Below are 264,549 nucleotides of genomic sequence, written 5' to 3' on the forward strand. Positions count from 1 at the left end.
ATTACAGATCGATATTCCTTACTTTGCCCTTCTAAAAATCAATTTCAAATTCACATTCTCACCCACATGCAACAGTGTGTGTTCTCCCACCAATTGCAACCTACTTTATGTTGATCTGGTACTAATTAGAAGTTTTAATACTGAGCTATTAATGCTTAATGATACAGTATTAAAAACTATCATTAAGCATTAACAGCTTCTTGATTATCAAGTGTTGTAGACTTAACAATCCAATATTCAATACAGATTTTTGTTTCAATACAGATTTTTGTCTTTGCAGCACAAGCAGCTTTACATATTTGTTATGTATGTTTTCCAAGTGTGAATCCTTTTTGATTCCAGTAAAATAGGAACTTCAGGATTTAACTGTCTTTAGGTGAAGTCATCAGACTGACAAAGCTTGAAAAAACAAGAGTGTTTAACCATTATGTCATAGCATCAAGATTAACATGAAAAGAATTTTTTTGTCATTATGAATAAAAGCTGTTCTTCCAGTGATCACTTTGACCACCATGTCAAAATTGTCAAGTTCTCAGAACCGAAGTTTGATAAGCATAAAATTGCATGCAGGAAACACTTTCAAAACCTCAACAGATATTGTAAAGGATAATAATAATAGCGATGCTCAAACCACTTCAGGTCTTGATTGATCAGTAACTTCAAAGCAACTTAGTTTTGAGCATTATAGCAAGCAGACCCCTGCGGTGAGTTAACAGGTACACAATCACCATGAATTAATTTAAAATCTCTGATCAAATTAACTTCACTTAGGATCCTTCAAGTTTTAAACAATATTAGTGTGAAGTTTGATCAGCATCAGAAAGGAAGTAAATTATAAAAATTTGTGATAAAATTTGGCAATAGACTTCCTATGTGATTTACGTGATGACAGTTCCCCTACAAATTATTTAGACCAAAAATAAGTCAGGCTGAAATAAGTGTTCCAACATTATCAAGAAAAATCTTTTGATGGATGTGATCCTAAAACTAAACTGTTTCCACACCAGGTGCATCATATGATTTGTGAGTGATGAACTCTTTCTAATTTAATTTACTTCATTTTGTAAGTAAGGAATTAGTTAATATTAAACAGTAAAAGATTATTTAACATGAGCTGTTGCACATGGCTCCACACCAACTCCAGCTACAAGCAATCTTGTCAATTTACAGCTTTAAGATTTTAATATTTAAATTTTATTTTATAAATTTGAATAATGAAATTTATTACTTGTCAAGTAGTGCTAAGAGATGTGTAATAAAATTCCATTTATGTGCACTTATTGAGAGACAATAAGCTAATAAAAAGATACTTAAACTAAGATACAAATGACAGGATCAAGTAGGAGAATGTGAATAATCAAAAAATAAAAAACTAATTAAAACAGTTATAATTTTAATTATAAACAACTGTCCAATCAAATAACCCATTCAACATAATAAAAAAATACATTTAAACACAAATTGCTGCACAAGTAAAAAAAAAAATCTATAAAACCGGTAACAAATAAATGCTCGACTACAATTAAACTACTTATTCACCTAAATTTTATCTCTTCAGACTTAATTTTAGCTATGTCCTGTTCTTGCAATAACTTGAGTACATTTGTTATGAAATAATTACAATATCAATTTGTTAATAATAAACTTTATTCAAATATACTTAAAATTATGATATTGGCAATGTTTCCTTAATGATTTTCTTTGTACGCAAAAATATAAATTTAAAAAACCTCAACACTTTCAAATTAACAAAGTAAATTAATCAAGACAAAATATTTAATTTCATAATAGTCCATTTCTCAATCGAGATTCAAAAGTCATGATTTATTTTAATTATAGTTTATTATAAAGAAAATTGATTCACTGTTTCACTCAGGAAAATTAAAACACAAATTTCATGGAATAAGAGGCGACAACAAAAGATGTTTGAAGACAAGAACAGGAACCAGTCACTGCACATTGGTATGTAAATAATGTTTGTTCAAAGTACAATACACAATGCTACTGACTCGCAGTATAAAAATTACGACTTTCACATCATGCCACCCATACCGCCCATACCACCCATGCCACCCATTCCAGTTGGTATTGGTGGTTCTTCTTTTGGTATTTCTGTTACTACAGCTTCAGCTGTTGTTAAGAGGGATGCAACACCAGCAGCATCAGTTAATGCCGTTCTTACCACCTGAAACAATAGCGAACAAATACCATGACAGCACAAAATGTCTTTACCAACTAATTACAAATACATGTTATATGATTTTATAATAAAATTTGTGATTAATGCAAAAGCATTCTCACCTAATACCACCTGAAACAATAGCGATCAAATAGCATGACAGCACAAAATGTCTTTACCAACTCATTACAAATACATGTTATATGATTTTATAATAAAATTTGTGATTAATGCAAAAGCATTCTCACCTAATACTTCTTGACACCACAATTCTAAAAGAAAAAAAAGAAAAAATTTACTACAGAAGAAATCTTTCGCTAGAATAAGTTTCCACCAAAGAGCAATGGTGTACTACCAGTAAAGCACAAAAATTTGCGTAGCAAAAAACTGGTTAATGCTAATTATTTCAGTAGCATCCTGTAATGAAAATTCTTCATTGAAAAGATAATTTTATTAAATTTTATAAAATTATCCACAAAAAAATAAAGAATTATAAAATAAAATAATATTTTATAAAATTCTTCTAAAAACTTAATTGGAGTTGGCAAATGGATGGGTACACAGGCTGGTTCATGGTAGTGCAAATGTTTGAATTTGGGCAGAGACTATGCATCAAGATTTTACCAGTGGGGGAAGATGGTGAAAACATGTATAAGAAAGACTTACTCTGACGAGAAACTCACTGATCTCAGTTGCAAAGTTTTTGGCCAAATTCCTGTGCCTCAACAATCCCTCCCTTTTCCATTGAATGTGTACAAGGTAACAAAAATTTGACTTACATATATAGGTAAATACAGAGGGTTTTTATTTTTAACGCATGCTTCCAACAGTGGAAATGCAATCAGAAGGGGAATGCCATCGTAATAGCATGCAAGTACAATTCTTAATTAACTTTCTAATTACATTTTTTTACTCAAGAAAAGCTGTGTTGTGCTTGAATCGGCAAACAAATTACAGATTAGTTGCTACACACCACTATTCATTATGTCACTAAAAGAGCAATCTATATATCTATAGTTTTACTATAACATTAATTTAACATTAATTTAAGTCCACTTATCTGAACTATATTTTCAGAATACTAGGTATAAAACGTTTAAAATCACAGTTCAATGAATACCACCATGTAATTCACATCCACAGATGCAGGTATTGATCAATGCATATTTTCTTTACCAATTAATAAGATTAAATCAATATAAAGTTTGTTTAATTTGTAAACCTACTACACATGCAAAAAGTAAAATTTGTACAAAATTTTACTCACCTTTGTTGGATCTATGATCCCCTTTTCAATCATGTTGACATATTCATTGTTAAGTGCATCATATCCAGTATCACCTGATGCTTCTAGAACTTTATTCACTACAACAGAAGCATCCACTCCAGCATTTTGTGCTATTGTCATGCAAGGCATTCTTAATGCTTTTTCTACAATATCCACACCTATAACAAGATTTAATTACTATCTACTTGCATATACTTTACAACACTTTAAAAATGTAAAACTAGTAACACATTAAAACACTGCAATGTATTTTCAAAATCTTATGACTGAAGTCCGAACTCTTATGGACCACTGAAGTGTAAAACCAAAAAACCAGTAACACCATACATTCACACAATCATTTGTTTTAGACAAATTTTATAAGTAAATCACACAGTTAATATTCTCTTTTTATGCCAATTTATAATGTATGGTTACAGGACAACTAACCCCCAAAAAATTGGTGGTTATGTTATCGTTATGGCTATGTTATAACAATTATATTCATCTTTATATCAACCATTAAATAAATAAAGCTAATTTACAAAAATTATGATTGATTACTCATAATCACTCTGTAGTTATATAACATTTACTTTTTTTTACTTTTTTAAATAACTTTCAATGCTGTTAAGTTTGTTATACCTGTGTACTTTGAGATCAATGATACAAACTGGAATAAAGGCTCTACAACAAACTTGGAAAATTACCAGCAACTGTAATAGCATCCTTAACGGCAATTTATCTGAAGTTACACACCACAGACCTTTTGCAAACCAAACACTTCTCTTCAATCAATAATTTACAATCTTTTTTATAAAGCACAACCAAATAAACGAAAACTGCCATTATAAGCAACCAAACATCAGATTACTGCTACTAATATGCTCACCAGTTCTCTGATCACTATTAGAGGTTTTTAACTCTCTTAGCTTGTCGACACACCGAAGTAATGCAGTACCACCTCCTGGTACAATTCCTTCTTCAACTGCAGCTCTAGTAGCATTCAATGCATCATTTACTCTGTCCTTTTTTTCATTGACTTCAACTTCACTAGACCCTCCCACTTTTAACACAGCCACTCCAGAAGAAAGTCTTGCTAAGCGTTCTTGTAGTTTCTCCTTCTCATATTCAGAGGTTGTATCTGCTATCTGATCCCTAAGTATTTCAGCTCTTCTGTCTATATCAGATTTTTTACCCTTTCCCTGTAAACAAAGATAATCAAGAAAATTAAAAAGGAAATTATATATATATATATATATATATATTTATAAATATTTATTTATTTCTAAAATCAAAATTAAGAATTAAAATAAAATAGGATGACACCTACCTTATTCCATAATCCAAGCAAGAGCACGAGTACCTCTTGCATCATCAGTTATCTATGTAATTTCATAGATTTTCCAATATTTTAAATTCAAAAAATTAAAATTCAAAAATGCATATTATAAAATATGAAGTCAATAAAATTAAAAGACAAAATAAAAATAAAATAAATGATAGATTATCAATTATTTTAAGTAGTATTAATATTAATAGTAGTATTAATATTACTTTTAAAATTGAATACTATCTGTTTAGTATGAAATTACTACAGTATAAAAATAAAAATTTATTAGTATAAAACAAAAACAAACCTTTAGCAATAGTGTGTCATCCTTAGTAATAATAACTTCTCCAACTTGACCAAGATCAGAGGGTTGAACATCCTCTAGTTTTAAGTTTGTTCCTTCATCACCAAAAACAACACCACCAGTGGCTACAGCCATATCCTGCAGCGTACTCTTCCTATTATCTCCAAAACCAGGAGCTTTCACTGCTGCTACTTGTAATCCAATCTTCAGTCTAAACATAGTGATAGCAAATATAATTCTACCGATTAATATAGTGATATTTTAATTGGAATTAAAATTTTACTTTAATAATCTTAAATATAAAAACAAAAAATTAAAAAATGTATTAATTATTAAATTTACATTTAAGATTAAAAATCTTAAACTGTGCATCTAGCACAATTGAATAGGCATTTAAGCTTGACATGCTCATGACATGCCACAAATATTTGTTTGAGGAAAGTTCAATTGAAATAGTGACAAGCTGATGTTCCATCAGGCTGCATGAATCATCAGAACAGCATCATGTTTGTATTTCATAAGTCTACGAACTATAAATTTAGCAGATTTTATTTTAATTGAAGATTCAGATACAGAAACCAAATCAAGTATGATTTTAAATATGGTGGTTGTTAATACCTCACTCCCAAATACTATATATAATATTATAAAGGTTTAAAGATAATTACATATGCTTAAATATTTATGTTTGGTCTCTTAAAAAAACAAATTTATTATTATAATAGTTTTTAATTTATTATAATAAGTTTTTTGAGTTTATTTTCATATATTTTGAACAGTTTTTTTTTTATTATTAAATTGGGGTAGTTAGGGGTAGGCTTTATCTTCTGATTTTGATGCTTTAAATTGTTAGCTTTGAAGTTTTCTTATTAATTTTCTTATTATCTTTGTTTTCAGGGAAAGTGTAAAAAAATCAGATATAGACAGAAGAGCTGAAATGCTTAGGGATCAGATAGCAGATACCTCTGAATATGAGAAGGAGAAACTACAAGAACACCTAGCAAGACCTTCTTCTTCTGGAGTGGCTGTGTTAAAAGTGGGAGGGTCTAGTGAAGTTGACTTATATATATATATATTTTATAAATATTTATTTATTTCTAAAATCAAAATTAAGAATTAAAATAAAATAGGATAAAATAAAATAAAATAACAAAAACCATGAAAGCCACATCCAGATATAAATTTATTATATACATACTTTGGCAAGCAAACAGACTCAAAAACAGCAGCATTGAGCATTATCTAAAACCCTAGGTCTGTCTGCTAAGAGGCAACTGTGATAACCATGGAGAACAGGGGCAGTAAAATTACTAGGGAAGCTAAGACTTTTATAACGTCTTTTTAATCGAAGATAAAGAAAAGATTCAATAGAGCAAAAAATAAGAATGAAGGTTGACAACGAGAATACATCACTAATTTTAAACAGTAATGTGTATCAAACAATTTAGATTACCCCTTCTACAGCAGATCTCACACCAACAAACATTACAGCAGAACATTATAAAAATGTTATACTGTAAATAATGAATGTATGAGAATACCCAGTTTAGAATGTTCATTTATAGATGTTATGGAAGTTTCTGGTTTTACTGACAGTAGTACTTGATTGATAGTACTTTATTTTACAGATTTGCTTTAACATGTTTGGATTTCTTACATTATGAAAGTTACTAAAATCATTAGTAATATTCCCCTTAAATTAATTTTCATTTCAAGACTAAAGTGTTATTGATAAAATTATGAATTTCTTAGCAAGATAAAACTGACAAATCAGGTCCTGTTATGCAGTAGCAATTCACAAGTTTTCTGGCATTTTAATTAAAATGCCACCTAACATTTTTACTGCACATATACATCCTCAATTAGTTATAATCCTGAATTGTCTTCCTCTAGTTTTACAGAAAGATCAAAAGCTCTTTAAAATTGCATTATTTACTTTAATCAAAATTTTACATAATTCTTAGTAGGAAAAATGAATTTTTAAAAAGAAAAAACTTCAATTAGGCATAATAGGTCAGCAGTTTGATAATAACAACATTTACAAATTTAATTCTGTATTGCAGTTCTTATATTATTCCTAATAATTTCTCAACATCAAAAAAAATATTAAAATTCACGAAGCATCAAGCACAAAAGTAATTTTAATGAAACAAAATTGGAGAAGTTACAAATTTACAACTGCAGAGCAGCTCGACATGACAAACTTTCTCAACATTCCTGTTCATTGTACTTAATGATAAAAACAAAATTCATACCTATTGACAACAAGGGTGCTAAGAGCTTCTCCATCAATGTCTTCAGCAATTATAACAAGTGGTTTTCGTTGTGAATTGGCAAGTTCGAGAGCTGGAATTATTGACTGCACACTGCTGATTTTTTTCTCACTCAATAATAATAAAGCATCTTGAAATTCCACCTTTGCACCTGTGAAGTGAAAGAAATAAGATTTTTGTTCATATTAAAAGAACTATTCAAATCATGCATGGGTAGGATGCCAAATATCAAGTAAAAAATTAAACTACATTAATACTACACAGCAATACATGTTACAATTTCAATCTATATTGTGATCTTTTGATATAAATTAGTGTTGTTACTGAGGTCCTAGGTGGGGAACATGCAAACTTGTGGCCTTCATTAATATTAATTTTTCATTATATAGGTTACGGACAATTTGAAAATCAAATTAAATTAAGAATGGTATGAGTAAGTTTCAGTGACTACTGGTGATAATAGCCAATTTTCTATTTTCAATTGTTAGAATGCCACAAGTACAGAACTGTAACAATATTTTCACATACAAGTAGAAACATCTCGTGTGTTGGGATTAGCAGCAACACAGTGCCCAGGCATTGCTTGTCATTTGTTAATCTTGTTACATGCCTGCAGGCCTGGTTAACTCTGCAACATACAAGGTAACACTGAGGGGTGATGGACAGAGGGCTGAAGGGAAAAAGTATGTTATTTTTGTAATAAGTTAATTAAACTTATTTTTAATTATATCTAATTTTTATCAAGTCATATTTTGTAATTGTTTTCCCTGCTATAATAATATATTGTATATATTATTTTGTTCTAACAAATTTCCTTGCCTTTATAACTTTTTAATTCTGAGAAATCGAAAAAATGTATGAAAGTTTTGAAATTTTGTTACATATGAAATCGGGATTAGGTACAGCATTAGGCTACTGAAGCCATCTACCCCAGGTTAAGCCTGACAAAGCTGTATATATGCATTAACTACTTTGAAAAAAGCAAAAATTAACACTATTTGACTCAAAGAACATCATATAATTTAGAAGGTGAATCTTGACAAGCTGCACTTCAAAAATCGAAAAATGAAAAGCATCATGAACAGGCATCTTTTAGTACTTTTGCAAAGAAAAATACCACTGCAGTTGATGCTTACAAAATAGCAAACACTCAGAAAAAGAGGCAAACCATTTCGTAACGTAGAAATAAAGAATATATTGTTGTAGCAGTGGGTATGCTATAACACAATTGCCCCTTCAAGAACCATAAATCTACAGCACAAATTAGCTCAAAATTAACAAACTTCGTACAATTATACAAAATTAAAATGTTTATTTTCAATTGCTTTAGATGAAAGCTCTGATAAAACTGACTGCACAGATTTGTAATGTATTTGGTGCTGCAACTAAAGATTTTCAATGTTACAAAGAACTTGTGATGGGTACACCAACTGGAAGAACTTGCAGAGTTCATGTATGTCATCAATGAACAGTGTTGATCTACCGTACTACTGCAATGTTTGCTGGCTATCAACAGGACAGATCATTCTGCTCATTCAACATGTTGAATGCTCATTCAACGTGTTGAATGAGCAGAAATTTGTAAATAAAATATATACGATGAATATGTGTGTGTAATAGAATATACTGAAAGATTTTTGGATTTTGGCAAGCACAATTCTATGAAATTTGTATTTGAACCACATTCAGTAGATATATCTAAGGCTCCTACAGTACTACAAAGAGTACAGATAGTATCCTCATATCCCTAAGGAAGCCACAGAAATGTGGAAAAATGTTGTTGAATTTCCATGCCTACGAGAGGGAACGCACATCCTGCTTTGGAGTACTTTGATACTATTGGTTTAAATTGAATTTATAATTTAATCAATTGAAACTTAAACTACAAAAATTTAATTAAATTAGTTAAACCTTTGTGCTTCGCTCATTAACCTTAAATATTAAACTGGCCAACTAGTACGCTAAAAGCTAAGCAATAATTGTATAACCAATTATTTAAACCAATTAAGAGGGTACAACAAAGCAACTTATGAGGAACATAGGGGCAAGTAAAAGGTGTCTCATAATGATGCTAAATATGAGACTCAAATTTAGAAATGAATGATATTCATTTAGAGATTGAACAACATTTGAGAAAATCTCCTGGAAACTAAAAATTGTAAAATAATTATACTTAAAAAATCCTGCAGGACAGTAAATACACACATCAATCAAGGTAAAAAACCATACCATATTCATACTGTAATAATATTCTTAATATACATAATACCATTACTACCTTTTGATGTATTAATGAAATATGGTGAAATATAACCACGATCAAATTTCATTCCTTCTATCACCTCAAGTTCATCATTCAAAGTTTTCCCATCCTTCACAGTTATAACACCTTCCTTTCCAACCTAAAAAAATATCAATTTGTACACTAATTTTTAAATGGTTTAACCTACCATAAAAATAACAAATTCTAAATATAAATATATATATATATTTGCTACTAAGATAATATTGCATACAAGTTGCATTTTTAACACAAAAAGATTGAGATTTTTTATTTAAAAAAATCTCAACTATAATATTTCCTGAAAACCAAATTTCATAATGGCAATCTTAACACTCAAAACAAGAGTCAATCTTTCAATTTTTTTGAAAAGACAAAAAATGTAATATATAAATGTATATGAAAACTATAAATGCAAAAAACAAAAAAATTACATTTAACATTTAATAAGTTTGATATATTTTAATGTTGAATTTGACAAATTTATTGCAACAATTTATCAAAAGTAGGCCATGTAAACTTTATTTTGTAATACTTAATAGGCCATTTTAAAGTTAACAAGAAACAGTATTACAACCTACTCCCGACAACATTCATTAGTGAATGAATGTAATCAACATTTATTTAACAAGGTAGGAATTAACTGTAATCATAAAATTAATGATAGTCTATAGTGAGCCACAATGCTTGTGTTCTCATATGGATCAGTCCATTATCAAAGTCTCTCCAATGAGACACAGCCTTTCAGGCCTCACAGTATTTTCACTGATTTCTATCTTTGTGCCCTTTCTAGTGTTTAAACATTTAACATTTAGTGTTTGGATTTAAACATTTTTATCCAAACAATGCAAAATGATAAATTTTATGAAAAAACAAGTCAAAAAAGCCTTTTTTTTTTCATTTAAAACTAGCATACAAGCATATTACAAGAGTAACACAAACATGATGAGAGAAACTTTAAATGAAAATTTGCACCGTTCTAGAAAAATATTCTACCAATAACAGAAACATATAAAAAACCTATAAATAAAAGTAATAAGGTTATAAAATTGATACAGCTAGCTAATTTTCAATTAGAGACCACCCCCACAATACAGCAATAAAATATTATAAAAGTTGGCAACAATAAGCCCTAGAGATTAGAATGTACTGATAGCAGTTGCTTTGCTTTGAAGTTAAAAGGTGTTTTGAATTAGTATTTGCAATATTACAATTTTTAAAAAGGAAAAATGGTTATCTAGTATTCAGAAAAATAAGTAGAGAACACAATTCACAAGAAATTTCAAGTAACTTAAGTATTCAAATAATTCACAGTGGTTTTATACATCAAATTCTAATTAATAATAAGTTTTTTTTTTAATTTAATGTGCAGACAAACTTACTTTCTTCATTGCATCAGATATCAAATTTCCAACAGCTTTGTCACCATTAGCAGATATTGTTGCAACTTGGGCTATTTCTTCTGGGGTTGTCACCGGTTTTGATAAAGTTTTCAAATGTTCCTTAATTGCATCCACAGCCATCATTACTCCTACCGACAAAATAATGAATTCCAGTAAAACCAATAATTTAAATTTACAACAAATGGAAACTTATCTAATGTTTGGATTTACTATATAAAATACAAGTACAGCCAGTATAACATTTACAGATAACATTCAAAGATATGTTATCAGCTTCAAAGATTAATAATTTTGTTAAAATCCTCTGAAATACTGGTTTTATTTTTACTTATGTTTACTACAATTATGCAGAGATCTACTCTTTATTAAAAGAGAAATTTACACAAAATTTTAATGGTTTTACTTTTGAAGAAATGATGTTTGAATTGCAGTACTAGTAAGTTTTAAATAAATCCTACAGAATGAGACACCTTCCAAATAGTGCAGACTGATTTTAAAATATTTTTTTTTTTTTGTATTTGAAATCCCTTTCAGCTTTTTTCGCCTCAGTTATTGATAACCTACTAAAAGTCAAGAAATTTAAAAACCTATATGTGATTATGGATAACATCACTAAAAATCCCTTACCTGCAGTGGGCTGGAGTGCCAGTACCTTCAACATCATATGATTACCACAGCATTTTAAAAATTACTTTAAAAAATTCTGAAACAAATTAGTTTAGACAAATTCATAAATTCTAACTAAAGGGTTAAATAGAATCTCTCTTCAGTAACATATTTACCTCTTCTGATTTCAATCGGGTTAGCTCCCTTGCTGATTTTATCAAATCCTTCCTTAGCAATTGCACGTGCAAGGACAGTCGCGGTGGTTGTCCCATCACCAGCTTCTTCATTTGTGTTATTAGCTACATCTTGTACCAATTTAGCACCTATGTTTTGAAATTTATCCTTTAATTCAACACCTTTTGCTACAGTCACTCCATCCTTTGTTATTTTAGGGCTGCCCCACGATTGTTCTAGTATAACATTTCTACCCTGAAATTTCAATTTTTTCCTTTAAAAATAATGCAGAATTCAAAAATTAAACATTACAAATAAATAATTCTATTTAGAGTTAGGCCAGAATAAGAAGGAATCTTATCTTATAACCTTTACATTTAATTTCTTTCAGTGTAGTTTTCATTGTTCATTGAAATCTTTGCTGTATTCAGTTTTCATAGTATTTTTATTATATGTCATAAACAATTTGACTATCACTTTAATAGTATTCAAGTATCAACACATTCAATAGGCTTTCACATTTGAATTTTCTTCAACTTTACTATTGAACTTACTTGGCAGTTCATCCACTACAGAATCTATTACTACTAAAGAACAGAAAACAGGCCGTTCTTTAACCTAGGAAAACCAACATTGTAAACTAGAGAATATAGCAGATATGGCACTAACCTAAATGTTGGCACTTTGATGGCAGATCAACATTGACCTGTAGGGCTTCAAAAATAACAGGCCTATATAATAGTTAATTAAAAATTAACTATAAGCATAAATACAATTAAGTGTAGTGGCCTTTACTATTCTATGTGTGGTTAATCTGGATTGGAACCTGGAAGTTTTCCTATGGCAAGCAAGGTGGGATGAGACTGCAGATGGGCATTACATTGTCTTTTCCCAGATGTTAGATTCTTTGGATGCATCCAAAGAACCTTATTGGCCTTATTCTCAGGGCAGTCTGATCAGAGGTCAGTTACTTTGATTTTTGCATTTTTTACTACCTACTTTGTATAATATACTTAATATGGATTTGTTTAGGTCGAAATTCACAACTTTGTGGTGTGCTATTTTGGGCGTGTGCTTGACAGTCAATTTTCAGGGAATATTGATTAGTTGAATTTATGAATGTGGCTCGCTCCTTTAGTTAGATTAGGCGTATGGTTCATGCTTCTTCAAGGGCAGTTAATTTAGTTTCTATGGTGGTTCTTTAGTGTGTGAGCATGAAATTCGACAAGGCTTCATACGATGGCAACTAGGTTTTTGTTTTCACAGAAGAAACTGTCTAGGTTTGTTTTCACCTCTACCTCCTGCCAACAAGAGTTGTTAGGAATCTGGCAAAGCAGGTGGGATGAGGAGACAAAAGGGCAATGGACACATACTGTCGAGATATAAGAAGCTGGTACCCAAAGGACTCATGGCTTGTTGGGTTACTTTCAACGTAGTTCCCGGCAGGTCATGGAGGCTATAGAGCTTATTTGTACAAATTCTGTTTGGACCCTTCAGAACTTTGTGCGCTGAGGAACCCCTCTACATGTTCTAGTTGTACACAATTTAAATTATGATGAGAGGAATACGTTAAGAAAGTGAATGACAGATTACATGCCTCAGAGGAAGGCCGGACAGGCCCACAGCTTAGTGCTTAAGAGGGCCCCCCAACCATGTGGGGGTAGTCTTCATGCAATGAGGTCAGAGGCACTCTGCATACCGGCATCTGATGGCATTACCTTTGACAGGGGAAGTACCATGTCAGAGGTAATACTCAGAGCAGTTCCAGAAAAATAGGTTTGTTTACATCAAAGGAAATGTCCGTCTAGATATCCTCTTCAGTGGCATCCTGACACACTAGAGACCAAACTAATGATAGGTGTAATCAGGTTTGAGGGTTTGGAAGATGACCTCCAATAGAGCCTTGTAGAGTTAGAAATGGAGGTGATGTGGCAAAAGGCACCACAACAACAAGGCAGGAAAGGAAAGGAACAGCATACAGTTAAGGAATCCACAGAATCATGGAAATTCTTTTTTGCAAAGTGTTGATAGCTTTTTAAAGCTCATAACATTTATTTTGACTGATTGCTTTCAATCTACTGAAAGATACAATGATACACAATATAATTCTCTAAAAAAAAATTAGCAACAGCTTTTGCTCCCCTTTAAAAATGAATTAATAAAATCGTAATTATCGTAATTTATCTTTAGTAAAGAATTCAAAACAGCCAGTTAAGTAACATATGAAATAAATCAAAAGCAACTTTTTAAAATCCTTTAAAAATTTTTAAAAGCCAATTCGTTTAATCGAACATGTAAAATTACTTTAGCACTAATTTAATTATTCCATTAAATCTGTCATGCTTTTATCATATTTAATACTCTTGTATGGCTGCTAAACCTGTAGAGAAATTTGAAAATTATGAACTTAAATGCAAAAAAAATGCACCCAAACATAGTACTATGTTTAATTTCATGTAAACAGCTTAAAGGAAATAAAGAACCTGTCCAGTAACAATTTTTTCATAACCTGCTACTTTTCCAAGATTAATAAGTTGCAAATGGCAGCCCTAGAATTTAAAAATATACTAATGATTTACAATATATATTAAAAGTTACATCAACCTGTTCAAGAGGCTACTCTGTTTTTTGGGATAAACCATAGCCAAATTGGCCAAAGTCACATAGCCAAATTGCTATGTGGCAACATCCCAAGCATATCTCTGCGATTATGTGCTTGTCCCCTCAACAACACTATTCAAACATGTTTGCCAAGTGTCCAAGACTGTGCTACATATAGCCATTTTTATACCTAACCTCTCTCCAGAAATGTCTAACCTTTCTCTATTCATAAAAAATGGCACAGACTGACCTTGTATAGGTCACCTGCTGTACAAATCTGAATTTCTACATTTAGATCTTGTGTTTTCCTGATCATAAGCCTATTTTCTATAGAATATTAAGCATAAATAATTGCTCAAAATTACACTTTTTTAAAAAATTTGATCAAATTAGAAAGTATATTTGATACTTTAGTATATTCTTACAATGAAATTCCTTGAATGAAGATTATCAATATTTTACCTTTGGACCCATAGTAACAGCAACAGCATCTGCTAAAATATCAACACCCTGCAACATAAGACCCCGTACCTCAGGTCCAAATCTTACATCCTTTGCATAACATCGCATATGACAGTGACTAAGCTGTTTTGATGCAACACTCCTCAACAATCTCGGAAGTCTATACATCTGAAAAAAAACCTGGATTAAGAAAATTCACTTATATGCATCAAGTACATCAAAGTTATTTGTAAATTTATTTTACAATAAAATAGTGGGGAAATTATACCAAGTTTACTACCAATTCTATTGAACCTTTTAATTTTAGCACCAGTAAGCACATGGAATTTTAACTTCACTACTGAAGCCACGACTAAATGTTTTCCGTAAGAAATAAATTCAACAAACTATTGATTACAATTACCAGACAAATAATGTCTTCAGATCCTGCATAACTTCATTTTACAAAAGTCCTTTAATGTAATTAAAGGACATTAAAGTCCTTTTAATGTAATCTCATGGTGGCCTGGGAATTTAGAAATTTCTAATAGATGGGAAAAATTACAAATTTTTTTTTCATACAGAACAGGAACTTCACTTTTTATCAAATTATGCAATATCTAATGTAAATTTAAGTTTAAACAAAAACTTTCTGTACACTTATGCAATAAGCACAAACAGTATAACGTTTAAAAAATTCTTTCAAAATGAGGTGGCATCATAAAGATAAACGCAATGTATGTATCTTGCAATAATCACAATACCAGTTAAAATTTTAAGAGTGAATAGAAAATTAGCTATATTAGACCACCAACTAAAACACAGGCAATATTAAATAAACAATTCTTGTCTTAAAACATTAAAATTAGAAAAAATATATATGAACGACCGTAAATAATTACTTTTTTAATGAGCAATTAATAAAACCGGGTATTAGAGTTTCTAAAACTAGAAAATTTCACGCAACAGAAGTCTACCAGAAATATATTATGGAATTAATCACAATTATATTGCGTGTTCAATATGACTAATTTTAAATTTAAGAATGAATTACAGATGTAATCTTCGTTTGGATGATCACGTTCAACAATGTGTTGGCCTAGTCAGAATTGGGGTTAAGTCTTATCAAATTATCACACATTGGTCCAATAACAGAAATATCAGCTCTCAAAACAAATCTATAATCCAGAATGAATAACATACCCAAAACTGCTTAGATATAATTACCTTTACAATATAGTTAAAGATATAAGGAGCTTTCAAAGATTTAACTTAACCGAATATCAAACAAGGTTCACACTCCGTGACGCACTAGCGGCAGAAGAACAAACCAACCTAAGGCGTGAGTGCACATGGGTAAGAATATTCTAGTGCCCTGTAACAAGCATTTGTATAAAACTGTGTTTATTGAATATTTTTCTACTTCACATCACAATATGTTGACAAGAATAAGTATAAATAATATTTGAAATTTAATTTTTCGAAGGTATAAGTTCTGGGTAAAACTACGCCTAAAATCTATTACGATTGATAAATAACGCTCAGTTAAGGGCACACCTTCTAGAATGTACCGGCAAGTGATGTAATGAAATAAAATTCTTATGAAATTTACATTGTATTGGACTTTAAAATTATTTTATTATTTTATTAGGAGGGCGAAAAAACCTTTCAGTTACATTCTTCTCTTATTTTATTAATTAATATAATTTAAAAAGAAAAATTTGTTGGAAAATCTTCAGGTTGACTAGATATTAAAAGAGTACTTCTTCTTACTCCCCTAATAATTTGGATTGTTGTAAATATATAGCTGATATAAATCGACCTAAATACATGGAAAATCACGAAAACCTTAAAATTATTTCTTGATTGTTTTGCAGATATTATCCGTTGTGTATCAGTAATTTCATTTTCAAAAAAAAAATTTTAACGCTACAAAGCGCTGTTAGTAGGGAAATTAAGAAACCGTAAATTATTCCCTATTACGTACTTCCTTGCTTGGGCTTAGATCGTTCTAGAAGCACGTTTTGGAAGTTGTGCGGGTTGACTTGGCGAATTTGAAGATCTGTTTCTTTCATTTTTAAAGATATAAACGAGTAATTTAAATACTCATAAAATGGTAAGTTGAATGAGTTTTTTTTTTTTTATTAATCTATTTGTTTGTCTGGGTTATAAATTTATTTTTCCACTGCATCTCTAGCTTATATTGTACAAGGAACAGTTTTTGTGTTACTTTCACCTATTGTAGAATGTATTATGTTAAGCATTAATATTATTTTCACATTATGTGTATCTACAGATGTTTTATCCATTACACATTTGTTTTCTGAATTCTGACCAAAACGCCGGCATCTGTATGACAGCGGATTAACAGTTTTCTTGCTGGAAATCATATTAACAGGGTATAGTAAATTGAATTTTATTCTATAAAATTAAGTATTTAAATATTACATTGGTTAATACATTGCGTTTATTTTTTGCAGGCTGTTGCACAACAAGCTATAAAGAAATTGATTCCAATGTTTGATAGAGTTCTTGTTCTTCGAGCTGAAGCGATTACAAAAACAAAAAGTGGCATCGTCATACCTGAAAAATCTCAAGGCAAAGTACTTCATGGCACAGTTGTAGCAGTCGGTCCAGGATCTAGAAACAATGTGAGTTTTTCAGCGTTATTTTAGGCTACTGGTGTCAACAAGAATAATCTGAGCTCTGATGCATATATCAGTTATATATTTTAAATATATATGTTATAAATTTATACACACCGTATCATAAAAATATTACATTACACAGGCAGAAATTTTTACAAAATTCATTTGTCCACAAATTTTTACAGTAGGCCTTAGTAATAGGTCTTAACATTGTTTGACATAAAAGTTATTTTTTTGCAATCACACATGATAAATGTCTGCTTCTAATTTCATTTAATTTGTATCTGTAGAATGTACCTGTACCAAGAGTAGTTGCTTGACCAATTTTTTTAGCCCACATGTTTCAAGATATCTTTTATTTAATCAGTATACCTGTGGCAGCCATTTTTGTTGATTGTAAGAGTTTGCAGAAAAACTCCTAGCTAAAAAACTACTGGTCCTGGAAGGATTAATCATAATTTTTCATGGTATTGTCCAGTGGTTTATTTACTTATCAATTTGCATAACTTGCAGTGTTTTTGTAGATGTTTATGGCAAATAACTTTTCTTGTGTATTGTACTAATAAAAAAGTTATAACCTGTCAAAAATCGTGAAAAACCTGTTAACACTTTAAGTGCTGGGGGTATCAAAATGTGACTGTTTGTAGAATGCTAGCCATTTTTGCTTATATTTGGAACTAAAAATAATATAAAATTGGTACTTACATGACTGAAAACCTCAAATCTTCTAATTTCAAATGATATATAATATATACTTCTATCATTTATGAATAAAAAGATGTAGCAGATTTTTGAAAGCCTGTTTTTAAATAAAAAAAATTTTTTACATTCAGTTCACACTTAAACACTAACACTAATATTTATTAAAATTACAGTAGGCCTACACACACCAATGTTGGTGTGTGTAGTGGTGTACTTTGTTCTTCTTCAGAAACACCAAGTTCCAAACATAACTTTTTTATGAACTGGCTGGTACTAATTTTTTTCTTTGTAACAGACTGTACAGTATACAAGTATTTACTACAGCCATAAGGATCATATGGAAGGTCAGTTTCCTCCACCACTTGACAGACCTATGTTCATAAGCTCCATACGACATCCTTTGATCTGACAAATCCACTCCAAATTTATTTTTATTGTAGCTGACTACACAAGTTGGTTTAGTTACATTTCTTCCAAACCTGTCTTTGTATGTAACCATCTCTGCTTTATGTCTTGTGGAGATCATGAAAACATCACGCTTGTCTCTCCAGTGCAACGCAAGAATATTATTATTGTGATGGAATTCTTGCTGACCATGCTGGAGTTTAGTCTTTTGTTTTACAGCTTGTGGTACGCCTTTTCTGTGTTTGAGTGGTGCCTACTAAACCAGTTTTCAGTTTTTCTAACTCTGCAGCTAATGCTGGGCTAGTATAAAACCTATGTGTATATAATGTATGCCCATATTTGCCAAAGAGCCTAGCAGTTTTTTAATTAGTTCAATGGCAGTGTTACTTTGTCCATTGTATATTTCAAAATTCCAAATGTAACCACTACTAGACTCTGAAAGCATGAATCATTTTATGCCATATTTACTACTTTTTAGGTATGTATTGTTTGAAATACAGCTTACCACGAAATTTACACATCCCTTCATCTACTGTAATGTTTTCACCCGGAAGGTAAGCCTTTTTACAATGTTCTTGAAGGGCATCAAGTAATGGACATACTTTATGTAATAGGTCATGACCCTGCTCACCTTTGGGTACATATTTACTATTATCATTTATGTGGAAAGTTAGGACAATAATTGCTTGATACTACGGGATTTTTTGACCAGTGGTCATATATTTGTGGCAACTTTTTGTCTATAGACATATGTAATATTATAACTAAATATTTTCTAATTTCTGCTATAGAAACAGTTTTCCATTTATTCATCCTACAGCCAGGAGTTAATTTCTCTGAAGCTTTCAACTCTCTCAGTTTTTGCTGCGCCAATAAATTTATTTGTTGCTTGAAGTGATGCAGCAAATCACTGTCAATGTAATATTGAAAAAAGTCCAAAACAGAACTATCATTATCTAACTGAAGCACATCAGTAATTCCTACATCTCCACAAAAAATATCAATGTCGGGTACCTTATCTGTTGTTGCCCAACCATCATCACTTCTAACACTAATTCTGTTCTGTTCCTCAACTTCACTTTCTTCAGAATCTGAAGGAAAAAAATATATATGTAATTAAGAAATTAGAATGAAAAACAAAATAATTAAAATGATAGGAAACAATAACATTCAAAAGAAAATTGTATCAAAAATATAACCTGAAAAATAAACAAATGTAAGTTTACAAAAATTTCCGTACCTGAACTCACAGTTTTCTTCATTCACGTAATCATCATCATTATCTGTATCTTCAAAAGGAATATCTTCATCATCACTTTGTAAATCAACAAAAACATCGACTGCATCATAATATGAATTGTTAGATGCCATTATAACAGTAAACAAACACGTGATTTCAACAATTGTAACTGCACGATACCAAATAGATTTTATAATAATTGATATTACCAAAAGCCATGCCTTATTTAGGTACTAAAATGTATACGAAAAGTAGTGGAGTTGAATAAATCCTGTCTTTTGGCGGGATATTACACTTAATGATGTGATCCGCATTTCTCGGTAGTCATTCCATCAAATGATGGGAACAGCACTCAAGTGTTAAAAGTTCCAAGGGGGTTATTTGTTTCTTGCACTTTTAATATTTTTATACTTGTATAGTTAAGTAGACTTGTTTGAACCATTCAATTAGTGTTCATATTATAACAGGCGCTTTGTCATTTCCAATCAGGAAAATTCATGTTGCAACATTCTCATTTATAGTTGCATCATTTAGCTTTTTCAGTTTGACTGACATTAGTCAGACTGACCAGTCTGTCACTGTCAGTGACTTGTTCATATCTTTACAGTGTCTCAAATTTCATCCTGTGTTTAGAAATGTTTATTAAATAAATAAAGTTTACTTATTAATATTTTACATAATTTTCTAGTAATTTCACATAAAACAATGGAAGAACAATGTTTCATAGGAATTTATGTGAATGAAGTGGTGGTATATTGCCAAAAGAACTCATTGAAATTTGTGAATTAGTAATGAAAACCAACAAATTATTTTTGTAAATGTATGAAAATAAGTTTTTGTCAAAATGTAATTTAGTTGCCTGTATGGACAGTTCTATTGTGATTCTTTCAGAACAGTTAAGAAAAACTTAAAATTAGAGCGAGCTCTTAAAGAATACATTTTTCCAAATTTAAATTTAGTTGCGCGCACATGGAGTATTTTTTCTTAGTGGAACAAAGAACTTAGTCCATCAGCATTAAATGAAAATGAAAATCCAGCTCAATCTTCTTATGTATATGATCTTATTTTAAAATTAAAAGAAATATGTTTTTGATTCTAAAGAAGATAGGTTAAAATTATGTTTACTTCTCCAATCTTGGACCAGATCTAAAATATCAAGAGTTGTTCAGTATGTCTGAGCATTTGGTTAGACTTACTAGAAAATTAGTTAATGAGCAAGGCATTCTACTGAGGAAGACATAAAACAGGAATTAATACAAACACAATTAAAACAATTTTATGAAGATGATAATAGCAGGCTTTGTCGTGATAAAAAGGATTGTGTTAGCACATGTGTTGATCATGTCGAAGTGCATAAGAAAAAGTGCCTTGTTCTGATAATCTTAAATGAATTGTATGTCTCCTTGAGAAAAAAAAATGGTGTATCTTGGCTGATGCATCCAGGACTCTTTGTCTGCCCCCACCGCCATATTATCAAACTCATGATTGATTGTCCCAAACTTAATGTTGATTATAAGGACTTAGTAGATATCATGTCCAGGTAAACATGTAGTGTTTGACATGCTAAAATAAAAATAAAAATGAATTCTTGAAAAAAGAAGTAGGCTACTCACTGAAATCAGTTTGGATAAAATCCTTTTTTTTTTAATTGTATTAGGTTACTGCTATTGGTTAATTTATTAAATTACAACCTATCATTAATTTAAAAAAAAAACGAATATTTTAAAAATATTGAATGTCAGCTTCAACAATAAAGGGGCTAAATATAAAAAATGTAAAGTGCAATGAACACAAGAAACCCCTTGGAGCAGTTATTTAGTGAGTCAAAATGGTTATGAGGTTTTTCAGTTTTTTAAGAGGTTATAATGTACATAAAATTTTTTTCGCCATAAACATCTACAAAAAATACAGCAAGTAGTGCAAATTTGAAATTATAACCAGCCCAATAAAAGTTATTTGAAATCAAAATTTGAACTTTTAAAAACAATTAGTTTTCAAAAATCATAAAAATTTAGGGTTACATATATCAATTATCATTAGTATTATTTATGGTAAAACTACTACATACTATCAAGAAAAAAAAAAATCATCTAGTGGTGGCAACCTTCACTAAGTAGACTGAGTTTTGCAGACACATTCATTTCCTTCTACTATTTCAAACCTGTGTAGATATGTTTCACACAAAAACCACCAATTTAAGCATAGTTTGTGATATAAAATGAAATATTAACTTTAAATTTATACTACTTTTTTTAGTACTGAAAATTTGACTTGAAATCATATAAAATCAGATTTATTAACATCTTTCAATTATGAAATATTCATAATACACCAAATTGAATTTTATAAGGCCGATTTAATAAAGGGGGTGTAATTAAAGAATGTTAAGCTTGTGCAAAACTGTAATAATAATAATAATAATAATAATAATAATAATAGGAAAACTTTAAAAACTGTCTTGCACTTCTCACATATTAAAAAAAAGCAAAAATTGTTTAATTTAACCACTTCATAGTACACGTGTAAATATCTTAAACTCCATAAAAAAAAAGTGTTGATGCAACATTTTCCTGGATGAATCTAGATAAACACCTTGATCAGAACTGCATCACAAAATATGAAAAATAGATGATACAAAAAATATGAAGATTCAGAAGGCGTTTATGAAAATTATTAGAATCTTTTCTGTTTAATTGCAGCATTTGCATTGTTGTAAATTGTATAAATGTGCCTCTGTACGGAATGGAATGACATCACTGTGTCATTACCATCGCCACCATTTCATAATTAATGCAATATCCCATTCCTCAAAAATTGGCCGTCAGTTGAATCCTTCATTCATTGTTGTCATTCATATGTTAAAGTTAATAATACCAATTTGAAAAAAAAAGAAAAAACACTAATCAATCGAATACTGAATCTTTATTGATCTGGCAATCTGCCGCTGTGAAGTTGTAGCCAGTGAGCCAGTCACTGTGGTCTTGCTGCCACTTATGGAAAAAGTCCAATTATTTGAGCAGATCATTTTTCAATGGGATACAGAAAATTCAGGTGTTTTTTTTATTAAATCATTGACAGTATCGTTTCCGTGAAATAAATTGATGGGAAGATTTTTTAAATATCATAAAGCAAGTCAAATTTTCTTATAGATGACTGAATGAATAATAAATTAAAAATTAAAACCTCGATGGGAGTCTTTCTTTAAGACTTGGGGATTTGCTTCCCCAAGGCACTAATCTATGCAGCTTTATTCTTCCCACTACACACAGAGCTGCTAAACCTTTTATGGCATGCACATACTCTACACAAATTACAACACATACCCTCTACACAGCTACACAAGAATATCTTTCATCATGTCTGAAAAGTTCCTCGAATTTACTCGCACCAGTCCTCTACATAGAACCCTTCTCTAGTTATATATATACTCGTTGCAGCGCCAGTAGAGCCCATCAAATGCTTGGAGAAATCACTTTGTGAGATTGCCTTCAACTGCTCTGTGCAAGTCCTTTGGATGGCTGGAATGACATCAAAAAAGCAGTCTGAATGCAAAGCATCAGGCATTTCATTACTTCCCAATAAAATTTAGAATTTGCAGTTGGGACAGATACATGATGAATCAGGCCCTGAGTCGAAGAATGCAATCAACATGTTTTCATGTTTAATTTTTCCTGCCTGACTTTTGCCGGTCTTTGTGCTCCTGGACTCAACCAAGCAGTGGATTGATTCTTCGTTTGCAGATCATACATGAAGCACCAGCTTTCATCAGCCGTTTCAATGAAGCGCAAAGAAGATGCACCTGTTTTTGTTCTTTAGTGAAGAAGTGTGGAACAGAACAAGAGCACACTTTCTGACTGTCATTTTTCTGTTGTATGTACCACTTCTTTACCAATGTTTAGCTCTTCTGCTATGGCTTGAAGGGTAAGATGAGGTTGTTCGAGCAGGAACTAGAGCACTTTCTGTTGATGGCTTCCTGCTTAGTTTGTCATCATCCAATGATTCTACCTTCTTTAAACCGCTTCCACCATTTGTGTGTTGTAGTATGACATGTGGCTTCATCACCAAATGCTTGGTGTATCATAGAATAAGTTTCAACAAAGATTTTTGAAGTCAAACAAAATGTTATTGTGCTTCTATTCCATGTTGCGAGCTCACGCAAGATCACGCAAACACAACATATGCGGCTGAATATAACTCTAGACTGGAGTGATTAAACATGATTAAATTTTGTACACACAATTGTCAGACATTGTACTACATAGTTCCTTGGTTATCAAAGAGATGGTGCTTTGATTGGTACAAAGATAATTGTATAGACTAGAAATTTAGTTTGGGAACTTTACAGACCTACTGTGTATACTATTTCTTCTTACGCCTACACTTGGTGGTGCTGCGACACCTTAGACTCAACCATAACCCAAGGTGGAAATTATTGTTCCAATGGATGCATGGCTCTATGTAGTGAGTCTTGAATGATGTCCTCTGGGCAGTGGACGACCCAGTTATATTTACCTTTAGCCTCTGTAGAGGTGGTCTTCAACTTTGCCGGTACTTGTGGGACCAAGATTAGTAATTCCCAAGAAACTTCTATGATAGTGGTCCATCAAAACCTCACTTAGCATTACCTGATGAGGATAAAAATGCTGTTTACAGATTAATGTATCCTGTTTGCTGTATAAGAACGTAAGATTTATTGTTCGTAAACACAATCAGAAAGGAGGCTCCCTTCAAAAGGTCTCGCCTTTTATAATCAGTAAAGTTATTACAGCCTCAATTGGTTCACCTGAAAATGTCAGGAAATTGAGGGACAATTAGTGAAGAACAGATGAACAGGTGGTATTAACATAAAAGCGGTATGCCACAAATCCTTGAATACCAACAGGAGTGTAATCTTTTGGAGGTAGATGTTAGAGAGATTACTGATGAACTTTGCCCCAAGGTGTTCTTGAGGTGAGACATCAGAGTGGAATTAGAGGAACCTACTCCCTCTTATATGTTTGGCCTCCCCAGCATCATCAGCATTTTCATTATGGAGCTGTTTGCTATTAATAAGACTGTAAGTATAATTAGCCCAACATTTTGACATAGACTTGTTTACTTTGATTCCATGAATGCCTTCCAGGCGATTAGTGACATATACTCCAGACACCCTTTTGTATGCGAGATTGTCTGCTATTTCACAAATGTAAATATTTCCAGATGTATCAACAATGAGCTTCTGCTGGATCTGCAGCCATATTGGGATTGCGTGCTCATAGTGTGGCAAAGGAAGCTTGTTTCCGGCCTCCTTCACAGATTGTCTCTTCAAATGATCTTTTTGTTTCCTGAAGAGAGTGGCGCCACTAACTGGGCACCTCATCCTTGTGGTTTGTATCTGTTATGCAGCATTGCATTGCAAGTTTAACCTAGGACCTAACATGCGAACCATTTTAGGGGATAATGAAATGTTGCTGCTATCGCTAGTTTTTTTATAGTTTCTTAGGGCCACCCATTTACATTCTAATATTTAAAATGATTTTAAATTTGCTGTTCATGCAAATTGCAATAAAACAAATTATTATATTACTTTGAGATTATTTATGTGATTTATCTTCACTACAAGGAAATTTTATCTCAACTACCAAACATGCATAAGTTAGTGGTTATTTGTAATTGCATGAAAAATATTGCATACATGACTACTGAGCTGCAGAACTCTGCTACCATGTTATGTGGAGTTACCCACCAAAAACCTTTGCACTATTTGTCATTTCTTTACAGTCTTTTCTCAATTAAAGGTAACTAAGTAATTTTGGGAAAAATAGAATAAAACAAAACACTACTGTTTTCTAATCTACATTTACTGTCAATGCAGAAATTCATTATTTGTAGAGTAAAACATCATGATTACATGATTCATATATTCATTACCTTATCCCTAAGAAGGCCAGTTGAGATTATGAATGTAAAAAATTTTTCGTTAATAATGAATAATAATGTGTTTATTTAACTGAATTTAAATGCGTAAAATTTTTTACTTATTTTTGGTTTTGATGTAAATATCAACATTAACAGTAAAATAGAAAACAGTAACTTGTAAATTATGCAACAATTATTAAACCGGTCAGTTTTTTCACAATAATGCACTACTACTTTCCTATGATATGGAACAGAAATTTTATGAAAGTCCTGCTCAGTGAAACATTAAACCTTAACTTAATTATCCTTAAGGTTAATTATCAACGTGCAATGGCCTTGGCTGGTAGCATGATTTTGCGAGCTGCCAGGGGCTGTGCTGCAACTCGCATGTGGAATCTCGCCATAACTTGAGTCTGACTTCCTTGATGGCATGAACGTATTCATTATGGGCGTGCCGGTAGATCTGCAACACTCTCAGCGCGCACGTCAACAATAATCCCTGTTAGGGGGCGATGCTGGTATCTTCTAGCAGACCTAACTCTTGCACGCAGCACGCTAAGGTCAGAGGACCACCTCTTTCCCGGGTTTCCTCCTGAGTTTAACAGACGGCTCCCCAGAAGCAGCAGTCATGATAGCTCCAGGCACTTCCTGATCAGCAGAATGGCCACTACCTAAGGGTCCGTCCATTGGCCGAGGCAGCTGTAGGACCCTATCGCTGGTCCGGCCGTGTTCAGCCATCAATTCCACCTCCTCTCTGTGCTCCATGCGCCATTCCAACCCCTGCAAGCCATGTGGCTGCAGCCACGCAGCCTGTGTTTATCCAGGCCCCTTAGGTTATAGCATCCTGAATCTGGAACTCTTAGACTGCCTCTGTAAACAATCTCGTAGATTATAAGCGTATGATCGCTCACACTGGCCTTGGGCCAGACAGTCAAACTACTTGTACTTTGCAGCAAGTTGCCGGTCACCAAAGTAACGTTCATGTAACTTTCTCCCGGTTCGGAAGAAAAAGTCGGCAGTTATTCTGCATCATTAATCAAGTAGAGGTTCCTGGCTTCCACAAACTGTTTGAGACCAGTGCTTTTGGGGTCCGTGAGCAGTGAACCCCAGACGGGAGACTTGGCATTAGTGTCCAGAGCAACCAGCACTCTGGTGCTCGGGAGGGCATCCAGAATCCTGCCCAACTTTGCCAGCAAGTCATTGATATTCCATCCAAGCTGGAAGTATCCCAACACAAGTACAACATCTAGCAATTACAAAATGTGTAAAAAATGATGCTTCAAAATTTGAACCTATACAATTTTTAATAAAAAATAACAAAAAGCTAAAACAAAGTTGTAAGCAGACTACCTGAGGTATCCTGAAGATTGTTTGAAATGTTTTGATAATTAAAAAAATTGCTTTTCTTAATGGTTAAATTATACAATGTAAACCTATATTTTCCTTATGACTAATCTGTTGAAAAGATCTAACAATAGACTGTATCTGTGGGTTGTATTATAGAAGTAGTCAAATTCTTTCTCTGTCCTATTTATTCACTTAACCAGAAAAGTATAATCATCCATTAAAGGAACTTTTTCAATTATTCTTTGTATACATATTATACTTGAATATTCAAAAATTAGGTTTAGGTAGTGGTTAAAAATTCTCATCATTTTTCTCATAATTGACTTCTAAAAAATGTTGATATCTTTAATATCAATAGAACGAAGTTAATTTACAATTAACCTTAAAAGCATATTTTCAATTCAAATTTTTGGGACTTAGAACTATTTTCTTAGAAGATCTTAGAGATGCAGTTTTAGAATCTGTAATCCACATAGTATTTAGTATGTATAGTATCATAGTATTTCACACACAGATGAGAAATACTAAATTTTTCTGCTTATTGGGTTTAATGATTTTCAGTAAGCCTCATTTTTACCCTTGAAAGTAATCAGGGCTTATCACCAGCTGCAACAAAATTCCTTGACCTATGTTTATTAATCTTTTCTTATTTTTAGCTCTTGAATCATTCCTTAATAAATTTTCCTTCCTTAGAGATCACTCTCATCAAATATTATTGTGCATTTTGAAGATTGTGTGTTTAAAATGGTAAAACTTGAAATATTTATTTCAGTATATGGGATTATTAGAAATTAATTGTAATAGGGATTAGTGGTAATGAACATTTTGGCTATTATATTTCCTTTGTATAGAATTTAGTTTTAAAATAAACCACTAATTTTTTTTTTCAGACAGGTGAATTTATTCCTACACAAATAAAGGTTGGTGATAAGGTTTTGTTACCAGAGTATGGTGGAACGAAAGTGGAACTGGAGGAGAATAAAGAATACCATTTGTTCCGTGAAAGTGATATATTAGCAAAACTTGAACTTTGAGTTAATTATGATAAATTATAATTGTTATTAATGACTAAATTAATTTGTAGAAGACTTAAATGTATGATGAGATAGAACATATAAAGTTTGTTACCTGAACTTTCATGAAAATTGGTAGTGAATGATTTTTTTTTTTTTGAAATGACTTAATTGTGTATGGAAGTTTTACTTGTGCTGTTTTCTAGTTTTGTTTATTGTTTTTTTTTTTTTTATTATTATTACAACATTTAGTATAGCTGTAATTTTTCAAAAATAAATTTAAAAGTTTATCTTGTTGCGTATTTTGTTTCGTTATTCAACCATAGTATTTTTATTTTGTCTTGAAGTAGGATTATTAATAATTGACAATTTATTGTCTCCTTTTATAAAGGAGGCTATCATTTAAAACACTTAAGTGTTTTAATTTAAGGCTAAAATCAAAAGCATAGTGGATTGTTGTTGGGTGCATGTCACAAGAAATAAGTTTTTTTCATCTATGAAAAATGTTCATTTTCATGAATTTATCAAAATTATATTTATATTTCAGCGAATGGGATTATTAGAAATTATTCATTTATAGTGGTAATGAACATTTGGCTGTTCATATCTTCCTACAAGTCAAAACAATAAACACATGCAAAGATTGAGGAGACAACTAAAAGACCCACCACTGTAGCCAACTTATTCAACTATTATTTAGATTATCACATCAGTAGCTTTCCCCTGGTCTTATTTTTTGTAGCAAATTATAAATAATTTACAAAAAAAGTAGGGAAAGTTATAAATGAAAACTGTGCTGTTCAAATGAAAGTTTCTCTTCAAGTTGCAATAAAAATATATTTATTTTTACCCAAAGATATTGAATATTCCAAAAAACTAATTGATGACTGTGTGCAATCATAAAAGAAGAGAGCTATGAATTTCAGTGGTGAATTTTGATTTTTTTTTCAACTGGGATTCAGATACAGTATTTTAAACATTATAAAGTTTTTTCTTAATTATAATTATATTTATTTGAAGAAATTATATTTATTTATATTTACTTAATTCAAAAACTAAGAATTGGAAATGTGTTTAGTAGTTCCACAATATTAGATAATGAAAAAAAATGTATGTGCTGACTTTTTAAATATAAGCTTGAAATACACGTTTTAGAAAAAAATTGAAAACCTATTAAATAATGAAAAAAATAAATTGAAAACCTCAGTTTTATAATCTGTTAATAGGTAGCCAACTATGACAGATTCAGTTCCTAGAAGAAAAGCTTAATTTTTCCTTACTAACATTCTACTGTCAATTGAATTTTTTTCAGGATCTATGTGAAAGGTAAGCTTGAGTAGAAGACATTAAAAAAAAAAAAATGGGCTTAAAAGCTGTTGGCAGATCTAGTCCTAAGCTGAAAAATATCAATGTAGAAATGTAATTTTTTTGTAATTCATGTGTAAATGTCCTTGCATTAAAAGTACTAAATTTGTCTTATTTTTACTGATTTTCTTTTTTTCATTTTTTCTAATCGTTTCAATTTTTATATAACAATGGTAGTGAAATTAGGCATTTTTTTCTATATTTTATTTAATAAATTTTCATTTATTTGAACTTATACAGATCATCAATCTTAAGTGTCCAGCTCCAGCTTTTGTGCAATCCTGCTGAATAATAAAATTGTATTTATTCAAAGAAGGAAGGTGTCAGCTCACAGAGGGGACTGCCTGTTACTAGAAGTTTGTGTGATCATGTACTGTATCGTACAGAGTTCATTAATGAAAATATTTCATAAATAACCATAATTTACAAAACACCATCTAAGTAGTACACCCACCTAATTTTTAATTTTATATTTGGAGAAAAAATTATTTTTCAATTCATTTCTCTGTACTTTACATGATTTTTCATTGGGACTTTCACATGTAGTTATTCCAAACTTTTTCTAAGTGCATTTTTCCAATTATTACCTGCTTCTTACACTTTTCAGATATTAATGATATTCTTGTTTAACTTGTCAGAGTGTTATCTTGCTTTTTGTAATTTGTTGTGATCTTTGCACATATGATAATTATCCATACTAGAAAATTATTAGAAAAATAACAGTTCAAAAAATCATTTATTGGATGGACTGTAACTAACTACCTAATGCTTAAATATAAAACCTTTCTAATGTGTTTCTCAGATGTATTATTGTTAATCATATGGACTGTATTCCCATTAAACATAACTAGTACCTCTGTTCCCCAAAGTATAAAATATTAGGACACTGTTCAATAAATCTTGTTACACTTTGAACTGCCAATCAGTTTTCATACTTTTCATTGTTACAAAATAATTGTTAGCCTACCCATACTCTCATCCTTGGATTATTGTAAATTTAGAATGAGTTTTAAAGATCCAAAATCTGGTATTTCAGATTTTTATTTGGTATTTGTAAATGTTACTGATTTAGACTGATATTTAATAAAAGTTATATTTTCATGTGTTAAGTTCATGAACATTTACTAAAAAAAAAATATGCATTTATAACTAAACACTTGTGGGTTTATATATTGGCAAAAGCTTAGCTGTTCCCCGTATGTGACAAGCCATAGATGTACGTCTTGAAAGCTGGACCAAACAGAGAAGTACAGTACTTTCTAGAGCATGGGAGAAGACACTACTTTGTTGTGCACAGACCCCTGATGGCAGTAGCAGTTTTCTCAGCATTGACAGACTTTAACTACATGGTATTCTTATCTATGCACAATTATGTTTATAACTGCAGTGGTAGAATGGACTACCATGGTACTGATCCAAAACAAAATCTGCATCAGCTTACCCAATACTACAACCATGACGGTTTGGTGAAAACTGTAGTCCAATTTCCTGCAGGCACCAGTCAGTAATAACCCCTTGTTCGCAGTCTCCATCACAACCTGTTCTTACTTGTCGGCAAACCCAGTCAGGGCTGTCCCAACTGTGCAAAGGACAGAACTTTGTTATTCATAATATACCACAGTGTTGCCACCAACACTAAGCCCTGTGAAACATCAGAACTCGTGCTAATCCCCACCTTTCCCTCGGCAGAACCATCTTTTACTGACGTAATGCTGGATTATCCTCCTCGGGTATTGACTGCCCAGAATATCATTCCCCATGTTACACTATTGAATACATTTTAACATCAAACAAGATCATGACCAGAATCATGTGATTTGTAAAGTATGATATAGAATACAGTCACTATTTATTTTATTTGTTAAATATATTGGTATTGAGAATATACAAAAATATCATCATAAAAACCAAATGTTTAGCCTTCAGGTATATTTCTTAGTTCTTCCTTGTTCTGAACATTTGTCCTTGGTCCAAGGATGCCTCATTAAGATTTGACTTTCTAACAATTGAATTTTCTCAAGTTCTAATTTATTTGATATTTTCAGTGTTTTTACACCATACAAGCACCGCTTTCTACTGTCTGATAGTGTCTCAGTTTAATTCCATGCAATAGTGATTTCTTGTTGTAAATACAACAACCACCCTCCCCATTTTATCCACCCTTCACTTGAGTTGTTCACTCTCATTATTGTTTATTGTTATCCACTCACCGAGATACTTGAAACCCTCTTGTCTTTTTAATGTTGTTAATATCAATTCGCCCAATCAATTTGGTTTATCATTGATTAGAAATTCTATTTTGGGATATGAAATCTGTAATCCTATTTTCCTCACTTGTATAATAAAATTTTGGAATTTTCTGTTAAATCTGTGACCAAAGCAATATTGTTGGCAAATGTCAGATAATCTACATAGACCTTGTTTTTACCTGCTCCCAATTCTACCCCTTTGGTTTCTGATTTTCTCTATTGCTTTATTACCTTCTCCAGGGCTCAATTAAAAGGCAATGGCAAGAAACCATATCCCTGCCTTATACCTGTGTTGATCCCAAATTCTATAGAGAATCCACCCATAAATCTGATTTTGTATCTGTGAGAACATATTTGATAATGCATATCATTTTATTTCCCAATTCCAGAGATGTTGATTGATGAAGCAGATTTGTTCTGCGCATGATCTGTATCTCTGAAATCCTTGATATTCACGCAACTCAAGATCCAACTTTTCTTCAGCTTGCTTTAAGAGGGCTGTAAATAAGATTTTATAAGTCACCAGCAGAAGTGAGATTCCTCTGTAATTTTTGGGATTGACTTACAACCTATTTTATGCAGCAGGTGGATTATTGCTGATTTCCAGTCCTCTGGGATCATCTCTGTCCTCCAGTGACCCTCACCAAATGTCCTTGGAATCACAATCTATGCATTTACATAGTTCAGCTTTTATTTTGTTTTCACCCAATGCTTTGTGATTTTTGAGTGATTAATAAATATTTTAATTTCTTCTAAATCTGGTAGCTGTGATTCTTGATGCTGTTTCCAGTTGTCTGAGAATGTGAGTTTCTCTTGTGGTGAAGGGCAGTTGTGTAAAGTCTCAAAGAAGTCTAAGAATATTTAAATTTTCTGTTTGGAGCTAGTTTGCATGTATTGGGATCCTTTAGTAATAGCATCGGTAAAGTATATTTCATTAGTTATTTTTTGAATATTTGATATTATTCTCTGCTATTGTTCTTGCTAAATTCTTCAGTTCATTCCCCATCAATTGTCTCGTTGCATTTTTGAAGTTATTTTCCTATCTTCTGAGAATCTATCTTTATTAACTAGAGTTTTATTAATATTCCACGACTTTTGTCTTCTAATGCTTGTTTGCATTCTCCATTTTACCAAATATATTTATTCTTTTTGGTTATTGGTGCTGATTGCACTATGTTGGTTTTTAGGTCCCACCAACTGTCCATCATTTTATCTTTAAGTTCATCATTTAATGTTACTGGATTCAGCTTGTTAGTGTCTTAACTTGGGATTATGGTTTTATTAAATGTTAATCTAATCTTGACTTTGGCAACAGATATATAATTATCTGACATAGTTGCTGATTTTTATCACTCGCATGGTGTGGTTTTCTGGGATTTTTTTTCAGGTATTTATCTACTTTTCCCAATAATCTTCTACTTCTTGTCTTTCATTTTTCTTCTGATTTTTATCATTTGTTGATGTATGAACATTTAGCATAGTGCAAATTTTATTGATAGATTTAAAAATCAACGCTGATGTTCTTTCATGTACTGGATCAAAATTCACTATAGTCGATGATTGTAGTACTGGTTATAAATTCACTTCCAAAAATCAGTGTTCCTGAAAGTATCTTGCTTGTGGATTTACTCTTGTGTATTTTATACCCAATTATTCATACATATCATTGTGTATGTGAATCTTGTTTCCTGCACTGCAGTGATATTTTACTTCTCAAGAAAGTTTGTTATAGTTTTAAGCTCTTCCACTTTCAGAAGTGATTGGACATTCAGAGTAGCAATTTAGTAATCTTTCTGAATGCAATATTATTAGATGTTTGCTGGTGTTGTATGTTAAGTATTTTTTTGAGTGTCAGACTCAATTTAATACTAAATACTGTGCACCCCCAAAATCCGAACATATGTTGATGCGTCACCATCAGTGGAGGATTGGATCCCTTATGGGATAAATTTCTTTCACAAACTACTTTCTGTTATTGATTATATTATACTTGTTTGTCTGAATAGTGTTCCAACTACCCAAGATGCACTCTCACAGTTTAAGGTAAGAAAGGATTGATGTTTAGTTCAGTTATAATATTGTCATTACGAGGGTTATATTTTTTCAAGGTCTGATCGGTCGCGAAATAAAAACCCGTGCAAAAATCGGATGAACCTTTGCGCAGCGTCTCTAGTAAGGCCTTCAATCACGCAGCGTTACTGCGTGTAGTTCTGAACACGCAGCTAGCACGTAAACATGTCTACAACAATAGCATCTCCCGCCAAGTGTGAAGAGCGTGCGGTAATTCGATTTCTTCAGGCTGAGGGGTGTAATGCAGCTGAAATTCATCGACGAATAAGTAATGTGTACGGTGAAACTTCAATGAGTGACGACAATGGTACAGGAACTTCAATGGTGCACGACGTACAGATGTTCATGATGCAGGCAGTAAGGGAAGGAAGCCAGTGTCAACCGATGATCTCGTTGAGCGAGTGGATGAGGCAATTCGAGAAAATCGTCGGTTCACAATTTCTGTATTGGGCGATTCGTTTCCTGAAATTTCAAGGTCAGCTCTCTACACCATTAGAGACTTCAGTACCGCAAACTGTGTGCGAGGTGGGTTCCCAAGATGCTCTCCGACCATCACAAAACAATGAGAATGGACGCCTCCCTAACGTTTCTCCAGCGCTACCACAATGAAGGAGAAGATTTTTTGAACAAAATTGTCACATGGGTCCATTTCGAAACTGAAGAAGCAAAAGAACAATCCAAACAGTGGATGCATTCTCATTCTCGCAGTAAACCAAAGAAGTTCCAGCAAACCTTCTCCAACAGAAAGTGTATGGCTACTGTGTTCTGGGACCGGAATGGAGTTCTCTTTGTGGAATTCATGGAACGTGCCACGACCATCACTGCAGCCTCATACTGCGTGACTCTTCAACGTCTACGAAGGGCAATTCAGAATAAGCAGAGAGGAATGTTGTCATCAGGCATTGTCTTTCTCCATGACACTGCTTCTTTGTTACAGAACAAAGAAGCTCTTGCAGCGTTTTGGTTGGGAAGTGTTTGATCACCCACCATACAGCTCGGACTTGGCTCCATCCGATCGATTTTCACCTCTTTGCTCACATGAAACGCTGGCTAGGAGGACAACATTTTGGCACAGACATCGAGCTGCAGACTAGCGTAGAAACATGGCTGAAAACACAGGCGGCTCCGTACTATGACGAGGGTATTGGAAAGTTGGTACCATGTTACGACAAATGTCTAAATCGGAGTGGCGTCTATGTAGAGAAATTATTGCGTAACTATGTAAGTACTTGTTACAAATAAATTTTTTTAAATTTTCACTGTGGTTTTAATTTCGTGACCGATCGGGCCTTGAAAAAAATAAACCTCGTATAATCTATCCAACTGCACATGGTGGTAAGGAGGCGTACTTTGCCGACCTTATCAAACCTGTTTGAAAAAAACATGGTTGCTCAAACAAAAAAGTGCCACCATTAGCATTTGCGATCTTTTTCAATTATATTAAAATAATCCATTTAAAAGATCTTTCTACCAATTTATTTAAAATTAAATCTTTTTTATTTACAGAATCAATATTATTCAGGAGTTTCAAATAACAGTTAAGTAGAATTTTCTGCATGTACTCAGATCCTTATCAATAAATGCCTTCAAAACTGCTTCTTTATTTATTTATCTTTACAGAGTTGCCTCCTTATTAGATATTATTATTTTGATGAATTTGTAATACTTCAATCGTCTTTTTGTATCCATTTTTTTTTCTTTGTAAAGCTGCCTGATAAAGTTTTTTTTCAGTTTCCCATGAACTTCCAGCAACTGCTCTAATATATGCTTTTTATTGTTGTGGACTAACATACCTATCATTCTAACATAAAAAGGAAATGCTAAAAATTAAATATCCAGTATTCAATTAGTAGCATTATCCAAAAAGAAGAAGGTAATTAATTAAGTATGTGGTAATCTAATTTTAAGTTTTTATTTATTAAAATAGCCGAGACATTTTTTTTATAAACTGTTATTACAATTTTTTACAACTGACTTCCAAATGCATTTCATTTGTCCCAAAAAAGCAAAAAATTAATTTTTTAATTTCTTTTAAACTTAAACTAATATTTTAGACCAAGTAATTAAAAATTCATATGTAATGCCTATAATTAAAATAATATCGAATACTTTTATGAAAACAGACACCATTTTCTCTTCAGACAATTGAGTTAAAAAAATTTGTGGTTGAAAATTCGTCTATGCAGGCGAGATGAATACTTTCTACTTGGAGACAGTCTTGGGTTATTTTTTGGGTGATTTTTGTATCATGTTCTTGTATTCCGATATTTTTGTTAATGTTATATATTCCGATATTAGTTTGTTTATTTACTATTGGAAAAGCAAGAACAAATTCGTAAAATATGAAGTAAAATTAGAATTATTTTCTCATAAGATATACGCTTAATTTGTAACTCACAGGTTTGAATTACCAACCTAATCAGATATGCGTAGCACATTTAAAACAATATTTCTTTGTAAATTGTAATACAAAAACAAATTATTTTTATATATAAACTGTCATAATTTTCAGATCATTAAATAAAAAGAAATTAAAATTATCTTCCAAAAGATAATCAAAATAATTCATAAGCAAACTACCATGGTTTTTAGTATTTTTCCAAGAACTGAAAAGATTAAGTGTTATTTTTTATATAAAATACTGATTGTTGTATCAGTTTTGTCATCATTGGGCAAACCATCTAATAGTTTATCCTCCTAACATTCACTGTTGAAACCTTTCTGGCGACAGCTGTAGTACTATTGTCGACTGTTCCCTTAGTTTGTCAGTGGCACGCAATTTACGATGGAACATAGCCCGTTGGGTGAAAATTCTGAAAGTGGGGTTGTTAATAAAACTATTACAGAAACTTCAGACGAAGATTCAGAGTTGCTGCAACATTACGCAAAAGTAAGTTGTATTTTATGGCTATTTGTGTATGAATGTTTGTTTAATTTATTATTGGTAACTGCACAGTTCAATGCAATGTAAATAATAGGTTATGTTGGTGCAAATTCAACTTTGAATTGATTATCTTCAGAAGTATTCGTTAATAGATTTATCCTGTTCTGTAGAACTAATGAAACTGTCCCTTTTTTACATAGGCTTGTTGTTGTAGTATGTAAAATATATGTTTACTTATACGTTGTGGTATAGCTGTAGTATGAATTCAAATATGATTTATAACAGTATTAAATATTGTAACTATTACGCATACGAAATATGCTGTGTGGTGATTAATATGTTCATATCTAATTGCTTTTAATGTATATGTCACATTTTATTCAAACATCAATAGAATTGCTATTGATATTAATTGCAATAAAATAATGCGAAATATAAATTTGTTTGAAACTGTGATCTACCACATTAATCATGTTTATAGGTTGAATATTTAAGAAAAATATTTTGATAAATTTTTTAAATTTCATTTCTGCTGAGGAGGCTTTTAAATAGTACTTGTTGCTTGGGTGTTCATAGAAAAAATATATGTTGTTTCATTTGATGAGTTAAGATTAAAATCATAAAAAAAATTCTTTATTTTCTACATTTATAAGGTTATATTAGGTATGTATTATATATACTATAGGTGTATAGATTATGCATTAGATATGTATAAGGTTATATTAGGAGAGAGTTTTTTCTCTTAGAACTCAGTTTATAGTGGACATCCACTTTGTATTTCAACACTCTGGGTCAGTGGTAAAATATCTATAAAAAAAAACCATATGACAGTGTAATTGAGAACCTCTTTCTTTGTTGAAGGCTAACCCCATAAACTAATAAAATGTTGCAAACTTATTTTGATCTAACATAATGTTATACAGATTCGCAGTAAATAAGAGACCTACAGTAAAATGTCGTAAACACAGTTCCTTTTAATTCAAACTTTATTCATATTTATTCTTGTAATTATAAAATTCTAAATAGTTTTAATTTATTGTTCCCATGGCCCATTATCAAGTAGAGTTAAAAAAAGTATAAGACATTCTTATCAATTATAATATTTTTACGTTCTTAGATTACTATTGAAAATGAACATCTCAGATCAGCACTTAAAAAATAATTTTAAAAACCATCAATAACTATAAATAATACAAAGTATACTTCCATAAGATCTTTTCAAGACTGATCCTATCTCATTCTTGGTGAATTTCAGATTACTGTTAAAGGATGTGACTGGATTATAATTTTGAAAATATTGTAGGTAACTATATTTCTAGTTACGTAGTAAGTGAGTTGTAATTTTTATTTTTTATAAAAGATTTTTACATCAACTGCATTTTTTTATGTTTAAGACATTTATGTTTACCAATCTTTCCTCTGTCCTGATATGTTAACAGCCTTTTAAATAGTTAACTTTCAACCAAAATTATTTATGTGATTGTAATTTATATACAATGATCATCTGCCATGAAACAGACATATATGATTAGTTCAGTGTTGCGTATGAATCAGTCCTGTCAAACTGATTGTCTGTACTCAGTTCACTTTAAGAGCTATTCTGTTGTTGTAAACATACCGTGTGGTGTAATAGTCTGCCCTGAAAATTACATGTACAAATTATATGTTTTGATATTTTATGTTTTCATTTGGTTCCGACTGAATAGAGTTATTTATAAATTAATTACTTGGCTGCTGTATTTAAAGTTATACCACTATTAACAAAAACATAAGAGATGATGAAGTACTAGCTACACAAATATTCTAAGAACTAACAAATTGAGTAACGTGGTACATTATTGCACTAACACAATTACTAGCTGTAGTAAAATCTCAATACTACAAACAGCATAGCTGTTGTGTTGAACACAGCATAAGTAAGGTAGTATTCAAAATACACTTTTCATTCTACCTGTGTGTGGGTGAATTCATACTTTCATATTTTATATTAGTTACAAATATAAAAATATCTCCTTTACAATAATGGCCCATGGAATTTTCCTGTTTGCAGATTTCTGTAATTTAATAAACAAATTTGTTTGGATATTTTATACTGTTACGAAAGGATAAAGGAATTTCTCTTATGATAGGTAGGAATATATAAAGTGTGAAAACCCTTGTATTCTTCATTCATTTCTCTTCAAAATTGAATTCTGTTCTTTTGAATTTTTTTTATGGAGGTAATTGTAGTTTTATTTAATCATCTATTAACTGGCTGCTCTTACTTTTTTGGTCTTATAGTGCAAGGTTTGAGCCATCTGGTCTGTTGTTATAGTTATGTTGCATATAAGACTATTGATTTGTAATGGCAAACCTAATTACATTTTTTAAACAAATAGTTTTTGTTTCAATTATTTTTATTACTGTCCGCAATGGGTAAATCATCTCGCAGCAATCATGGAATTGTTTTTTTTTTTTAGCTAAGAAAGTTTTTTATGGGTTAAAACAGGTAAGTAGATAGTGGTTCTTCAATGTGGACAACAATTGAAAAAGATTAAGGATTCGTTAATTTCATTGTAGATCATAATATCAACATATGTCAGGGGGAGGTAAGATACTGATAGTGATACATTTAAATTATATTTTGATTGTCAGCTTTTAAAAATATATCTGTTGAAGAAAATTTGAATAAAAATTTTGAATTGAGAGATTAAGAAAATTAAATGATTGATTTGCCATAAATCTTAATCATGAAAATAAAATTATCTTTACTTCACAGGAGAGATTTATTAAAAAAACCTAGAAAGATTACAATTGGGTTAACTGCAAACCAATAAATACATTACTGGAAGTCAATGGTATCCCAAATTTAACTTAAGACAGCATACCTCAGATGAAAAATCATGTGGTAAATATTTGATAGGTTCTATTTGGACATTCAGTCACAAAGGCTTTTCCTTTCTTTTCAACAAGTTATGCAGTTCATTAACTAGATGTTAAAAGTAGTAATAGAATGCAATGAAAGGGTCATGCATGCAATTAAAGGACATGCATATAAAACAATAAAAGAAATTAGTGAATGCATTTTTACTTTAATGGTGCAAATCATAAATCAGTAATTTTAACTCCTCATTTGGCTCACATGGAGAAGTTTGCTATAGAAAAGAATAGATTATAACAACATATACAAAGAAACAACAGAATATCCTCAGTGTTTTATAATTTTAATAAGATTGGTACTGTCTCCATTAATTTAATAAGTTTGTAGTCCTGCTACTATTTCTGGGTCACCAAGGATTAAAGAAGGGGATCATTCGTGCAGGATTTGCAGGTACAGATTAGGCAGGCAGGGCAGTGTGTTCAACTGATCAACAATCATTTTCAGGGTGTATATTAGTAATAAATATTAATGTAACTTAAGCTTTTTTCTATGGTTTAGTTGATATGTTGATTAATTCAGAAGTAATTTTTATTGAAATCTTAACTTGGCTGAGAGTTACATATAAAACTAATTTCTATTGTACGAGAGGTGTATCAAAAAAGATACATTCTTGCTGTTTTCTTGAACTGAAAGTTATATATTGATGTCTTGTAATAGCAGTTGCACTGATTGTGTTGTCTTCATGCTCCCCCAGCAGCAATTCTGCATGACATTAAATCCTCTAAGTGTCTCGTCCAGATTAGAAGTGCATTCAGCAGTCCGATTTTTATGGGCAAAAATTACAGTTTTGTGAAATTCATCTTCAAGTTTGAGGTATGTGATGAGAATGCAATGTCATGTCCCATAATCACAAAATGGTGCCAAATGTTCGGAAAAACAAATGTGATTGAAGAACTGTGTGCTGGGCATCCTTCAGCTGCAAACACAACAGGTAACACAGAATGTGTGAATAAAATGATCTTGAGTGACCGGTACATTAAAATTAGAAAGATTACAAGAGAACTTAACATCAGTTGTGGTAGTTTGTGATTATTCACTATCAGCTTGCTTACTGTAAGATGTGTGCATGATGGATGCCGCATCATGGTTGACTGACAACCACAAACATCAACGTTTTGCATCTGCTCTTTTTTTTCTTTAACGTTATTCCAGGACTGGTCCACAGTTTTTGAAACAAATCATCACAAGGGATGAGAGCTGGGTGCTTCATTACATTCCTGAGACTAAACAAGCGTCACATGAAGACGCAAAAATTCGCCGCAGCCAAAAAAAGTGAAAACATTCCCACATGTTCGAAAGGTTATGCTGACAGTCGTTTTTGATCCTGAGGGAGTTGTTTATAGTGAATTTATACCCTGAGGAACAAAATCAATGCAAAATCTTACTGTGAGACTTTAAAAAAAAATTGAGTAAAGCCATTAAAGATCGAAGACCTGGAGCATTGAATAATGGGGTCGTTTTTCTTCGCAACAATACTACTCATCATTCAGCTCATGTAACAAAGGAGTTACTGCAAAAATTCAAGTGGTAAGTATGGTCTCATCTGCTTTACAGCCCTGACCTAGCACCCTGCGATTACCACCTGTTTGGTCCCCTCAAGCAAGACCTAGGAGGGGAGTATTTTGCTAATGATGAACTAAAGGAAGCGGTCCTTAAATGGTTGAAGGAAATTGGACGAAATTTTTATAAGTAGAACTGAAAAACTTGTCACAAGTATGATGAAAAGTGTTTAGAAAAACTTGGTGATGTCGAAAAATAGCCAAAAATATGTAGTTTTGTGTTCACTGAAAAAAAAAAATGTCATAAATATGTGTTTGTTTCATAGAGGGGGTAACTTACTTTCTGATCGTTCCTTGTGGGTTTTCAATGTGGTCAAATATTAGCTCCAATTTTTAATGTATGCTGTTCTGATAAAAATATGTACCTAAATTATATTATTACTCTATCATTGTTAATTTTTTTTTTAAATATAAATTTTCATGTCCCATGGAAAATCAGCATGTGACCTACAGTTGAAAAATGTGACAATACATCAGATGAAAGAGGAAGGATAATGTAGATGGAAGTTAACAAGAATGATATCCAACATTTTTTCAAAGAAGTTTTCTTTTGAAAATGTAATATCATGAAAAAAATATTCTTATATTTAACCCTTTTGATGATTTTGTGTGGTTGTAATGGAGAATAGTTATTAGAAATATATATATATATATATATGATTGGTGTCACTATTATTGTAACCAAGGTATTAACGACACCGTAGCTACAGCTTTAGGTTATGTTGACTTCGTGTACTGACAAATCGTACGTATATCAAAATAACCTAACTAAATATAAAATATAACCTACGCTCGCTAACCTCGGTACTACGTATTAACGGCACCGCAGCTACAGCTTTATTTAAAAACAAAGTAGTCAATTGGATTTCGGTGGATTAACATTAATTGGATTTCGGTGCCTTAACATTAAGGTTATATTATTAATAAGTTGTATATATTATGCATATTCAATGTTAATTATAAGAAGTTAGTGAGTGAAGCGAGCGTAGGTTATATTTAGTTAGGTTATTTTGATATACATACGATTTGTTAGTACACAAAGTCAACATAACCTAAAGCTGTAGCTGCGGTGGCGTTAATACGTAAGTTCCCCAAACTGACATGTCACAATCCACTCCTAAAAATTACAAAATCATTCTTAAGAGTTAAAAGATTTTGTGTCATGTTAACTAATTGTATCAATTTTAATAATTGGTCAAGTTTACTGAGTAAAGTGTTTTCTATTGTTGACTACTTTTGACCCAAACATAATGTTGCATATCAGTATTCCAAGCCCATTAAAGTGAAGGAGACATTCAATTCTCAGTTCACAGAAACTGTTTTAATAAAGATTACTGTTAAAGAAATTATGCTGATTGTCATTACTGTCAGAGAAGCAGTTCTGATTAGTGTTACTTGTATCTTAGGTATTTTACTTGTAAGACAGTCGAAAGAAATACTACAGCAAATAGTGTAAAAATGAAAATTGTTTGTCATTTTCTTATTATTTTTGTGTTATAAACATTGTGGGAGGTAATAATACTGAGTGTATCACATTGTGGGAGGTAATAATACTGAGTGTATCAGTTGATTAAAAAATAAGTTATCACTATACTTTTGTTGATATCAATGTTTAATTTCATTTTTATTTAGAGTGGAATGCAGATGTTGATGAACTTAATAAAGGATTCAAATAATTTACAAAGTGAAAATTGGGATTTCTATACAACCTTTCCTGCATTTAATTCTCTAGTAGGAAATGAAAGTCAAAAGATACTTCAAATGTAAGTAGATTAATTTTTGAAGTATGTTATTATCTTTACTAACCATCTGTCATTTCTTAACACTCAAATATACTTTGGATTACTTAATATTTCAAGACATTTATAATTACTATATTAATTATTCTTATTTTATTATATTAGTCTTTCTCAATTTTTCATTAAAATATTTCATTTCACGTAACTAATATAGATTCTGAATATGAGCCAAATCAGACCATAAATGCAATTCTTTCAGATATCTAAAACCCAGCACCATCTGGCAAGTCCATTTTTTCAGAGGTGTTTCTTTCCATGTAACTAACCCATATTTTGAATGTGAGCCCAATCGAACCATAAATACAATTTTTACAGTATCTTGACCCCAGTGCCTCCTAGCATGTTCATTTTTTGCAAAAATATTTCTTTTCATGTAACTAATATGTATTCTGTATATGAGACAAATTGGACCATAAATACAAATTTTCAAAATATCTCGACCCCAGCGCCACCTAGCGGATCCAAACTAATACAGAAGCCTTCGCCGGTGTATACAAAACTCAACAAAATTTCATCACCATCAGATAAATGGTATAGAAATGCATACGGGACATTTATATATATAAGAGATTAAGAGATGAATGATTCAGTCATAATAGAACAGTAGAGTGTTTTCATTTTTATGAAAAAGTGAAAGTAGGTTACTTAGGACTTGATCTCATGGAAGGTCCAGAAACACATGGTTGCAAATAGTTTAAGGTTTATCTTCTATATAATATATAAAAATGAATGTTTGTTTGTTTGTCTCGTATGCATTCCTACACCATTCATCTGATTGTGATGAATCTTTGATGAGTTGTTGTGCTCAGCCTGTGAAGGTTTCTGAATTAGTTTGGCCCGCTAGGTAGTGCTTGGGGTCAAGATATTTTGGAAAACTGTATTTATGGTCCAATTTGGCTCATATACAGAATATATATTAGTTACGCGAAAAGAAATATTTTTGCAAAAAGTGGACATGCTTGAAGGCACAGGAGTCAAGATATTTCAATAAACTTTATTTACGTTCCGATTTGGCTCATATTTGTCCAAAACGACAAAATATTGGTCGACACACAATTAATCATATGTAACCATATAGCATGAGTGAAGCATGAGTGAATTTATTTGCTCTTATCTAAGTTAAATCATTAGTAGCAACTTATTTCTATTCAGATGATATGGATTCATACATATTTATGTAGTATTTTCAATAATATGCTTAAATTTCTGCTTTGGGTGATCCATACTTGTATGGAATTCTTTGTGGTTGTTTGCAAGTGGTGATGAACACCTAAAATTATATAAATATTTGACAGGTATTAATTAAATAAGATTTTTTTAAAATTTGAATAATTGATCAACACATTGACCACTGTGCTAACTCTAAATTTCCCATAATGGCAGTGGAGTTGGGTTGTTCTTAAAAGATTTTGAGGTTGTTAGTGTTTATGTTTTCTAAATCTTTTAAGTTTTTATTTCAGTTATTTGTTGATAGAATAGTGTACCAACTGATTATGCAGGATCCCATGAAAGTTTACTATTGGTATTAGTTTTTTTTTTAGGATTTTGTGTTACTGTGTTTGGTGGTTAAGTTTGTTTTGTTTTTTAATAAAATTTATACATAATAGTTTAAAAATAATTGGTTTTGTTGTAACATGAACTATGACAAGGTAATCAAGCAGTTTATGTACTTTTTTTTATAGTGAATTATTATATAGTTAATTATCATAATAATTCATATAAAGGGAACATCATATAAGAATAATGAAATTGGTTTAGTACATTTTACTATTTAACACCTATAATAAATATTTCTGCTAGTGACATAAGAAAAAAGTAAGAATTTTTTCTATTGGAAGAAATGTTTCTTACATTTATCATATAGTATATCATATATAGAGGACATTTCATTTGAATTAAAAAAAAAAAAAATCAAATGACCTTATGTTGTGAATGTGACTTTCATTACTTTTACTGAACTTTCTACACCTTCCTCTCTTTGCTATTCTCTTCATTTTTCCCCTCTAGCTATTTGTGTTATATGAGTTTGTGACTTTATGAGCACGTGTTGATGGTAGTTAATACTTTACTTTTATTTAATAGTATCTGAAGGTGTTTGAAAGAAAACTTTCTGAAGGATCTGTTGACCCATTTAAACTACAGATGTGATTAAAATGTGTCATTATGATTTTGATGTTAATTTATAAGGGTCCTTTTCTATTAGATGGGCGCAACTACAATTTGTTATTTTCTAAAAGTAAGCATTTATTACACCAATCTAATTAATACAATCATCGAAATAGAAAAACAGTAAAATGGAAACTCACTTTTATTAATTACCCAGTTTTGTGGGGAAAAAAGCTCAAGTGATTGTTTTTTTTTCTTTTGTATAACAGGCTCTCATCAACAGTTCTACATATTCACCTATTTTCCGTTACAATTATGGACTCAAGCCTAATAATAATTGGCCAGTTAAATATTTCAGATTAATTAGATGAAGTTAGTGAGTGAAGCAAGCATTAGGAGGTTATGTTTACTGACATTGTAGAAAGTTCAATATATGGAATTGTTGTACCCAACCCTACCTAACCTTAACCTTGACTTTTCCCTAACTAAACTTGGTCAAAAATCTCACTTAATCTGGTAATTTTGGCAATTTCAAGACTCTGTAACTTGAAAATGTAACTTCAAAAAATGTTGTAAAAAGTATTTTTTCTGTTTTTTGTTTCTTATAAGATAAAAATGAACAAAGAAGGAACCATGAGGCTGATGTCAAGTGTACTGTTGATTTGACATTGAGTGACCTCTATATGTAAAACCTGATAATATGAAGCTTGGCTGATAAATTTTGTACACTTTTACACTAGCATGCTACATGGAGACAAAAGGTACTATTGAGTTGGGCATGGCAGTGTATGATAGCTAAAATCCCCTTCTACAAATCTGTGATAATGCATTGAAATTTGTTTACCGGTTTGTTTTCAGTAGCAGTTAAAATGGAGTCGAGTACGGCCAATATGTCAACATGGTCAAAACAGTTCAATGATCAAATTTTTAACAGCAGAAAATGTGAATCCTATGAATATTTTTCATCGTTTAAAAGTGGTTTATGGTAGTGAAACTGTTGACAGGAGTACTGTGAATAGGTGGGCATTGAAATTTCACGAATGCAAAGCTTGTAAGGTGACAATTGAGGACGCACCTCGCAGCGAACAATCAGTTTCTGTGACTGATGAGAAATACCGAAAGGGGTTGGACGATTTGCCTCAAAGTGATCAGCGAATCACCCAGCAACACATCGTTATTCAGTTAGGCATATCTAAAGAATGAGCAGGCCACATTATCGAGTAATTGGGTTATTGTAGAATCTACATGGTGGGTACCACGCAAACTCTGATAGTTCTCTACAAGCTGAAGTTTGAGCCTATTCCTCATCTGCCGGATTTGGCTCTGTATGACTTCCACTTCTTCCCTCATCTCAAGAGGGATCTCAAAGATAATCATTGTACTACCAACAATGAGGTGAAGGAAGCTGTAGCCACTTGGATCTGAGAAAAACTGCCAGAATTTTTCAGTAATTGAATGCAAAATCTTGTCACATGTTGGGAAAAGTGTATCAGTGTAAACGGGGATTATATTAAAAAGTGAATACTGCATTTTGTAGCTAAGGTATTGTACTTTATACTTCATTTCAATATTTCTTTTCATTCCCATGCTACGCATATGTGTGCAAATTTTATCACCCAAACCTTGTAATTTGTTGGTGTAGTAAATAAAGTATAATTTAATAACATTTCACATTCACTTTATATCATGTGTTTTATCCACTGTTAAATTATAAAGATAATGGGAAAGTTTGCATAATAATTAAATAAATATTTTTTTTTTTAGACTGAATACTATTTTTCAACATCAGCAGATTCGAGGTAATATTATAAGAAGAGATAATGAAGAAAAATTTGATTTGTTAATTGAAGCAAATGATTCTATTTTGGAGAGAGTGGTGAGTTTGCTTTGCAGTTAATTAAATATTGTTTTGTTATTTTTCTCATAAGAAAGGTCAGTTTCACTCTCATTTTTATTTTCTAAAATAAAGTTGTGTGTATTCCATTTTAATAACAGACTTAATTTAATTAAAATTTCAGTTCTGCTTAAAAATGTAACACAGTAAACATTACTAAATTTGAGAAGTTCTTAGTATTTCTCCCTTATAGATAAATTTTCTTCAAAAGAGTCTAAACATATTAGGTTTTAAAATTTATGTTTTGTTTTTAGTTGTATTCTGTTCTTTATGCTGAAAAACTATTTTAATGCCTTATAAAGTGAATAATTAAGACTAAATTAAAAAGAACCCATAAAAAAATGTAGGGATGTGAACTTAACAGGTTATTTGCAGAGAAACGTTCTACATACACACTATATATTTGAAAACACTAATTTGCATAAATATTTAAAAAACACATTAAATTTAACTGTATTTGTTAGAAAATCCTAAACTCCGATTCTAATTATCTTCTATTATTGATTGATTATTACAGTAATCCATTGCTATTTGCGGGGATTCTGTTCCGTGTAAATAGTGTGAATAACAAAACTGCGATTACCAAAACCAAATTTATATGGCAAAAAGGGGGTTACTTCCTTAAATAACCTGAATGTCAACTTTGTACACTGAAGTACCTATTAAAAAACTATGTTTTAACATTCTACATATTTATGAAAGAGTGCAGCCATAATAAATTTTTTATGGCAGTACAGTACAGTATTGTATTTTTTTCACGTCATGTTTTTATTTTAATTTTGAACAATGAAAAACTTATTTACAATATGTATAAAACTGTAAACACTGAACACTGAGAACAGAATGATTTAACAACATAATGTAGGCCTATTGTTAACCTATTTTATTCCTTAAAAAAACTTGTAATCTCTTTGGTTTATGGCGCTAATGCTGTTTCTTGCTGTCGTTTAAAATTTAATGACCATTCTACAAAAGGGTTAGTTTCAGAAACCTTCATTATTAACTGCCTAGCTGAACAAAAAATTTTTTTTACAATTTTAAATTTAGTAGTTCACTCATAACTTCTTACGAGTTAACTTCTTAATAGGTAAAGTCTGTGTTATCAGCTCTTCAAGTTCTTCTTCTGTGAGCTCTTCCTTGTCACAGTGTATCAGTTCCTGAACGTCAATTTCATCGACATTCAGATGTTGAATTTTATGTGCTATTTGTACAATATCATCCAAAATTTTATCAGCAGTATTGTTTTCTTTGTTTTTTCAGTTTCATTTTTTCTTACCAATGTCAGGCCACAAATTCTGCTGATTGATGGTTTAATTTCATCAATCTGCAGTGGTGTAATTTTTCCACCACTCACTCACAGTCAATGAATTATCCACCTCTGTTTCACTTATCAATTCACTGAAAGTCCACTTCAGATAACAGACTTTGAAAGCGGCAATGATCCTTGATCCAAAGGTTGAATTAGAGCTGACATATTTGCTGACACTGCTGTATTAGGAAACAGAAATTTTACTTCTTCTGGATGTCCTGGAGCAATATTAATTAAAGGAATTTTAGATAGCAAAGGCTTTGTTTTCAGATAAAGGTCACCATGTTTTGCAAAAAAATGAAACAACTCAATAAAAAGTGATGCTGTTAACCACACCATTTATTTATTAGTTTTAAGGAAATTTTTTAATTTGTTTGCAGTTATACTAGTAAAATTTACTCTTTAGAAAATTGGGCAAGGCAGTCACGAATAAGTAAAACTGAATGCCAAACCGGCGGGTAGTGAGGGATAACTGTAATTGATTAAAGACTTCACTATTATGAAACTGTAAAACAAATTATATATAATTCCAATATTCTTGTCTGTGACATATTCATTTATTTTAAACATTATTTATTGATGTAATAATATAAACTGACCATTTCTCATTTTTATTTTATTAATTTTATAATATTTTGTGAATCGTATTTAAGATCATAAAGTACATTTGTGGTCCTTTGTTGATGATCTTCTTAATCCTACAAGTAAATGCTCAGTAATTTCATTTCTTCATTAGTACACAGACCTGATGACTATCAGCTATGTAATGTATACAGTAATTACGCATGTGGTTAAATGGTTAAATTATACTGCATGTTTCAAAACTGATATCGGGGTTTTAAAGCTATGTAATATTTCTCAAGTTTCACATACATTGATTTATTACATATTAAATCAAAGAGCAACTCAGAATATTTTAGCTGTGCATAAGCTCTAAAGTCTATAGATTATGGTTTGCACGCTAGCTTTGCAAATGGAATGATCATCGTGACTATGAAGACTTTTCTATGTTATATTCAGTGATGAATCAACATTTTTAATGGAAAAGTAAATACTTATAATGTGTTTATCTGAGGATCAGAAAATCCTCACAAATATTGCAGTGTGAACAAGACTCCCCAAAACCGAATGTTTTTGTGCTGTATCCTGACAGCAAGTTTATGAGCCCTTCTTTTTCATGGAAGCAATTTTATCTGGAATGAACTAGTTTGATATACTACAACTATGGCTCTTTCCTCAACTTCAATACCAACCACAGAACTTTAATTGGCAGCAAGATGGTGCATCTCTTCACTGGCATAACACTGTATGTGATTGGTTGAATGAAATTCTCCCCAACTGCTGGATCGTTCGCCAGGGACCAGATGACGGTGCGTGTTAGCCATGTTCGCCCAATCTGACCCCATGCATTTTTTTTCTTTGGGGGTTTATAAAGGATCAAGTGCATGTGTGCCACCATTACCAGCTGACCTACCTGACTTGATACACAGGATTGAAGCAGCTGTCATCAATTACTACAGACTTGCTGATTAAAGTATGGGTTGAACTCTCCTATCGGCTGGATATGTGTCGTGTGACAAATTGTGTTCACATTGAACACCATTCAATGTGAACACCATTTGTCACACGACACATTGACTATGGAGTTTCCAACATGATTTTCAGCCTAGAGAAAGCCCAATGATGTTGCTTAAAGCCCAATTGGCTGCTTCCCGAATAATCCGGGTTCAGATGGATGGTATCCCCATTTGGTACGTTACGACTCAGAAATAACTGGGTATTGTCCTTGATGAGAATTTTCGGTTCAAGGAACATCTACAGTATGTAGCAAAAAAGGCCACTGATGCTTTATATAGAAACATATCAGTGAAGCTACTATGCTGTACGCTGTGCCTGTCTGGGTTCACCACATGGCTTTTAGGTATTGCTCGGACATTTTGCTACAGGCCCAGCGACTCCTCTTGCTGGCTGTTATAAGCGGTTACAGAACAGTAACAGTAGGAGGCAATCTGTGTTATAGCTGGAGTCAAACCAATAGATATCTTGACTAATGAGCATAAGGAATGCTACATTTCCAAGCTAAATAACCTATTGACGTCAGAACGAAAGCAGGAGATTGAAGACTGGGGCCTTGTGTCTTGGCAGATCAGGTGGGTTGAATCCCCCACAGGTCACTACATGCTTGGTATATTTACTATAGTGTTTAATTTAGGTGCAATTAGATGGGTCTCCCCCAATCGGTATATCACACAGAGTCTCTCTGGGCATGGTGCCTTTTGGGCAAGTTTGGCTAGGTTTCGTTTGGTGGATTCAAGTCAATGTCCGGATTGCAGGACTTATGATACAGTGGACCACGTCCTCTACGTCTGTCCCTGATATGAGATCAAACGTTCATGAGCTGTTAGGGAACTTGAGAGAATATATTCCTTTTGGATCTCCATATCAATTGGATGATCCGCGAGGGATGGTCCTTAGTGGCTTCTTTTCTTCTTGCCCTTGCAGTGTGTAGGTCTGCAGAGGGATTTAAATTGAGATACTCAATTGTGGTAGGATCCCGGGTGGCTAGGGTTCCAGCTTAGGTATTGGATTGGTTGGAGGTAGGCGCATTGGCATCATGCCACGGTTGTATTGGTATTGTTGTTTGTGATTCGATTTGGGACTCCTATTGGTGGGGGTGGCTGCACTGTCAGGGTATTGATGCAAATGTCTGCCGAGGCATTTACATCAGTGGCATCCCGACTGAGGCTTGGCTGATGACTGTCAGATGTAATCAGTTAGAGGGTCTAAAGACAACTTCCAGTAAAGCCCCTCAGGTCTTAGAACAGAGGGCGACCGGTAACGTCACAAGGTGGGTGTCTTCCCGCTGTGGGGTTGTCATGTTCACATTAAACCCTCATAGGAAAAAACTGTTTGATTTGCTGTTTCATTTTATTTATGACTTATTAATCTAAGTAAAAGTTAAATAAATAAATAAATATTTCATAACTTTAAAACCCTAATATTCATTTTAAAATACAAGGTACATTTATGGCAGCAGTCTTTTGTTAGTCTCCTTATAACAATTTGGTCTTTACATTAGTAGTCCGGTTTAATTCTGTAAAGTAAAAACTAGGTTCTTGCAGTATATCGCAATGTGCTGAAACAGAAAAAATTCCCCTTGAATAAAGTAAAAATCCTTAAATTGATTAAACTGTCAAAGGAATTGTAATTGAATTCTGTTTGTGTGATTAATGTACTGTATTTAATCTAAATTCTAACTGTTGAATGGAAATTTTTCAACAGGAATTTCTCATGCATGAAACAATTTAGTTAAGCTCTTAAATGTTAACTTGTATTATTTATACAAGATATTGTAACAGGGCCAGTATAATGGACCAGAGTAACAGATTTCTTCCAATTAAGAAGAAAGAAAGAGAAAATAATAATGAAAAGAAGCATCCAGAAGCAACTGAAAGGGATTCTTTTCTCGGAGTAAAGGTCTGTTTAACAGTCTGTTCTTTGTGATACAAACAATGGCATCAAAAAATGTAAGAGTGCAAACAATGAAAATTATTAAGCTTCAACAATTAAAGGGATGGAGTGGGTACTGGTTCTGCAGGCCAGGGAATATAAATACTGCCAGGGATCAGCAAAGAGTAAATAGTTCGGCGAGGCCGTGTTTGTGATAAAATTCAGTAATTCTGGAAGGCTGTGTTCAATATAGTCACGGAAACAGAGTAGTTTCACAAGCCTGATTTCAATGCGGTGGCAGTGACGGCCATATCAGTAAGCATGTGGGTAATGAGTGAAGAGTATATCATGACTATTCCAGCGTGGATGGTGGGTAAATGCAGGAAGTTTTTCAGTGAAAGGAATGAGTATTCTACTCATTCATAAAGTGTTGGGTTGTATTGTGTTGTAACTTTACAATAAAAGTAATAATATTTGTAGAAAATTTATTGTATGAACTTTAGACAGTTCTATTGTTATCTTTTTACTAATGCAATATTAGTTTCTACAGTCATTTTAAAGTTTTTAGTAAATTTGCCTGTATTCTGGTCTTTATAGTTTAACTGTCATTAAACAAATCTTGTTCTTATTTTACTATTTTGTATGGTATATATTTGTATTATCATTGTTATTATTTTTATTATTTATTTTGTTTTTATGAATTTAGGGTAATAAATGGTATTTGTAAGAAATTTTTAGCTTGTTAGTCTCTAGTATCCTGGTTGAATCACAAACATGGCACAGTATTATTATAAACTGATAGGAAAGGCTAATTAAGTAATATTAGAAGGAAATTTTAAATTAGATATTCCTTTACTGAAGCAAACTGTAGTAAATCTAAAAGTATTATTAAGCTGTAGCTTATACTAAAGCTATAAGGACATCTTATTTCCTGGTGAACTTTTGGCATCATAAAAAGAAATACTTTATAAAGTCAGTGAGATGAAGAAGATTTTTTTTTTTGAGGTTTTTAGGGGCATCGACTACTTTGGTCATTAGCCCCATCCCACTTCAAAAAAAAATAAAAAAAAGGGTTCAACATTTCACATTTTCATGTGTCAAAAAAAAAATGATCAAAATTTTACTTTTCTTATAACTTCTGATCCAATAAAATTACTTTCTAGGCTTTCCTTTCGGCCATCCTTTTTTACGTTTCTCCATTCTTCTGACGGCCTCAACCTCTGATGACAGCGTATCTGAGGCCTCAGACATGGCATCGTCTTCCTCTATTTCGGATGCCAGTGACGTTCTTCGGCTGACGTCAGTTGATGAAACTTTCGCCGATGCTGTTAGCATCTTTGCTAAAGAATCTAAATTAATGTGCGATGATGTCTCCGCGGCGGATGAGCCGGACTCTATCTCTACTGCAATACTGGGTCCAGCTGAAATAGATGCTCTCACCGAAGCCGATCTTTGCGCTTTTGGAGGCTCTATTGGTACATCGACAAACAACAACTCCTCTGGATGAGTTCAGTGTGCTATGCGGTTGGACAGAAACCGCAAATTCACCGATCTTCTTCAACGTCTGGACTTTCTGGCTTTGCATGTCGTTTATAGTTTCGACATGTAATCCGTTAAACGTCTTACGGATTTCCTTGACAGGACCACCAGCACAATTTGTAATCTCTCTAGCAATTAAGATTGGACTTACCTTTTGGAAGTTACCATTCTCTTTTGTAATGACCAAAAATCTTGGTTTGGGAACATTATTTCCAAACAAAGCTTTTCTTAAATCTTTACTGATTTTATCAGCATCTTTTCTAATCTTATCACTCTCCTTACTTTTTTCCTCTTTGCTTGTAGCGAATCGGCGGTTTCTAAACGAAGGTGTTGACGTGCACCCTCTGCCACGTTTGATTGTTCAATATTCATGAACAGTGGATCCCTTCTGTAGCAAGGCTAGCCGCCGGGGTACACCCCCACTCCAGGGCTACTAACCTTGGAGGTCCGATCCGGTACTCCGGTGGAACCGGCATATGTCCTGGCAGAGAGCGGATGCGCAGTCTCTGCACTGACTCCAGGCTCCTACTCATCGAAGCTTTCAGAGCTCCCATGCACCGACATACATGGGCACCATTGCTATATGTTTGCCATCGCAGGGGGCATGTGGACAACGGAATGGTCTCCGTTACACCTGCAATAACATTGACCCTGGCCGCCACACCGCCAGCTCTAAGAGTGGTATGAATCCATCTCCAAAATCGTTTGTTATTCCATTTCCTGCAGGTAGCCAAAAATCCAGTCCGTTTAGTGACCTGAAGTTGGAACCAGGTCAAACTTAACAAAGCATAACCGAGGAATTTACTCGGAACCCCGTAAGCCAGCTATATGTAATGTACGAAAGTACAGCTGTTGCCGCCCTGGACGTGGAACATAGATGTTGTGTTCCGGATGTGGGGATTATCTACTTCAGGGCAAGAAGATTATTAAAATTGATGATGTTACTTTTAACAATTTATATTTCTGTTTTCATTAGGATCATCTTGTTTCATTCAGTTTCATGGAATTAGATATTGATTCATTATTACAGCTATTATTATAGCAGGCTCACTTTGCTTTTTTTTCATTTTTCTGTTGCACAAAAAAATACTCATTTTCTAATTCCAGTATATCTTGCCTAAACATCTTTCAATGTGTGGAAAGGTTCTTTTATTGTGAATACTTTATTAATTAGCCACTAGAGTAACCTGGTTAATCCCTAGGTCATTTATAAAATACTTGTAGATAAATTTTATAGATTTCTGTTTTTTTTTTTCACTTCACAGAGATTCAGAATTGCATATATTCTGAACACTTAACTGCTATCTGACAGTATCAGTTTTAAATAATAATGAATAATTTATTTTGCTCTGTTGATTGTTCTCTCTCTTTTTAACATAATTTTATAAATTAACTTCAAAACAATTAAAATCTGCAGGTATGCTTCATATTTATTATAGTATCTGGTTGCCATTTTTAAGTTTTAATTTTATTTTGTACACTGTTTTGTTTTAGGATTCTAATTTAGATGAGTTGCAAGGACTTAAGAAGAATCCAGAACCAGTTGTCGGCAAAATAAGAGCTATAAGGCGTGATAATGCTTTGTTGATTAGTAAAAATGGAGATAATGTGAGTTATATTTTTTAATTTTTTTGGGGTGCTCTCACTGTGAAAAACAGGGATCAGTGGTAGAGTGATTCATATATTTTATATAAAATTGAAAATTTCATTATGTATTTTATAAAATGATACATTTTACAATGGTACTTTGTATGTATGTTTGTACAAGGTATACAATGGTACAATTTTATAGGTACAATGACTGCATATATTTATGTTTAGTTTTACACACATGGGCATGCACACATGCACATCACACATTTATTAGAATCACAAAAACAGTCTTCATTAGGGCTTGAAATTGCAGTTGTTTTATAAAATAGAGGTAAATTTTGATATGATAATGTGTTGTTTAATATATGGCATCATTAACAACTGATGAAGACATTTGTTATTAGTATACTAATGGACATTTTTCTGAAGTGGTAGCTAAATTATAGTTGCCAGTTTTGAGTTAAATATGCAAATTATTTCTGTGGTATGCATAGTATGTATAACTTGACAAATAAGTTTGTTGCATTCATTTACTCTAAAATAGTTGGATAAATAATAAAAGTATATAATATATATTTTTATATATGTATTTTTTTATTTGTCTTCGCTCATTTGACTGGTTTGATGCAGCTCTCCAAGATTCTCTATCTAGTGCTAGTCGTTTCATTTCGGTATACCCCCTACATCCTACATCCCTAACAATTTGTTTTACATATTCCAAATGTGGCCTGCCTACACAAATTTTTCCTTTTATCTCTCTTTTCAATATTAAAGCGACTATTCCAGGATGCCTTAATATGTGCCCTGTAACTCTGTCTCTTCGTTTAGCTATATTTTTCCAAATGCTTCTTTCTTCATCTATTTGCTGCAACACCTCTTCATTTGTCACTTTATCCACCCATCTGATTTTTAACATTTTCCTATAGCACCACATTTCAAAAGCTTCTAATCTTTTCTTCTCAGATACTCCGATCGTCCAAGTTTCACTTCCATATAAAGCGACACTCCAAACATATACTTTCAAAAATCTTTTCCTGACATTTAAATTAATTTTTGATGTAAAAAAATTATATTTCTTACTGAAGGCTCGTTTCGCCTGTGCTATTTGGCATTTTATATCACTCTTGCTTCGTCCATCTTTAGTAATTCTACTTCCCAAATAACAATTTATATTTTATAAAAATATAATTCTTAAATCCTTTTTTATTTTTTTTAAGAGTAATTCAGGAGGAAAGGGAAATAATTTGGGAACTTACTCTAGAGTTTCAAATAAGGAAAAAATTCATACAAACATGTTCAAAAACACTTTGTTATCAAGTTAATGGCTAGCCAAAAATTTTAAACCTAGATTTCAGTTTCCCTGGTAAAATGTTGTCATACTGAAATTTTTAAGGTGTTATGTAAGGTATAAACATGATGGTTCTTATGTGTTTTGGCCTGAAAAATTTGGTGATGAAAAACACATTTTTTAGGTTTGAAGTACAATAACTGTTAGATTTATAAATACGTAAATTTTATTATCAAAACTGAATTTCCACAGTGCTTGAAAACTTCTCTTTGGCAAAATAATTTGAAATGATCTATCAACTTGATGGAGCGCTAGCTCATTGTACAAATGAGGTAAGAATTCTTAGATGAAAAATTTACTGGTAAATGAGTTGGATATAGAGGGTAGTTAAATTGGCCTTCTAGATCTCTAAACCTACTCCCTTAAATTACCATTTATGGGGATGAATGAAATGTGAGGTATACAAGCAAAACATAGATGAACATGATAAACTGATTGCTCACATTTTCAATATCACTGCCTTCATCAAGGAACGCGAAGATATCATTAGGTCGGCAACAGGAAATGTAAGAGAACGAGTTGAAAAGTGCATTGATATCAGTGAATGTTCAAACATTTATTGTATTTTTTATTTTTAGCTGTTTTTAGTACAATAAATTTAGACCTTTGAAAAATTGAAGTACTTTTAATTTACTTTTAAAAAAAGCCACTGATTTATACTGTATTAATTTTATTTAATTACTGTTTTACAAATCTGTGACAGTTTTCCATTAAATTTTGTTCTGTTTTGTTTTTAAAAATAAAATTAGATTTTTCATCGACTTTTTAAGTTTCTCAGAATTAAATCTTTTAAATTTTAATGTTAAGATTTATGGATTTATTAGTAATTTAATGAAATTATTGTACTTCAAACAAAAAAAGCATTTTTTTGTTTCCAAATGTTTCTGTTTTATGTTTGATATCACGAAAATTATATAAGATACAGTTCTGGGACCTGCTTTATTGTCTTTTCAGGTCAAAAAATATCAGTATGACCACATTTCACTGGGGAAACTGAAATCTGGATAAAATTTTTTGCTAGCTGTAATTCGATAAAGAGGTGCTTTCAGATATATGTTTGTATGAACATTTTCATTTTTCCTTATTTGAAGCTCTAGATCGGTTTCCAAATTATTTCTCTTTCCTGCTGAATTACTCTGTGTATGTGATTATTACCATATCATTAAACCATCAGCTCTTTTTACATAAGTGAATAAAATAATGCTCTCTCTTGTTCATTTTTTACTGCTCTAAAATATGAACTCTCCTATAAAAAAAGGAAAAAGGGTGATTTTTGAACAGACTACACTTCATTTACATTCATATATATCACCCTCATTCATCCTTTAAAGTAATATCTTATGGTGGTTCCGAAGGCTAATTAGGTGTACTCCTTGATGAGAATTTCTGATTCAAGGAGCACTTTCAGAGTGCCGCTAAGAAGGCGTGTGAAGCATTTGTAGGATGATTCATCCGGATTGGGTTCTAAATTTTAAAACAATGAAAATTTTTATAAAGGTATATGTGAGGTAATTATGCTTTACGCAGCACCTGTTTGGCAAACAGAATGAGGTATATAATATTCTGTTGAGGTCTCAGTGTCTCCTGTTACTTACTGTGACAGTGGGGCTATAAGACTATTTTACATGAGTCAATTTTTTGGAATGTCAGTTCTATTGCACTGCAAAGAATTCGAGTAAATTGACTGCAGAGTGTATGTGGGAAATAGAAGAGAAAGATTTTGGTATTGGCAGGATAGTTTGGATGAGATGGTGGTGAGGACACCAGGATTATCATGATATTTGGTTTTCTTCTATGGGCTCAGGATGTCTGTGGGATAATTACAGTATCCTTCCACTCATTCTTTCTATCCAATCCAGGATTTCTTACCAAAGTGGAATTCTCCACATTTGCAAGATTCCTTACTCACCAGATATGTCTCATTGTAAAGTGTGGTAATTTCCAAGCTGAAGATAAGCTGAAAGGTGAGAAAATTTTAGAACCAATGTTACATAAAAAATATGACTGTAAAATTGATAGCCATATCAAAAGAATCCTGTTGGTAAAAATAAACCATTGGCTGAAATGTATGGAACCTCACAGTACTATTATGAAGAAGATAAAAAGTAGGCTAGTTTTTTTCCGGTCTATGGTTAGGTTTTTTGAACAGACGATGTTTATACTTATAGTCTTGCATAAGGAGCTAGAAAGGACATTTATTTACATGAACTAACAAACTTGCAACCATTTATGTAGGTTAGAGTGAGTTAATTCATTTTCTACAAAATTTCTAAATCTGAAATTTTAAATTAGAAAACAATAAATATAAGATGAACATAAATAAAAATAGTCATGTTAACGTTTGAAAATATTCCAATTACTTGTTACTTATGGTTAATTGTACAACTGCTAAATATTAAGTTTTTTACACTATTCATTTATATTATAAATTGTGGAAAAAATATTTGTGTTTGGATGTTTGGTATTATTTTTATATATTATTATTGGTTTTATACTTTCTTGTTGTTTGCAGGCATCACAGAAGTCTAAATTTCAAAATAATGTTGTACAAAGTTTAATTACCACAAGATTAAACGTTAGACCACAAATAAAATTCAAAGATAAAATTGATAATAGAAATATACCGTTTGAACCAAGAATTAAAGAGAAACCAAATTCATTGAAACCTCTTTCTGTATTGATTGAAAAATATGATGATAAAGGTGAAAGGTAAGCATTTTATTAATTCTTTTGTTGTACTGACTGCATTGTTGCTAGGGTTAATAGTTAAAAAATAAATATTTTTTCTTGAAAAAAAAAATTTTTTTAAATGATTTGATTTTAGAATGAAATAAAACTTATATATTTTTAACAATGGGTCATGCGGTAGGTAAGTGGTTATCTTTTCATCAACATAGTTAACAGGTGAAGACCTTTCTTTTTCTATTTAGCATCTGGAACCATCGTAAGGTATTCTCAGGTCGACCATTACTGAGAGTGCTGGTTGATTGAAACCCAACCACCAAAGTACACCAGTATCCACAATCTAGTATTCAAATTCCTTATAAAAGTAACTGCTTTTACTAGGATTTGAACCTTAGAACTCTTGATTCCAAAATCTGCTGATTTTACAATGATGAATTCACCACTAGACCAACCTGGTGGATTAATAGGTGAAGACCTAGTTTGGTTTATTAAAAACTTTGATGTGTTACTCATAAAATTTCTCATGTCTGCTTTAAGCCAGCCATTTGTTCCATTAAAATTCAATTTTTATAAGTAATTATGGCTGGAACTTGAACTTAGTTGATGAAAATAAAATAAAGCATTTATTCTATTAATGGAGATCAGTTTTTGATTAACATTTTGTTAGCTTGGAGGTTAAAAGTCCATGCAGCTTCAAACATAAATTCAATGAGTGACAATGAAATTTAGATATTTTATAATAATTTGTGACCAGAAATTAATGTTGAAGACACACCTTGTCTTATTTATCCTGAAACACCTATTTATTTTTGTACTATTCATTTACTTGGATTTACCTTGGTTATGATTCATAAGAAAGGAAGGATATCTCATCAAATTTTTTGATAAAATTTAGCAGAGGGTAAAATTAAAGCTAGAGTAATCTTATTCAGATAGTTTTGTAAAATTCAGATGGGTCGTTTATGTGTGAAATTAATATGAGAAAAAAGATTTGATTGGTATTTTAGTGGTTAGACAGTCATTTTTTCTTAAATTTTAAATCTATGGTTATTCTGTTGTAGTTCTTCCACTGCCTTTCTTAGGTACATCCTGATTGTATAGTTTCCCTTTCATCATTGCATTAGCCAAAAGCTTCTTAATGAAGATGTTTTTTTTTTGCAAATTTTTGCCTCATTAAAAAGTTAGCAAAACTCGAAATTAGTTTTTTCTTACTAATGCAAGAGGTTACCATTGGTTATTGTTGTAGGAAGGATTGTAGATAAAGGTTATTGCTAAATTTCTAAAATTAAAGAAATTTTTTGTCGAGAAGTGTTATTTAAATATTACTTTTTAAGTTGCATAGAAATTAATCTGAAGCAAAGGTTTTAAACAAATTCATCATAGAAGAAACAGAACTTTATAAATATGATTAATATAAATAAATGTGTTTATTATTATTTTTTTTTACGTTGCATATAACTTTTATTAGTAATGACCTCAAAGTTTTAGATTTGCAGCTTATCTTCAAGTTAAAGATCTGGATTTGATTCCTTGTAAGAGCCTGGATTTTTTCAATGAGATGAAATTTTCTTTTGGGCTGAATGTCAATAAACATTATGTCAAAAAGCAGATATTTAGTAGTACTTTTTAATATAGTAATATACTATATCATCTTGTCTATCAAACAATCTTAAAATAGTTTAACTAACTCATGCTCAAATTTTTATATGTATTTCTGTATATATAAAACATGTGACTGATTGATAATCAATGCCCACCAAAAACAACTGAAGATAAGTTGATGAAAATTTGTTTACACATTCTTCTTATGGTTTAAGTGCACACTAAGAAAGATTTTTTTAAATTTCTGAATTTAAATGGAATTTTAACCATTTAAATCTCCTCTATGTTAATTTTAACCTCCTCTATGAATCATGAGACCTTGCCGTTGATGAGGGGACTTGAGTACTCAGTGATACAGAGTAGCTGGACCCGAAGGTGCAACCATATCGGAGAGGTATCTGTTGAGAGCCAGACTAAGGAATGATTCCTGAAAGAGGGCAGCAGCTCTTTCAGTAGTTGTTAGGGGCGTGAGTCAGAATGATTTAAACGGCCATATCAACATCACTCAGTCCTCTGAGTACTGCGCAGCTGAAAGCAATGGAAAACTACAGCTGCTTTTTTTCCAAGAAAATGTGGCTCTCTGCATTTTCATATAGCAATGATGGAGGCGCCTTCCTTGGTAAAATATTCCGGAAGTAAACTAGTCCCCCGTTCGGATCTCTGGGTGGGGACTACTAAGGAGGGAGTCACCAGAAAATTAAAAAATTACATTCTACGAGTCGGGGCGTGGAATGTTAGAAGTTTAAAAAAGGTTGGGAGGCTGGAAAATTTAAAAAGAGAAATGGATAGGATAAATGTGGATGTAGTAGGAATTAGTGAGGTTCGGTGGGAAGAGGAAGGCGATTTTTGGTCAGGTGATTTTAGAATAATAAACTCAGCTTCAAATAATGGGCAGGCAGGAGTAGGATTCGTAATGAAGAAGATAGGAAAGAGAGTAGAGTATTTCAAAATGCATAGCGATAGAATCATTGTAATAAGGATAAAATCAAAACCTAAACCGACAACGATTGTTAACGTCTATATGCCTACAAGCGCCCATGATGATGATGATGAGGTAGAGTGTGCGTATGAAGAGATTGATGAAGCAATTTCACACGTAAAAGGAGATGAAAATTCAGTAGAAGTTGGAGATTGGAATGCAAGCATTGGAAAAGGCAAGGAAGGAAATGTAGTGGGTGAATACGGGCTGGACAAAAGGAATGAAAGAGGGGACAGACTTATAGAGTTTTGCACAAAGTATAATTTAGTAATTGCCAACACCCAATTTAAAAATCATAATAGAAGAATATACACTTGGAAAAAGCCAGGCGATACTGCAAGGTATACACTTGGAAAAAGCCAGGCGATACTGCAAGGTATCAGATAGATTATATCATGGTTAAGCAAAGATTTAGGAATCAACTCATTGACTGCAAAACTTAGCCTGGAGTAGACATTGATAGCAACCATAATTTGGTGATAATGAAATGTAAATTGGGATTTAAAAACCTGAAGAAAAGGTGTCAGATGAATCGGTGGAATTTAGAGAAGCTTGAGGAAGAGGAAGTAAAGAAGATTTTTGAGGAGGACATCGCAAGAGGTCTGAGTAAAAAAGATAAGGTAGAAAATGTAGAAGAAGAATGGGAGAATGTTAAAAAGGAAATTATTAAATCAGCAGAAGCTAACTTAGGCGGAACAAAGAGAACTGGTAGAAAACCTTGGGTTTCAGACGATATATTGCAGCTGATGGATGAACGTAGAAAATATAAGAATGCTAGTGATGAAGAAAGTAAAAGGAACTATCGGCAATTAAGAAATGCTATAAACAGGAAGTGTAAACTGGCGAAAGAAGAGTGGATTAAAGAAAAGTGTTCAGAAGTGGAAAGAGAAATGAACATTGGTAAAATAGACGGAGCATACAGGAAAGTTAAGGAAAATTTTGGGGTACATAAATTAAAATGTAATAATGTGTTAAACAAAGATGGTACACCTATATATAATACGAAAGGTAAAGTCGATAGATGGGTGGAATATATTGAAGAGTTATACGGAGGAAATGAATGAGAAAATGGTGTTATAGAGGAAGAAGAGGAAGTTGAGGAGGATGAAATGGGAGAAACAATACTGAGATCTGAATTTAAGAGAGCATTAAAAGATTTAAATGGCAGAAAGGCTCCTGGAATAGACGGAATACCTGTAGAATTACAGCACAGTGCAGGTGAGGAAGCGATTGATAGATTATACAAGCTGGTGTGTAATATTTATGAAAAAGGGGAAGTTCCGTCAGACTTAAAAAAAAGTGTTATAGTCATGATACCAAAGAAAGCAGGGGCAGATAAATGTGAAGAATACAGAACAATTAGTTTAAATAGTCGTGCATCAAAAATCTTAACTAGAATTCTATACCGAAGAATTGAGAGAAGACTGGAAGAAGTGTTAAGAGAAGACCAATTTGGTTTCAGGAAAAGTATAGGGACAAGGGAAGCAATTTTAGGCCTCAGATTAATAGTAGAAGAAAGATTAAAGAAAAACAAACTAACATACTTGGCGTTTAGAGACCTAGAAAAGGCATTCGATAACGTAGACTGGAATAAAATGTTCAGCATTTAAAAAAAATTAGGGTTCAAATACAGAGATAGAAGAACAATTGCTAACATGTACAGGAACCAAACAGCAACAGTAACAATCAAAGAACATAAGAAAGAAGCCGTAATAAGAAAGGAAGTCCGACAAGGATGTTCCCTAACCCTGTTACTTTTTAATCTTTACATGGAACTAGCAGTTAATGATGTTAAAGAACAATTTAGATTCGGAGTAACAGTACATGGTAAAAAGATAAAGATGCTACGATTTGCTGATGATATAGTAATTCTAGCCGAGAGTAAAAAGGATTTAGAAGAAACAATGAATTGCATAGATGAAGTCCTACGCAAGAACTATCGCATGAAAATAAACAAATATAAAACAAAAGTAATGACATGTATTAGAAATAACAAAGATGGACCGCTGAATGTGAAAATAGGAGGAGAAAAGATTATGGAGGTAGAAGAATTTTGTTATTTGGGAAGTAAAATTACTAAAGATGGACGAAGCAGGAGCTATATAAAATGCCGAATAACACAAGCGAAACGAGCCTTCAGTAAGAAATATAATTTGTTAACATCAAAAATTAATTTAAATGTCAGGAAAAAATTTTTGAAAGTATATGTTTGGAGTGTCGCTTTATGTGGAAGTGAAGCTTGGACAATCGGAGTATCTGAGAAGAAATGATTTGAAGCTTTTGAAATGTGGTGCTATAGGAAAATGTTAAAAATCAGATGGGTGGATAAAGTGACATGAAGAGGTATTGCGGCAAATAGATGAAGAAAGAAGCATTTGGAAAAATATAGTTAAAAGAAGAGACAGACTTATAGGCCACATACTAAGGCATCTTGGAATAGTCGCTTTAATATTGGAAGGACAGGTAGAAGGAAAAAATTATGTAGGCAGGCCACGTTGTAGGATGTAGGGGGTATACTGAAATGAAACGACTAGCACTAGATAGGGAATCTTGGAGAGCTGCATCAAACCAGTCAAATGACTGAAGAAAAAAAACATGGAATTTTATAATTTTTTTTTATGAAACCTGGTTATTTTTTTAATTTATCTGTAACTTATAAAGATAATTTAATTTTTGGTGTGTGTAATGTTCATGTGAATATCTAAAAACCACTTTCTACATTTTTTAAAATTCAACATTGAAAGGGGTGAAGAAATGTAAAAAGGTTTTGAACAGTGATTGCAAATTTTCCCAATTTTTGACTATACTAAAAAAGATAGTCATTGTATTTGAGCTTGCAAAAATACTCTTTAGATAAATAACTAAAAACCATTTTCAGGTTTTTTAATTTTAATATTTTAAGGAATAAAAAACATAAATCCTTGTTTACATTTTTTCTATGCTTCTGCTACTAAATCAATCTTTATAAAATTTAGTAACATTGTTATTGTAATTTGTTTGTATTTCTGATTATGTTTTGTGTGAGTGAAGCCACTACAGGAAATCTAAAAACCAATTAGAGTAGGTTCTGCATTGACCAAACTGTTGCTCTGAAGAATGTTATTTTTTATAAATTAATCATGCTTTAATTTTTCTTTATCATTATTATTCTCGCTAGCATGAGTAATGATGGGGTCCAGGATGCAGAGTTGCCTGGATAGACAGGACTTCACTCACCCTGACCACAATGGGATAGTTAGTAGCCATACTGCACAGGCAAAACTGTGATGTATATACGTATGTTACTTTTAAATATAATTATATAAAAAATATTAAAGTTATTTTTTAATTTCTCAGAAATAAGAGGATTAAAAATCTTTACCATTTACTTTTTACGAGTGACTCATAAGTTTGAAGAGTTCCATGTTGGATTAAAATGCTGGTATGAGAGAGACTTGTTATAGAGCTCATATGTAACATGAAGTTTACAGCGGTAAAAAAATTAAACAAAAGAAGATACATACAGTTGCACATAATACAAAAAATTATATAAACAAAAGTTAGTTACTCAATTTGGAGGGGGACATTGTATGGCGACCTTGGATTTGACCTTGACTGTTGTTTCATGGTTAACATATTTTTTCAAATGGAATTACCTATTTTTGACCCCACCACTGAAAAGAGCACAAAATTTGACTGAAATATGTGGTCACACATATAACCTTGGAACCTTTTTTGAAGGTCATGACCAACTATTGGAGGTAGTGTTGTATGGAGATATACATTTTTGAAGATCATACAATATTCCTAGAATATTTATATACCAGGTCATTTATCTCACGAACTATGCAAACGAGCGTAAAGATGACTTTACACTGTCATATAACACTCTCTCTGAAGGTTAGCCATATGACCTTAAAAAAAAGTCCAAGGTCATATGTGTCACCACATATTTCATTGTAAAATTTTCAGCTCTTTTCATTGGTGGGGTCAAAAGTAGGTAATTCCATTAAAAAATCATGTTAACCTTGAAATAAGATAAAGGTCAAATAGAAGGTTACCATGAGGTGTCCCCCTTCAATCTGAGTAACTTTTTTTAGGTTATTTTTTTATGTTGGGCGTAGTAGTTCATGAGAAAATCGCCTGGGGTATTTAAATGAAACACTCTAGATACACCAACTGTGCTTTGAGAGGTAATTTTTGTGAATGAAATTTAAAAATATATGTATATAATATATATATATATATATATATATATATATATATATATATATATATATTATGTGCGCATACACACAGAGAGAGAGATTATATATATATATATATATATATAATGGGTCAGAAATTTATAGTACGTGCAAAGTACAAAGTTTGACTGGGATTTGAATCATTTTATATTTTCCTGTGTTCTGTTGTTAGGCAGTGAATTGACAAATTCTACTTGCATATTTCTTTCCACAGTTCATGGTTAAATCTTTTCTATTTCACTGATTCTTCCTACATCTTTCACTCAAGCAATCCATTGTTTATTTGGGTTTGCTTCTTCTCCTTCCTTTCTTTCTTTTTACATGGCAACATCCTTTTCAACCATTCACTTTTCTTCACATATTTTACTTGTTTGAAATTTCAAATCATTGAAATTTGTCTATTCTTTCTCTACCAAACACTCTCTTACATCCTTTTTTTATCTCCTCATTTCTGATATGATCTATCCTTGTGTATATTTCATCTGCCTTTCTTTCTTCAGTGATTGATGTAAAATACTTCAAACTATATATTTTCCTTGAGGCAATATTTATTCGTAGGTTTTTGGGTCCCTTTGATCACAACTTGAAAAAGATTGCCTTAAAAATTAATTAATTTTATTTAATTATATTGATGCATGAAAATATGTTAACAGTATTGTTTTATGTTAAGTTTCAGTCATCCCTATGAATATGAGTTAGATTTATTTAAACCTCCAGAAGAACAATTAAAAGCTTGTGATCCTCAAAAGCCAAAACCACTTGCTGAAGTACCATTAATATACGTGAAAGATGAAGAGACATTAAATGAAATGATGGATCATCTTAAAAAACATAAAGAAATTGCTGTGGATTTAGAGGTAATTATTTTACTATGCCAGGGTTGAACCAGTTTACAGTGGATTTGAGAAATTCACATTTAAAATCATGTATGATGTTCACAGTTTCATATGTGTACTTATAATAAAATCTTGAAGTAAATGTAAATACAAAAGAATGTTCATGTAACAAAGCCTTTTTTTAATATAAATAATGAAGACAGAAAGAATTAGTATATAAAAGAAATTTGTAGCACTTTAATTTCAACATCATCAGTATGTTCAAAAGTGTTTCTGCAATATTTTTTGTCTGTCAAAGTCAATCCTCATAAAATCTTTTCTTTTTTGGTATTTGTAAAAAAATGTTTATTTATTTTTAATTTAACTGCAAGTGAGATAGTGTCATTTGACTCATTCCATGTAATTCTTAATTCTTTTCTGTCCTTACTTCTCTTATAATCTCAGAATATTTTCTGCATCTGATATCCTCAATTGTATGTTTCATTGCTCTAATCTTTCTCTTCTTAAATAGTCTTTACATCCTGTATCCTGTATTCTTTATAATACTAATTCCAAAATTTGCCTGATTATGTGACACACAAAGATAGTTTTCTTTTTTACCAGTTCTTATGGAAACTTCCATCTTTTCTTACTATTTGTAAGGGAATCTGTACATGAAAGCTGCTTTCATGCATTTTAAATGCAAATTGTATCGTAGGAACACTTTTCTCCTTCACTTCTGATGAAGTTTTACATATAAGTTTTATAAATATCTAGTTTTTTGACTGAAAATACCTAATGAAAACTTTTAAAAACGTTTTAATTATTAATAATTAAATTGTATATTTATTTTCTTAAAGTGAGAAGAATAAGTTTTTTAAAAATAAAAAACCTAAAAATTCAAAATTTTTTTAAAACTCTAAGCTCTCTTCATTCTGAGTATCAGCTCTCTTAATGTTCAGTGTAACACTACACTTGAAAAGTTTTTAAGTCTTATGAATTTTTACTTGCACATATTCATGTGTTGATACCTAAGTATTATATTTTGCATATATTTTTTTTTTATTACAAGTTTCTTCTAATTCTTAATCCATTTTTGCTAAATTCTGACATCTTTAGTATGAAAGATCTCTTCGTTTTTGTTACCTTGTCCTTTCTCTATAACTATGTGTTAAAATTATTTTTTAATCTTCTACTTAGTATGTTAACTGTTGTCAATTTTAATTTATCACCATTTTATTTTATGAATTTTAGTTAATTTTGTTTGACATTTATTTTTTTGCTTAATTTTATTTTACTCTTATTTCAAATAGAGTTCTTCTTTTAATATTAAGCGTTCTTACTAGTTTAGAATATCTTTTAACTGCTTTTTAATATCGGTAAAGGAGCAATACCATATGCAATCACAATATGTTTATTTTCCTTTCTTGGATTTTTATTCTTAAATATTTTGTTCAATTCATTTATTATTATTGCTTCCATGCATAATTTTGGTAATCAGAATAGAATATGCTTCATCTTTTAGAATATTTCTTTACTTCACTCCTTTGTGTATTGATCTGACCTTATCCTAATTAGCAGTGCTTATATAAGAATAGTCATGTATTATTTTTATTAATATTAATCACAAAATTATTGTAATGTGAAAGCTGAATATAGAGATTTTTTAATATATAAGGATACAAGAAGTAGTTTCATACTTGTTAATTGTTTATGAGATTTGATAAAAAAATACGCAGAATTTTAGTTTTTCTAAAAAATCTTTATTTATTCATCAATATTGAGTTTGCCACCTTCAAAGTACTCTCTTTCAGATATAATATATTTGTGCCAATGCCTTTTCCAATTTTTGAAGCACCTCTGGAATGCAGTTTTTACTTGCTTTTCTTTAACTCGCAGTGTTTTTTTTTTTTATGTTTTTTTATGTTTATTATGTCTGCAAAAATCCCCGTGTACGGGGGGTAAATTAAGGGTGTGGGTGTAATAATTTAACATACTTCCTGACATAGCCTATAGATGAGATTCTGCACAGATACTAAGGTTGGATGACAATACAATATTCCACCATTATTTTTGCAAACATCCCCCACATGGGGGTAAATTAAAGGTGGAAATTAAGGATGCAGATGTAAACAATTGCAAAATCTTTTGAAATCCAAATTAATTTACTAATTAAACTCATACAGTTTGATAATAATTTGATTAAAGTATGACTAAAAAAATAAGCAAGTTTTTGAAAATTTTGAAAAATCTTTGTAGTATTATTTAAAAAACTTCCTCCTTTCATGGTTCTTTTGAGCTTGGTGAATAGGAAGGTAACAGGAGGCTGTGTCTAGCAAATACGGCATCATAATGGCTGTTATGATTGCTATTATGAGGCTGAAGCTATTTAGTTTCATTTCCTCCTTATTGTTAAATAAACTATGTAACTCTTTTCTTCTTATTTATGCAAAGTATATAAATTTGTTATGCTAGTTGAGTTCAACAGCTGTTTTGTATTATATATTTTTTCTTTCTAATAGTATTGTTAGTCTAAATCAGTGAGTAAAAGATGTAACGTAAAATGTTAAACTAAATTATAATACTCTTTAAATATTAATATTGTATATGTACACCATTTTTAACTTAACAGTGTGAGTTAATTTACTAATGATAAAATATTTAAATAAGTAAAAATGTATCTAAATGTGTTATAAATTAAATATAAATAAAATATATATTTATCAGACTAATAAGGACTTTATTTAAAGATATTAATGATCCAGCAGCATAAGTTCTGAATAATAAAAGGTGAACTTTAGCCACAGTTATTCATCCAGAGGCATCATAATAGTATTGTTTTGGCCTAAAACTCACAAACAAGCAGTGAAGCGTGAGGAGGTATGTTATTGTGATGTAATTAACGTGAATTGTTTCGCCACAAATCCAGATGTTTTCTTAATATTGGTTTACGCAAATGATCCTGATCGGGAGTCTTATTCTTCAAGACTTTGGGGGTTGGCATTCCCACGGTCCTAGCCTCTGGAGCTTTTTTTCCCACTACACCCAGAGCTGCAGAACACTTTACACATACACTACATCAAGAATGCTGCACAAATTATAACATATACCCTTACACACCTACACTACAACATTCTACACTATCTTCTTACACGTACACTTGGTGATGTTGTGACACCTTATGAAGCGCAACCGTAACCCAAGATGGAAACTCTTGTGCCGATGGGTGAGTCTTGAACGATGGCCTCTTGGCACCTGGGCGACCCCAGTTGTATCTAGCTCTAGCTCCAGTACCCGTGTGTGCTCTGCTGGAATGGTCCATTACATCGCCGGTACTCATGGGACCAAAATTACTGCTGCGTGACTGTGTGCCACATCCTTGTGGAGTGCATATGTTATGGAGCCTTGCATCATAAATTTAAATTGCCCAGGAATTTTTGTCCAATCCTGGCAATAGTAAAGAAGTTTTGGACCAGGTGTTTTTGTTTTTCTCTGGAGTATTAATATTTTAGATATTTTTTAATGGTGTTTTTAAATCTTTTTTTACGGTAGTTGTATGTTTTTGTGTTTGTCATTTTAGCTAAGTTTTTATTTTGTTTTTATTATTTTAGTTTTTTTTTTGATTTTGTTTAAGTTTCTCCTTTAAGTTTTTATTTTGTTTTAATTTTTGTTCTATTAGATTTTATGCTTTGTATTTATATTTCGTATTTTTATTTTCTGAGCAATGATGACATAAAAATGTTTTTCGCCCAACAAAAAAAAAACTTTATGCAAATGACCTAAAACTTCCAAGTAGTAATCCTTATTGACCATACAACCTGGTGGCAAGAACTCATGAACACAGTGATCAGAAACTTTACATTTGATCAAACAAGATGAGCTTCTTTCAGGAAGTTTCCATTGGGACGATTGGGCCTTAGTTTCTACTTCAAAACCTGTACACCCATGCTTCATCACCAGTTATAACGTGTTGGAGCAGTTCTGGATCATTATTCACTTGATTCAGCAACTCCTGAGCAATGTTCATTCGGCACTTCTTTTGGTCAAAATTCAAGTTTTGGAACAAATTTGGCTGCCATATATTTTATGCCGAAAACATCCTAAAAATTTGCTTGGCATGGGCCAAATGATATGTTAACATCATCAGCAACCTATGTGATGGTGGTTTGGTGATTTTCCATAATCATTTTCTTCACTTTTTCAACATTGTCATTGGTTGTTGATGAGCTTGGACACCCAGGATGTTCGTCATCTTCATGACCCTCTTGGAAACATTTGTTTTATTCATAGAAGAATCATTGAAAGCAACTTTCAGGATTTCCAATGTGGTGCTGCACTTTATTCCATTCTTAAGCAAATTTAATGCAAATTCTGTGTTCTATTTTTTCTAGAAGTTAAAAATGACCAACTATACCAAAACACATAACCTTTTCGGCAGCCAACTTAGTTATAGAACTAAAATAAACTTAGTAATAAAACTTAGCAATAAACTAAGCATACGATTTAGCTAACAATGTAAACATATGTTAAGGACTAGTGTACCAACACAAAAAAAAAAAAAAACTGTGACAATTGGACTTATACAGCCTAGGAAATTAAAAAATCCCACATATCTTTTTATCAAACCTTATATGTTTTATTTTTTTTAAACTTGTAATACACAGTGTAATGAGTTTTCTGTTACTTTTGTAATGCGTTATATGGTGGGACCAAATAATTTACACTAGATTTTGGTAAAAAATCAGATTTTACAAAAAAAAAAAAATTAAATTAATGCTCTTCACTGTGTTGGAAAAGGCTTTTGGCAAACCTTATTTTTCAGCAAAGTTTTTAAATTGTAGAAACATTTCCTGCTTCAGTTGAAGATTAAGGTAGATAGAAGAACAAGCACATTAATTACTAATGATGTAGTGGATAAAAATAAAGAAAAATCATAATTAATTGTTCGATCACTATTATGGAAGCTACTGATTACATTGGAATCTTAATGGTGGAATAATTTTCTGTGTTTTGAATTTTAGGCATAAATCAAATGGCAGAAAATTGTTTTCTGAGATTATTTAATTTTGACCAAAAATTGCATCAATAAATTGTTGAAGTAATAGATAAAGCCACCATTGACTTAACTCCAACGTATTGTAACTGGTGATGAATTGTGGATGTTTTGTTATGATATTAAAACAAAACTTTTATTATATCAATGTTAGTTCTTAAATGAACCAGGCAGTTATCAAATATCTGATCTTATTATGAGGTACTATGAAGAACATAGAATATTATTGTAGATGTAAATTTCCAAATGATTTTATATTGAATGTATCAAAAAAAAGTGGCCAGGTTATGGTAGGAAAATTCATAGAAATCCATTGTCCAGGAATATTTTGTCAAAAATAGTAATATAATGATGATACCACACAATCGTATTTACCAAACATGGTCCCATAAGAATGACAGTAGTTTTTACCTTTCTAAAAATGACAGAAAAATAATGAAATTATGTTTATTGATCATTAAAGACGTGACAGAAAAAAACAATAAAAGGTTGTTTTTATATAGACCATTTAAAAAAAAATTGCCAAGTCATTGCAGGCAATGCCAGAAAGTGCATACTAAAAATGTTTTGAAGACTGATTAAATTCTGATAAAAATACATTTTATTCATTAGGAATTACTCTGAAAGGGTAATATAAACATAGATAAATTAAGGCTGTTTTTTAAATATATATATATATAAATTTACAAACTTTTTTTGATCAAATACCATTGATTTTAATAAAAAAAAATTAAATGCTTATGTTACCTTATGTTTAATATTGTTAATGTATAGTCATTATGATTACTTAATATTTAATGAGAGATGTGTTCAGCTGATTTTTTTAAATACTCAGACTTTTTAGTTTATTTATTGTCTTTCATTTATAAAGTTAGCATTTATCTTTCATTTATAAAGTTAGCATTTATCTGATTGGTTTCAGCATCATTCATACAGATCATTTCAAGGATTTACATGCCTTGTTCAGATATCAACTAGAGACCATGATTACATAGTGGATGCCCTTGAACTGAGACACAAATTGTATGTGCTGAATGAAGTCTTCACAGATCCTAAAGTTGTCAAGGTAATATATCTTTAGAATAATCTTTTAATGTATTTATTAAGTGTTGTAAATGCTGTATCTGTTTCAATTTTATTTCTCATCAGATAAATAAAATCAATTATTTTGTTCTATAAGTTGTTGTTCATTACTTGAATAGGGGAACATCTCGTAAAATGTTCAATTAATTCCTATGAAAGTTGTTTTGAATTTTATTTTAATGCTTTCCATTAACTTTTATTTATTTTTTTCTGAAGTTCATTCTGTGTAAACTATGAGAAAAGTAGTTCACTCACAGCTAATGTTCCGAATCTTCCTTGTTATAAATGGTTTTTCAAACATTTTATAATTATTTATTTTTTGTGATTGTGTATTTTAAATATAAATGACATATTTGTGGTTAGGAATATTATGTCATGCACTTTGATTTATTTTCATCACTATGACTGAATCTTTTACGAAAAATGGATTAAAAACATTAAAATTAGTAAAAGTTACTAGAAACAATTATATTTAAAAAAATACAGTTCCTGTTGATACAATTGTTAGTGGATGACCCAGAGAAGCACAGTCACCAATAAGTCATATGTGTGTTTTATATTTAGTGAATATGATGTAGAGGAAAAGTGAAACTAAAAAAAAACAATTAGAAATTTTAAAAATGAATATTCTTCAATAAAGAGCTTTTGTGTTAATAAATTCCCATTTTTTTAAAAACAACCTTTTAACATTTTGTCAGATTTCTAGATTCCTGTTATATTTGTTAGAAAAAGAAATGCTTTTCTATTGGATGGACATAACATTCTAATTGTATGGACACAAAACATAAATTATGAAACAAGTCTAATTGTAGTTCTGCCATATCACTGCTAGTTGAATCGTATTGAGATTGTTTGTGGATATTAGTTAAAGAATATTGGCAGCAAGTAATGACAGATTGGAAATTTGCAAAGAATTCATTACAGGATATTCAGAAAATAACTTAAACAAATGAAACCCTTATATATAGCATATAACATGAAGAAATTAGAATATAATGCAGTTTGCTAATTCCATAGTTCTTCAAATTTAAGATGCACCCTAAATTTAGCGCATAATTTTGTGAAAAAATATAAATATCCAAATATTAAAATAGTGTATAATTTATTTATTATAAACTACTGTAAGTCATATAAGTATTTTGTATATATCAGAATTTTTCATTAAGTTCATCTTAATTCATTTTGAAAAATGACTATAAAAAGTTAAAGTAAAAGTTGAAAGGTGAGGTAAATAGTAGCTACTTTAATAATTTACTGAATAATCCAAATGTGCAGTATAACACCTAAATCGAAAGCACTATGGTACCTCAAATATAATGTAGTTAGCTACGTATGTATTTAGCAGCTTTTTAAGTACGATATTTTATCAGTAATCACTGTAATTTTTCATGACTAAAAGTGTGTCTTGTTAGCTTTCTATGTTGTTGTTGAGTCATCATTGTCAGTTTCATCCAAGGCAGATTCATTTGTTTCACTGTGGTTCCAAAGTACATAGTCTTCAGAACCATCCAATGCATTCAACAAGCATCACTTCAAGAATGACTTTTTAACTATTTCTGATGGCAACCCATTCCAAGGCTTTGAAATCCATTCTACAATCGTAGCTGCTGACGCTCATTTAATTTTGCTCCTCTGTGTAAGGGGATGATTGTTTTCAGTCAACCACTAATTGCACTATGCACAAATACGATCTTTAAAAGATTTATTAACCCTGACAACCATTGGTTGTAATCGACTTGTCATACCTCTAGGAATTACAAGTAAATTACATTTTCCATTTGTCAATTTTGTTTTAATGTTGTCAGACAAATGACCATGAAAAGCATCCAACACTAACACATACTGTTTGGTTTCAGAAGTCCAGTTGATCTAGATTCCCACACACATCCTAACCAATCTTGCATTAGATTGCTCATCATCCAGGCATTCTGCTAAGCTCGAACAATTACGCAATCACCATATCCAGTTGTTTTTACCATTACTTGTTTTTGTCCCTTCTTACTTCGGTGTAATTTGGTGGCATATCAAAGAACACAGCAACTTCATCAGCATTACCAATTTGACTCGACAGTATTGTTTCTTTATTCAATTCTTTGATAGATTACATAATGTTGATATTACACTAATTTATGCTTGTAATCTGATTTTAAATTCTGACAAATGGAGGTTCTGTGATGCAATGACAGACATTGCCTTTTCATGAATTTCTCACACCAGCCTTGGCTAGCTTTAAATTGAAGACCATTAATTGCCTTTTCATGAATTTCTCACACCAGCCTTGGCTAGCTTTAAATTGAAGACCATTATTCCTAGAAATTTCCTGTCCTTTAACAGCAGTCCATCTCTTGCCACTGGAAGATCTTTTGTACGGAGTTCCTTGAAATAGGCCAAAACAGCAGCATTGATTTCCAGATATTTTTCATGTTTTGGTCCTGAAAAAGATTTCTCTGTTTGTTTACACGCAAATAATTTCCATTTCATACCGTGTCGCTGATGCACATTTACTTCATTTTTCCAAGAACTGTTTACCGGCAGCACAATTTCTGATCTTTCAGCTCGTAAAATAACCTTGTATTTAAAGTCTGCGTCATATGTAAAACGCTTTTTCATGATGATGAAATGGTTAGAAAGATATAACAAATAGTTAGTTAGTTTTGTGTATTTGAAATATATCAACTGGAATTCAATGCTGGGCATCTCAGGGGAAATGAAGAATGAATTTGCACAACATCATGACAATCCTACTGAAAAGTAGGCAATAACTGAGTCCTGCAAATGACACATTCACTCTGCTTACCAGAAAGACTGACTAGATTACTCTATAAAGTAATCTATGTACTTAATTAATTTAATGGAGATACAGATTAATTGGTTAATTTGAGTACGGCTGTATGTATGATTTTGTTTTTGTAACAAACTGTTTTTTTTTTTTAATGTAATATTCAGCCATGAAACTTAACTGAATAATTCTCTGCTCATTAGAAAATTGTGTAAATGTATTTGTAATACATTCTTTTATCTTTTTATTTTTATCTAATCTTCAATGAATGTTTCTTATGGGGAAAAACATTGATCCCATCTATAAATCTTGGTCAAACACCTCACTAGTATAGCCTTCAGAATAATGACTATATATACAATGAGTTTTTACTAAAATAATCTTAAGTAATTTATTATTTCTGTAATTTTCATTAAATTGTTTTCAGAACATTACGCTTAAAAAGATTGTTTCATTTATTTTTTGTGCTTTTTCTAGGTATTTCATGGCGCAGAACATGATATAGAATGGTTGCAAAGAGATTTTAGCGTTTATGTAGTAAATATGTTTGATACACATCAGGCAGCACAAGTTTTAAATTTCCCCCGTTTAAGTCTTGCCTATCTTTTGAAGGAATTTGTTGACATAACCTGTAATAAACAATTTCAACTTTATGATTGGAGAACTAGGTAATTTTTTTTGTGTATTCGATGAAAAAGTAGTCACAAACTAGTGATTTGTTGAATTAATTTTGTTTGTATGAATGAATCTGATGACAGTGGTACAATCTTGTGATGAAAAGGCCAGTACAACATTTTTTGTACGTGATGTTTTCCACTACTGGCCTGTCATTTCTAATTTAGTTATTTGTTAAATAATACTTATTTTATAATATTTAGAATATTGTTATTTTCAGAAACACTTTCTATTAATTACATATTATTTTATTTATTCTTCTGTGTAGACAATTTTAAATATATATATATATATATATAATATATATATATATATATATATAAAACCTAAAATTGCTAATACTATAAATTAGTTGTGCATTGATATGTTTTTTATTCCATTACAATTGATAATGGTACATGACATTTCATGTCTTATAATTGCTGAAAAAAAAAACACAAAAAACATTATAATTTATTGTAATTTATAGTTTATTATTTCATTAAAGAATCCGTTGGTAATACTTAGAATTATACATTTTACAAACAAATGAATAAAATAAAGTGACTTTTTCTTATAAACAAATTCTGTTTAAATATTCACGTGTTACAAAATATTTGCCTTTTTTTCCTATTTGATTCAATATTGAAATTATAAATACTTACTTTGCTGTAGTAATCTGAATAAGTACATTCCTTTATTATGAATTATTCGATAGCCTCCTCCAGTGGACCTTGCATATCCCAGTAATTTTTTTCAATTTCAAGCAGTGTTTGATTTTTTTTTTCCTATTGTTCTAAACCCATTGATGCAAATTTTGTTTTTGCAAATTCTGCCAACATCTTCCTGGATAAATGTACTATTTCAAGCAGCAACCCAATTTCTGTCATCTGCCCAAATCAATTCTATCGTACTCATCTCTGGTGGTATGGGGGAAGCACAATTACAGAATTAGGTGGCAAATTTGGAACCAGTTTCTTTTTAAGCCACTTTGAAAAATTCATTTTGTGATAGTCTTCCATGGCTGTCGTGGATTTCCAAATAGTAATCCCATATATATCTCCACCAGTGTGCGTGCAAAATAATCATTCTTGATCCTTTCTCAATCGGTTTTTTTAAAGATTCTTTAGGCTGGTTCTTTTCAGCCCATCCTTTGTTTTGTAAATGAACAATGTGTATGAACATTTCATTGAGAAACAGAAGTGAACAATTTTGTTCCCTGAATTCAGTAATGTTTTTCAGATATGTGTAGCATTTGTATTGGATGTCATGCCTTTCTGCTAATACTGTTCTACCTGTCAAAAGTTTAGCCCATTTGAAGCCGATCTGTTTCAAAATACCTCTTTATGATGTAGCATAAACTTTGGACATTTATCATTTTTTAGTTTTTTTTAATAACATTTGTATGGTTGAAGACAATTTTCTTGATTGTAAAAATTATTAACTATGTGACAAACAGTGCACAAGTAAAAATCATCCTAACCGAGAAATAGGACAAGGAGTCTTTTCTTTTTCCTTTTTTTTTTTTGGGTGAAGATAACATCGACAGATTTTCAGTCATAAATTTTGCCTCTGCTTTAATTCAAGTTATAGACCTTTTCAAAACTCTTGTCGTGGCACTAACCCTTTCTATTATTTTTTTAGGATTGATAATAAATACTCCATTTTTGTCTCTGTTCATAAATTTTACGACAGCCAAACTTCTCGAGATCGACTACATATAATTTTTTTTCACTGAGATTAGACATTATTTAACAAACTGAAACTAATACTTGAAGTTTGTGTTTTCACTGTTGGAAAACTCTCAGAATTGAAAGATTGAAAGATTGAAAGACTGAAAAAAATTGTAGAAGTGGACGAAAGCATGTTCACCAAATGGAAGAATGGTACTGTTCAGGTTCTGCCCACTGATTATTTGGTGTAATTTGTTGAGTAACAAAAGAGATCTTACTGTATTAAGTTCTGGATATGTGAGCATGCTCTTCATGCTACATTATTAAATAGAAAATGTTTCCGAATTCAACCATAATGTTGAGCTGCTGGAAAAGTTACAACAAACAAAAACTTCAAACAGCCAGTTTTCATGTTATGTAGGTAAATCATTAATATAATGTTTTTGATTCCAAGAATGGTGGAAATATGCAGCATATTGAAAGTGTAACTAAGTGGTGAAATTAAAAAGATAAAGGAACTGCACGACAATTCTTTGACAAATAATGAAGTTTATATGTCATCAACATGACCAGTCTAATAATGAAAACTTATTTTATGCTGAACTAAAATAAATAACAAATTCTGGTCCCCACATATCTAAAGATAAGTGGTTCAAGGTTCTCTATTAAATAGATTTTCATTAATATATTTTATTAGGTCAATGAAATAATGGACAAGTTCACGTAGGGCAAATTGCATTATCAGAGAGACTTGAATTAATAAATTACTTTTAATTGTAACCACTTTTTCCTGTTGCTTTCAGTGAAATCTGATTTTGAAAAATGTAGTGGAAATAGGTCAATGATTTATAATATTCGAAGAGTGAAGGGTTGATGAGATAATGGACAAATATCAATAACTTTTTAATATTTAATACTAATATCATATATAACATAATAACTGAATGCTTATCCTATGCTATACTTTTTATCAGTTACTATCTGCTAAACACAACAAAATTTGAAATGAAGTGAAATGAAATGAATAGATTTGTATATCGAGAAAAGGAAGAGGTTAGGAAAACAGATAAGTACCTGAATAAATTGTATTAAGAAGGATTTATTCAATAAATATTCAAGAACTTGAATTTATAAACTTCAGTGATCTAATGGAAAATTTAACTTCTCTTCAAGGCCTTTTTTCAATTAATTTTTGAAATAACACAAAGGTTGATGTAAAAAACTGACACCTGTAAAACTAGTGCACTTAAAACTGTTGTGAAACAAAAACAAGTACGCAGTATTTCGTAATAATACATTATGTTTTTAAAAAAAGAAACGTTAAATATTAAGTTATTTTTATAAAAAGGTTATTTGTGAAATTTTGTAATGTAATTTTTGGACTTTGATATTTATATCAAAACTGACAGTCTCAAAATTGGATTTCTGTTAATGATTTTATGAAAAATTTAGGAATTTAATGAGTTTTAAAATATTAAGCCCGTTGTGTACCATATGTAAGTTTGTAACTAGGAGATAAGATTGTATTCAACCAATTTTACCTTTTAATGGATGAATAATCTATGAAGGTTATGTGATATTGAACTTAACTTTTGTTTTGATATCAGTATTTCTTAAAGTTTTTTAATAAAAAAGTACATTGCATCAAAGAACTAGGTGGCATATGAATTTGTTTCATTATGTATGTTAAAACTTTATTCATGACCTATTGTACATGAGTAAACTTATTTTTAAAATGTACATTAAAATGTTTATCATATTTTTATGTATTTTATTGAGGAAGTTCCTTTGATGGTCATGTAATAAGTTTCTTCTAGGTAGCGTCTGTGAAAGGTTTTTTTTTTTAATGAAAAATAGCACAACTAGTTAGTTGATTTAGAGCTGCTTATTGTTTTTTACCTGTTAATTAGTTAAGGATTTTTATAATGTAATGATATGTAATCGGAAGTTATTTTTGATATCAATAGTATTTTCTGATGAAACTTCAAGAAAGCAAGTTATTAAGCTAATAGTCAAAGAATAATTATATGGAATCTTGTATAATATTACTTAATAGATATTACTTAATATTGCTTGATAGATATTATTTAATATTGTTTTTCTTATTTCTTCTGTTATTTTATTAAGATGGAGTTTTCTAGTTATCTTGCATTTATTGCTAATAGCTTATTCTGTAAAGATACCTTCATTTCAAGTTTTTCTTTTACTTGCTAAACACCTTGCAGGAAAAATTTAAATAATTAAATTTTTGGTTATAATAGTAAATATTAGTACTATTTTTTGTGATTGGTGTTTTTTTTTTTTAGTTCTCATTCTTTTTTCAAGTTTTTTACATAAAATATTTGAAAAGTTGTCATACATTCATTAATATGGATGTAATAAGTGTTAATATGGTGCTATGAAATGTAAGAAATATTATTAACTTTTATATAATATTTGATTCATGGCAGGACACTGGATTTTTAAAAAATTAATCCTCTAGATTTCACAGGTTTTTGTCGTTAATGCAATCGTTTTTTTTTTTAATCAAGTTGCCTTCACTGAAAATTGGGTGGGAATGGGAGTGGCTTTCTGAGGTGGGTTGTTGAGAGTGGCACTTGTGTAATGTCTTTCTGTCTGTGATAGTAAGATGGCATGCCAGAGAGTGATATTCCACAAAGTGATGATGAGGGAATAGATGTTGAAGAAAATGATGGAAATTCAATGACAGTGTTGCAAGTTCTGATCTTAATAATGTTAGTGTTGTATCACAATTGTACAGTATAATAAATGATGATTTAGGTGATAATGATGGAAGAGAAACTGAACCATTAAATGACAATGGAAACAGTGACAATGGTGGTCTGGATTGATGTGAGTTATACCAGTTGTGTAAATATGAAACTGGAATTTTTGTATAGAAAATACACGTTTATTGTATGAAAATGATAAAAAATGTTTTATTTGAAATATTGTCCATCCCTAGCTATATATTTTTCCCATCTCTCTGATAATTTATGAATGCTACGCCAAAAAAACTGTTGCTTTTTTGAGGCAAACCAATCAAGCCATTTTCGTACATTTTCATAAGAAGTGATGTGCTGCTCAGCAAGTGCGTGTCCCATCGATGCAAATAAATAGTAGGCAGATGGAGCCAAGTCTGGTGAGTAAGCTGCATGCGAAAGTATTTCCCAACTGAACGCTTGAATCGTTTCCCTGACCGGTTTTGCTGTGTGTGATTGTGCATTATCATGAAGCAAAATCACTTTGTGTTGCCTTTTTTGATACTCTGGCCATTTTACATGCAATGTTTGATTCAAATCGATCATTTGTTGTCTGTAGCGTTCAGTATTAACGATTTCACCAGGTTTTAGCAGCTTATAATAAATCACACCCTTTTGATCCCACCAAACACCTAGCATTGTCTCTTTCCATAGTGATTTGGCCTTGAAATCAATGTCGATGGTTTGCCTGGAGTTACCCTGATATTTTACGCTCATGATTCTCAAAATGTATCCCTTTTCATCACCTATCATAATTCAATGGAGAAATGCCTTTCTTTTGTACCTGGTGAGCAGCATTTCACAAAGGGTGTTTTGGCTTTCTTGCTGTCTTTCAATCAGTTCATGTGGAACCCATTTTCCCATCTTCTGAATCTTTCCATCTTCTGAAGCTTTCAAACGTATGGAGACGGCTTCTCATGTTGCATTTAATTGATCCAAGAGTTGTTGTTTTTGTTGCGTTTGAGCATCATCCTCATCCAACAATGCTTGCAATTCGCTGTCTTCAAACGTTTTTGGTGGTCTTTCACGTTCTTCATTTTTCACGCCAAAATTGCCATTGAATTTTTTAAACCACTGAAAAGGACTGTGATTTACCAAGAGCATGCTCACCGTAAGCTTCGACAAGCATTTGATGCAATTCTGCAGCAGTTTTCTTTAAATGGTTACAGAAAATCAGTGCTGTCTGCAATTCGTAGGTTGTAGGTATAAAACTCAACATGTTCAACCCTAATTAAAACTATGCTGTTGTATGAAACTTGCATTGTTGTGAATTGAAAATCTTTGTCAGCTGTAGAAGAAAGAAAATGGCGGCAATGATGTGGTTTGATGGTAACTACATTGACAGCTAGGGCCATCTATGGGCAAATTCCGGTTTCATATTTACACACCTGGTAGTGACAATGGGCCCATAAGTAATATAACAATTATAAATAATAATTCCATACTAGTTTTACCGACTTCTTTCGATGAAAGCACGTTGTCCATAGACTATTTTTGTCTGTTTTTTGTTAACAATTTGTTTATAATTGTATGCTCTGAGACAAATAGTTTTGCTAACAATGAAAACTTACCTTGACAAGCCTTAAATGCAACCAAATACAATTCTTTAGCGATGTCTTTACCAGAGATCATCCTCTGTTTCTATTTTGGATCCTACATTTCAGCAGTAACGAGACCACTAATCGAGATATAAAAATATGATCAATTACAAATATAATTAAGAACAAATGTCAGTTATTCTTTAATCCTAGTTCTCATATATTAGTTGATGAAGATATGATTTCCTTCAAAGGAAAATTTGCTTTTGTGTATATAACAAATAAACCTACAAAGTTTGGTCATAAAGTTTTTTTTTTTATTTCGGGTAGTTTAAACTGTTACATTTACAACTTTATTCCATATTTTGGCAGAGAAGAAATAATTCCTGGTTCTGAATTGTTAAAAACAACACAAATTGTGACAGCATTAGTCCAGTTTTTTAATTAAAGATCAAGCTAATCCTCCATCTGGCCATCATATGTTGATTGTTATTACTATAGCCCTGAACTTGCTGAAGAGTTGCTACAAAAACAAATGTTCATCACAGGGACTGTCATGCTATATAGAAATAATATGTCTAAAATAAGTATAAAAAAATGAAATGCGTAGACTTGTATGCACTCAGGAATAAAAAAGATGTCCCAGTTGTTTGTTGGAAAGACAAAAGACCTATAACAGTTTTAACTACAAAACACAAAGTTAGTAGGCTTCATATGGTAGATGTTCCCAGCAAATATCCAAATAAACCAACCACAAAAAACCAATTGCAGAGGCAGATTACACAAAGCATATTGAAGGTGTAGACCACAGTGACAATTTTATTTCACGTTACCAATTTTTGAAATGCACAAAGAAATGATACAATAAAATGTTCTTCTGGAAGTTGCTACAATTAATTTATACATACTCTACAAACATGTACAGCAAGTGACTAACCAGTGTATCAAAGCAGTTTAGATACAAATTAATCAAAGAACTGGTTAAAGAGAGAATTCAACAAATTTCACAGATTATTTTAGAAAAAAGAAAACCTGAAAGACCTGTACAACCTTGGAGCAACACTGGACAAAAATCCTCATTTTATTGGATAGGGATCGACCTACTGTCAAGTTTGTTACAAAAATAAAATGTGCAAAGAGACTGTATATTTTTGCAACATGTGTCCTTTCTTCTTTCTTTTTCCTGTTTAGCCTCCGGGAATTACTTCAGAGGATGAATGTGGATGATATGTATGAGTGTAAATAAAGTGTAGTCTTGTACAGTCTTAGTTCAACCATTCCTGACATGTGTGGTTAATTGAAACCCAACCACCAAAGAATACTGGTGTATCCACGATCTAGTATTCAAGTCTATATAAAAGTAACTGCCCTTACTAGGTCTTGTCTTGAACGCTGGAACTCTCGACTTCCAAAATCAGCTGATTTGGGAAGACGCGTTCACCACTAGACCAATCCAGTGGGTTGGTCAACACGTGCCCTAACAAGCCTTATCTACACCCAGATAAATGTTTCAAAATCTACCACAAAAAACCACATTATTAAAAATTTGTTTTCTTTATATTATGTAATTGATAATTTGTAATGTTTTTATGTTCATTTAATTTTATGTCACGCTTATATATTTAATTATTTGCAATTTTAAATTCACTACAAACAAAACCTTTTTATTTTATACTTGTAACATATTGTACTTGTTAGTACAATATGGTTTTCTACCATTACATTCATGTAGCAACATTTTTTTTCTAACTTTTTGTATTTGTATTTCAACAAACCATGTTTTAATTTTATATTTTTATTATAACATTGATCATTTTTTATGTTTTTATAATTTCTTTACTAATCTTATCTGTATTTTTTTCTTCAACATTTTTCTATCTTTGTACTTTTTGTTTTTATATTACTTTGTAACATTACATGTATAAATAACTCAATAAATGTATAATTACAAAAAAATATTGTTCATATTAACCAAAATAAATTATAGTATTTAAATCTCATTTTTATTTAAAGAACTAATTGCAGATATATCCACAATGCTGGAGTCTCATCTAGGCTTGATTGAGATTAATGTGATTGAGATTAATGTGGAGATATCCACCTACATTTTTTATACTACAAACTCAACAAAAAAATTATTTTTAAAAACAAAAGATGATCTTTGCACCTACTGCAAAAAAAAAAACGCTCCAGTGCGGCTGTATAGATATTGGCTGGAATTGGAATATTAAGCCTGCTTGCGAAGGGTCAAATCTTAAAGACTTGATTACTAATGCTATGAAACGATGTAAAATTTTATTTGCTTTAAATGAAGTACTAAAATTTGATGTGAAGTATACTTTTCCTGAAAATTTCAACTTTATGTTTTTGAATTATTTGTAAACATTTTTTCAGACCCTTATCTGATGAGGCTGTTAGATATGCTCGGGAGGATACACATTATCTTTTATATATTTATGATAAACTGAAAAATATATTAATTGAAAAGTGCCAGAATAAATCCAGTCTACTAGAAAGCGTTATAATCCACAGCACTGATATATGCAAAAGGGTATGTATTTTTTAAGTCATTTTATGAAGTTTTAATATTATCTTTTTCGTTGAAGTTGCAAACGCTTTTTTTAGCAACGTAACTGTTATGAATTTATTAAAAGAAAGTAAATCTATGTGAAAAATGATAAAATATATGAATTTAATTAGATTATTTTTTTAATTGATCATATTTTAAATTTTAAATGATTACTTTAAGAAATATGTTATGTTTTTTGTACTCTTTATTCTAGCAGTTCCTACTAAGCTTCCTAAATGGTGTGAATAAAACTATAGCTTTTTATTTAAGTACATGTTTGTATATGTAAATATGTTCAAGGTAAGTTCAAAAATGTTCCCAGAATTGCCTCGTGCAGTTTAAAATAGCAGTCATAATAAGGGAGACTTTGTATTTTTATCTTGAAAATACTGATGATGTCATAGTGTAGCCGAATTACTTTTTTGTTTTACATATAACAATGCTAAAGCTGTTTATTTCATAACATATATGTTACAGTGTAAATACTCAGTGTGGCCAAGGATTTTTGACGGTTACCTGTCCAATCCTTCTTATATTTTAAATTCTTCTTAAATTCTTATATTTGGATGTATAAATATAGTAAGTTAATTGAATTTAGGATTTATACCGATATTATTCTAAGTCAATCATACAAGTTGCTACTAGTTAGTGATCACTGACAACTTGTAGCTGTAAACAACGTAATAGTGTTGTGCATTGAGCTGTTGGCGTGGAGCAGCGGACAATTTGAGGGGTACCTAACTGCGTTTGCTAGTTTCTTGTGCTGGTTGGAACAGCTGGTTGATCCCAACTAGTTTTTGGCATCAGTAGTTTAGACTAAAACTGAACAATTTTGTTCTGTTATTTTTTTTCTGGTTGATTATCATTCCCAATGAATATTTGAAGATTAATTTTTGGCTAGCTCTCCTTAATGGAGGAAAGTCTGGAAAAGTCTGGAACCAATTATGGAGCTGAAGGTTGTGAAACAGGAAGTTGCTGCAGCTGAGGAGATGCAGGTTGCAGTAAGAACATTGGCGGCGATCCCTGTGGTGGAGGGTTTGCCACCTGTGGCGCATACATCCAGACTTGCTGTTAGAAAAGGGACTAAAAGGGCTAAGACAGATATTTCTTACCATGGATACGTCATCCATGGTAGAAGAGGAGGTGCCAAAGGGATTAGATGACCTTGTGAGAAGAATTGATAAGCTGGCACATGACCTAAGGAAGCAGATTGACAAGAACATCAAATGTTCAGTCAAGGAGAAAGAGGTGGATTTTGCCATGTCAGTCAAGGACTTGAGGAAAGTGATGGATGCATCGGTTGTAACTGCTCCTGTGAAGAAGATGACCACAGAGATTGTCACTCAGACACTGATCGACATGAGAGTCTGATTGCCAACAGATTAAATAATGATGTGTCTTTTGAGTGTATGGCGGACTTCATTAAACAAAGGTGGCCTAGGGATGCTTTTAGATGCACTAGGACAGGAATGTCTGATAGAGATACCCCCAGAGATGCATCAGATGTCTCGAGTCTGGGCATATGGCTGCAGCATGCAAAGGTGTAGGCAGTACAACAGTCTGTTTTAATTGTGGGGGCAAGGGCCACCATGCAGACTGTAAGCGTGTGCTCAAATGCATGACCTGCGAGGCAGAGGGGCATCGAAAAGGTAGTTTAGTATATCCTAAAGGGTCTACAAAAACAGTGCTAATGTGAGCCGGGGGAGGACCAAATTAATGCATGCTCATCGATGAAAATTGTCCAAATTTACCTGAATCATTCAGTGCTTGTGCATTCTATGATGGAAAGATACCTTTCAGAGGTGGATGCTGATATAGCATTCATCAACAAACCTTATGTGGCTTGGGATCATCCGGGATGAATGTATCGGAATTTGGTGGTGCGGCTGTATGGCTACGTATTCCTCTCCCTATATGGGAAGTATTCCAGGGGAGGGGCTGTGTAAGGATGCAGATTTGTGGTATCTATTATGCCTGTTGTATTTCACCCAATATTGATATTAAGAGATACAAGGAGACACTAACAGACCTTGTCTGTAGGCCGGTCCTATTAACTGGCAATTTTAATGCATGGTCTACGACCTGGGGGTTAGTGTGTACAGATCTCTGGGGAAGGTTACGGATGGAGGTTATCAGAAACTGATTTGGTTTGTTTAAATGTTGAATGGTTAACACATTCGGAACAGGGAATTATGGATCTGTAAGTTCTATCTCATTTGTCACCCTGACCCTTGTAGATTATTGGCCGGAGTGTCTGCGGGGGGTGCTCAGCAAGTGACCACCAGCCGATAGTTATGCCCATAATTAATGACAGAGGTGGTAACACTGCACAGCAGCACCAACAAGGCTGGAGTGTCTGGGATCTTGATCTGGTACATGTTACAGGGAATATAAATCTATAATGAAGCGATTACTGGTGAGGATAAAGCTAAATGCGTGGTTGTCAGTTGCAGTAGGTATGCAATATGACGCTTCCCCATACGTACAGCAGAAAGGGCTGTCCACCGGTCTGTTGGTGGATGATGGAAATTGCACAGAAAAGGAAGGAGTGAATAACTGCTAGACAAGTGCCGATGCGCTCATATCTGGACTCTGCTAGGGCTGTATACATGGATTTGTATAAGGCCAAGAAAAGGGAGTTAGCACGCATTATTGGTGATTCCAAAAGATGCTGTTGGAGGAAATTAATTGATGGGATTTAAATCGATCCCTGGGGGAGACCGTGTTGCCTGCTAGTCAGGAACGGTCACAAATCCAGGACACTGGGACCCTGGTGAGGTCACTGATATCATTGAGGACCTATTCCCTGTAGGAGAAGGTAATTTGCCGTAGCTGGAGGGAAATGAAGGGCCTGTGGCATTGTTTGTGGCTGGAAGCCAAGGATAAAATACACAAGTCGTATTGGGCGATGGCTGACTGGATGAGCGAAGTAAGATAAGTATGACCCCGGAGAAAACAGAAATAGTATCAATCTCTAACGCTAAATTTAGACCAAAGATCTTAGTGGAGGGCAGGTGTGTGCAATCCAAACCCGCAATTAAGTATTTAGGCATATAAGTAGATGCGAAGCTGTGGTTCGGCACCCATGTCCTCAGGACATGTGGATAGGGCCTTGCATCTCATGACAGGCATCCTGCCAAACTGTGGGGAGCCCTGGCAGCAGAGAAGAAGTTTCTTGACTGGGGTTGCCTATGCGGCGATTCTTTATGGGGCGGAAATATGGTTGTCTGCTATGAAATACCATACGTATGCTGTCTGCGGGTGGCATCTGCTTATAGAACTAAATCCAGAGAGGCACTCAAGATCATCATGAGTATTTGGCCGGTGGATCTTGTGGTTGAATTACAGGCCAGAATGCACAAATCTGGTGACTTGACCCCTGCGTATAGGAAGCTGGTGAATGTCTAGGAGGCTTCCCTAACCTGTGGGGGTGCCTGTATGTGGTGAATTCATGGTCTTTCTGATGCCTGGTGCAGGAAGTAAGCTCCCGCTTTCTGAAATAATGCCTCACAGCAGTTTCCAGAAAGGGAAAGGACTATCAGAGGTGAAGGTTTAGTCGGTAGGGCACAGGCACACATATGCACTCAATAACATCTTGCAGAACCTGTTGGTGAGCCCGACACTTTGTTTGTAAATGGTATTCCCCTCCTCTATTAAAAAAAAACCACTCTGATATTAAACTTTGTTCTTTGCTTTAAAAATCACTGTCAGAGACATTAATGCTGGTTAAAGAACCATATAGGTAAACAGTAATGGAAAATGATAGGATTTGCAAATTATTATAAGCATTTAAATGTGGTCGTGTTAGAGTTGAATATGACATTCGTAGTGGCTGCTCATCTACTTCAATAAATGAAAGTAAAATATTGAGCCCATTGATAAAGTTGTTCAAAGTCATAGAAATAGGGATATCTGTCTGAAGTTGATACAGTATTTTCTGTTATGACCTAGCATGCATTTGCATTTGGTAACTTACTGTTACAAAAGCATTGTCTGCAGATGAGAAAGGAACTTGCAGGATACCTTGGAACACACTGTTCCAAAAATGTTATCTGTAGATCAGAAGGGAACTTGCAGGACACTGGCAGGATACCTCATCATTGTGGGTAATAAAGATCAACATTTTTTGAGCAAGATCATAACAGAAGATGAGACATGGTGACTTTCTATGATGTATGGATAAAACAATAGTCATCAGAGAGAAAATTAACATCTCTGTGCTCACAGAAGTTTTGTTTAGATGAGAATAAAGGAAAAGTTATGTTGGAAGTTTTTTTGATTTACAAAATATATTGTTAACTATTAATTCATTCCTGACAGGTGGATATTGAACAAGGAAATACAGATTGATATCCGTTGTTGTTTACAGGATTGAATAAGAATGAAGCATCCCAAAAAATAAGAAACAAAGAATTGGATTCCTTTACATGAATGCACCAACACATTGATTCATGCTTATCAAAGAGTACCTGGTACGACAATGTAATAACTCTGGAACATCAACCACTTTCTTGACTTTGCACCTGCTGATTTTGACTGTTTCCGCTTGAAAAATGCTCTGAAAGTGAAAAAAATACAAGAATATCAATGATGTAATGGCTAGAGTTAATGGCTAGATGATGGTTAGAGTTGAATATGACATTCGTAGTGGCTGCTCATCTACTTCAATAAATGAAAGTAAAATATTGAGCCCATTGATAAAGTTGTTCAAAGTCATAGAAATAGGGATATCTGTCTGAAGTTGATACAGTATTTTCTGTTATGACCTAGCATGCATTTGCATTTGGTAACTTACTGTTACAAAAGCATTGTCTGCAGATGAGAAAGGAACTTGCAGGATACCTTGGAACACACTGTTCCAAAAATGTTATCTGTAGATCAGAAGGGAACTTGCAGGACACTGGCAGGATACCTCATCATTGTGGGTAATAAAGATCAACATTTTTTGAGCAAGATCATAACAGAAGATGAGACATGGTGACTTTCTATGATGTATGGATAAAACAATAGTCATCAGAGAGAAAATTAACATCTCTGTGCTCACAGAAGTTTTGTTTAGATGAGAATAAAGGAAAAGTTATGTTGGAAGTTTTTTTGATTTACAAAATATATTGTTAACTATTAATTCATTCCTGACAGGTGGATATTGAACAAGGAAATACAGATTGATATCCGTTGTTGTTTACAGGATTGAATAAGAATGAAGCATCCCAAAAAATAAGAAACAAAGAATTGGATTCCTTTACATGAATGCACCAACACATTGATTCATGCTTATCAAAGAGTACCTGGTACGACAATGTAATAACTCTGGAACATCAACCACTTTCTTGACTTTGCACCTGCTGATTTTGACTGTTTCCGCTTGAAAAATGCTCTGAAAGTGAAAAAAATACAAGAATATCAATGATGTAATGGCCAATACTTGAAGCAGCCTAGGATTTTATCTCAAAATAGGTTCCAGGAATTTCGTCAAAAAATTTTATAGATATTGACAAAGTGTGTAGTTGTCGAAGGAAACTGAAGGAAATTTACTCATTTTCATGTAAGCAGTTTTTGAAAACTAAACTGATTTTGGGAATTTTTTGAATCTATTTTATATATACGAGGTGTGACAAATAAAGTAATGAGACTGATGTGAAAAAAATGTTGCTTACCGTTTTAGTCATGTTTAGTGTTACATTTCTGGAACTCATCTTCTGTAATATCCTCCAAGACCCTCGTCACTGATTTTTGGACATTTGTTGTTTGAAAATGGTGTCCCTTGACCGCCATTTTGACTCTTGGAAATAGAAAAAAGTCACACGGAGCGATATCTGGTGAATAAGGTGGCTGTGGTAGTACTGAAATTTGTTTTGAGGTTAAAAATTGCTGTACTGACAGAGCAGTATGGGATGGTGCATTATCGTGATGCAGAATCCAATTATCAGCAATGCTGGCACGGACACGAAGATCTCGTTTACGAAGTCTTTCTAAAATTTCTTTGTAGAAATATTGGTTAACTGTTTGTCCAGGAGGCACCCACTCTTTATGAACAATTCCCTTGGAATCGAAGAAGCACACAAGCATGCATTTCACTTTTGACTTTGACATGAGTTTTTTTTGGTCTGTGTGATCCCTTTGAGCACCACTGCGAACTTTGGCGTTTTGTCTCTGGATCGTATTGAAAAACCAACCTTCATCACCAGTGATAACACGGCTCAACAAATCTGGATTGATTTCCATTTGCTCTAACAGATCGGCTGCTACATTTTTCTGTGTTTCTCGCTGTTGTTGTGTGAGATTTTTGGAGACCATTTTTGCACAAATCTTTCTCATACCAAGATCTTCAGTTAATATTAGACGGACCGTTTCTCGATTGATGTTGAGTTCTTCTGCAATCATTTTCACGGATAATCTTCGATCAGATCGTACGATTTCATGCACCCTGGTCAAGTTGACATCTGTCCGTGAGGTTGATGGTCGTCCACTGCGGTCTTCATCTTCAACATTCGTTCTGCCTTCACTAAAAATTTTATGCCACCAAAAAACTTGAGCTCTTGACATAACCTCCTCTCCAAAAGCCTTCTGAAGCTTACCATAAGTTGTCGCATTTTCACCCAATTTAACGCAAAAAGAAATGGCATACTGTTGCGCAATATTTTGCGGTTTCATTTCTGTGACGAGAGACACAAACACAGGTTCACTTATTACAGCACAACTCACGACTGAGCAGTTGCATCAATGTGCCACTTGGACTAGAAGTAGCTTATAGACCAAGGTCAAAGATGGTGTGCCTACGCAAGCTGCAGGGTTGCCACATCTTGCAAAGAAAAATCAGTCTCATTACTTTATTGTATGAAGTTTCATCAGTTGATGTGATCATTAATACTCAATGTTACATATCATTTTAAAGTCATGTTGCACCCAGTTTTTTAAAAAGCTTGATGATTTTTTTTTGTGTAAGAAACATTTTATTAAATTTAGCTTCGTTATTTTATACATCTGTCCTTATCATCTATATAGTATATGAAAATGTTTCACCAAAAATGTTCCATTATCCATATCTGTAGTTCAAATTTTGAGTAATACTTTAAGGACATGTGGAAGGTATCATTTTTTTAATGACCAGTTTAATTATGGAGTTAGAATCATCTCATATTGATTTTAAATACAAAATGTGCTAGTTCTTGTATTAGGAAAAAAAAAATAATAATTTTAAGAGATAAAATATATCCTGCCTTATGAAACTTAAATTTTTATTTTGTTTTGTGTAAATTTTTTCCAGAAATATTGGAAAAATATCCTTACTGATGATAGCCACATGGAATTCTACAGAAAGAGCAAAAAAATGTTTGATAATAGGCAAATGTATGCCCTGAAACATATATATCAATGGAGAGATAAGGTTGCTAGAGATGAAGATGAAAGTATTATGTATGTTTTTATTTATCAGATTTATTATGTATGATGTTTCTGTCCACAATGATTAATTGAGATTATGCAGAACTATTAAACCAAATCAAATTTATATTCAATGAACAGTTTTACTTACTTACAGTTTTACAGTGTTTTACTTACAAGTGGTGCATAAAGTGATCCAACATTTGTTTTGGTAATAATTGTTTAGTATAAAAATTATTTATGTTTTTATGTTGGCAGAAGTGACAGCAGTTCATAAATATTAGTTTCTTCTCTTTCCAAGTGCGCCTGACAAAGAAAGACTGACTTGAACAGTATGTAAAGACCATGTTGTTTTTTAATGAAACAATAAGTGTGGTGCTTATACAAAACAGTTTTAAGCACATTTTCAAACTCTGTGGTCGCCCTCATTTAAAACAATATATAGATTTTACAAAAAATTTAATAGTGATGGTTCAGTATTTGAGAGTAAGTGGAGAACGTTCATTCTCCACAAAATTTCGAAGCTGTTCAAGCAGTGTTGCTGAGGAGCTTGGGCAAATCAACAAGAAAAGTAACAATACAACTTGGAATTTCTAGGCGATCTGTGCAGCAAATTTAAAAAGCCGATTTGCATTTGTATCCATACAAAATAACAGTATTTCCTAAATTAATGGTTGACAACAAACATCAAAGAATGGTATTTGCTGAATGGCCTGTGAACTGAGATGTACTGTTGAACAATGTTTGGTTTTCAGATGAGGCACATTTTCACCTTGACAAGGTCGTTAATAAACAAAATGTGTTTTTGAGCTTTCGAAAATCCACATGCACTTCATGAAAAGGAGTATCATGCTCCAGGTATTACGGTACGGGCCAATATCTAAAGTCACAGGGTAATAGGGCTATTCTTTTTTCAAGAGATAGCAAACAGTGAATGTTATCTGAATGTGCTGCATAATAGTGTTGTTCCTCAGCTTCTTGCAAAAGGGTTTCGATTAGAAAACAACTGGTTCATGCAGGATGATACCAGACCGCACACAGCCTGAAACTTAATGCAAATGTGATTTTAAACTGATTTCCTAATTGTTTTATGTGTGGACAGAACTAGCCCCCAAACGGTCCTGATTTGAACTCATGTGATTATTTTCTGTGGGGATTTCTAAAGGAAAAGGTTTTTTCATAAACATCTTCATACAGTGATGGAACTGTGAGTGACTGATCATCAAGGCTTACAATAAGATAACAAAAGAGGATATGTGTTGACGAGTTATTAACAACATAGGAGTTCATGTTGAAGAAGTTGCTAGGTACATTTGTGGTCATATTAACATGTAATAAGCAGAACATAATCTCCATGTATATAGTAAACACATTGTATTTTACTTTTCTATATTGCGATTCAAATAAATATTTTTCAACAAAACCAAATGTTTGGATCATTTCATGCGCCACTCTGTACATCAGTGTTTTATGAGGCTTGATATTAGTAAAAAGTCAATTAATTATAAATTTGGCTCAGTTTTGCATTTTAAAAAGCTAATTTCATACGACTCTCCTCTGAAGTAAAGACGTTTGCTGTGGATAGTAATTATATTAGTTAATTATTTCTTATGCTCCTGAAAAATTATATGGAATTATTCACTCTCATTTGCAGACTTAGTAACAGGTGATTGTAATAAAAGCAACTTTTTTAATACAAAATATCTTCCAGAGGAAACATTTTTCTAAAAGTTTCTAGTTGGTGTAACTCTGCTGTTGTTAAGTTTATAACTGACAAAAGTTACTGATAATACAGATTATGCCACTGATAGTGGGATCAGCTAAGCTAATCTCAACATAACTCTCTGGGTTACATTTTTTTCATAAATTCATTTATAAAATGTATATTTTGAGATGCTGGTTCTGTTAATTGCAGCTTAACAATTAAGTAATAAATATTTATGTGTATTTATGAATAATAATATTTGTAAATAATATTAGTTTATTAAATAAAAAAACTGTTTCTTTTTTTTACTAATAGCAATACATTTCCTATGTTATAACAGCTAGGAAAGAAAAACTCAACAACTTTAAATTTTTTTTAATATTAGTCTTAGATTTTCAGATTTTTTTTATGACCACACCTCTGTAATTAATTCACTTGTACTGCTCAGAGATTGTGCATATAAAATAAACTGAGGAGCTGAAGGTTAAATGTTTAAAAATGCTAAATATGCTGAGAGTTTTATCTAATACTCATTGGGGTGCTGATCGAGTATGCAAGTTGTGCTTCTACCGAGCTCTGATCCGTTCCTGCTTAGAGTATGGATGCATGGCTTGTTTGTCTGCATGGGCTACCACTCTAAAGATGTTTGATGCAGCCCGTCATTCATTTATCTGTCTCTCTATGGGTGTTTTTTGCTCAAGCTCTGTGATAAGACTACTAGTAGACAGTGGTCAGCCATCGCTTTGGAGTAGACAGCACCAAATGATATGCTCCTGGGTTTCTCACATTAAAGATCTACCAAATCATCCTACCTTTGATGCAGTATTCTCCCACCAGCATGTTAATCAACATGAGGATAGGCCAAGATCTACTACTCTAGCCATCAGAGCTTATGTGCTTTTTTATCTCTAAATATACAATTACCTCCAGTGCCTCCTGTTACTCAAAATTTTTACCCACCTTGGCGGCTTTCCCCCTTGAATTATTGCCTTAGTCTTGGTCAATATTGAAAAAGGACACAAATTTGGTTATCTTTAGAGAAAAATTTTTTAATATTGTAAATAGTGTGAAACCAGATGCTATAGTTTATACAGATGGCTCTAAACACAATAGTTCTGTTGGTTGTGCTTTTATAATTGGTAGTAGAACATACATGTTTGGCTTTCTCAGCATCGTCATTGGTTTTTGTCATGGAGCTGTGTGCTATTAATAAGGCCTTAACAAAAGTGTAATCTTCTGCTGGATCACCATTCATGTTGGAATTTCAGGCATTGAGTGTGGTGATGGTGTGGTAGAAGAGGCTTGTTTGCAGCCTTCTTTCACTAATTACTTTGTTTCTGAAGACCTTGTTTGTTTTCTTTAAAAGAGTGGTCCGTGAGAAGTGGCAAAGTGAATGAAATGCTACCATCAACTATAAACTTCGTCCAGTTAAGAACACTGTGTCACCATGGAGCACCTCATGCAGGAATAATCATCAAGAGGAGGATACTACTGGCCATTTATGAATAGGGCACACTAAACTTACCCATGACACTTTATGAGTCAGACCAATGCACCCGTCTGTGTTCACTGCAACTGCCAACTAACAGTATACCACATCCTTGTGAACTGTGTCTTGTTATACAGCATTACATCAAAAGTTTTAACTAGGGGCTAACATCTGAAAAATCTTAGGCAACAATGTATTGATGTTATCAAATATCTTATGATTTCTTAATGCCGTGCATCTGGACTGAATTATTTGATTAAAACAATCATGTTTCTGCCTTTTGACAATTTTTGTTGTTGTTAGATTTTTAATATTATTTTTATTTTGGATTTAATTTCAAACCAATGTGAAACGCCTAGCACTACTCCATGTGGGTGTTTTACAACATTTTAATTTTTAAGATCAATTTTAATTGTTAATTTTCAATCATTTATTCTAATAATTTTGTATCCAGGAGCTGCTGACACCTCATTGTGCTCCCAGGAAAAAGTAAATAAACTTAACTAAGTTATAATAAGACATTTAGCAAAAAATGTAGGTATGTACTTCTGTTTTGTTTAGTTACTTTGCAATATTTAACACCATTTTAGAATTTGGTATTATTTTTGTGATTAAAACTTTTATTTTCCAGGTATGTGTTACCAAATCATATGTTGTTGAATATCGCAGAAAATCTTCCAAGGGAAGTCCAAGGAATATCAGCATTATGCAATCCTGTTCCACCTCTAGTTAAACAGAATGAAAGGGAAATACATAAAATTATATTAAAGGCGAAGGAACAATCTTTGGTTAAGGTCAGTGCCATGATTGTTATACGAATTTAGGTAACTTTGGTAGAGCTTCTGCTGGATCCTCAGCCATGGTGGAATTTCAGGCATTGAGTTCATTTTAAGATATTTTGTGGAGGAAAATTAAAAATCAAAGCTTTCCATCTGATTTATTTATTTATGTACTAATAAAAGGAGAAAATTACTCTTTCCAAACTACTACTATTGGTGTTTATCTAAAAAGTTTTTGGGTAATTTTCCTGTAACTATTCACTTGGATTAATTTTTTTTTAGTTGATGTTTGCAGTGATGTCTGATATTAATTTATTTCATATTCTATGTTATTTGTTATCAGGATTTTCATTTCATTCTTTTTTTTGTTTCAGCCAATCATTGAGGGCGAACCATTAAATCAGTCCCTTCATGAAATGCAACCGAACTGGATACCAGTAAATGTTGATAGCAAACTGTATTGTCCACATGATCTGTCACATAGTGATGATTTTAGAAAAAATTTACCTACATTATTACTGAACAATATAGGTGTAACAACATCAGTAGTTATAGAAAAAAATAAATTTGCAACTGATAAATCAGTTATTAATGTATTGCGTGATAATGAGGTAATTTATTATGACATCAGTTACTTTTTTAGTTTAGCTGTTAAATTTTTCTTTTTGGGCATTTGATTGGTTTAATTTATTTCTCCATCAAGTATGGTCTACCAACTGTCTTTTCTTTTTTTCTTCACCAAAACGTAAGGATTCTCCTTAGATTCCTCATAAGACTTAATTATACATTTTTTCTTTACAAACTTATCTATAATTATTTACATTCTCTTGCTTTTAACACATTTTTAAACCCTATAACCTTTTTTGTTCTTAAGACTCACTGCCACAAACTGTACACAGCATATAAATATGTTGTTTAAGAGTTCTTTATTATCCTTAAATCTATTTTAATTAAACCTTAAGTGTTGCTTATGACAAATGTTTTTATAAAAGTAATTCATTTATGTTTTTTAATTAATCCATTTATTTATGTTTTATCAAAATTAAGTGACCTACTTGTAAGGAAGGTATGGTGTTAAAATTTACATGAAAAAAGTACTTTGTATTTTTTTATTTTTAAATCTGAGGAACATTAAAAAATTCTGTTTTAATTATTTAAAAATAATCAGATATTGAACAAATAGTATGTATGTCCTTTTAAACCAGTTAATTTGGTTTAGGTGACTGCACCAGAGTGGAACTCTGGCTTGTTAAAAGGAAAAGAGAGACAGTGGAAGTTTGTTAGCCCATATCAACGATATCAAAAAGTAATTGCATTTGTGCAATCTGAGGAGAATAAAGCAATTGAGAAAAATAATAAACAAGCAGACAGTGAAGATGGACCATCTCCTGCAAAGGTTAGTAGAAGTTAAATCAATTTGCTGTTTTAATGTCATACAGATAGTGAGTTATTTAACTTATTAATCTATAAAAAATTTGTGTCATGCAAACCTTAGCTGTTTACTCTTTGAAATCTTATTTCACTAGGATAATGTATTTGTGTTTTATCACAGTATTCTCTGCAGCATTCTAATGTTGTTGAATCATTACATGTTAAGGAATAGAGTTCAGTGGGGTCTGTTGCTTTGTAAGTATTTAAAATATAAAATTTTTGCTTTAAAAAATTTAATTTTCAGATGAAGATAAATTCTGTTGACATTTTTTCTTCTATTTTTTCACATTTGAGTGTATGTTTCTTGTTTGAGTGCAATAATGAATTAATGAAAAATAACCTTTAAAGATATGTAATTCACCCTGAAAATCATCTGAGTAGATTTAAATGTTGTATAAACGTGTGCTTACATACCCATTTAAGGAATGTGTGTTTGCGTGTATAATTTGTTTTATGAACCCATTGGAAGATTGGGGTTGAAAAAATAAACAAATTTTCTCTTCTGTTCTGATAGTTCAGTTAGAACACAGTCAGTACTTAAAAATTTCTGAAATATTATACAGTATGAATGTTTATTTGACTAATGTATCAATTTTTATTTTGTAATATGTACAATCTTTGTCTCCTTTATGTTCATTGTAGAACTTTAGCTACTGCCGAGAAGCTGCTCCATAACACAATAACCCATTTAGAGTTGTGGTATAAAACAACTGGATTCACGTTTTCTCCAGAGAAAATGAAATGCATTTGCTTTTCACGCTTGAGGGAAAATATGTTACCCTCAGATGTTTTTACATAGTGAACCAGTTAAACCATGCATGCGAGGTTAGATTTTTTAGGATTGTGGTTTGACCAATGACTGATGTGTGCAGCACACATTAAAAGAGCTGAAGATAAAATGTCCAAAAATGCTAGACATACTGAGAGTTCTACCTAATACTTGTTGGGGAGTGCATGTTGTGCTTCTACTGAGCTCTGGTTCATTCCTGCTTTGACTTGGCTATTTTGTGATTTATTCGTCCATCAGCATGGGCTACTGCTCTAAAGATGCTCGATGCAGTCTGCAGTTCATCATTCATTTATCCATCTTGCTACAGGTGCATTTCGTTCAAGTCCCATGGTAAATTTACTAGTGGACAGTAGAGAGCCATCTCTTTGGAATAGATGAAACCAAATGATTTGCTCCTATGTAGCTCACATAAAGACACAACAAAATCATTTTAGCTTTGATGCACTGGTCTCTAACCTATATCATAATTGATATGACGAACACCCAAGATCTTCTGCTCCACTAGGCATCAGAGCTCAGCACCTTTTCCTAGCTCTAAATATTCAATTGCCTGTTTTCTTAAAAGAGTAGTCCATGAAGAGTGGCAAAGTGAATAAAATGATACCATCAGCAGTAAACTTCATCCACTTAAGAACACTGTGTCACCATGGTACAACCTCATACAGGAATAAACCGTCGAGAGGAGGTTACTTATGACCATTTGTGAATATGGCACACTAAACTTACTCATGGGCACCTCATGAATCAGACCAATGCACTCATCTGTGTTCACTGTGACTGCCACCACTTCTGTACTGTGGTACACCACTTCCTTGTGAACTATGTCTGTTATGTGGCACTTTGTCGAAAGTTTAAAGTAGGGGCTAACATCCAAAATTTCTTAGCAACAATATATTGATGTTATTGAATCTCTTACAGTTTCTTAAGACTGTGCATTTGGTTTCAAATATTTGATTACTCATATAATGATTTTCATCTATTTATGGCATTTGGGATAAGCAGGAAGGTAATTTTGTTGTTTTAAGTTAAATTTTTAATATTGTATTTATTTTACTGTGTTTAAGTTATAACATAGCATACAACATACAACGTTTTACACCTATGCTTTGTTTCTTTATTACTGTTGTTTAATTTTTTTAAACAATATTAATAATATAAATATCACTATATTAGTGATATGTCCGGATGCTCATAATAACACTTTATTGTGCTTGCAGGAGAAAAAAATATCTACTAGAACCAGCCACTTTATATAAAAATTATTTTTAATTTACAACACCTCTACTTAAATATTCTACCAGCATTCAGCAGTCAATACTCCACAATTACATTCATCTTTCTTAAAAATACTGGCTAACATTGGTACATGTCCTAATTGTTTCAGATGATTTTTTGCCATGTCTAGTGACTGTACCTCTTTTTCCAATATTTTTACATAAATTTTTCAGCATTTCTGGCAAATTAATTTTTCATATTTTTGCTGCTTTCTTCAGACATTCAACAAAAGTTATATGGTGCTGAAGAGTCCCATCAAAGTCAGTCACACAAACCATATTGTTGTGCCGTTAACTTTTACTATGAAAATTCAATATAATTAAATGAAAGGTTACCAGATAATATTTTATATACAAATACTTCAATAGAGCATCTATTATTTAAACTTCCATAAATTAACAAATTGCTTTTTACAGAGTTAATATCAAAATTTACAACAAATATATACCTTTTCTTTCAGAATCACACTTGCCCACCCCCATTAGCAGTAATAATGTGTGACATATCTAATCAAGAGGAGTTATTTAGGTGCAAATATTCTTTACTTTGTATAAGATAATAATTTATTTTATCAAATTAAGAAATCATAAAATTTAACATTTAAAGGATGTAATCTTACTCTTAGCAGTATAGTTTATTTTGAATGTACAGTTTGTATTGTTTTTTCTGGTAAAATATTATTATTGGTTAATTTTCCTTAATTTTTTTTTTTTTATTAAACTCTGTATTTAATTTTATACTTTAGATTGCTAAGCATGATGTTCTTGATGAATCACAGCAAATTGCAGATAACAGTAGTAACATTAACAATAGAACTAATGATGAAGTGGTTCTTGAAAAGGTATTGTTTCTATTTATTTAAATTGATTTTAAATAAAAACCTAGTTTTGTATCACATTGTTAATTAATTAGAACATATGGTTATATTTATATAAATATATACGGGCCACTTTGTTTACCTTCAGAAGCATGCATGACATACTAATGATTGCAGTCCTTAAACCAAATATTTATTTAGCCATTCTCCATGGCAGAGTGGTAGCATTTTGGCTTTCATTCAGAGGTTTTGGGTTCGAATCCCAGTCAAGCATGGCATTTTTCATATGCTACAAATTCCATTTTCACATTGCCACATACAAGCTTCTTTGCAAGCTTCTGTGGATTCATTAGTCAATAAATAAAATAAATATATATATATATATATATATAGTCCTTACTCATGAGTCCAATCATTAGTCTAGAGCTTGCTTCTTAAAGAAAAGAAAATGGCCTCATCACCAGAGCTCTTTGTAATGGTGCTATCTATATTTTATGATCTATATATTTACATCTTTCCATGTGTGTTCATTATAAATAAACAGTGAAAAACATTCATAATGGAATATCTTAGAAGAGTGATCTTCGTTGAGTTATTACAAATATTTAGGGAGAGAGAACAAATTAGTCATGAATTAAATTGTTCTATGTTATTCTAATAATAAAATAACAGATGAACTAGCAATACAATTTTAAAAGCACAAGAGCTTTCCTGTTCAAAAAACTGTCCTAGAAATAAGAAATTCCGAGAAAAAAGTATTTACAATATAAAAAAAAAAAATATTTTCTGGCATCAGTATGTTGATGAGCATTATAAAAAGCAAAGAAAAAAATAAATCTTATCTAGAAATGTGGTATTATTATTGAAGAAGGTTTAATTAACGTTGATTGATACTATTTGAAATAAAAAAACTAGCATGAACTGGAAGCTATACTAAGTAAAGAAGAAATATCATAAAAAGAAAATATTATGGCACCCAGTCTTAGTTAATTTAGTTGAAATAGTAAGTGTAGAATATCAGGATAAGAGATTAGGTAGTAGTATTAGGATAAAGAGTATGGTTTAAGAATAAATTATTAACACAGTACTAAGAAAAATCGAGAATTGCATTAATTCACTCATGTGACTGATAAAATATTAACCTCTTTTCTTAGTACGTGTAAATCCTTTTTATTAATGTTCATCCTTATTTGACGTATGCCATTTTCAAAAACTAACGAATGGCGCTGTTGAAAAGTTATGTTTACCGTACTCACTTAAGTCTTAGTGTGTTAAAAAACAGTAATGTTAACTTTTGTTACTGGGTTGTGCAATGAAATAATCATGTAGATTATTATTTCAGGTTGTTTGGTTATACATTCTTAATCTGTTTTTTAGTTTTTTAAAGCTATACAGAGTGTTTATAAATATGTGTAGGTAAAAAAATGATTAACTCAGTAATTAAGAAAAATTAGTAATACGATGATAGTTATTCACTATGAATATTACATCATATTTTAATAAACCTGATAATAAGCTAAATTAAACTTTGCAAGAAATGCCTTTTACTCAATAACAAACTGAAATGTCTTCCTTAGTTTCATTTTTCACATAAAATATTGATGGTCTTTAGTTATAAAATTGTAATCAAACGAAAAGTTAAACAGTTTAGTGCATAGTGAATTGTTTTCTAATAGCATTTTTCATTTTAATTTACTTCTTGATTTTTTTTTTAATGTATTCCACTCAGTATTTACTTTTATAGATCATTAAATTTTTATATGTGTTAAGTTCTTGCCATATGGAGTGAGTTATTTCTGTTTATTATATCTTACTATTGTTGCTTTTCTTTTTATTCAGAATTTTGAAGAAAGTGTTGAGTTAGAAAGTAATGTAAATTCTAATGAAGAGTCAGTTTCAAATATTGATCATGGTAAAGATTGCCAGTTGGTAAGAATAATTGTTTTTATTTTATATACCTTTTATTTCTGTTTATAAATTATATTCAGATATGTATTTTTATTTGTTTGTGTGTTTGTAAATTTAAAATTAAACAAAAATCAATAAGATCCCCTTAAATGTTATAACTTATTGGAATTCATTTATATGTATAAAATTTTATAATATACAGTGAAAAAAAAATTGTACAGAAATCTCTTTGGAGATGATTGTATAGCCAAAAATAAATAAAAAAAGTTCATATAAACGTAGGTCAAAAAATGATTGATTAGCGAGTTCCAGTTTGCAAAACATTTTGCCCTGGTTTCTGTTTCTACTGTGAAATTAAACCGTACTAAAATTCTTGGGGTACAAATCAAGGCATAAATTTGGTGCTTCCTTATGGTTTTTGATCTAAGAAATTGTATAAAAGTGGTCCCAGAACAATATCCACTTAGGTTTTAAGAAAAACAGAGTAAAACACGAAAAAGTATTTTCAGAAAATATACTTTATGTTTAGAATTAAATAACTTTGTTAATTTACCAATAAAATTTCTAGTTAAGATTTCTAATTAACTTTGTAGAGAATTTAATTCAGAGCAAATTAATGTAAATATTGATTATTAAGATTAAACAGAAATCTGAGTTCAATTTTAATTAGAAACAAAATACACAAACTGTATTGGAAAAGTGATACGATCATTGATGCATATAATCATGTATGTTATAAATTAAAACATTTACACACCCAATCTTAACAAATTCAAAAAAAAATCTTATTTAATACTTATTACCATTAATACAAGCATCTTTCATAACAAGCTTCATCTACATGCTCCAGAAAGGCAACTATCTCTCTTAACTTACTGAAACCTTAATTTTATAATTATGTTCTTTTCTTTTCCTCCAGTAATTAAGAATACCAGCCTGTTTTCACACGTATTGAATTATCTGTACTAATTTATACTTCAGCAGGCCTTTATAAATAATTATTAACCGTAAAATCGCACCCAAAATCCAAAGCACCAATAAACATGCATTATAAATCATTCACAGAATTGTCCATACTCTCAGTAAAAGTAAATTCACCTTGGCAATAATATTTTACTTCACTATTCAACACAGCTAAATCGATCTCTCGCATATCTTTACTTCTAAATTCTACTATTTATTATTTTGTCCTTAGAATGTTTGGTCAGGCTCAAAACAGCATCAGAATTTAAAATCTCTTCTGGCAATATCCACTGATCAGCAGTTCAGCAGTTAAAATCCCTAATAATTTTTCCTACCCCACTTTGACCCATGTATTCTAAGTAATTGAATACTTTTGACATATAAGTGATCATGAACTAAACACATTTATCCAACATTTTCAATTTTTTTTTAGATCTTTTTTAAGAATTATGAAACACTTTCAATTCTTTACTATACTATTCCATTTCTATGGTATAGTCTGTGAAAAGCAAATATAGTATACATCAGTTTAATATGTAGTCAAATGTCATCAGCAAGGATATGTAATGAACAGCATATTGTTTTTCTTCCACTTAGTGGATGTGGCTTCTACAGTGGAATGCGATTTCACTCAGACACAGAAAGTCATAACGACCGCAGTGTGTCACTATTATAACACAAATAACTTCAAAAATGAGATTATTTAATTAGGAGCAGTCTTCCAAATTTGTGATCTTTTCCATCTGAAGATTTTCCTTTGCCTTTTCAGTTCCAAAATCTCATATGCAAAATATCTAAGGATACTTTCAGTTCGCAGATATCAGTTTTTGTAGCTGAAGCACTCAATTTGTCATTTAGTAATTTATTTAACACTATTTTAATATACTTCTTGGATTCATAGGAGCTTGTTCACTTAAACTAGCTGTCAGTTCCTGGCATAGTTAAAAAACCTCATTTTGTTCTAAAATTTCCAGCAAGCTTAGCAACTATTTCTTTCATTTTCCCATGGTGTTATAAACTACTTGTCCATAGCATTTTCTATTAAAAGATTATAACAGAATAATAATAAAGTAATGACAATAATGGATAAATTAATTTAGATAAATAAATGATCAGGAATCATGACTATAATCAATAAAGTAATTTATTAAAATTAAATCGTGTTCAAGCTTGGAAGTACATAGTTTCAGTATTGAAACAGCAAGAGTAGGTATCAAGGCAACAAAACAGACTATAATTTTTGTTATAGTCAAACTGACTATAATAGTTATAATCAAACTGACTATAACAGTTATAATGTTTATTTGAAAATCAACTAAGTATGTAATTGAAAAATATGAAAATGTTTACAGGATGAGTTCTTTTTGTTACTAATGATGATTATATATTAAAATACTTCATTTTGAATATTTTAATCATTGGTATAGTATGTTTGGTAACCAGCAAGACAATAAATAATGTTAATACACTCATCTCATGATAATGCCCACTGCTTGCAGTATCATCATTAGTCTCCTTATTAGTAAACATCATGTATATAAAACTTGTTGATCCCTAAAACTAATCTCAACCATGGTCAGTTAAGGAATCGTATATAAAGAGGATAGGATTTGGATCCTATTTACAGGTACTGACTGTTATATTCTCCATGTTTAGGATGTCAGAACCGTGATAAAGCCAATGCTTATTTGGTTTATTTGATAGCAGGACTGCCTGTTAACCAATTACAGGATTTTAGTGATCCTGTCCACAAAACAGCTGTGGATCCTGTAGGAGGATTTTAGTGATTCCTGTCCAATAGATGTACAATAATCCTAATTGCCAAAGTGCCTATTGGGTAATGTTAAGTCTTCTAACCTAAATGACTCATATAGAATCTGTATTTAGCCCTCATTTCATGTTTGAGTAGGATTTTAGAAATCAATGAGGTTTCACCAATTATATGTATTTTTAATGACACTTTTAACAGTTGGTTTTGTTAACAGCCAGAGCTCTGTCATGTGGTAATTGTCAGTTTAATGACTTCCTTATTATGTAAAGAGGAAGTCTTTACATAATAGTTTATGCTTCCTTATTTATATTATACATTGTAAAAGATAATTTATATGAATTGTTAGAAAAAGAAGAGTATTTTCAGAGTTATTATTTTGTTATTGTAGGGTCCATTCTAATATCAGCAGCAATACTTTGTTAAAAAAAAGTTTTTTTATTTGATCAAGGGAAGCCTGTAAAAGTTTTGGATAAAATGTGGTTGATGTTCAGAATAGTAAAAGAGAATTTTGATTTTTCTCTTGAAAATGATTGCATAAAAATAATTGTCTGTAAAGTGTTCATAGTTCATTTTATGTTGAAATTTAAATTTGTAAATATATTGTTTTCCTTATTATTATAATCTTATTGTACCTCATTAGATACAATTTCTGATATTGCTAAATTATTTTCTGCACTGTGAATTTGTATGAGTGGCACAGAGAAACAGGAAAATTTTAAATAATTAGAAAAAAGAAGTAAGTTACTAACCTTTATTTGATGTTGCAGATATGTTCTACAAGAGTGAAAATTTCAGTATAAAGTTATGTCCATTTTTGCATACACATTTAGTAGTTTGATTCTGAAAATTTTGCACAGCACTGTGCAATGTGTTGTCTGGGTTGTTGAGGATTTCCTCTTCAATCTTTGTTTTGAGCTGGCCAAGCTTTCTTGGTCTAGTCTGGTACACAGTGCTCTTCAGATGTCCCCATAAAAAGAAGTCACAAACTGATAGGTCAGGAGACCAGGGCAGCCAAGAAATGTTAGCAGTTCTTGAAATTATGCGATCCCCAAACAAACGTCTCACTGCTGCCATAGACTGTCAGGCAGGGTGTGAGGTGGCTCTGTCCTGTTGAAACCAGGTTTGCTGAAGGTGAAGATTTGGAAGAGATTGAATCCTAAGAGCAAAAAATGTCTCTAGCATGTTGACGTAACATTGAGTTGTCACAGTGACAGCATGTTCAAAGAAGTAAGGGTCTGTCACCCCCAAAACACGAAACTGCACACTATACAGTAAGTTTAGCACTGTGTAATTGAAGCTGAGTAGGGTTTGTTACTGCCCAGTTATGGAAGTTCTGTTTATTCACATATCCACTTAATTGAAATCGGCTTCATCTGACATACAAAGATTTTCAATAAAGTTAACAACATTCTTGTTGATTTTTGACAAGAGTTTTTCACAAAATTGCAGATGCAATACATCAAAACATTAGGTTTCATCAATACAAATTGTTAGGTTTCAGCTGTTGGACATTTTGAATCTTGTAAAAATGAAATCTCATGTTATGAAGTATTCTGTGCATGCTGTGAAGTCGAGACCAACTTTCCGCACCGAATGATGAGTGCTCTACCACTACAACTTTTATGGATCAATGTTATCATCTGGTGTTCGAACAGACAGTACACACCACCTAGGATTTTTCAAAGCCAATTCCGTCTTCAAAGTTATAAACCCAAGTTTTAATTGCATGTGAAGAAGGAACTTGACCGCAGAGCGGGATCTCACAATGCCACCGAAACACTCTTTCTACAGCTTTCACATTGTCAACATGTTGATAAAACGCTCTTGCAGCAACCGCACGCTCTGCACCATTCCACTGTTCTATCACAATTAAATGTCTGTTACTGCTGTACAATCTAACGTCTTTCTCCACTATGGTATACCTACAGGGCTGCCAACATCAGATTCAAAATATTCTGTTTCTCTGCACCACTCTGTGCAAGTTAAAAATTAGAGTTGTGCTAAATTAGTTATTTTTGAAATTTCATTTTTGTATTCCCGAACACACATTGGGAAACATTGTTTGAATCAATTCATTCTTATATCTTTGTTTTTATTATATCATCATCTCACTTTATTCTTTATATTCTAGCATTCGGATAATGTGTAATCTAAGAGTAAATCTTTGTTTTATCAGCTTTGCCTATAATCTCGATTCAGTTCTCTTATGCCAGTCACTCTCTGTTGACTCATTTATCTCTATTATACATCAGTGTAATCTCACAACATAATATAGGAAGTTTCACATGATCCAATAACTTCTGCATTCTAACCAACTAAGTTATTTATTTTCAGTTTAACTTTTACCTTTTTCAAAGGAATTGCACTTCTATAACCAGTGTTTTGTTATAGTACTTAATCATCTGATTCAAAAATCCACAAACAAATGTCAGGTAAGACTTCAGATACACATATCATTTTGACAATTCTTTTTTTTCTAATAAAATTCCTTTAGTGGGCATTTAACAGACATTAAAGAAAAACAAGTGTATGCTTTATACTTCGACCCAATTCAATCTTAGTTTTTCCAACTTATATTATTGGAATCCCTCAATCTGTGAATTTTTTCCTTGTCCAGTTTGATAACTTCTTTTAATTTTTTTGCTTTCCTTTACTTATTTTTTGTATTAATATCACTATTTTTTCAAATTGAAGTAAGCTATAGATAATGCTTTTTTTCAGCAAAATTTCAACACAGAATCATATGCCACAAAGAAGAAAAAAAAAAGAAAAAAAAAGGATGTTGATATGAACACTGAAAAGGTAATGCAATGCTTGAGGATCATTTTTAAATTAGAACTGTTTCTGCATTATTTATTTAAATTTGTGTTTCATCAGACTAGTCTTTTAAGTTACTGATTTTCTAGATTCCCTCATACTTTGTTCTTATCAAGTCATTTATGACTGTCAGAAAGCTATTAGAAAAATTAATCCTTTTTCATATAGGGATTTAAACTAATCTATTAACATTTATTATTTATTTTTCTTCATATATTACATTCAAATATATTTTCATGATTCTAAATCTTTGTTCAGATGAAAGGACGTATGAGGTCTGATAAAACACAGAATGTTTAAATTTTCCAGGCTGTGTATGTCCAATTGGTCACAGTTTTTTTTTATTATTTTGGTATACTCCCTAATGTATATTTACATTGGTAGGCATATTAGATGCATGATTTATTGTTTGCTGGTGAAACAGTAACACATGTTTTGGTATGGTTGGTGATTTTTAACTTATGAAAAAATGGAACAAAGAACTTGCATTAAATTTTGCTTTAAGAATGGAATAAAGTGCAGCACTGCATTGGAAATTTTGAATGTTGCTTTTGGCAATACTTCTCTGAATAAAACAAGTGGTACAAGAGGGCCATGAAGATGTTGATGAGCATCCTGATGACATCCCAGCACATCAACATCCGATGACGTTGAAAAAATGAAGAAAATGATTATGGACAATTGCCAAATCACTATCAGAGAGTCAATAAGGATTACTACCTGGAAATTCTATGCGGTTTGCGTGAAGTAATTCGAAGAGAATGTCCTGATTTGTGGCAAAACAATTCATGGCAATTGGACCAAGATTTCGCACCTGCTCAGACTTCACTGGATTTTCATTAATTTTTGACCAAAAACAACACTGTTATGATGCCTCAGCCTCCATATTTGCCGGTCATGTTCCCCTGTGACTTCTTCCTATTCCCCAAGCTGAAAAGAACCATGAAAGATGATGTTATGCCAACATTGAAGAGATAAAGACAGAATCGCTGAAGAAGCTAAACGCCATTCTGAAAATTACATTCAGAGGTGCTTCAAAGATTGGAAAAAGCACTGGAACAAAAGTATCTGAAAAGGAATACTTTGAAGGTAAAAAAATCAAATTTTATGAATAAATAAAGATTTTCTGATAAAAACTAAAATTCCACATTTTTTTTATCAAACCTCATATTATTTTTTCTAACTATTTAGTTTCTTCTTCATTATATTAAACAGTGTCCAGATGAAATCATACTGACTATGAATGTTTATTTCATGCAGTAACCCAGTTTGTTACAGAATTACAATAACAAATAGTCATCAGAAACAGGTGAATTGGAAATAAAAAGTTGACTTTTGTAATAATCTTGGTATCAGTTATTTTGCGTATTTAAAAAGAATGAATCCACTTCATGCAAGGCAAATGTAATTGAATTTATGCAGACAACTGTCTGCATAAATTCAATTACCCTATTAATGCACCACTATTATTCTTTAAAAAGGAATCCACTTCAGAGTGGATTCAACATTTCAAGTTTCAACAAAACTTGAAAGTTTTCATTATTATTCACATTCAGTTTTTTTTAATTTTGTTGGTTTAAAGGTGTATATTGATATATTGTTATTTGTCATAGGTTATCTAACAACTTTATAATTATTTACAATTTTTTTTTTTTTTAGAGTGATCCACACATAATACCTCAAACAGCTAACAATGCTGCAAACTTGTCATGTAATGAAAATTTTGTTGCTGAGAATGAAATTGTTATTCCGAATCTAAGGCAAAGTGATGATAAGGAAGAATTAGATGAGAAGAATGATAAGAATGATAAAAATGTAAAAAATTCAAAAAAAAAGAAATCTGATGAAAAACATTTAACTGGTGAAACAGATAACAAACGTCCAAGAACAAAAGATTTATCTTTTCAACCTTATAATTATAATGAAGTTGATTTTAGTAAATTCCAGTCCAATAATGCTTTGCCTAAACAACATTCCAAGGCTCAAAATTTATCTAAATCATTTCAGGTATTACTTATTATAATTTGGTATTTATTACATAAAATTATTATTTTTTTAAAATTAATCTTTTTAAGATTCATATTATTCCTCTGTATTGTTAAATTATATTTAAATTCTGTTAAATAAACCATCTAGTGAGCATAATGTTCAGGATCAAACTTATAACTTTTTTGCAAAATAAAAACTGTAACAAAAGTCAGATCGTGCCTCCATAAGATGCACCTGAATACATCCAGAACAAATAGGAGAAATTTGTTTGGTGAACTGAATCTAAACAAACTTAACTTCATCTATCATCAAATCATAATCGCCTCACTAGGTTACATCTAGAGTTGTAAGTTGGGACCTAATGTTTGTAGGCTTCAAGAAAGCAATTGCAGAAAATCCCTACTAAAAATTCTAAGACACCTCAGAAAACATCCCATATTAATAAATATGATGAAACTGACCCTCATGAGTACAAAGTCAAGGTGAAATTCAGAGGCAAACTCTTGGAACCATTTGAGCAGAACAAGACGGTGGACTCTTTTAACTGCTGCTATTCAACTGCACTGTGGAAATGGTAATGAGGGAATGACTCAAAAAATACCCCAAAAAATTAAAAAAATAGCCCAAAAAATCAAAACAAACTGCTTTGCTTTTGCCAACAACTTGGCATTACTAGCAAACAACATTGTCAAAGCTAAACACAGATATTAATACTTCAAAATATTGCAAATATAATTGGCCTCAAAATATCATTCGAAAAAACAGAAATTATGCCCTAAAAATCAACACAGTTAAAAGAAGTAAGCGTAAACAGTAATAAGTCAAAATAATAGCCAGATATAAATATCTCTAAGAAGTAATAACAAACAGCCTAAACAAAAAGACCTCAACCCAAACAAACTAGCTAAAGCACAAAAATTAACCGGTACACCTAAGTAAAAAATTTCTGGCCATGAAGCATGTTGTTAAAACAAGCACTACAACACAGTTACAAAACCGGAAGCCACATATGCAGTAGAAATACTCTTCCACCTAAAGGAACAACCAAACACCGACAGACTCCAGAAAATCAAAAGAAGATTTGGAAGAACTTGCATCAACAAAAAGTACCAGAAAGAGGGGCTGTGGTGCATCGTGCCCAGCAAAGTCGTGTACAAATAGTTAAAATCCATCACCGATACCACGTGTAAGAGGAGTCTAGTATTCATTGGACACATCATGAGGATGCAAGATTTGAGATTTCTGAAACAGCTGGTACACTACTACCTCGACTTGAAAAACACCAACACAGGTTGCAGATTGATCACAGAAGTAAGAGAGGATCTGAAAGAAATTGCCCTTACACCAGAAGACTCACGGATGAAATAAAATAAAATTAAAAAATCAAGGACAAAAGCACTTGCCTCACACTCACAAGAAAAAACTAACAAGATGAACATTTTCAACACCAGAAATGGCATGAAGATTGGAATGTATGAAAAAGTACTGGGAAGACCCCAATGCCTTAACAGTCCCTTCGAAGAGACTTGGATAATGAACTGACTAAAGCGATTCTTCGCCGTCATAGAGGAGGAGAGGAATCCTAAATACATTTCATGAATGGGGTGTACAAGGTAATCTCCTTGCATTTATCAGGGCTTTCTAAACTACACGCAGAAACCAGTTATATGTTCTGTATTTATAGATGATTTTTTTATTTATGTAACATGTAGAATGTTAGCTACAGATTAGAGGCTGCTTCAAAACACAATTACCCACTTGGAATCGTGGTGTAAATCTACTAGATTCACTTTATCCCTGGAATAAACAAATTTGCATTTGCTTTTCCTGGTTGAGGGAACATATTCTCAACTATACATACCCTCAACTATATTTGAAGGTAATGCACGTGGGTTAGATTTCTGGGAATGTGGTTAGACCAACGATTAAAATGGGTAACACATTTGAAGGAGCTGAAGATGAAATATCTAAACATGTTAGACATGCTGAGAGTTTTATCTAATACCCATTGGGGAGTTGATCGTATATGAATGTTGTCCTATCAAGCTCTGGTTTGTTCCTACTTAGCTACGGCTGCATACCTTATTCGTCGGCATGGGCCAATACTCAAGGATGCTTGATGCAATCATTCACTTATCCATCTTGCCATGGGTGTGTTTCGCTCAAGCCCCGTGGTAAGTCTGCTGGTGGATAGTGGTTGGGCCATCTCTTTGGAATAGACAGAAACAAATCATATGCTTCTATCTGGCTCAGATTAAAGCACAACCAACTCATCCAACCTTTGATGCGGTATTTTCCCACCAACATGTTAATTGATACTAGGAACAGCTAAGATCTACTGCTCCACTAGGCATCAGAGCTCAGCGCCTTTTCTGAGCGCTAAATGTACAATTACCTAGTTCTTACTGTTACTCCATGCTATTACCTTCCTTGGCAGCCTTCTCTCATTAATTACTGCTTTGATCTTTGTCAGTATAATAAAAAGAACACACAGATCTGGTTATCTTACAAAAAAAAATTTTATAATATTGTTAAGTTGTTAAGTAGCATTAATTCTGATGTTACAGTTTATATGAACGGCTCTAGAAACATTAATTCTGTTGATTGTGGGTTTGTGATTGGCAACAAAACGTACATGTTTGGTATTCTCAACATCACCAGTATTATTGTTGCAGAACTGTATACCATTAATAAGGCCTTATATATAATTGGCCTAAAATTTTGACAAGTTCATGTTTGCTCAGATTCCATGACTGCCTTACAGGTGATTTAATGACATGTATGTCAGACACTCTGTTTCTGAGATTCATTGTGTCATTTCGCAAATGACTAGACGTAATACAACAGTCAGCTTCTGCTGGATTCCCTAGCCATATAGGAATTTCAGACAATGAATGCACAGATAGTACGGCAAAAGAGGCTTCTTTTCAGCCTACTTTTACCAATCGCATTGCTTCTTAAAGCCGTCCATTTATATTCAAGTATTTAAATAACTGTAGTGTGTTTCAGTTATTCATGCCATTTACTGTAAAGCAGATGGTAATTTTATTATTTTAATTTAGATATATAATATATGTTGTTCTTTTTTTATTATAAAAATATAATGTATCCGATATATATCAGACAAGATAATTATTATTGGGCGATGATGATGCAAAAGCATTTTTGGCCCAGAAAAACCCCAAAAAATATGCATTCATAAAATATGAAAAAAAAAAAAACACTAGTACAGAATTTTAAGCTAAGACAGCATATCTTACCTTAATTTTTCATGAAAATACTTTCGCGGGATCCCTCAGTCATGATTGAAATAATTCTGTTATTGCTTAATAAAAATTTAGAGCTAAAAATACTAATATAATGAAAATTGCTTATTAATTCAAAAGAGTGCTGCTATCTGTTGCAGTTTTTATAAGATTGTCTCCCTCAAACACTACCACCATCACCATCAGACAGTGTAATTGTACTTGTATTGCTATGATTGTTAGTTCAGAAAAGAACAGTTATAATATATTTCAGTTTTAAGGGTAATAATTAGTACTTTTAGATAGCGTATCAACCATTCCTAAAATGATGATGTATGTTTATATAAAATAATTATTTTCAAAATAACAGTATTTTGGATTTCTCCTGTAAAATTAATATGTATGTGATTATTATAGTATTTACTAATTTTATCTTTTTTTAATTGAATTAGAGGTACTTTCTACTATTTTGTGTAGATTTCTATTTTACATAGCCATTGCTTTACTCTGGCAAACCAAAATAAAGAATATATTTTGTATCCATTTGAAAAGTATAACAGTCCAAGATGCCTTTTTTTTATAAAATAATTTTTATACATCCTTTGTTTAATTATAAGAAATAGAAATCAAATGTTCTCAAAAATATATCAATGCATAATAATAGTTTATTCGTGTGCATGTTGTTTAATCATTTTTTATTTTATCTGACAATAATGTGCTGAATAATTAGTAAAATTTATGTCAGACATATGGTAATAATAATGCTACTATTTTAAAAACTTTTTTTTATCAAATTATCTGACTAAAACTGGAAGAATCATAAAATTAGTTGTGGTAAGAATAATGATTATGCCTGTGGTATCATTAAACAGCCTAATGATATAGGTATCTTTGTTTGAAATGATCAAAACATCATGTGCTAATCCTGAAGAAATATTTTCTAAAATTTTTGTAATTTAAAGGATTTGTTTATACCTACTTTATATTAATGGAATGATTTATTTTTAAATTCATTTAATGTGAATTAGGAGGCTAGAATGCTGTGCTAGCACTTATGATGTGCTAAATTAACATATCTTCCTAGTTAATTATCTGAAAAGTTTTTATTTGAGTTATAGCAGAATTTTCTCAACCTTTCAGTAATAATTTTCAGTCATAGTTTTCATTGCAACTCCCTCTCATACAATAAAAATGTATATAATAATAATGTATTTTGAGTATTTTGGCACAAAAAGCTATAACCTTAATTACAAACGTTACAAATTACCAGGAATAAGTAAATTTATTGATATTTGGCAACACTGATCCGCTGCATTGACAAAACCTGAATTGATGCCTCTCTATTGCTATCTGTGTCCACCATAACGGACATTCGTGCGGCTTTGTAAGAAGTTCGATTTGTCTCGAATATTCTGGAACATTTGTGCAACCATCTGCTCAAATATGTATAAATGCTGCACCTTGTTAAATTCCAGCCAGTCTGAGTTGAGTCGATTCTTCTATCGCTATTGAATCTATCGTGAATGTGTATGTAGTAATTTGTATGTACTTAATTCCAATTCATGGTATTAAATATTTACGGTGGTAAAAAAAGAGCTTTACTTGCCTCTTACAAAGTTTCATGTAAAATAGCCAGGTGAAAAAAGCCTCACACCATTGTTGAGCTTATTTTGCTAGCTGCAATTGAGATTGTAGAAACTATGTTTTGAGATAATTTTGCCAAACATTTGCAGTCCATACCTCTATCAAATGATACTGTTGCCCATCAAATTGGTAATATAACTGGAGATGTACAGAATCAGCTTTTTGGGAAGTTGCGTGACAAATTGTTTTCAATTAAGCTTGATGAGGCAACAGATAGCAATAAAGATTTCATTGCCTATGTGCGATTTTTTTGTATGTCTGCAGTAGAAGAACTACTGCAAATATATATATTTTTTTTTTCATTTCTGCAAACCAATAGAACTCATTATTTGCTGTCTTAAAAGATTTTATAAATGAGGCAAACATGAAGTGAAAAAATTGCATCAGAGTATGAACCGATGGTGCTTGTTCTGGAAGATTTCAAAGTGTACAATCACTTGTGAAACAAAAATCTCCACAGTGTGTCTGGATACATTGCATGATCTACAGAGAAGCTCTAGCTTCCAAAGAAATGAGTCCTGGTCTGAATATTGTGTTAATGACGGTTGTTACCATAGTAAATTTTATGAAAATGAGACCCCTAAAATCAAGACTCCCTGTATGAGTCATGAGACCTTGTCGATAGTGAGGGGGCTTGTGCTCAGTGATACAGAGTAGCTGGACCGAAGGTGCAACCATATTGGAGAGGTATCTGTTGAGAGCCAGGCCAGACTAAGGAACTATTCCTGAAAGAGAGCAGCAGCTCTTTCAGTAGTTTTAAGGCTTAAGGTCAGGAGGACTTAAATGGCTATATCAACATCACTCAATCTGTACTGTGCAGCTGAAAGCAACGGAAAACTACAGCAGTTTTTTTTTCTCCAAGAAAATGTAACTCGCTGCATTTTCATGTAACAAAGATAGAGGCACCTTAGTAAAATATTCTGGAGGTAATCTAGTCCCCCATTTGGATCTCAGAGTGGCGACTACTAAGGAAGGGTTCACAAGAAAATTAAAAAATAACACTACGAGTCAGAGCGTGGAATGTTAGAGGTCTAAAAAAGGTTGGCAGATTAGACAATTTAAAGAGGGAAATGGATAGGTTAAATATAGATGTGATAGGAGTTAGCGAGGTTCGGTGGGAAGAGGAAAACGACTTTTGATCAGGTGATTTTAGAATAATTAACTCTGCGTCAAATAAAGGACAGGCAGGAGCAGGCTTCGTAATGAACAAGAAGATAGGGAAGAGAGTGGAGTATTTCAAAAAGCTTAGCAATAGAATTATTGTAATAGGATAAAATTGAAACCTAAGCCAATAATCTGTTAACATCTATATGCCTATTAGTGCCCACAATGATGATGATGATGAGGTAGAGTGTGTATACAAAGAAATTGACAAAGCAATTAAACACATAAAAGGGGATGAAAATTTAATAATAGTTGGGGATTGGAATGCAAGCACTGGAAAAGACAAGGAAGGAAATATTGTGGGTGAATACAGACTGGGCAAAAGGAATGAAAGAGGGGACCGGCTTACTGAGTTTTGCACGAAGTATAAATTAGTTATTGCCAACACCCAGTTTAAAAATCATAATAGAAGAATATACACATGCAAAAAGCCAGGCAATACTTCAAGGTATCAGATAGATTATATTATAGTTAGGCAATTTAGAAATAAACTTGTCGACTGCAAACCAAATACAGGAGCAGACATTGATAACGACCTTAATTTAGTGATAATGAAGTGTAGATTGGAGTTTAAAAATTTAAAGAAAAGGTGTCAGATGAATCTGTGAAATTTAGAGAAGCTTGAGGAAGACATCGCAAGAGATCTGAGTGTAAAAAAGATAACATAGAAATTATAGAAGAAGAATGGTAGAATGTTAAAAAAGAAATTCTTAAATCAGCAGAAGTGAACTTAGGTGGAACAAAGAGAACTGGCAGAAAACCTTGGATCTCAGAGGATATATTGCAGCTGATGTATGAGCAAGTATAAGAATGCTAGTGATAAAGATGGTAAAAGGAACTGTCAACAATTGAGAAATTCTATGAACAGTAAGTGCAAATTAGCAAAAGAAAAGTGTTCAGAAGTGGAAAGAGAAATGATTATTGATAAAATAGACGGAGCATACAGGAAAGTTAAGAAGAATTTTGTGGTAGATAAGTTAAAATCTAATAATGTGTTAAATAAAGATGTTAAACTGATTTATAATATGAAAGAAAAAGTTAACAGCTGGGTGGACCACCAGGTTGGTCTAGTGCTGAACACGTCTTCTCAAATCAGCTGATTTGGAAGTTGAGAGTTCCACCGTTCAAGTCTTAGTAAAGCCAGTTATTTTTACACTAATTTTAATATTAGATATTGGATACCAGTGTTCTTTGGTGGTTGGGTTTTAATTAACCACACATCTCAGGAATGGTCGAACTGAGAACGTACAAGACTACACTTCATTTACACTCATACATATCATCCTCTGAAGTATTTTCTGAACGGTAGTTACCAGAGGCTAAACAGGAAAAAGAAAAAAGGAATATATTGAAGAGTTATACAGAGGAAATGAATTAAAAAATGGTGTTAGAGGAAGTCAAAGAGGATGTAAAGGGAGATACAATATTGAGATCTGAATTTAATACAGCATTAAAGGATTTGAATGACAAAAAGGCTCCTGGGATAGATGTCATACTTGCAGAATAACTGAGCAGTGCTGGTAAGGAAGTGATAGATAGATTATACAAACCGTTATGTAATATTTATGAAAACAGGGAAGTTCCATTATACTTCAAAAAGAGTGTTATTTTCACGATACAAAACAAACCAGGAGCAGAACAATTAGCTTAACTACTCACGCATAAAAAATCTTTAGAATTCTGCACTGAAGAATTGAGAGAAGAGTGGAAGAAATATTAGAAGACCACTTTGGTTTTGGGAAAATTATAGGTACAAGGGAAGAAATTTTAGCACTCAGAATAGCAGAAAGAAGATTAAAGAAAAACAAACCAACATACATGGCATTTATAGACTTAGAAAAGGCATTTGATAATGTAGGCTGGAATAAAGTCCTACGCAAGAACTATCATATGAAAATAAGAGCAAAACAAGAGCAAAATGATAGTAATGAAATGTAACAGAAATAAAGTAGTTCGATCACTGAATATAAAAATAGGAAATGAAAAGAATATGGAGGCAGGAGAATCTTGTTATTTGGGAAGTAGAATTACTAAAGATGGATGAAGCAGGAGTGATTCAAAATTTTGAATAGCACAGGCAAAACTAGCTTTCTGTCAGAAATGTAATTTATTTACATCAAAGCTTAATTTAAACATCAGGAAAGCATTTTTGAAAGCATATGTTAGAAGCATAGTTTTATATGGAAATGAAACTTGCATGATCGCAGTATCTGAGAATAAATTAGGAGCTTTTGAAATGTGGTGCTACTGGAGAATGTCAAAAATCAGGTTGGTGGATAAAGTGACAATGAGGAGGTGTTGTGGTAAATTGATGAAGAAAGAAGCATTTGGAAAAAATATAACTAAAAGAAGAGACAGACTTATGTAAAACAAATTGTTAGGGATGTAGGATATGGCAGGTATACTGAAATGAAACGACTGGCACTAGATAGGAAATCTGGGAAAGTGCATCAAACCAGTCAAATGACCGAAAAAAAAAATCAAGAATCTTTTCTGCACTTTGTAATGACATGGGTGCAGTACATTCAGCATTAATATTTTATTGCAAGGCAAGATGATTATCACGTACAAAATTCGTGCAACATGCTTATGAATTAAAGAGATGAAATTGCCGTTTCTCTAGAAGAGGAAAACTGACTGGTTGTTGTAACCAGCAACCTACAACTTATTTGCCAACCATTTTGTTTGTTGCTGGTTAAGCACTAATCAATAAAATACAGAAACTGTATTTATCCCACCATCCAACTTATTTATTTCTGTAGTTGAAGAACATAGCACCATGCATTTGGTAATAAGGTCAGGACAGCCCAAACAGTAAGTGCACACTGATTCAACTATCAAAATAATTATGTTGAACACTTAACATACTAGGCTAAAAGATTCTAGTAGCCACTATTACAGATATGATATTAGTGTTTTGAGACAAGAAAATTTGGTGACAGCAGAATTCGTGAAATATAGTTCCACAATTATATTAGATACTGAAATTTAAAAAGTTTTGAAAGTCATCAAAGCAAGTACCACAGAATGCTCATAAATGATCCTCATAAAATTGAAACTATGCCAAATGCTTCATGTGAGCATCTCCCAGTGCTTTATGCTAAATTGCTTTAAGTGGGGAATTTTCAACTATCCTTCCTGCAATCTAGATTTGGTTTAAATTGTGAGAGACAATAGTCATTGTCTCTCACAATAATGTTCTGGCTGGTTACCTTGATGGCAGAGCTCTTTGACAAGAATCTGTAAAAGCAGGCACCTTGTTGCAAATCTTAAATTTGGGTGGCAAATATGTGGGGAATTGGTTAGACAATTAGGGAACTTACAGACATAACAATTTTTGTTTTATTTTTATCTAGCAGTTAGAAATTATGGAAGAGCCCCTTGTATTTTAAGAAGTGTAATCATATTTGAGTATCTTGTAGTTACTGACTGGTGCTATCACCTTTTATAGTAATTACTGAATATACTAATTATTATTTTGAACATTTTTAGGGCTTTTGTTATGTTAAAAATTCTATTTCTGTGTTTCAGGGTCGAAGAACTCCTTGGTTGGGAAATAAGAAAACTATTAAAAAAACTATGGGAAACTTGAAAAAATAATTTTGAAGTTTAAAAATTTAGTTTTATTTATCGACTACTTTTTCTATATATTTAATTTAATGTATGTACAGCATTATTCTGTTACATGATGAATTAAATATAATTACAATTGTAAATATTTGATTTTTTTTTTTAATTAAGTTTTTCTAACATGGTACTGTTGGTACTGCTTACCAATATATTATTCATTTACCTGAAGCGCTTTAGGCTATTCTGTGATCTTCAGGATGAATTATATTTATGACTGAAATATATAAAAATATAAAATTCACATATTTAAATTATATGTATAACAGTTTATTTCCATTTTGTAAAAGTTAAAGTCTACATACATAAGTTAAAGTAAAAATAACTACATCCAGTATTAAATTTGAAATAGCATTTAAATATCTCAAACACAATAGAATTAATAATTAATACATGCCACATCAAATGGATATAATAATTTAATAGATAATGTATACCTCAATTAAAAAATAAATTATATATAAGAGAAAAAATAAAATTAAAACATAATAACTCAGGAAGCAATTATGTAAAAATGAAATATAATGTAAATTATAGAAAATTTAGTTAATATATATAAATCATTTAATTTAAAAACAGAGCATACACATCTAACAATAAATCGTAAATCATTTTTATAATGGAGACCCAACTAAAACCCTAATAATTGGTAATAAATATCATTTAAATGGACAGGGCGTATAGAGTTTAAAATGTGAAGATTGAAAATTACGATATATTGGTATTACCAATTGATAATTTTCAATTAGAAGTAAGGAAGATATTAATTATATAACAAAGAAATATAGAGACCGTTCAAATTTTGCTAAACATATTTTGGAAAATAAACATAATTATGATCCAAATAAATTCATGGAAATATTGGATTACTCTAATAATTATTATAATACTATTAACTTTTACTATTAACTATTAACTTTATTATAATAATTAATCAAAAAATTTCATATATACAATAATCATAAATTAATACATTAAACAATTTAATTTGATTATATTTTATATAAGTAATAAACAATAATAATTAAGTTGGCTAAACTGACTACACAATCTACAGTTCATAACAATTGTGGTACTGTTACAATATGGATGTAATTACTTCGACTTAAGACTTTAACTTTTACAAAATGATGATCAATTTTTATGTATATAGTTTAAATATGTGAGTTTGAACTTTTATATATTTCAGTCATAAATTATGATCCTTCCTGAAGATGGGAGAATAACCGAAAGCACTTGAGGGAAACAAATAATATAATGGTATGGTAAGCAGTTTACGGAACAGTGAATCTTCAATAATAATAATAATATTATAATAGTTCAGTCTTCAATAATAATAATTTTTTGTGAACTTCAATGTGTTAAAACTATATGGGTTACATACATGCAATCACAGTCACAAGCAAGGTCAGTGTCAGCAGATGACATCATATCGAGTATACATTATAACTATTTTATCAACAAGCCTACCCAGAACATAATCAACACGCATTCTTATCAACTTAACTTCTGATCATCGAAAACAATTTAATATTATTATTTTATAATTTAATAATTATAAATTTAAATATCAATTTATTTCATTTATTTAATTTCTTATCAATTTATTTAATATTATCTCTATCAATACCGTAGTTTAAGTCAAAATGGAATTCAAACATCTAATTAAGAAATGAGGTACTATAAAAATCTGTATAGCGAAATTACCTTCACTGATAATTTAAATTCCAAATCAGACGATTATGATCTGTTCACTATCAAATTTAATAAGGTGGTTAGAATACAAAAAAAAAAACCTTTTTGAAGTTCAATCTGAAATAGAATTGCACAAAGATGCAACAGATGAAGACTTAAGAGGATAGGGACAAATACGATAATATTTTTGATAAACTTAAATTAAAACGTAAAAAAACTAGAAAATCATTTCAAATAGTTAGATGTAATTGATTCAAATAAAATAGTTAACAAATCCAGTCAAAGTACATTAAATTGAGCCCTTTCATGGTGATTTGAGAGCTTGGCATAAGTTTTTTATCTTTTTAATAGTTCAGTCCATAACCGCAAGGAACTATCTGATGTTGAAAGACTTACAAATTTCGTAAGGGGTAATGCACTAGATGTAATAAATAATTTTTCAGTGACATCTGAAAATTATGAAACTGCAATAAAATTACTTAAAGCTTGTTATGACAAATGGCTAATTGCAGCTTAACATGCTATAGAAATTATTAATCTAAAACCATTAAAACAGGAAAATTCTGCAAATTTATCCAAATTCATTGATCAAATTAATTCAAATATTAATGCATTAAAGAATCTAAATATTAGTCATTTAGAATTTATTACAATACATTTAATTACTCAAAATTTAAATACTTCAAAAGACTGGGAAGAAACATTAGAAGATAATGAATTCCAAAACTTAGAACGACTTTCTTTCTTAGAATCTAAGCATAAGTTACTTGAATCCACCGATATAATTCAAGGTAATGAAAAAGCACAGCCATCTAATATATGCTTTAGCGGCAATAGATATGATTCTTCCAAACCTTGTTCTGATAAAACTGCATTTTATGTAAATAATTCTAATAATTTTATATGTGCATTATGTAAAACTAGCAACCATCAATTGTATCAGTGTGATACATTTTTAAAATATGATATTAATAAAAGGAAAAAATTTTTATTTCAGGAAAAATTACGTCTTAATTGTTTAAGTAAACAGCATATCGTAAAAGATTGCCCAAGCAATCGTAAATGTAAAAAATGCACATGTAAGCATCATACATTGATTCATTTAGATATAGATAAAACACTGCAAGAGGCAGCAAATAAATCTTCCAAGCCGAATCAAGCTCCCCTGACTAATAGTTCATATTTTACCTTAAAATCAGAACCTAACAAATCTGTTTTACTTGCTACAGCTCTAGTTAATATCGAGGATAAACAAGGTCATTTCATTCAGCTAGGGTTTTACTTGATTCTGCTTCAATTTCATTTTGTACTGAAGGGTTTGCTGCTAAACTTGGGCTTCAAACCAAACCATTCTTAATGCCCATATCAGGTATTAGTAATGTTGTTACTCAGCCTAAGTTAAGTGTTGATTTAAATATTAATTCTAGGTATGGAAATTTCAATTTTAACTTGAAATTTCATGTACTACCATCGATTACAGGTTTGTTACCGAATGATTTTAGAGGTAACCGACTGGGAAGTTCCTTGTCATCTTTTTTTTGCCAATCCTAATTTTAATGTTGCTGGGCAAATTGATGTTTTACGAGCTCAGTATTATCTTTCTTTGCTTAAGCCTGTCCAGTTAACTCATAATTCTAATCATACTATTCTTCAAGAAACTCATCTTGGTTTCATAGTCTCTGGTCAAATAAACCTATTAAAACTGGTCACCTACTAAACCTATTAAACAGACAAATAATTCAGATTCAATAGCACTTTTTGTTAGTAATGAATAGCTTTCCTCTCAAATAGTCATCCTGGAGATCTGAAGAGGTGGAAGATCATTTACCAACTAAGAAGGAATCTTTCTGCAAAATACATTTTGTTGAAAATACTTTTTGTGATGACCAAGGCAGATTTGTTGTATCTCTTCCTCGTAAGGAAAACTGTACTTTAGGAGATTCGTATGAGAATGCCTGGTCATTTAATCAGCCTATCGTTTCTATGATCCCACCTGATTCGCTCAAGGAAAAGAAGAAGCCTAGCAAAACTAATGTGTTTTCAGCTTCTCTTAAAACAACAAACTGCAGAATTTCAAAACCATTTTCTTCATTTGTACTAACATTAAACATATTTTTATATTGTCGTTACATTTACAATTTAAAAAATAAAAATAATCGTATATTGTCAGATCTTTCACCAGAAGAAATCAATTCCATGTTGGAAATTCTTATTCGTCAAACTCAAGAATTGTATTTTGCTAAGGAATTAAGTGATTTAAAGAAAAATACTGCTGTATCGAAGAAAAACGAATTAGTTTCTCTTAACCCATTTTTAGATCAAAATGGTATTCTTCGCGTTGGAGGTCCTTTAAATTTTTCAAATTTGTCTTTAAATGCTAATATCCTGTAATTTTAAGTCCTCATAGTCATCTTACTCGATTGATTATTTTGCATGAACATTTAAGATTATCGCATAGAGGATAACAATTAATGCATTTGTCATTTAGACAGAAATATTGGATTGTCAATTCTACAATCATAATTCGTTCTGTCATTGATAAGTGTTTGATATGTTGTCGTTTTAGAGCTCAGCCTCAGTCAGTTACTTGGATGACTGCCAAAAGAAAAAGTCACAATTTCCAGACCATTCCAGTCAACTGGTGTTGACTATGCGGGTCCAATACTTATCCATCATAGTGGGCGGCATACTCGATCTACTAATCCTTAGTTAGAGTAACTGATGTATAAACTAACAATACAATTGTAAAAAGAACTATTAATAGATTAATTATTCTTCCAAATTCAAATGTTTGTAATAACCTAAGTGATGCTGAGTGTAATGAATGAAATTTCTTTAACTTCTATTTTCATGTATTTATTTATTTTTTAATTTTATTTGTTTTTGTAGTTTTTTGCTATGGCAATATTGGAATTTGTACTTAAAGTAGCTTCAAATTCTTATGTACTTTCAAGATTTTTATGTTGATTATTTTCATATATTACTTTTTCATTTTGCATATTACTTTTGTATTTTAGAATTATAATTTATGAAATTATAATTGGTGGCCAGTATGTTCCATTGCTAGTTTGAGCCAGCTGGTGCTGCTCTCTAGTTTATATTAGCGCTGGCCTGCAAGCCAGTTCATATGTTCATTTGAGTAAAGAATCCCGTCTAGCGCAGTCATGTATTTCTTTGTCTAATGTGAGTTATGTGGTTTAGTTATCTAGTATGTTATTTAGCATCTTTTACAAATTAAATTCAACTATCCTAGAAGAATATTGTTTCATTCGTTCATCCAACAATCAATACAGTCCACCCTAGCTCTAAAAACTTAACATTGACTAATGAGAAAAATGTAATAGTTTATTTTAATTTTATAAAAATTATTTTTCTTTATGAAACATTCAGAGAAGAAAAAAAAATTGGTTTAAATTGTTAAAGAATTGAAAATTTATGAAATGCAAGCTGAATGAACCAAGATGCTATTTTACAACATCTAAGATTGAAAAATGTACAACCATTATCTTAAAACTGATATTTTCTACTCTCCTATAAAATTGTCATTTAATACTAAGATGCCTTTTACATAATGAATTATAACACAACAGGATTCTACATAAACACAATCACTAGATAGATATTATTATAAGCAAATCTTCAATTATTATTAAAATGTACTTGGGTTATTACTAATAACCCTGAATTGGTATTAATAGAGATTGTACAACATATATTCAATCTATAACTTAAAAATAGAAAGCATGGCTAGTATCCTTAAAGTTATAATGTAATAACTAGAAAATTAAGAGATTATACTACAAATTTCACAGGAAAAACCTTTAATGAAGATACATAAAGAAATAAAAACTGTTTTATTCTTAACAGCAATAACATATATACAATATTAAATATTTCTTAATTGCATACAAATAATGTTACTCAGAATGTTTTTACACAGTTTTTTTTGTCTAGTGAAATAATAGAAAACACAACATTAAAATATTCATAGTTCACAGCCATCTGTGGGTAAAATGTAAAAGAAAAAAACAAAAAAATTAACTTTCAAATCTAAACTTGTTCCGTTAATGTTATTATTATAATGCTAAGCTTAATATATGTTAAGATATAATACTACTAAAACAAAGTAATTTGTAATAATATTACTTCTTTCTCAATTACTTGCTAATTTAATTATTAGATATATTCATAAGGAATCTATAAGATCACATGCATCAATGGTAGATAACTTTGTTGTTAGACATGTTACCACTAAAGGGGTGAAAGATATTTGCATGGCACTGCATATCTTTCAAACAGTAATATTTTAGGTTTTATGAGGACCACATTTAGGGCTCAAGATCAAATAGCTGAACATTCAAGGGCAATAACTTAAATTATTCCTTTGACAAAAAGGAGGGTAATCAGACATGTGTACTGTGTAACGCTGGAGTAAACAAAGACTTCTACTTTTTTAGCTCTGTCTCATTTTAGGAGAATGTATTCTAATTTTTAAAAGTACATTTGATAGGGATGTAGTAATAAGCTACCTAAATGAAAAAGTTGTGAATAATTACAGGCACAAACTGTTGAGGTTTTAATATTAAATGTTTGATTTGTTCAGCAGTAATGTTTAGTTTTCTTTGAAACGAATGTGTTATGTTTGTATATTACACATGCAACATTGTGAAATTAATTTCAAATAACTGAAGTAAAAATATTAGTCCTAATTTTAATTGATAAATGAAAAATGGTTTTTGTAAGATTATATAATCTGTAATATATAACTTTATTCGTTAATACATTGGATAGTTACTTTTTTTCTGCATTTATTTTCTTGACTATGTTGGTGTAATAAATTAAAAATTATGATTTTAATGGATAATGTAGATGAAAGGTCAGTCTGAGAGATGACTGTGTCTATGCTTAAGGGTATTTATAATCTATCTATACTTTCGTTTACCTACTAATCTGAGGGAGTGAATAGAATGGATTGTTTCACAACAGAAAGAGATATATAAATTTTCTGGTTTACACTCTAGTTAATATCTTTCTTATGGACATGTAATATGACATGTAGAAATTAGAATTACTCTCTTCGAGAGTAATTATCAATTCATATAAGAGATAGCCAGTCCTTACAATGAACAAAGTGTGACTTGAAGGGCTGAATGTAACTACTTGAGTGTGATTGTCATGCAGACAACATTTAGTTCAGTGAAGAAAGCAAACCTCCTCATTCCTCACTGTCCTTAGCAAGTTTTTTGGTATATGATAATTGTTACTCTTGAGAATAGTTACAACAATTTTGAGAGAAACTGGAATATTTCATATCACCAACTGTAATTAAGGTAAAGACATGAAACAAACAAATCAATATAGTTTTGCTTATAAGCCTTGAAATAAATATTGTGCAGTGGACTCTGAGAGTCCTTTTTATGACACCAAGGAACAATATTAATAAAATGAATGGATAATTATATGTGCATTCTGTAATCTATATATAAAAAGCGTATTGTATTCTTGCATTATATATCCTGAAAAATATGCTAAATGTGTAACTGTGCACATACTTTAATAAATATGGAAATTTATATTCAAACTTGAAGTCCAAGAAAATGAGTGTAAATATTACAATACAATCATAAAAAACATGGAAGTATACAACAGTGAAGAGTAGAATGTAAGTTGAGGCATAATACAGATCACTATGAACCACTTAAAAGTATTGTATACACAGCCTATACAATAAGACTGATATAATGAGACTCTTCACAGTATGGCTAGATGCCTAGATGCAGAATCTGGCAATAAAATCATTTTTGTTTTTTCTCATTCTAAGTTAATTTAGTTTAATACTAAAAAACTAATTTCTCATGCCAGTGATTTTTTTTTTTCACTATGAAGTTTTTGTATTATAATAATTACTTGGGAGATTTTTTGTCTGAAAAAACTGAATCTACTACAAAAAGATTGATGGCAATATAATATGTTTGACAGTGGCACACTATATTTAATAGTTTTATGTATTGCCATTGAACGTGCCAAGGCCAGCCTCTTCTTCATTTTTTATACCAATTAATAATTTTTTTTTAAATTCAAATTTATGATCTTTTTTTAATAATGTAAATATATGTTTTATATCTGTTTTAGAGATTTTAGGATCATTTAGTATAGACAAAATACTTTCATGAAAAACAGAATAGAAAAGAAAATTTAATTGTCTCAAGAATAAATAAAAAATTAACAAATACAGTATGCCTACTGACAGTAAAAGGAACCAAATAAAAACAATTAACTGCCATGACTACAGACACTATAATAATTAAATATTAAATTATTAATATTAGTTATTATTATAGACACAATAATAACTAAATCATTCTTACAAAAAACAAAATTATACCAGAAGGAAGAAAAATAAAATAAAGCAAATTAAAATTACATTTTATAACATGAAGTTATTCCTATATTTATAATCTTCAATAAAAGAAAAAACAGTGAAGGAAAAAATGTGTAAATTTACATTATCTGTAATAAAAACTAAAACAGTTTTGAAAAGTTTCAACATTTTCATTTTTATTATGTTTTGTTGGATTGTATTTTTTTAAAATTAGAATCATGATAAAAATAGATTTACAGAAAAAAGATTTTTCCACGTTGCTTAGGGGCAAAAATTCTACCTGCATCTAATTTGTTATAAGGCAGTGCACAAATCCATTAGCAGACTAAGATACTTACTAGACAATATAAGAGCATAACACAGTATCTCATCAATTTTTGTTTTTTTTTGTTTTTTCAGGTACAACACCTACACTCTTTTGAAACTTCTCAATTAATTTCTGTTGTACCTCTGCAGTACATGGTGTATATCTTGAATATTTCATACTGTATTCACCTTTACCTTGGGTTGATAATCTTAATTCACCAATAAATCAAAACATATTATTCAGCGGTGCCTATGGTAACATTAAATTAATTCAGAACCCTAGACACAAAATACAGTTTAAAATAAAATTAATATAAACAAGTTTATTTACCAACTCCTCGATCCACCTAAATCTCTAACAAATGCTTTAAAAAACATGCTGATAGTATATTATAGCACCAAAATATTATTCAAAATTTATTTATTATTATATTATTCAAAATTTTTTGAATAATACCACTCGAATTTCACTAGAAATTTAATATACTTATTTTGTGGCTTTCATTTACAGCACAAGGCCATTTATCGCAATCCCAAAATTCCATTTTCCTCTGTCAAACATAACATCGTTCACTAGGCCTTCCTACCCATGGCCTCCACAATTCCATTATTTATCCATTATCGTCTGGGATGTCCCTTCTTCATGTTGGAGTCCTAATTCAGCTGGAATCCATGACCAGACTTTCAAAGGTATTCTACTTTCCTTCATTCATCTTACATGACTACATCAGGTGAGTAATGTGGCTCTTCAATGTTGTCAGCTACTAAAAATGTTCTGTTCAACCTCCTCAAGATAACATCATTCTGAAATGATCAGCTGACAACTCCTCCTCCAAAAACTCATCTCCACTGCCATCATTTTACTTTTCAGTTTGGACTGGAGTCCACAGTTCTGCTCCATAAGTGGATAAATTTTCAACAAAGGAACTGGATATCCTCTTTTGTGTTTTTTGACATTTGATCATGCCACAAAACTGGATGCAAAATTTTAGTAATCAATCTTTCTTTACCAACTTTTCCAAGATATCTGGTCTCCCATCAGATGTCAAAATCATATCAAGATATTTATATTTTTGAACCATCTTTATTATCTCTTTCTCTGTACTAATCTCCTTTTCTTCACCACCAATGACCATGTGTTTTGCTCTTGTCATACTCCTCAATCAACTTCCAAAGTCATATATTCTACATAATATTGGTCTTCAGCCAATGCAACCTGGTCCTCAACAAACAGGACAGTACATATTCTATCATCCCCAATTTGAATCCCCCATCTTATAGCATTTCTTTATTCAGTTCTTAAGATTATAATTTATAAAACCTTAAAAAAGAACAAGAGGACAAAGGGTATCCTTGTCTCGCCCAGTTACTTAAATTGAAATAATCAGAATAATTTGTACCTATGTTCACACAATATTTTGACTCTCTGTATAGATTTTTTAGAGAGTTTATTAGCAAAAGATTTACCATCTGCTCTTCAAGAGATTCCAATAACATTTCCCATGAAACACTATCAAAAGCCTACTTTAGATTGAAAAATAGTAAGTTCAACTCTATTCCATAGGCATTTCTCCATTATCTGTTTTATAGCAAATACATTTTCATACATGATCTCCCTCAGCAAAATCTAATTTGAATTTTGTCAATGCAAATTTCTTCTTCTAGCTTACTGACCAATATCCATCTACACAGCCTTTGCAAAGATATTACACTGATATCCTGGTAGTTTGAACAGTCGTTTCTATCTTCTTTCTTGTAGATTGTGCTGATGTAACTTTCTTTCCATAACAGTGGAACTTACCGTTTAAGCATGGTTGGAAAATATCTGCTAAATACGAGATTTGTAAATAACATAATGAGACTGGTTCAGAAAAACTTTTTATTTACAATCCAATTTATACATGGACTCTATCTTCAAAATAGTAGTTCCCTTGAGAAGCCACACAACACTTCACTTCAAACAGTTTTCCCACTCTTCATAGCAGTGTTTTCGGAAACCGGAATGTCCTTCAGATGGTCGATTGCATTTTTTTAATGTTTTCTACTGTTCCAAAATGGTGTTTTTTTAAAGTCTGGGAAAGGAAAAAGTCACAGGGACTTAACTCAGGTGAATAAGGTAGTTGAGGAACTACAGGAATGTTTTTCTTTGCCAAAAAATCATTGAGAATGTAGTGTCATGATGCAGTATACAGTTGCTTGGTTTCACATGGACAACTCTTTTCCAAAGTCTTTCAAGAATTTCTCAGTAAAGATATTGATTTACAGTCTGTCCTAAGCCCAAAACTCCTTGTAGACAATGCCATTACTATCAAAGAAACAAATTAGCATATTTTTGATTTGCTTTTTTGGAACTGGTTAAGTTTGAAGTGTGCCACTCCTTACTCTGGGTTTTTGTTTCTGGGTCGTACTCAAATATCCATGATTCATCACCAGTAATAACATTTTTGGAAAATCAGGATCAATTTCAATTCGGACTAGAAGATCGTAGCACACTTCCACCTAGTTGTTTCTCTGTTCAACAGTGAGGTTTTTTGGGACCAATTTTGCACAAACTTTTTTCATGTTCAATTCGTTTGTCAAAATTTATGGACTGTGGTATGGTTCAAATTCAATTGTTCTGCAATCATTCTGACAGTTATCACCGGTCGTAACACATCAAGTCTCTGATTCACTCAACATTGTGGGCACTTTTTGTTGTTCACGGTCTTCCAGAGCGTGGATCATCCACAACCAATTCCTGGCCATCTTTCTTTCTTTTTCCAGTTTAGCCTCTGGTAATTACCTTTCACATAATACTTCAGAGGATGATATGTATGATTGTAAATGAAATGTAGTCTTGTTGAGTTTAGTTCGACAATTCCTGAGATGTATGGTTAATTGAAACCAAACCACCAAAGAACACCATCCATCATCTAGTATTCAAATCCGTGTAAAAATAACTGTGGTTAATTGAAACTAAACCACCAAAGAACACCATCCATTATCTAGTATTCAGATCCATGTAAAAGTAACTGACTTTACTAGGACTAGAATACTGGAACTCTCAACTTCCAAGTCAGCTGATTTGGAGACACGTTCACCACTACACCAACCCGGTGGGTGATTCCCAACCATCTGAAAATGCTTTAAACCACCTAAAATCTTGGGCTTGTGACAGAGTGTCATCTCCATATGCCCTTTTCAATTTTTAAAAAATTTCAGGAGCATTCTCATCGAGTTTAACACAAAACTTGATTGCACAACATTGTTCGTAATTAGTATCATTCATTTTTGTAACGCACAACAAAAACTCGTTTCACAAAATGTTTGTTTACGTCTCACATGGCAACAATAGACTAAAAATATTAATACCTAATATAAATCAGCTGTTAATATAACCATATGTTTACTAGTAACTTTACAGTATTAAATCATGATGGCCACACTCTCCAACCAAATCACCACCAAAGCCTTTAAAAGTCACCCTACTCTCTATATATTCCAAAAGAATATTGTAGAATAAGGAATAAAAGAAGAATTGTAAAATAAATACTTTATTTTTTAATTAAAATTTTGACATTATATGAATCGGCCTTTTATGGCTAATCGATAGATAATGTATAGCTCAGAAACCCGCTTATCTCACTCTTGATGTCTTTCTTAATATTTTTAAAGTTTTATTCTACCCCACACTATAACTTTTAATAATAATATTGAAGTTTCATCAGAAAAATCTTCAGTATACTCTGAAAAAAAAAAACAATAATAAAATAAAACAACAATAAAGAAGCAGTCATGTTCAGTATAGTAAACTGCATCTCCCTACAATCGATACAGTAGTTATTTAATTCCTGCAAAAAAACAATGACATGAGGCAGATGATAAAATATCAGTAATAAAGAAAAGATATCAAGAATATACCCCAAGTATCAATAAAACAAAATAAAAAATTTATCATACCTCAGCATAGACAACAAACCACCCATCATTTATTTCAGTGCCTGTGATAATTCCCTGTCGTTTATTGATCTAGCTGATAATTGTTCCTTGGAATTCATCAGGAGCAGTCACTTCAGCAGACATAATTGGTTCCAATACCTGCCAGGCTCCTTCTTCATATGCTGTCAAACATATAATAAAATAATAGATCATGAATTTGAATTCAAAATTTACAAATGTCAGATATTTAACTTTTTTGCAGCAATATTAAACTATCATCAAACATGAATTTAACTTATTTGAAAATAAATATATAAAATAAAGCATCTTTTGCGTAGGTGACTGCACTAAGATAAACTTTGGAAGGTATGTTGAAGAATAACAAATCTATCACCAAATTTATTGAAAGTTTTGATTATGCAGAATGGAATAGTATAAGTAATCTTTTAAGAAGACTATAGCTAAAATCTTTAGGAACTATTCTAAAAACAAAAATTTTCAAAAGAGTATAAGTTGCAAAAGAGAAAGAATAAGACAAAGATGGGATTCTAGATATTGTTTTTGGAAAATTAACAATATCAAGGCATTGGTTTAAGTAATAATAGTATAATTAACTGGTGGGGTAGAAACTCAATTTAAAAGTAAACAATGTGATAAATCTGTCTTCAATTATCCATTTTCTTTTTATCAACTTATTTTTATTAAATCCTTATTTGCTTACTTTTTTTGTACATGAGAATATATAATTTTAAAAATATTGTTTTAAATATTATATATTATTTTAAATCTAAGTTAATTTATGTGTGAGAACGAACACAATTTAAATGTCAAACACACACACAAATGTTGAACAAAAAAGATCATTCAAAACCCAATTCAAACACTAATATCGCATCCAATACCAGCAAAACTTGTGCTACAAATCTCTGAAGAAGCTTAAAATTGACTGAAAGCTACTTCCCATAAAAATAAAGTTTTTAATACTTTCACCTTAAAACAGAATGTACTGTGCCAATTTTTAAAACAATGAACACATCACAGATACCAAAACATAAAATGTGCTTTTACAGGTACCCTTTCCACCAGATATGTGTCCATACATATGTTATGTGTGTAAGGATATGTGTTCACACATATACTATTGGTTATATAAAAAATAAAAAAAATTTGGCTTTAATGATAAAACTAATGAATGTATTTTAACTCTGTATCATGTAAAAGTACTGAAAATTATATCCCTAATATTAATATTTCCATACTTTGTTTAAAAGCTCCTTGTGCAGCCAAATTAAATGCAAGTTCACTGGAATCTACAATATGATGAGCACCATCTAACAATTTCATTAAAACTCCAGAAACCTTATGGCCTGTCAAGTGACCTAAATATAATACAAATTAACAGACAATTTTATCTTCTCTAAAATAAACTTGGTTTTATATTTAAAAATAAATTACTTTCATCAACATTAATATTATTTGCTTTATCAGATGATTAAACCAAAGAAGTCACTTTATTCACTAATATCAGTTATATGAAACTTGTTAAATGTAATCTACATATTTTGAAAATGAATTATTATACTGTATCTCTATGCAGATCAACATAAAAGACATATAGTGAAACCATTAATCAGGTTTTAATGCAAATCACTAGACTACTGCAATTGAAATCTTCATTATCACTATGACTGGTTGAAACTACAATGTAAAATTAAACCTGCTGCTTATTGCAGTACCTAATTTCCTTTTAATGTGTAGTTTTCCTCCTGTATGGTCCCATCTATCTGTTAATGCAGCTTTTAAAACCAATTTCTATCCAAATAATAGCATTACTTTTATCACATTTTAATTAAGTTCATTAATGAAGATTTCTATTTTCTTTCTTTTTGCAATTTTATTTAAAATGCAAATTAATTTTATTCGCTTCACATCTAATGAACCTTTTAATCTCAGCCTCTTTGTTTGCATCAAATTGTTTAATACGAGTTTTAACATTGCTAGAAATATTTGTTTATAGTGTTCCATAAATATTATTGTGTCAATTTACATTAAATACTAGCAGACCTGGCAATGCTATTGCTAGATTTGAGTATATATACATAGAGTAAATGAACACAATTGAAAATTTGATAAAATATTAACAAAATGAACATTACGGAACTTCACAAAATTTAACCTTTCCTTTTTACCCCTTTCTCCATTCTCATTTTTACCATATTCTCTTCCATCATATCACAAATGGAGTATAAGAAAAATTGACCTTGCATTCATTTACCAATATTAATTATAGAAAGTAAAATGATACTAAATCCTGAAAAATAAAAGCACAATCAGCAAAAAATATAATTTTTACAATAATCATTATCATAGAAGTTGCTTAAAAAAAATTACCTTTCTGTGCCATTATTTCAAAACCTTTTCTTACACCAGGAATAAATGGTTTTGTTACATTAGTTCCAACTGTTAGATCTTTAAAAATATTAATTGTATTCTGATCTGGAGGTAAAGGCTTAAACAAACAAAAAACTACACGTAAACAAAACTGAGACAAAAAGTATAAAAGATGCATATCACCCTAATTAATATTAAATAATGTTAAATTAAAAAAAACAAAAAAAAAAACAAAAGGATTATAAAAGTAATATAAATGATATTACAGATAACTGTTAAATTATTGCACTGTAACAAACACTGTCATAAATTCTAAGCATAAAAGAAATGGTTGACAACAAGCTTGATTTGTAGGAATGAAAATAGTTAATTAACTACCTTATATTCAAATACTCTAAGTGATAAATATTTTATGTGTGTTAGGGAGCTAATAGTCCTTTATATCCTTATAGTAGTAGCCTTCTCTACTGATTCACTTGCTTCAATGATGTTTCCACTTAAAAGAAACAAACATAGAAATCTTTGGATGGAATTGCCTTCAGCGTCAATGGGACATTTCTAACATCCTGTAATTTTTATGTTGAATTTAGTTTAGAAAACTAAAACTGCAAGAGTCAGATTGAGAAGTACAGCAAGTGGTATGCATCATCTCATTTTTTTTTGCACAAAACTTGCAGCATAACATTGAATGCATGAGCACACTGTCATGGTAGAGCAACCACAAATTTTCTACCAAAGTTTGAGGCTCTTTCTTCAGAAACAAGCCATTTTAGAATTTTGAAATAGTAATATAAGTTTATATCTTTTGAAGCAAAAATTCATAGAGATTAAGCATCAAAAAACTTTCAACACAACCCTGATAGATTTTCTTTTGTCTTTGTGAACTTTTACCAATCCACTGAAAAAAAATTATAGTTTCACCATCGTAGATGTAAACCCACATTTCATCACATGATACTCTTTAAAAACAGTTTATCACTGCTGGCATGATTTAGCAGCTTCTGAAAAATCACAACACAATCATCTTTTGTTCTTGAAGAATCAAATAGAGCACAGAATGCAACACAGTTTGATGTGCGTCCAGTTTTTTTTTGGTTAGAATACCATGGGTTGAGGCAATTAATTTCTGCACATAATTAAAATGCATGACTTGGTTGATTTTTATGTCATAAGAGGAGTCTGATAATGCTGATTGCCTTCCCGAGTGCAATTCATCAACTGATTCCTTAATATTTTTAATCATTTAAATCAGTTTTTACATACATATGGCTTAAACAATCATTGCTATAAAGTTGCTTTAACAAATTATGTGTTTCAGTAGCATTTTTTTTTTTAATTTTGCACAAAATTTCATGTTAATACACTGCTTTTTCAAATCCCTAGTAGAAATTTTATAATGACACTAATGACTTGAAAAAACATTTACAGTATGCAAACTATGTAAAAAAAAAGAAACTTACAAAGGACATAAAATGTAACATTCTATTTCAGACAGTGGCATTAACTTTGTGTCACTAAAAATTCTCCATTTGTGTAAAATTAAAAAATTTGTTAAATACTGAATAGACCTCATAAATATGTAATCAAATCAATAACAATGATTCATCCTTCTATAGAAAAACATGTAAAATACTGAAATCAATGTAGCATTAAAAAACTATCAAATCTAGTTTTAGTACATATCAGTTATTCTTTGTTTATCATGAAGCAGTTTTGCTTGATAATTGGTTAAGAGTGACATGCAATACTATGTATACAATACCAATTAAATTATAAGAAGTTGCCGCTATTTAAATCAATGCATCATTGTAGTTGATCAGTGAAATTATCAATGTTGCAGTAAAGCTCTTGATGAGATGTCTTATCTTCAAATACTAATCTTTAAATTATCTCTACAGAAAAAGAAATCAGGAGTGAGCAAGAACCACCCAGTATCAACAAAGTGTAAAATTATACAACTGGAATATTTTTTTGAGAATGCTTTTGCAGTGGCTCCATCTTTCTGGATGTAAATATTCTTTGGATTAATCGCAAACTTTCTTAATTCATATAACCCATAAATGTTTACAACACTGCAGCATAACACTGAAATTATACTCAGTTATGCCGTTATTTGCAAAGAAAAAAGTTAATAATTCCAAAATCATTAATAGATTAATATTAAAAACTGTTAGGTTAGCAAAGTTCCATGGAGGCTGTTATATATCAGTACTTAAACTATAATTATTACCAAGAATTCTCAAATAGAAATGAGGTTTGTTAATCATGGCCAATAAAAACAAAATATCAAGATTACAGTAAAACACAATGTTGCAAAAATTAAATTTTATCTGCCAGTGAAATTGGAAATTCACTTTTCAGTAAAATTTTAGGTAATTTACCTCAAAATCTAAATTCTTTACAAGGAAAAAACATGGGCATGTTTTTTTTTCAAATTTATGTACATTAAATGGACATGGACACTTTTTCTCAAATTCTTAAACCAAGTTCTCTGGATTTTTTTCAAGAGAGGTTTACGTCTAATACCTAGAACACTCCCAAAATTCCCAAACATCCTGATTCACTCCAAAATCGTTTCAATTTCAGTGAATGCGAAGGAACCAAACTGTGGAAGGAACCTAACAATTTGTTATAATAGGCTGCCTCATTGAAGAAATGTGGAATTTTTACTTCTGTTTATTTATATGTTATGCTAACACATTAATTTCCCTTTAACCTCACTTTAAAATGAAAATATCAGCAGTATATTACCACATATGACATGAAAAAGTAATAAATTACAGTACTTAACGTATATAAATATCACCTCCATAACACCAACAACTCTTGCATATTGTCCCTGGCCACCATGCTGTTTTTTATGCAGGTAATCAAATTCAAAAGGAGCAACTAAAGTTTCTCTGAATGATACTTTTGGTTTACCAAGTTCTACCTTGCAACCATATTCCTTTTCCATTCTCTGAAAGAAATAAAATTACAAAAGTCATACCATGAAATCATACAGCATTGGTACCTCACACCATAATTTGTTATGGGTATATACCCATACTTTAAAAGTAGTGATACAATTGGTAAATACATATTGGCATCCTTCAGTCATGTTAAGTATAAATCAAATTAATCTCATTTTGTAATTTACATTGGATTTTTAACTGATTACTATTCTATTTTACATTTTCCTTAGCTCCTAAATTTGATAATGGTATTATTTCGGCAGACCATCAATTAATTTTCTTCAACTTTATATCAAATTACTACTTTTAAGAGGGTTAATTTACTATATTCACCACTATAGGAGTGCATGGCTGCTTGAATGAGCACTAATGTTTCACCAGATACATGCACCAATATTATAAATTAATGGGCTGTAAGTTAAGCATTGGAAAAAATCAATGTTGTTTATAAACTACAAGACCTTTTTTTTTTGCTTAATGATATCGCCACGTAAGCTTGAAGCTTGTGCATAAGGTATTGAAAATGTAATTTTGTAGTGTGTGTGTGTGTGAAAAATGCCATGCCTGGCTCGGATTTGAATCTGAGACCTCCGGATGAAAGGTTGAGATGCAACCACTTGCATCACAGAGGCCAGAAATGTTAAATAATATTAAATAACTAATTAATGTTAAATAACAGTGAACAGAGAGAAAAATTTCCATTATTAGCAATTCATCAAATGAACTATTGCATACACTTGCAAAAACTCTTTCTATGAAAAAAGAATACGTCACTGTTATTAAGAATGAGAAATATTGTAACATATTTATGCAAAAAAATTATATTATTACAGGATGAAATTTGAATAGAATTTGAATATTCATTTTATGCTTTTGATGTAACATGCAAAATGTTGTTGTTGCAGAGGGACATTGTACATTAAGACATCTTTATAAACATTATGCACAGATGATGGAAACTAAACAACATATTTATAAAGCATGCAAGTACTGTTAAGTGGTTTCTTGTGTAACATAAACACTTTCTTCATTAATCTACATCTCAATAGGGCCTGTACTCTATAATATCTTCAAATAGTTGATATTAACTAAAGCAAATATTAAAAAACAATAAAATTACATTACATATACCTGAGCATATATTTCAAGATGTAGTTCACCCATTCCAGATGCAAGTGTTTACTTGATATCAGAATAATAATAAAAATGAAACGTTGGATCTTCCTTTGTGAATCTAGACACCGCCTTGCTAAAATTGTCACAGTCTTTTGAATAAACTGGTTTTATAGCCATTGATACAACTGGCTCAAAATGAATTCCTGCAAAAAGTACGAGTAATTGAAATCAATATTACTTAATAAAATTTAATAATTGCAAATGTAATTAGCAATAAAATCAAACAAATGTACATATAAAGCATCAGTTTGCAATGATAAGATTCAACATTGTGTACAAATGTACAGTTTCCAATTTACAACATAAAAAAAAAACAACAGGAGAAACAAGATAGAAAACAGTACAATCTTAGTTAAATATTTCCAAAATTTGCTAAATTGTGAGAACCAAAAGATATTTTTTCATAATATTTAATATTTCCACTAGTATTATCGTAACTGATTTGTGTTATTTTCTGCCTTTCCTAACAACTGTAGTTGATGCATTTTGGAGTACCTCCATTCTCAAAACTACTTTTAACATTGAGTCTTCCTATGTTGGAATTATCAAATAATAGCAATATTAAGCTCCTCCCACGGCTGTCCTTAGTGTTACGACCTCTTCTGCTTTGTCCCTCCTACTATAATGGTTATACAACCTATCCTTCTTTTTATTCTTTATTTTAACAATTATAAATTTTAAAATATTACATTGGATTGAGTTTTTATTTGTTCATTAATTATCTACTGCTCTTTACTTTAACTTTAGCTTGAATATTTCCATGTTTTCTGGATTATCTAAATGTTTTCCTTTTTCTGCGTAACATAGTGTTTTCATACACTTTACCATTTCACTGGGAATATGTCCTTTTTTCTATCAAATGTGTTGAATAATCTAATTTTTTCTCATATTTATATAACTTTATATGTTCATTAAATTTTTGACCCATTTGTCCTACACACGTCACATTACAATCACATGTATTTATTTATTTAGTGTATTCCATTTTTGTTGTATTATATTATATTTATTATACTACTTTGTATTTTTCTTCTGTATTGTAAGATAAAATGATAAAATCCAAGAAAATATTACAATAAAAGTCCATCAAAAATATTATGGATTGCTGTAAATGTCAAAATATAACGTATGCTATAAGTTTTATTGATTTTCAAAAAGGATATGATTCAGTAGTAGAACCTCATTCACTTTTTTCAACATTAACAGAATTAGGTTTGAATAAAAAAAAAAAACTGCAAATTTAATCAAAGCATTTTAACTGCATCTTGCAAATTTAATTAACTAACCCATACTCAAAAGTAAAATTTTTAGGAAAACTACTGGATCCTTTTCTCTTTAAAACTGATGTAGAACAATATGAACTTTCTCCAGTACTTTTTAACTGCACTCTTGTAAATGTAGTTAGAAAAATGGAACAAAAATTTAAATGAAAATTGTGGAATAAAACTGGGAACTAAGGACAGAAGATTAACTGTCTAGTTTTCTGATGGTATGGCTTTTTAGCTACAAACTGGAAAGAAGCTGAACAACAAATAAGAAAACTGGAAAAACAATCTACTAAACTGGGATTAAAAATCTTCTTTAATAAAATTAAAATTTTGATGAATGTTAGAAACTGCCCAAATTATCTAAGTATAGGTAATAAAAAAAGGAGATAGTGGATAATTTTAAATATCTCAGTGTTTGGATCAGTTAGAATTCTATAGATAAAAAAGTGCTAACAGTTAAGATCTAGTAAAATGTAATTAATATTCTAGCTAACGAAAAACACATATAAACAGTCTTCATCACAGAATTTAAAATTTTGACATAATAAAACTGTGATAAAGCAGAAAGCACTTTATGCAGCAGGAACCCTAAGAGTGTGCAACAAAGGTCTATTAGAAAATTTGAAAAGAGAGAAAGGAAAATTAAAAGAAATATTAGATCCTAAATTTCAAACTAATAAGGTAAAATTAATTCCAAATAACAAACATTATACTAAAAAAAACTGTTAAGACACAATAAGCGAAGACCAACTGCAATTTATTAACATATATTTAGAATGAATAACAGAAGATTAACAAAGCAAATTTTGGATTTCTTACAAAGTAAAAAAACCAAAAGGAAATGGTTCACACAAGTCCAAGAAGACCTGAAAGACCCAAGAAAAACCAAAGTGGAAGAACAACAGAACTAAACCTTCTAAAGAACGAAAAAAGCTATCAGAAAGAATGAAAAGATATACTGGATAGATAGAAAAGCAAAAAACAACTGCAAATGAAATAATGATCTTACATGTTCTGAGATAAACTATTGAAAAAAAATTCATTACATAAGGGTTTTTTGTAACTAAATATTTCAGTTTCAAAATGTATAACAAGTTATGAATAAAAAAAATTAAATAAGTAGATAAATATATTAATTGAGCAGATAGAGTTTTAACCACTACAAAATTTACTACAGCAAATAAATTATTGTAATGGGTCCGGGAAAAATATGCAAAATAAAAGTGTAAACACGGACAGCAGAAATTGATTAAATATTTAATTTGTTAATTAACAAATTAATGAAAGCAACTTGTTTTTATAGGGATACTTGTAATTCTTACAAGTTGCCTTGTTATGATATTCAGTAAATATTCTCGTAATTTTCCAATTAGAAATAATTTCTTTATGCACTACAACAGGTTTAACATATTAATGATACTACAGTAGCGAACCCTTTGAATGTATCTTTTAAAAACCAATCAAAAATTATAAAAAAATTTGCTCGGTGTGAGGTTTGAAAATAACTTGATAACTAGGTTAGCTCAGCACTCGGTAACGTTTCTACTACATTCCTAATCGTAATTTTACTGCATCTCCTTTGAAAAAAATTGCAAACTAAATTAGCACAGTTATTCTTTCATCACGGTACAAGTTTCTCAATATATATATATATATATATATATATATATATATATATATACATTTCTCTACGCTCCAATGTGAATATCTGATACTTCTCTTCATAGCAATTTTCTTTTTTTTGGAACGATTACAATCTAAGATATACTATTTAATAACGGATCATCGTTTTGTAAAATAAAATGAAGAGAGCAACCTAAAAAAATAGGCTTGCCAACTAAGAAATATGTCCGTACCTTCTATACGTGACTGCCCGTCACCGGATATACGAAGATCCGGCAAATCGAGGATGAATCGATGGAGATCAGCTACACCTTACTTTATATTCTAACTCCGACCCACCCGAAACCGAAACTACTGGGGCCGCAGCCTCATGCCCAGAAACCCGAGGTCAAAGACCAAAGCTGCTACAGTCGAGACCGCCGAGGTAATAACCCAGACCGAGACCAGCGAGACCGCCGAGGCCAACGACCAGGATCGGGTTCGAAGAGACCGCCGAGGCCGAAGTCCCAGACCGAGACCGCCAAGACCGCCGAGGCTTATACCCAGACCGAGACCGCTGAAACCGCCTTAGTCAACGACCAAAAATTAGACGGCCGCAGCCCAAGTCCCAGGCCGATAACGCCGAGACCGCCGAGGTCATAGACCCAGACCGAGATTGGCGTTACCGCTGAGAATTGGACATTGACCGAGGCCTACCAGACAAACAAGTTACAAAATTCAAACCGGGATATTTGTTTCCAGATAACAAAAGAGATATGCGTGTGGCTGAAAACCTACTCTGAATACGCGGTTTCCCAATAGACCGAAACATTTATCGTGGCCAAACATGAAAAATAGAAGTCAGAGTGGTAAAACACCGAAAGAATAACTAGAAAATATTAGCTACGCAAACAAAAATAATAAATAGAAAATCGATTAGCAAGATCATGTTAGCCGATATTTCGGCCTTTCCTAAGGCAAGTGAAAATTTTATTCGTATAGAAACTTGTTTAAACAGAGTTATCAGTTTTATTGCTCTTGCACTGACGCCATTCACAATGCAAAACTGCGTAACACGTAGTATTTTTGGCAGCAGTTTTTGCACTCCCCCCCCAACATTTCATACCGTGTGTAATTCAAATGTCCGCGGGTGCGCGATTTTTGTGTCTTAATGTAAGTACCGAAGAAAAATTAGTATTTTATTTCTTTTCCTATCATAATCTAAGGAACCATTCTTGAAAAAGGCTATGAAAATAATTTTGCCAAATTATTCGTTCATCACGGTACACGTTTCTTATGTATTTACTATTTTCTAAGTTCAAATACAAAAACGGGATATTTTACTTTTAACGAATTTGGATATTTCACAAATATATTTACTTACGACTAATAATTTATTTTTAAGAACGTAACTTCCTTTCTTAGCGCTGACCTAAAGAACTTTTTACAAAAACAAATTTCATAATTTTGACCGTAGACCTGGTTATTATTTACCATTATTTTATGAAACATTTCAATCCCGGTTATGTAGCAGTGTAAGGAGACAAAAATGACCGTAAAGTGACGGCTTGCAATCAAACAAAGAGTGTCCGAACCATGATGACAAGATCAGCCACACCTTATGAAATCTCCAAACACCATACGACCCGTAACCGACACTATCAAGGCTATAGCCTCATACCCGGAAACCCGAGGTCTAAGAACAAAGCTGCTACAGTCGAGACCGCCGAGGTCGTAACCCAGACCGAGACCAGCTTGACCGCCTAGGCCAACGACCAGGATCGGGTTCGAAGAGACCGCCGAGGCCGAAGTCCCAGGCCGAGACCGCCAAGACCGCCGAGGCTAAAACCCAGACCGAGACCGCTGAAACCGCCTTGGTCAAAGACCAAAAATTAGACGGCCGCAGCCCAAGTCCCAGGCAGATAACGCCGCGACCGCCGAGGTCATAGACCAAGACCGAGACCGGCGTTACCGCTGAGAATTGGACATTGACCGAGGCCTACTAGACAAACAAGTTACAAAATTTAAACCGGGATATTTGTTTCCAGATAACAAAAGTGATATCCGTGTGGCTGAAAACGTACTCTGAATACGCGGTTTCCCAATAGACCGAAAGATTTATCGTGGCCAAACATGAAAAATAGAAGTCAGAGTGGTAAAACACCGAAAGAATAACTAGAAAATATTAGCTATGCAAACAAAAATAATAAAGAGAAAATCGATTTGGACGATCATGTTAGCCGATATTTCGCCTTTTGCTAAGGCAAGTGAAAATGTTATTCGTATAGAAAATTGTTTAAACAGAGTTATCAGTTTTATTGCTCTTGCCTTGACGCCATTCACAATGCAAAACTGCGTAACACGTAGTATTTTTGGCAGCAGTTTTTGCAATCCCCCCCAACATTTCATACCGTGTGTAATTCAAATGTCCGCGGGTGCGCGATTTTTGTGTCTTAATGTAAGTACCGAAGTAAAATTAATATTTTATTTCTTTTTCTATCATAATCTTCCGAACTATTCCTGAAAAACGCTTTGAAAATATATTAAACATTATTCATTCATCACAGAACATGTTTCTTATGTATTTACAATTTTTTTAACTTTAAATATAAAAACCTGATATTTTACTTTTAACGAATTTGGATTTTTCACAAATATATTTACTTACAATTAAGGATTTATTATTAATAACCTAATTTCCTTTTCTTAACGCTTACCAAAAGATCTTTTTATAAAAAAGTTTCACAATTTTCACCGTACACCTTGTTATTTTTTACCATATTTTATGAAACATTTCAATCTCTGTTATGTAGCAGTGTAAGGAGAAGAAAATTACCCTAAAGTGACGGCTTGCAATCTAACAAAGTTTGTCCGAACGACGAAGACGTGATCAGCCACACCTTATGAAATCTCCAAACACCATACCACCCGTAACCGACACTATCGAGGTTATAGCCTCATACCCGGAAACCCGAGGTCTAAGACCAAAGCCGCTACAGTCGAGACCGCCGAGGTCATAACCCAGACCGAGACCAGCGAGACCGCCGAGGCCAACGACCTGGATCGGTTTGGACTAGACCGCCTAGGCCGAAGACCAAGACCGAGACCGCCAAGACCGCCGAGGCTAAAACCCAGACCGAGACCGCTGTAACCGCCTTGGTCAAAGACCAAAAATTAGACAGTCGACGCCCAAGACCCAGAACGATACCGCCGTGACCGCCGAGGTCAAAGACCCTGACCGAGACCGGCGTGACCGCTGGGAATTAGACATTCACCGTGGCCTACTAGTACACCGAGTTTTAAATTCGACACCGCAATGCAATCATAACGGTATCGGTTTAGCTGAAGACCTAAACTTAATACACACATCCCCCAATTTCCAGAAAGATTACATTGTGGCCAAACATTAAAAGTTTGTATTATGAAAATGTATGACTGCATTAGTACATCTTCTCGATTCTTCAGTAGCCAAGTCATCATTAATTAAATGAAAAACATTAATCTTAGACTTGTTCACTTATGTGGAATTTCTTCTTCGTTTAATAATATAATGAATATCGTTTAATTTGCTTTCATACTCCATATGTAAAAAAACTGCTACAACCTCTACGAATTTACTCGTTTCTTAAGACATATCTGTCGATTCTATGATTCCTTGTGATCTACACTCCCTCCTTCTTCTGCGAGAGACGAATCTCTTCTACTCCAATCATGTGGTAATCCTTCATTTTTAATTTAAAAACAAATTCAAAATAGTCATGTTAGGATAAGTTTTACACGTAGCAAGAAAAATTCTAACTAGTTTTATATTAGTTATACGGACATTTTGATAATTTCATCTTACTTCCTGTTGTCTTGTTATGATATTGTGTTAACATTCTCCTAATTGTCAATTAGAAATTTATTCTTTATGCACTATAAAATGTTTAACATATACATCATAGTACAGTATCGATTCCTCCGAATGTATCTTATAAAAACCAATCGTAATTTTATAATAAACTTTGCTCGGTGTGAGGTTTGAAAGTAAGTTGATAACTAGGTTAGCTCAGCACTCGGTAACATTTCTACTTCATCCCTTATCAGAGTTCTACTGCATCGTCTTTAAAAAAGATTTGAAACTAATTTGTGCACAATTATTCATTCATCACTATACTAGTTTCTTATTACACACATCCATTTTTCTACGCTCCAATATTAATATCTGATACTTTAATTCTTTGCAATTTTCTTTTTTTTTGGAACGATTACAATCTAAGATATACTATTTAATAACGGACCATCGTTTTGTGAAGTACAATGAAGAGAGCAACCTAAAAAAATAGGCTTGCCAACTAAGAAATATGTCCGTACCTTCTATACGTGACTGCCCGTCACCGGATATACGAAGATCCGGCAAATCGAGGATGAATCGTTGGAGATCAGCTACACCTTACTTTATATTCTAACTCCGACCCACCCGAAACCGAAACTATTGGGGCCGCAGCCTCATGCCCAGAAACCCGAGGTCAAAGACCAAAGCTGCTACAGTCGAGACCGCCGAGGTAATAACCCAGACCGAGACCAGCGAGACCGCCGAGGCCGAAGTCCCAGACCGAGACCGCCAAGACCGCCGAGGCTTATACCCAGACCGAGACCGCTGAAACCGCCTTAGTCAACGACCAAAAATTAGACGGCCGCAGCCCAAGTCCCAGGCCGATAACGCCGAGACCGCCGAGGTCATAGACCCAGACCGAGATTGGCGTTACCGCTGAGAATTGGACATTGACCGAGGCCTACCAGACAAACAAGTTACAAAATTCAAACCGGGATATTTGTTTCCAGATAACAAAAGAGATATGCGTGTGGCTGAAAACCTACTCTGAATACGCGGTTTCCCAATAGACCGAAACATTTATCGTGGCCAAACATGAAAAATAGAAGTCAGAGTGGTAAAACACCGAAAGAATAACTAGAAAATATTAGCTACGCAAACAAAAATAATAAATAGAAAATCGATTAGCAAGATCATGTTAGCCGATATTTCGGCCTTTCCTAAGGCAAGTGAAAATTTTATTCGTATAGAAACTTGTTTAAACAGAGTTATCAGTTTTATTGCTCTTGCACTGACGCCATTCACAATGCAAAACTGCGTAACACGTAGTATTTTTGGCAGCAGTTTTTGCACTCCCCCCCCAACATTTCATACCGTGTGTAATTCAAATGTCCGCGGGTGCGCGATTTTTGTGTCTTAATGTAAGTACCGAAGAAAAATTAGTATTTTATTTCTTTTCCTATCATAATCTAAGGAACCATTCTTGAAAAAGGCTATGAAAATAATTTTGCCAAATTATTCGTTCATCACGGTACACGTTTCTTATGTATTTACTATTTTCTAAGTTCAAATACAAAAACGGGATATTTTACTTTTAACGAATTTGGATATTTCACAAATATATTTACTTACGACTAATAATTTATTTTTAAGAACGTAACTTCCTTTCTTAGCGCTGACCTAAAGAACTTTTTACAAAAACAAATTTCATAATTTTGACCGTAGACCTGGTTATTATTTACCATTATTTTATGAAACATTTCAATCCCGGTTATGTAGCAGTGTAAGGAGACGAAAATGACCGTAAAGTGACGGCTTGCAATCAAACAAAGAGTGTCCGAACCATGATGACAAGATCAGCCACACCTTATGAAATCTCCAAACACCATACGACCCGTAACCGACACTATCAAGGCTATAGCCTCATACCCGGAAACCCGAGGTCTAAGAACAAAGCTGCTACAGTCGAGACCGCCGAGGTCGTAACCCAGACCGAGACCAGCTTGACCGCCTAGGCCAACGACCAGGATCGGGTTCGAAGAGACCGCCGAGGCCGAAGTCCCAGGCCGAGACCGCCAAGACCGCCGAGGCTAAAACCCAGACCGAGACCGCTGAAACCGCCTTGGTCAAAGACCAAAAATTAGACGGCCGCAGCCCAAGTCCCAGGCAGATAACGCCGCGACCGCCGAGGTCATAGACCAAGACCGAGACCGGCGTTACCGCTGAGAATTGGACATTGACCGAGGCCTACTAGACAAACAAGTTACAAAATTTAAACCGGGATATTTGTTTCCAGATAACAAAAGTGATATCCGTGTGGCTGAAAACGTACTCTGAATACGCGGTTTCCCAATAGACCGAAAGATTTATCGTGGCCAAACATGAAAAATAGAAGTCAGAGTGGTAAAACACCGAAAGAATAACTAGAAAATATTAGCTATGCAAACAAAAATAATAAAGAGAAAATCGATTTGGACGATCATGTTAGCCGATATTTCGCCTTTTGCTAAGGCAAGTGAAAATGTTATTCGTATAGAAAATTGTTTAAACAGAGTTATCAGTTTTATTGCTCTTGCCTTGACGCCATTCACAATGCAAAACTGCGTAACACGTAGTATTTTTGGCAGCAGTTTTTGCAATCCCCCCCAACATTTCATACCGTGTGTAATTCAAATGTCCGCGGGTGCGCGATTTTTGTGTCTTAATGTAAGTACCGAAGTAAAATTAATATTTTATTTCTTTTTCTATCATAATCTTCCGAACTATTCCTGAAAAACGCTTTGAAAATATATTAAACATTATTCATTCATCACAGAACATGTTTCTTATGTATTTACAATTTTTTTAACTTTAAATATAAAAACCTGATATTTTACTTTTAACGAATTTGGATTTTTCACAAATATATTTACTTACAATTAAGGATTTATTATTAATAACCTAATTTCCTTTTCTTAACGCTTACCAAAAGATCTTTTTATAAAAAAGTTTCACAATTTTCACCGTACACCTTGGTATTTTTTACCATATTTTATGAAACATTTCAATCTCTGTTATGTAGCAGTGTAAGGAGAAGAAAATTACCCTAAAGTGACGGCTTGCAATCTAACAAAGTTTGTCCGAACGACGAAGACGTGATCAGCCACACCTTATGAAATCTCCAAACACCATACCACCCGTAACCGACACTATCGAGGTTATAGCCTCATACCCGGAAACCCGAGGTCTAAGACCAAAGCCGCTACAGTCGAGACCGCCGAGGTCATAACCCAGACCGAGACCAGCGAGACCGCCGAGGCCAACGACCTGGATCGGTTTGGACTAGACCGCCTAGGCCGAAGACCAAGACCGAGACCGCCAAGACCGCCGAGGCTAAAACCCAGACCGAGACCGCTGTAACCGCCTTGGTCAAAGACCAAAAATTAGACAGTCGACGCCCAAGACCCAGAACGATACCGCCGTGACCGCCGAGGTCAAAGACCCTGACCGAGACCGGCGTGACCGCTGGGAATTAGACATTCACCGTGGCCTACTAGTACACCGAGTTTTAAATTCGACACCGCAATGCAATCATAACGGTATCGGTTTAGCTGAAGACCTAAACTTAATACACACATCCCCCAATTCCCAGAAAGATTACATTGTGGCCAAACATTAAAAGTTTGTATTATGAAAATGTATGACTGCATTAGTACATCTTCTCGATTCTTCAGTAGCCAAGTCATCATTAATTAAATGAAAAACATTAATCTTAGACTTGTTCACTTATGTGGAATTTCTTCTTCGTTTAATAATATAATGAATATCGTTTAATTTGCTTTCATACTCCATATGTAAAAAAACTGCTACAACCTCTACGAATTTACTCGTTTCTTAAGACATATCTGTCGATTCTATGATTCCTTGTGATCTACACTCCCTCCTTCTTCTGCGAGAGACGAATCTCTTCTACTCCAATCATGTGGTAATCCTTCATTTTTAATTTAAAAACAAATTCAAAATAGTCATGTTAGGATAAGTTTTACACGTAGCAAGAAAAATTCTAACTAGTTTTATATTAGTTATACGGACATTTTGATAATTTCATCTTACTTCCTGTTGTCTTGTTATGATATTGTGTTAACATTCTCCTAATTGTCAATTAGAAATTTATTCTTTATGCACTATAAAATGTTTAACATATACATCATAGTACAGTATCGATTCCTCCGAATGTATCTTATAAAAACCAATCGTAATTTTATAATAAACTTTGCTCGGTGTGAGGTTTGAAAGTAAGTTGATAACTAGGTTAGCTCAGCACTCGGTAACATTTCTACTTCATCCCTTATCAGAGTTCTACTGCATCGTCTTTAAAAAAGATTTGAAACTAATTTGTGCACAATTATTCATTCATCACTATACTAGTTTCTTATTACACACATCCATTTTTCTACGCTCCAATATTAATATCTGATACTTTAATTCTTTGCAATTTTCTTTTTTTTTGGAACGATTACAATCTAAGATATACTATTTAATAACGGACCATCGTTTTGTGAAGTACAATGAAGAGAGCAACCTAAAAAAATAGGCTTGCCAACTAAGAAATATGTCCGTACCTTCTATACGTGACTGCCCGTCACCGGATATACGAAGATCCGGCAAATCGAGGATGAATCGTTGGAGATCAGCTACACCTTACTTTATATTCTAACTCCGACCCACCCGAAACCGAAACTATTGGGGCCGCAGCCTCATGCCCAGAAACCCGAGGTCAAAGACCAAAGCTGCTACAGTCGAGACCGCCGAGGTAATAACCCAGACCGAGACCAGCGAGACCGCCGAGGCCGAAGTCCCAGACCGAGACCGCCAAGACCGCCGAGGCTTATACCCAGACCGAGACCGCTGAAACCGCCTTAGTCAACGACCAAAAATTAGACGGCCGCAGCCCAAGTCCCAGGCCGATAACGCCGAGACCGCCGAGGTCATAGACCCAGACCGAGATTGGCGTTACCGCTGAGAATTGGACATTGACCGAGGCCTACCAGACAAACAAGTTACAAAATTCAAACCGGGATATTTGTTTCCAGATAACAAAAGAGATATGCGTGTGGCTGAAAACCTACTCTGAATACGCGGTTTCCCAATAGACCGAAACATTTATCGTGGCCAAACATGAAAAATAGAAGTCAGAGTGGTAAAACACCGAAAGAATAACTAGAAAATATTAGCTACGCAAACAAAAATAATAAATAGAAAATCGATTAGCAAGATCATGTTAGCCGATATTTCGGCCTTTCCTAAGGCAAGTGAAAATTTTATTCGTATAGAAACTTGTTTAAACAGAGTTATCAGTTTTATTGCTCTTGCACTGACGCCATTCACAATGCAAAACTGCGTAACACGTAGTATTTTTGGCAGCAGTTTTTGCACTCCCCCCCCAACATTTCATACCGTGTGTAATTCAAATGTCCGCGGGTGCGCGATTTTTGTGTCTTAATGTAAGTACCGAAGAAAAATTAGTATTTTATTTCTTTTCCTATCATAATCTAAGGAACCATTCTTGAAAAAGGCTATGAAAATAATTTTGCCAAATTATTCGTTCATCACGGTACACGTTTCTTATGTATTTACTATTTTCTAAGTTCAAATACAAAAACGGGATATTTTACTTTTAACGAATTTGGATATTTCACAAATATATTTACTTACGACTAATAATTTATTTTTAAGAACGTAACTTCCTTTCTTAACGCTGACCTAAAGAACTTTTTACAAAAACAAATTTCATAATTTTGACCGTAGACCTGGTTATTATTTACCATTATTTTATGAAACATTTCAATCCCGGTTATGTAGCAGTGTAAGGAGACAAAAATGACCGTAAAGTGACGGCTTGCAATCAAACAAAGAGTGTCCGAACCATGATGACAAGATCAGCCACACCTTATGAAATCTCCAAACACCATACGACCCGTAACCGACACTATCAAGGCTATAGCCTCATACCCGGAAACCCGAGGTCTAAGAACAAAGCTGCTACAGTCGAGACCGCCGAGGTCGTAACCCAGACCGAGACCAGCTTGACCGCCTAGGCCAACGACCAGGATCGGGTTCGAAGAGACCGCCGAGGCCGAAGTCCCAGGCCGAGACCGCCAAGACCGCCGAGGCTAAAACCCAGACCGAGACCGCTGAAACCGCCTTGGTCAAAGACCAAAAATTAGACGGCCGCAGCCCAAGTCCCAGGCAGATAACGCCGCGACCGCCGAGGTCATAGACCAAGACCGAGACCGGCGTTACCGCTGAGAATTGGACATTGACCGAGGCCTACTAGACAAACAAGTTACAAAATTTAAACCGGGATATTTGTTTCCAGATAACAAAAGTGATATCCGTGTGGCTGAAAACGTACTCTGAATACGCGGTTTCCCAATAGACCGAAAGATTTATCGTGGCCAAACATGAAAAATAGAAGTCAGAGTGGTAAAACACCGAAAGAATAACTAGAAAATATTAGCTATGCAAACAAAAATAATAAAGAGAAAATCGATTTGGACGATCATGTTAGCCGATATTTCGCCTTTTGCTAAGGCAAGTGAAAATGTTATTCGTATAGAAAATTGTTTAAACAGAGTTATCAGTTTTATTGCTCTTGCCTTGACGCCATTCACAATGCAAAACTGCGTAACACGTAGTATTTTTGGCAGCAGTTTTTGCAATCCCCCCCAACATTTCATACCGTGTGTAATTCAAATGTCCGCGGGTGCGCGATTTTTGTGTCTTAATGTAAGTACCGAAGTAAAATTAATATTTTATTTCTTTTTCTATCATAATCTTCCGAACTATTCCTGAAAAACGCTTTGAAAATATATTAAACATTATTCATTCATCACAGAACATGTTTCTTATGTATTTACAATTTTTTTAACTTTAAATATAAAAACCTGATATTTTACTTTTAACGAATTTGGATTTTTCACAAATATATTTACTTACAATTAAGGATTTATTATTAATAACCTAATTTCCTTTTCTTAACGCTTACCAAAAGATCTTTTTATAAAAAAGTTTCACAATTTTCACCGTACACCTTGGTATTTTTTACCATATTTTATGAAACATTTCAATCTCTGTTATGTAGCAGTGTAAGGAGAAGAAAATTACCCTAAAGTGACGGCTTGCAATCTAACAAAGTTTGTCCGAACGACGAAGACGTGATCAGCCACACCTTATGAAATCTCCAAACACCATACCACCCGTAACCGACACTATCGAGGTTATAGCCTCATACCCGGAAACCCGAGGTCTAAGACCAAAGCCGCTACAGTCGAGACCGCCGAGGTCATAACCCAGACCGAGACCAGCGAGACCGCCGAGGCCAACGACCTGGATCGGTTTGGACTAGACCGCCTAGGCCGAAGACCAAGACCGAGACCGCCAAGACCGCCGAGGCTAAAACCCAGACCGAGACCGCTGTAACCGCCTTGGTCAAAGACCAAAAATTAGACAGTCGACGCCCAAGACCCAGAACGATACCGCCGTGACCGCCGAGGTCAAAGACCCTGACCGAGACCGGCGTGACCGCTGGGAATTAGACATTCACCGTGGCCTACTAGTACACCGAGTTTTAAATTCGACACCGCAATGCAATCATAACGGTATCGGTTTAGCTGAAGACCTAAACTTAATACACACATCCCCCAATTCCCAGAAAGATTACATTGTGGCCAAACATTAAAAGTTTGTATTATGAAAATGTATGACTGCATTAGTACATCTTCTCGATTCTTCAGTAGCCAAGTCATCATTAATTAAATGAAAAACATTAATCTTAGACTTGTTCACTTATGTGGAATTTCTTCTTCGTTTAATAATATAATGAATATCGTTTAATTTGCTTTCATACTCCATATGTAAAAAAACTGCTACAACCTCTACGAATTTACTCGTTTCTTAAGACATATCTGTCGATTCTATGATTCCTTGTGATCTACACTCCCTCCTTCTTCTGCGAGAGACGAATCTCTTCTACTCCAATCATGTGGTAATCCTTCATTTTTAATTTAAAAACAAATTCAAAATAGTCATGTTAGGATAAGTTTTACACGTAGCAAGAAAAATTCTAACTAGTTTTATATTAGTTATACGGACATTTTGATAATTTCATCTTACTTCCTGTTGTCTTGTTATGATATTGTGTTAACATTCTCCTAATTGTCAATTAGAAATTTATTCTTTATGCACTATAAAATGTTTAACATATACATCATAGTACAGTATCGATTCCTCCGAATGTATCTTATAAAAACCAATCGTAATTTTATAATAAACTTTGCTCGGTGTGAGGTTTGAAAGTAAGTTGATAACTAGGTTAGCTCAGCACTCGGTAACATTTCTACTTCATCCCTTATCAGAGTTCTACTGCATCGTCTTTAAAAAAGATTTGAAACTAATTTGTGCACAATTATTCATTCATCACTATACTAGTTTCTTATTACACACATCCATTTTTCTACGCTCCAATATTAATATCTGATACTTTAATTCTTTGCAATTTTCTTTTTTTTTGGAACGATTACAATCTAAGATATACTATTTAATAACGGACCATCGTTTTGTGAAGTACAATGAAGAGAGCAACCTAAAAAAATAGGCTTGCCAACTAAGAAATATGTCCGTACCTTCTATACGTGACTGCCCGTCACCGGATATACGAAGATCCGGCAAATCGAGGATGAATCGTTGGAGATCAGCTACACCTTACTTTATATTCTAACTCCGACCCACCCGAAACCGAAACTATTGGGGCCGCAGCCTCATGCCCAGAAACCCGAGGTCAAAGACCAAAGCTGCTACAGTCGAGACCGCCGAGGTAATAACCCAGACCGAGACCAGCGAGACCGCCGAGGCCGAAGTCCCAGACCGAGACCGCCAAGACCGCCGAGGCTTATACCCAGACCGAGACCGCTGAAACCGCCTTAGTCAACGACCAAAAATTAGACGGCCGCAGCCCAAGTCCCAGGCCGATAACGCCGAGACCGCCGAGGTCATAGACCCAGACCGAGATTGGCGTTACCGCTGAGAATTGGACATTGACCGAGGCCTACCAGACAAACAAGTTACAAAATTCAAACCGGGATATTTGTTTCCAGATAACAAAAGAGATATGCGTGTGGCTGAAAACCTACTCTGAATACGCGGTTTCCCAATAGACCGAAACATTTATCGTGGCCAAACATGAAAAATAGAAGTCAGAGTGGTAAAACACCGAAAGAATAACTAGAAAATATTAGCTACGCAAACAAAAATAATAAATAGAAAATCGATTAGCAAGATCATGTTAGCCGATATTTCGGCCTTTCCTAAGGCAAGTGAAAATTTTATTCGTATAGAAACTTGTTTAAACAGAGTTATCAGTTTTATTGCTCTTGCACTGACGCCATTCACAATGCAAAACTGCGTAACACGTAGTATTTTTGGCAGCAGTTTTTGCACTCCCCCCCCAACATTTCATACCGTGTGTAATTCAAATGTCCGCGGGTGCGCGATTTTTGTGTCTTAATGTAAGTACCGAAGAAAAATTAGTATTTTATTTCTTTTCCTATCATAATCTAAGGAACCATTCTTGAAAAAGGCTATGAAAATAATTTTGCCAAATTATTCGTTCATCACGGTACACGTTTCTTATGTATTTACTATTTTCTAAGTTCAAATACAAAAACGGGATATTTTACTTTTAACGAATTTGGATATTTCACAAATATATTTACTTACGACTAATAATTTATTTTTAAGAACGTAACTTCCTTTCTTAGCGCTGACCTAAAGAACTTTTTACAAAAACAAATTTCATAATTTTGACCGTAGACCTGGTTATTATTTACCATTATTTTATGAAACATTTCAATCCCGGTTATGTAGCAGTGTAAGGAGACGAAAATGACCGTAAAGTGACGGCTTGCAATCAAACAAAGAGTGTCCGAACCATGATGACAAGATCAGCCACACCTTATGAAATCTCCAAACACCATACGACCCGTAACCGACACTATCAAGGCTATAGCCTCATACCCGGAAACCCGAGGTCTAAGAACAAAGCTGCTACAGTCGAGACCGCCGAGGTCGTAACCCAGACCGAGACCAGCTTGACCGCCTAGGCCAACGACCAGGATCGGGTTCGAAGAGACCGCCGAGGCCGAAGTCCCAGGCCGAGACCGCCAAGACCGCCGAGGCTAAAACCCAGACCGAGACCGCTGAAACCGCCTTGGTCAAAGACCAAAAATTAGACGGCCGCAGCCCAAGTCCCAGGCAGATAACGCCGCGACCGCCGAGGTCATAGACCAAGACCGAGACCGGCGTTACCGCTGAGAATTGGACATTGACCGAGGCCTACTAGACAAACAAGTTACAAAATTTAAACCGGGATATTTGTTTCCAGATAACAAAAGTGATATCCGTGTGGCTGAAAACGTACTCTGAATACGCGGTTTCCCAATAGACCGAAAGATTTATCGTGGCCAAACATGAAAAATAGAAGTCAGAGTGGTAAAACACCGAAAGAATAACTAGAAAATATTAGCTATGCAAACAAAAATAATAAAGAGAAAATCGATTTGGACGATCATGTTAGCCGATATTTCGCCTTTTGCTAAGGCAAGTGAAAATGTTATTCGTATAGAAAATTGTTTAAACAGAGTTATCAGTTTTATTGCTCTTGCCTTGACGCCATTCACAATGCAAAACTGCGTAACACGTAGTATTTTTGGCAGCAGTTTTTGCAATCCCCCCCAACATTTCATACCGTGTGTAATTCAAATGTCCGCGGGTGCGCGATTTTTGTGTCTTAATGTAAGTACCGAAGTAAAATTAATATTTTATTTCTTTTTCTATCATAATCTTCCGAACTATTCCTGAAAAACGCTTTGAAAATATATTAAACATTATTCATTCATCACAGAACATGTTTCTTATGTATTTACAATTTTTTTAACTTTAAATATAAAAACCTGATATTTTACTTTTAACGAATTTGGATTTTTCACAAATATATTTACTTACAATTAAGGATTTATTATTAATAACCTAATTTCCTTTTCTTAACGCTTACCAAAAGATCTTTTTATAAAAAAGTTTCACAATTTTCACCGTACACCTTGGTATTTTTTACCATATTTTATGAAACATTTCAATCTCTGTTATGTAGCAGTGTAAGGGAGAAGAAAATTACCCTAAAGTGACGGCTTGCAATCTAACAAAGTTTGTCCGAACGACGAAGACGTGATCAGCCACACCTTATGAAATCTCCAAACACCATACCACCCGTAACCGACACTATCGAGGTTATAGCCTCATACCCGGAAACCCGAGGTCTAAGACCAAAGCCGCTACAGTCGAGACCGCCGAGGTCATAACCCAGACCGAGACCAGCGAGACCGCCGAGGCCAACGACCTGGATCGGTTTGGACTAGACCGCCTAGGCCGAAGACCAAGACCGAGACCGCCAAGACCGCCGAGGCTAAAACCCAGACCGAGACCGCTGTAACCGCCTTGGTCAAAGACCAAAAATTAGACAGTCGACGCCCAAGACCCAGAACGATACCGCCGTGACCGCCGAGGTCAAAGACCCTGACCGAGACCGGCGTGACCGCTGGGAATTAGACATTCACCGTGGCCTACTAGTACACCGAGTTTTAAATTCGACACCGCAATGCAATCATAACGGTATCGGTTTAGCTGAAGACCTAAACTTAATACACACATCCCCCAATTCCCAGAAAGATTACATTGTGGCCAAACATTAAAAGTTTGTATTATGAAAATGTATGACTGCATTAGTACATCTTCTCGATTCTTCAGTAGCCAAGTCATCATTAATTAAATGAAAAACATTAATCTTAGACTTGTTCACTTATGTGGAATTTCTTCTTCGTTTAATAATATAATGAATATCGTTTAATTTGCTTTCATACTCCAAATGTAAAAAAACTGCTACAACCTCTACGAATTTACTCGTTTCTTAAGACATATCTGTCGATTCTATGATTCCTTGTGATCTACACTCCCTCCTTCTTCTGCGAGAGACGAATCTCTTCTACTCCAATCATGTGGTAATCCTTCATTTTTAATTTAAAAACAAATTCAAAATAGTCATGTTAGGATAAGTTTTACACGTAGCAAGAAAAATTCTAACTAGTTTTATATTAGTTATACGGACATTTTGATAATTTCATCTTACTTCCTGTTGTCTTGTTATGATATTGTGTTAACATTCTCCTAATTGTCAATTAGAAATTTATTCTTTATGCACTGTAAAATGTTTAACATATACATCATAGTACAGTATCGATTCCTCCGAATGTATCTTATAAAAACCAATCGTAATTTTATAATAAACTTTGCTCGGTGTGAGGTTTGAAAGTAAGTTGATAACTAGGTTAGCTCAGCACTCGGTAACATTTCTACTTCATCCCTTATCAGAGTTCTACTGCATCGTCTTTAAAAAAGATTTGAAACTAATTTGTGCACAATTATTCATTCATCACTATACTAGTTTCTTATTACACACATCCATTTTTCTACGCTCCAATATTAATATCTGATACTTTAATTCTTTGCAATTTTCTTTTTTTTTGGAACGATTACAATCTAAGATATACTATTTAATAACGGACCATCGTTTTGTGAAGTACAATGAAGAGAGCAACCTAAAAAAATAGGCTTGCCAACTAAGAAATATGTCCGTACCTTCTATACGTGACTGCCCGTCACCGGATATACGAAGATCCGGCAAATCGAGGATGAATCGTTGGAGATCAGCTACACCTTACTTTATATTCTAACTCCGACCCACCCGAAACCGAAACTATTGGGGCCGCAGCCTCATGCCCAGAAACCCGAGGTCAAAGACCAAAGCTGCTACAGTCGAGACCGCCGAGGTAATAACCCAGACCGAGACCAGCGAGACCGCCGAGGCCGAAGTCCCAGACCGAGACCGCCAAGACCGCCGAGGCTTATACCCAGACCGAGACCGCTGAAACCGCCTTAGTCAACGACCAAAAATTAGACGGCCGCAGCCCAAGTCCCAGGCCGATAACGCCGAGACCGCCGAGGTCATAGACCCAGACCGAGATTGGCGTTACCGCTGAGAATTGGACATTGACCGAGGCCTACCAGACAAACAAGTTACAAAATTCAAACCGGGATATTTGTTTCCAGATAACAAAAGAGATATGCGTGTGGCTGAAAACCTACTCTGAATACGCGGTTTCCCAATAGACCGAAACATTTATCGTGGCCAAACATGAAAAATAGAAGTCAGAGTGGTAAAACACCGAAAGAATAACTAGAAAATATTAGCTACGCAAACAAAAATAATAAATAGAAAATCGATTAGCAAGATCATGTTAGCCGATATTTCGGCCTTTCCTAAGGCAAGTGAAAATTTTATTCGTATAGAAACTTGTTTAAACAGAGTTATCAGTTTTATTGCTTTTGCACTGACGCCATTCACAATGCAAAACTGCGTAACACGTAGTATTTTTGGCAGCAGTTTTTGCACTCCCCCCCCCAACATTTCATACCGTGTGTAATTCAAATGTCCGCGGGTGCGCGATTTTTGTGTCTTAATGTAAGTACCGAAGAAAAATTAGTATTTTATTTCTTTTCCTATCATAATCTAAGGAACCATTCTTGAGAAAGGCTATGAAAATAATTTTGCCAAATTATTCGTTCATCACGGTACACGTTTCTTATGTATTTACTATTTTCTAAGTTCAAATACAAAAACGGGATATTTTACTTTTAACGAATTTGGATATTTCACAAATATATTTACTTACGACTAATAATTTATTTTTAAGAACGTAACTTCCTTTCTTAACGCTGACCTAAAGAACATTTACAAAAACAAATTTCATAATTTTGACCGTAGACCTGGTTATTATTTACCATTATTTTATGAAACATTTCAATCCCGGTTATGTAGCAGTGTAAGGAGACGAAAATGACCGTAAAGTGACGGCTTGCAATCAAACAAAGAGTGTCCGAACCATGATGACAAGATCAGCCGCACCTTATGAAATCTCCAAACACCATACGACCCGTAACCGACACTATCAAGGCTATAGCCTCATACCCGGAAACCCGAGGTCTAAGAACAAAGCTGCTACAGTCGAGACCGCCGAGGTCGTAACCCAGACCGAGACCAGCGAGACCGCCTAGGCCAACGACCAGAATCGGGTTCGAAGAGACCGCCGAGGCCGAAGTCCCAGGCCGAGACCGCCAAGACCGCCGAGGCTAAAACCCAGACCGAGACCGCTGAAACCGCCTTGGTCAAAGACCAAAAATTAGACGGCCGCAGCCCAAGTCCCAGGCAGATAACGCCGCGACCGCCGAGGTCATAGACCAAGACCGAGACCGGCGTTACCGCTGAGAATTGGACATTGACCGAGGCCTACTAGACAAACAAGTTACAAAATTTAAACCGGGATATTTGTTTCCAGATAACAAAAGTGATATCCGTGTGGCTGAAAACGTACTCTGAATACGCGGTTTCCCAATAGACCGAAAGATTTATCGTGGCCAAACATGAAAAATAGAAGTCAGAGTGGTAAAACACCGAAAGAATAACTAGAAAATATTAGCTATGCAAACAAAAATAATAAAGAGAAAATCGATTTGGACGATCATGTTAGCCGATATTTCGCCTTTTGCTAAGGCAAGTGAAAATGTTATTCGTATAGAAAATTGTTTAAACAGAGTTATCAGTTTTATTGCTCTTGCCTTGACGCCATTCACAATGCAAAACTGCGTAACACGTAGTATTTTTGGCAGCAGTTTTTGCAATCCCCCCCAACATTTCATACCGTGTGTAATTCAAATGTCCGCGGGTGCGCGATTTTTGTGTCTTAATGTAAGTACCGAAGTAAAATTAATATTTTATTTCTTTTTCTATCATAATCTTCCGAACTATTCCTGAAAAACGCTTTGAAAATATATTAAACATTATTCATTCATCACAGAACATGTTTCTTATGTATTTACAATTTTTTTAACTTTAAATATAAAAACCTGATATTTTACTTTTAACGAATTTGGATTTTTCACAAATATATTTACTTACAATTAAGGATTTATTATTAATAACCTAATTTCCTTTTCTTAACGCTTACCAAAAGATCTTTTTATAAAAAAGTTTCACAATTTTCACCGTACACCTTGTTATTTTTTACCATATTTTATGAAACATTTCAATCTCTGTTATGTAGCAGTGTAAGGAGAAGAAAATTACCCTAAAGTGACGGCTTGCAATCTAACAAAGTTTGTCCGAACGACGAAGACGTGATCAGCCACACCTTATGAAATCTCCAAACACCATACCACCCGTAACCGACACTATCGAGGTTATAGCCTCATACCCGGAAACCCGAGGTCTAAGACCAAAGCCGCTACAGTCGAGACCGCCGAGGTCATAACCCAGACCGAGACCAGCGAGACCGCCGAGGCCAACGACCTGGATCGGTTTGGACTAGACCGCCTAGGCCGAAGACCAAGACCGAGACCGCCAAGACCGCCGAGGCTAAAACCCAGACCGAGACCGCTGTAACCGCCTTGGTCAAAGACCAAAAATTAGACAGATGACGCCCAAGACCCAGAACGATACCGCCGTGACCGCCGAGGTCAAAGACCCTGACCGAGACCGGCGTGACCGCTGGGAATTAGACATTCACCGTGGCCTACTAGTACACCGAGTTTTAAATTCGACACCGCAATGCAATCATAACGGTATCGGTTTAGCTGAAGACCTAAACTTAATACACACATCCCCCAATTCCCAGAAAGATTACATTGTGGCCAAACATTAAAAGTTTGTATTATGAAAATGTATGACTGCATTAGTACATCTTCTCGATTCTTCAGTAGCCAAGTCATCATTAATTAAATGAAAAACATTAATCTTAGACTTGTTCACTTATGTGGAATTTCTTCTTCGTTTAATAATATAATGAATATCGTTTAATTTGCTTTCATACTCCATATGTAAAAAAACTGCTACAACCTCTACGAATTTACTCGTTTCTTAAGACATATCTGTCGATTCTATGATTCCTTGTGATCTACACTCCCTCCTTCTTCTGCGAGAGACGAATCTCTTCTACTCCAATCATGTGGTAATCCTTCATTTTTAATTTAAAAACAAATTCAAAATAGTCATGTTAGGATAAGTTTTACACGTAGCAAGAAAAATTCTAACTAGTTTTATATTAGTTATACGGACATTTTTATAATTTCATCTTACTTCCTGTTGTCTTGTTATGATATTGTGTTAACATTCTCCTAATTGTCAATTAGAAATTTATTCTTTATGCACTATAAAAGGTTTAACATATACATCATAGTACAGTATCGATTCTTCCGAATGTATCTTATAAAAACCAATCGTAATTTTATAATAAACTTTGCTCGGTGTGAGGTTTGAAAGTAAGTTGATAACTAGGTTAGCTCAGCACTCGGTAACATTTCTACTTCATCCCTTATCAGAGTTCTACTGCATCGTCTTTAAAAAAGATTTGAAACTAATTTGTGCACAATTATTCATTCATCACTATACTAGTTTCTTATTACACACATCCATTTTTCTACGCTCCAATATTAATATCTGATACTTTAATTCTTTGCAATTTTCTTTTTTTTTGGAACGATTACAATCTAAGATATACTATTTAATAACGGACCATCGTTTTGTGAAGTACAATGAAGAGAGCAACCTAAAAAAATAGGCTTGCCAACTAAGAAATATGTCCGTACCTTCTATACGTGACTGCCCGTCACCGGATATACGAAGATCCGGCAAATCGAGGATGAATCGTTGGAGATCAGCTACACCTTACTTTATATTCTAACTCCGACCCACCCGAAACCGAAACTATTGGGGCCGCAGCCTCATGCCCAGAAACCCGAGGTCAAAGACCAAAGCTGCTACAGTCGAGACCGCCGAGGTAATAACCCAGACCGAGACCAGCGAGACCGCCGAGGCCGAAGTCCCAGACCGAGACCGCCAAGACCGCCGAGGCTTATACCCAGACCAAGACCGCTGAAACCGCCTTAGTCAACGACCAAAAATTAGACGGCCGCAGCCCAAGTCCCAGGCCGATAACGCCGAGACCGCCGAGGTCATAGACCCAGACCGAGATTGGCGTTACCGCTGAGAATTGGACATTGACCGAGGCCTACTAGACAAACAAGTTACAAAATTCAAACCGGGATATTTGTTTCCAGATAACAAAAGAGATATGCGTGTGGCTGAAAACCTACTCTGAATACGCGGTTTCCCAATAGACCGAAACATTTATCGTGGCCAAACATGAAAAATAGAAGTCAGAGTGGTAAAACACCGAAAGAATAACTAGAAAATATTAGCTACGCAAACAAAAATAATAAATAGAAAATCGATTAGCAAGATCATGTTAGCCGATATTTCGGCCTTTCCTAAGGCAAGTGAAAATTTTATTCGTATAGAAACTTGTTTAAACAGAGTTATCAGTTTTATTGCTCTTGCACTGACGCCATTCACAATGCAAAACTGCGTAACACGTAGTATTTTTGGCAGCAGTTTTTGCACTCCCCCCCCAACATTTCATACCGTGTGTAATTCAAATGTCCGCGGGTGCGCGATTTTTGTGTCTTAATGTAAGTACCGAAGAAAAATTAGTATTTTATTTCTTTTCCTATCATAATCTAAGGAACCATTCTTGAAAAAGGCTATGAAAATAATTTTGCCAAATTATTCGTTCATCACGGTACACGTTTCTTATGTATTTACTATTTTCTAAGTTCAAATACAAAAACGGGATATTTTACTTTTAACGAATTTGGATATTTCACAAATATATTTACTTACGACTAATAATTTATTTTTAAGAACGTAACTTCCTTTCTTAACGCTGACCTAAAGAACTTTTTACAAAAACAAATTTCATAATTTTGACCGTAGACCTGGTTATTATTTACCATTATTTTATGAAACATTTCAATCCCGGTTATGTAGCAGTGTAAGGAGACAAAAATGACCGTAAAGTGACGGCTTGCAATCAAACAAAGAGTGTCCGAACCATGATGACAAGATCAGCCACACCTTATGAAATCTCCAAACACCATACGACCCGTAACCGACACTATCAAGGCTATAGCCTCATACCCGGAAACCCGAGGTCTAAGAGCAAAGCTGCTACAGTCGAGACCGCCGAGGTCGTAACCCAGACCGAGACCAGCGAGACCGCCTAGGCCAACGACCAGAATCGGGTTCGAAGAGACCGCCGAGGCCGAAGTCCCAGGCCGAGACCGCCAAGACCGCCGAGGCTAAAACCCAGACCGAGACCGCTGAAACCGCCTTGGTCAAAGACCAAAAATTAGACGGCCGCAGCCCAAGTCCCAGGCAGATAACGCCGCGACCGCCGAGGTCATAGACCAAGACCGAGACCGGCGTTACCGCTGAGAATTGGACATTGACCGAGGCCTACTAGACAAACAAGTTACAAAATTTAAACCGGGATATTTGTTTCCAGATAACAAAAGTGATATCCGTGTGGCTGAAAACGTACTCTGAATACGCGGTTTCCCAATAGACCGAAAGATTTATCGTGGCCAAACATGAAAAATAGAAGTCAGAGTGGTAAAACACCGAAAGAATAACTAGAAAATATTAGCTATGCAAACAAAAATAATAAAGAGAAAATCGATTTGGACGATCATGTTAGCCGATATTTCGGCCTTTTGCTAAGGCAAGTGAAAATGTTATTCGTATAGAAAATTGTTTAAACAGAGTTATCAGTTTTATTGCTCTTGCCTTGACGCCATTCACAATGCAAAACTGCGTAACACGTAGTATTTTTGGCAGCAGTTTTTGCAATCCCCCCCAACATTTCATACCGTGTGTAATTCAAATGTCCGCGGGTGCGCGATTTTTGTGTCTTAATGTAAGTAACGAAGTAAAATTAATATTTTATTTCTTTTTCTATCATAATCTTCCGAACTATTCCTGAAAAACGCTTTGAAAATATATTACACATTATTCATTCATCACAGAACATGTTTCTTATGTATTTACAATTTTTTTAACTTTAAATATAAAAACCTGATATTTTACTTTTAACGAATTTGGATTTTTCACAATTATGTTTACTTACATATAAGGATTTATTATTAATAACCTAATTTCCTTTCTTAACGCTGACCAAAAGATCTTTTTATAAAAAAGTTTCACAATTTTCACCATACACCTTGTTATTTTTTACAATTATTTCATGAAACATTTCAATCTCTGTTACGTAGCAGTGTAAGGAGAAGAAAATTACCATAAAGTGACGGCTTGCAATCTAACAAAGTTTGTCTGAACGACGAAGACGTGATCAGCCACACCTTATGAAATCTCCAAACACCATATCACCCGTAACCGACACTATCGAGGCTATAGCCTCATACCCGGAAACCCGAGGTCTAAGACCAAAGCCGCTACAGTCGAGACCGCCGAGGTCATAACCCAGACCGAGACCAGCGAGACCGCCGAGGCCAACGACCTGGATCGGTTTGTACTAGACCGCCTAGGCCGAAGACCAAGACCGAGACCGCCAAGACCGCCGAGGCTAAAACCCAGACCGAGACCGCTGTAACCGCCTTGGTCAAAGACCAAAAATTAGACAGTCGACGCCCAAGACCCAGAACGATACCGCCGTGACCGCCGAGGTCAAAGACCCTGACCGAGACCGGCGTGACCGCTGGGAATTAGACATTCACCGTGGCCTACTAGTACACCGAGTTTTAAATTCGACACCGCAATGCAGTCATAACGATATCGGTTTAGCTGAAGACCTAAACTTAATACACACATCCCCCAATTCCCAGAAAGATTACATTGTGGCCAAACATTAAAAGTTTGTATTATGAAAATGTATGACTGCATTAGTACATCTTCTCGATTCTTCAGTAGCCAAGTCATCATTAATTAAATGAAAAACATTAATCTTAGACTTGTTCACTTATGTGGAATTTCTTCTTCGTTTAATAATATAATGAATATCGTTTAATTTGCTTTCATACTCCATATGTAAAAAAACTGCTACAACCTCTACGAATTTACTCGTTTCTTAAGACATATCTGTCGATTCTATGATTCCTTGTGATCTACACTCCCTCCTTCTTCTGCGAGAGACGAATCTCTTCTACTCCAATCATGTGGTAATCCTTCATTTTTAATTTAAAAACAAATTCAAAAAGGTCATGTTAGGATAAGTTTTACACGTAGCAAGAAAAATTCTAACTAGTTTTATATTAGTTATACGGACATTTTGATAATTTCATCTTACTTCCTGTTGTCTTGTTATGATATTGTGTTAACATTCTCCTAATTGTCAATTAGAAATTTATTCTTTATGCACTATAAAAGGTTTAACATATACATCATAGTACAGTATCGATTCTTCCGAATGTATCTTATAAAAACCAATCGTAATTTTATAATAAACTTTGCTCGGTGTGAGGTTTGAAAGTAAGTTGATAACTAGGTTAGCTCAGCACTCGGTAACATTTCTACTTCATCCCTTATCAGAGTTCTACTGCATCGTCTTTAAAAAAGATTTGAAACTAATTTGTGCACAATTATTCATTCATCACTATACTAGTTTCTTATTACACACATCCATTTTTCTACGCTCCAATATTAATATCTGATACTTTAATTCTTTGCAATTTTCTTTTTTTTTGGAACGATTACAATCTAAGATATACTATTTAATAACGGACCATCGTTTTGTGAAGTACAATGAAGAGAGCAACCTAAAAAAATAGGCTTGCCAACTAAGAAATATGTCCGTACCTTCTATACGTGACTGCCCGTCACCGGATATACGAAGATCCGGCAAATCGAGGATGAATCGTTGGAGATCAGCTACACCTTACTTTATATTCTAACTCCGACCCACCCGAAACCGAAACTATTGGGGCCGCAGCCTCATGCCCAGAAACCCGAGGTCAAAGACCAAAGCTGCTACAGTCGAGACCGCCGAGGTAATAACCCAGACCGAGACCAGCGAGACCGCCGAGGCCGAAGTCCCAGACCGAGACCGCCAAGACCGCCGAGGCTTATACCCAGACCGAGACCGCTGAAACCGCCTTAGTCAACGACCAAAAATTAGACGGCCGCAGCCCAAGTCCCAGGCCGATAACGCCGAGACCGCCGAGGTCATAGACCCAGACCGAGATTGGCGTTACCGCTGAGAATTGGACATTGACCGAGGCCTACTAGACAAACAAGTTACAAAATTCAAACCGGGATATTTGTTTCCAGATAACAAAAGAGATATGCGTGTGGCTGAAAACCTACTCTGAATACGCGGTTTCCCAATAGACCGAAACATTTATCGTGGCCAAACATGAAAAATAGAAGTCAGAGTGGTAAAACACCGAAAGAATAACTAGAAAATATTAGCTACGCAAACAAAAATAATAAATAGAAAATCGATTAGCAAGATCATGTTAGCCGATATTTCGGCCTTTCCTAAGGCAAGTGAAAATTTTATTCGTATAGAAACTTGTTTAAACAGAGTTATCAGTTTTATTGCTCTTGCACTGACGCCATTCACAATGCAAAACTGCGTAACACGTAGTATTTTTGGCAGCAGTTTTTGCACTCCCCCCCCAACATTTCATACCGTGTGTAATTCAAATGTCCGCGGGTGCGCGATTTTTGTGTCTTAATGTAAGTACCGAAGAAAAATTAGTATTTTATTTCTTTTCCTATCATAATCTAAGGAACCATTCTTGAAAAAGGCTATGAAAATAATTTTGCCAAATTATTCGTTCATCACGGTACACGTTTCTTATGTATTTACTATTTTCTAAGTTCAAATACAAAAACGGGATATTTTACTTTTAACGAATTTGGATATTTCACAAATATATTTACTTACGACTAATAATTTATTTTTAAGAACGTAACTTCCTTTCTTAACGCTGACCTAAAGAACATTTACAAAAACAAATTTCATAATTTTGACCGTAGACCTGGTTATTATTTACCATTATTTTATGAAACATTTCAATCCCGGTTATGTAGCAGTGTAAGGAGACGAAAATGACCGTAAAGTGACGGCTTGCAATCAAACAAAGAGTGTCCGAACCATGATGACAAGATCAGCCGCACCTTATGAAATCTCCAAACACCATACGACCCGTAACCGACACTATCAAGGCTATAGCCTCATACCCGGAAACCCGAGGTCTAAGAACAAAGCTGCTACAGTCGAGACCGCCGAGGTCGTAACCCAGACCGAGACCAGCGAGACCGCCTAGGCCAACGACCAGAATCGGGTTCGAAGAGACCGCCGAGGCCGAAGTCCCAGGCCGAGACCGCCAAGACCGCCGAGGCTAAAACCCAGACCGAGACCGCTGAAACCGCCTTGGTCAAAGACCAAAAATTAGACGGCCGCAGCCCAAGTCCCAGGCAGATAACGCCGCGACCGCCGAGGTCATAGACCAAGACCGAGACCGGCGTTACCGCTGAGAATTGGACATTGACCGAGGCCTACTAGACAAACAAGTTACAAAATTTAAACCGGGATATTTGTTTCCAGATAACAAAAGTGATATCCGTGTGGCTGAAAACGTACTCTGAATACGCGGTTTCCCAATAGACCGAAAGATTTATCGTGGCCAAACATGAAAAATAGAAGTCAGAGTGGTAAAACACCGAAAGAATAACTAGAAAATATTAGCTATGCAAACAAAAATAATAAAGAGAAAATCGATTTGGACGATCATGTTAGCCGATATTTCGCCTTTTGCTAAGGCAAGTGAAAATGTTATTCGTATAGAAAATTGTTTAAACAGAGTTATCAGTTTTATTGCTCTTGCCTTGACGCCATTCACAATGCAAAACTGCGTAACACGTAGTATTTTTGGCAGCAGTTTTTGCAATCCCCCCCAACATTTCATACCGTGTGTAATTCAAATGTCCGCGGGTGCGCGATTTTTGTGTCTTAATGTAAGTACCGAAGTAAAATTAATATTTTATTTCTTTTTCTATCATAATCTTCCGAACTATTCCTGAAAAACGCTTTGAAAATATATTAAACATTATTCATTCATCACAGAACATGTTTCTTATGTATTTACAATTTTTTTAACTTTAAATATAAAAACCTGATATTTTACTTTTAACGAATTTGGATTTTTCACAAATATATTTACTTACAATTAAGGATTTATTATTAATAACCTAATTTCCTTTTCTTAACGCTTACCAAAAGATCTTTTTATAAAAAAGTTTCACAATTTTCACCGTACACCTTGTTATTTTTTACCATATTTTATGAAACATTTCAATCTCTGTTATGTAGCAGTGTAAGGAGAAGAAAATTACCCTAAAGTGACGGCTTGCAATCTAACAAAGTTTGTCCGAACGACGAAGACGTGATCAGCCACACCTTATGAAATCTCCAAACACCATACCACCCGTAACCGACACTATCGAGGTTATAGCCTCATACCCGGAAACCCGAGGTCTAAGACCAAAGCCGCTACAGTCGAGACCGCCGAGGTCATAACCCAGACCGAGACCAGCGAGACCGCCGAGGCCAACGACCTGGATCGGTTTGGACTAGACCGCCTAGGCCGAAGACCAAGACCGAGACCGCCAAGACCGCCGAGGCTAAAACCCAGACCGAGACCGCTGTAACCGCCTTGGTCAAAGACCAAAAATTAGACAGTCGACGCCCAAGACCCAGAACGATACCGCCGTGACCGCCGAGGTCAAAGACCCTGACCGAGACCGGCGTGACCGCTGGGAATTAGACATTCACCGTGGCCTACTAGTACACCGAGTTTTAAATTCGACACCGCAATGCAATCATAACGGTATCGGTTTAGCTGAAGACCTAAACTTAATACACACATCCCCCAATTCCCAGAAAGATTACATTGTGGCCAAACATTAAAAGTTTGTATTATGAAAATGTATGACTGCATTAGTACATCTTCTCGATTCTTCAGTAGCCAAGTCATCATTAATTAAATGAAAAACATTAATCTTAGACTTGTTCACTTATGTGGAATTTCTTCTTCGTTTAATAATATAATGAATATCGTTTAATTTGCTTTCATACTCCATATGTAAAAAAACTGCTACAACCTCTACGAATTTACTCGTTTCTTAAGACATATCTGTCGATTCTATGATTCCTTGTGATCTACACTCCCTCCTTCTTCTGCGAGAGACGAATCTCTTCTACTCCAATCATGTGGTAATCCTTCATTTTTAATTTAAAAACAAATTCAAAATAGTCATGTTAGGATAAGTTTTACACGTAGCAAGAAAAATTCTAACTAGTTTTATATTAGTTATACGGACATTTTTATAATTTCATCTTACTTCCTGTTGTCTTGTTATGATATTGTGTTAACATTCTCCTAATTGTCAATTAGAAATTTATTCTTTATGCACTATAAAAGGTTTAACATATACATCATAGTACAGTATCGATTCTTCCGAATGTATCTTATAAAAACCAATCGTAATTTTATAATAAACTTTGCTCGGTGTGAGGTTTGAAAGTAAGTTGATAACTAGGTTAGCTCAGCACTCGGTAACATTTCTACTTCATCCCTTATCAGAGTTCTACTGCATCGTCTTTAAAAAAGATTTGAAACTAATTTGTGCACAATTATTCATTCATCACTATACTAGTTTCTTATTACACACATCCATTTTTCTACGCTCCAATATTAATATCTGATACTTTAATTCTTTGCAATTTTCTTTTTTTTTGGAACGATTACAATCTAAGATATACTATTTAATAACGGACCATCGTTTTGTGAAGTACAATGAAGAGAGCAACCTAAAAAAATAGGCTTGCCAACTAAGAAATATGTCCGTACCTTCTATACGTGACTGCCCGTCACCGGATATACGAAGATCCGGCAAATCGAGGATGAATCGTTGGAGATCAGCTACACCTTACTTTATATTCTAACTCCGACCCACCCGAAACCGAAACTATTGGGGCCGCAGCCTCATGCCCAGAAACCCGAGGTCAAAGACCAAAGCTGCTACAGTCGAGACCGCCGAGGTAATAACCCAGACCGAGACCAGCGAGACCGCCGAGGCCGAAGTCCCAGACCGAGACCGCCAAGACCGCCGAGGCTTATACCCAGACCGAGACCGCTGAAACCGCCTTAGTCAACGACCAAAAATTAGACGGCCGCAGCCCAAGTCCCAGGCCGATAACGCCGAGACCGCCGAGGTCATAGACCCAGACCGAGATTGGCGTTACCGCTGAGAATTGGACATTGACCGAGGCCTACTAGACAAACAAGTTACAAAATTCAAACCGGGATATTTGTTTCCAGATAACAAAAGAGATATGCGTGTGGCTGAAAACCTACTCTGAATACGCGGTTTCCCAATAGACCGAAACATTTATCGTGGCCAAACATGAAAAATAGAAGTCAGAGTGGTAAAACACCGAAAGAATAACTAGAAAATATTAGCTACGCAAACAAAAATAATAAATAGAAAATCGATTAGCAAGATCATGTTAGCCGATATTTCGGCCTTTCCTAAGGCAAGTGAAAATTTTATTCGTATAGAAACTTGTTTAAACAGAGTTATCAGTTTTATTGCTCTTGCACTGACGCCATTCACAATGCAAAACTGCGTAACACGTAGTATTTTTGGCAGCAGTTTTTGCACTCCCCCCCCAACATTTCATACCGTGTGTAATTCAAATGTCCGCGGGTGCGCGATTTTTGTGTCTTAATGTAAGTACCGAAGAAAAATTAGTATTTTATTTCTTTTCCTATCATAATCTAAGGAACCATTCTTGAAAAAGGCTATGAAAATAATTTTGCCAAATTATTCGTTCATCACGGTACACGTTTCTTATGTATTTACTATTTTCTAAGTTCAAATACAAAAACGGGATATTTTACTTTTAACGAATTTGGATATTTCACAAATATATTTACTTACGACTAATAATTTATTTTTAAGAACGTAACTTCCTTTCTTAACGCTGACCTAAAGAACATTTACAAAAACAAATTTCATAATTTTGACCGTAGACCTGGTTATTATTTACCATTATTTTATGAAACATTTCAATCCCGGTTATGTAGCAGTGTAAGGAGACGAAAATGACCGTAAAGTGACGGCTTGCAATCAAACAAAGAGTGTCCGAACCATGATGACAAGATCAGCCACACCTTATGAAATCTCCAAACACCATACGACCCGTAACCGACACTATCAAGGCTATAGCCTCATACCCGGAAACCCGAGGTCTAAGAACAAAGCTGCTACAGTCGAGACCGCCGAGGTCGTAACCCAGACCGAGACCAGCGAGACCGCCTAGGCCAACGACCAGAATCGGGTTCGAAGAGACCGCCGAGGCCGAAGTCCCAGGCCGAGACCGCCAAGACCGCCGAGGCTAAAACCCAGACCGAGACCGCTGAAACCGCCTTGGTCAAAGACCAAAAATTAGACGGCCGCAGCCCAAGTCCCAGGCAGATAACGCCGCGACCGCCGAGGTCATAGACCAAGACCGAGACCGGCGTTACCGCTGAGAATTGGACATTGACCGAGGCCTACTAGACAAACAAGTTACAAAATTTAAACCGGGATATTTGTTTCCAGATAACAAAAGTGATATCCGTGTGGCTGAAAACGTACTCTGAATACGCGGTTTCCCAATAGACCGAAAGATTTATCGTGGCCAAACATGAAAAATAGAAGTCAGAGTGGTAAAACACCGAAAGAATAACTAGAAAATATTAGCTATGCAAACAAAAATAATAAAGAGAAAATCGATTTGGACGATCATGTTAGCCGATATTTCGCCTTTTGCTAAGGCAAGTGAAAATGTTATTCGTATAGAAAATTGTTTAAACAGAGTTATCAGTTTTATTGCTCTTGCCTTGACGCCATTCACAATGCAAAACTGCGTAACACGTAGTATTTTTGGCAGCAGTTTTTGCAATCCCCCCCAACATTTCATACCGTGTGTAATTCAAATGTCCGCGGGTGCGCGATTTTTGTGTCTTAATGTAAGTACCGAAGTAAAATTAATATTTTATTTCTTTTTCTATCATAATCTTCCGAACTATTCCTGAAAAACGCTTTGAAAATATATTAAACATTATTCATTCATCACAGAACATGTTTCTTATGTATTTACAATTTTTTTAACTTTAAATATAAAAACCTGATATTTTACTTTTAACGAATTTGGATTTTTCACAAATATATTTACTTACAATTAAGGATTTATTATTAATAACCTAATTTCCTTTTCTTAACGCTTACCAAAAGATCTTTTTATAAAAAAGTTTCACAATTTTCACCGTACACCTTGTTATTTTTTACCATATTTTATGAAACATTTCAATCTCTGTTATGTAGCAGTGTAAGGAGAAGAAAATTACCCTAAAGTGACGGCTTGCAATCTAACAAAGTTTGTCCGAACGACGAAGACGTGATCAGCCACACCTTATGAAATCTCCAAACACCATACCACCCGTAACCGACACTATCGAGGTTATAGCCTCATACCCGGAAACCCGAGGTCTAAGACCAAAGCCGCTACAGTCGAGACCGCCGAGGTCATAACCCAGACCGAGACCAGCGAGACCGCCGAGGCCAACGACCTGGATCGGTTTGGACTAGACCGCCTAGGCCGAAGACCAAGACCGAGACCGCCAAGACCGCCGAGGCTAAAACCCAGACCGAGACCGCTGTAACCGCCTTGGTCAAAGACCAAAAATTAGACAGTCGACGCCCAAGACCCAGAACGATACCGCCGTGACCGCCGAGGTCAAAGACCCTGACCGAGACCGGCGTGACCGCTGGGAATTAGACATTCACCGTGGCCTACTAGTACACCGAGTTTTAAATTCGACACCGCAATGCAATCATAACGGTATCGGTTTAGCTGAAGACCTAAACTTAATACACACATCCCCCAATTCCCAGAAAGATTACATTGTGGCCAAACATTAAAAGTTTGTATTATGAAAATGTATGACTGCATTAGTACATCTTCTCGATTCTTCAGTAGCCAAGTCATCATTAATTAAATGAAAAACATTAATCTTAGACTTGTTCACTTATGTGGAATTTCTTCTTCGTTTAATAATATAATGAATATCGTTTAATTTGCTTTCATACTCCATATGTAAAAAAACTGCTACAACCTCTACGAATTTACTCGTTTCTTAAGACATATCTGTCGATTCTATGATTCCTTGTGATCTACACTCCCTCCTTCTTCTGCGAGAGACGAATCTCTTCTACTCCAATCATGTGGTAATCCTTCATTTTTAATTTAAAAACAAATTCAAAATAGTCATGTTAGGATAAGTTTTACACGTAGCAAGAAAAATTCTAACTAGTTTTATATTAGTTATACGGACATTTTTATAATTTCATCTTACTTCCTGTTGTCTTGTTATGATATTGTGTTAACATTCTCCTAATTGTCAATTAGAAATTTATTCTTTATGCACTATAAAAGGTTTAACATATACATCATAGTACAGTATCGATTCTTCCGAATGTATCTTATAAAAACCAATCGTAATTTTATAATAAACTTTGCTCGGTGTGAGGTTTGAAAGTAAGTTGATAACTAGGTTAGCTCAGCACTCGGTAACATTTCTACTTCATCCCTTATCAGAGTTCTACTGCATCGTCTTTAAAAAAGATTTGAAACTAATTTGTGCACAATTATTCATTCATCACTATACTAGTTTCTTATTACACACATCCATTTTTCTACGCTCCAATATTAATATCTGATACTTTAATTCTTTGCAATTTTCTTTTTTTTTGGAACGATTACAATCTAAGATATACTATTTAATAACGGACCATCGTTTTGTGAAGTACAATGAAGAGAGCAACCTAAAAAAATAGGCTTGCCAACTAAGAAATATGTCCGTACCTTCTATACGTGACTGCCCGTCACCGGATATACGAAGATCCGGCAAATCGAGGATGAATCGTTGGAGATCAGCTACACCTTACTTTATATTCTAACTCCGACCCACCCGAAACCGAAACTATTGGGGCCGCAGCCTCATGCCCAGAAACCCGAGGTCAAAGACCAAAGCTGCTACAGTCGAGACCGCCGAGGTAATAACCCAGACCGAGACCAGCGAGACCGCCGAGGCCGAAGTCCCAGACCGAGACCGCCAAGACCGCCGAGGCTTATACCCAGACCGAGACCGCTGAAACCGCCTTAGTCAACGACCAAAAATTAGACGGCCGCAGCCCAAGTCCCAGGCCGATAACGCCGAGACCGCCGAGGTCATAGACCCAGACCGAGATTGGCGTTACCGCTGAGAATTGGACATTGACCGAGGCCTACCAGACAAACAAGTTACAAAATTCAAACCGGGATATTTGTTTCCAGATAACAAAAGAGATATGCGTGTGGCTGAAAACCTACTCTGAATACGCGGTTTCCCAATAGACCGAAACATTTATCGTGGCCAAACATGAAAAATAGAAGTCAGAGTGGTAAAACACCGAAAGAATAACTAGAAAATATTAGCTACGCAAACAAAAATAATAAATAGAAAATCGATTAGCAAGATCATGTTAGCCGATATTTCGGCCTTTCCTAAGGCAAGTGAAAATTTTATTCGTATAGAAACTTGTTTAAACAGAGTTATCAGTTTTATTGCTCTTGCACTGACGCCATTCACAATGCAAAACTGCGTAACACGTAGTATTTTTGGCAGCAGTTTTTGCACTCCCCCCCCAACATTTCATACCGTGTGTAATTCAAATGTCCGCGGGTGCGCGATTTTTGTGTCTTAATGTAAGTACCGAAGAAAAATTAGTATTTTATTTCTTTTCCTATCATAATCTAAGGAACCATTCTTGAAAAAGGCTATGAAAATAATTTTGCCAAATTATTCGTTCATCACGGTACACGTTTCTTATGTATTTACTATTTTCTAAGTTCAAATACAAAAACGGGATATTTTACTTTTAACGAATTTGGATATTTCACAAATATATTTACTTACGACTAATAATTTATTTTTAAGAACGTAACTTCCTTTCTTAACGCTGACCTAAAGAACATTTACAAAAACAAATTTCATAATTTTGACCGTAGACCTGGTTATTATTTACCATTATTTTATGAAACATTTCAATCCCGGTTATGTAGCAGTGTAAGGAGACAAAAATGACCGTAAAGTGACGGCTTGCAATCAAACAAAGAGTGTCCGAACCATGATGACAAGATCAGCCACACCTTATGAAATCTCCAAACACCATACGACCCGTAACCGACACTATCAAGGCTATAGCCTCATACCCGGAAACCCGAGGTCTAAGAACAAAGCTGCTACAGTCGAGACCGCCGAGGTCGTAACCCAGACCGAGACCAGCTTGACCGCCTAGGCCAACGACCAGGATCGGGTTCGAAGAGACCGCCGAGGCCGAAGTCCCAGGCCGAGACCGCCAAGACCGCCGAGGCTAAAACCCAGACCGAGACCGCTGAAACCGCCTTGGTCAAAGACCAAAAATTAGACGGCCGCAGCCCAAGTCCCAGGCAGATAACGCCGCGACCGCCGAGGTCATAGACCAAGACCGAGACCGGCGTTACCGCTGAGAATTGGACATTGACCGAGGCCTACTAGACAAACAAGTTACAAAATTTAAACCGGGATATTTGTTTCCAGATAACAAAAGTGATATCCGTGTGGCTGAAAACGTACTCTGAATACGCGGTTTCCCAATAGACCGAAAGATTTATCGTGGCCAAACATGAAAAATAGAAGTCAGAGTGGTAAAACACCGAAAGAATAACTAGAAAATATTAGCTATGCAAACAAAAATAATAAAGAGAAAATCGATTTGGACGATCATGTTAGCCGATATTTCGCCTTTTGCTAAGGCAAGTGAAAATGTTATTCGTATAGAAAATTGTTTAAACAGAGTTATCAGTTTTATTGCTCTTGCCTTGACGCCATTCACAATGCAAAACTGCGTAACACGTAGTATTTTTGGCAGCAGTTTTTGCAATCCCCCCCAACATTTCATACCGTGTGTAATTCAAATGTCCGCGGGTGCGCGATTTTTGTGTCTTAATGTAAGTACCGAAGTAAAATTAATATTTTATTTCTTTTTCTATCATAATCTTCCGAACTATTCCTGAAAAACGCTTTGAAAATATATTAAACATTATTCATTCATCACAGAACATGTTTCTTATGTATTTACAATTTTTTTAACTTTAAATATAAAAACCTGATATTTTACTTTTAACGAATTTGGATTTTTCACAAATATATTTACTTACAATTAAGGATTTATTATTAATAACCTAATTTCCTTTTCTTAACGCTTACCAAAAGATCTTTTTATAAAAAAGTTTCACAATTTTCACCGTACACCTTGTTATTTTTTACCATATTTTATGAAACATTTCAATCTCTGTTATGTAGCAGTGTAAGGAGAAGAAAATTACCCTAAAGTGACGGCTTGCAATCTAACAAAGTTTGTCCGAACGACGAAGACGTGATCAGCCACACCTTATGAAATCTCCAAACACCATACCACCCGTAACCGACACTATCGAGGTTATAGCCTCATACCCGGAAACCCGAGGTCTAAGACCAAAGCCGCTACAGTCGAGACCGCCGAGGTCATAACCCAGACCGAGACCAGCGAGACCGCCGAGGCCAACGACCTGGATCGGTTTGGACTAGACCGCCTAGGCCGAAGACCAAGACCGAGACCGCCAAGACCGCCGAGGCTAAAACCCAGACCGAGACCGCTGTAACCGCCTTGGTCAAAGACCAAAAATTAGACAGTCGACGCCCAAGACCCAGAACGATACCGCCGTGACCGCCGAGGTCAAAGACCCTGACCGAGACCGGCGTGACCGCTGGGAATTAGACATTCACCGTGGCCTACTAGTACACCGAGTTTTAAATTCGACACCGCAATGCAATCATAACGGTATCGGTTTAGCTGAAGACCTAAACTTAATACACACATCCCCCAATTCCCAGAAAGATTACATTGTGGCCAAACATTAAAAGTTTGTATTATGAAAATGTATGACTGCATTAGTACATCTTCTCGATTCTTCAGTAGCCAAGTCATCATTAATTAAATGAAAAACATTAATCTTAGACTTGTTCACTTATGTGGAATTTCTTCTTCGTTTAATAATATAATGAATATCGTTTAATTTGCTTTCATACTCCATATGTAAAAAAACTGCTACAACCTCTACGAATTTACTCGTTTCTTAAGACATATCTGTCGATTCTATGATTCCTTGTGATCTACACTCCCTCCTTCTTCTGCGAGAGACGAATCTCTTCTACTCCAATCATGTGGTAATCCTTCATTTTTAATTTAAAAACAAATTCAAAATAGTCATGTTAGGATAAGTTTTACACGTAGCAAGAAAAATTCTAACTAGTTTTATATTAGTTATACGGACATTTTTATAATTTCATCTTACTTCCTGTTGTCTTGTTATGATATTGTGTTAACATTCTCCTAATTGTCAATTAGAAATTTATTCTTTATGCACTATAAAAGGTTTAACATATACATCATAGTACAGTATCGATTCTTCCGAATGTATCTTATAAAAACCAATCGTAATTTTATAATAAACTTTGCTCGGTGTGAGGTTTGAAAGTAAGTTGATAACTAGGTTAGCTCAGCACTCGGTAACATTTCTACTTCATCCCTTATCAGAGTTCTACTGCATCGTCTTTAAAAAAGATTTGAAACTAATTTGTGCACAATTATTCATTCATCACTATACTAGTTTCTTATTACACACATCCATTTTTCTACGCTCCAATATTAATATCTGATACTTTAATTCTTTGCAATTTTCTTTTTTTTTGGAACGATTACAATCTAAGATATACTATTTAATAACGGACCATCGTTTTGTGAAGTACAATGAAGAGAGCAACCTAAAAAAATAGGCTTGCCAACTAAGAAATATGTCCGTACCTTCTATACGTGACTGCCCGTCACCGGATATACGAAGATCCGGCAAATCGAGGATGAATCGTTGGAGATCAGCTACACCTTACTTTATATTCTAACTCCGACCCACCCGAAACCGAAACTATTGGGGCCGCAGCCTCATGCCCAGAAACCCGAGGTCAAAGACCAAAGCTGCTACAGTCGAGACCGCCGAGGTAATAACCCAGACCGAGACCAGCGAGACCGCCGAGGCCGAAGTCCCAGACCGAGACCGCCAAGACCGCCGAGGCTTATACCCAGACCGAGACCGCTGAAACCGCCTTAGTCAACGACCAAAAATTAGACGGCCGCAGCCCAAGTCCCAGGCCGATAACGCCGAGACCGCCGAGGTCATAGACCCAGACCGAGATTGGCGTTACCGCTGAGAATTGGACATTGACCGAGGCCTACCAGACAAACAAGTTACAAAATTCAAACCGGGATATTTGTTTCCAGATAACAAAAGAGATATGCGTGTGGCTGAAAACCTACTCTGAATACGCGGTTTCCCAATAGACCGAAACATTTATCGTGGCCAAACATGAAAAATAGAAGTCAGAGTGGTAAAACACCGAAAGAATAACTAGAAAATATTAGCTACGCAAACAAAAATAATAAATAGAAAATCGATTAGCAAGATCATGTTAGCCGATATTTCGGCCTTTCCTAAGGCAAGTGAAAATTTTATTCGTATAGAAACTTGTTTAAACAGAGTTATCAGTTTTATTGCTCTTGCACTGACGCCATTCACAATGCAAAACTGCGTAACACGTAGTATTTTTGGCAGCAGTTTTTGCACTCCCCCCCCAACATTTCATACCGTGTGTAATTCAAATGTCCGCGGGTGCGCGATTTTTGTGTCTTAATGTAAGTACCGAAGAAAAATTAGTATTTTATTTCTTTTCCTATCATAATCTAAGGAACCATTCTTGAAAAAGGCTATGAAAATAATTTTGCCAAATTATTCGTTCATCACGGTACACGTTTCTTATGTATTTACTATTTTCTAAGTTCAAATACAAAAACGGGATATTTTACTTTTAACGAATTTGGATATTTCACAAATATATTTACTTACGACTAATAATTTATTTTTAAGAACGTAACTTCCTTTCTTAACGCTGACCTAAAGAACATTTACAAAAACAAATTTCATAATTTTGACCGTAGACCTGGTTATTATTTACCATTATTTTATGAAACATTTCAATCCCGGTTATGTAGCAGTGTAAGGAGACGAAAATGACCGTAAAGTGACGGCTTGCAATCAAACAAAGAGTGTCCGAACCATGATGACAAGATCAGCCGCACCTTATGAAATCTCCAAACACCATACGACCCGTAACCGACACTATCAAGGCTATAGCCTCATACCCGGAAACCCGAGGTCTAAGAACAAAGCTGCTACAGTCGAGACCGCCGAGGTCGTAACCCAGACCGAGACCAGCGAGACCGCCTAGGCCAACGACCAGAATCGGGTTCGAAGAGACCGCCGAGGCCGAAGTCCCAGGCCGAGACCGCCAAGACCGCCGAGGCTAAAACCCAGACCGAGACCGCTGAAACCGCCTTGGTCAAAGACCAAAAATTAGACGGCCGCAGCCCAAGTCCCAGGCAGATAACGCCGCGACCGCCGAGGTCATAGACCAAGACCGAGACCGGCGTTACCGCTGAGAATTGGACATTGACCGAGGCCTACTAGACAAACAAGTTACAAAATTTAAACCGGGATATTTGTTTCCAGATAACAAAAGTGATATCCGTGTGGCTGAAAACGTACTCTGAATACGCGGTTTCCCAATAGACCGAAAGATTTATCGTGGCCAAACATGAAAAATAGAAGTCAGAGTGGTAAAACACCGAAAGAATAACTAGAAAATATTAGCTATGCAAACAAAAATAATAAAGAGAAAATCGATTTGGACGATCATGTTAGCCGATATTTCGCCTTTTGCTAAGGCAAGTGAAAATGTTATTCGTATAGAAAATTGTTTAAACAGAGTTATCAGTTTTATTGCTCTTGCCTTGACGCCATTCACAATGCAAAACTGCGTAACACGTAGTATTTTTGGCAGCAGTTTTTGCAATCCCCCCCAACATTTCATACCGTGTGTAATTCAAATGTCCGCGGGTGCGCGATTTTTGTGTCTTAATGTAAGTACCGAAGTAAAATTAATATTTTATTTCTTTTTCTATCATAATCTTCCGAACTATTCCTGAAAAACGCTTTGAAAATATATTAAACATTATTCATTCATCACAGAACATGTTTCTTATGTATTTACAATTTTTTTAACTTTAAATATAAAAACCTGATATTTTACTTTTAACGAATTTGGATTTTTCACAAATATATTTACTTACAATTAAGGATTTATTATTAATAACCTAATTTCCTTTTCTTAACGCTTACCAAAAGATCTTTTTATAAAAAAGTTTCACAATTTTCACCGTACACCTTGTTATTTTTTACCATATTTTATGAAACATTTCAATCTCTGTTATGTAGCAGTGTAAGGAGAAGAAAATTACCCTAAAGTGACGGCTTGCAATCTAACAAAGTTTGTCCGAACGACGAAGACGTGATCAGCCACACCTTATGAAATCTCCAAACACCATACCACCCGTAACCGACACTATCGAGGTTATAGCCTCATACCCGGAAACCCGAGGTCTAAGACCAAAGCCGCTACAGTCGAGACCGCCGAGGTCATAACCCAGACCGAGACCAGCGAGACCGCCGAGGCCAACGACCTGGATCGGTTTGGACTAGACCGCCTAGGCCGAAGACCAAGACCGAGACCGCCAAGACCGCCGAGGCTAAAACCCAGACCGAGACCGCTGTAACCGCCTTGGTCAAAGACCAAAAATTAGACAGTCGACGCCCAAGACCCAGAACGATACCGCCGTGACCGCCGAGGTCAAAGACCCTGACCGAGACCGGCGTGACCGCTGGGAATTAGACATTCACCGTGGCCTACTAGTACACCGAGTTTTAAATTCGACACCGCAATGCAATCATAACGGTATCGGTTTAGCTGAAGACCTAAACTTAATACACACATCCCCCAATTCCCAGAAAGATTACATTGTGGCCAAACATTAAAAGTTTGTATTATGAAAATGTATGACTGCATTAGTACATCTTCTCGATTCTTCAGTAGCCAAGTCATCATTAATTAAATGAAAAACATTAATCTTAGACTTGTTCACTTATGTGGAATTTCTTCTTCGTTTAATAATATAATGAATATCGTTTAATTTGCTTTCATACTCCATATGTAAAAAAACTGCTACAACCTCTACGAATTTACTCGTTTCTTAAGACATATCTGTCGATTCTATGATTCCTTGTGATCTACACTCCCTCCTTCTTCTGCGAGAGACGAATCTCTTCTACTCCAATCATGTGGTAATCCTTCATTTTTAATTTAAAAACAAATTCAAAATAGTCATGTTAGGATAAGTTTTACACGTAGCAAGAAAAATTCTAACTAGTTTTATATTAGTTATACGGACATTTTTATAATTTCATCTTACTTCCTGTTGTCTTGTTATGATATTGTGTTAACATTCTCCTAATTGTCAATTAGAAATTTATTCTTTATGCACTATAAAAGGTTTAACATATACATCATAGTACAGTATCGATTCTTCCGAATGTATCTTATAAAAACCAATCGTAATTTTATAATAAACTTTGCTCGGTGTGAGGTTTGAAAGTAAGTTGATAACTAGGTTAGCTCAGCACTCGGTAACATTTCTACTTCATCCCTTATCAGAGTTCTACTGCATCGTCTTTAAAAAAGATTTGAAACTAATTTGTGCACAATTATTCATTCATCACTATACTAGTTTCTTATTACACACATCCATTTTTCTACGCTCCAATATTAATATCTGATACTTTAATTCTTTGCAATTTTCTTTTTTTTTGGAACGATTACAATCTAAGATATACTATTTAATAACGGACCATCGTTTTGTGAAGTACAATGAAGAGAGCAACCTAAAAAAATAGGCTTGCCAACTAAGAAATATGTCCGTACCTTCTATACGTGACTGCCCGTCACCGGATATACGAAGATCCGGCAAATCGAGGATGAATCGTTGGAGATCAGCTACACCTTACTTTATATTCTAACTCCGACCCACCCGAAACCGAAACTATTGGGGCCGCAGCCTCATGCCCAGAAACCCGAGGTCAAAGACCAAAGCTGCTACAGTCGAGACCGCCGAGGTAATAACCCAGACCGAGACCAGCGAGACCGCCGAGGCCGAAGTCCCAGACCGAGACCGCCAAGACCGCCGAGGCTTATACCCAGACCGAGACCGCTGAAACCGCCTTAGTCAACGACCAAAAATTAGACGGCCGCAGCCCAAGTCCCAGGCCGATAACGCCGAGACCGCCGAGGTCATAGACCCAGACCGAGATTGGCGTTACCGCTGAGAATTGGACATTGACCGAGGCCTACCAGACAAACAAGTTACAAAATTCAAACCGGGATATTTGTTTCCAGATAACAAAAGAGATATGCGTGTGGCTGAAAACCTACTCTGAATACGCGGTTTCCCAATAGACCGAAACATTTATCGTGGCCAAACATGAAAAATAGAAGTCAGAGTGGTAAAACACCGAAAGAATAACTAGAAAATATTAGCTACGCAAACAAAAATAATAAATAGAAAATCGATTAGCAAGATCATGTTAGCCGATATTTCGGCCTTTCCTAAGGCAAGTGAAAATTTTATTCGTATAGAAACTTGTTTAAACAGAGTTATCAGTTTTATTGCTCTTGCACTGACGCCATTCACAATGCAAAACTGCGTAACACGTAGTATTTTTGGCAGCAGTTTTTGCACTCCCCCCCCAACATTTCATACCGTGTGTAATTCAAATGTCCGCGGGTGCGCGATTTTTGTGTCTTAATGTAAGTACCGAAGAAAAATTAGTATTTTATTTCTTTTCCTATCATAATCTAAGGAACCATTCTTGAAAAAGGCTATGAAAATAATTTTGCCAAATTATTCGTTCATCACGGTACACGTTTCTTATGTATTTACTATTTTCTAAGTTCAAATACAAAAACGGGATATTTTACTTTTAACGAATTTGGATATTTCACAAATATATTTACTTACGACTAATAATTTATTTTTAAGAACGTAACTTCCTTTCTTAACGCTGACCTAAAGAACATTTACAAAAACAAATTTCATAATTTTGACCGTAGACCTGGTTATTATTTACCATTATTTTATGAAACATTTCAATCCCGGTTATGTAGCAGTGTAAGGAGACGAAAATGACCGTAAAGTGACGGCTTGCAATCAAACAAAGAGTGTCCGAACCATGATGACAAGATCAGCCGCACCTTATGAAATCTCCAAACACCATACGACCCGTAACCGACACTATCAAGGCTATAGCCTCATACCCGGAAACCCGAGGTCTAAGAACAAAGCTGCTACAGTCGAGACCGCCGAGGTCGTAACCCAGACCGAGACCAGCGAGACCGCCTAGGCCAACGACCAGAATCGGGTTCGAAGAGACCGCCGAGGCCGAAGTCCCAGGCCGAGACCGCCAAGACCGCCGAGGCTAAAACCCAGACCGAGACCGCTGAAACCGCCTTGGTCAAAGACCAAAAATTAGACGGCCGCAGCCCAAGTCCCAGGCAGATAACGCCGCGACCGCCGAGGTCATAGACCAAGACCGAGACCGGCGTTACCGCTGAGAATTGGACATTGACCAAGGCCTACTAGACAAACAAGTTACAAAATTTAAACCGGGATATTTGTTTCCAGATAACAAAAGTGATATCCGTGTGGCTGAAAACGTACTCTGAATACGCGGTTTCCCAATAGACCGAAAGATTTATCGTGGCCAAACATGAAAAATAGAAGTCAGAGTGGTAAAACACCGAAAGAATAACTAGAAAATATTAGCTATGCAAACAAAAATAATAAAGAGAAAATCGATTTGGACGATCATGTTAGCCGATATTTCGCCTTTTGCTAAGGCAAGTGAAAATGTTATTCGTATAGAAAATTGTTTAAACAGAGTTATCAGTTTTATTGCTCTTGCCTTGACGCCATTCACAATGCAAAACTGCGTAACACGTAGTATTTTTGGCAGCAGTTTTTGCAATCCCCCCCAACATTTCATACCGTGTGTAATTCAAATGTCCGCGGGTGCGCGATTTTTGTGTCTTAATGTAAGTACCGAAGTAAAATTAATATTTTATTTCTTTTTCTATCATAATCTTCCGAACTATTCCTGAAAAACGCTTTGAAAATATATTAAACATTATTCATTCATCACAGAACATGTTTCTTATGTATTTACAATTTTTTTAACTTTAAATATAAAAACCTGATATTTTACTTTTAACGAATTTGGATTTTTCACAAATATATTTACTTACAATTAAGGATTTATTATTAATAACCTAATTTCCTTTTCTTAACGCTTACCAAAAGATCTTTTTATAAAAAAGTTTCACAATTTTCACCGTACACCTTGTTATTTTTTACCATATTTTATGAAACATTTCAATCTCTGTTATGTAGCAGTGTAAGGAGAAGAAAATTACCCTAAAGTGACGGCTTGCAATCTAACAAAGTTTGTCCGAACGACGAAGACGTGATCAGCCACACCTTATGAAATCTCCAAACACCATACCACCCGTAACCGACACTATCGAGGTTATAGCCTCATACCCGGAAACCCGAGGTCTAAGACCAAAGCCGCTACAGTCGAGACCGCCGAGGTCATAACCCAGACCGAGACCAGCGAGACCGCCGAGGCCAACGACCTGGATCGGTTTGGACTAGACCGCCTAGGCCGAAGACCAAGACCGAGACCGCCAAGACCGCCGAGGCTAAAACCCAGACCGAGACCGCTGTAACCGCCTTGGTCAAAGACCAAAAATTAGACAGTCGACGCCCAAGACCCAGAACGATACCGCCGTGACCGCCGAGGTCAAAGACCCTGACCGAGACCGGCGTGACCGCTGGGAATTAGACATTCACCGTGGCCTACTAGTACACCGAGTTTTAAATTCGACACCGCAATGCAATCATAACGGTATCGGTTTAGCTGAAGACCTAAACTTAATACACACATCCCCCAATTCCCAGAAAGATTACATTGTGGCCAAACATTAAAAGTTTGTATTATGAAAATGTATGACTGCATTAGTACATCTTCTCGATTCTTCAGTAGCCAAGTCATCATTAATTAAATGAAAAACATTAATCTTAGACTTGTTCACTTATGTGGAATTTCTTCTTCGTTTAATAATATAATGAATATCGTTTAATTTGCTTTCATACTCCATATGTAAAAAAACTGCTACAACCTCTACGAATTTACTCGTTTCTTAAGACATATCTGTCGATTCTATGATTCCTTGTGATCTACACTCCCTCCTTCTTCTGCGAGAGACGAATCTCTTCTACTCCAATCATGTGGTAATCCTTCATTTTTAATTTAAAAACAAATTCAAAATAGTCATGTTAGGATAAGTTTTACACGTAGCAAGAAAAATTCTAACTAGTTTTATATTAGTTATACGGACATTTTTATAATTTCATCTTACTTCCTGTTGTCTTGTTATGATATTGTGTTAACATTCTCCTAATTGTCAATTAGAAATTTATTCTTTATGCACTATAAAAGGTTTAACATATACATCATAGTACAGTATCGATTCTTCCGAATGTATCTTATAAAAACCAATCGTAATTTTATAATAAACTTTGCTCGGTGTGAGGTTTGAAAGTAAGTTGATAACTAGGTTAGCTCAGCACTCGGTAACATTTCTACTTCATCCCTTATCAGAGTTCTACTGCATCGTCTTTAAAAAAGATTTGAAACTAATTTGTGCACAATTATTCATTCATCACTATACTAGTTTCTTATTACACACATCCATTTTTCTACGCTCCAATATTAATATCTGATACTTTAATTCTTTGCAATTTTCTTTTTTTTTGGAACGATTACAATCTAAGATATACTATTTAATAACGGACCATCGTTTTGTGAAGTACAATGAAGAGAGCAACCTAAAAAAATAGGCTTGCCAACTAAGAAATATGTCCGTACCTTCTATACGTGACTGCCCGTCACCGGATATACGAAGATCCGGCAAATCGAGGATGAATCGTTGGAGATCAGCTACACCTTACTTTATATTCTAACTCCGACCCACCCGAAACCGAAACTATTGGGGCCGCAGCCTCATGCCCAGAAACCCGAGGTCAAAGACCAAAGCTGCTACAGTCGAGACCGCCGAGGTAATAACCCAGACCGAGACCAGCGAGACCGCCGAGGCCGAAGTCCCAGACCGAGACCGCCAAGACCGCCGAGGCTTATACCCAGACCGAGACCGCTGAAACCGCCTTAGTCAACGACCAAAAATTAGACGGCCGCAGCCCAAGTCCCAGGCCGATAACGCCGAGACCGCCGAGGTCATAGACCCAGACCGAGATTGGCGTTACCGCTGAGAATTGGACATTGACCGAGGCCTACCAGACAAACAAGTTACAAAATTCAAACCGGGATATTTGTTTCCAGATAACAAAAGAGATATGCGTGTGGCTGAAAACCTACTCTGAATACGCGGTTTCCCAATAGACCGAAACATTTATCGTGGCCAAACATGAAAAATAGAAGTCAGAGTGGTAAAACACCGAAAGAATAACTAGAAAATATTAGCTACGCAAACAAAAATAATAAATAGAAAATCGATTAGCAAGATCATGTTAGCCGATATTTCGGCCTTTCCTAAGGCAAGTGAAAATTTTATTCGTATAGAAACTTGTTTAAACAGAGTTATCAGTTTTATTGCTCTTGCACTGACGCCATTCACAATGCAAAACTGCGTAACACGTAGTATTTTTGGCAGCAGTTTTTGCACTCCCCCCCCCAACATTTCATACCGTGTGTAATTCAAATGTCCGCGGGTGCGCGATTTTTGTGTCTTAATGTAAGTACCGAAGAAAAATTAGTATTTTATTTCTTTTCCTATCATAATCTAAGGAACCATTCTTGAAAAAGGCTATGAAAATAATTTTGCCAAATTATTCGTTCATCACGGTACACGTTTCTTATGTATTTACTATTTTCTAAGTTCAAATACAAAAACGGGATATTTTACTTTTAACGAATTTGGATATTTCACAAATATATTTACTTACGACTAATAATTTATTTTTAAGAACGTAACTTCCTTTCTTAACGCTGACCTAAAGAACATTTACAAAAACAAATTTCATAATTTTGACCGTAGACCTGGTTATTATTTACCATTATTTTATGAAACATTTCAATCCCGGTTATGTAGCAGTGTAAGGAGACGAAAATGACCGTAAAGTGACGGCTTGCAATCAAACAAAGAGTGTCCGAACCATGATGACAAGATCAGCCACACCTTATGAAATCTCCAAACACCATACGACCCGTAACCGACACTATCAAGGCTATAGCCTCATACCCGGAAACCCGAGGTCTAAGAGCAAAGCTGCTACAGTCGAGACCGCCGAGGTCGTAACCCAGACCGAGACCAGCGAGACCGCCTAGGCCAACGACCAGAATCGGGTTCGAAGAGACCGCCGAGGCCGAAGTCCCAGGCCGAGACCGCCAAGACCGCCGAGGCTAAAACCCAGACCGAGACCGCTGAAACCGCCTTGGTCAAAGACCAAAAATTAGACGGCCGCAGCCCAAGTCCCAGGCAGATAACGCCGCGACCGCCGAGGTCATAGACCAAGACCGAGACCGGCGTTACCGCTGAGAATTGGACATTGACCGAGGCCTACTAGACAAACAAGTTACAAAATTTAAACCGGGATATTTGTTTCCAGATAACAAAAGTGATATCCGTGTGGCTGAAAACGTACTCTGAATACGCGGTTTCCCAATAGACCGAAAGATTTATCGTGGCCAAACATGAAAAATAGAAGTCAGAGTGGTAAAACACCGAAAGAATAACTAGAAAATATTAGCTATGCAAACAAAAATAATAAAGAGAAAATCGATTTGGACGATCATGTTAGCCGATATTTCGGCCTTTTGCTAAGGCAAGTGGAAATGTTATTCGTATAGAAAATTGTTTAAACAGAGTTATCAGTTTTATTGCTCTTGCCTTGACGCCATTCACAATGCAAAACTGCGTAACACGTAGTATTTTTGGCAGCAGTTTTTGCAATCCCCCCCAACATTTCATACCGTGTGTAATTCAAATGTCCGCGGGTGCGCGATTTTTGTGTCTTAATGTAAGTACCGAAGTAAAATTAATATTTTATTTCTTTTTCTATCATAATCTTCCGAACTATTCCTGAAAAACGCTTTGAAAATATATTACACATTATTCATTCATCACAGAACATGTTTCTTATGTATTTACAATTTTTTTAACTTTAAATATAAAAACCTGATATTTTACTTTTAACGAATTTGGATTTTTCACAATTATGTTTACTTACATATAAGGATTTATTATTAATAACCTAATTTCCTTTCTTAACGCTGACCAAAAGATCTTTTTATAAAAAAGTTTCACAATTTTCACCATACACCTTGTTATTTTTTACAATTATTTCATGAAACATTTCAATCTCTGTTACGTAGCAGTGTAAGGAGATGAAAATTACCATAAAGTGACGGCTTGCAATCTAACAAAGTTTGTCCGAACGACGAAGACGTGATCAGCCACACCTTATGAAATCTCCAAACACCATATCACCCGTAACCGACACTATCGAGGCTATAGCCTCATACCCGGAAACCCGAGGTCTAAGACCAAAGCCGCTACAGTCGAGACCGCCGAGGTCATAACCCAGACCGAGACCAGCGAGACCGCCGAGGCCAACGACCTGGATCGGTTTGGACTAGACCGCCTAGGCCGAAGACCAAGACCGAGACCGCCAAGACCGCCGAGGCTAAAACCCAGACCGAGACCGCTGTAACCGCCTTGGTCAAAGACCAAAAATTAGACAGTCGACGCCCAAGACCCAGAACGATACCGCCGTGACCGCCGAGGTCAAAGACCCTGACCGAGACCGGCGTGACCGCTGGGAATTAGTCATTCACCGTGGCCTACTAGTACACCGAGTTTTAAATTCGACACCGCAATGCAGTCATAACGATATCGGTTTAGCTGAAGACCTAAACTTAATACACACATCCCCCAATTCCCAGAAAGATTACATTGTGGCCAAACATTAAAAGGTTGTATTATGAAAATGTATGACTGCATTAGTACATCTTCTCGATTCTTCAGTAGCCAAGTCATCATTAATTAAATGAAAAACATTAATCTTAGACTTGTTCACTTATGTGGAATTTCTTCTTCGTTTAATAATATAATGAATATCGTTTAATTTGCTTTCATACTCCATATGTAAAAAAACTGCTACAACCTCTACGAATTTACTCGTTTCTTAAGACATATCTGTCGATTCTATGATTCCTTGTGATCTACACTCCCTCCTTCTTCTGCGAGAGACGAATCTCTTCTACTCCAATCATGTGGTAATCCTTCATTTTTAATTTAAAAACAAATTCAAAATAGTCATGTTAGGATAAGTTTTACACGTAGCAAGAAAAATTCTAACTAGTTTTATATTAGTTATACGGACATTTTTATAATTTCATCTTACTTCCTGTTGTCTTGTTATGATATTGTGTTAACATTCTCCTAATTGTCAATTAGAAATTTATTCTTTATGCACTATAAAAGGTTTAACATATACATCATAGTACAGTATCGATTCTTCCGAATGTATCTTATAAAAACCAATCGTAATTTTATAATAAACTTTGCTCGGTGTGAGGTTTGAAAGTAAGTTGATAACTAGGTTAGCTCAGCACTCGGTAACATTTCTACTTCATCCCTTATCAGAGTTCTACTGCATCGTCTTTAAAAAAGATTTGAAACTAATTTGTGCACAATTATTCATTCATCACTATACTAGTTTCTTATTACACACATCCATTTTTCTACGCTCCAATATTAATATCTGATACTTTAATTCTTTGCAATTTTCTTTTTTTTTGGAACGATTACAATCTAAGATATACTATTTAATAACGGACCATCGTTTTGTGAAGTACAATGAAGAGAGCAACCTAAAAAAATAGGCTTGCCAACTAAGAAATATGTCCGTACCTTCTATACGTGACTGCCCGTCACCGGATATACGAAGATCCGGCAAATCGAGGATGAATCGTTGGAGATCAGCTACACCTTACTTTATATTCTAACTCCGACCCACCCGAAACCGAAACTATTGGGGCCGCAGCCTCATGCCCAGAAACCCGAGGTCAAAGACCAAAGCTGCTACAGTCGAGACCGCCGAGGTAATAACCCAGACCGAGACCAGCGAGACCGCCGAGGCCGAAGTCCCAGACCGAGACCGCCAAGACCGCCGAGGCTTATACCCAGACCGAGACCGCTGAAACCGCCTTAGTCAACGACCAAAAATTAGACGGCCGCAGCCCAAGTCCCAGGCCGATAACGCCGAGACCGCCGAGGTCATAGACCCAGACCGAGATTGGCGTTACCGCTGAGAATTGGACATTGACCGAGGCCTACCAGACAAACAAGTTACAAAATTCAAACCGGGATATTTGTTTCCAGATAACAAAAGAGATATGCGTGTGGCTGAAAACCTACTCTGAATACGCGGTTTCCCAATAGACCGAAACATTTATCGTGGCCAAACATGAAAAATAGAAGTCAGAGTGGTAAAACACCGAAAGAATAACTAGAAAATATTAGCTACGCAAACAAAAATAATAAATAGAAAATCGATTAGCAAGATCATGTTAGCCGATATTTCGGCCTTTCCTAAGGCAAGTGAAAATTTTATTCGTATAGAAACTTGTTTAAACAGAGTTATCAGTTTTATTGCTCTTGCACTGACGCCATTCACAATGCAAAACTGCGTAACACGTAGTATTTTTGGCAGCAGTTTTTGCACTCCCCCCCCAACATTTCATACCGTGTGTAATTCAAATGTCCGCGGGTGCGCGATTTTTGTGTCTTAATGTAAGTACCGAAGAAAAATTAGTATTTTATTTCTTTTCCTATCATAATCTAAGGAACCATTCTTGAAAAAGGCTATGAAAATAATTTTGCCAAATTATTCGTTCATCACGGTACACGTTTCTTATGTATTTACTATTTTCTAAGTTCAAATACAAAAACGGGATATTTTACTTTTAACGAATTTGGATATTTCACAAATATATTTACTTACGACTAATAATTTATTTTTAAGAACGTAACTTCCTTTCTTAACGCTGACCTAAAGAACATTTACAAAAACAAATTTCATAATTTTGACCGTAGACCTGGTTATTATTTACCATTATTTTATGAAACATTTCAATCCCGGTTATGTAGCAGTGTAAGGAGACGAAAATGACCGTAAAGTGACGGCTTGCAATCAAACAAAGAGTGTCCGAACCATGATGACAAGATCAGCCACACCTTATGAAATCTCCAAACACCATACGACCCGTAACCGACACTATCAAGGCTATAGCCTCATACCCGGAAACCCGAGGTCTAAGAGCAAAGCTGCTACAGTCGAGACCGCCGAGGTCGTAACCCAGACCGAGACCAGCGAGACCGCCTAGGCCAACGACCAGAATCGGGTTCGAAGAGACCGCCGAGGCCGAAGTCCCAGGCCGAGACCGCCAAGACCGCCGAGGCTAAAACCCAGACCGAGACCGCTGAAACCGCCTTGGTCAAAGACCAAAAATTAGACGGCCGCAGCCCAAGTCCCAGGCAGATAACGCCGCGACCGCCGAGGTCATAGACCAAGACCGAGACCGGCGTTACCGCTGAGAATTGGACATTGACCGAGGCCTACTAGACAAACAAGTTACAAAATTTAAACCGGGATATTTGTTTCCAGATAACAAAAGTGATATCCGTGTGGCTGAAAACGTACTCTGAATACGCGGTTTCCCAATAGACCGAAAGATTTATCGTGGCCAAACATGAAAAATAGAAGTCAGAGTGGTAAAACACCGAAAGAATAACTAGAAAATATTAGCTATGCAAACAAAAATAATAAAGAGAAAATCGATTTGGACGATCATGTTAGCCGATATTTCGGCCTTTTGCTAAGGCAAGTGGAAATGTTATTCGTATAGAAAATTGTTTAAACAGAGTTATCAGTTTTATTGCTCTTGCCTTGACGCCATTCACAATGCAAAACTGCGTAACACGTAGTATTTTTGGCAGCAGTTTTTGCAATCCCCCCCAACATTTCATACCGTGTGTAATTCAAATGTCCGCGGGTGCGCGATTTTTGTGTCTTAATGTAAGTACCGAAGTAAAATTAATATTTTATTTCTTTTTCTATCATAATCTTCCGAACTATTCCTGAAAAACGCTTTGAAAATATATTACACATTATTCATTCATCACAGAACATGTTTCTTATGTATTTACAATTTTTTTAACTTTAAATATAAAAACCTGATATTTTACTTTTAACGAATTTGGATTTTTCACAATTATGTTTACTTACATATAAGGATTTATTATTAATAACCTAATTTCCTTTCTTAACGCTGACCAAAAGATCTTTTTATAAAAAAGTTTCACAATTTTCACCATACACCTTGTTATTTTTTACAATTATTTCATGAAACATTTCAATCTCTGTTACGTAGCAGTGTAAGGAGATGAAAATTACCATAAAGTGACGGCTTGCAATCTAACAAAGTTTGTCCGAACGACGAAGACGTGATCAGCCACACCTTATGAAATCTCCAAACACCATATCACCCGTAACCGACACTATCGAGGCTATAGCCTCATACCCGGAAACCCGAGGTCTAAGACCAAAGCCGCTACAGTCGAGACCGCCGAGGTCATAACCCAGACCGAGACCAGCGAGACCGCCGAGGCCAACGACCTGGATCGGTTTGGACTAGACCGCCTAGGCCGAAGACCAAGACCGAGACCGCCAAGACCGCCGAGGCTAAAACCCAGACCGAGACCGCTGTAACCGCCTTGGTCAAAGACCAAAAATTAGACAGTCGACGCCCAAGACCCAGAACGATACCGCCGTGACCGCCGAGGTCAAAGACCCTGACCGAGACCGGCGTGACCGCTGGGAATTAGACATTCACCGTGGCCTACTAGTACACCGAGTTTTAAATTCGACACCGCAATGCAGTCATAACGATATCGGTTTAGCTGAAGACCTAAACTTAATACACACATCCCCCAATTCCCAGAAGGATTACATTGTGGCCAAACATTAAAAGTTTGTATTATGAAAATGTATGACTGCATTAGTACATCTTCTCGATTCTTCAGTAGCCAAGTCATCATTAATTAAATGAAAAACATTAATCTTAGACTTGTTCACTTATGTGGAATTTCTTCTTCGTTTAATAATATAATGAATATCGTTTAATTTGCTTTCATACTCCATATGTAAAAAAACTGCTACAACCTCTACGAATTTACTCGTTTCTTAAGACATATCTGTCGATTCTATGATTCCTTGTGATCTACACTCCCTCCTTCTTCTGCGAGAGACGAATCTCTTCTACTCCAATCATGTGGTAATCCTTCATTTTTAATTTAAAAACAAATTCAAAATAGTCATGTTAGGATAAGTTTTACACGTAGCAAGAAAAATTCTAACTAGTTTTATATTAGTTATACGGACATTTTTATAATTTCATCTTACTTCCTGTTGTCTTGTTATGATATTGTGTTAACATTCTCCTAATTGTCAATTAGAAATTTATTCTTTATGCACTATAAAAGGTTTAACATATACATCATAGTACAGTATCGATTCTTCCGAATGTATCTTATAAAAACCAATCGTAATTTTATAATAAACTTTGCTCGGTGTGAGGTTTGAAAGTAAGTTGATAACTAGGTTAGCTCAGCACTCGGTAACATTTCTACTTCATCCCTTATCAGAGTTCTACTGCATCGTCTTTAAAAAAGATTTGAAACTAATTTGTGCACAATTATTCATTCATCACTATACTAGTTTCTTATTACACACATCCATTTTTCTACGCTCCAATATTAATATCTGATACTTTAATTCTTTGCAATTTTCTTTTTTTTTGGAACGATTACAATCTAAGATATACTATTTAATAACGGACCATCGTTTTGTGAAGTACAATGAAGAGAGCAACCTAAAAAAATAGGCTTGCCAACTAAGAAATATGTCCGTACCTTCTATACGTGACTGCCCGTCACCGGATATACGAAGATCCGGCAAATCGAGGATGAATCGTTGGAGATCAGCTACACCTTACTTTATATTCTAACTCCGACCCACCCGAAACCGAAACTATTGGGGCCGCAGCCTCATGCCCAGAAACCCGAGGTCAAAGACCAAAGCTGCTACAGTCGAGACCGCCGAGGTAATAACCCAGACCGAGACCAGCGAGACCGCCGAGGCCGAAGTCCCAGACCGAGACCGCCAAGACCGCCGAGGCTTATACCCAGACCGAGACCGCTGAAACCGCCTTAGTCAACGACCAAAAATTAGACGGCCGCAGCCCAAGTCCCAGGCCGATAACGCCGAGACCGCCGAGGTCATAGACCCAGACCGAGATTGGCGTTACCGCTGAGAATTGGACATTGACCGAGGCCTACCAGACAAACAAGTTACAAAATTCAAACCGGGATATTTGTTTCCAGATAACAAAAGAGATATGCGTGTGGCTGAAAACCTACTCTGAATACGCGGTTTCCCAATAGACCGAAACATTTATCGTGGCCAAACATGAAAAATAGAAGTCAGAGTGGTAAAACACCGAAAGAATAACTAGAAAATATTAGCTACGCAAACAAAAATAATAAATAGAAAATCGATTAGCAAGATCATGTCAGCCGATATTTCGGCCTTTCCTAAGGCAAGTGAAAATTTTATTCGTATAGAAACTTGTTTAAACAGAGTTATCAGTTTTATTGCTCTTGCACTGACGCCATTCACAATGCAAAACTGCGTAACACGTAGTATTTTTGGCAGCAGTTTTTGCACTCCCCCCCCCAACATTTCATACCGTGTGTAATTCAAATGTCCGCGGGTGCGCGATTTTTGTGTCTTAATGTAAGTACCGAAGAAAAATTAGTATTTTATTTCTTTTCCTATCATAATCTAAGGAACCATTCTTGAAAAAGGCTATGAAAATAATTTTGCCAAATTATTCGTTCATCACGGTACACGTTTCTTATGTATTTACTATTTTCTAAGTTCAAATACAAAAACGGGATATTTTACTTTTAACGAATTTGGATATTTCACAAATATATTTACTTACGACTAATAATTTATTTTTAAGAACGTAACTTCCTTTCTTAACGCTGACCTAAAGAACATTTACAAAAACAAATTTCATAATTTTGACCGTAGACCTGGTTATTATTTACCATTATTTTATGAAACATTTCAATCCCGGTTATGTAGCAGTGTAAGGAGACAAAAATGACCGTAAAGTGACGGCTTGCAATCAAACAAAGAGTGTCCGAACCATGATGACAAGATCAGCCACACCTTATGAAATCTCCAAACACCATACGACCCGTAACCGACACTATCAAGGCTATAGCCTCATACCCGGAAACCCGAGGTCTAAGACCAAAGCTGCTACAGTCGAGACCGCCGAGGTCGTAACCCAGACCGAGACCAGCGAGACCGCCTAGGCCAACGACCAGAATCGGGTTCGATGAGACCGCCGAGGCCGAAGTCCCAGGCCGAGACCGCCAAGACCGCCGAGGCTAAAACCCAGACCGAGACCGCTGTAACCGCCTTGGTCAAAGACCAAAAATTAGACAGTCGACGCCCAAGACACAGACCGATACCGCCGAGGTCAAAGACCCTGACCGAGACCGGCGTGACCGCTTGGAATTAGACATTCACCGTGGCCTATTGGTACACCGAGTTTTAAATTCGACACCGCAATGCAATCATAACGAGATCGGTTTAGCTGAAGACCTAAATCTAATACACACATCCCCCAATTCCCAGAAAGATTACATTGTGGCCAAACATTAAAAGTTTGTATTATGAAAATGTATGACTGCAGTATTCCATCATCTCGATTCTTCAGTAGCCAAGTCATCATTAATTAAATGAAAAATATTAATCTTATACTTGTTCACTTATGTGGAATTTCTTCTTCGTCTAATAATATAATGAATATCGTTTAATTTGCTTTTATACTCCATATGTAAAAAAACTCCTACAACCTCTACGAATTTATTCGTTTCTTAAGACATATCTGTCGATTCTCTGATTCCTTGTGATCTACACTCCCTCCTTCTTCTGCGGGAGACGAATCTCTTCTACTCCAATCATGTGGTAATGTTTCATTTTGTATTTAAAAACAAATTCAAAATGGACATGTTCGGATATGTTTTACACGTAGCAAGAAAAATTCTAACTCAATTTATTTTTTATATACTGCGATTTTGACAATTTCATTTTACTTCCTGTTGCCTTGTTATTATATTGTGTAAATATTCTCCTAATTTGCTAATTAGAAATTTATTCTTTATGCACTAGAACTGGTTTAACATATTAATTATACTACAGTAGCCATCTCTCCGAATGTACCTTATAAATACCAATTGTACTTTTATAATAAACTTTGCTCTGTGTGAGGTTTGAAATTAAGTTAATAACTAGGTTTGCTCAGCACTCGCTAACGTTTCTACATCATCCCTAATCAGAGTTTTACTGCATCGTCTTTGAAGAAGATATGAAACTATTTTTTGCACAATTATTCATTCATCACGGTACAAGTTTCTTATTACACATATACATTTTTCTACGGTCATATATTATTATCTGATACTTTACATCATTGCAGTTTTTTTCGTTGAAACGATTAAATATAAGATATACTATTTAATAACGTACCATCGTTTTGTAAAGTTTAATTTCGAGAGAAACCTGTCAAAAAACTCCTACAACCTTTGCGATTTTATTCTTTGCCTAAGTCATAGCTGTCGATTCTCTGATTCCTTATAATTTACCTCATTCTTCTTCTGTTGGTGATCAGTCTTCTCTCTCCAGTCGTATGGTATTTTTTCACTGTTTATTGAAAAAGACTTCACAATGTATTTATTCTGATCTTTGTGTGGTCAATATAATTCCAAATTTTTTTATCGGCACATGGAGAGTTTCACACTTTTTGTTGTAATTTTTTTGTTTTTTTTTCAGTTTGTGTTGTAGTATATAGTGTATTAATACGTATTATATTTGTATTATATTTTAATGGTTTATAGTTGTTATTAACCTCCTCTATGAATCTAATACTGTATATAAATTGCATATTTCATGGCTTATAAATTTGAATATTTTATGTCTCTATTATTATAAATAAATAATAAAACATATTGTGAAAAATAAAATAACTTATTACTCCCTCCAGCAACAAGCTTTGTGTTGTCATTCAGCCAGTTTATGTGGATTAACAGTATTATTTTGTTATTTATAATTTAGTATATGTTTAAGAATTCATGTATGAGTATTTATGACATTTAATAATCAATAAATTACTGAAGAAGTTTTCTTATTAAATCATCAAAACTTAACACATATAGATAGTTATGATGAAACATCATGATTATTGAATCTTAAAAACACCAAAGTTAATTTAATACAACACAAATACTAATATTCACCACAGTGTCAACTTTTATTGAAACTTCCCAATGGACAACCATCCAGTTTTAATTACATAACTACTGGATATACAGAAAATCAAGTGGGAACCCCTTTCCACAAATGTCCAATCATTCCAGGGGGATTATCCACTGACTTTAACAAAAATAATCCTTCTGTCTGGGTTTATTTTCAAGAGCAGCATCAATGCATTCACCCTATCACAAAATTCCCTAACTATGATTTCATTGTTAACCTTGTTCTAGTTTGCTTCAGTGAGTTCAGTGACTTTGCTCTATAAAAAATATCTTGATAAAGCAGTTAATGTCCCATCACTTTAGTTAAGGGGATGTTACATTGCCGAGCATGCCATTAACAGCAGCGATTGTCCAGTTGTATAACTATAGAAATCCATCTCCACGTTCTTCTCCAGAAGGCCACTTCATCAATTTTGAAAAATCAAAACACTATTCATCTTATGCATGGCAATTGTTGTGGATCAGCAGCTACTAAAAATATAATGATTATCACTAGATATCCACCCTTGTATAGTTCATCAACAAACTTGACTAACCTCTAAGAATTTATCAATAATGGTTGGCAGGCATAATGGTTGGTACCATGATAACGATGGTACATCATCTACCATCCCTCCTTCTTGGTACCAATCAATCTTCTTTTTCCAGTCATATGGCACCTGACGTTTATTTGCAGACAGAATGTAATTTCTTGAATATCTAGCATATGAATATGCATAGTATCAGTAAAAGTTTTGTTGAATTTATATATAAATTATTAAAAATTGTAAAATTACTTTTGATGTTATATTAAATGAAATATGGGTTATAAGTGATAATGAACTTATTTATTGTTTACATGATTATTCAGTCATAAACAAATTAGCAATTTGAATATGTGTAACGGTTTGTGTGTATTTATTAAAGATAACATTAGTGTAGATAAGATTCATTATGGAATAAATGAATCTGATAATATCATTCTAAATTTTACTAAGGTCACATTTTAATACTACATTGATTGCGGTATATAGGTCTCCCTCCACTGTAATTGAAACTTTCTTATAGGGTCTAGATGTATGTTTGAGATATATAAATAGTAATAATAATGTAATTTGAATTTGGGATCTAAATATTCTACTTAATCAAAATATAAATATTACAAATGAATGTTATAGTCTAAAATTTGAATGGACTTTATTATATTAACAAACTAACTAGAGTAAATAATATTTATAATACTTGTACTGACCATATATTTGTGAAAAATGTCATTTTTAAATCAGAAAATATTGTGATGGGATTCTTTTACAGACTTAAATGTAGACCTTTCAACTTTGGAATTGTCTGCTACTGTTTTCATTGGCAAGTTAACGAACCATATAAAAACTGCGACTGATGTGATAAACATTTTAAATAAAAATAGGCCACGAAAGAAATGGATTTGTAAATTCCATAAGAAAGCGGGAAAAAATTATAAAATTTTTAAAAGTCAACCGTTTGACTTTAATATTAAACATATTCCTCAGCGTACAGATATTGATCCCAGTGTTTTAAATGAACATTTTACACAAGTCAAGAAGAATTATGCTCTAAAACTTATATAATTCAAATAATCAATTAGATTTTACCCGTCCTGATCCTACAGGTACTGGTGACCATTTGAGCTCATTCTACTTATATCCCACTGATGTAAATGAAGTGATTCAATTAATTTATTCCCTTAACATCTACTAATATTGATGGGGTGAGTTGATGACTGCTTGAAAAAAATAGTGTGTTTAATTGCTAATCCATTATCATCAATCATAAATAAAACTCTAGAGCAAGATCATTTTCCTCTTGAATTCAAAGTTGCTAATGTAGTTCCTCTTTTTAAGTCTGATGACAGACTGATTCTTTCAAATTATTGTCCAATAAGCTTACTCAGTAACTTATCAAAAATAATGGAGAAAGTAATAAAAGTTCAAGTTGTTGAATATATAACTAAACATAAGTTAATAAAATATAATCAATTTAAATTAAGTACTAAAGATGCTTTAACTGACTTCATTACAATTGTAGATTACAATTCCACATTCCATGTTATTACGAAAATTAGAGAATATATAGGGGTTCATGGTGTATTGTTGGTGTAAGTTGTTCACCAGATACTTAGATCTAGAACTCAGAACCATAGATTAAATTGGAAAACTAGTAGAACTTTGAACTGATTCAGGGCAATGCTTTGTCATCGATACATTTTTGTTTTATATAAATAATTTATTGCATTTAAATTTTGGACACTGTACTTGTTTTCTGTGGTTCTTCATTGAGAAAGGTTTCAAATTGTGCTGAATAGGACTATTTATAAATAAGATAAATATTTAAAAATAAGAATTATAAATAAGTGTATATATTACCTTCTCTCCAAATAAGAATGGACAACTGCTACAGGCAGATAGCTGTTATAATGTCATTAAAATGCATTCTTCCTCCTGTGCGAGCTCAATTGAAGAAAGTATTTGCATCTAAATTTTATGTTGTATATTATTAATAAATTATTAACATCATTAAGACTATCCTATTTTGCATATCAGTCTGTTCTCCAGTATGAAGTAAGAGTTTGTGGTGGTGCTTTTGATGTACATATCAATAAAATATTTATAACAAAAAAGAGCCTTATTAAAGCAGCATTTGATAGACCAAGCAATAATCTACTGAATGCTAAACTTTTATGGTTTGCTAGCAAAACGATTTGTTGATTTTAATGTTTAAGTGTTAGACAACTCTATTTAAAAACATTAATAATTTTTATAAATTAGAATAAATATATTTTTTGTCCACTCACTATTTCATATAATTTGCATTTGGCCTATATTTATGTTGTTCCCTGCACTGATCTGTGTGTAGAAGGACATTTTTTCTACATTAGTTACAATTTCATTAATCTCATCCCTGTACAGTTTGTTACTATTAATTATTAATAGATCTTTGACTAAACAAATTATGGAGTTGATAAGCATAACAATATTTTCTGTTTATTTTGTTAAGCTTGTGTTGTGTTTGTAAATAGAAAAAGAAATTGTATTTTTCATTCAGATCATTCTTGTAATGTGCTGTGTAATGTGACACCCAGTGATATCATCATATTATTTTTGTAATTAACTTATTCAATGTTATTTTAAGATTAATTTTGTTTACTTTATTTAATTTGTATAGTGACACTTTTTTTTGTACTATGGCCAAATTAAACTCCCTGCTAGTGCAGAAGCTTTTTGCTTTGCTGGCAGTGTACTTATTACTTGTGTTTATTTTTCTGTATTCTATTTTGAATTATTTTATGTATGTTATGTTTTTTTTTCTTTTTATATATATATTTATTGTAAAAGATGCTAGTAAATTGAACTGAATTGACAGCATCAAGGATTTCTTTCGCTGTGCTTCATAAATACTAAGAAAGCTGGTTCATTATCAGGCTAAGGAGTTTTTGCAAAATTCATCTTACCCTTCATTTATAAGGAAGGGAAGGGTTGCTTTCCTTATTTCATTTATAAATATTCTGGGATTCTCTCTTAGAAATCTCTTCTTTAGGCACTTCTTGAATTTCAGGAAATAGAGCCAAAATATATTTCTGCTACATTTCCACAGTCAGAACCAGGACTGAATGAACCCAATGGTATGTTAATTACATGAAAGATACGATATTAGTGATCCCTAAAAAACGTTTGTTGAAAAATTAATTACAGTTGTAAAATATGGGTTGGTGTGAGCTTTTGCTGGTCAGCTGAAAATCCTCAAGGTTAATCCCTTGAGGGATTGATGTAGATACACACACATGGTGTGTGTATCTTCCACACACCATCAGCGGTGTTGAAGATAGACTGCTAACCATTAATAATTTCTAAATGTTAATATATTTAATTTCTCTACAAGTACTACAAAACATATTTATTAAAAGGTGCTGAAAAAAATTGTACTTCTAAAAAAAAATCCCTCCATGTATAAAAGCAATTGTGGAAAAAAGTAACATTCCACTTTTTTTTTTAATTATGTAAAAATGGACATAACATGCACTTTCCATTATCATTATTGTTTATATTGAAGCTAAGACAGCACTTTACACTCTTTTAGGTACAATGAATGCATCATCAGCTCTCTTATAGCACCATCCCAAACATATAAAATGTAATGTTATAATTTGTTAATAGGCACTAACAAATATAAAAAGATAATATATATATATATAAATTTGGAATATAAACTAGACACAAAATTCAATAAATGATCTATGATTAAATAAAAAAGAGGGATGAATTTGATTGTAAAAAATGTATCTAATTCTAAAGATATTAACATAGTTGCTGATATTTTGACTACTTAATATCATTTGTGAAATAAAATTTATAGGGTGGTAGCATAGTGGTGGTGGTAGTGTATTTTACATATTTATATAGTGGTAAAATTGTAATTCAATTTTTAATTTATTTATTGTATTTGATTTGATTTTTGATAAAAAATAAAGCATATTACTGGAGGGTAAATTCTTAAGATAATCTACTAAAAAAGTTATACCACATTGTAATTAGTTATAAGATACAAAAAAATAATTGTAACTTACATATTTGTTGATGCTAATTTAAATAAGGCAGAAAATTTCTTCATGATACTGATGGCTTGTATAAATTAATCCAAATCATAAATTATTTCATTTTCCATCTCTTATCACTGAAAAAATTTATACATGTTTAATTAATAAGACTGACTGATAAATTAATTCACCACAGAAGCTTATAAAAAAGCTTGGCCATGGGAATATAGAAATGGAAATCTGAGAAACCTGATTAAACTAAAATAACTGCAATAATAATAAATTAACAAAGAACTGTAAAATTGAATAGATAGTTTTTAATATGTATGCAATTTGAAAAATATTGCTATTAGTTACAATTATTTAGTAAAGGTTAATAAAGCTTTTAGTAAAAATTAATTGAATCAAATTGTAAAGTGGTACTCAATTGCCATCTATGGTACTTCAGTTAGTACATTTAAGATAGTCAGCAACATTTTTTCAATAATCTTGATAGTGTAAATAATTCACAGTACAGATTAGTAGTAGCAGTCTTTAATTCACTTGTACCAACTTAAATGTAATTTTTAGTTATTCAATCAGATGACAGTTGAATTTTGGTTCATTTTATAAATACAGTGACATATGATGAAGTAATACTGTGGCACTGGGAATGAGAATATTACCAATGACAGTTCCTGAAATATTTGAAAGCAGTGCATGGAAGAGGCAGAAGTGTTTTAGTGGATACATAATCAACATATAATATCAAATCAACAAATATTATAATGTAAAAGTGAATATCTTATTAATACTATTACCAATAAACTCCCCGATGGGGAGTTTTATTCTTTAAGACTTTGGGGGTTGGCATCCCCATGGGCCTAGCCTATGCAGCTTTTCTTCCCACTGCCACTGAGCTGCAGAACACTTTACACTATACACATATACTACACCAAGAACACTACATAAATTACAACATATACTCTTACATAACTACAACTACACAACAACATCCTACAATGATATTTCTTACATTTACACTTGATGGTGTTGCAACATTTTACAAAACGCAACTGTAACCCAAGGTGGGTACTATCTCACTGTACCCCAAGATGGGTGAATGGCTCTACGTAATGAGTCTCGAACGATATCCTCTGGGCACCAGGGCGAACCCAGTTGTATTTTGCTCTTAACTCCAGTATGCATGCACTATGCTGGAGTGGTCCATTTTTCACCAGTATTCATGGGACCAAAATTTCAGTTCCATTTATAAATATTATGATGGTTGGTGGTCCATCTGAAAAAACCACCAAACCTAGTGTTGTGAAGAGGCCTCGGTCAGCTTTGTCTGACAAGGATAAAAGTCCTACCAAAGAGAACTGCAAATCATTAAATTAGAATTTTTAAAATATCCGATTTGTTGTTCTCCGAAATAGTCAAGAAGGTGGCTCCCTACAAAGGGGTTTCGCGTTTCTTGAAGGCAATTCTCAGAATCTCTACGGAGCAGAAACTATCTTTTCTGGTGGCATGCAGAGAATATAAAAAAACTATTAACTCTAGGAACCTGGTTAAACCAGACGTATCTTTTGCTCCCGCTACATCACAACAAGCTCCTACAAAATTTAAGTAATCAGCCATGCGGATCCTGCAGTGAGCTAAAAAAACTTGTTCAGATGTTATCTGATCAAGTTGCATGACCAACAGCCACTATTTCAGAGCTGACAAAGATAAACAAAAAGTCTTTCATCGCAGTTAGTGAATCCAACAGTGTGATCCCTATGAGAGGTCCTGTTCCCAAAGTTTTACCGGTACGGGCAGGGATAATCACAGCTGGCAGTAAGCCACCTAATAAGCTCTCTGTTAAGGGAACACACGAAACCACCTCCTCTGGGATGTCATCTTCGGCATGCCATTCTACTAAATCTCCTCCATCATCACCTTGTATACTGGAGGAAATGGTTGAAGAACCACCCGACTCCAGGGCATCGGAGTTCTTTAAAATCAAAAGTACAAAAAAGAAAAACTGAATCAAGTACAACTAATTTTTATATAGTTTTATGAATTTATTTATCTATACTTATGAACATTATTTAGTGGAATGTTAGAGGTCTTCAGTCCCGCATTGAAGATATAAAAGTATTGGTGCATGCACATGATCCACTAATCATGTGCTTCCAAGAAACACATCTTCTACAACAAGATCCAATATTACTCAGAGGTTATTTCTGTAAGAGATACGACTGTGTAGTAGACAGTAGAGAGAGTGGTGGAGTGGCTATTTTCATAGGGAATGAGGTGTCGGGATTCAACTAGCCACCCTCATTTCTGCTGTTGCAGTAAAGGTCTCTATCTCCTTCAAATTGCATATCTGCAATTTAAGTCAGTGCTCTAGATATCTCAAATCTCCTCATGCAAGTATCATCTCCATCGTTAATAGTAGGAGACTTCAATGCCCACCATATTTCCTGGGGCTCAATGTTCTGTTCCACTCAAGGAAATATGATAAACAGAGTGAGACAAGACTTGGATCTTTGTCTACTGAATGATGGATCACACACATTCATATCTTTATCATCTGGTTCTGTATCTAACATTAACCTCTCCATATGCTCACATAGTTTACTCCCACATCTTAATTGGTCTGTTTGTGATGACTTTCACGGCAGTGATCACAGACCAATTATTATTGGTTTCAGTGTTACCAGGAGGTAAAAAGAAGACCACAGAGATGGATTGTTGAAAAGGCGGATTGGAATTGATACCATAAAGCCTTCTAATCACAGTATGACGATGATGCAGACATCAACTTTCCTCTTTTATGTCCATGATACTTGAGAATGCTAACAGATATATCCCACAAACTTCGGGTAATCCTAGACGTTCTTCCATTCCATGGTGGAATGATTATTGCCAAAAGGCTATTAGGAATTTAATCATAGGCACTACACAAATTTAATCGTAGGCCTACAACGGAACATCTAAATTGCTACTGCAGGGCTAGAGCAGTATGCCTTCGAGTATTCTTGGACACTAAGAGGAAGTCATGGACAAAATATGTGAACACTATCTCACACACTACTCCCACGTCTACTGTATGGAAAAAGATCCATGCAATTTTCAGGTCACCGAAACAATCTATTCTCGGTCTTATTGATGAAGGAGAACTCCTTTCATCATCTTCGGCTGTGGCAAACACTTTAGCAATATATTTCCATTCAGTGTCTCTCACTTCATCATAAAATAACGATTTTCTAAGGTACAAGATACAGATAATTATTGTTAAACATTGGTGATTTGGTTGGCGAATTAAACACCCAATTCGTATTCAAGGAATTGTCACACACTTAAAAACTCACGTGATACTTCCCCTGAACCGGACAAAATTCGCTTTGGTATGCTTCACACCTTCCTAATTCAGCGCTACAACATCTGTTGAACATTTATAATTGTTTGTTCTCCGAACAAGTCTTCCCACTCGGCTGGTCAGAAGCATTTATTAAACCTGGTAAAGACAAAACCAACCCCTCAAGCTACCACCCTATCTCTTTAACAATCGTTTTGTGCAAAGTAATGAAGAGAATGGTAAACCGCAGGCTTACATGGTACTTGGAGAGGCATGCCTTCTATCTCCAGAACAGTGTGGTTTCCGACAAGGACGATCATCCATTGATAATTTAGTGTCAATGGAAACAGCCATACAAAACTCTTTTCTACACCGCCAGCACCTCGTCGCTATCTTCTTTGATATAAAAAAAGGCGTTCGACTCGGGCCTCGACCTGGTATTCTTAACACCTTCAATGAATGGGGAATCAAGGGCAATATGCTTGCTTTTATCCGAGGTTTCTTAAATCAACGAACGTTTTGTGTTCGTGAGGACGACTCTCTTTCAGGTAGTGTCATCTTGGAGAATGAAGTGCCTCAAGGTAGTGTATTAATGCCACCTTATTTTCTGTAGCCATAAACAGTATTACCAAATGTGTGCAGGCACCTGTCTCACGTTCTCTATTTGTTGACTATTTTGCTATTTATATTGCGACCCGTTCAACACACACAGCAGTGAGACTTCTACAGAAAACTATATCTCACCTTGAAGCTTGGTCCAGGGTTACCGGATTGACGTTTTCATCTGAATAAACAAAATGTGTAGTCTTTTCTCGGCTGCGGAACCCTTCAATTCCGCAAGTTTTTCTGAACCGACAGCTTATTGCTATCTCTCCCCACGTCAAATTTTAAGGTTTATTTTTTGATAGCCGTCTTACTTGGGGCAAACATATCAAAGAATTAAAAACAAAATGTTCCAAACTTTTAGATATGATGCGAGTGCTAACGCCAATTGGGGAGCCGATCGGTCATGTATGATACGTTTTTATTATTTCTTTGTTCGTTCCCGTTTAGATTATGGTTGTGTCGCCTACTTCTGCTCGTCATACCGTGCTTAAATTGCTAGATGCTGTACATCATTCTTTCCTTCGGCTTGCCACAGGTGCATTTAAATCAAACCCTGTCGTAAGCTTACTTGTAGACTGTGCTGAGCCATCACTTTGGGATAACGGGACCAGCTTTTACCATCTTATTTTGCTCGTCTCAAAGGACAGCCAAATCAACCGCCTTTTGACTCTGCCCTTAGAAATCATAATTTAGGAAGGTATGAGGACCATCCACGTTGTACTGCACCTGTAGGTGTCCGTACCCGACGTCTACTGCACCATATAATTGTTGACACACCTTCATTCTTTCCAATGTATCTATGCTAATATCCTCCTTGGGGAATAAACCTTATAAATTTTATGTTTGACCTTACGATATTCAATAAACAATCAACACTACCTACTGTCTTCCAGCAAATATTTCAGTGTGTTCCCTCCAAGATGAAACCAGACGCGGTGATATACACTGATGGATCGAAACAGAACGATACCGTTGGTTGCGCGTTTGTTGTCCATGATAGAACTTATATGTTTGGTTTACCTGGTATTACGAGTGTGTTTACCGCTATAAATAAGACTCTAAATATCATTAATCCATTTTTTGTTTAATCTTTTGTTTAATTTTATATTTATTTTTAAGATACTGGCTGTGATATTAGTTGTAAGAAATTTTTTCTGATTTTAGTTTTAAGGTTTAATTTTTTTTTCCTCCTTTTTAACATTTAATTTTAATTTAGTTTTAATTTTTAGCTTTTTTTCTGCTGTATGTGATATTAGTCGTACGTTTTTAATGATATTAGTTTTTAAGTTTTTAGTTATACTTTATGTAATTTAGTTTCATTTTAGATGGTATTCTTTTCCGGGCGATGATAACGCGAAAGCGTTTTTCGCATTCCAAAAAAAAAACAACAAATAAACCAAAATTAATCCCATTAATTAAATAAATAACATGATAGATTTATTCATTTTTGAGAAGATTCTTACAGTCAGATAAATTTCAAATTACAATCTACTTCCCAACATTTAATCAAAGAATTCATTTAAAAAAAACCCCTTCCTTACAGCTAGTACCCACAATATTTTTATACTCTTACTAGTTATCTGGAATATCAAGAAAAAAAATGCTTTCCTCTTTGTAATATCTATTTCCAGTTCCTTGATTGTATAATCCTGTTTTGTTTATGAATTGATTCTCTATGAGTTTTGTTTTATTCATTATTTAAGCCATATTTATTTTAATATTAATTTTGTAAGTGGAAGGAGTTTAACAACAGAAAATTAATTTTTAAGAGACTTACATTTGTGACAGCCATATTTATGTCAGTTATGTTGTACGTTCTGGATGTTGCAAGATATCTTTTAATTTTATCTATCTTTTGCTTTATCTTGTTACGAAATCTGTTGTTGCTTTTGTCAGCTTTTCTTCTACTTAACATAAAATTTTAAAAAGTTGTACTTTATTTTTGATTAAAGTTAATAAAAAAACTCATGCTCAACTACCAGGAATCCTAACACAAAGACTGTTATAAAGTTTATATACAACTCTGTTGCTATGATTTATTTCACTTGCAACTTTATATACGTTTGTTTTAAAAACAACACAGAATTATTAAATTGTACTATTTTCTAAGATTACATAATTTTTGAAAGAAAAAATTACTACAATGTAGTATTTCACTTGGCAACCAACCCATCTATAACTGAATTCTAAAATGATGACAATCCATCTCATTATGAATAATACTGCACAACAAGAAATAGTTTTGTCTTTGTATATCAGGGGGTTTTACTTTCTGAATTCATGTGGTAATCTAGAATGCAGTTGGCATGATTTTTTTTTGTGTAATTTTGTACATTAGTGGTGGGATAAACGATTCTTTTTCAGGAATCGATTCATTCGATTCGATTCTCAGAAAGGAATCGTAAAAAAGAATCGTTCGTCCGATTCAATGATTACTTTCCTTCCCACCACTACCAGTACTGTAAACTCTAATTTGCATGCTCTCTTTCTCTTCTTCAGCCAAGTTTAGCGGTTCATCTCTGCGTACTCCTGTTCGACTCAACTGTTGCATACTTACTAAATGTCTGCGATTTTTGTCTTTTTAACTCTTATTCGACTTCTTAATTAAATATCTAATTCTTTTTCGGTTCAATACGATGTTTAGTAAACTTAGAAACCTATCACTTCTAATGCGCATGCTCTCTTTCTCTTCTTCACCAATGTTTAGCGTTTCATCTCTCTTTATACTCCTGTTCGACTAAATTGATATATACCTACCAATTGTTTCGATCCTTCTCTTTTCAACTCTTATTCGATCTTAAGTAAACATCTGATTCTTTTTCGGTTGAATACGACTTTTAGTAAACTTAGTAGCCTATCACTTCTAATACACATGCTCTATTCCCTTCATCTACCCAACGATTCTCCTTATTTCATCTCTTATTCGATTCCTTTACGAAAACAAGCTTATGTCAACAAACCTCATCGCTAAACAGAGAATAGAAAATTTAAACTGTTGCGCACACATTGTATATGACATCATTATTCTTTTTTCTTTCAATTTCATTCGGGCGGGAAGCTATGTTGCACAATATTAATTACTGTCGTTCTTTTAGCGCATATTGTCATGCTCAAGATATATTTTACAACTATTCTTAATAGACGGATAAAAGACGACAGTCGATTCTGTTTTCATGGTGCATAATCTTTGCATGTTCTATTTAGAGTTGTGTTTTTAATTTATTTATATTTTTTTAAATTGGGCCTACACAATTTCGTTTTTTTTTTTACTTTACATAATCAGAAGACGATTTTTTTTCTAAATGTTTATCGGTACTATTTTTTTAAATTATTAGTTTTTACATAAGTAGATATTTTATAAGCACTTTTATAAAAGAATATTTTGTTTTTGAATTTATAAACTTGAGCTGCAGAAAAAGAAGTCACATCTGGACTTGCTTTTCCAAAGCAAGCCCTGGAAAAGCCTTGTGTAATATTTGCCGTAGTTCAGTATCCTATGCTGTTGGGACGACTAGTAATCTATCTCGTCATATTAAAGTTAAACACCCAGGAGTTGATATTTCAAGAAAAAAAATCCTTGTCCTTCTGATTATCACTGTTTCAGAAATGCATTCAAATTTAAACCCTACTACGTCTATTGCGACTGAACCTAATGAATCGCAGCAATTAGCTCTTAAATTAACAAACCTTGTTGAATCGCCTAATCCTCCTTCTGTGAATCCAATAACATCTTTGTCATCAGAAAAAAAAAAATACAACAGTTGTCCCTTACTTCCTTTGTTACGAAACCTGTCCCTCAAAGTAAAAGCCGAGCGTTAGATATTCAATTAATTAGGTTAATAACTAAAGAATATCAACCTATTTCACTCGTTGAGGTTTAAGAATTCAAGAAGTTTGTTCACATGTTAAACCCTGGGTATTCGCTTTCTTGTCGGAAAACAATTACAACTCGTTTAATTCCACAATTATATGATAGAATTTCTTGTGATATTCGTAAGTAATTATATAATATAGAAACATGCGCAATAACCACTGACAGTTGGACATCAGTTTCAAATAATAATTATGTGGCCATAATTATACATTTCATTGACCATGATTGTAATTTAAAACCCAGTTATTTACTTGTATGGAAATCTACAGTCAACATACGGCTGAAAACATTGGCATTGAATTACAAGGTAAATTCAATGAATGGGCTATTACTGAGGAGTTGCTGATTCCTTACATATTAATTATAGGAGCAGTTGCTATTGACAATGCAGTAAATTTAAAAGCTGCTATTCACAATTGTCTGCTACGCCATATTCCTTACTTAGCACATGCAATTAATTTAATTGTTCAAGCAGCAGTGTAAGAAGTAAAAATAATTGTGGTAAAATCGAAGGCAATTGTGGAATTTTTTAAACAAAGTTCTCATGCTGCCTCCAAACTGTAAAACATGCAGCGACAAATGAATTTTAAACAATTAAAATTAAAACAGGAAGTGCCTACCCGATGGAACTCACTCCTGCTCATGTTTAATAGATTCTTTGAAACAAAATAACCACAATTTCGACTATCGCTTTGGTGAATCCTATTCTACATAATATTACATTTGATGAGTGGACAGTTATAGCTGAAATGTGCAAATTATTGAAAATGTTTGAAGAGATAACTATTGAAATAAGTTCTCAAAAAACTGTCACTATTTCAAAAATCTGTTTATCTGCGCAAACGATGGGATGATAAGAGATGCACTTAAGATTAAATCTTCTACTCAAAATTCTGAAATCGTTAAAGTATGTAACAAGATGTTAAACCAACTGCAACATAGATTTAAGGAAAATAATATTGCTTAAAAGCAATATTATAATATTTATAATATTTTGCTTAAAAGCATACTATTAAATCCTCGCTTTAAAATACAAGGTTTTAAAGATGAAGCATCTTATCAAAATACTTACACAAAACTTTCACCGAAAGTTCGAAGTATTCAGAACGAACAAGGCGATATGTTTGAAACCGAACAAGAAATTATTGGGCCCTTCATTTCAACTGCATGAGGAGATTTTGATAAAAAAGTGACGCCAATTTTAACTAATTCAAACCCAAAAGTAGCAGGAATTTTAGAGCTAGATAAATATATAAATGAACCGCTCATCTCAAAAACACAAAATTCTCTCTCTTGGAAAGAAAGGCGGTTAATTTATCCAAGATTATTAAAAATAATGCAAACTAGACTTTGCATTCGTGTAACCTGTGAAAGAATTTTTTCAAAAGCGGGACAGTTAATAACAGAAAGGCGAAATAGACTTACATCAAAGAATTTCCAAAAAAATTATATTTCTACATGTAAATATATAAAATACTGTAAAGTTTATTTGAAAGATATTAACTAATTATTTAGTTTACTTAATATTTTATTATTATTTTTCATTATTTTTTTGCGATACTTGAACCAAAAAAAATTTTTTTAATAAAATGTTTGTGTAAGTTAACTGTGCGTATTAGTAATTCTGTGGTATTAGTAAAAACAACAAAGTAAACATAAAATCATAACATCGATGTGATAAAACAAAACAAAGACGGAATCAATGGCTCGCTCAGAAATAAGGCACGGTACAAGCTATATTATTTTAAATTATTAATTTTGTTAACTTACTAACATAACTTTAGAGAAAGTAGTTTAAGATAAGTTTTCTACTTATAAATACTTTTACCCACCGGGTTGGTGTAGTAGTGGTGAACGCCTTTACGCGTACTGGGATAGTGTACATGGATATGTTAGAGAACTTTGCATTACCGCAGGTTGAAGACATTACTCAACATCGCAAATCAGCTGATTTCGAAGTCGAGAGTTCTAAGGTTCAAGTCCTAGTAAAAGCAGTTACTTTTATACGGATTCGAATACTAGATCGTGGATACCGGTGTTCTTTGGTGGTTGGGATTCAATTAACCACACATTTCAGAACTGGTCGACCTGAGACTGTTCAAGACTACACTTCATTTACACTTATACATATCACCCTTATTCACCCTCTGAAGTAATTCCTGACGGTGCTTCCGGAGGTTAAAAAGAAAAAATGATGTAAATACGGTTAATGAGTTGAAGTTAAAACATAAAAATATTTGGTTCTCATTTCGCTGTAGTTGGTGATAAAACATTAAAAATGTGTTATGGGGCTTACATATAAAAATGTAATTGTTTAAGATTAACTCAGTTAAATACACAGTTAATGATAATATTTTATAATCAGAAGTAATAAATTTGCCGAATGTTTAATAAACATTAGTGATGGTGAAGTTATGCGTATCGTTTGGATATAAAGAAAACAAACGCAAGCTAGAATTTGCTATGGTAGGAGGATCCCCCACTATAAGCTGTGCATAAAAAAGATTGCTATGAATCGAATCGGATCGTAATTGAGAAAGATTTGGTTTCCTGTCGCCTATGCAATTCATTGTTAAGAATAGTAAAAAGAATCGGTTTCTCTTGCAAACCGAATCTCTATTCTTTCGTTCAGTATGAAGAATCTAATAGAAGGAACGACTCGTTCACGATTATTTCCATTATTTGTGTACATTCCCAAACTAACCTTACATTCAACGTAAAAGTGTTAGTTCTGATTGATGTTTGTTATTAGTACGAAAAAAATGATTTCATTTTTTATTTTGTATTTTTTAAAATGGCAAACTTGTATTTAAATAACTTCACAAACCAAAGGTGTTAATTTACCTATCAAGACAAAAGAGGAAATTGAGAAGGGACATAGGTTAAGTAGAGCTGATTTTTAACAAATTCAGATAAACTCATTGAAGAAAAACATACCGGTTCTGATGGTGGTTGGTGTATGGGAAAAGTGCATGCAGCAATTTAGTGATGAAGAAAAAAGAAATATTAGTATAAATGTTTATATAGTGATAGGCTAAAAAATGAAAGAGATGTTTTCCTGATGGGGGTTGATTGATAGACAAGATGTTGAGTGACATAGGCCTGAAAATGAAGAAATAAAACAAAATCATTCATAATTTCATTTTTTGCCATGAAAGGTAACACCAAAATTCAGGTCTGCAAAATTTTACACAGGTTTCATGCTATTACAAATAAAATTGTGTCAAGATTAACCGAGCTTATATGTAACTGTAAGCAGCAGCTAGTTGATAAGAGGGAAAGACACAATAATCAACCCTGAAAATGTGAAAGCATTCTTATAAAAATTCATGAACACATTAATAGCTTTTCAAAGAGAATATCCCATTATTTTTCAAAGAAGGTAATGCATTTAAATTAATATTTAACAGTTAAGAAAATGCACAACATGTTTCTAGAGAGTAATCCATCTTTGAGCGACCAAGTGAAATATGAGTTTTATTTAAATTACTCTAAGGAAAATTTTAATTATAGCTCTGGAACACACCAGGATGATATTTGTTCTCAGTGTGAAGAATTAACAATCAAACTGAAGTCAATGCTGAGTTACAATGCAAAACTTGCTGCTTCAGCTGATATGACATGCTTATCCACAAAAGGCATGTAATAAATTTTATAAAAAATTAAAGGTGATAACTGAACTTTTTAAAAATAGAAATGATTTAGTGAGTAGCTTTTGACTTCATGCAAAACCTCCAGTTACCTTTAACACTAGTTCAAGAAATGTTTTGTTATAAAAAATTATGGCTACATATATTTTATATTCACAATCTGGGTACTAACAAAGCAGGTTTTTAATTCTTACAAAGAAGGGACAGTTAAAAAAGGACCTGATGAGATATGTTCCTTAAGAAATAGTTATACCTGGTAGACGGGAATTAACTTCTATTGAAAATTGTGTATAATTTTTTCAATACTTAACCAATTTTCATGAAACAAAAAGTATTTTGTTCCTTACAATGGCAGAATTTATTTCATGATATCTCATTTATGTTATTGCAGGTATCAATTGTGGACCATGGTACAACACCTAACCTTGCGTGAGCAAGCTCAGTGACATCTCAGTACTGAGTATGGTGGCCTGTGGATAGAAGTACAGAGATGGTGTCTAAGTGTGAAAGGATGTCAAACTTAGACACCATAAGGTGACCTTTTTTTGAGTACCATAAGGAATTGCCACGCAAAGCTAATGGACACAGATTCGGTATCAGATCTCTCGTCCCTCAATATCCAGGATTGAGTATGGGAAAATGTACAAGTGGTTCAGGAAATGTTCACTCTCCTCAGAAATCACAAATACAGACATCTCACAAAAGCAGTTTAACCCTACACACAATCTAAATTGTTTTGAAGAAAGAGTTGAATTTTCAACCATTGAAACCACATTACTGCTAGGAATTATCACTGGAAGACTGTAACCATCAGTTGGAATATGGGAAGATGATGCTTGCGTGTTATGAAGACTGGTCCAATATTTTCGGTAATATTCTGTGGTCAGATAAAGCTGTGTTTCATGTTAATTGGCACAATTGTTATTATAGGGGAACAGAAGATCCAAGAATGGCTGTAGAAGAAAGCCAACATCATCCAAAGGCCACAATGTGGTGTGAGCATGACATCCACAAAGGTTGTGGATGTCATGCTCGGTTGTGAATGCAGAACCGTAACTTGATATGCTTGAAGATTATGTTCATGGTACTGTATCCACGTGGGACAATTACAACCTAAATCTTTATGCAAGATGCCCTACCTCACTTTACAAATCCTGCATGGCTCAACACACATTTTCCAGGACGTTGGTTGGAACGTCATGGCTCTTGATGAATTGGAGGAGTAAATTCAACAAGTTCTTGGAAATATAGCATTGGATTATCTGCAGAAGTCTGTTGCAAACATCCCCAACCATTTACAGAAAGTGGTGGATAATGGTGGTGCTTATGTGGAATTTTAGCAATGCATAACAATTCTACCATTGTAAGGAACAAAATTTTCATGAAAATTAGTTAAATATTAAAAAAGTTATAAACAATTTTCAATAGGGAGTTAATTCCTGTCCATTATGTATACATCATTTTGTTTCTCCAGAAGTAAAAGAAATTCATGTATTTAGTGATTCATGTGGTAAACAAAACTTTAATAATACATTGGTTAGACATTTTTTGGTCTTTACAGTGACTGGTGAGTTTAATGAATGTTGTTCATCATTATTTTCCTATTTGTGGTGTCATAGATTTTTGCCCCATGACTGCAACTTTGCAACAATCAAAAGGGTAATTGTATGTAATATAAAAAAATAATTGTGTGTACACATCTGCACAGTATGTTTTAATGATAAAAGAAGCCAAGAAAGAGAGACCACTGAAAAAAGTTTTCAGTAGAAAATGTTGAAAACTAGTATAGTATATTCTGAACCAGCAATGGTGACCTCATCTTTTCAAAAAAATTACCAAAAGCATAGAAAACAGAAACGTTTGCCATCAGTAAGTACAAATATTTTCAGTACAATTCAGGTAATTGAGGCTACATTACTGCACATCCTTTCATAGACTCTGATATTTCCAATTTGTTAAGCTGTAAAGACAGGTGACCAATGTCAGAAAATACAAAACTCTGGTTCTGGTCAAAGCAAAAATTCTATGAAATCTAATTAGAAAAGTATGACTAACAAATCTGTTAGTCAATAGTAAGTTTTCTGCTGTAACCCTTTAAGTGAAAAATATTTTTTCTCATTTCCTGAAAACTGGGTTTCAGAGAATATTCCTCTTTTAGAACTCATTGATTCAATTGGTCATTGTGGAAAGAATTGTCATCAGTTGCACCATGACAGTTTCTTTCCTGTAGCACCTATCCATCATTTTTAATAAATTACACGTATACTTTATTTATCTGTTTATTATATCTAAATTTTAAAAAATGCAGGAAAGAAAAATAATTTAGTAGTATAATTTACTTGTATTTGGTGATTTGAACAAATTTTTCTAAGGTATTCTGTGTAGTGTTTCTATTTTCCTGTTATGATATACATATAAAATCATTCAGATACTGGGCACTTTATAGGTATCAATCTCTGCTTTGCTTGCCACTCAGTGTCATAATTTACGTAGGAAGTTTGAACTGAAGCCCATTCTATGATGAGTGGTTTCATAAAAACTTAGTTTTTTTAGAAATGTTCTACTAGTTACAATTGGTTGACATTTTAAGCATATGAGTTTTTTTATTACTATACTTTTTTTAATATTGTAGGAAATTATTTTCTGACTATGCCACTGATAACCATAAAAGAAAAATTCTTACTTCATCAGCCATATCCACCCTACTCTTTATGAAGTATAAGATGTGTTAGCTTACTGTTTTTGTACCTTTACTGCAAAAACATCATTTTTGCCGTTATCTTAGAGAATGGATAGCCATAAGTAGATTTCTGATTTTTATATATTAACAGAAGTGCATACTCTGTGTTTTAATATTAACAAAAATAGGAACAATTTCCCTTTTATTTTTTCTTGGTGTTCTAGCGATGTTGTTTTTAGTTGAAGATAGTTTTGCAAAATGTTAGGTATAAGCTTGCATTAGACAATTCCCTTATATTTTCATGAAATAATCCACTAAAATCCTTTGTAGATGTAATACTTTGGTCTTTGAAATAACTTGAAAACATGTAAAGGGTAGCATAAAGTAAGCCACATGTCAAACAAGCTAGAAATATGAAACTAAAAAACAAAACAAAAAAGAAACTATCTCTAATGTGATACACAAACCAAAGAAGTGAAAGTGAAATTTGTTTTAGTTAAAAATGGGTGCTGATAATTGTGTCATCAACATGACAAATTCAATTGCACAGAAAAAATTAATGAAAAACTAACATTGTTGGGTGTATCAATATACTAAAATAAATCTGTATTCCTTTATATTTACAAAAAAGTTGCTAAATGCTTATCCAGAAAAATACTTGTTTAAACATTTATTAAATTATATTGTTAAATTCCGATATTCAACATTACATAATGAAAAATACAAACTTTTGGTCGAAAAGGTTGCTTGTAACTTAAGGAATGCAAATATTTATAGAATTGATAACATTCAATTTTATTTTGTTGAATTTAGATTACAAAATAATATCATCAAACACTCCTAGTAATCAAATACAATATGATTAATGAAGTTCACATATTCTGTTTATTCTTACCTTTTATTACTGATGATGTTTTGAGACTTATACTGCAGAAATACAGAGATGCATTTGGGGAAAATATAATAATACCATGTACATTATGTTCATCATTTTTCATTAAAAAGAACAAATATATGTAACTTAAAACTCTTTTGATTATTGATTATTCAAATTACATTTTCTTTATCATTAATAATGATTTTCAATGCCTTTAGACTGATGTGTAACAACCTTACCCTTATTTATTTATAGCTATAGCAACGTTATTAATAGTATAAATTGTAACAAAAACTAAAAAACTGCAAGAGATTTAGCTTGAAAAGAGTATTTCATTGAAAACTACTCGTTTACTCTGAGTAATCACACAAAAAAAGATGGAAAAGTAATTAATAAACCTTGCATGTAAAATATATATTTATGTTCCATAACCAATTTTTTTTCTTTTTCACAGCTACCCGTTTATTAACATTAATAATAAATTACTAATATGTGTTTATTGGTTACTGTAGTCTCAAAATTATTTAGTTTTGATTTAAATGTTACCAAAGATGTGGGTAATTCTAAATCAGTATCTTTTATTTTTATGCAGGCCTTATAAATTACAAATATTATTTTTTTTAACACCTTCAACTTGTTTAGTAGTTTTATCAGATGTTTTAAATGTATACAATTTGCCTGAGAATATTATAAATTTTTAATTATAATGCTATTGTTACATCTTAAAATTTATCAAATACGTTTTTATTTTTTATAAAATAAGGAGGATGTTGTTTAGAATATCGAAATGAGTAAATATAGTTTCAAAATTTAGTAAACATAGTTTCAATCTTTTATACAAATTATCAGTGCCCAATGCAATTCATTTAAATTCTGCATTTTCACATCATATCATACAGAATATCTTTCATTAATGTAATGCTAATTATATAATTAATGTAAAGTTAAAAAGTTTTTAAATGAATTTTATAAGTGGGAGTTATCTCTGTCTTGTTAGTCAAGATCAAACCAGTGAATGATTATTTTCCAAATAAAAAATAATTTAATATTTTAAAAGAAAATTGATTTTGTATGGTTCATATACTACATTATGTTTAAGATTTGGGAATCTCCATTGGCATATGTGATAAAAAATTAAAAATATATTCAAGGATTCCACACTGTTACTTTAAATATATGAATTTAAAGAATATCAACTTGAAAATATAAGACACCCTTGTTTAACCTTGAGGTATTACACTATGTTCAAGTGTGAAGTCAAATAAAAGAAGCATTTTTGTAGATTCTATTTTCACATAATATAATATTACCATTTTACTGTAGATATCAAAGTCAAATTTAGGCTAGAAGTGTCCATTTTTCAAGCATTTACCCAAGCATGCTGATGGTTTAATGCTAAAATTCATATATTGGCTTTACAATTTGTACAGTTAGTTCCTAAAATGAAATATATTAATTTACAATAAGAAAATATAATATTCCATAATATTTTTGTAAACTTATACTGGTATCCATCGCCCAACAAATAATATATACTTATGACATAACAGCATTTTTAAATTGCTGTTATGTTGTATTTAATTTTACTCAGCTGTGTTTTTAACTTATTAAATTTTTAATATTTGTACTGTAAACAATAGGAAGAGTATTAAAGGAGAGGAAGGAGCATTCAGATTGCAAATTCAGCAATCGTGTGTGTACATCCATATTGCTGCTCTCTTCATTTGGTGCTTAAATTGTCAAGATAATCATATTAGGTTTTTGGGCATTCCCTTATTATGTATAATTATTTCATTGTTAACATAAATTTCAGATTAGCTTAAAAAGTTTTTTTTTACTTTTGGTGTATCATGGTCAATATGAAATGATTAACATGTGTTTTTTGTATGCAGAAAATACCAGGTATTCAAAGTGTATGAATTTTATCATTTTTATTAGTTGTTATGAGATGAGAGTATATCACAGATATTTAATTAAATGTTTTGAATATGATTATGTTTATTTTATTAGTTTTAACAGTAAAAGAAAATTTTATATTTGGTGTGTCCCTTCTGACTGTTATTTGCTCTTTTTTCTGATGATTTATCAAATGTTTAAGACCTGATTTAAACAATTTAAAAAACTATAATTCAGCCTCTTTTATATACCTCCATAAGGAATGCTATTAATTTAAGCTTCACCCCTCACAAAAAGTAATCAGGGTTAATTTACTCATATAACAATAAATAAAATTTCAATAGAGTGATGGATAAAGAATCATTCAAATCAGTCCACTGCTTCTTGGGTTTCAAGCAAACATTGATAAATAGATGTGAACATGATACATGCACGCAGACATTCTGATTTGTAAATAATTTAATACATGCACAATAATCGTGATTCATTTTTAAAAAAATTAAAAATAAAAAACAAAATTAAATGTAAAAAAAAGAAAAAACCAATAAATTATTCATCAAAAATTGTATTAGCAGTAAGAATGCTTCTGTAGGTATATAATAATTTTTCAAGTATAAGTTTGATGCTTTGTTATAGCCAAGACACACTGAGAGTATCATATAAAACAAGCATTTTGGAGATTTTTTTTTACTTTAAAAATGATATTCTTTAATCAGTTTTGAAAATTAAATACATAAAAATAAACAAAATTAATTTTGAAGAAAAAAAGTATGAATATGAAATTTTATCTTGAAAATAGCGGTGTATTTCATTTTATTCCAATGCATGTACATTTTTTTCTACAATGAAAAAAATAAGAGCTGGCACAGCGTGGTAAATTTGCTTTTCGATCGCAAACCATTCTGATGCAGGTAATAATCTACAGTTATTAGACTCTTTAAGTAGCCTTTAATGAATAAGGTACAGAGAGTAACTAGTAACCGGACAGTCAGCTGCTTCTTTTTTGTGACCTCTTTAGATGACCTAGATATCTAATCGCTCATTCTGTGGCTAGGTAAGAACATGATGGTATGCTGCATTCTTTTGTATGAAATATGAACTGTTTAATGTTTTGTGTTAAATGCAATACATTACAAATACTGGTTTAATTTTTTTTTATTTGAAAACTCTATCCTAGTTCTGAGCTGCTCTGATAGAATACAACACTAGTTAGTTAATTAAAAGAAGTACGATTGCATATAACTTTACAATAACAATTTTAATTTTAAGACAGATATCATGATCTATTCACATTATATGTTTGGGTTTCGAACATAACCCTACCGATTATGATGGAACTTTTAATGGGTTACATAAGGTGACACTTGTTTGTTATCATACCGCCACTTTTTTACTAACGATTTTATATTACAATTTTGTATTAAACAAAAAATATGTTTATTAGCGAGCGTAGGTTGTTTGTTTAGATTATGTTCACTCTACGTACTAACGAATCGAAAATGAGTAAAAATATATTTATGAGGTGTTTATTAGTGTTTTGTAATTTTTATTTTTCATTAAAAAATGTACTTTTCCACCTTAAATAAACATTGGTACTTACGTATTAATGCCACCGCAGCTACAGCTTTATTTAAAAACAAAGTAGTCAATCAGATTTCAGTGGAAAATGGGCCGATATAGAGTTTAACATAAATAACCATTTATATTCTATATCTGCCCATTTTCCACTAAAATCCGATTTACTACTTTGTTTTTAAATAAAGCTGTAGCTGCGGTGGCATTATTACGTAAGTACCTAAACGTTATTATTAATTTTCTCTTGAAATCTGAAGCAGTTGCATAAAAAGATGTGTAAAAAGTAGCGGTGCGATTACAAACTAGTACCCAGAAGTTTTTTAAAGATAAATATAAGTAGCTGAAAATAATTACATTTTGGAAAATAAAAACATAAATATCACCTATGATAGTAATAAATTTATTTAGTGACACACAGCAAATCTTAGTACATATATATATAATATAGAGGTTGAAAGAGTACTCTTGCTGTGAGGAAACTTATATCTGCGAACAAGTGTCATCAAATGGATTTGAGTTATGACAAATGAAAGACTATTTATCTCGGCACTGATAATTTGAAAATTATTTCCATTGCAGAAAAATTTATTAAAATAATCTTTTTAAATTTAAATTTACAGTATGAATCCAATGGTATTTGAATTACAAGTGTATTTTGGTTCATTTTTCTTATTTAGTAAGAAAAAATAGCAATTGAGGGATGTTTCATAAGTAATAATTTTCGATTTTTCTAAAAAAGCATAAAAATTAATCTTACCTTCTCTTTTTCACCAACATAAAAAGGAACAAATTATTGTAGTGAAGATTCAGTCTCAGCAGATAGGCAGATGAATATCTTGACAAAACAGTGTCTCATTTTAGTGAACTTTTTTGTCATTTTTTTCTGTACCATTTAGAAAGGGTGTTTCCATGAAATCAATGCTGTAGGCAAAATTAATTATTATTATTATTATTATTATTTATAAATTTTTAATTATATATTTATTTATTAATAAACACTCCTCTAAACACTGCCCTATAAAACTCCTCCCCAGTACTCTTGAATGACATTATAGTTCGATTGATTTTGTAGTTTTGATAAATTTATGTCTCATAACAATATGAATCCTTATTACTTCGTACAATAATTTTTCCAAAGCTATTTAGAACCGAGCAGTTCATAAAAATTCGACCTACATATATTATCTTTTCAACTTGATTTTTTTTTTTTTTAAATATTAAAATGGAAAATAATGGGAGGGAAAACATTAAAACATCATTTCGCCCATATTTTTAAACCATAAGTTATTGTTAAACTTCCCAGATTTTTATTTGATTGCAAGAAAGTATGTTTTTATACTGCCAAAAAAGGAGTGCAATGCATTTTGTCCCATCATATTAGATAACCCGCCGAGTTGGTCTAATGGTGAACTCGTCATCGCAAATCATCTGATTTCAAAATCGAGAGTTCTAAGGTTCAATTCCTAGTAAAGGAAGTTACTTCTATACGGATTTGAATACTAGATCGTGGATCGTGGTGGTGGTTGGGTTTTAATTAACTACCCATCTTAGGAGTGGTCGACCTGAGATTGTTCAAGACTACACTTCATTTATATTCATACATATCATCCTCATTCATCCTCTTAAGGTGGTTCCGGAGGCTAATTAAATTAATGAACTGTGAGCCTCTGTTCCTGTATGAGCTGGGTTTGAACTGAATGATTCGAATCAATCGAATGAATAATATTACAAAAATAATAGAAAAGTTTACGTTAAATAAATGTAAAAGATTTCTCTTTAATAATAATAGGCTTCCCATAGGGTTCTGCGTGTGAAGCTAGAGTGGTAAGGTGATGCGAGCACCTCGTGCGAGGCTAGACCAATCGTCACCAACTGGTAACAAACGAAGAGTCACTTTTGTTAGGTGCAATGGGATGCTCTTATAATAAATATATCTGCAACAATCGTCCAATTCTCAAAATTCAAACGCGGTATTTATTAGTAGGTTGAAGGCTAACTTTTGCACGAATCGGGTACACTCTCGATCTAACTGATTACGGTTATTCAGAAATGTTTTATATTTTTGCAACCAATCTTCCGATTTTCAAAATTCAAACGGGTTACTTACTGGCATAATACAAAATAACGATGGAATCAAACCAGAACAAAAAGTGCAATGTTTTTTCGTCAATCGTGTTTTTTTTTTTTTTTTTTATTTTTAATATTTATTTCTTGTTTATTATCAACTGGGATACGATTTTCTTAAATTTGAATCTCTACGAGTATATACTCGTAGTACAATTTTCCGTTTGTAAAATGTTGTGTTTTGCTATATTAAATATCGTATACGTACAATGGGAACAATTTAATTATTAAAAATACAACTTTTACTTATATGTAATTGTTTATAATATATATCAGGGGTGGCCAACAAGTCGATCGCGATCGACCGGTCGATCGCGAGGCCAGTTTTGGTCGATCGTCGATCGCTCGTAATGTCTGGGGTGGAATTCTGTGTACCATGGACTTTGAAGCGATTGTAGAAGACAAAACTTTCTAGCAATAGTTTAATACATTCTGGGAATTTGCCAAGGTCATAAATTCCTAGAATTCTGACAGCCTGACACTGCGATCTCCGCCCACCCAGCACAATACATGTTGACTTAATGTGTTACACTTGTCACCGGACGCAACGCGTGAACGCAACAGTAACGACTCGACTCATCGAAGAACACAGTCAGTTAGCTTGAATATTTGGTATTGTCATACGGTAGCTTCTTTTCGTTTGTATTAACAGTATTATTATTAATCAATATTATTTATCCTCGGTGACCACGTTGAGTTTCAATTTTTCTTCTGTTTAAAATGTAAGTACCTTTTCTTTGTTTTAAATTAAATTGCTTTTCTTACCTATCTATTTACTTGATAAGTGAGCATTCTCGGCAACAGATCTCTAAATTGCGGTCATTACACTGAGAGAAAAATAAGGGACAGTATTACAAATATATTAGGAATAACAGTAATTCTATTTAAATTAAGAAGTCGGTATTGTATACCGTAATAAATATATTGTAACTTTAATATACTTCTTGCAAATTTGAATGCATCTATATCAGATTTTAATATACTTGCATTGCTGTCCCCGATCGTAATATGCAGTATTGTTATTATTTCTCTCAATGTAACGGAGATAATTGCCGCAATTCATGAGTTTTTGAATTTTCTAGGAAAATATATCACTTCAATGAAGAATGGGAACTCTATTACTTTTTTACAATGGTGAATGATAAATGTTGTTGTTTAATATGCCTTACCTCGGTAGCCATTGCTAAAAAGGGTAATCTGGAGAGACATTTTTTAGCTTTAAATAAAAAGTATAAAACAGATTATCCACCAAATTATGAACTGAGAAAACAAAGTTAGGGATCTTAAAACTCAATTAACAAATCAAAAAATAATTTTTAAAAAGCCAAGGTTGAAGTCACAAGCAGCAACTACTGCATCATTCAAAGTAAGCTATCTCCTTTGTAAAGGAAATTTTTTTGTCAGATTCACTTTTTAACGATTTTAAGAACAAGAGTGAAATTGTTCTGCAGTTCAAGATCTACAATTGTCTCGAAACACAGTGATGCGACGAATTGAAAGGATGAGTGGGAATGTAAAAGAGCAGTTATATAATGATTATAATAATTATTCTTGTTTTTCCCTTCAGTGTGATGAATCGACAGATATAAGTGATACAGCACAATTACTTGTTTTCGTTCGTATGGTTTTTAAGGATTTTACATCTAAAGAAGAATTGTTGGGTATGATTTCTTTGAAGGAAAGGACTAGAGGTGTAGACATATTCAAAGCCTTTAAAAACTTGCTCAATGATTTGAAAGTACCACTTTTTAAATTAGTCTCAATAACAACGGATGGCGCAGCTGCAATGATAGGTTGCAGAAATGGATTTATAGCCCTATGTCAAAATGAAGATGAATTCCCAGCCTTTTTGAACTATCACTGCATAATTCACCAGTAAGTGTTAGCTAGCAAGAGACTAAACACAAAAGAGGTAATAGACATAGCATTTAAAATTGTTAATTCAATTCGAGGAAGTTTCCTCAAACGGGGTCTCTTCCAACTGCAGCTCGATGAAGGCCAATCTGAATTATTACTACATACCGATGCCAGATGGCTAAGCAGAAGTAAATTTCTGCAGCGATTTCATGATTTATTGTCTGAAATTATAGATTTTCTTCACGAAGAAGATGGAAACTGTGAAAATTTAAATGATGAAACTTGGCTTAGTGACTTAGCATTTCTTACCGATTTTACTTCAATTTGTCATTTAAATTTAGAATTACAAGGTAAAAATTAAACAGTAATTGATATGATCAGCTGCATAGACGCATATAAAACAAAATGTATTTTGCTAATAGAAGATATGCAACAAAATAATCTGAATCGTTTTCCAAATATGGCAGATAACCTACAAAAACATAAAAATATTAATTATAAGATCGACAAATACGTCGCGGAAATCCAAAAAGTAATTGAAGATTTGAGGTAAGATTCCAGGATTTTGAAAAAATTAAAGAAATTGTGGAATTTATATCTTTTCCACTTAAAAAAGATTTAAGTGTTAAACGCATTAGCAAAAAAATTTCAGACGGATTTCATATGGATCAGAAGGCATTAGAAAATTAAATTATAATTTTACAAACTGACTTAATCTTACAAGCCAGAAAATTTGAAGAAGATTTTTGGAAATATGTCAACCGAGAAAAATATCCCAGTATCACCAAATGTAGCGAATATATCTATTCTTGTTTCGGATCTACATATCTATGCGAATCGGCATTTTCGTACTTGAAGCTAACGAAGACTAAACAACGTTCTATCCTGACCGATTTCCATACTAAAGACTCATTATTATAATCTTTGTCAGGATATACACCTACCTAATTATGATTCCTTGGTTAGAGACATACAAACAAAGTCTTCCCATTAATGTTAAGGCAACAAAGTAAATTCTAAATCTGTCTTTATCTGTAGCTACTTTGAATTAATAAATATTGTTAATAATTATCCATGTTCTTTTAATTCCCCTGGACGTGAGTTTTTTTTGACCTTTTAAATAATTATTGTTGTTTTTTACGTAGATAGATAAGCCGTATATCTATATTTCAGTACGAGGTGTACTCGGAGAGCTATTGATAGATTAGCAAAAAGTAAGTCATATTATTCTTTCATTATAAATTTTTCAGCCCAAAAAAACGCAAAAGTGAAATATTGAAATCAAATTATCAGCCACACTGTGCATTTTTATAACAACTTTTCCATATTTACGAACAAATAGTACAACTTATACATTGCAGTTGATAAAAAAATTAAATTGCATTTTAAGTTAGTAAAAATCTATCTTGAAAAAAGTCAGAAAATCGAATTTTTTAGGTACGCATGTACGAAATGCTGCTGCTATCAAATTTGGAACTGGAAATTTATTTTCTTCATGAGCCTATATCTCGAAAACGTAATAAGTGAATTAAAAAATAATATATTTTACTTATCTACCCGTACCTCGCTGGAATGCACCTTATACTGAAACACAGTGTATAAAAATAATATGCATTTCACACCCCTTCTTCACCCATAGACTACACCTATGACAACAAATCGATTGCGACACACTTTTAAGATAAAAAGTCGATTTTATATACAGCTTTATTTCTGTTTGGGAAAATCATGTGTAATATTAAGTTAACAGACTTTAATGTTATTTAAGTTTAATGGTATTAAAGTTAACTGATTCATCCTGATAACTATAGAATCACTATTCGGTCGTAACCCGGTATACATCAGTTTCTTTAAGAAGTAAAATTATGTTTTTGTTATTTCTTGTGAATTTTACAAATTATTTAATTTAGGGAGTTTGAAAATGAAATACGTACTTGGTGTTAAATGTAAATATAATATTCATTGTCACATTTTTGTAATCATTAAGTTCAAAGCAACGTCCGTTTCCCGTCGCCCGAACATTAACATATCGTAATGAAATTTCATTTTCAAAATGTCATTTTTTTTTAATTTTATACCGATACTTTTAATATTTCTACGTTTGCAATGATGGACAGAGAAAATTTCAAAAGTAAAATTTTCTTTCCGATCCCAAACTAGCCTGAAGTACCTGATTATTTGTCTTGGTATATTATTCTTTCTGTACCGAAAATGTTAATGTATATGCATAGGATCACATATAATAAAACAATAAAAAATTACGAAAAAATGTATAATTCCAATATCCAACAGCTCAAAAATATTTCTTATGTAATTTTCGTGTCTCCTTAAAAGCTAAATGGAAAGTCAGCTAGAATAATTTCAAAATCGTTCTCATTTTGAAGTTAGATTTTCATCCAGAGCATCTTTTTATTATTAGGTATATTATAATTAGCTCATATTCAAATGAAAACAATCCTGTAACTGCATTCTCAACAGGCAATCGATGTAGGAAGGTATAGAAGTAGGCAATAGAGATGGGAAGGTATATTCTAAATAAGGAAAAATTTTCCAAACCATTAACCAAGTAATCAATAAGAATATATGTGTACAAGGAAATAATTCGAACAAATTTAAATGAATTGAGTTTATTTAATATATTAAATTAATTTCTTCTTTATAGTTACAGTTTCTACCATAATATTTCGTACCTATATTTGAATGTTTGTTGATAAATGAATCCGTGCTTTCGTGATATATTCCTTCGAAATTATTGGTTTAATTTTTAAAAAAAGAAGTATATTTGGAGTCTAAATATACAAATTTACGAATTTAAAAAGTATATTGTTTTATATTTTCAGATTCTAAATTTTGTCGTAAATAACCACTTTTTTATAAACGCATTTAAGGAGATAAACTTTTGTCAGTTGAATAATTCAAGTATATCTTTAACTCAATTCCATAGATTATAGCAATACTAGTTGTAGAATACTCGTCATATAAAAATTATTATAATAAATCTGGATTTTTTTTTTTTTTATAAAAGAAGTGAATCATATTAGTTTTTTATAAGTTCAGTGTTTAGCTTTTTATAATTACAGTTGCGGTGGTAAACATGACAATAATTACGTCGAGAATTTATTTATGTAAAATATGGTTGAAACTATACTTTTGGTGTGTTTTTTCTATCAGAAGTTATAATAAGTTGTTCCGATTGCACACATCAAGTCTCATTTGTTATGCTAGGTTCAAATAACAGAGACTAACGTACTTCGTACATTCATTTATTTATGATCTTTTTTTTTAATATTCATTTATCTATTTTTTTATAGTCTCCTTTTCCTTTTCTATCGTTTTCGAATTGACTATGATACAAAAAATTATTTAATAATCTGCTCGCAATTGTTTAATGGTGAATTAATAATATGTATACCTGGCGCACTAATTCCTTTGCCGATGAGTTGAAGATTAATAATGGCTTTACGATGGTACTAAAATTGGGACGGTGGTCTTAGTTCAATCCATAATCATCTGTCTCTTAATTTTCATTCAATTACCGAAAATTTACTTAAAAACCTGAAGATAAACTAAAAGCGTATATATCTTGACCAAATTTTAGCGTAACTAGATTTTCGGTCCCTGTGAAACAGAAAAACTTTCCTAAATACCGTTAAAAAAAGATTAAAACTAAACTTTAACCATTGTTCACCCTCAATTTGAGTGTTTTTTGACGTTTTCTAGTTATTACCCAAAAATAGATATTTCAGTCAGGTACAATTAGAAAAAAAGGGTATTAATCAGCTGAGTTGAGTAATGTGTAAGGAAATGTGTTGAGTTTTTAAAAGAAACAATTATTCGACTGGAATGAAATGACATTTAAAAAAAAAATATTTCATTTATCCAGCTGCTAGATCAACTGCTGCAGAGAGATAAACTGCAACAATCAGCTAGTTAGATTTTTTTAATGTTATTATGCGTTGTCGCTAACTTTAAAAGACCCATCTTATTATAATTTTGAAAGCTACTATACGTGGCTGTCTTTGATACGAAATAATATCAACATTTTGTTCAGAAATATCATTTCGTAATCAAATTAATTGTAGTTGCTTTTGTTTATTATTTAGATCTTACATTAATATAGATTAATAGATTTTAACATAGATTATTAAATTTTGTAGCACTTTGCTACATTTTACTTACAAAGTAGCACTTTGTATACATTTTGCTGTCAATTATTTCATAAATTATTATTTGCTGATAATAAAATATCGGCAAATAACAATCATCTTAAACATGATCATCTTAAGTGATGAACTGCAGCATAATATTTTTAAATTTTCCAACTTGACAGTGATTATAATTGTAAAATCTCTATTGAGAAGGCTAAAACTACGGAGTTCAAAGCAGCAGAACCAGTAAGATAAAAATTGTACTTAATAATATTGCCCTTGATAATGCAAATTCTTTTTTATGAATGAACTTGTAAATTTAATATGTATTATATACATTCATAACTAGTTTTTAAAGTTAAATATGAACGCACTAAAATGTAGAAAATTTCATTTATCCTAATCCGAAAAAATTTTGTATAATATCAGTCATATTCCTTGTTGTAATTGGTCGAAACTTCCTGTTTTCTGAGTGGTTACATGTTTATAGAATGCTGGTTACACGCTGCTTTTGAGTAGCATACATACTTATGAAAGATTAAAAACGCGATCTTGTGATTCGTTTGGATGTGGGGTCAGCGCGTTTAGTTGAAGAATAACATTTTTCTGTTAGTTGGTTTAGATACTGTGCATTTTGATTAGTCAGGATATTCAGCCTTATGATTGGTTAAAAGACTGGGAATTGCTACTCATTTGAATTGAATTGAATTGTATTGTAATTAGTCAGAATTATTCAGTGTTGTGCCTTTGTTGTAAATAAGTGGTTTTCCGATCGGTCAAATTTATCCATTGTTGTGATTTAATAAGTAAATATGTTATTATTAAGTTTGGTTGGAAATGAAGGTATTATAATTAGCCTGAACAATTTAACATTATACTCTTCGAAAAAGTTGCGTGTTAAGAGCTGGCGAAACTTAAGTAGTGATAACCTGTGAACCTATGATACGGATTTGAATTCTAGATCGTGGATACCGGTGTTCTTTGGTGGTTAGGTATCAATTAACTCCACATCTCCAGAATGGTCGACCTGAGACTGTACAAGACATTCATTTACATTCATACACATCATCCTCATTCATACTCTGAAGTAATACGTTACGGTAGTTCCGGAGGCTAAACAGAAAAAGGAAGGTGATACCCTAGGATGAATGTGGATTGCATTAGGTTAATGCTCTCCGTTTCGATTTGTCAAGATTATATTTCTTTAAGGAGGTTGGGCCAGATTTAATTCTGTTAAACCATGTTAATTCGTTGTTGCAAATTAAAAAATTAATTAATTTAAAATAAGTAGTGGAATTTAAAAAGAAATAATTTTTTTATTCATACGTGTTTTAACTAACATTCACTCACACTAACTCACTCACTCAAAATATAAGTAAATACAAATATGTTTGCATATATTTGTTATCTTAACTATGTAAAATTTTGCTTAGAATGTGTTAATTGTTGCCCGTTTAAAAACGTTTATTAGAGTCAAACAGTGTTAAATATTTTTTCTTTTTAACAGATACTTCTAAATCTCCGTTATTCCTTCTCGAAATTGATTTTTACAGTAACTCATAGTAAAGTATAAATTTTTTCAGATACTAGGGGAGATTTAAAACAATCCTATGCATGTTTCATTTTCGGGATGAAAGCAGTTCTCACTATGATGTTCTTTCTGACATGAACACAAGGCCAGCCGGTAACCGCCTAAAAGACGATGCCTCTCTGCTTCTGGATGCCATGATGCCTCTCCCCAGGAGGGCTACCCTTCCCGTCTCTACTCTTGGTCGGGATCCGAGTATGCCCCGATGTATACCCCTCCGACCATCGCGCGCTCACCCCTCAAACCTTGAGGGTCCTTAATGCTTTATCAGAGCGTCCCGACCCAGTCACTTCTGCGTGTGACCGGGCCAAGACGTTCTCAGCAGAAAGGCTACCTCCCTGGCCCTGCACGGTTCCGCGCTTCGATCACGCTGGCTACATTATTTTTTTTAGCTAGCTCCCAATTATTTTTTTATCCACAAAAAAAAAAACACCAGCACAGCCCCGCCTATGAGGCAGCAACCCCCGTAAACACCTCTTACGAAAAGCGCTTATAGGGTTGCACCTTTAGATGACAAATATCAGGAAAACAAAACATGTGATAAGAAAACACAATAATTATAAGGAGAAACATATAAAACCAAGACAATAAATAAACAATAAAGGAATCACAGTAGAGTATACATCATAGGGCAGAGTAAAGTCTCAATACGAGACAAAGGTGTACCTGACAGAAATCTATATAATTAGAGAGGTTAATTTTCATCTATAGCACATAGCTAAACACAACAATCAGATATAACAGTAGCAAAAAAGAGAAAAGGAAACGGGAATCTTCTTCAAACTAGCATACATGAACTGTGATAAAAACTAATGATATTGGGTGAAAAACAGAAAAAAGGTCGCCCCCTAGAGATCGCTAGGATACCATGTCTAGTGTGAGCTTTCGATAAGGTTTAGTGTCACATTTCGGTTTAATGTCACTAGAGCAGCAGTCCTATTCAAACCAGTAGCAAGAATCGGTTTCAATACAACACTCATGAGGAAGATACATATGAAGACAAAATAACTAAATAAACATAATATAAAACATTCTGTAAAATAATATAAGTAACATATATGAAACAAAGCAATCCAGCGTGAAGTGAAAGTAACTTATATCCTAAATTTGGCACGTCCTGAATCCATCCTGGGGGGTGGCACCCTTGTCCATTGCTCCCTGCCTCTCAGCATGTGTTCAACTGTATTATCTGGTATTAACCAATTATCTGGTATCTGGTATTAACCAATAAGGCCTGCGAGCCTACGCCTCCCAGCTCATCTGTCACAGTCTTAAGTATGAAGAGGAGTGTCCCCCTTTACAAAATAGATACAATCCGGGGTTTGTCGAATCTTGAAACGATGCAATTAAACTCCATATGCCCCGTGTACTAGTTCCTCTTCTGTATTAAGATTAACCCTCCGATCGTGGAGGTAGCTGTTGACAGTAGCTATGAATAAAGATGATTAGATTAACTTGAAGATAGAAACTCTGTGTCGGTTTTGAATTTTTATATTCAGTTCTACATTTTATTATTATCTTGGTGATTTAATTTATAGAAGAAAAAAGTCTTGAGACTACTAATTAGAGTCTACATTTAGAAGTCTTAAAACTTTTCAATTCTAAAAATTGTTTTTCTTTATTGGAAGTAATTTTTATGGATCTTTTCATTGGTTGCCATATTTATATCGCTGATTAAAAAGTCACACGCTTTTCATTCATAAGGGTGTGACATGCACTTGAGGTTCATCGAGCTAGAGCGAAGTTCTTCCAATGTTAGTTTCTTCAGGTTTTCTCTAATGATGAAATTTTTAAAAAATTATTTACTATTTTCATAAAAGTACAAACACTCTGTTTTTCATTCTTTTAATAAAATAGAAACTTATCAAATTTACTCAAGTAAATACGCAATATGTAAAATGTAAAAGACTTACAGTTTTCGCTTACCTCTGTTTATGAATACAGCCGGTAAGGACCCACTTCGCTCGCCCAACCGTCTAACAAGGGAACTTCGTCCCACGGTTCCTAGACGCATTCCTATTCTCATGTTTGTGAAAATATTAAATATTTTTTAGAAAAAAGATCAGTAATTTTACTTAATTCTATTTCTGTTCCCATGGTGACAGAAATATAATGAAATAAGAGGTGAATATAGATAAATTTTCTGTAAAGTTATAATGTAATGCCTTTAATGTTAAGTGTAATGTTAATTAAACTTAACATTATACATGTAGATCGTTTGTGTCAAGAAGGATGGTGCTTCTATACTTATTTATTTTTATAAAATTTCAAAAAACTTATGCCAACAATAATTTTTTTTTTAATAAGATGTAAAAAAAATAGTAAGAATAATAAATATAAATGTAAACAACGGAACTGTTTATAGTACCCAATAAAATCTATTTTACAGTTGTTAGTTCAACTTTTTTCCGCAAGATTGTAGCGCTTCATTCAAAGTAAAAATGTGTAAGCATCTAGAGCACAAAGATTACGCTATTTTCTAAAAGTTTTATTTATTGTTCGCCTTGATTCAAAATTTGTATATGTTGGTTAATCTTCGGTTAATGTATACAGGCATGCTTTTTCTAAGTTCAATTCGCAATCTACGTTGCTGTTATAAAATTACGTTATTCGAACAGCATAAACGATCTTTTTAAAGATTTTTTTAATGTAACTGCTGCATATTATTAAACAACCTCTCCCTTTTAGCTAGATTAAATTTTATTAAAATGAACATCTACCGTATAATTTTTGGCTTGATGGAAAATTATTTTTAGTTATTCTAATTTTATTTGATTAATTTTATAATCTGAATTTATTAGTTATTTATTATTGTTTTCAGCTGTTACTTTAATTTGATTCTGGTTTAGTGTTCAGAATACTTAGACCGGTTACGTGTTATTAACCTTTTAGTAGTTAATTTTCATTAATCTATTTAAACTAATTATTTTTTTCTGCTGACATACATTTTTCTAATCAACTTTTATAAATGCAGTAGACTTGCGATCCGGCCTAATTGGGCGGCCGGCCGAGCCGGATACGGCGGAGTTCAAAGTTTAATCATTTACTTTGTGTTTGATGATCTTTATACATATTGTACTGCAAAATATAGCATTATTTCAAAAACAGTATTTAAAAAAAAACTAATTACTGTGGAACAGTGCATTTTTGAAATTCTTAGTGTCGTGTCTAAATGTAAGCTCCCGTAGGAGTTGTACTCGAAAAATAATGTAAGTAAAAGCATTCATGAACAGAAAAACACGCATAGAAAAAATGTTTTTTTATGACAGTACAGTACCAGAAAAATTAATAATAGAAGCCACTTTTTATTCTATTACGCTCATTCACTTGAAATCGTTGGAACAAGTTATTTTCATTCAGAACTAAGCGATTTTATTTTTTTATTTACGTACTGTACGAATTATGTCGGGCCGGATAAGACAGAGGTCGGATAGTCGTGAGTCTACTGTATTATAAAATATTTCTTCTTTTTAATATAATTTAAACTTGGGTGATTTTTTTCTTCTCATTATTTACCCTGCTATAATCTTCATATAAGAGCAATGATAACTAGAATGTTCTGCGGCCAGTTAATGGCAGTGTAATACAGATCACAACAGACCCCTAGTCGACTACTAATAATTGTATATCAATTCCAAGGTTGTGACATTAAGTACACTAGACACTTGAAATAAAGTGTTAAAATTTATTTTCATTTTAACAAGTACCGAAAATTAAAATATGTTAAAAAAGTTCCTTTGTTATCGTCAAAAATCAATTTTTTCTTTATGTAAAGGCAGTGTTGTTGAAATGCTTGTGTATTTATACTGTAGAATCGAACATTCTAAGCGAAAGATATTCACGGCCAGAAATAAAACACTGAAATTAACTACATTCAATATCGTATTCGAACATTTAACTCTATCAGGTAGTTCAATTCTTGAATATCACTGAATTTCTATGATGGTAATTTTATACTTTGTGTTATTCTTAAAACTGTTGTTTTAGTAATTTTTTACTCAACGAACTAAGAAAACCGCAGCGTTTTATGGACATGATGGCTGGTCATCTTTAATTGAAAGATGACCAACCATCATGTCCATAAAACCATTTTTTCGAAAGCAATCAAACAAACGTTTGATATTTGATTATTCATTACATGTATATTAGGAAACATATTAAGAAATAATTCTAGGTTTGATATACAAGAATTCTTTTGGTTCTAAAATAAACACTTGTTGCTGTAGTCAAACGTTCCACAAAATAAAAATGACTGACTGTTGACTAAAAAAATGTTTTGGGGTATAAACAAAAGATCGGTGTAACCAGACGTAACATATCTCTTTCGCTGGTGTTTTGATGAAGTGTTTTTCTCTTATCAAAAGAAATTGCTCAGTATTTTTTGACAGACTTTGTAATTAATGTTCATTGTTATCAATGCATAGTATATCGCTGTCATTTATTTAACGAAACATTTATTCTATGAAAGAAAATTACCAGAAATCTTATAATAAGTAATCGTATGGTTTTTGCAAGTACATGAAAGTATCCACAATCAGATGAAAATGTCCAAATTTGACAACCAGTCCAGAACACTCGGAGTCACTTGATGTAGAGTCCTGAGACCACCGTCAAATGCTCGAAGTGGCACTCTGTAACAATATGTGTTCTATTGTTCTATTGTTTGCTCCTCCCATCCGCAGTCGCAGTCAGCAGATGGGCGGAAATCCCACCTCTTCAAGGTGTAACCACACCTCCCTTGAATATTCTTGCTGTCCTCTTCCTGACTTTCGCGAACTCGGTTAGCTAGCTCAGAGACCAATGATGTAGGACATTCAAGATGTCTGGATGAGGCCTGATCACACTGATGTAAATGTCTACGCGAAGGCAAAAGTTGAGTTTATAAAATACTGATGTAAATGTCTACCGAGGCATTTACATGAGTGACATCCAACGAGGTCTGGGCTATTATTGTGAAGTATAAAAAGTTAGAGCGCGAAAGACGACTCCCGTTAAAGCCCATCATGGCTATGAAACGAGGGGGGGTGGCGACCGTAAGCGTCACAAGGTGGGTGTCTTCCCCTACGGGATTGGGATGTCCTCTTCCTGATATCTCCAGGCTTGGCTATGGCTGTTTAAATCACCAACATACACAACCGGGTGACTGAAGGACCTTACAGGTGGATTTGGCCAACTGACTTGGGGAGGTTTGTAAATATTTACAGTGGTACCGGCAATCTCCACAGCCAAAACAAAGACATCTGCTGTTCTGTCTTGATAAGTTACTTTGTAATCGGTGAGATGGGACCTGATATATGTCACAATGCCATATTATTCATCATTTATGGCACCAATTAGAGAACATATCCATATAATCTTCCCTTTCGACGAAGATGTGTGTCGTCCTTGGATGAGTCTCCTATATAGTCATAACACCCACAATATTCTGCAGCATCAGGCGTGAGAGATATTGACTCTTAGCAGAAGAAATCATTTCAATGTGTTCAAGTGACATATCCGTAAGATGTTACCAATGGGGATTGATGAGTTCTCTGTGCTCGGTTGATCCTGAAAAGGATTATTCAGAGATAAATTCTCCTGCATACTTGTTGCTGTGTAGCAGCACCTGCATTTCCCAGACCATTGCCCAAGGATCGCCCAATTACAGTAACTACATTCTTCGGGGAGGCTTCTTCCTTGATTCCCATAATAAGTAATAATCCTTAGCTTATTACATAATCGTACCAAAAAATGCAAAGCAGAATAAAATTATCCGGAAAAGCAATCAGGACTTTGATTTGGTAGAATCGAATATCTTTTTCTTTTAGTATAATTATTATATTTATTTGTCAGAGTTAAACTTTGTTTGTTAAACTTTTGTTTGGAAACTAGTTGATTATGCTTTCATTATTTCTTCGTTTCATTTCTACTTTATGTTTTCTTGTGTTATATGTAGTACTAAAATCAATGTAAGCGCTTTCTTGCATGTACTCTACATTACTTTTGAATGTATTTCACTAAGGAGTTTCGTTGGAAACTATTTTTCATGTGACTATTATGATCCAATTTACTTACGGTTTCTGCACGAATGAAACCGTTTGTAAGTAAAATTAGAGACAAAAATTTTCATTCAACGAATGGTTTATGTAAAATAAATATTGTTAAAAGTTTTGTTTGAGAGAAGGAATACGCTTGAAACTTTTACTTATCTCAACGAAAATAGTTAAAATGTTTAAATTGTTAAACTATATTTTAAAACGTAATCTAAACTTACATTTTTTTATTAGGATTGCTTAAAGAATTTTTTTATCTATATTTTGTATTCTTATTCTGTTGTGTGTGTATGTGTAGTCTGCTATAAAACACAAACGCCAACTTGTGCTCTTTTTTTAACTTAATGCAATGTAGTAAAAGTATATACTGTTGTATAGTGTTTAGCAAGTACTGTTTACTTTATCAGTTAATACTGTATTTCTTACTATTTTTCTTTGTTCTTTTTATCTATTTATATTTATTTGTTTTTATTTCTTGTATGCTTTTTCTACTGATGATGTATGTTTAACAATCGAAATCTAGGTTTCCACTTCTTCTACTCCAGGGAAGGCGTAAAAGAACTGGCCTTTATTACTGTGTTACAGCAATAAAGGCTGTCTTTCACATCCCAACCACCAAACTCTTCTATCCCACCAACTTTCCTCCTCAAAATGTCTTCTCTCCTCTCTAGGTTTCCTCGTTAAGTCAAATTTTCTGTAAAATAGATAGATTGGTGATTATTCTTTACGTTAACGATAGTATAAAAGTACATTTAAAAAACACACAAAAATTAAAAACTAAAAATAAAACAAAAAAAATAAAATAAGCTTTGGTTGAACTCCTAGGCTATTTCAAGTTTGAAATTACACGTACACTTTTCGAACCAAACCAGGTTGGCTACATGTATAACATATGGGTAGATGGAGTGTAATAAATAATTCTTCCACGCGAGAAAACTCCCGGAATTACAAATTGTTCTTGTTTCCTCATCCTTCTAGTCTACTTCGATAATATTATTGGTAACGTGAGCGGACTGACCACTTCAGTTTATTCAAAAAATTGACTCCCCCCCCCCCCCCAACGTCCCTTCAAACACCAAATATAGTACTGGCCTAAAACCAAAATTTATATTTTCAAATTTCAGTTTTAACATACAGAATTTGTACAATTAATAATTTATAAACAATAGAATATGCTGTTGTAGTATAAAAATTGTTATAATTGAAAAAGTGGCGTATTTATTTCCCAGATCCGTGAATCTATTCACTTATTCTGTTTTTACTTTATTGGATGTGTATCATTTCAAATACTTCTGTTGTTATTTTGTTCCCTTTCGAGAGAATTAATTTAATTTGTCGATATTGAATTTATATTTCTCTTCTTTTGGATATTTTGATAAAGTGGAAACTACATCATTTTTACGCTTATGAGCTTCAGATTTTTTATTTGTATATTATTTGATTTGTCAGATATATTTACCGTTTCAATCTCTGTGTGTTATATTGTACACGATATTTTATTGACTGAATCTTTTCAGTAACTGTTTTCGGTTTAGATAATACTGTAGTTATTCCTACTCTGGTGAGCAACAATAAAGTTATCTTTGACGGCTGTGGCTGTAGGAACATATTTTTGATAAACCCGGTTAAAATCATATGGTTTGAATGCATCTTTTTTGTAAGCATACATTTGATAATTAAATCAGTCATGCATCATTATTTTGTAGATGTTGTCAGTCGACAACTACGTAACAATTTTCTTACGTAGTTATTTAATTATACTTGCTTATTTATTTTTTATTAGATTTTCCTTGGTTTTATTAATTATCGTAGGCCTATTATTTATATATATATATATATATATATATAAAACAGTGTTTATATTGTTTGTGTATGTGTGCGTGCGCGGGTGTGTGTGTGTCAAATTACTAATTTTTTAATAACGTAGAATTCTGTGACTGTAAAAATTGGACATAACAATAAGCGTTTGATATTAGGCATAAAATGACAATTTTAACTGAGCAATTAAATTGTAATTTATTCAGAATCAAACGGGTATCTAAACACAGTAACTAATAAAGACGTATTTCAGACTTGGTTCTATTATTTATCAGAGAAAAAATGGGTTCCTCGCAATAATAAATACTAGTGGAGAGTAAATGATTTTCTTTACGCTACATTATTATGTAATAGCAAATTTTTGACATCAAAAGGTTTTCATGTGAATGAATATTTTTAATAAAACATTTCATGTTAATATCGTTCAATTTATGACTGTAAAATATCAATATCTGTGGGAAATAATTAATATTTCATAATACAGTATTAATAATAGCGATAACATCCGAATAATAAATATTTCGTAGTAACAGATTTGTTACATTTCGCTTTACTTGTTTTCATATTTAATGTTTTCCAATAAATAGACGCCCACATCGGATTTATTTTCGTATACAAAATAAGCTTGATTTTTAATTTTGAAAATTCTTAATCTTTACGGTTTTATTTATCAATGTAAGGAAATATTTTACTTCGAGCAAAGATAATATTTCTACGATTTATGAGATCAGACAGCTAAAAGCTCTGTTTTTGAGCGGACGGAGAATGGAGAAACCTGTGATTATACATAAATTAAAACTATGTAACAGTTGTATCTGTAGATTCAGAAAGCATTGTTCAACAAGAAATTGTTCTTCATTGGAGCCGCTTTTTTTAAATTTATTTGTTATTGATTTGTTTATATAATTCTGTATAGAATTAAATAATTCAGTTGTAAATTATGATGTCTAAACAGGTTTAACTGTATTTAAAAAGTTCATATTAGTACCATAATAAAAAATTTTTAAATGCAACAAGATATATTACAACCCTCTATTCACTTAAAAATGTAATAGCAGATTTATGCTTCATCCCACTTTTAATTTGTACTGACCTAATAACACGATTAACAACAGTTCCTTTTAAAAGGTATTATTCATTAAAAAAATGAATTATGTTAAATAAATTATAATGAAGTATATTTGAACTGTTATTTTTTTTTAAAATTATTTATGTAATAGAATAAATTTAATGTACGTTATACAGGTAAGATTTCAAACGTAAAAGGCAGTAAATAAAACTAAACTCGAGCGCACAAGCTGTAAACACAAACACACAGAGGTATTTGGCTTCGCAACATTATTTTTCAGTGGGAAGAATGAAGTAATAGATGAATAGAACATGTGCATATGAATGCATTCACCACCCACGCAAGCTTAAAATTTACGTACTTCCCAAATGCGTATTTTCGTGCAGGATAAGGGGCTATACCTTAAACATTTTCCATATTTTTACTTGTAAGTTAAAAAAAATCTGTTTTCCTCTTTCTGTTTATTTTTATGTCCAGTTAATTCCGACGTCTATTTCTTCTTTTAATTAATTAAATAAGGGGTACAAAATTCAGATGACAGGACTATTCATAAAAAAATAAATAATTTTATTATTTAAAAATATTTAAACCGACAATTTTTGATTATGCATTAAACTCTATGAAAGTGATTTAAAAAAAATTATCTTTAGATGGCAAATTAATCATACAAACTTCAAGAGTGTGAATGGTAATAATGTGCGGAAATTTTCTGTATTACTTTACTTAATTCAGCATTCACTACGCTTTCGAAATTGTTTTTGAAATGTTTCAGAAGAGTCTAGAGATTTTTAGTTGTTTTCATTAAATTCATATTTTAAAAAAAATATTTTTAATCTATCTATCTTAACGAAAGAAGCTTGCGTTTTGTACATATACATATCCATTTTAGTTAACTTATATAAACAAAGAGATTTTAGGTAGATTTCATAAGAAAGCTACCTACTGAAATGGGTACCATGATTCATCTTCCGGAAAATTTCGACAAATCTTTGCGTTTCACATCCCCCAACCCGAAAACCACCATCGGTTCCAAAGTTTATACATACATCCCTGTATGAATCATGAGACCTTGCCGATGGTGAGGGGGCTTGAGTACTCAGTGATACAGAGTAGTTGGACCGAAGGTGCAGCCATATCAAAGAGGTATCTATTGAGAGCCAGCAGCTCTTTCAGTAGTTGTTAGGAAGTAGGTCAGGAGGACTTAAACTGCCATATCAACATCAACTCAATCTTCTGAGCAATGTGCAGCTGAAAGCTTTTTTTTAACCTCCGAGTTCAAAGTTAAGTATTGCTTCAGAGGTTGAGATGAATGATTTGTAGCGTGTGTGAAAATGCCATATCTGATCGGGATTCGAACCCGGGACCTCCGGGTGAAAGGCCGAGACGCTACCACGGAAGAGGGCTGAAAGCAATGGAAAACTATAGTTACTTTTTTTCCAAAAAAATGTAACTCTGCATTTTCATGTAATAAAGATGGAGGCGCCTTCATTGGTAAAAAATTCCGGAGGTAAAATAGTCCCCCGTTCGGGTATCCGGTTGGGGACTACTAAGGAAGGGGTCACCAGAAAATTAAAAAATAACATTCTACGAATCGGAGCGTGGAATGTTAGCAGTCTAAAAAAGATTGGCAGGTTAGAAAATTTAGAGGGAAATGGAGAGATTAAATGTAGATGTAGTAAGAATTAGCGAGGTTCGGTGGGAAGGGGAAAACGACTTTTGGTCAGGTGATTTTAGAATAATTAACAGAGCTTCCAATAAAGAGCAAGCAGGAGTAGGTTTCGTAATGAACAAGAAAATAAGGAAGACATTAGAGTATTTCAAAATGCATAGCGACAGAATCATTGTAATAAGGATAAAATCAAAACCTAAGCCGACAACGATTGTTAACGTCTATATGCCTACAAGTGACCATGATGATGATGTGGTAAAGTGTGTATACGAAGAAATTGATGAAGCAGTTAAGCACATAAAAGGGGATGAAAATTTAATAATAGTTGGAAAATAGAATGCAAAGATTGGAAAAGGGAAGGAAGGAAATATTGTGGGTCAATATGGGCTGGGCAAAAGGAATGAAAGAGGGGACCGACTTATAGAGTTGTGCATGAAGTATAGTTTAGTAATTGCCAACACCCAGGTGATACTGCAAGATATCAGACAGATTATATCATGGTTAAGCAAAGATTTAGAAATCAACTTGTTGACTGCTAAGCTTACACTGGAGCAGATATTGATAGCGACCATAATTTAAGGAAAAGTAAGGATTGTATTTAAGGAAATAACCATGGTAAGGAAATGTAGATTAGGGTTTAAAATCCTGAAGAAAAGATATCAAGTGAATGGGTGGAATTTAGAGAAGTTTGAGGAAGAGGAGGTAAAGGAGACTTTTGAGGAGGACATCGCAAGAGGTCTGAGTAAAAATCATAAGGTAGAAAATGTAGGAGAAGAATGGGAGAATGTTAAAAAGGAAATTTTTAAATCAGCAGAAGCGAACTTAGGCGAAACAAAGAGAATTGGTAGAAAACCTTGGATATCAGAGGACATATTGATGCTGATGGATAAACGTAGAAAATATAAGAATGCTAATGATGAAGAAAGTAAAAGGAACTATCGACAATTAAGATATACTATAAACAGGAATTGAAAACCAGAAAAAGAAAAGTGGATTAAAGAATAATGTTCAGAAGTGGAAAGAGAAATCATTGGTAAAACAGATGGAGCATACAGGAACGTTAAGGAAAATTTTGTGGTACATAAATTAAAATCTAATAATGTGTTAAACAAAGATGGTACACCGATTTATAACACGAAAGGAAAGGTCGATAGGTGGATGGAATATATTGAAGAGTTACACGAAGGAAATTAATTAGAAAATGGTGTTATAGAGGAAGAATTAAGAGGAGAGTGGAAGAAGAGTTAGCAGAAGACCAATGTGGTTTCAGGAAAAGTATAGGGACAAGGGAAGCAATTTTAGTGCTCAGATTAATAGAAGAAGGAAGATTAAGAAAAACAAACTAACATACTTGGTATTTATGGACCTAGGAAAGGCATTCAATAACGTTAACTGGAATAAAATGTTCAGCATTTAAAAAAAAAATAGGGTTCAAGTACTGAGATGAATAAAAATTGCTAACATTTATAGGAATCAAACAGCAACAGTAATAATTGAAGAACATAAGAAAGAAGCCGTAATAAAAAAAGGGAGTCCGACAAGGATGTTCCCTATCCCCATTACTTTTTCATTTTTACGTAGAACTAGCAGTTAATGATCGAAAGGAATTTTTTAAAAGTGATTTTTATCACTTTGATTGAGTGTAATGCTTGATCACAGAAAAAAAAGTTTAACGATTGTGATATGTGTAATATAGAAATATATTTACGTAATATAGAAATGTTGTTCTATATTTTAACGTAATATGAACTGTGATTTATTTTAATAATACCGGAAAAGTTTCATTATTCCAAAAGTTGAAGTAGCTGTGGGGTAATAAAAAACAACCATAATACCTTGGCAGCTAGTTGATATATTGTTCAGCTAATTTTTCACCCAATTGTTGTCCTTGGATTCGATTCCTAAATTTTTCTCAACTTTATCAACCTTTTATAATATATAAATGAAATTATGTGTATTTATGTGGAAGATAGTAACAAATAATTAATCCAGTAATCTGTTAATTGGTTTTCATCGTAACTTACCAATTTTTCTAGCTGTTTTGTGATTTTTTAGGATTCTAAAAGTTTACGGAAAAATAAAAATACTGTACTTTTATTGGATTTACACGCCTACATTACTGACTATTATGTTTTAGTGATTTTTCAAACTAATTAAAAAACTGTTGTTAACACAGTCTCAGTATGGTTAATTATCGTACTTTATTTAAGGTAATAGATCTTGTTGTACGGGACTGTTAAACAAAATAATGAGCTTTTTTGGAAATACAATTCAGAGTGATTAAAGACAATGATTCACTATTTTTACTTATTCAAATCTATTTCAGTTGTATTTATCTTCTCTTTAATATTTGAAATCTCGATTGTAGGCCGCTATTGAGTAAACAGGATTTCCTAATAAGGATGGGCCATTCTTAAGGTTTGAAATTAAATTAAGTAAATTATAGGCATTAATACCATGTTTTTTTTTTTTTAATTTGTTTATGTGAGAAAACTTTATATTTTTGAAAATGATGTGCATTATTCAGACGTCTGTATATATATATATATATATATATATATATATATTGTCGCCAAATGTCTTCGATGGATCGTAATTCATAACCCTGTGGTGACCCTGAAAAGGGCCCGTTTTTTGCGTTAGCACTGTTGGGTGCGGAAGCTGGTCTCCGGCGAAGTCGGAGAGTTGCAGCTCATCCATTGAAGTCAGACCGGGATTTCCCGGTCTGACTTCAATGGATGAGCTGTGTCCCAGAGCCCCGCAGTGTCGGGTCGACGTCGGTCGTCCTTCGCCGGCGCGGTCGAGACGATTCTTTCTAAGCGATCCCACGCTGGGCCGGCTACTGCTGCTGAGTCCGCCGACCAGGGCAATTAAAGCCCGGCGAGCTGGAGCGGGAAGGTAGCGTCGGCGTCCAGCGGCTTCCTCGGCGGGCCAGCCAGGTCTGCTGCTCTGGCGGGATGGCATCCGCCGAGAGGTCCCACGTAGAGCCGGCCAGGGAACTTCTTCTGTCTTCTTCCATCTTCTTCTTCTTGGTTTTCTCCAGGTGGTGGTCGAAGATGAATTGAAAATTCACTATAGTGCACGCTCTTTTATTGGAGCCTGAGAGTGCTGGGACCGCAGCGCTGCTATGGTGTGAGAACTACGTGGTCATCTGCGTAGCGGTAATGATGCTTGTATCAGCGCATCCGTATACTGTGCGCTACTCGCATCTGAGTTGGCACCGTGTTCACCCGCCGATATTGAATTAGGCATATAAATGGTAACAACTCCCCCCGTCTAGGCGGGCGCATACGGATCCAGATCTGATGGATCTTGCTGTAGTTGAGTTGTCAGGCTGTGGTGTGCAGGTTTCAGCCTGGAGACGTGTACCTTTAGCCGGGTGCCTTTCAGGTTAGTTTCATAAACTTGCCCTGTTCGTTGAAGGGCAATGTATGGGCCTTTCCATGGAGCCTCGAATCCTGCATATCTGTTGTCTATCTTCATCGCGCACCATCTTAGTGTTTTCTTCTTCCGCTGGTTCTTTTGACAATAGATCTGGTAGTTCATTCTTCCGGCCAGGGCAGTGCTCTAACGTAAACTTGAAACTTTCCACCAATAAGGCTCAGCGAGCATGTTTGATTTTCCGCCCGGTGGCCTGCCATAGCCATGTCAAAGCCTTGTTGTCTGTTCTGAGGATGAGAGTTCGGTCTTCCAGGTACGGTCGATAGCGTTTGATTGCCCATGCCAGGGCGAGACATTCAAACTCATTGGAGTGATTTCTTCTCTGCTTCTGAAAGCTTCTTGCTGGCATACAAGATGCCTCTTCGCTCCCCGTTCTCGGCTTGCTGGTAAAGCACGGCTCCCAGCTCTCACTGGCTGGCGTCGGTTTCCAAGACTGTAGGAAGCTCTGGATCTGGCTGAAATAACTTCAACGGTCTGCTGAAGGCATGCCGAACAGCTTTGAAGGCTTGCTGTGCGGTATCTGTCCATTTCCTGTGTGTCCCCCGCAGCAGGTCAGTCAACGGCGCGGAAAGCTCTGAGAATCTTGGGATATATTCTCGCAGCCAGTTACTGGTATCGAGGAACTTCTGCAGCTCCTTTCTTGGCCCTAATGTGTTTTTAATAACAATATTGATTATCCTTTTTTCACTTTCTGTGACCTTCTCTGTAATTACCGTAAAACATATTGAAATTGAAATATTTTGATTAAAATGTATATTAAAAAAAAAAATTAAAAATTCACTTAATTTTGTAATCTTCACTTTTTACAACGGGTTGGTTTAGGAAACATGAATTTTTTTCAATTTATTTTAAGACAAAACTTGCTGCATGAAATAATGATTTTTGTTGTAATTGTAACTAACTATAAGTCAATTAGTAATTTGAAGAAAATGTTAGTCTTGAATATACATATAAAATATAAACTAAATAAACGTTAGTAACTTAAAATATAATGTCAGTAAACAGGAATGTTTTTAATGCACAATTTCTTTTATGCAATTTACACCTTTATTTAAAGTTATAATAATTACTTTTTTAAGGTTTAAAATAATAACGAGAATTATTACGTATAATAACTGTATAAATGAATTTTGGCATAATGCTGTAAGCGATTAAAATTGTTTTATTAAAAAAATACAGAAAAAAGTATTTCGTAATAATAAATCGATTTCATACGTTCCGTTAAAATTTTATTGATATTATTGCTGTAATACTTATTTTAAATTAATATTAGCACACACACACACACACACAGAGACATATATATATTTTTTTTTGTTAAATAATATTAATAAATTTTAATAATATATTTTAACGTTATTTTTGTATTTGTTCTGTTACAAAAGTATTATTAAAATATTCAAATTGGCTAATTTAGTTAATGAAACAAAAAAAGCGAATAGGTCGTGTTTAGCTTCAGTCCTCTTAGTGATAGAGCTTCAAATAGCGAGCATTTTTTATTTGGTAATTGTAACATTATTTAAAACAGATCTCCATTCCGTGTACGACGACTTCTCAGTCGTCGTGCGGAGTTGTCATTATTGTAAAGAAAGCGAAATTGACGAACATTCGGTATTTTTTTATTGGCTTTTTTTAGCAGGTTTGTGATAAAAAAATCTCAACTCCGTAAGTCTAATTTAAATTTGTAAATACTGAAGAGAAGAAGCTATTCGAAAAATTTGTACCGAGAAGCCAATAATACTTTATAATTACTAGCGTAGTCATAAATTAATATCCAAAACCAGAGTAGTTTTAATAATAATTTTAGTGTGAATTTTTCGATATTAATAGAAAAGAATGTCGTTCGCTAAGGCTATAGAGATATTTCAGCTTTTGAGAAACTATTTTAATCTAATCTGTTGTTTTAAAGTAAATTGATTTTCAAGGTAACTATAGTAACTACAAGAGTCAAATATCGTGGAGGATTTTGATGAAGTTTTTCTATACTATATTTATTAATATCCTCAAACGGGTATCTTACCTTAAAGGCCCAGCGGAGATGCACCGTGAAGGGCAGCCATCAAAGAAGTGGATGAAGAGCTTCTACTTAACCTTTTCCTGCATAACTTATAATTAAATTAAATTTAAAGTAAATCAGCAATTGCGACTCCCTTCGGAGTTGGGGGCGCATTGCTCCCTCCAAAGAGTTAGTGCCCCGTTGTGGCGTATTCCTGCTAGCCTATGAAGCGTTAGAACCGAAAGGACTTCGAAGTGGACGGTCTGAAGGTGAATCACGTCGGGAGGACAGGTTTCAAAAGCCTAGCCTCCCGCGATCGGACCATAAAATGGGTTCGATAACGCTGGTTTAACAACGGATTGGAATGCAATTAAATCCGTTCTTAAAATTTAAAATATAAAATAACAGAAAACTTAAAATTTCGATCCGTCATTAAAAAATAAACCCTTAAACACGCCCGATTCTAGCACGCCCCATAAAATATAAAGTGGATCTTTGATTACTTAATTTTAACAGTTTATCTGATATTTCAAATTGCTTAGTTTTTATAAATATATATATATATATATAAATGTTAAGTTCGTTTGTGTACGCTTCAAAAACTCAAAATGTTCTGCACCGATTGTGCTCAAATTTTAGCACGATATATAACCCGCATCAAAGATTGCTTTCATCTATTTTTAATAAATCTATCTATTTATTTTTAATTTGTACATTTTTTAAATAAATAAGAGGCTAATAAATTAGATGGAAATGCAAACAAAGGAAAACCAATCAGATCAATGCAAGATGGCCGCTGTCAAACACAACGACCAAATTTCTTTGAACTATATTTAACAGATAAAACATCTGTATTTTATTAAAAAAAAAAAAAAACACGATAAAAAAGAATTTTAGCACGATATATAACCCGCATCAAAGATTGTTTTCATTTATTTTTAATAAATCTATCTATCTATTTTTAATTTTTACAGTTTTTTAATAAATAAGAGGCTAATAAATTAGATGGAAATGCAAACAAAGGAAAACCAATCAGATCAATGCAAGATGGCCGCTGTCAAACACAACGACCAATCACAAAGAGCCCGTATGGCCGTTGCCAATGTAAACAAAATCACAACTGATTAAGTAACAAATTTCTTTGTATTATATTTAACAACTAAAACATCTGTATTTTATTAAAAAAAAAACCAAAACAAAAAGAAAAGCCACCAAGAAGGATGACTTACAGTAAATAAATTAAAACACCCAACTTTCTTATAGCCCAGATAGACTTAAGACTATGCAAACAAAAAAAGTCGAAATAACCAAATACACAGAAAATAATATGCCTACATAATGACCAAAAAATCCTTTGTTAGGTTAAATAGTCACTTTTGTCTGAATTTACAGAAGGCATTTACAACGAACCATTGATAAATATTGAAGACAAGTCTTAGCTAATGCAAATAAAGTTCTTAGTCAATTGGGAATGCCAGCACCCACCCGAGCTGCGATTGCTTCATTTGATGTGGATTTACGCCGTGAACAGAGTTGCAACATTGGTGATCTTCAGTCATATGTCCAATCAAACATTCCCAAATTAACGCGTGAACAGAAAGGCATTTATGATCGCATAATGCAAATGATAAATGACGGAGTTGGGGGGACCTTCTTCTTGGATGCGCCAGGAGGAACTGGGAAAACATTCCTCATTAGATTGATTCTAGCAACGGTTCGATCAAAAAATGACAGCCTTAGCTCTTGCTTCGTCGAATAGCTGCGACATTGTTACCAACTGGAAGGACTGCGCATTCAGCTCTGAAATTGCCATTAAACATGCAAATCATCGAGACTCCCACGTGCAATATTTCCAAAGCATCCTGTATGGGAAAAGTATTACAAAAATGTAAACTCATTGTTTGGGATGAATGCACGATGGCACATAAAAAATCGCTTAAAGCTCTTGATCGATCGTTACGAGATTTGCGTGGAAACGTTTAACCATTCAGGAATGCTTTGATATTGTTCGCAGGAGATTTTAGGCAAACATTGCCTGTAATTTCTCGATCGACACCAGCAGACGAAATAAATGCTTGCCTGAAATATTCAACACTGTGGCGACACGTACGTACATTGCAGTTGACTACGAATATGCGTGTCCAGTTGCAGAATGATCCATCAGCTGAGGTATTCTCACGACAGTTACTGGACATTGGAAACGGACAGCTGCCAGTCGATAAGACGTCTAGACGAATATCATTTCCTGATAATTTTTGTAATTTAGTAACATTGAAAGAATAACTGATCGAAAGAGTATTTCTGATATTCAAATTAATCATAGAAATCACGATCGGCTCAGTGAACGAGCTATCCTTGCCGCAAAGAATAAAGATGTCTATCGACTTAATAATGTTTTTCAATTCAGCATTCAAAGTGAGGAAATTACATATAAGTCGATATACAACACCGTTGTGGAAGCAGATGAAGTAGTTAATTATCCAACGGAATTTTTAAACTCACTTGATCTGCCAGGGATGCCACCACACATATTAAAATTGAAAATAGGTGTGCCAATTATCCTGTTGCGGAATATTAATCAGCCAAAACTCTGCAACGGCACGCGACTTGCAGTTAAGAAATTGATGAATAACGTAGTGGAAGCAACGATTTTAACGGGACCTTTCAAAGGTGAAGATGTCCTCATTCCTCGAATACCCATGATCCCGACCGATACACCATTTCAATTTAAAAGATTGCAATTCCCAATTCGTTTGGCATCTGCAATCACTATCAATAAAGCTCAAGGTCAATCTTTAGAATTGTGTGGTTTAGATTTAGATGCGGATTGCTTCTCACATGGACAACTGTATGTGCGTGTTCTCGAGTTGGCAAACCAGATAGCCTTTATATCTACGCAGACAGTGGAAAAACAAAAAATATTGTATATCCACAAGTATTGCAAAATTAAACTTCTATGAAACGTATGCTTTGTTTTGTTTCTCATTTCTCATCCATGCAACCACAATGTGCCACAGCGAAGCGTGGCGGGTACAGCTAGTATATATATATATATATATATATATATATAACAACAGTGAGTACTACGTAATTTATTTAAAAATTAATAAGGAATTGAGATATCGGATGTATATTTTTTTATGTAGCATACGTGTAAATAAATGAGATGAATTTTAAATGCCAGAAAAATGCTAAACTCTTGCAGTCAGTTGAACTGGGAGGTTTTGTGTATCAGTCGATCGCTTTACCAGTTACATCTCTACTTTGAATGTTTGTGTTACTGTGACAGTTCGGAATATAAAAAAGAATTCAAAAATATTAACTATTGAAGTATGTAAAATAACGTTTATTTTTTATTTATGCTAATTTTTAAGTTTAAATTAAACGTAGTTTAATAAACATAGTTAAATTTTCTATATTTATAAACACGGAAAGTAAAGAAGGATTAGATCACTACAGATATTATTAATGAAAAGGCAGATATTATTCAATTTGGAAATTTACTGTTACTATATTTCTCTTTAAACGGAATATACTCGTAATTGTATCTTGTGGCAGAATTTTTTCTAATCACCACTTCTTGGCTAGTTAGATTTTTTCTTACGGAAGGTATGAATTTCTCCTTTAAGTGGAGGTGAATTAGATACAATTAGGGACGATTTTATTTAATATTCACGTCAAATATATTTTAATGGAAATCAAATCTTTTTTTATTTTTTAAATTTGATAGTTAAGATAAAATCTTGAAATAAAAACGATTTAATATTTTAATTCTTTTTGTTTATATTGGGAAGGCAATGCTCGAAGTATTGAATAATATTAGAGTATGAAAAATATAATATAATATTTTAAGGGTAAAAATTAATTTATAAATAATAGATGAATAAATAAATATAATTTACACATATAACAATTTCAATACCCAAGCGTAAATCAACCTGGAAACTATTGTGTACCATAAAAATTAATTTTAGCAATAATTGGTTATTTATTATTTGAAGTTATATTTACTAACATTTCATTGTAAATTATTTCTTGAAAAATATTTTCTTGTTATTTTATCGGTAAAATTTGTACCTATTCTTCATTTACAGAATTCAAATCTATGATTACTTTTCTGCATATTTTCCTTTATGTCCGTTTTACAGTCAGACATTAAAAATATAAAAGTTGAGTTTATGAAATTATAATCGCATAATGTGAAATCAGTAGAAATTCAATTTTTCATTATCAGTTTTAATAAAAATTTTTGTATTAAGAGTTTTTAATTGAATAAACCAAAAATTATTTGCTAGTGTATTGTTTTATTCAAGTTGTAACTTGAATACATAATATAGAAAAATTTCAATAAATACCGAATATAATTAACCTTACTCTTACAACTCAGTCGAATATAGAATATATAGAATATTTCTTTAAATCCGTTTTTGGGCTTTGTAGAAGGAATACTGTTGAGGTTTTACGGCGGAATTCCTTTCATGATGTCGAATCACCAAAATAGTACTCACGGCCGTAATAATTAGGTACGTCCACAAGGACGTTAGCACTCAATTAGGGAAGAGTCACGAAAGGATGTTAAGGTGGCTACACATGAAATTGAATATATACTGATTTAAAAATAAATAATTCAAATATTTTTTGATGCATTGATAATTAAAAAGAATAAATCAATAAATTGCTTAAAAATTGATCTTTGTCAAATAAACCGCTTTACGATATTTAGTACAGTAAAGCAAAGCGTAATAATTTTTTTTTAAATTTCGAATGCCCTTTGTAATTTTATTATTAGTGAAATAAGAAACTGGTTATACAATAGATTCATTTTTATTATACAAATCTGTATAAATTTTATTAAGTTGCTGTGCACTGGAATTATGAAAGTGTAATGACGAAACTTTCTTAATTATTACTTTGTATTTTTATTTTATTGTTTTATAGAAACGGATATTAAAATAACTGGAATAATTTATAAAAGGTGTTGAAAATGATCGTCTGCAACACCAATACAACGCTGCACACGTTTCAATTGTTTTTAAACATTTTAACCTGCTGATGTACTGGAATGTCTCGAACCCATGCCGTTATTGCGATTTTTAATTTGTCAATCGTTGCTTGGTCTGTTGCGATACACTGCTTGTTTCAGTGCCCCCCCCCCTCCATAGGAAGTAATCTGGGGGTGTCAGATCGGGCGATCGTGTAGGCCACAAACTCCATTAAATGATTCGTTCTAAAGATTCGCACTAAAGACATTTCGTAAAAACATCATTGATCTGATAGCTGTGTGCGCTGTGGCGCACTTCTGTTAACTAACTAATAAAGTTTGTTAAAACAGCACAGTAACGATCACATTAACTTATTTTCAAAAAGATTGGACCAACGATCTACTCGCACCGACCCAGACTTTTTTGCTTCGTGTAATTCATGTGAATTAATTGTCGACCAAGGTCGTATATTTTGTGAATTAATATACTCTCCCAGATGAAACCACGCTTCATCTGTAAAAAAACTTAATGTCGAGGATACCTAAGGAGTTATGTTCAATAAAATTTTTAAACCGTTGGTAGTAATTTAATCTTTTGACATGAACTCTAGGTTTTAGTTCTTGAACACACATTACTTTGTAGGGAAAAGTTTCATTTCTTTTATTACAGCTTTTTGTGCTTTAGCAAATCTGATATCTTGCTGCTGTGCTAACTTACGCTGTGATTTTGATGGCCTTTCAGCTATAGCATCGGAAATATCAAGCAGCTTCTGTTGGTTTAGTTTATTAGGCATTTCCCAGCGCTTAACTGGACACATTCTGTAAAATTTTCTTAGATTCTTCTATCGTTTGATTTACTAAATAAATATTTATCTTATATAATGTACTATGTATAATTTCTAGATTTAAAGTTAAAAAGAGCGTATTCTATAAATATACGTTACTTACTCGAAATTAGGTTCCGTATTAATTTACATTTTATATTAAATTTACAGAGAAAAAATAATACGACTTAAATTTCCTATTAATGTAATGCTGAGATATGTTATCAGTATAAATTGCTTTCATTCTATTACAATCACCAACATTTATACGATGAGGTGTTACCTCATTGCATATAGCAATCGCACTGTAATTATTGTCTAATCGTGATGAACCATCGTTTATTTAATATATTTTCAACACGTTACAACCTGTAATATCATGTTATTTGTTTATTTACACGTTTGTTAGATATTTTTAAATGGAGGTAATTATTTTAAGCTCTGTGTAACGTATAACTTTTTATTAAAATTCTTCTCACGGTGAAATTATACCTCTAGGTTTAAACAGAAAAGATTAGATTGCTAATCAGCAATTATAAAGCTACTTGTAGAATTAATTGTCAGTCGTTTTTATTTTTTGAAAGAGTAGATAAAGGGAATGTCATCAGTCTTTTTGATGTGACAACGTCCTATAAATCGATGAAAGCCGGCAGCACGCACGAAAAATTGTCCCGTTCCGCCTGAGCAGAGCCAAGCCGAACCGTCGTGCAATGGAATATACTATCATGTCAAGCAGGTTTTGGCGGACTTTTCAAAAACAGCGATTTCATGAATTTGATTTATGATTTCAATTTCATCGTTTTAAATTGACACTTTATCAACATTGATTTCATTAAAGTTTATTTCTATAACAAATTGTTCATAATTATTTTTGAACAAATCATTCAATTTAAACTTGCAAAAATTATTAATATTAATTACTATTATTATTAAATGAAATGAAAAATAGAATATTAACGTGTTTCATTAGCTAATTAAACAATCACTTCGATTCAATTTGTTTGTTTAAACAAGTAATTTTTTAAAACATCCAAATCATGGATGAATTTAATTAATTGGTTTTTTCATCTAGCCCAACGCCAGTTTTTCAAAAAACATGTGTTTACTTCATAAGGATAACAAGTTTTTTTTTTTGCGACATTACAATCAAAGGTTGACGAATATCGTAATTACTCGTGGTAATCAATTTTGGACACCTAATAATCCCATTCCTAGACGTCGCCCGCCAGGGCAACCCGCTCGGAGGACCTGGCTGCGGAACCGTGCCATAGGCACGCTCTGCAGCTAGTAGTTCAATAAACAGATCAGTCAGATAAAGTTCAAATACGTTGTACAGTCAAATGTGTTTAGCACCCTGAAGTTAAAATTTAAGAAAAGTATTGAAGGTCAAATAGCTTTCTTTCAGTTTAGAGTTCTTCACATTATGCGTTTTACGTATTCTAGGGCTTATACATTATAAAAGAAATTTCGAGATTTTATAACAATTTTTCATCATATATATATATATATATATAATAGTATTTGTTCCCGATACTGCTTCTTTTTTTTAAAAAAGTACCCACTTCCGATGATCACAAGATTAAAACCCCTTCTATTTGCTTATTGATTGTGATTATATAAAATTGCGGAATTTATATGGTTAATATTTATTAACCATACCAATAAAATTTGTTTTTTTTAAAACAAAAGCTTTTAGTGAACCCGTACAATTTAAGAAACATGAAATGATTCCATTCAAAGTAGATATAAAGGTGTGTTTTTCAGTAACGTGCTATTATACATGTACCACCATTGTAAAGATTATATTACGTATTTGCTAAATTATATTTTTACGTTAATAATTAATAAAATGTAGGTACACTGAACCAATTAGAAAGATTTTCACAGCAGCTTTATAAAGTAAACTTTTATATGAGTGTGAGGTCAATTTAAAAGTTACGGTGTAAATAAGAAATTAAGGATATTATTTACGAGTATTCTAAAAAGGTTTACGTAAATATTCACTATTGATAATTGCAGCCATTAATTTAATATATATTAAACGAACAGTTCTTCCATCCTACTTTTATTACACAATACGATAAAATATATTTGTTGTATACTTTTATTGTTTATATATTCAATAATTATGAGTACATTCATTGGTGACAATAAATATAAACCTCAATTTTAATTCTGTTTATTATATTTACTAATTTACATACTTAACTTTTAACTAAAAACAAAGTGTTCGTATATAATAATAAAATTTTATGTCGTTTCCTTTTTGCAAATCGTTTTATGAGGGCGTGTAAAAATGTATAAAAGGCAGTATAAAACTTGTTATACGATACTAATTTCTTTGTATTGTTATTTATTCAAGTTTCTCTTTTTTATGAGTTCAGTAACATAGTTTGGCTCAAAGATTATTTGTGATTAATATGTTTTATTATATTGCTTTAATGAAATTATTTCATTTTTATTGAATTAGTACCTAACCACAGTCAAATAAAATTTGATATGATGTATAAATATATGAGTTCATTCATACCGTGCTTTATGTTGTAGTGTCTGTAAAAAAAATCGGCTCATAAAGCTTTATCGACCATTCCCAAGAAAATTAAAACGTTAGGAAAAAGAAGTAAAAGACAAAAATCAAAACTTGTTTTATACAAGGTTTATCAGTTAAGATTCCAAAAACATTTTTGAACTTCAAACAATACATTTGTCATTCTAATCCAAGAAGTAATATTAAGGTTAATAGTACAATCAGTCATAAAGTTGGTGATCAAATTTTTTTTGGAGAAACTTCAAGTAATGGCTAATCCAATAGTCGGAGAAAAGTATAAATTACAAAATTTAGTATTCCTTTACAATACATTGACTAATGACTAAGAAGTGCGGAGCAAGCAATTTTCTAATACAAAATTTCACTGAAATTTTATACGTGGACTTCATTCTGTGATTTTGCATTGATTCGACTTCTGATGGTTACATTTTTGAAGGTTAGAAAAATAGCAAAAATCGAATATTGAATAACAATCATATATGTTATTTAAATATATTGCTTCTTGTTACTATAAAAAAATCGTGTCTATGATATATCATTCACTATATTATAAACAGAAACAGGTAATTAAATTAAAACTTACAAAGTTTTAATTTAACGTTAAAACAATTTAATGTTGTACATAGAATGTAATTGTTTATTTTATTGGAATTGTTTTGAAAATACTAGACAATTTGATGAAGAATATTTAACTAAATTAGTTAATATTAATAAAGAAATGTATTAGCCATTGCCAAGAAAATAGGAGATGGACACAAACTAAATTGGATTAAATTTGCTAAACAAATAAAAATATCGATAATCTAATATTCAGAAATGCTTGTTATTTAATGGTAAATAATAATTTTACGAATCGGTTTGAAAAACTGAAAGTTTTTAATAACAAAGAATGTGTGTTAAATTGATTCACATATAACAGTTATATCATTTTTTTTTTTTACCTATATTCTGCACCTTAAAAATTTATTGACTCGCAAAAAAATGTTATTTTCTCAGTCAGTAAAGTAATCGTTGAGTTTGAAATGTTGTGATTCAGTAAATATTATTTCAATTCACAGAGAATATTACATCTTTATTTAACACATTATTAGATTTTAACTTATCTACCACAAAATTCTTCTTAACTTTCCTGTATGCTCCGTCTATTTTACCAATGATCATTTTTCTTTCCACTGAACACTTTTCTTTTGCTAATTTGCACTTACTGTTCATAGTATTTCTCAATTGTTGACAGTTCCTTTTACCATCTTTATCACTAGCATTCTTATACTTTCTATGCTCATACATCAGCTGCAATATATCCTCTAACATCCAAGGTTTTCTGTCAGTTCTCTTTGTTTCGCCTAAGTTCACTTCTGCTGATTTAAGAATTTATTTTTTAACATTCTACCATTCTTCTTCTATATTTGCTACATTATCTTTTTTACACTCAGATCTCTTGTGATGTCTTCCTCAAAAATCTTCTTTACCTCCTCTTCCTAAAGCTTCTCTAAATTTCACAGATTCATCCGACACCTTTTCTTTAAATTTTTAAATTCCAATTTACACTTCATTATCACTAAATTAAGGTCGCTATCAATGTCTGCTCCTGTATATGGTTGGCAGTTGAAAAGTTGATTTCTAAATTGCTTAACTATGATATAATCTATCTGAACCTTGCAGTATTGCCTGGCTTTTTCCATGTGTATATTCTTCTATTACAATTTTTACTCTCAACAACTACTGAAAGAGCTGCTGCCCTCTTTCAGGAATCATTCCTTAGTCTGGGCTGGCTCTCAACTGATACCTCTCCAATATGGTTGCACCTTCAGTCCAGCTACTCTGTATCACTGAGCACAAGCCCCTTCACTATCGACAAGGTCTCATGATTCATAGAGGGAGTCTTGATTTTAGGGGTCTCATTTTCATAAAATATACTATGGTAACAACCGTCGCTAACACAATATTCAGACCAGGACTCATTTCTTTGGAAGCTAGAGCTTCTCTGCGGATCATGCAATGTATCCAGACACACTGTGTGTGTTGTTATATACATGGATTTGAATACTAGATTGTGGATACCAGTGTTCTTTGGTGGTTGGGTATCAATTAACCACACATCTCAGGAATGGTCGAACTGAGAACGTACAAGACTACACTTCATTTACACTCATACATATCATCCTCTGAAGTATTTTCTGAACGGTAGTTACCGGAGGCTAACCAGGAAAAAGAAAAAATAAATATATTGAAGAGTTATACGGAGGAAATGAATTAAAAACTGTTGTTATAGAGGAAGTCAAAGAGGATGTAAAGGGAGATACAATATTAAGATCTGAATTTAATACAGCATTAAAGGATTTGAATGGCAAAAAGGCTCCTGGGATAGATGTGATACTTGCAGAATAACTGAGCAGTGCTGGTAAGGAAGTGATAGATAGATTATACAAACCGTTATATAATATTTATGAAAACAGGGAAGTTCCATTATACTTCAAAAAGAGTGTTATTTTCACGATACAAAAGAAACCAGGAGCAGAAAAATTAAACCAGAATACAGAACAATTAGCTTAACTGCTCATGCACAAAAAATCTTGAATAAAAAATCTAAACTAGAATTCTGTACTGAAGAATTGAGAGAAGAGTGGAAGAAATATTGTAAGACCAATTTGGTTTAGGGAAAATTATAGGTACAAGGGAAGAAATTTTGGCACTCAGATTAATAGCAGAAAGAAGATTAAAGAAAAAGAAACCAACATACATGGCATTTATAGACTTAGAAAAGGCATTTGATAATATAGGCTGGAATAAAGTCCTTCGCAAGAACTACCACATGAAAATAAACAAGAGCAAATTGATAGTAATGAAATGTAGCAGAAATAAAGTAGTTTGATCACTGAATATAAAAATAGGAAGAGAAAAGACTACGGATGCAGGAGAATCTTGTTATTTGGGAAGTAGAATTACTAAAGATGGACGAAGCAGGAGTGATTCAAAATTTTGAATAGCACAGGCAAAACGAGCTTTCAGTCAGAAATGTAATTTATTTACATCAAAACTTAATTTAAACATCAGGAAAGCATTTTTGAAAGTATATGTTAGAAGCATAGTTTTATATGGAAATGAAACTTGAATGATCGCAGTATCTGAGAATAAATTAGGAGCTTTTGAAATTTGGTGCTACTGGAGAATGTTAAAAATCAGGTTGGTGGATAAAGTGACAATGAAGAGGTGTTGCGGTAAATTGATGAAAAAAGAAGCATTTGGAAAAAAATATAAGTAAAAGAAGAGACAGACTTATGTAAAACAAATTGTTAGAGATGTAGGAGATGGCAGGTATACTGAGATGAAACGACTGGCAGTAGATAGGAAATCTTGGAAAGCTGCATCAAACCAGTCAAATCACCAAAAAAAAATCAAGAATCTTTTCTCCACTTTGTAATGACATGGGTGCAGTACATTCAGCATTAATATTTTATTGCGAGGCAAGATGGTTATCACGTACAAAATTCTTGCAACATGTTTATGAATTAAGAGATGAAATTGCCATTTCTCTAGAAGAGAAAAACTGACTACAAGCCAAGAAGTTTCAAGATAGTTTATTTGTGATGGAATTGAACTACTTGTTGACATATTCAAAAAATTAAATAGCTTTAATCTTAAATACCAAGAACAACATGTGGAACTTGTTTTTATAACCATTGAAAAATCATTTAGCCATGCCGGCAAAGAATTTTAAAAAGTATTTTCTTGCTACAACTTGGTAGCAAGTTACGAGTTAAAAGAAAATACTTTTAAAATTCTTTGCCAGCATGGCTAAATGATTTTTCAGTGGTTATAAAAACAACTTTCACATGTTCTTGGTATTTAAGATTCAAGCTATTTAATTTCTTGAATATGTCAACCAAGTAGTTCAGTTCCATCACAAATGTTACAAGTGAGTTAGGGATCAATTTCAAAATACTCTCAAAGAACTCTCAACTGCCGAAGATATCTTTATAGAATTCATGGCAAGTGGCAAAATCAAAAGACAATTTGATAAATCGTTCTTTGAATTTTAGGCGGGGGTGGATGATGAGTTTTCTGCTGAAAACAAGAGCATTACATATACTATTACCATTTTCAACATCCTATCTTTACGAAACTGAATTTTCTGTGGTGGCTGCTTTGAAGACAAAATATAGATCTCAGCTAAATATAGAAAAAGAACTCATAGTGTCTATTTCTAATATTAAACCTTGCTTCGAAAAACTTTGCTCTGCAAGACAGGCCAGGGGAGTCACTAATAATTATTAAACGTGTTTTTAATTTAGTATTGATAAGTTAATTATTAATTAAATACATTATGCAGTACTGATACAATGCTATTGTAACAAGATCGGTATAGTGGGCCTGAGTAACGGATTCTTACCAGTTATTATGGAAGTAATAATAATAATATAATGACTGGTAAGAATCCAAATAGGAACAAAAAGGACAACCCTTTTTGTAAAGAATAGGTTCGTTTTACAATCACCTTTTGTTATACTACCCCTTAACATACAATGAACACCTGTTGTACGGTGAGAAGAAACCAGGGTTAGAATTTATGGGCCAAAGCCTTGGTCGACTCTTCTCATGCTTCGACTTGGGTCCAATCCTACAGGTAAATAGGCTAGCAATATAAATAGCCCATTAAGACCAGCGAAAAGTCAGTTCGGCAGAGAGTTGTGCAAACCAGTCTGCAAGGTGTTACAGTGTCTGTTTCACAAGGGCAGTTCAGCGAGGAGAGGCTGCAAGTTGTGTGAGTTCGGCAGAGAGTTCTCTGAGGCGTTACAGCATCAGTCTCACAAGGGCAGTTCTGCAAGGAGAGGCTGAGAGTTGTGTGGGTGGTGGAGTTCTGCAAACCAATCCAATGAGAGTTATGACTTCAGTCCAGCGAGGAGAGTCACAGGTGTGAGTCTGCGAGACATCAGTCTAGCAAGGAAAGTATCCAGTTCGATACGATTAAGGTTACGCTACGAGTAATTCAGTAATCAAAAAAGTACTATCAGTGAATTACAGTAAAACTATAAGTGTGTAAGTGAAATAAATACTGCAATAGAATTCATTCATAAACTGTTAAGATAGACAACAAAAGGGATTTGCAAGTGAATTTTATAAGATTGTTTGTTAATGTAATACTAATGGTTAAAAAGGGTTAAAACTAGAGTTTCTTTTGTTAATGGGTCTGAATGCTAGTTTTCTGTTATATACCTGGAATAAATTCCAAATGATTATTTATTTTAAACTCTCTTATGTGTGTAATCTATATTGATCACTTACTATTGACATTACTATCACTATTTGATGGGAAATAATAATAATAATTTTGATTATCTTTGTTGATTACGTTATGTATTTTTTTGTCAGTTTTTGTCATGCTTACTATTTTGATTATGTTATATATTTCATGTCGTGTAATAATCATTTACTACTATTATCCTGACTATTATTTGTGGTTGTAATTACTATATTAATATTTGCATTCATAAATTGTTTTATTATTGTCAATTATTATTATTATTATCATTATTGTATTTATCACCATTGTTATTATTATTAATTTTCCTGGTTGTAATTTGAACATTTTAAATCAATCAACTATAATTATATAAAAATTATAAATTGTCAACAACCTCTCAATATTCTAATTGAGCGACGCAGAACCACCACACCGCACACAACACTATTTATGTGTATTATATCAGTGTAAATGTGTATTTGATTATTTATTATGTTAGTATGTATTTCGTTTTGCTTTCCTTTCAATAAATTAATAAACTTTTTTAATAAAATTTTCTTTTTTATATGCTTACCCCCCCCCCCCACCATTTAGTGTTATCACGCTCCCCTAGGGGAGCGCGGCCCAAAGGTTGAGAAACACTGAGTTATAGGAAAGCATACTGAATTGTATCCACAGTTCATGGAATTAAAACAAACATTTGTTTTTAAATTATAGACTTTTCCCCAAAATCATTGGTATTTGAGGTTTTGTAATATATTATAGTAATAGAATTGAAACAAGGAATATTTCTTTTTGTTCAACTCAGTATACAGAAAAGCTCACTGTATAAGAAAACATTTCAATTTTTGGATCCAAATTTTTTAATATAGTATTGTCTTTGGTCCTTTTGAATGTGATTTTTGAACAATTGTAATAAGGATATCTGTTCTTTTTTTCATTTTTTGGTTTGATTGTTTGTTACAGGTTTTATTTTACTTCTACATTTTCTCAGTAAATATTTAATTTTTAAATGCTTGTTTCCATTTTACAGTTTATAGATCCTACCATTTTTTAATTTAATTTATTTTTTTGAAAATATCTTACTTTCTTTGTACACAATACTATTGTTTTTTTTATTTTTTATTTTTTTATTACTACATGTTACTAATAATATATACCTGTTTTTCTTAAAAAAATTGTTTTGTATAAATAATTTTTTGAATATTCAAATAATTCATTAAAATTTTCCACTTGTGTTAATAAAATTTAATATTTTATGAAAAATATAAAACACCAAAACACAGTAATTAGATTAGTTAAACTTACCATATTAATTAACAATAACCGGTTTTTGTGGTATTCCACACCATCAGTTTGTATTAAATAATATACTTACTATATTAATGTACTGGATAGCAAAATTACAAGTAAACTTGTAATATCATTCAAAATTTCACGATAGAAAACATAATTTTAGAAAAAAATGACATCATTAAAGAATATGTTATAATGTAATAGATTTAGAATTTAATACCAAGTGAAGATGCAAGGTACCATGAAAACCGATTATTGGAAATTAATATGTTAAGTTTAACTTATCTAATTACTGTGTTTTAGTGGTTTATATTCCATAGCGGTATATATATATGCGCACACTTTTTTGCTTCAGTTTTTTTTGTTTTTTTTTTTTACTGGATAGGAAATAAAAAAATATTGCTGTTATTTTAGTCAAACCCTATATGAAATACATTATAACTGTGTAAGCTCAGGATTGAATAGACTGATTACTTATTAGTAGCTTTTAACTATAGCCAGTTTTACTACTGAACATTAGACTTGATTGTCTGTTTTTTTTTTTTGACCAAAATTGACTTTTAATAGGCTGTTGAAAATTAACTGGTTGTTGTAACCAGCAACCTACAACTTATTTGGCAACCATTTTGTTTGTTGCTGGTTAAGCACTAATCAATAAAATACAGAAACTGTAATTATCCCACCCTCCAATTTATTTATTTCTGTAGTTGAAGAACACAGCACTATGCATTTGGTAATAAGGTCAGGACAACCCAAACAGTAAGTGCACACTGATTAAACTATCAAAATAATTATCTTGAACACTTGTTAACCTACTAAGCTAAAAGATTCTAGTAGCCACTATTATAGATATGATTAGTGTTTTGAGACAAAAAAATTTTTGTGACAGGAGAATTCTGAAATATAGTACTACAATTATATTAGATACTGAAATTTAAAAAGTTTTGAAAGTCATCTAAAAGCAAGTACCACAGAATGCTCATAAATGATCCTCATAAAATTTAAACTATGCCAAATGCTTCATGTGAGCATCTCCCAGTGCTTTATGCTAAATGCTTTAAGTGGGAAATTTTCAACTATCCTTCCTGCAATCTAGATTTGGTTTAAATTGTGAGAGACAATAGTCATTGTCTCTCACAATAATGTTCTGGCTGGTTACCTTGATGGCAGAGCTCTTTGACAAGAATCTGTAAAAGCAGGCACCTTGTTGCAAATCTTAAATTTGGGTGGCAAATAAGTGAGAAATTGGTTAGACAATTAGGGAACTTACAGACATAACAATTTTTGTTTTATTTTTATCTAGCAATTAGATTTTATAGAGGCAACCGACTGGGAAATTCCTTGTCATCTTTTTTTTGCCAATCCTAATTTTAATGTTGCTGGGCAAATGGATGTTCTACGAGCTCAGTATTATCTTTCTTTGCTTAAGCCTGTCCAGTTAACTCATAATTTTAATCATACTATTCTTCAAGAAACTCATCTTGGTTTCATAGTCTCTGGTCAAATCCCTACTAAATCTATTAAACAGACAAATTCAGATTCAATAGCACTTTTTGTTAGTAATGAACAGCTTTTCTCTGAAATAGTCATCCTGGAGATCTGAAGAGGTGGAAGATCATTTATCAACTAAGAAGGAATCTTTCTGTGAAATACATTTTGTTGAAAATACTTTTTATGATGACCAAGGCAGATTTGTTTTATCTCTTCCTCGTAAGGAAAACTGTACTTAAGGAGATTCGTATGAGAATGCCTGGCCATTTAATCAGCTTATCGTTTCTATGATCCCACCAGATTCGCTCAAGAAAAAGAAGAAGCCTAGCAAAACTAATGTGTTTTCAGCTTCTCTTAAAACAACAGAAACTGCAGAACTTTCAAAACCATTTTCTTCATTTGTACTAACATTAAACATATTTTCATATTGTCGTCATTTCATTTACAATTTAAAAAATAAAAATAATCGTATATTGTCAAATCTTTCACCTGAAGAAATCAATTCCAGGTTGGAAATTCTTATTCGTCAAACTCAAGAATTGTATTTTGCTAAGGAATTAAGTGATTTAAAGAAAAATACTGCTGTATCGAAGAAAAACGAATTAGTTTCTCTTAACCCATTTTTAGATCAAAATGGTATTCTTCGTGTTGGAGGTACTTTAAATTTTTCAAATTTGTCTTTAAATGCTAATATCCTGTAATCTTAAGTCCTCATAGTCATCTTACTCGATTGATTATTTTGCATGAAAATTTAAGATTATCGCATGGAGGATAACATAAACATGGAAGATAAAATATTGGTTTGTCAATTCTAAAATCATAATTCATTCTCTCAGTGATAAGTGTTTGACATGTATTCGTTTTAGAGCTCAGCCTCAGTCAGTTACTTGGACAACTGCCAAAAGAAAGAGTAACAATTTCCAGACCATTCCAGTCAACTGGTGTTGACTATGTGGGTCCAATACTTATCCATCATGGTGAGCAGCGTACTCAATCTACTAATCCTGCGACTATTAAAGCTTACATTGCATTGTTTGTATTTCTCAGCACAAAGGCAGTACACCTTGAACTTGTAACTGATTTATCTACAGAAAGTTTCATAGCTGCTGTACGAAGATTTGTAGGACGCTGAAGATTGCCTTCTCATATTCTTTTGAATAATGGAAAAAACATCTTTGGTACAAATCGTTATCTTCAAGAAATGTATATATTTCTTAAAACCAATAATGTTAATTCCAAAATTAATTCTTTCTTAGTGGATTTATCCACTTTATTAATTCAGATAGAAGCATGCTTAAACTCCAGACCATTATACTTACCATCAAACCGATTCCTCTGATTCAGCTCCACTTATTCCTGGGCATTATGTTAACCTTTGCTCCATTAACTTCTTTATCTGATCCTGATTTCTCAGGCATTAATATAAATAGACTTACTGGGTGGCAGCTTATACAAAAATATTGAAAGACTTTTTGAAAACATGGTCAAATGACTATTTACATTCCTTGCAGCAGAGGGATAAATGTAAGATAATAATAGCATTTGTGTTGGCAATGTAGTTATAGTGAAAGAAAGTAATCTCTCTCCACTAATATGGAAATTGGAGGTAATTGTTAAGGTATATCCAGGTGATGATGGACTAGTTAGAATAGCTGATGTAAAAACTAACAATACAACTGTAAAAAGAACTATTAATAGATTAATTATTCTT

General features: G+C 33.2%; 4 protein-coding genes and 1 pseudogene across 4 annotated transcripts; 2 read left to right on the forward strand and 3 right to left on the reverse strand.

Moving 5' to 3' along the window:
- Positions 1 to 1,376: 1,376 nt before the first annotated feature.
- Hsp60A (Heat shock protein 60A) lies at positions 1,377 to 16,249 on the reverse strand. Its single transcript, XM_075357056.1, has 10 exons — positions 16,090 to 16,249; positions 14,884 to 15,051; positions 11,823 to 12,075; positions 11,020 to 11,168; positions 9,635 to 9,758; positions 7,339 to 7,507; positions 5,087 to 5,294; positions 4,339 to 4,651; positions 3,447 to 3,625; positions 1,377 to 2,185 (listed from the first exon to the last, which is right to left on the reverse strand). The coding sequence occupies exons 2-10, from the start codon at positions 15,049 to 15,051 to the stop codon at positions 2,033 to 2,035; spliced, it is 1,716 nt and encodes a 571-aa protein (XP_075213171.1). The 5' UTR covers positions 16,090 to 16,249; the 3' UTR covers positions 1,377 to 2,032.
- Positions 16,250 to 16,819: 570 nt separating this feature from the next.
- LOC142319593 (10 kDa heat shock protein, mitochondrial) lies at positions 16,820 to 28,417 on the forward strand. The gene is made up of 3 exons (XM_075357057.1): positions 16,820 to 16,978; positions 17,343 to 17,513; positions 27,993 to 28,417. Exons 1-3 carry the CDS (start codon positions 16,976 to 16,978, stop codon positions 28,134 to 28,136), a joined length of 318 nt encoding a protein of 105 aa, XP_075213172.1. The 5' UTR covers positions 16,820 to 16,975; the 3' UTR covers positions 28,137 to 28,417.
- On the reverse strand, positions 19,272 to 19,988 carry LOC142319815 (uncharacterized). The gene is made up of 2 exons (XM_075357492.1): positions 19,868 to 19,988; positions 19,272 to 19,708 (listed from the first exon to the last, which is right to left on the reverse strand). Exons 1-2 carry the CDS (start codon positions 19,986 to 19,988, stop codon positions 19,272 to 19,274), a joined length of 558 nt encoding a protein of 185 aa, XP_075213607.1.
- Positions 28,418 to 36,463: 8,046 nt separating the features above from the next.
- On the forward strand, positions 36,464 to 119,504 carry Rrp6 (exosome component Rrp6). The gene is made up of 18 exons (XM_075357058.1): positions 36,464 to 36,689; positions 42,795 to 42,925; positions 46,832 to 46,943; positions 54,754 to 54,867; positions 58,713 to 58,909; positions 66,363 to 66,549; positions 72,483 to 72,626; positions 75,900 to 76,090; positions 84,444 to 84,600; positions 91,886 to 92,034; positions 95,827 to 95,989; positions 96,349 to 96,585; positions 97,194 to 97,370; positions 100,216 to 100,311; positions 102,127 to 102,216; positions 107,651 to 107,731; positions 109,406 to 109,753; positions 119,320 to 119,504. Exons 1-18 carry the CDS (start codon positions 36,585 to 36,587, stop codon positions 119,386 to 119,388), a joined length of 2,748 nt encoding a protein of 915 aa, XP_075213173.1. The 5' UTR covers positions 36,464 to 36,584; the 3' UTR covers positions 119,389 to 119,504.
- Positions 119,505 to 127,862: 8,358 nt separating this feature from the next.
- LOC142320041 (elongation factor G, mitochondrial-like) lies at positions 127,863 to 208,713 on the reverse strand (annotated as a pseudogene).
- Between the last annotated feature and the right edge of the window lie 55,836 nt (positions 208,714 to 264,549).

The sequence above is a fragment of the Lycorma delicatula genome, chromosome 2 (genome assembly GCF_047948215.1).
Source record: "Lycorma delicatula isolate Av1 chromosome 2, ASM4794821v1, whole genome shotgun sequence".
Taxonomy (NCBI): Eukaryota; Metazoa; Arthropoda; class Insecta; order Hemiptera; family Fulgoridae; genus Lycorma; species Lycorma delicatula.

Excerpts from the sequence above, each read along its gene's own strand:
- Rrp6 (XM_075357058.1), top strand. The coding sequence starts at position 36,585 with ATGGAACATAGCCCGTTGGGTGAAAATTCTGAAAGTGGGGTTGTTAAT. Across the intron at positions 72,627-75,899 it reads CAGATCCTAAAGTTGTCAAG|GTATTTCATGGCGCAGAACA; the intron begins GTAATATATCTT and ends TGCTTTTTCTAG. Across the intron at positions 97,371-100,215 it reads ATGGACCATCTCCTGCAAAG|ATTGCTAAGCATGATGTTCT; the intron begins GTTAGTAGAAGT and ends TTTATACTTTAG.
- LOC142319593 (XM_075357057.1), top strand. Across the intron at positions 17,514-27,992 it reads GTCCAGGATCTAGAAACAAT|ACAGGTGAATTTATTCCTAC; the intron begins GTGAGTTTTTCA and ends TTTTTTTTTCAG.
- Hsp60A (XM_075357056.1), bottom strand. The coding sequence starts at position 15,051 with ATGTATAGACTTCCGAGATTGTTGAGGAGTGTTGCATCAAAACAGCTT. Across the intron at positions 9,759-11,019 it reads TATCTGATGCAATGAAGAAA|GTTGGAAAGGAAGGTGTTAT; the intron begins GTAAGTTTGTCT and ends ATATTTTTTTAG. Across the intron at positions 3,626-4,338 it reads TAATAGTGATCAGAGAACTG|GTGTGGATATTGTAGAAAAA; the intron begins GTGAGCATATTA and ends ATCTTGTTATAG.
- LOC142319815 (XM_075357492.1), bottom strand. The coding sequence starts at position 19,988 with ATGGCATCTAACAATTCATATTATGATGCAGTCGATGTTTTTGTTGAT. Across the intron at positions 19,709-19,867 it reads TTACGTGAATGAAGAAAACT|ATTCTGAAGAAAGTGAAGTT; the intron begins GTGAGTTCAGGT and ends TTTTTCCTTCAG.